Here is a 246659-nt window from a genome sequence, read left to right as displayed (position 1 = left end):
TACATGCACCAATCCCAGACACTTGAGGGAGCTGAGGTGTGGGTAGCTTACTGGCATAGACCTGTTATTAGAGCAACAAGTCGTGAAGCCAGGAGAATGAGGCATTAGCCCAGTACCCAACTAAGCATCAGTAACCCTATACTAAAAAATTCTATTCTAAACATTCAACAACTATTTAGGGATGTACCATTCAAGCCTAAAAACTAACACAACAGGTACTATATATACTACAGGAGGAAAGATTTGCGGATACAAAGATCACAACTGCAACAACCAGAAAGGAACTGAGGGGGATTGGGGGTAGCACGGCCCTTTATACCTGCTTCCACTGGCGTGAGGAACCAGAGGGTGCTCACATTGCCTCAACAGGTACTGCTGAGGGAAAAAATCTATGGACAACTGTGCATGAGGTGTACACACCTATATTGGAATGGACATGTTCTATCACTTAAAGAAGAACCTGCACCTACTTTCTATTGGAACATAAAGTTTGGTAGTTCTTCATGAATGCAATTTTTGGTATTTTTCTGCTAGTCAACTGGACAGTACCAAACTGGGCCCTAGAACCATCTCTTACCTGCTATATTGGTGTTTGAACCTGGCAGAGAACTATCCCTACAGCTCTCACTGCTTCCTAAGAAGGAATATCCTGTGAAATTAATGCTTAGTTATTGGCCACATTCAGCTAGTAGCTCATCAACTCTGCCTTCGGATGAGCTTTCACTGTAGCCCACTAGAGCATCCTGGTGAACATGCACGTAGTGAGATTAACTTAGAAACTAAAATGCTAAACTCTACGAGCAGTGCAGTGTCAGCAATCTCAATTCCGTTTTATAGTCTGTGGGTTTGTCAATGGGGGAAATATTTTCGGCCTGAATGGCCAAACACAAGTTCTCTTATTTATCTGGCATCTTATCCCACTTTAATTAAAATGCTTTGGAAGCAGCATAACTACTTTGGAATGAGTTATCTACTCTACACTTCATGTGGAAACATCCTTATTTGTAATTAACTATACCACTTCAGGCCATCCTCTTCCATTCTGCACTGCTTCACATCTGGATTAGCCTGTATTTCCCTTGTGCACCTTCTACTGCTCCAGGGTCATCCTGACTGGATGTCACCTTCCCATTTAAATGTTGGTGTTCAGCCCAAGTGTGCCCCTTCACAATTCAAGTTTGTAGCAAGTTCACATGCACGGAGTCCATTATAGCAGCCATGTGCTATAAGTCCTGTGCTTTCATGTGCTCCTATCTGGAAGTCCTCGATTTCCTTGTCTCCCTGGGGAGATGAGCACATCCAGTCCCATCTTAACAAGAGTCAGTGGAATGTGAAGAGAGATGAGAGGCTATCACTGCAAATGTGGCAGTAGGGGCACTCCCAGGACATGGACTAGTGCCACAACAAAACAAAGGAGCTCCAGCAGAATTACAAAAACAACAGCTTCAGTAACGCTCCCAGTACATGCACTAGGAGGAGCTGGACTGCAGTTTTGCCAGGGAGGCCACAATGAAACGGATATTCCTGCGCCATCAGAAGGCACCCAGCTGACCACAGGCGTCAGCAAGGAGATATCCTCAAACAACCAAGGTCTCTGGCATGTCCAACCCTGAGCCACAGACCCAGGCAGATACATTGCCAGAGATGGTCCCCAAGACCCAGCTGAAGAACCAGCCTGACAGCACTGCAGAGGGGACCTTTTCCTGTAAGTACTGTGTGTTGTATTGCAATAAACTGCCCTGATACTGACTGCATAGGGGGATTTAAACAACTTTGTTCTGGATAATAGCTGGGTGCCACCATGTGGGGTGGATATTACTATGAGAGAGGCCAGACATGTCTGCCTCTGTACAGCACCCTTAACTCTCCATCAGCTTGGCTTTTATTATCCTCCCCTTCCCACTAGCATGCTCAAAAAGGCATCCGTGCTAGAAAGTGTATGGTCAAAAGTGGTCAAAAGTTTAATGCATGTGATGAGAGGAGAAGTGGAAAGAAAAGACACTCCTTTCCTGATCTGGTGATGGAAGTGATGGTTCCTATAAGCCTAAGGCTGCAGTCAGAGCCATCAACTATTCAACTAATGAACCTATTGTGAGGAAAAACAGCCTCCCCTTGTTAGGCCATCCCAGAAAAATAGAATGCCCTAAAGGCCACCATATCTGGGTTCTACGGAAATGGGAATATGTAGCCAGAACCAAAACCATATAGGGTTCTACAGGTCAAATCCAACACCCTGAGTTACACCTGAAAAACAACTACAGTGCAAACCCACAGAGCATAAGGGCTCTTTAAGCACTGCAGGCAGCCTTGTGTTTGCCATGCATAGGCAGCTGCCTGCACATGGCATACACAAACACTCCTGAGGAGCAGCCTTATGTGGAGTACATGCCCATAGTCTCTTGCAGAGCTGACAACGGCCTAGATAACTGGAGCCCCTCAATGTGCAATCCTGAGTAGTAGGGGATGGAGATGATGAGCTCTGCCATTTCTCTGGGTCTCTCCTCCCAACCTAGCAACATTACTTACTTGAATAATGAGTGGGTTGAGCCTCAGACAGATGTTCTGATTCCATTAGACCTGGGAACAATATTTCAGATGAACCTCTCCCAACTTTCCCACCCAATGAAAAATGAGGATTCATGTCAACCAAAACATTTGCAAACTTACATGGAATTCACTGAACTATTTTGGTCAAAAATTCAAAATGACCTTTTGTTTTGAATTTTACTTCAATTTCATTTAAAAAGTTTGAACTAAAAAATGGAACAAAAAGTTTAGTTTAATCCAAAAGAAAAAAATTTCAGTTTGCCAAAAACCAAAAATTTGTTTCAGGTCATCTGAAAGTGAATTTCTCTTTCCATTTATCAGTTTGGACAGTGAACTGAAAGTCTGTTATTTGCATAGCTCTGGCATCTATGCTACAATCGCAGACAGACACTGAAAAAGGGCCTGGATCCAAACCTAAGTCAATGGAGGGACTCCACTGGGCTTCAGCGAGCTTTCTTCAAGCCCTAAGTCACAACACGTAACTACCTTACATCTCTATCTGTGAATTAGCAGAACTACATAAGATGACCAAGCTGTAGTCACCCAGAATGACTGAAGTGAGCAGTAAGTTCAGGCCAACAGAGACCAAATAATTCTGATGTTTTATTTCTTTATATATTATACAACACACACAGTTTTAATATTTGGTAAAAAAGTTAACAAAAGTATCTCAGAAGTGACAAAATCCTTTCCACGTTTAGATTTCAGAAGCTCAAACACGATCTTACTAGACGACTGCTGTTTTCCAGCTTTTATGGAGTTTAAAGTGCAAACTACTCACAGATACAACTGGGCAAGAGTACTGCATTCTGGTGTGAAAGGTGCAGCATCTAAAATATGTAACATAAAAGCGTCATTGGGTGGATACAACGACCCTGGGAAGAAGGGGAGCTTCGGAAACTCCTTTCTGACTCCTCTGTGCAGAAATATGCTCCAGCCGCTCTGTGTAGAATCCATTGAAATCCAGCCTAGAGGAAAGCAAACACATGTTCAATAGTCTTCCCACAAATGGCCCAGAAGTGTGAAAACAGAGAGAAGTGGTAACAGGCTTCAAATGCTATTTAAGGGTTTCAAAATTCCATAGTAAAAATGAGAGAAATTCCTGGGCATACACCTAAAATTCACCAGTTACCATAATTACCATTATTTATGATTTACAGTGTATTTATACCTGTGTATTTACAGTGTATTTATACCTTATAGAGGTAAATTCCAGTTATCTAAATGGCTCAGGGGTGGAAGCATATTGGAATTTCAGAAAATCAGAGTTTGCCAAAATTGGAACTTTTGTAAATGAAAGTGTTGATTCTGGGAGACTTTTCCGACATCGTTTACCTGTGTTTAAAACAGAATCATCACAAATATTCCATAAAAGCAAGTTATAAGGCTTTTTGTCTGAAGCTTTCAACGTACTTTACAAAGGAAGACAGGCAGCATTAGCCCCATTTTACAAATGGGGAAACTGAGGCATAGAGGGCTGGCATGATTTGCACTAGGCCAAATAGCAAGTCAGTGTCAAAACTGGGAATAGATCCCAGATCTCCCAACCTTCAGTCTGGACTATGCTGTAAAACTGAATGTTACTAATCCAAGTCTCTACTATTGTTAGGGAAAAATGATTCTGAAACATCAAGCAAAGCAGTGTGTTTTAGGAAGGGTCTCTGAGTAACAAATGGGTATTATAAATTTTGGTTACAAGCTACTACTAGCCATTTAAAATTACTTCTATGAGCAATAAACACACAGTCTCCTGAAGGAAAAAAACAAGACTATACACTTTAAAATAAGGATTCTTGCTTTGTGAATCAAAGCTACAGCCTATGGCTCACTGGGGCTGTGCATCTTACATCTGTCCATCAATTCTGTAACTGCAGCTATTTCAACTTATAAATGTTAATACAAGGAACATTTCCATGCTTTTAAGTCCAAGCTGGTAAGTATCCTAGGCTGTAACTTCACTGCTTTTCCTCCTGTGACACATCAGGTTAGGAATGCCAAGTCTCTCTGCCCCGCTCCATCCTCACTCATCCCCTTAAACCTACAATTGTTTGATGCCTTAGTTGAGAATTTCCAGATATTAACATATTTGGATTTCATTTAATTTTAATCTTCTCTCATTAAAAAATAACCCCAGTCCAGTACTGTACATGGCTTGCCACCAGTGGACATCAACAGCAACAACAGTCGCAGTTCCTCTGGGGAAAAAAATACTGGCAGGAATGCATAGAGTGAGAGGCACTTCTGTTTGATGCACTTCATCCAAGCTCAACTGAGAAGGATTTCCCAGTGCATACCCTGTAGGGATGAGAAACTGGCAGTGCCTCAGCAGGCCCTACACATTTCGCACCATGTTGCAATGTAGCTGCAGAGGGATCTTAAAGACCCAGTGTTACTAATAATACCGGGCACTTTTATAGTAGCTGTTCATGCGTAGATCTGAAAGCATTTCAAAGGCAGCTCTATTATCCCCATCTTGGAGATGGAGAAACTGAGGCATGGAGCGGGTAGGTCAGTTTCTCAAGAAGTATAGTCATTTCAGTGACACAGGACAAGGCTATGACCAAATACAGTGAGACTAGCATCATTTACAAAGTCAGATTTGCAATAGCTTAAAAAAGAACCTCCATTTCCCCAACTTTATTTCTTGCAAAAGTACATTTTAAAAAAGCTACTTGCTGAACTACTGACTAAAGCTTCTTGCTATTCCAGTGTTACACTGATAGAACAGCTGGCTGCCATGATACCACAAAAAAGGAATAAAGAACAAATTTCAGTCTGGTCTAGAGTTGGACTCTTTCCTTCCTGTGCTACTAGGAGACAGTTCCACTCTGCTCACCTGTAGATGATGTTGATCATGCTGTGCTCACAGTCATTGGTGCTATAAACACTCAGCTTATCCAGAAGGTCCAGGAGATGTGTTGAGAAATTGCTGTCAAACTTGTTGATAGTTGCCTCGAAGCCAGATGTTAGTTGGAAGGCGTCTGCATGCTCTGCTAAAAGCTATCAAGAGGAGGCCACAGTAAGTGAGAGTGGTTCTGGGTGGCAACCAGACACACACTGTACAAGTTTCAGAGTAACAGCCGTGTTAGTCTGTATTCGCAAAAAGAAAAGGAGTACACTGTACAAGGACTCTCTCTTTTCTTTTTTCAAACTTCTGTTTCTATGGAAGAATATTGACATAAAATTTCAAAACTGCTCCATCCCAGACACACCTTTTCTCATGCGGCATACAACAGGATGAACAGTTGTGAAATGAATTCTATATACTGCCCCTCAGGTATGCTGTAAGACCCAAGCCTAGAGCATGCTCCCTGGGCAAGGTACTGACACTGAGAAGACATCATGCCCTGGGGGTTTAAAAACCTTGCCCTGCTGGTCTGACACACAATCCAAAGGTATGAAATGGATCCTGTTAGAGTTGTGTAGTAGTATCTTCAGTAGTAGTGTGGCTTTAACTGATCTCTACAGTATTTCATCACAGGCACTATGATCAGAAGCATCCTGTGGGTGGCTTGTTTTCAAATGCTACGTGCTGCTGTACACGAGATAGGTTCATCAGGCAAACAACACAGGCAGGGAATGTCCAGCAGACCACCTTCAAGCATTTACACTGCACTGCTCTTTCGTGGCCCCCTAGTGGCTGTCTGCAGGAATGGTGTGTCAGCCTAGCAGAAGGCAGATTGTGAGCTGCAGGGTGAGAGAAGTTAGCATACATATACACAGAAAGGAAACAAACAAAGTCAGGTGTCCTAATCTCAAAAGAGATGGGCTGGAAATGGTCTAACAGTCTACACACTAACTGGTTCATTTGCCACAAGATACTACTTTGGAGATGTGAAAGAACCCGAGCCACAAAGAACCCATGCGTTAGTGCCCACTGCCCTTGATAAAAACAGTTCAGAACTAAGTAATAAGACCAATGTTTGCTGTAAGCAACATAATTCTGCTGCAGCTGGGTAACAATGTACATGTTTAGCAGGGTCAGCGCTCTCATTAAACCACAGAGGAAGAAGGAAAATGACATGAAAAAATGCTTACTAATCTTTTGTAATTGTTGTTCAAGATGAGTTGCACTTGATCCATTCCACTCTTAGTGCCTGTGTGCCCCATGCACCATTACCAGCAATTTTTCCCTCACTGCTATAAAATGCCTAGCTGACCCTGAGCCCCCCTCAGTTCTTTCTTTCCAGAAATTCCGACATAGAGGGGTAGGAGGGTAGGTCGTGGAATAGACATGTGCAACACATCTCGAAGAACAACAATTACAAAAGGTTCAAAACCGTCTTTTCTTCATCAAGTGCTTGCACATGTGCATTCCACTCTTGGTGACTCCCAAGCAGTAATAAAGCTGGAGGGATCAGAGTTCACATTCATACAGCTTAACCAAATTTGGCATCATCCCTAGAACAACAGGTGATGGTATAATGGGAGAAAGTGCACTGATGACTGGCTTGCTGCTTTACAAATGTCCTAGATAGGGATTTGCACTAAGAACACCGCTAAGGATGCTTGAGATCTTGTGGAATGAGTAGTCAGGTTACTTGGTGGCCAAATGCCTGCCTGTTCATAGCAAGTGTGGATACATGACGTTATCCAAGACAAAATCCTCTGTGAACAGTTGGATGGACTGCTGAAATGGTTCAGTCCTGTCTATGTAAAAGTCTAGAGCTCATGTAACATCCAGTGTGTGTAGTCGTTGATTCCTATTTCTGTGAGGTTTTGGGTATAACACCGGTAAGTAAACTGCTTGATTGCTATAAAAATTTGAAACTGCTTTACAAAGGACACTCAGGGGAGGGTGTAAATATACCTTATCTTTAAAGAAGACCGTATATGGAGGTTCCGAAGTCAAGGCATGGAGTTCCAAGACTCTTCTAGCAGAAGTGATGGCAATTAGAAAAGCCACCTTCTAAGGGAGGTATAGTAAGGAGCACATTGCTAAAAGGTCAAACAGTGGTCCCATAAATTTAGACAAGACCAGGCTCTAGTCCCAAGGGTGGAGGGACAAGCTCTCTTCATTGAGGATACAACTTTTCAAGGCCTTTAAGGAATCGGATTGTCATGTCATTTGAAAAAACAGAACTGTTATCCACACAACGGTGGAAAGCTGATATTGTTGTCAGGTGAACCTTGACAGAGGAAATTGCTAAGCCTTGCTGTTTCAGGTGTATCAGCAAGACTCTGGTTTGGGAAGCCAAGACTAAGAACCGCTTCCATTTTGACAGCTAGGTGGCTTTGGTGGAGGGCTTTCTACTGCTTAGTAAGACTTGGCGAATTTGCTCCAAGCAAGCTTGTTCTCTGGGATTTAGCCATGGAGCTTCCAGGCTGTTAAATGAAGGGAACACAGGTTCGGGGGAGCAGCTGACTGTGGTATTACATAAGAACATAAGAGCAGCCATACTGGTTCAGACCAAAGGTCGATCTAGCCCAGTATCCCGTCTTCCGACAGTGGACAATGCCAGGTACCCCAGAGGGAATGAACAGAATAGGTAATCATCAAGTGATCCATTCCCTGTCGTCCATTCCCAGCTTCTGGCAAACAGAGATTAGGGATACCATCCCTGCCCATCCTGGCTTATAGCCATTGATGGACCTATCCTCCATGAACTTATCTAGTTCTTTTCTGAACTGTATTTTAGTCTTGGCTTTCACAACATCCTCTGGCAAAAAGTTCCGCACACTGACTGTGCATTGTGTGAAAAAATACCTTGTGTGTGTTTAATAGGCAGCAGGTTTAAATTTCATTTGGTGACCCCTAGTTCTTGTGTTATGAGAAGAAATAAATAACACTTCCTTATTTACTTTCTCCACTCCAGTCATGATTTTATAGCCCTCTATCATATCCCCCCTTAGTAGTCTCTTTTCCAAGCTGAAAAGTCCCAGTCGTATTAATCTCTCCTCATACAGAAGCTGTTCCATACCCCTAATAATTTTTGTTGCCCTTTTCTGAACCTTTTCCAATTCCAATACATCCTTTTTGAAATGGGGTAACCACCTCTGCACGCAGTATTCAAGATGTGGGCGTACCATGGATTTATATAGAAGCAATATGATATTTTCTGTCTTATTACCTATCCCTTTCTTAATTATGCCCAATATTCTATTCGCTTTTTTGACTGCCGCTACACATTGAGTGGATGTATTTAGAGAACTATAAACCATGATACCAAGATCTCTTTCTTGAGTGGTAACAGCTAATTTAGACCCCATATTTTATATGTATAATTGGGATTGTGTTTTCCAATGTGCATTACTTTGTATTTATCAACATTGAATTTCATCTGCCATTTTGTTGTCCAGTCACCCAGTTTTGAGAGATCCTTTTGTAGCTCTTCACAGTCTGCCTGGGATTTATATATCTTGAGTAGTTTTGTATCATCTGCAAATTTTGTCACTTCACTGTTTACCCCTTTTTCCAGATCATTTATGAATATGTTGAATAGGACTGGTCCCAGTACAGACCCCTGGGGACAACACTATTTGCCTCTCTCCATTCTGAAAACTGACCATTTATTTCTAATGACCTTTTGTTTCCTATCTTTTGTTTCCTATCTATTTCTAATGACCTTTTGTTTCCTATCTTTTAACCAGCTACCAATTCACGAGAGGACCTTCCCTCTTATCCCATGACAGCTTACTTTGCTTAAGAGCTTTTGGCGAGGGACCTTGTCATCTTTGGAGCCCTTTTTAAGAATTGGAGTCATATTAGCTATCCTCCAGTCATTTGGTACAGAAGCTGATTTAAATGATAGGTTACAGACTATAGTTAGTAGTTCTGCAATTTCACATCTGAGTTCCTTCAGAACTCTTGGGCGAATACCATATGGTCCTGCTGACTTATTACTGTTTAGTTTATCAATTTGTTCCAAAACCTCCTCTAATGACACCTCAATCTGGGCAGTTCCTCAGATTTGTCACCTAAAAAGAATGGCTCAGGTTTGGGAATCTCCCTCACATCTTCAGACGTGAAGACCGATGCAAAGAATTCATTTAGTTTCTCCGCAATGGCCTTCTTGTCCTTGAGTGCACCTTTAGCATCTTGATCGTCCAATGGCCCCACTAGTTGTTTAGCAGGCTTCCTGCTTCTGATGTACTTACAATTTTTTTTTATTATTTTTTGAGTCTTTGGCTAGCTGTTCTTCAAGTTCTTTTTCAGCTTCCTAATTATATTTTTACACTTGATTTGCCGGAATTTATGCTCCTTTCTATTTTCCTCACTAGGATATAACTTCCATTTTTTAAAGGATGCCTTTTTGCCTCTCACTGTTTCTTTTACTTAGTTGTTTAGCCATGATGGCACTTTTTTGGTTCTCTTACAGTTTTTTAATTTGGTGTATACATTTAAGTTGAGCCTCTATTATGGTGTTTTTAAAAAGTTTCCATGCAGCTTGCAGGGATTTCACTTTTGGTGCTGTACCTTTTAATTTCTGTTTACCTAACTTCCTTATTTTTGTGTAGTCCCCTTTTCTGAAATTAAATGCTACAGTGTTGGGCTGCTGTGGTGTTTTCCCCGCCATAAGGATGTTAAATTTAATTATATTATGGTCACTATTACCAAGCGGTTCAGGATCAGATCCTGTGCTCCACTTAGGACTAAATCAAGAATTGCCTCTCCTCTTGTGGGATTCCAGGACTGGCTGCTCTTAGAAGCAGTTATTTAAGGTGTCAAGAAACTTTATCCCTGCATCCCTTCCTGAGGTGACATGTACCCAGTCAATATGGGGATAGTTGAAATACCTAGTTATTAAGTTTTTTATTTTAATAGCCTCTCTAATCCCCCGGAGCATTTCACAGTCACTATCACCATCCTGGTCAGGTGGTTGACAATATATCCCTGCTGTTATATTCTTATTATTAGAGCATGGAATTACTATCCACAGAGGTTCTATGGTACAGTTTGGTTCATTTAAGATTTTTTCTTCATTTGATTCTACGCTTTCTTTCACATATAGTGCCAGTCCCCCACCAGCATGACCTGTTCTGTCCTTCTGATATATTTTGTACCCGGATATTATTGTGTCCCATTGATTATCCTCATTCCAACAAGTTTCTGTGATGCCTATTATATCAATATCCTCATTTAATATAAGGCAGTTCAGTAAACGCATCTTATTATTTAGACTTCTAGCATTTGTATATAAGCACTTTAAGAACTTATCACTTTTTAGCTGTCTGCCATTATATGATATAATTGAATGGCACTTTTTTCATTTGACTGTTTCTCATCAGATCCTACCTGTATTTTATCATCTTCCATCCTCTCCTCCTTACTAGGACATAGAGAATCTCCATTAATAGATCCTCCCCTAAGGGATGTCTCTGTCCGAATCACGTGCTCCTCTGCACCTGTAGGCTTTCCCCCAGCCCTTTGTTTAAAAACTGCTCTACGATCTTTTTAATTTTAAGTGCCAGCAATCTGATTCCATTTTGCTTTAGGTGGAGCACATCCTTCCTGTATAGGCTCCCACTTTCCCCAAAGTTTCCCCAGTCCCTAATAAACCTAAACCCCTACTCCCTACACCATCGTCTCATCCATGCATTGAGGCCCTGCAGTTCTGCCTGTCTAACTGGACCTGCGTGTGGAACTGGAAGCATTTCAGAAAATGCTATCATAAAGGTCCTGGACTTCAATCTCTTACCTAGCAGCCTAAATTTGGCCTCCAGGACCTCTCTCATATCCTTCCCTATGTTACTGGTACCTACACGTACCACAACCACTGGCTCCTCCCCAGCACTCAACCTAAGTCTATCTAGATGTCTCAAGAGATCCGCAACCTTTGCACCAGGTAGGCAAGTAACCATGCGGTTCTCCCGGTTATCGCAAACCCAGCCAACTATGTTTCTAATGATCGAATCACCCAATACCCGTTTCTTCCTATAACTGGAGTTCCTCCCCGCACTCCCCAGAGAGGTATCCTCAGTGCGAGAGGATACCACATCTGGAAGGAGGGTCCCAACTATGGGATCATTTCCCTCTGCTCCAGTTAGATGTTCTCCTTCCCTGAGACTTTCATCCTCCTCAACAGCATAGAGGCTGTCAGACTGGGGGTGGGACTATTCTACTGTGTCTCATTTATGTACCTCTCTGTCTCCCTTAGCTCTTCCAGATCAGAGACTCTGAGCTCCAAAGCCCGTACACAGTCTCTGAGAGCCAGGAGCTCCTTGCACCAAATGCACACACATGCCACCTGCCCATTGGGCAGGTAACCATACATGCTGTATTGGGTGCAATAAACTGGATAGCCCCCCTCTGTTGCTGGATGTCTGCCTGCATTATTTTTTTATTTATTATCTATTTGAGTGATCAAATCCAGGTGCAACAGAAGTAAGATTGGAGTCACCACTAAGAGATCAAGTCGAGTGGAGAACCAGTATTGGTGTGGGCACACCAATTGGAATTGGGGGTAAAGCATAATAAAGCTTTACCGTCCAGGGTGGCAGGAAGGCGTCTGCAATGGAACCCAGACTGCAGCCTTGACAGCAGAAGAATTGATGACATTTTCTATTGTACTTGTTCTCATATAGGTCTGCCTGGGAAGTCCCCCACTGCTTGAATATGCCTCTGGCTACATCCAGGTGAACAGACCACTCGTGATGACTAAAGAAAGACCTGCTCAAGTGATCTGTTATCTCGTTCTGCACCCCTGGAAGGTAAGAGGAGTCGAGGTAGACTGAATGGGCTATACAAAATTCCCATAGATGAACTGCTTCCTGAAAAAGGAAGGATGAGCGAGCTCCTCCCTTCCTGTTGAGGTAAAACATGGCTGCGGTGTTGTCTGTCAGAACAAATAGGTTTCTCCTTCTGATATGAGGCAGGGATGACTGACAGGCAAGACTAACCACTCTGAGCTCTCTAATGTTGATATGAAGAGAGATCTTTGTAAATGACCAAAGACCTTGAGTTCTGAGGGGCCCCAAGTGAGCTCCCCATCCTAGCACTAACGTGTCTGAGACCAGAGTCATTGACGGTCGAGAAGGGATGAAGGGAACATCCACACAAGCGTTGAGAGGATCCAACGACCAATTCAGAGAAACAAAGAACCCGGGAAGGAACTGTGAATACAATGTCCACAGGAAGATGGCTTGGCAAGTACCCTGAGACCATCCAAGTCTGGAAGAGTATGAGATACAGACTCACATGTTGTACCACTTGTGGGCACAAGACCATGCGGCTCAGGAGCCTTATACAGTTTTGGGCTGTTATGATTGGATGACATTTGAGGTGTGTAACCAGGGATTGGACCAACTGGAATTGTAACTTGGGGGAAGGGGGGTAACACCCTTGCCTGGATAGAGTCTAACACACACCAATAAACTCTATCCTCTGTACCAGACAAAGTATAGATTTGTCTGCATTGATCAATAGGCTTAAGGCCTTGAATGTTGACTGGATGAGTCAAACACTGGACACAACCAGAGCCCTGGCCCAGCCCTTGACTAGTCAGTCATTCAGATATGGGTAGGCCTGAACTCCTAATCTCCTCAGGAACACTACCACTACAGCCATACATTTTGTGAATACCCGAGAAACTGCAGACAGGCCAAATGGAAGCACCGTGAACTGGTAATGTGACTGCTTCACTACAAACCTGAGGAACCTTCTGTGCCCACAGTATATTGAGGCATAGAAGGAGGCATCTCTTAAATCAAGGGTGGCGTACCAGTCCCTGGGATCCAGAGAAGGAATAATTGATGCCAGGAGGACCATGCAGAACTTTATATTTTTGAGATAGTTGTTAAGTTGATGCAGGTCTAAAATAGATCCGAGACCTCCCTTGGCTGTCAGGATTAGGAAATAACGGGAGTAGAAACCCTTCCAGGCTGTGGGGGGAATCTTTTACTACCTCTATCTGTATGCCCAGATTTAAGGCTACTCCCTTTAACAACTCTAGGTGAGCTTTATAGTCATCTGGGGGAGGTGAGATGCCCTTGACTGAGACTGCCTTGTCAGGAAAGGAGGACAAGGAGGCCTGCACTGGCTGTGGATGCTCTTCCTTCCCTTCTTTATCTATGGGGTCCTGTTGAACCTGGTTTTGGAATCTGGTTTGAAACTGGGAAGAGTAGGACCCAATCTCCGACTCAAAAGAGGACAATTCTCATTCTGGTGGTCACAGGAGTGCAGCTCCTGACTGTGCTGGCGATCAGTGCCAAGGTGGAGAGGTCTGCAGCAAGGCCAGCATCATGAGTTTCCCCTTTGATGATGCTGAAGGGCAAGCTGTCATGGGTACAGGAGACTGGTCCAGTACCATGCGTTGTAATGATCCAACCAGTTCACCCGTGTTCGCCAGCACTGAAAGTGACGACTCTTGTACTGCGAGCAACACCAGTACTGACAGCAAGAGGAGATCACTAGCAGCTGCAAACACCTCTGGCAATGTTGGTATTGAGAGTGTTGGTATCGGTGCAGTGCTGCAGATATGGGAGTCTCTTCTGGCTCCAGACTTGACAGTACCTGCATAGGTGCCGGCTTCCATGGTACCAAGGCAGAGGAGCACTTGGGTTTAGAGTGCAATTTACTCTGATCCCCATACCTGGCAGACTTCATGTAGATTGCCCCCTTTCAGCAGTCTGCTTTTTATGCCTCTTCCTAGGCACTAGGATTGGTACCAGGACTCTGACATGATAGGATGCCAAAGCAGTCGGTGCTGATTCTGTCTGTCTGGCTCAGATGGAGGTCTTGGTGCCTTCTCCATGAGCAGAAACTTTAGCTGGGCTTCCTGATCTTTATTTGTGTGAGGCTTAAAGCCCTTGCAAATTTGGCAAAGGTCCCAGTATGAGCTTCCCCAAGGCACTTCAAGCAACTAACTTGTGGGTTGCTCATGGGCATAGACTTATTATAGGAAACACAGGGTTTGAAGCACAGTGACCAAGGCATCTCTTGGCACCAGGGATTGATGGAAAAGCAAATAAACAGAAAATCTAACTGTAATTTTACTACTAGTGACTAATTATTCACAATACATAAAGAACAAAATCAACTGTGAGAACTTGCAAATGCAAGAAGAATAGTTCCAGAGACGATCATGGTTGGCAAAAAGAAGCTGAGGGGGCACAGGGTTGGCTAGGAGCTTTTTACCAAAGCTAGTGGCACTTGGCAGCAGAGGGTGCTCAAGCCACCCCAACGAATACCACTGAGGGAAAAATTTCTGGCAACTTTGAACTGTGCACATACACACCAAGAGTGGAATGCATTGTGCAAGCAGTCAAAGAACACTTGTGGTGAAATGAGAAGGTAGGCATTAGTGGAAATGTGCTGTTCTGAGGTATTCGTGGATTTGTAACACTGAGTCTGTAAGCATTCTGTATCTCAGCAAGGATCTGTGCTGAACAGCTGCTGTGTGGAAGTGTCCCTTACTCAGCAGGCCTGCTCCATGTGTGTAGGGAGAGGTAGATCTGCTAAATTTAGTGACCAAAGTAAGCATTCACTGCTTTTTATCCCTGTTGACAGGGCTGGCTCTGTAGGGGTAAGACTGACAGAAAGCTGGATTCTGTTCCTTTCCTCTAGCATCAGAATTGTGTATTAAGTTCCAGTCAGTTACACTATGCAAACCCACTGAAGAGAACAGAGCTGCATGGCTGTCACTGGAAGCTTGCAGAACCTTTATGCATGATGAGCATCCCTGAGAAGAAAAAAGCTCAGCCTGACTGTCAGAGCCTTGGCTGAGCTTGTAGTGCTAGCAGTTAGAAAAATATTTTTTTTTCTCTTGTAACCTGAGCACATTTGATCTGAATTCACTAAAGGCATGTGTAAGGGCATAACAGACATGGAACCTTGAGGGGCCATTTCTCAGAATGAAGTCGCTCTTTGAGGAATGTTTTGAGTGTATTTATTTACATGAGCTTTTAAGTTCACACTTAAAGGAGCCTGGCTGGTTAGTTTAAAGAACACTTATTCCCTCCTTGTTACCAAATGGGAACAGCACACGCTGCTGGCTGGATGATCGTGAAGTACCTCTATGGCTTTTTCAGTGCAATGGAAGAAAGGTAGAAATAAGAGAAACCTGACTTCCAAGGTGCTGTCTGGAAGGAAGAATTAGCCAGTTAAGAACAAGCAAATAAATATTCTTAAAAGTGGGTGCCTTACTTTATTAGTTAGCTGCTTCTTCACAACTTCCTCGGCACGCTCCTGCTCTGTTGGTGGGCCCAACATTGTGCCGTGCTCTAATGTAAGCCGGCCCATTTCATTATTCAGCTTCATGCTTTGGGTAAATCTCTGTGGGAAGAGTAGATGATAAAACATGGTAAACATCAAGCGCCATTTCTATAGTTAAAATGAAGCATAAGAACTGGTTTTAATTCAGGCAGGACTTTAGAGCTTCAATAGTTCACAAAAGCCTTCTTCCATAGCAGCGGGGTACATGGGATCAAATCCTGGTTAAGACAGCGATGAAGTTAGTGTTTCCCATCAGACTGCCTATTTGTGTACGTCGCTAAAACTGGTGCATGAGACACCAGTGCTGGGTCATGATAGGCAGACACAACTGTTTTACAGGTCAGGACTGAGGTGCATTGGGGTGCCCACAATTGGAACAGTAAAGGGTGCTGCAGATCAGTACAGTGGTGCACTGGCAGAGTTTTGGGGAAGAAGACAGAAAGGAAGACTCTGGGGTGCTGAGGGTTAGAGCTGAGATGCAATGACAGATATATACAGAGAACTTGCACAATGCACAACTGAATATTCCTGACTACCGACTCCTGTTCTAACCACTAGGTTAGAAGGCTGGGTTCAAGGAGGAAAGAGATTAGGTCAAGGCTGGGAACAAACAGGTGCAGGAACTATCACAGCTGTGGGCGAATGCTTTGAGCAGCCATTGAATGCTGCTGCTCCTGGGTTTAACAGCCAGTCTGCTGACTCTTCCAACCAATCAGGCATAGATGACAAATCTGAGGAACTGTCGCAGACTGAGGTGTCAGAACACATGAACAAGGGGGTCACCCAATGAAATTGATAGGCATCAGGTTTCAAACAAACAAAAGGAAGTACTTGTTCACACAGTGTACAGTCCACCAGTGGAACTCGCAGCCACGGAATGATGTGACGATCGAAAGTAGAAGTGTGTTCAAAAAAGAATTAGGTAAGTTCAAGGAAGATAGGTCCATCAGTGGCTAGTAGCCAAGATGGTCAGGGATGCAATCTCATGCTCTGGATGTCCCTAAGTATCTGACTGCCAGAAAATTGGACTAGATGACAGAGGATGGTTCACTCAGTAATTGCCCTGTTCTGTTCATTTCCTCTGAAGCATCTGGCAGAGGCCACTGGTGGAAGACAGGATATTGTACTGAATGGACCATTGACCTGACTCAGTATGGCCATTTTTATATTCTTTACAAGCACTATGAGTCAATTCTCATTCATACTAAACTATCAGTATTCTTCTAAGAATAACATAAAATCAAACTTTCCCTAGAGTAGGATGTTTCAGTCATCATCTTCTTGCCAAAGCAGCTGCCAGAATAGTAAAAAGAAAGCTAAAGAGGCCAGTGAAAGAAGCAAAGTATTTCAGAGGGAGGAGAGAAGGGCAAGTCAAAAGAAATGGCACTGTGAGAAGAGGGAAGTGGCATTTTGAGCAGCTGCAAACACTCTGCTGCGTGCTGGGAGGCCCCATACCTGCATACAGTTTGTGAACATGACACAAACAGACATCAGCTTGGAAAAGATCTTCAGTAGCTCAGGATTTGTTAGCATGCAGTCCTTTAGACAGTTATCCAGAAAGCTCGTATGGTGGCTCAGGACATCATCAATATTGGAAGCCTGTTATAGGAAAACACAACAATAAACAACACATCAACCAGTTCCTTACACTAACCTGCTACCAGAGATTTAAAATATCGGTTAGTGATGTGAAATAAATTAATGGAAAAAGAAAAAGTAAAATTGCTATGAGATATTGAGAAGATCATAGTGCTTAAAATGTAAAGTTAAACGCAGACAGGAAATACATTATAGGAACAAAATGAGATTGGGAAATGCTAACTGTTTCTGTAGGGTTTTACAAGTTTTTAGTCATCTCAACTGATATGGCAAGTTTACATTCAGATAAAACTCTACACTGACTCAAGATGTGCAGAGATTAAAAACGCAAATTGAGTCATGAGAAGGGTATTATAGCAAACACATCCAAGACATCTGCTCATACTTCTCAGAGCCAACAAGGGTCAAAAGCACAACCTTTCCCAGAACTGGAATGGAATAGGGATAAACCCCGTTCCCTGATGAGTCGGGGACGTTGGTTCTATCTTTCCTTATGCCAAGGGGTTCCTTTTCCATTTCAGAGCTCTTTTTCATGAGAGTGCTTGGTGAAAACAGGGGGAGATTGGCACAATGCAGAACATTAGACTGAAAGGGGCTGCCCTTTCCTGTCATTTCTAAATCTCAGTGATCCTAATTCATGGAATACCAGGTAGGGAAAACCTGGCCCAAACAGTCCCAAGGTATGATTAAGAGCTAGTTCTGTGCTCCAAACCTGTAGTGCAATATATGCCTTATTGAAATCAATGGAAGTTTTGCCCAGATACTTGGGGAGGTCTAAACCCTTGCTGACAATTCCCTTACAAAATTTATATATATGCCTTTAATAGCAAATTAGTGATTAGGATTATTCTGTTTCATAACTGACTGTCATAACAAACAAAAGCAATGTATATGTCACCCAATCTTCCTGACCAACAGTCCAGTCCTCTGGACCCTCAGGGAGGGTCAAGTGAACATACAAAAGAATTCAGAGTGATTATTAGTCATAGTCACAGTCAGAGAGTCAGCAAAAGCTCTGTATCAGTGATTCCTGGGTATGTCTAAAACCTTTGCATCCCAGTACTCTGGGACCATTCTCCCCTCATGCAAAGAGCTGCAATCTTTCTTCTGTTCCTGTTATTTTGTTCTCTTTTGGTAGATGGGATCCAGCCACTGATGGCACCATGTCACATGGTGGTGTAAGCAGGAGCTGGAGCACAGAGAAAAGTGTGGTTCTAAGAGAGAAAAAGCCTTTATTAATAATAGAGATGGGAAGTGATGAAGAAGAGTCAGCACAACTGTGGTGTGGTGAGACCAACAATTTTAGCCCTGTAAATGTCTGCCTGCACAGAAACAGCCTCTGGAGGAATACATTTTGGAACGAAAGACAGCTACTTTTGTGAGTCTCCCACACCCAAAAGTGTGTGTTGCAAACTCTTCTGCAGGAGTTAACTACTCTCCTAGCAAGTGCTGGTGCACAAAGACATACAAAAAAAAAAATCAAACTAGCATTGTAAACTTCAACCACTGGAACAGTCACACGCCAAGGGACAACATTGCTAGGGAGAGTTACTCCAATCTAGACTTCTAAGAAGGCAATAAAATAATGGGGAGTAAGACAAGTGTACGTCTGGAAAACTCTTGTCTGGATCCCCTTAGCTGCTCCTCCTTAAATTTCTTTCTTTTCTAGGCAGAAGCACTGTCAGGCTTCTGATGTTATCACCACAGGAACAGCACTTAAAGAATTCCCAACAATCTCTTCTGGAGCAGTAAGTGTGGGGAACACAGTAACTGTTTTCTGGAGAACGGTATATTTAAATATTTACTTTAAGTAACTGAAATCTGATTTTTTTCTTAAACAAGAGGGATAAGAGTAACAGTTCGGTGACTTGGGACTCTTGTCCATCTGGCCACAGGTCAAACCACTAAACTCACCGATTTCAAGTTTTTCTCAAGGATATGCCATGTTGGTTCCATCACTTCAAACATCATATAATACTGGATATTCTGTACAAAATTCAGCATCCGCTGTCGTAGTGTGAAAGCACCAGCAAACCTGAAAGAGGCAACAAGCTGCAAGCTCAGAGATGGGAACTGGCACTGGCATTGACTTTAGAGAGGCAGGTGAAGCACAACTGAAGACAACCATACAGAAGACAGGAAATAAAACGTTTGCTCACCTTCTCGTAACTTGTTCTTCGAGATGTGTTGCTCACATCCATTCCAATTAGCTGCCCGTGCACTGCATGCACAGTTCACCAGAAAGTTTTTCCCTTAGCAGCATGCATCGGGTCAGCTCTGGAGCCCCCTAGAGTCATGCCTTCATGGCACCGCATATAGGGCCCTGCTGACCCGCCACCTCTCCAGGTTCTTCTTGTCGGATACTCCAACAGAGGGGAAAGCGGGTGGGTTTGGAATGGATATGAGCAACACATGTCGAAGAACAACAGTTAAAAGAAGGTGAGTGACTGTTTTTTCTTCTTCTTCGAGTGCTTGCTCAAATCAATTCCAATTAGGTGACTCCCAAACCTTACCTAGGAGGTGGGGCTGGAGTTTATGGAATCACTGATTGAAGCACAGCCCTGCTGAACACTGCATTGTCCCTGGCTTCCTGGGTGATGGCGTAATGTGAAGTAAAGGTGTGGACCGAAGATCACGTAGCCGCTCTACATATCTCCTGGATCGGTACCAGGGCCAGGAAGGCCAATGAAGATGCTTGAGCTCTGGTGGAGTGTGCAGCCAGAGAGGGGGCAGGGACCTTTGCGAGACTGTAGCAAACCCAGATACAGGATGTGATCCATGATGATATCCTTTGCGTGGACACTGGGAGGCCTTTCACCCTGTCCGCTACCGCAACAAACAGCTGGTTTGACTTGCGGAACGGCTTAGTTCATTCAACATAAAAGGCCAATGCATGCCGCACATTCAAGGAATGGAGCCTCTGCTCGTAGCTACTAGCATGGGGTTTCTCGAAAAAGACTGGAAGGAATAGGTCTTGATTGGCATGGAAATTTGAGACCACCTTCAGGAGGAACACCAGGTGAGGTTGTAGTTGCACCTTATCTTTGTAAGAAATGGTATATGGGGGGTCAGATGCGAGAGCCTTGAGCTTGGACACCCTTCTGGCTGATGTTATTGCCGCCAAAAAAGCCACCTTGTAGGAAAGGTAGAGAAGTGAGCACGTCGCTAGGGGCTCGAATGGGGGCCCCCCAATCAACCTCAAGAGTACCAAGTTAAGGTCCCATGTGTGAGGTGGGCCACCGAATATGAGGATATAACCTGTCCAACCCCTTGAGGAACCACTGCACCATTTCGTTAGTGAAGATGGTGCGTCCATGCTCTCCTGGGTGAAAAGCTGAGATGGCAGCCAGGTGAACCTTTATCGAGGAGTGAGACAAAACCTGCTGTTTCAGCTTTAGGAGGTAGTCCAAGATAAAGGGGACCGACAATTGTGTTGGAGGGATACGACTCCACAGGCACCAAATTGCAAATCTTTTCCATTTGGCTAGGTAAGTCGCTCTGGTTGAAGGTTTTCTGCTACCCAGAAGAACCTCTCTAATGGGGTCTGAGCATGTGAGCTCTAGCAGGTTCAGCCATACAGTTTCCAAGCTGTGAGGTGGAGAGACTCGAGATTGGGGTGTTGAAGCCTTCTGTGATGTTGAGTGATGATGTCCAGAACAAGCAGTAGAGTGATTGGAGTATCTACCGATAGCTCCAGTAGCATAGCGTACCAATGCTGATGTAGCCAGGATAGTGCCACCAGGATCACTGAGGTTCCAGTGCTCCGGATTTTGAGGAGGATCTTATGAATCAACAATATAGGAGGGAATACGTAGAACAGGCAGCTCTTCCATGGAAGCAGAAATGCATCTGCCAGTGAATCCGGGCTGTGGTTCAGGAAGGAGCAAAAGTGTAGACACTTCCTGTTGGCCCTTGTGGCAAACAGATCTATCTGGGGAACTCCCCACTGCTGGAAGATATTGTTTATTACATCTGGATGGATAGACCACTTGTGATTGTGAAAAGACCTGCTGAGGTGGTCTGCTAGGTCATTTTGCAACCCTGGAAATAGACTCATAGACTTTAAGGTCAGAAGGGACCATTATGATTGCCTAGTCTGACCTCCTGCACAACGCAGGCTACAGAATCTCACCCACCCACTCCTGCAACAAACCCCTCACCTATGTCTGAGCTACTGAAGTCCTCAAATCATGGTTTAAAGACTTCAAGGTGCAGAGAATCCTCCAGCAAGTGACCGGTGCCTGATGCTGTAGAGGAAGGCGAAAAACCCCTAGGGCCTCTGCCAATCTGCCCTGGAGGAAAATTCCTTCCTGACCCCAAATATGGCGATCCGCTAAACCCTGAGCATGTGGGCAAGACTCACCAGCCAGACACCCAGGAAAGAATTCTCTGTAACTCAGATCCTACCCCATCTAACATCCCATCATAGGCCATTGGGCATATTTACCCCTAATAGTCAAAGATCAATTAATTGCCAAAATTAGGCTATCCCATAATACCATCCCCTCCATAAATGTATCAAACTTAGTCTTGAAGACAGATATGTCTTTTGCCCCCACTGCTCCCCTTGGAAGGCTGTTCCAGAACTTCACTCCTCTGATGCTTACAAACCTTCTTCTAATTTCAAAGTTTAAACTTCCTGATGGCCAGTTTATATCCATTTGTTCTTGTGTCCACATTGGTACTGAGCTTAAATAATTCCTCTCCCTCCCTGGTATTTATCCCTCTGATATATTTAAGAGAGCAATCATATCTCCCCTCAGCCTTCTTTTGATTAGGCTAAACAAGCCAAGTTCTTTGAGTCTCCTTTCATAAGACAGGTTTTCCATTCCTCGGATCATCCTAGTAGCCCTTCTCTGTACCTGTTCCAGTTTGAATTCATCCTTCTTAAACATGGGAGACCAGAACTGCACACAGAATTCCAGATGAGGTCTCACCAGTGCATTATGTAAGGGTACTAACACCTCCTTATCTCTACTGGAAATACCTTGCCTGATGCATCCCAAGACTGCATTAGCTTTTTTCACGGCCACATCACATTGACAGCTCATAGTCATCCTGTGATCAACCAATACCCTGAGATCCTTCTCCTCCTCTGTTACTTCCAACTGATGAGTCCCCAGTTTATAACAAAAATTCTTGTTATTAATCCCTAAATGCATGACCTTCCACTTTTCACTATTAAATTTCATCCTATTACTATTACTCCAGTTTACAAGGTCATCCAAGATCTTCCTGTAGGATATCCCGGTCCTTTTCTGTATTGGTAATACCTCCCAGCTTTGTGCCATCCGGAACTTTATTAGCACACTCCCACTTTTTGTGCCAAGGAGATTAAATAAGACTGGTCCCCAAACCGATCCCTGAGGAACTCCACTAGTAACCTCCTTCCAGCCTGACAGTTCACCTTTCAGTGTGACCCGTTGTAGTCTCCCCTTTAACCAGTTCCTTATCCACCTTTCAATTTTCATATTGATCCCCATCTTTTCCAATTTAACTAATAATTCCCCATGTAGAACCGTATCAAATGCTTTACTGAAATTGAGGTAAATTAGATCCACTGTGTTTTCTTTGTCTAAAAAATCTGTTACCTTCTCAAAGAAGGAAATCAGGTTGGTTTGCCATGATCTACCTTTTGTAAAACCATGTTGTATTTTGTCCCAATTATCATTGACCTCCATGTCCTTAACTACTTTCTCCTTCAAAATTTTTTCTAAGACCTTGCATACTACAGATGTCAAACCAACAGGCCTGTAGATACCCGGATCACTTCCAAAAGTACGCTTCCAAAGGTATGGAGTGTGCTATGCAGAACTTCCAGAGCTTGAGGGCTTCCTGACACAGGGGAGAGGAGTGTACTCCCCCATCTGTTGATATAAAACATCACTGTTGTATTGTCTGTCAGGGACAATATGCACTTGCCCTCCAGGAGAGGACGAAAGGCCTGACATGCCAGTTGGACTGCCCTGAGCTTCCTTACATTGATGTGAAGCATCAGTTCCTCCTGAGACCAGAGGCCCTGAGTTCTGTGCTCCCCTAGGTGTGCCCTCCACCCAATGGCTGAGGTGTCGGTGGTCAGACATAGGGATGGACAAGGTTTGGAGAATGCAACCCCTGCACATACCAACTGCAGGTCAAGCCACCAGTGAAGAGATTTGAGAACCTCCGGTGGAAGGGTAACCACCATGTCTAGACTGTGCCTGTTTGGTCGATACACCAATGCTAGCCAAGCTTGGAGAGGTCCGAGTCTGAGCCTCACATGTTGCACTACATATGTGCAAGATGCAGAGTTTTAAGTAACTCCTTACTGTGGTTACAGAGAATTGTTTGAGGTCCTGTATGATGTTGTGAATGGCCTGGAAGTGGGATTGAGGCAAGAACGTTCTGGCCTGTGTTGAGTCTAGCACTGCCCCTATGAACTCTATTCTCTGAGTAGGGGTGAGCGGTGACTTTTGAGTGTTTAGGAAGAGGCCCAATGCGTTGAAGGTGGATCTTATGAGGGAGACATGCTGATCCACTTGTGTTCTGGACCGGCCCTTGACTAGACAGTAATCTAGGTAAGGAAATATCTGAACCTGCCTTTTCCGCAGAAAAGTGGCCACGACGGCCATACATTTGGTGAGCACCTGAGGTGCTGATGATAGGCCGAACGCTAGCACTGTGAATTGGTAGTGGGAACTCCTGACTGTAAGCCTTAAGAAGTGCCTGTGGGACAGGATTACGGCAATGTGGAAGTATGCATCGTTCAAGACAAGGTCAGCATACCAATCTCCTGGATCTAGGGAGGGGATGATAGTGGCCAAAGAAACCATTCAGAAGTTTAGTTTCTTAACGAACCTGTTGAGATTGTGCAGGTCCAAGCTGGGTCTGAGGCCCCCTATTGCTTTTGGTATTAGGAAACACCAGGAGTAAAACCCCTTTCCCCTGAGATCCAGCTGAACCTCCTCCGCAGCCCCCACCGATAGGAGGGTTTGTACCTCAAGGACGAGAAGTTGCTCGTAAGAAGAGTCCCCGAAGAGGGACAGGGAAGGGGGGCGGGAGGGAAGGGGGGGCGGGAGGCAGGGGGTGAGGAAAATTTGAGAGAATATCCCACTCCTGCCATGCAGAGGACCCAACAATCTGAGGTAATTTGGGACCATGCTCGGTAGCAATGGGACAGACATTCCGAAAACATGAAAGAAGGATCCAGTTGAGAGGTTGGTATAATGCTTTCGGGCGCATCCTCAAAAGGTCTGCCAAGGGCCTGGTGGCTGCCTGGATGACCCAAATCCCCTGTTATTTGGGGTTTGGCGATGGTGGTTCTGATTTCTGGGATGCCTACGGTTCTGGTCCTGCCTAGACTGCCCCTGGTATGGTCGTGTCATGGGCTGAGGCCTAAATTGTCTACGCTGGGTGGCAGAGGTGTGCAGTCCCAGCAATCTCAGAGTGTCTTTCAAACTGTGGAGTCTCAAATCCATTTTCTCTGAAAATAATGTGGACCCTTCAAACAGTTGGTCCTGAATTGCCTGTTGGACCTCCCTGGGGAGGCCCAAGGCCTGCAGACAGAAGCAACGGAGCATTGCGATGCCCGAAGACAACGTCCACGTTGCGGAGTCCGCCGAGTCTAATGCCGCTTGCAGCAACATCCTCGTGACCGTTTTGCCCTCATCAACGAGAGCTGAGAATTCCAACTTAGAATCCAGTGGGACAAGGTCCGAGAATTTGGACCCTGCATCCCATGTCTTAAAGTTATAATGGCTAAGGATCGCTTGTTGGTTTGCGATATGAAGCTGGAGCCCTCCAGGGGAATATATCTTCCTCCTGAAGAGGTCCAGCTTCTTTGCACCCTTAGCTCGAGGAGTAAACCCTTGTTGCCCTTGCCTCTCCCACATGTTAACAGCTGCCATTACCAATGAGTCTGGTGAGGGGTGGGTAAACAAATATTCATAGTCCTTCGAAGGCACAAAGTACTTTCTCTCAACTCCTTAGCTGTAGGAACCAGAGAAGATGGTGTTTTCCAAAGAGCTTTTTTGTTCTCCTTAATAGTCTTTATCAGGGGAAGGGCCAGCCTGGTGGATCCTGCTGGGGATAAAACGTCCACCATTGGATTGGACACATCAGTGACCTCCTCCATCTGTATCCCGAGGTTCTGAGCGACCCGCCTCAGAAGTTCAAGGTGGGCTCTGTTGTCAGGAAGGGGAGGCCCTAAGGATGTTCCTGCCACTGCCTCATCTGGAGACGAGGATGATGAGTCCCAAACATGGGAGGGACCCTCCTGTCCACCCAGCTCCTCAAAACACTGCGGCTCTTTCCCCAAGTCGGAGTCTGCCTTGATGCTGGCCCCGGTCGCAGCGGCAGTTACGGTACCGTCCGTGGTACTAAGTGTAGCTGCGGTGCCGGGTACAGTGCCAGATGTGCTGTCAATGCCAGGCGCGGTACCGACTGTGGTGCTGGTGGTGGTGGCTGATGCCCAGAGAAATCCCTGGCTCTAGATGCAGTCCTTCTCTCAGACGCGACCGAAAAGGAGCGTACAGAGGTGGACTCCTGAAGTAGTGGATAGTTCTCTGAAAACATCCACTCAAAAAAGCAGTCAACAAGCAAACAGAATTTGGGAATCATTAAGAAAGGGGACAGATAAAAAGACAGAAAATACTGTATTGCTTCTATATAAATCCAATGGTATGCCCACATCTTGAATACTGCATGCAGAGGTGGTCACCCCATCTCAAAAAAGATATATTGGAATTGGAAAAGGTTCAGTAAAGGACAACAAAAATGATTAGGAGTATGGAATGGCTTCTGTATGAGGAGAGATTAATAAGACTGGGACTTTTTAGCTTGGAAAAAAGAGACGACTAAGGGGGATATGATAGACGTCTATGAAATCATGGCAGGTGTGGAGAAAGTAAATAAGGAAGTGTTATTTACTCCGCCTCATAACACAAGACCTAAGGGTCACCAAATTAAATTAACAGACAGCAGGTTTAAAACAAACAAAAGGAAGTACTTTTTTAAACAACCCACAGTCAACCTGTGGAACTCTTTGCTGGAGGATGTTGTGAAGGCCAAGACTATAATAGGGTTAAAAAAAGAACTAGATAAATTCATGGAGAATAGGTCCATCAATAACCATTAGCCAGGACAGGCAGGGATGGTGTCCCTAGCATCTGTTTGCCAGAAGCTGGGAAAGGGCGACAGGGAATGGATCACTTGATGATTACCTGTTCTGTTCATTCTCTCTGGGGCACCTGGCATTGTCCACTGCCGGAAGACAGGATACTGGGCTAGATGGACCTTTGGTCTGACCCGGTATGCCTGTTCTTATGTTAATTCAAAAACTCTTCAGAGGTGTATGCTTCAATATCATTGCCAAATAAATCTTTAAAAAATTATGAATAAGACAATGGATTTCATCTTCCAATTCTTTCACCATCTGTGAAAAGCACAGGTTTACATAGTACCCATATTTCCGTGCATATTTTCTGCTAGGCTGGGACTATAGCATGGTTGCCCAGACAGACTAAATTTCCCAGCCTGCCTTGCTCTCCTGCTTCCAAGAGAGAGAGACTGGCTGGAATCACCAAGGGCTACCATGATTTTCCTCACACTGAGGATGAAGGGAGGTTCTAGTCCACACTGTTCATGGAACTCCAACCTTGGGCCTTAAGGCTAGGGACCACTGCATGTGCTCCTCCATGAATTTCAGAGTGCCTCCCTGAGACCATTTCTGTCCCCTGAGAGAAATCACCAACCATTACACCTGCAAACCTGAGACAAGGCAGTACAGCCCAGGAGAGATCTCATTCATTTTAAGGCCTAGAGACCATTACAAGGGTACTTTCAGACAAACAGAATTACAAGGTACTTTAATAAAATTTTCCTTCTCTAAAGATTCTGAGTTGTCCATGAACTGTGCTTGGTGCAAATCAGAAAGGGGCATGTTAAGAATCTTAGTACCTTCAGGGTATTCTGAGCTGACCCAGTCTCTGGTGTAAAGTAGGGTAGCCCCATGGCTACCAGTTATCCACAGACCCCAAAGGGCCATTAAAGCAACAGGGAATCACCAGGGAAGGTTTGTTATTAACTGTGATGGAGGAATAAAGCAGCTCCCCAAATCAAAATCCTTAATTGCAGCCAGCTCACATTGCAAAAGAAACAATTATTTTAGCAGTGAGAGAGTTTGGGTTCATGTCTTGGAAACAGTTTCTGCAGGACTGACAGACCAAAGCAACAATTGCTTTGTACATATATAGAGGAGAAACTGTGTGTCTGGCTTTCATACATCTGGAAAAGAAACATCCCTGGGAAAGGCAGACATGGCCCTTCCTCAGATCAAATGGGCTCTGACACAGAGGTAACTATGCTTTAGATCAGCTAGGTCATAACAATGCAAAACGCATGAGACAACCTTTTAAGACCTGGTCTTCTTAGTGACAAGAAGGAAACAGGATCAAATGAAAGAAGTAGTTATGTGGCCTGTGAAGTATTGCAGCCAGGACCAGTAAACCCACCAAGCACATTAATTCCAGCACAGAGTGCTAGGATGTAGTACCAGAGATTTGGTTGATTTCCCCTAAACCCTGGCTGTCTCCACTATCAAGCTCTTGGGTGACAGTGGGAGAGACAGCCAGAGGAAGAAGGGGTTACTAACCTTGTGCAGTAACTGTGGTTCTTCGAGATGAGAGTCCTTAGGGATGCTCTACTGTAAGTGTACCTGCATCCATGCGCTTTTGATCAGAGATTTTAGGTAGCAGTCTCCAATCGGCCCGCACTTGTGCTCTCCCTGTCTTGTTCCTTGTCTTGAGGCTATCTAGCCCTGTGCAGGCAAACTGCCCTTAGTTCCTTCTCTTTATTGAGAACTCCAAAGTAGAGGGGAGGAAGGCGGGTCGCGGAGCACCCATGGGGACACACATCTCGAAGAACCACAGTTACTGCACAAGGTGAGTAACCCATGTGATAAATGAGAGGGGGGATAGCGCCCTTTTGTGGACACCCAGCCAGCCAATTGGCTATAGAATCCCTCTTGGTGGTTGTTCTCTATGTGCTTTACCTGTAAAGGGTTAACAAGCCCACAGGTAAAAGGAATGGAGTGGGCACCTGTCAAGGTTCCTTCCCCACTCTGAACTTTAGGGTACAGATTTGGGGACCTGCATGAAAGACCCCCTAAGCTTATTCTTACCAGCTTAGGTTAAAAACTTCCCCAAGGTACAAACTTTGCCTTGTTCTTGAACCCTATGTTGCCACCACCAAGCGTGTTAAACAAAGAACAGAGAAAGAGCCCACTTGGAGACGTCTTCCCCCCAAAATATCCCCCCAAGCCCTAGGGGAAGGCTTGATAAAAATCCTCACCAATTTGTACAGGTGAACACAGACCCAAACCCTTGGATCTTAAGAACAATGAAAAAACAATCAGGTTCTTAAAAGAAGAATTTTAATTAAAGAAAGGGTAAAAGAATCACCTCTGTAAAATCAGGATGGTAAATACCTTACAGGGTAATCAGATTCAAAACATAGAGAATCCCTCTAGGCAAAACCTTAAGTTACAAAAAGACACAAAAACAGGAATATACATTCCATTCTGCACAGCTATTTTACCAGCCATTAAACAAAAGAAAATCTAATGCATTTCTAGCTATATTACTTACTAACTTTTTACAGGAGTTCTGAGCTGCATTCCTGATCTGTTCCCGGCAAAAACATCACACAGACAGACAGACCCTTTGTTCCCCCCCACTCCAGCTTTGAAAGTATCTTGTCTCCTCATTGGTCATTTTGGTCACGTGCCAGTGAGGTTATCTTAGCTTCTTAATGCTTTACAGGTGAAAGGGTTTTGCCTTTGGCCAGGAGGGATTTTATAGCACTGTGGACAGAAAGGTGGTTACCCTTCCCTTTATATTTATGACAGCACCTGCCCAAAAGAGCCAGTGGGAGGGCTAGAACTTTTTAAACTTGGGAAAAAACTCCCCTTTGTCTGTCTGTTGCGATTCTCCGGGAAAGAGGGGAACAGGGAGCAGCTATGCTGTAAGAAGCTTTAAGCCAGACAAGAAAACCATCAGATCATATCTAGAACTACTTTTAACAACCCAAATGTGTAAGTTGATCAAGTATGTTTAGAAAGATGTGATTAGAATTATTTCTGTTTATTTCTTATGGCTAGTGGACTCTGTGCTAACCCCAGATGCTTTTGTTTGCTTGTAACCTTTAAAGCTGAACCCCCAAGAAAGCTATTTTGGACGCTTAATTTTTGGAATTGCTCTTTTAAAATCTACCAAAAGCTCAAATTCCAGATGTATTTTCTTTCTGTTTTTAATAAAATTTACTTTTTTTAAGGACGGGATTGGATTTTTGGTGTCCTAAGGGGTTTGTGCATATGTTGTTTAATTAGCTGGGGGTAACAGCTAATTTCCTTTGTTTTCTTTCTCAGCTCTTCCCGGTGTGTGTGTGTGTGTGTGTGTGTGTGAAAGGGCTTGAGGGTATCCCACAGGGAGGAATTCCCAAGTGCGCCTTCCTGGGTTCCAAGGGGTTTGCATTTGGGTGGTGGCAACGTTTACCAAGCCAAGGTCAGAGAAAAGCTGTAACCTTGGGAGTTTAATACAAGCCTGGAGTGGCCAGTATTAATTAAAATCCTTGAAGGACCCCACCTTCTGCACTCAAAGTGCCAGAGTGGGGAATCAGCCTTGACACCCATTCTTTCTTCTTTGAGTAGTATCGTTATGGGTGCTCCACTGTGGGTGACTCTACAGCGGTATTCCTGATGGAGCGGTGGGGCTTCACAGTTGATACTGATACTAATACTGTGGAGGCAAACATAACATCACATGCTGAGTCATGGGTAACTGCATAATGTTCTGAAAATATATGAGTGGATGCCCACGTTGCTGCTCTGCATATTTCTGTAATGGGAACATTTTTGATGAAGGCTACAGAAGTGGAAACGGATCTCATGGAATGCGTTTGGACTCCAGATGGAGGTTGCAGATTGCAGGCATGATAGCAATAGTTAATGCAGTTTGATATTCATCTGGAGTCTCTGATTTAATATTGCAGATCACTTGAATCTGACTGCAATTGAGAGGAATAGTTTAGGAGATTTCCTAAAGTCTTTTGTTCTATCCAAATAGAATGCCAAAGCTTTCCTGACATCGAGTGTATGCAATATTGCTTCTCTGTTGCTACGGTGAGGCTTTGGGAAGAAGGTGGGAGGGTGAATGACCTGTTTTATATGGAAGGACAAAGCTATTTTGGAGAGGAACTCTGGGTGTGGTCTCAGTGTGACCTTACCCTTAAAGAAAATTGTGAAGGGAGGGTGTACCATTAGAGCCCCTATTTCCTTGATCCTCTGAGCTGAGGTGATGGCCACTGGAATGCTGTTTTCATAGACAGATGCATAAATGAGCATGTGGCCAGGGATTTGAAAAGGGGTTTTGTTAGGCCCCTGAAGACCAGATTAAGGTCCCATGCTGGTAAGGTACATCTGCTTTGTGGGAAGAGGTTACACATACCCTTGAGGAATCTCTTTGCTGTTGGATGAGCAAATATTGAATATCTATCTTCCGAAAAAAAGCTGTTATGGCTGCAAGAAGCCTGAGGCAATTTCGCACTGTCACAGTGGGATAAACCTTCAGATCTAAAGCACTGGCCAGCATTGTCTAGAATTGTACCCGGGGAAGGAAGACCTTGCTTTTGAAGTGTACAAGACTGCTCCTATGAACTCTATTTTTGTACAGGAGACAGGACTGACTTCTCTGTGTTGGTGCCTAGTGTGCCAAAGGTGGATTGGATCACAATCATGCTGGACAGCACCTGAGCACTGGACCACCCTCTCACCAATCTGTCATCCAGGTAGGGAAACACTTGAATGCCTGATTTTCTGAGGAAAGAAGCCACTGCTACCATATACTTTTGGCTCTGACATATTGCCATATGGAAATGCGCATCTTTTAAGTTGAGGGCAGAATTCCAGTCTCCAGGACCAAGGGAGGGGATAATGGAAGCCAGCATGCCTGTGCAAAACTTTATACTGTTCAAATGTTTGTTGAGGTGTCACAGGTCTAGTGTGGGTCTGAGGCCTCCTTTTGCTTTTGGGATCAGGAAATAGAGGGAATAAGACCCCTTCCCTCTGTTCAACTGTGGATCCTTCTCTGTGGCTCCCAACTGGAGGAGGCACTGCATCTCCCAAAGGAGAGCTTCCTCATGAGAGTGGTCCCTGAAGAGGGACAGGGAAGGGAGTGGGAAGGGGGGATCGAAATGAACTAAAGGGTCTATACACTGTGCTTCAGACCCACTGGTCTGTGGTGATGCAAGAACAAACACTCGGGTAGTGTGATAGCTGGTTGGTAAACAGAGGAATAGGAGAGGTTGGCAGTACGGAAACTGGTAGGCTGTCTTTGATAAACACATCATAGTGTTTGCTTTGCACTCCCAGATTGCCAAGATGAACTAGCAGCTTCTGAAGAAAGGGGAGGTCTTCCGCTATATCTTCTGCTCTTCTTTCTCGCTAGGTCCTAGTGGCAAGGTGTGAAAGCAAAATAGTGTGACTGCTGAAGACAAAACTTCTTTTTCTTTGGGGCAGGTATATATGTGCCCAAAGATCTGAGTGTTGACCTGGAGTCTTTCAGGCTATGCGGCTTGTCATGTAGACTGCTTGGAGAAAAAGGGATGATCCTTCACAGGGAAAGTCTGTTCGACCTCTTGAGGGAGACCTAATGACTGGAGCCATGAACATCTGTATATTGAAATGGCCGATGTCATGCCTTGACAGCAGAGTCAGCAGCATCCAACCCCACCTGAAATGATGTTCTAGCCAATAACTTTCCCTCATCCAGCAACCGAGAAATTCTTGTCTTGCATCCTTTGACTTGGTCTACAAATTTTAAACCAGAAGTTAAAGTCATACTGCCCCAGCAGTGCCAGCTGGTTAGTGATCCTGAACTGCAGGCCAGCTTTCTGCCAAACAGGTCAAGTGTTTTACCATACTTTGATTTTGGGGTATACACCTATTGCTCTGTTCTCTTTCTTATTGGTGGCTAAGACCACCAGCGACCTCAGCGGGGGTGGGTACACTTTACTAATATTTTACTAGCACTAAATTCTCTTTAAATAAGAATAACCATCAAGTACAAGGTTTGAATTAATCAACAGGCTTTCTACCAGATGCTGAAATGCTGCTTAAAACAACTTCTCTTCGCTTGGTAAAAACACGTATAATGACTTAGCGAAGGGACCAGAACAGGGGACATTTAAAATGTGTAACCACTAAGAAGAAAAAAAAAAAACTTCACAATGCTCCAATGGGAGAAAAAAGCCATACCACTTAGCCGAATGCAGTGAGTACTCCTTAGCAGCCTTATTGCTGATCCAAACATTGCACAACTGTCTCTCCACATGCTTGCAATAGAACATGTGTCTGAAAAGCATCTGGTATCTGGTTAAAGCTTTCCTGGAAATAGAACACAGGAAGAACAAAAATAATAAAGATTAAACCCCATTCTAATTAGCAGACAAGATAAGGTTGCTCTATACGCCACACACAATACAAAACCACCAAAGCAAGGAAATAAAAAGCTAAGGCATCTAACATGACATACCTTTTACTCCTCCACCCAGAGATGCACTACTCACCACTAAAGCAACCACAATCATAATTGCCCCAGTAGTGATGCCAGCCTTCCAGCACCCCCTCCTCAAACTCCCCAACACCATGAACAGCTAGCCATCCCCACCCCCCACCTGACTGTTCTGCACAGTTCTGAAAAACCACACTCATGCCTGTCTGGGAAAGAGGTGCTGGAAGGCTAGCTGATGCCAAAGCATGCAGCAGCGCACCAACTACACTAAAAACTAATGTTAATGCTTCAACTTTTCACCAAGATTTTTAAGAGAAAAAGGAGAAAGACATGTGGCCAAGGACTAGGCTCTGGACACAGTGACAGTTCCTCTACTTGCTGTCATTGCACTAAAAGTGGGAACAGAGGTGGGTGGGACTGGCACTTCTGTTAATACCTTTGGACGCCAAACGTTCAGTGCCACAAAGAGGCGCTGTGCCCCACCCAATAGATGCAGCTCTCTGCAGAGTTCTAAAGCTCTGCAGCAGGGACCTGCATCCCAAAAGCAGAAACATGAAGGGACCACCTCACAGAACATTTGCATTTTAAGTACAGCCCTCGTAACAGAGCAGACTTTAGTCTAGAGCCTCTCCAACTACGGAAGAAAAAAGAGTCAGACACCTGGAGGCTGTGGTACTTTTGCTGACAATCATAGAATCATAGAATATCAGGGTTGGTAGGGACCTCTGGAGGCCATCTAGTCTAACCCCCTGCTCAAAGCAGGAACAATCCCCAACTAAATCATCCCAGCCAGGGTATGTCAAGCCTGACCTTAAAAACTTCTAAGGAAGGAGATTCCACCACCTCCCTAGGTAACACATTCCAGTGTTTCACCACCCTCCTAGTGAAAAAGTTTTTCCTAATATCCAACCTAAACCTCCCCCACTGCAACTTGAGACCATTACTCCTCATTCTGTCATCTGCTACCACTGAGAACAGTCTAGATCCATCCTCTTTGGAACCCCCTTTCAGGTAGCTGAAAGCAGCTATCAAATCCCCCCTCATTCTTCTCTTCCGTAGACTAAACATCCCCAGTTCCCTCAGCCTCTCCTCATAAGTCATGTGTTCCAGTCTCCTAATCATTTTTATTGCCCTCCGCTGGACGTTTTCCAATTTTTCCACATCCTTCTTGTAGCGTGGGGCCCAAAACTGGACACAGTACTCCAGATGAGGCCTCACCAATGTCGAATAGAGTGGAATGATCATTTCCCTTGATATGCTGGCAATGACCCTACTTATACATCCCAAAATGCCATTGGCCTTCTTGGCAACAATGGCACACTGTTGACTCATACCCAGCTTCTTGCTCACTGTAACCCCTAGGTCCTTTTCTGCAGAACTGCTGCCTAGCCATTCGGTCCCTAGTCTGTAGCGGTGCATGGGAATCTTCCGTCCTAAGTGCAGACTCTGCATTGTCCTTGTTGAACCTCATCAGATTTCTTTTGGCCCAATCCTCTAATTTGTCTAGGTCGCTCTGTATCCTATCCCTACCCTCCAGTGAATCTACCTCTCCTCCCAGTTTAGTGTCATCTGCAAACTTGCTGAGGGTGCAATCCACACCAATACTTCTCCCAAGTACTCAGCTCAATGAACTTTTTTACTTAAGCCTAAACCCCAGAATATGGATCTAATTTACACCCACTCTAACCTTCAGAGAGCAGAAATCTTTTCTTTTAAGCACGATTTTTTTTTCAAATGTCCCACAAGCCTGTTGATTTTTAAAAGGTGGGGCCCAGATTAAGGGATATACCATTTTGGTCATTTATTAACAGCTAATTATGGGACCGCAGGTGAACTCATTTTGTTCCTTCCTGTTGAAAAGCAACCTCCTGTCTGTTTGTGTGTCACGGGCAGGATTGCCAGTGTAAAACCAACAGACCCCGGTTGTTGGTGGGCAGGATCGAACCTGGGACCTCTGGAGCTGCATACATGAGCTCTAAGCCATATGGCCCTTAGCTAAGGCTGTAGATCAGACTCAATCTCTCTCTAAGTGGTCTTGGTGCCACTAGACGGGTCAGCGCACCTCACCCAGGAGGTGTGGGGGTTATACCAGCACTTGCTGATGAAGGCAGGAGATTGTGCTGCAGCTTAAGTGGAATTTTCAAACTCTCATAACTTGGTCAAATAAAAACTAACTTTCACCACAACATTCAAGGCATTTCTCAATGACAATGGTTTGCCCATACCACCCCTCCATTTTGTTTCAAGAGCTACTAAAGACATGCCTTTTTTTTAAAATAGAGGAGGAAATTTATTTCCTCAACTCTTCCCTCATTCAAAGAATGGCTGATCCATTTGCTCAAACTTTAAAACAAGAATTCACCTTCAAGCAGAGACCTAACCTGGAATATTTATGCCTGAAAGGCAACCATTTCAGAAAGTTATGAGTGACTGACAACAGGGGATGATGAGGGTTAGACTGGAAATACTTAGGCAATCTTAAGTTATAAAATACGTTGCTAGCATTTCCAGCTAAGTTTTATGTTTTTATATAGTTTAAAACAGAAGCCTGAAATTCGAAAGACACCTCAGGTATTTTGGTCATATAAACCAACCATTTGGCAGAGTTTTAATGCAGATAAAGTCATGGTCTAAGGATCTAACAGGCATAGCAATGGAAGTAAATGACCTCAGTGCTGCCCCTTTACATATCACTAACCTAGGTAGTTTACATCTTTGAAGAAAGAGACATTCTGTCTTGCTTTTTTAACTACTGTATGAGTTCTGTGCAGAAGTAGGTTTGTGTTTTTTCTTTGTGGCCTAATACTTTACCTGTTTATAATGAGTGACAGAGGCCATTTGACAATGTAATCAAAAGAAAATGCTTCTAGGCCACTGAGAGTGAGCTCTGTGGGATCAGCATTGATAATTGCCTTTTCCTGTTTCGTTTCAATGGCCAGCACTCTCAAGAGCTGTGTAATGAGATCATGGGGCATCAAGTCAATCTGTAAAGAAACAAAGAGCAGGAAAAAGATGCTGCTGGACATTTTCTATTATTGTGTAGCTGCAGACATGTGTGGCAATAGGACTGGTCTGAATGCATTGTATGGAATGTTGTTAGATTCATTCTCAAGTCTTGAAAACAACACCCAATTAAGTAATAGCGACTTGTTGGAAGGAATATCATGCTGTTGATGAGCCAATCAGCAGTGTCAGTTCTGTTGACATTAGAGCATGAACAGATAGAAGAATAGTCATTTTGATGTTTTGTGGAGAGATCATTAACTTCAAGAGAGTTAAACAACGAGCAGCAAAGATCCATCTCTGCTGACTGTCAGTTACTACTGGACAGCTAGACTTGAATAAAGGTTCAAAAAGCTCTTGGGACTTTCGTGCTGAAATTTCTGAACATAATAGGTAGACAGATGCTACTAATTGACTCAAACACTTCATTTTATTATTTTGGGCTATGGGGTTCAGAGCTAGGAATAAAAGCAGAAGCACTGTACCCACTCAGCAATACTGTGTCCACCTCATCCTGTCAGCACAGGAGTCAATAATGAAGCAGAAATGGAAGTGGAAAGGAGATTATCCTGAGACAGCTGAAGAGGGCTCTTTCTTCTATCTATATTTTCTGGGATTCTTTGCTTTGCTTTTACAATTTTCTTTAAAGCATATGGATTTTTCTAGGACATGGATGGGCCTCACTGCTCTATTTCAGATTATTTTCTTTTTATATAGACTCTTACCTTTAAATCATCTTTAAATGGGTCTGTGTTGGCAGTGCTCATTCTCAAGGCTAATTCAAGCAAAGCTTCTAATCTAGTAGGTATAATGTCATCTACCGGCTTTTTCAGTTCCTCTTCTGTTAGATCCATGAAGTGAACAAAGAAATCTCCTTGGTCCATTAGGAAGTAGTGCTTTATAGACCTGCTCAACAAAATGCAAAGACAAAAAAGAAGAGAGTTAGAAAGTAAGTTAACTATCTATAATGCTAAATCTAGAAAAAAAGGAGCAAAAGTCATCAGCTCTCAGCCAGTATGCAGGTTCTAATCACAGGAAAATCCACCCTCTACATGATACATACAACTAGAACTATGATTTCTTCCTTTTTCCCCACCCTCAGATCCAGATGTTGTATGTTCAGATTTTATTAAACATTTGTCCCATTCCTGGGCGAAAATTCTTGTGAAAACATGCATTTTACCTTTGGATCAGAACAGTCAGGTGGGGCTCAGCCTAGAGAAGATTCTGCCCCCAGTGACTGACAACCTAACCTTGGTCTACCCAACTGCATCATTCCTGTGCAGCATAGCTGTCCTGGAGGATGAGGATCTCTCTAAAGTAACCAGGGCCCCCCCAATCCATTCAGAGGTATCAATTAGGTGCAGTATCTTGAACTCTACTCTGATGTGAAGGAGCGGAGTTCACAGAACGTGTGTGATATGTTTGCGTAGGCTTTTGCTGCTAATGAGGTGAGCTGCCATGTAGAGTGTCAACTTCAGCCTTCTTGTGGTGGCAGGAGCAAAGGTGAGTCCGGCATGACCCTGAGACTGTGTGTCACCTGGACAATCTGATGCCCTTGATCGCTGGTGAGTTTAGAGTATGAAGTCACTCAAAATGTGCCTCGTCTTATCGTCATTTTTGTCTTCCGTATGTTGAGCCTGAGCCAACTACTCTCATCCATCTATTGATATCTTCCAGGAGCTGAGATATCTTGATGATTGCAGAAATTGAATCAGTGGAGAAGACATACAGTTGTGTCATCTGCATATTGCTGGCACATGAGTGTATGGTGTCTCACTCAGCAAGAACTCAAATAGGTGTTAAAGAGGGAAAGAGTGGAGGACTCTGCATGAGACGGGATGGGTGATGGGGAGCAGTTCCCTATTACAATTCTCTGGGATCTCAACCACAGATAGTACCCAAAACTCTGGTGTTCACCAAACGCACAGCAGGACTCATACACTGAAAGGCTGCTGAGAGATCTAGTAGTATCAGCAAAGAAATTTATTTCCTGTCTAAAATAAGAAGTTGTTCATGTATCAGCCCTGCAGGGCTGTTTCTGAGCAGTGTTCTGGCCTGAAACCTGACTGTGGTACCCAGCACACTGACCGAGGACAGACTCTATCGGAGCTTGGAAGCCAGCAACTTTTCAATGTCTTGGCCAAAAGAGGGGAGGAGATTGGAAACATGACAATGGTTGGCGAACTATTAGCACTAAGTGGAAGCTTTTAAAAGATGGTAGGGTATCTGTAAGCTCTCTTTCAAAGAAGCTTTTATGGTCTTGACCATGAATGACAGTTAGCAGTTTCAGAAGAGATGGGCAAGACACACCTCAGAGCTTCCAGGGCCTCTATTCAGGGGATTGGTCTAAATTCCACCAAGGGAGGTGGGACAGGAGGCAACCTTGGCTCTGGAGAAGTTACCTTTGTTGCAGTGAGGTCCTCTGATTCAAGCAATTTTGTTTGTGAAATAGGCAGAGAGCTCTCTACAGAGATAGGGGCTTTGGTCTGCAGGGATTATGGATCTGTTACGTATCTTACTCCACGGACCAGCTCTGCTGGTCATGATTTGACAAATGCAATTCTATAAGGTTCTTTCAGTTGCCTTTAAGGCTGTAGCAGCTGTTCACAGGTAAGTACTCACTTTTTCAGGGACTGACCACGAAGAATTTGCACCATAGGTGCTCCAGCCTTCTGCTTTCACGCTTTAGTTGATGTGGTCTTTTGGAGAACCACAGTGACCTGTGTGGGCAATATGGGGGAAGGAGCTATTTTAAGGCTTGCTTGTTGAGGTTTCTGGCCAGCAGCTAATTGCAGTGTTCTACAATTGTTGTTTTTAATAGGTTGTTTTTGCACTGGTCCTTTGCCTGGGTGGTTCCCCCAGTAAGTGTCTTCTGAAGGTTCTGAAGGTTTTGAGGGACCAAGAACTGGGTCACACAGGGATCTACAAATATGCTTGACAACTGAAAGTTTCAGATAGAATACATCTGCTGTTGGCTGAATAGATTACATACAACATAAAAGTGCATGATCATAAAAGTGCATGATCAGACTGGACAAATCACTACAAAGCATCCTATTAAGAATGATCCTGCACTGGCCCTGAGGAATACATTGGATGATTTAATACATCTGTGATTCTGTGAATTCCAACTGAGAAATTTTTGACCTAATCCTTGACAGAACCATTTGTTTTTCACATTAAACACATAAATCTAGTTTGTTTTATTTTTGCAGATCAGAATCTCTATTGGAACTGCAATGATGGCAATGGTAACGTGCATGGAAAAAGCCCAAAGGTAAAAAGATCATTACTTCACTATTTACATACAAACTAACATACATTTAGGAAATAAATCAAACCTCAAATGAGCCACAAGTTCTTTTTCCTCCATTAGGAAATCCAGAAGAACCTTGCTAGCATAGTTATAAGCTTTTTCTATTTGCTCCACATATGCTCGCTCTTTCAATGTGTAGATGACCTCTTTAGCCTCAGGGCAGGTAACATCACAACCACATTCTCGAACAACATTTAAATATTTCCCTAAAAGAAAAAAGTGGCAGCTGCTGTTTAGTCTGACTAATAATAATGCAATTAATTTGCACTCTCTCAAACAGGGAGACATTTAGGCCAAAACTTTCAAATAGAAGGGTAACATTTTCAAAAATGTCTATGAGGTTTAGAAGTAAAAAGGACTTAAGCACTTTTAAAAATTTTACCCTAGGTATCTAAAATTAGACTCTTAAATCCACATTTAGGCACTCAGAACTAGCCTGATATCTAGAAATGCTGAGCAACCTTAGCTCTCAATGAAGTCTATGGGAGCTGCAGATACGCAAAACCTTTGAAAAATCAGGGATTATCTCTCAGAAGTGCCCAGCACCTATCACTTCTCATTGAGAACAATGGGCACTGATGGGATTTTGGAGACTTGTGAAAAACTGGATTACTTCATTTATGTGCCTAAATCAGAAGAAAGACCTTTTGAAATTCAGGCTCCTTGTGGGTGCTGAGTTCTTCTGAAAGTCAGGCCCCAGGCTACATGTGAGGATTTCAAAGCAGTTTAGAAAGACTCACAACCCCACTTTTGTGAGGTAAGTATGGATTATAGGACTGTCAATTAATCTCAGTTAACTCACGCGATTAACTCAAAAAAATTAATCACAATTAAAAAAATAATCACGATTAATCACAGTTTTAATAGCACTGTTAAACAATAGATTACCAATTGAAATTTATTCAATATTTTGGATGTTTTTCTACATTTTCATATATTTTATTTCAATTTACAAGACAGTGTATCGTGTATAGTGCATAGTGCTCACTTTATATTATTATTTTTATTACAAATATTTGCACTGTAAAATGATAAAAATAGTATTTTTCAATTCACCTCATACAAGTAGTGTAGTGCAATCTCTTTAACATGAAAGTGCAACTTACAAATGTAGATTTTTTTTTGTTACATAACTGTACTCAAAAACAAAACAATGTAAAACTTTAGAGCCTACAAGTCCATTCAGTCCTACTTTGTTTTCAGCCAATCATTAAGACAAACAAGTTTGTTTACATTTACAGGAGATAATGCTGCCCGCTTCCTATTTACGTCACCTGAAAATGAGAACAGGTGTTCTCATGGCACTGCTGTAGCCAGCATTGCTAGGTATTTACATGCCAGGTATGCTAAACATTTGTATACCCCTTCATGCTTTGGCCACCATTCCAGAGGACAAGCTTCCATGCTGATAACACTCGTTAAAAAAATAATGCCTTAATTAAATTTGTGACCTAACTCCTTGGAGGAGAACTGTATATCTTCTGCTCGGTTTTACCTGCATTCTGCCATATTTTTCGTGTTAAGAACACTTTCACTGCAGATTTGACAAAATGCAAAGAAGGTACCAAAGTGAGATTTCTAAAAGTAGCTACAGCACTCTACCCAAGGTTTACGAATCTGAAGTGCCTTCCAAAATCTGAGAGGGACGGGGTGTGGAGCACGTTTTCAGAAGTCATAAAAGAGCAACAGTCCAATGCGGAAACTACAGAACCCGATCCACCAAAAAAGAAAATCAAACTTTTGATGGGGGCATCCGATTCAAATGATGAAAACAAACATGTGTCAGTCCGCACTGCTTTGGATTTTTATAGAGCAGAACCAGTCATTAGAATGGTTGAAGCATGAAGGGACCTATGAATCTAGCGCATCTGACACACAAATATCTTGTGACGCCGGCTACAACAGTGCCATGTGAACATCTGTTCTCAATTTCAGGTGATGTAAACAAGAAGCGGGCAGCATTATCTCCTGCAAATGTAAACAAACTTGTTTGTCTGAACAACTGGCTGAACAAGAAGTAGGACTGAGTGGACTTCTAGGCTCTAAAGTTTTACATTGTTTTATTTTTTGAGTGCAGTTTCTTTTTGTACATAATTCTACATTTGTAACTTCAACTTTCATGATAAAGAGATTGCACTACAGTACTTGTATTAGGTGAACTGAAAAATATTATTTCTTTTATTTTTACAGAGCAAATATTTGCAATAAAAAATAAATATAAAGTGAGCACTGTACACTTTGTATTCTGTGTTGTTATTGAAATCAATATATTTGAAAATATAGAAAACATCAAAAATATTTAAATACAAGGCATTCTATTATTAAGAGAGCAATTAATTTTTTTAATTGCTTGACAGCCCTAATGGATTATCATCATCACCGTTTTACAGACAAGTAAACTGAGGCACAGTGAAGGGAAATGACATACCCAAGTTTACATACAATGCTAGTGCCAGAGCCAGGAATAGAACTCAGCACTCCCAGGTTCCAATCCTGTGTCTTAACCATTAGTTGATCGTTATTCTCTGGAAGGAGTATGCCAAGGCATACTGTAGTCTTCCCATAATAAAAAAAATGCTGATTAATAGCCCCAAATCATACACTGACAGTTGTAGAAAAGTTGATGTGACTTAACTGAATAGGGGGAGGGATAGCTCAGTGGTTTGAGCACTGTCCTGCTAAACCCAGGGTTGTGAGTTCAATCCTTGAGGGGGCCATTTAGGGATCTGGGGCAAAAACTGGGGATTGGTCCTGCTTTGAGCAGGGCGTTGGACAAGATGATCTCCTGAGGTCCCTTCCAACTCTGATATTCTATGATCACTGACTTTCATTATGCACGTCTGTGCATCTCAAGTGCAATTTAAAATGTTAATGTCGTTTAGTGCAACTATGACCTGAGCAGTAGAAGAATTTATAGCAACCAATCACTTTCATCATGTGTTGTCACTGTACATCTTAGACACTTCTATACATTCAGAGTCACAGTCACTTACTTACCTGTGCTAAGTATCTTGTCAGCCATTTTCTGTAGGAATGATGGAATTTGTTGCTGAACAACAGTATATCTTTGATCCCAATATTTGTCATTATAATCCTCTTGTATCTTCTCCTTCTGCAACTCATGTTCTTCCACCATGAACTCACTGTGCAATTAAATCAGATTTTTTAGATACAACAACAAGTATAAAGAAGATTACTCTTTAACTTGACCTCAAACAGGTAATGTGATCTATCAGAAATGGGAATCCATAAGACTTCTGGCTCTTGGAATATTTCCTAATAAATGTTTCAGGAGCACTGGCGTCTTGATGATTGGTATTCAGTTGTGGCAAGAGAAATGGCAATATGGTGAGTCTCAGTATTGACCTGTAGCTTTCACCAATGGGGAATGTAAATAAGTGAAGCCATATATAAAGCACCATTTGTAATTACGTAATTTCAGAAGACCTCTACCAGGTCTAAACACAATTCAACTACAGTGGAATAAACTAAGAAATTAGCATTAATTTTAGTGAAATATGTACATTCCCTCCACAAGAAAACATGCTTTTCTCAAAGATAAAATATCAATATGAACTATAATTTTTCTAGCATTCTAAAAACGTTATCCAATCATTAAACACACATAATGAAAATATTGCATAATCTGTTACATTACAAAAAAAATGCATCAATAAAAACTTAATTCCAAAAAAATCCAGGATATTTCACATTTCAGTCAATCTCAGCCTGGACCAGTCCACACAAGAGATCCACTTCCTGGACACTACGGTGCTAATAAGCGACGGTCACATAAACACCACCCTATACCGGAAACCTACTGACTGCTATGCCTACCTACATGCCTCCAGCTTTCATCCAGACCACACCACACGATCCATTGTCTACAGGCAAGCTCTACGATACAACCGCATTTGCTTCAACCCCTCAGACAGAGACAAACACCGACAAGATCTCTATCAAGCATTCTTACAACTACAATACCCACCTGCTGAAGTGAAGAAACAGATTGACAGAGCCAGAAGAGTACCCAGAAGTTACCTACTACAGGACAGGCCCAACAAAGAAAATAACAGAACGCCACTAGCCATCACCTTCAGCCCCCAACTAAAACCTCTCCAACGCATCATCAAGGATCTACAACCTATCCTGAAGGATGACCCATCACTCTCACAGTTCTTGGGAGACAGGCCAGTCCTTGCTTACAGACAGCCCCCCAACCTGAAGCAAATACTCACCAGCAACCACATACACACAACAAAAACACTAACCCAGGAACCTATCCTTGCAACAAAGCCCATTGCCAACTGTGTCCACATATCTATTCAGGGGACACCATCATAGGGCCTAATCACATCAGCCACACTATCAGAGGCTCATTCACCTGCACATCCACCAATGTGATATACGCCATCATGTGCCAGCAATGCCCTTCTGCCATGTACATTGGCCAAACTGGACAGTCTCTACGTAAAAGAATAAATGGACACAAATCAGATGTCAAGAATTATAACATTCAAAAACCAGTCGGAGAACACTTCAATCTCTTTGGTCACTCGATTACAGACCTAAAAGTGGCAATTCTTCAACAAAAAAACTTCAAAAACAGACTCCAACGAGAGACTGCTGAATTGGAATTAAGTTGCAAACTAGATACAATTAACTGAGGCTGGAATAAAGACTGGGAGTGGATGTGGCATTACACAAAGTAAAACTATTTCCCCTTGTTTATTTCGCCTCCGACTGTCCTTGTCAACTGCTGGAAATGGCCCACCTTGATTATCACTACAAAAGGTTCCGCCCTCCCGCCCCCACTCTCCTGCTGGTAACAGCTCACCTTTCCCGATCACTCTTGTTACAGTCTGTATGGTAACACGCATTGTTTCATGTTCTTTGTGTATATAAAATCTCCTCACTATATTTTCCACTGTATGCATCCGATGAAGTGAGCTGTAGCTCACGAAAGCTTATGCTCAAATAAATTTGTTAGTCTCTATGGTGCCACAAGTACTCCTTTTCTTTTTACAGATACAGACTAACACAGCTGCTACTCTGAAACCTGTAACTCAAACTGTTGATAACATGTCCTTTTAAATAATCCTGTTAATGGATGTAGTGAGGTGGAGTGGCCTCCCTCCAAACTTGAGAGCAAGAGAACAGTACAATCCCCCTGGTGAGAAGAGACAAACCTGTACCGCCCCCCTCACCGGAAGTACCAGGGCGGGGCAGGACATATAAAGGGAGGGTGAGGCAGCTCAGTTGAGTGGGAGACATGGAAGGAGGCAAATATCTCCAGTCCACTGCAGAACTCTGAAGCTGAAACTGCACTGTGCAGAACCCTGCCCCCAGAGGAGACCGATCCTAGACAGGCAATGGCAGGACCCCTGGGCTCGGGTAGGAAGTAACCCAGGTAAACCAGATTTTGTCTGGTTTTGTTGCTGGAGCATGAGTCAGTGTGTTTTGGTGGGATCCCCAGTGACCTAGTGGAGTAGCGTGGGGCCGGGTTCTCCTACCTCCAACCCCCCCAGCCCCGGGCTGGCGGCCTATTCACCCTAGGCCAGAAGTCCTGTGCATTCTTTGTGGCTTGCCCCAGTCAGGAGACCGGGGGGGTCCAGACTGTATTTGCTGGCTGCCCTAGCCAGGATGCTTAGGCTAAAGTCTGCCCCCTTTCTCTGCCCCAAGAGTCCTAGACTGTTGAGTTCGGTCTGTCTTAGCCCGGAGACTTAGGCTAAAGACTGCTCTCTGCTCTGCCCTGCCCAGAGGGCCAGTTTCCCTTATAGACTGTTAATGCTGTCTACCTCAGCCAGGAGGCTGTGGGATAAAGACTGCTTGTGCTCTGCCCACCTAGAGGCCTAGAGCCCTAGACTCTTGATCGGGGTCAGCCCTAGCCAGAAGACTATGGGCTAAAGACTGCTTACTGCTCTGCTTCACCTCTCCCGAGGGGGCTAGAGCTCCAGACTGTTAATGGTTGTGTCCCCCCTGCTAGGAGGCTATGAGCTGTAGACTGCTTGCAGCTCAGCCCCGCCCACGGGGCCTGAGCCCAACTGCTGCTGCCTGCTGCAGTGAGGCAGAGTGGCCTCCCTCCCTGCTTGAGCGCGAGGGACCACTACAACAGACTATAGCTAACACTATACAAACAGAGCAGAAATTGGGTGGTTTTCAATCTGACCTGAGTGTGTGTGAAATTTCAACTATAACTCTGCATTAATAGTTTTTTGCACTTAATTTCCTTGAATTTCAAAAACAAAAGAGACAAAGAAGGTTCCAGTACATTTGCTATATGGTCACAGACTAAAAAGATGTGCATTTAAACACGTGGTCTAACAACCCCACATTCCAATCAAATTTTGCTGAGTCTGGGGCTGTGCATCCCCGTGAAAATTAGTGACTGACAGAACAGGGGACCCAGCAGGAAGTCTCCCTAACCAGCTGGGCCCCCTATTTTTGAGGGTTTTTGTTTTTGTTTTTTAACATAGCCCTGGAGAATGCAAGAGCACATTTAATCATCACATTTTCAAGTATGGCAGGATGATGAAAAGGAAAGCTAGCTGACAGGGAGCTGAAGCAGTCATGGTTAAGATGATTCAAAGCTCAAATGGTCTGTCATAATCAGTTTACACTGCATTCTGTGTGCAGACCTCCACACAGACATGAATTCATACAGTACGTATTGTTCAAAATGAGATGACAGCAGCATGAAATTTTACAATATTTTTAGTTTTATTAAATTATCATTTTAGTTGTTGCTAAATGAAATTCCTTAAACTATGTCAAAGCCACCAATCCTCAGGAAGAATGTTATCTATACTACAGGTAGAACCATACAACTGGGTCAGAGTCTACTTATAGCAACAAGGTCCAGTATAACCAAACAGCAGCATTCTTCTGGCATAATCTTGTTGGCTTGTCCACATCTACCATGATGTACAATAACCCTGGCATCAGTGCATTCTGAGGAAAAAAATAAGCAGCCGTCCCTCCTGCATGTTGCCGCAAACACTCATGTCAGGGGCAGAGGACTGCAAGTATTTTACATAATGGATTTTGGGATGTTCTTCAGCACAGACACCTGGGATGTAGGAAGATTGGCTAGCCTGGTTACACAGACCCAGATGGGTGTGTGACTGAATACTCCCCTGTATTCACATCCTACATACTACTGTAGTAATCGTTGCGCAAGGTATGCCTTGTAAGGTATCATTTGAAAACTCAAAATTGGCTGGTCAGTATAGTCATGATAAAATATGTGTGGCAACATTATGTATGAAGTTAAAAGATTCCTCTGTATAATTTTATTAACATGTTCCAAACCCCACAGCTCTGCCCTGAAGAGTTTGGTCAGTAATCTTGCTGGAAGCATGTGGTGAGAAATTTTGCTTGAATCTGATACAGTTTGTTAAGTTAGGCACTAGAAAGTGTTTTATTTTTATTGTAACCATTTCTGACTTTTATGCCGCATTACTTGTATTCACTTAAAATCTCTCTTTGTGGTTAATAAATATGTTTTATTGTTTTGTCTAATCCAGCATGTCGGGGTAACTCTATTTAGGATAACAGGCTAGTGTATATTATTCCCTTCAAGGAATAATGGGCTTAATATATTTGGACTGGCCAGGAGAGGGATGGGCAGTACAGGATACACATTTCTGGGGGGGAAATCTGGAACTGGGAGTGTGTTGGGGTCACCCTGCAATATAACCAAGGCTGGTGAAAGCCAGACTGCAACTGACAGACTGCAGTTACAAAAACACAACTGGGAGTGATCTGCATGCTGGTGGCAGTTTGTGAGCAGTCCAGGTTGGAGGCTACAGCAGCAAGTTATTGTACAGCACCCCAGGTTACAGGGCATGGTGACATAGCTCCCCACTGGTCTGAATTGTACCCTGGTATGTCACAAGTTGGTTCTATCTCCAGTGCAGGTTGTCACAGCCTGAAAAATTGTGTTACAGCCTTGTTATTGAGCAGTACTGGTACCACTCACACTGAGGAACCATGTTTTAACCATGGCAAGAGAAGTAAGCCTTGTGTGGAGTCAGATAAAGTTTGTGGATGACACAAAGCTGGGAGGTATTGCCAATACAGAGAAAGATCGGGATATCATACAGGAAGATCTGGATGACCTTGTAAACTGGAGTAATAGTAATAGGATGAAATTTAATAGTGAAAAGTGCAAGGTCATGCATTTAGGAATTAATAACAAGAATTTGTGTTATAAACTGGGGACGCATTACTTGGAAGTAACAGAGAAGGACCTCGGAGTATTGGTTGATCACAGGATGACTATGAGCCCCCAATATGACATGGCCGTGAAAAAGGCTAATGCGGTCTTGGGATACATCAGGCGACGTATTTCCCGTAGAGATAAGGAGGTGTTGGTACCGTTATACAAGGCACTGGTGAGACCTCATCTGGAATACTGTGTGCAGCTCTGGTCTCCCATGTTAAAGAAGGATGAATTCAAACTGGAACAGGTACAGAGAAGGGCTACTAGGATGATCCGAGGAATGGAAAACCTGTCTTATGAAAAGAGATTCAATGAGCTTGGCTTGCTTAGCTTAACTAAAAGAAGGCTGAGAGGAGATATGATTGCTATCTATAAATATATTAGAGGGATAAATACCATGGAGGGAGAAGAATTATTTAAGCTCAGTACCAATGTGGACACAAGAACAAATGGATATAAACTGGCCATCAGGAAGTTTAGACTTGAAATTAGACGAAGGTTTCTAACCATCAGAGGAGTGAAGTTCTGCAACAGCCTTCCAAGGAAAGCAGTGGGGGCAAAAGACATATCTGGCTTCAAGACGAAGCTTGATAAGTTTATGGAGGAGAGGATATGATGGGATAGCCTAATTTTGGCAATTAATTGATCTTCAACTATTGGTGGTAGATATGCCCAATGGCCTGCGATGGGATGTTAGATGGGGTGGGATCTGAGTTACTACAGAGAATTCTTTCCTGGGTGTCTGGCTGGTGAGTCTTGCCCACATGCTCAGAGTTTAGCTGATCGCCATATCTGGGGTCAGGAAGGAATTTTCCTCCAGGGCAGATTGGCAGAGGCCCTGGGGGTTATTCGCCTTCCTCTGCAGCGTGGGGCATGGGTCACTTGCTGGAGGATTGCCTGCACCTTGAAGTCTTTAAACCACAATTTGAGGACTTCAATAGCTGAGACATAGGTGAGGGGTTTGTTACAGGAGCAGGTGGGTGAGATTCCATGGCCTGCGTTGTGCAGGAGGTCAGAACAGACATTCGTAATGGTCCCTTCTGACCTTAAAGTCTATGATTCTATGATATTGTATAGCGTGGCCACAAACTCAGCAAATCTCTATAGTATAGATTGGCCTTAAAATTGAAAGCCAAGCCACTGAAGGAAATTCTGGTTTGAGTTATAAAAGGATGAAAAGTAAATCTAAAAAGTGTGAACTCTGGAAAATGTCATTTTCCCATATTATGATAAAATCCCTTTATGCCATTTTTAAGTTATCAAGCTTTGTAAAAAGAAAAATATTACTGCTGGACTGTGAACAAGCATGATCTGCACTGGTTTCTTATTGCTTTCCATGTGGAACATGAGGAGTTGGTTTTCATTTATAAAGCCCTCCGTGGCTTGGGACCAGGGCAGTTGAAAGAAGCCCCTCTCCCTGTGACATACCTCCACAGCTGTGGATTTCCCTCAAAAAAAAGAAAGTGAGCACTGCTGGCAGAACATTCTTCCCAAGAGCTCCTGACTTTGGAATTTGCTTCTCCATCCCTGGAAATAGCTTGAATCTGATTACCTATATTCCCAGGCTTTGGGGAATGCATGGCTGCCCTGAGGGCACAGCAGGGGAGATGACTGGACTTCATTTTCAGGGTTTTTCCCACTCCCACCAGGATCAGGGGCAAAGACAGGCTACTAGTTTTATTCTTCGTTGTACAATTATGTTTTTAATATATGCAAAATAGGCACTTTATTTTGGTGCTACCATCATTTACTCAAAAGCATATCAATATTACAGTGCACTAGAAAATGTAAAACTAACAATCAGGATTTATTAACTTTGTTTCAATGTTTCTGTACCTGTATGGATCATTGATGATTCCTCTATAGATCCACTTCTCCAGAATTTCAAAATAAGGCACACTGGCTGCCTTGGTTAAGTATAGACACAGCTCTTGTGCTTGGCTGTCTCCTGTATAGTTGAAGGTCCTGTCGTGAAGTAAGCTAAGGGTTGACCCTCCCATGCACTCACCTTTATCCACAGAAGTGGCTATAATTAAAAAAGGAAAAACTCTTAAGGCAAAAAAGGCATTTAATTTAAATCAACACATTCACAGAATGAGTCATTTTGTTAAAGGCTATCAAGGCTCAAAATAACAGACTGAGAATTCTGAAACACTGGTTCAACTATTGACAATTCACACAAACATCTTGTCATGGAAAGAGTTATCAGCTAATTATTTGACTAGATTTCAGCATAAGAATTGTGGCTTATTAACTCAGCTGCTACATTGAATGCAGCACGCTCCCCACTTTTGAAGTGCACACATGCTATTATTTAGCTGATTCTCAGCAGCCATTCTGCTATGCAGCCAACATTTAAAGGTGACCTGAAAACAATTTTTTAATAAAACAAGAACTGATGTTAAAAAACCCTCAAGTCCCCCAAGTCACTAGGGTTAAAGTCAAGCACATGCACACGTGTTTGCAGGATCAAGGTCCAAAAAGCTCCCTATACCTAGGGAACACAGGAACAGGTCCATTCTCCAGATGGGTAATTGAGGAATCCTAATTTATGTCTACACTGCAGCTCAGAGTGAGCCTCCTAGCCTGGGTAGACAAGATTCATACTAGCTCAAGCTAGTGTACTAAAAATAGCAGTGTGGACATTGTGACTCAAGCAGCAGCTCGGGCTTTCAAGTCCACCTGACCCTTTGGGACTGAGCTCAGGTAGCTAGTCTGAGTCTCCACTAGAGCCCCAACATCTAAACTGTTATTTTTAGTATGCTAGCTCGAGTGGAGCTAGCAATTGTCTCTCTACCTGGGCTGGGAGACTCACTCCCAGCGGGAGTGCAGACATACCTAAAATGACTTGCTAAAGGTTACATAGGACATTAGTGACACAGGTGGGAAGAGAAGCTTTGTCTCTAAGTGTACATCTACACAGGAAGTGGCAGCAAGTCTGAGCCCAGGTTGACAGACTCGGGCTTGCGGGGCTCATGCTCCAACACTAAAATAGATATGTAGATGTTGCGGCTCGGGCTCTGAAGCCTGGGAGGAGGGAAGGGCTTCAGAACCGTAGCTCCAACTCAAGCCACAATGTCTACACAGCTATTTTTAGTGTGTAGCACAAGCCTGAGTCTGTCGACCTGGGCTCAGACTTGCTGCCGCTCACTATGTAGATGTAGATGGTGGTAGATCTTTATTTTCTCCACTAACACACAGGTTCTCATGCAAATTGCTTCAACCTCTGAATTCAGTTAGGATAACAGTAACATTTGGGTAAGGGGGATGCTTTGCTAAAGCAATGGGGCAAGTGCAAAGTACTACTAGCTATAATTGAGAGGAATCCGTTGAATTGCACGTGAGACTGGAAGTATGTGGTCATGCCGGGGAAATACACTCCCAAACTTGGCACAGCATCCTTCAGCTATGCCAGAATGGCTTTCTTCTTTAAAAGTACTATACTAAAGAAATACTGTACTTGGGGAAAATGAATGGGTTAGTATTACAGCGTGGGGCAGGAGATGGGAACTACAGGACACCTTCAGGTTTCAGAGCAAGGGGAACCTTAACTTAGCTTGTTAGCTATAGCATTCCAGGAAAGGGAAATGTAAGGAAGTGGCACTTTTAAGACAGTTCGTCTTGTCTCCCTCAAGCAGTACACGCCCTCCCCCCAACTTCAAAATTCAGAGAATCTTTAAAGAACAGATATTTATTTTGACCAAAAATCTCTGGTTAGGCTACAGAGGTGTTTTAAGGTCCCATCAAACTGAAAAGGTTTGATTCAACCTTAACTATGGTTGTCACTAATGTGCCTCCATAACACTGTTTGTTAAAGTCAGTAACAAGTCAGTAAACCTGTTAATACAGCACTAATTAAACCATTGCTACTTGGTCCTCTTCTGTAATCTCATAACAGAGTTTTGATAATTAAAATCCTCTTTAGAGTTCACTTTGAACACTGTACAGAAGCAGATTACTGCATGTAATGTGGGCATCATTTATAGTTCTATACAGCTTTTGGAACCTCATGACAAAGGCATGAAAAATTTAACTATCATTAGAAAGTATGGACACCTACCAAGTGAAGCAAGAATCTCCATGGTCCTCATTGTGGGCTGGATATAAAACCAGAGTTTCTGTAGGGACAAAAGCCCTTGTCTCTGAAGATGCTCCAGCTGGGTGATAAGAATCATGTATTCTTTGATAAGGGTCCTCATTGCTGCTGCCAAAGCATGATTTACCTGTCCGTACTCGAACGAAGATTTTTCCTCAATGAACCTGGAAAAAGCCGTACAAAAAATTGTTTGACAAGGCAGTGTTTATATTTTCAGGAGCTGTATTTACATGTCATTGTAGAAGCACGAAGGGCAGAGTGCAACCTAGTTAGAAGCTGCACTGTCATCTTGAAATCTATACAGTTAAAATATATGTATCTAAAGTAGCTTTAGGGGCTATACCTGCCTTGACTCCCTCCAGTCAATTTTTGTTGTTTAACCATCACATTTTTCTATTTTTTAAAAGTATTTCCTCCCCCTGGTGCTGTCTGAAATGTAGGGTAATAAGCTATTGCTGACTTCAAACATGCTTCTGATTCTAGCCACTGGGGGACTTTAACAACAATATTTTTTATTAAAGTAGCACCCAAGGGCAAACACAGATGAAGAACATTCCCTGCTCCAGTGAGCTTACAAAAAATACACACAGATGAAATCAGGGAACAACATACATGCAAATAAGCATGGTGCTGATCAGCACACATTAATTAGTTACGGGCTCCACTTTGGGTTTTTAATCTGGGAACACAGGTCGGGGAGAGGAATGGCAGGTATGGGGGAGTTAGCGAGAGTAAAAGAGTAGGAAGAGGAAGGAAGGAACAAGCAGTCCCAGCTCACCACCCACCTAGTCACTGTCACAGCAGGGCTCAGCAATTAACTGCTAGGTGGTAAAGGATGGGCAAGTTGGCAAAGTGAAAGTGAACTTGACATTGCAATAAACTAAGAAAGCAACTCAGTACGGTGGAGTTGAAGTGTCAAGGGCCGTGAAGGTGAAGCCAGTGGAGGGACATAGAGAAGGGGGTGATGTGATCAATAACAAGCCAGGAAGATGATCTTAGCAGCAGCAATGTGAATGGACTAAAGAAGGGCAAGGTTGCAGAGAAGAGGTGATTACTGTAGGACCTGGATGAGATTTCAGCTGCATAGACAGAAAGAGAAGGCTGAATCTTAGAAATATTACATAGGAAGAAGTGGAAAAATTAGACATGGTCTGGGTTTTTAAACAAGTTTTTTCCAAATTAATTAACATCCCACTAGAATCAGTCATCATAGCAGATTTTAGTGAGGTGTTGGACTCTTTTTTTGGACAAGTCAAGCTGGCCCAAGCATACACAGTCACATGCTAGAAGCATTATAAAAGATCATATGTAAAAAATAGGGTGAAAAGATGTCTAGAGGTTGCAAAAGCCTACAATGAAGGATTTTACTTTTTTTTCTCCTCTCCACATTCCACATATTCACAAATAGATTTCTTCCTGATTTCTACAAATTTGATGGACTCAGTGCTTTATAACAAAATCAAGTCTATCATGATCTCTGATCATGGACCAGCAATACTACAATTTCCCCCTCCCAAGACAAACTGGATTTGTAAAGGATGGAGACTGAACTCCTCTCTTTTGAAAGATAAACATTCTCAGTACTCTGTCACAGATAAATTAGGTTTTTCTTCAAACAAATGATATGCCAGAGATATCCTGATCTACCCTATAGGATAAGCTTTTATTAGAGGAAGGATCATTTCATACGCAGTGGTTAGAAAAAGGGCTTACCAGGCTCAGCTCCTGGAATTAACCAAACAATTTAAAGGTCTAGATTTAGAATGTGCAAACTACCCCTCCCAAGAAAATCTTTAAAAAAATTTAAAAAAATTAAAAAATCAGTGTGAAGTAAATAGATTGACTTCAGCACAAGCCAAATTTGCTCTTTTTAGACTCAAACACACACACTGTGAGTTGGGAAACAGAGAATAAAATTCTTGCATGCGGATTAAAAGTGAGAGGCCAAACATCCTGAATAGTATCACTCAAATCAGAATAAGGATAGGTTATTACTAATTAAAAAGAGCTCAATGATCAATTTTTGAAATTCTACCAGTACAATAATAATTCACCACCTGACCCAGAAGAGCCGAATAACATTGTTAAAACTCAACCTCCCACAAATCTCAGAAGAGCAACATGCAAGGCTGGCCTCTCCCTTGCAATTCGAGGAAATAATCAAGTTCATAGAAGAAATAAGCCTGGGCAAGACTACCCCCGCCAGGATGGCTTACTGATAGAATTCTATACAAGTCTCAAAGAAATTCTGGCTCCTAAGCTGCTATACATTTTCAAAATGCCTTAAATAAAGATATATTAAGTCCTACTATGAGGAAAGCCCTAATTATTGTACAATTTAAACTGGGTAAGGATATGCAAAAGTGTAATAACTATAGACCCATCTCTTTAATCAATACTGATATAAAATACTTTCAGAAATACTGGCTAAGAGGCTTGAAAAAGTAGTGAGTGATATGGTTCATCCCAATCAAGTGAGTTTTTTTTTTTTAAAAAGCATGATTCAGATCACACACATCAGGTGATTAATGTTATTGCATTCCACCAACATTCCAGAAATTCCCATGCAATCATTTAATCATCTTGATGCAAAGAAAGTCTTTGACAGAGTGAATTGGAAACATCAGTTTTTTTACCCTAGATAAATTTGGGTGGGGAAATTCTTTATTTCATGGATAAAACTGTTATATTATAATTTCAACTCTCACATCTTAAAAAATAGCACAATATCCCTCCTTTCATCTTTTTGGGGAAACTAACCAGGAGTGCCTGCTCTCCCCTCTCCTGTTCAATCTAGCATTAGAATAACTTGCAATACTATATTAGGTAACACAGTATTTAAGGGATCAAATCAGGGACTCAGGAGACAAAATCCTTCCATATGCAGACATCATCTTATTTATTAAAGATCTGGATCAATCTATTCCAGATATCCTTCGAACAACAGATAACTGACAAATTCTCTGGCTTACAAGATACACTGGGATAAGTCAGAAGCAATGATGATCTCATTGGAGATAGTTGGAAGTGGCTCTCCTGTAGGGACATTTAGATGGCAACAGAAACTTCAGATATCTTGGCATCCTGTTCCCAAAGGAAATTAAGAACATATGCAAGGTTAAGCTAGCCTCAATCATGCGATTAACAACAATTTAAATTGATGGCAGGCACTACCTCTCTCCCCTTTAGGAAAAATAAACAATTAAAATGAATATCTTTTCCAGGATCCTTTTTATTCTGCATTCCCTGCTTATCTATATTCTTCCCTTTTATTTTGCCAAAATTAACAACATATTCAGGTCTTTCTTGGGAGGTGCTGGTAACAAACCCAGACTCTCCTTACAAAGATTACAGCTCCCTGTCAAAAGAGGTGGGTTTAGATTTTCCAACTTCAAACTTTATCATCAGAGAATAATTCTTAGCCAAGCTGCACAGCAGCTCATTCCCTCCTGTTGTAGAGCCCCAGATCGGCTCCAGCTGGAAGAAGAATTGGTTGTTCCCTTATCCCTTTCCAATGTGCTGCACTTGGATTACTACTGATTCCCTAAAGAACAATTACCACTATTGTGGCAGCCAGAAATACTTTGCATATGTCCAGTAAATTTAAAAATCACCCCCTTCTACATAGCAAGGCCACTATCTGGGGTAACCTGAAACTCTGTCTAGCAGGCAACCCCATAATTTGGCCAGATTGCATTAGGAAAGGGATTTTGACTATCAGTCAATGTATTGAAAATTATACCTTCCTCTCTTTTACATTATTAAGAGAGATGTTCAATCTACAGACCAAGGTGGAGTGGGAATATATGTAATTTAAAAATCAGGGGGTAGCCGTGTTAGTCTGTATCCACAAAAACAACAGGGAGTCCGGTGGCACCTTAAAGACTAACAGATTTATTTGGGCATAAGCTTTTGTGGGTAAAAAACCATGTGCAACTGAAGTGGGTTTTTTACCCACAAAAGCTTATGCCCAAATAAATCTGTTACGCTTTAAGGTGCCACCAGACTCCCTGTTGTTTTAACTTAGAAATGCCATCTCCTATCTGTTTGGTTCCAATACCTGAGCTACCCTGACCCACCTGAACTGCTTTCATTTCTCCAAATATTATCCAGATTGCCAAGAACTACGGTAATACAATATACAAACTTGGATGGCAAATTTGAATTAAATAGATTTCCTAAAAAAGAAATGGGAGGAGGAACTAGGACAATTATTCTCTGCTAACCAACGGAAACGTATTTTAGCCAGTGCTCTGAGCTGTTCCTTGGACCTCCGTTTATGATTAATCCATCAGAAAAATCATATGGAAGATGCATTAGACCCCTCTCCGACTGTTCAAAACAGGTGCTGCTAAGTCAGACAAATGTTGGCACTGTGATTCAGCAGGTGCTAACTTCACCCATATACTCTGCAAATGCTTCTATAACTGTAGGTTTTGGGCAGAACTTAACTGCAGAGTTATTTTATTCTTATAAAATAAAATTGTCTTACAACCTAAACATATAATTTTAAACCTAATGGATGTTAACTGGAAGCCGAATAAATCTGAAAAACTTTGGCTAAGCAGACCACTAACAATTGCCAAAAATATAGTACTACAAAAATGGAAATCCAAAAAGTGACCAACAATTGAAGACTGGCACACAGATTTCAGAAGCTTGGCCCTCTTTCCGTGATGGCCAAGAAAAATTCTCAGAGATATGGGATGTTTTCCTGGAAGTATCTGAATGATCCTATTAAATGCTTCCTTCCTGCTCTCTATCCATTGCCTCCCCCCCGCTCATCCCTACACCGCCCTTGCTACTCTTCTTTGTCTTAACAATTTTTCTTTTACTAGTTGGATATTTATAAACAAAATTTTGTTTATACAAAATACAAAGAATTGATATATATTTTAACCTTTCCTAGTATATATATAATTAAATGTTTCAAATATAGCTATTATAAGAAGTTTATGTATAGTTTGTCATATTTTAAGAACACTAATAAGTTAACAGAAAAAGAAACATGGTCTGGATGTGAGAGTCTGGAGGGGGTGGAGACTGTTACTGGCCTGAGTGACAGGACTACAGTGATGTGATCCACAGTGATAGAGAGGTGAGAGATGGGGAAGGTTTGGAGCAGGGCTCAGTTTTGGCCATGCTGAGTTTAAATTGGTGGCTGGACACACTTAAAGAGATGTCAGACAGACAAGCAGAGATGCAAATTTGGATGGATAAGAGTGGGGTCTGGAGTGGAGAGGTAGATTGGAGAGTCAACAGTGTAAATATGGTAGGCATCTGGATAAGATTACCCAGGAATAGGATAAGGAAGGAGAATAGGATGGATCCAAGGCTGAAGTCCTGTGGGATACCTATTGAAAGTGTGAGTGGGTGGGGGAAGATGAAAGGGAGGCATTGAGCAAATTATTAGAGAGGTAAGAGAACCACAAAAAGACAGTCACAAAAGCCAAAGGAGGACAAGACTTTAAGAGGAAGAGCATGGTTGATAGTGTCAAAGGCAGGAGAAGTCTGGAGTACAGGACCTGAGATCTGGCCAGAAGAGTTCACTTGAGGCTCTCGCGAGAACAATTTTTAGGAGCATAGAGGGTGGGAGCTACATGGAGCAGCCCTAGGAAGGAGCTGGAGCAAAAGAACTCCAGAGAGAAAGTAGTGAGGGTGTGTCTGAGGAGTTTGGAAAGGAAGGGAGATGACAGATTGGATGATACTTTGAAGGTGAAGTGAGCTCCTTTCTAAGAACTATCATTAATACTTATAGGAAAGGTTTGGCCCTGACATGGGCAATTATCACAGTTGTTTTTCTGATCGGGTGGTCCTTTAAGGACATTCAGTTGCTGATTTGATTACATTTGTTGTGCTTTCGCACGTAACAGGGGCGAACGCATGAAGATTGTCATCTCCTTTCCAGGAGTCCCAGGATTCTGTCTTCCCCATAGGCAGTGGATTGCACATAACCAACTTCGGTCAACATACAGAAGGTGTGGATATTCCTCCACAAATGGAAAATAAAAAAAAAATGACCAAATTGTGTTGTCTGGTTTGTACCTCATCACAGTCACATCACAGACAACTGTCCCATTTATACTTAGAGCGGTGACACAAGGGCGATCCACCTAGCTACCACAGAAGCATTAGAATGGCTTTCAAATCTCAAGATTCAGTTATAATCTCAGCCCATGGCTTTTCAAATGCCATATGAAAGAAGAAGGATACTTATAGGGGAACTAGAAGTAAATGGATTACTCCACTTTACTTGATCAGTATATGCTGAGTGCCCCCAATGAGCAGTCACCCCAACCCCACTAGCCAGAGTTCAGAAGAGCATTCAGCATGCAAACACCACAAACTGCACTTTCTGCCCCCCATTTAAGACCCCAAAAGCCCAGAACCCCATTAACAGCTGTATTGCTAGGACATCACAACTACCGCTCCACTCTGATGACGCTAAGGTGCTGACCCAATAGAGACTCAGGTAGGGGCTGGGTTGTAAGCCAGCTGCACTACTTTGAGGAGCTCCTATTTTTATTTTACATCCCAATAAGTATAAACTAAACTAAGGTGGTTTCTAAACCAGGCAGCATACTTGCAAATAAAACATCTGTATAAAACATAACAAACAGATTCTGTAATTCAATTCTGGGTGTCAGACCCAACCAGACAGAGACATCCTGACATGGAGAAAACAAAGGCCACATCAGATACCTGGTCACAGTGGAGTAACTCGCAGCTACGGGAAGAATCCGGGTCACTAGCTCTTTGACTGACATGTCCAAATTGGGATCCACTAAGAAAGCTCGGTTCTGCCTGCCTATGAGAGGCTGTGCTGTGATGTATCTTCCATCCACGCCAATCAAGACATACAGCAAGTCTTCCACAATTGTGGACTCTTGAGAAGCTAAGGGTAAGCTACCTATTTGAAAACAGAGGACAAAAAGTACAAAATCTGAACACACGACAGAACTACTCTCAGTCCCTTTTCATTCCTCTGTGGCTTTTTGATTGGTATGCTCAGGCTAGATTAAAAGACAGTGAAACATGGAGGTGAGGTGCTGTTAAAAGGGACAGTATGCATCATTCTCCTCAATGGCAATGCTGTCTTCCCACCTTTTAGTACAAGCAAAGTGAAATTAGGTCTTGTAGTAAGGCTAAACCAAAGCAATCTTCAGGGAAGAGGGACCACTGGGCACTGAGTTTTTATTGAATGTTCAGAAGTTATCAAGAGACTTTGTAAACGAAAATCGCATAGTTTTGATCTAGTACTTGGACCTCAACAGAAAATACTATGAGTCAAGCAGAACAAGACTAAGCTACACACACAAAGATGAGCTAAGGGATGGAAAATAATTCATTTGGGGTAAAATCCATAAAATGACCGCTTAGCTTTCTAAACCAGAGAACAGAATCCTTTACTTTGTTTGTGTGCCAAAATGTAAGTTATACAGATATACATACATACCCAGCATATATGACCATGATAGCTAAGGAACAAATTACATTCACTTTGCACCTCTGATCTTCCCACCTGTACTCTGCCCACTAATCTAACTGCACTGGAACTGGGGAAGTACCAGTCTTGTCAGCAGTTTTCCTAGAGTTGAAATTTTTCAGTAAAAAGAAATGAAGGTTACTTACTTGTAACTGGAGTTCTTCAAGATGACTGAATATTCACACTTATGGACACTGCGCTGCTTGATGGAGCCCTATGGCAGAACGTTCTCCCACTCCAGGCAGTGCCTGTTGGAGCACTTGTGTACCCCCTCCTACTCCTTCTCTCGGTGTCTCTGAACATTCCGAGGGTGAGGCTACAAAAGGGAATGCTGTTCCCTCTACCACCTCAGTTCCTTCCACTGCCAACCCAGAAGGCTTGGATAGGACTGAGAAAAAGGGGAAGGTACGTGGGAAGTGAGACTATGCAGAGTCAATGCAAAGAAATATGATAACAAATAAGCAACCTTCATTTCTTTTTAGAGTGGCTCTAGATATTCCTATTTACAGGTAGATTGACAAGCGGTGCTGAAAATCCCTGAAGAGGAGAACAGAGTCCTAATTAAATCATCATCAAACCAAAGAAATGTAGGACTAGAAAGGACCTTGAGAAATCATCTAGTCCAGCCCCCTGTGGTAAGGCAGGGCCAAATAAACCGGGACCACCTGACAGTTGTTTGTCCTACTTGTGTTTAAAAACCTCTAACGACATGGATTCCACAACCTCGCTCAGTAATAATGATTGAGCCACCTCTCTGCCAAATTTGGCACCTGCTCTAGACACTAGATCCAGTACATAATGTTTAGAGAATGTGTGCACTGATTTCCAAGTAGCAACTTTACAAATTTCTCTAATAGGAACACGTTTAAAACAAGCAAAAGATGCAGCTACAGCTCTAGTAGAATGAGACAGCAAAACAGGCAGCTCAGGAATTTCCGTAACTCATAACACTGAACAATGCATTGTTTAACCCATCTGGAAGTAGTCTGAGCAGACACACCATGACTCATGATTCTTACAAAATAAACAGTCTAGATGACTTCCTAAAACTCTTAATTCTATCTGAGTGGTATGCAAGAGCTCACCTAGCACCAAAAGTATGTAAGGCAGACACTCCTTTATTATCATGAGGTTTGGGAAAGAAAACTGGTAAATTAATCGTCTAACTGATATGAAATTCAGACACTATTTTTGATAAAAACCTGGGATCAGGAGTAAGAACCACCTCATCTTTGTCAAAATTCATAAATGGCATAGGTTAGCCATCAAGGTATGCAATGCATTCACCCTTCTAGCTGATGTAATAGCAATAACGAAGACTGCTTTAATAGATGAATAAAATAGGGAACCATACACAAAGCGTTCAAGTAATGATCAAAACATGGTAAGCTGAAATAACAGCCAGATGAACTTTTAAAGACGAATTAGACAATCTTTTAGACGCCAAGTACATTAAATATGGCAAAATACAGGGTATGGAAGCTGTCACTGAAAAGTCAAATTTATCCCTCAACTAAGCAACAAATCTGGTCCATTTTAACAGCTAACACTTTCTTGTAGACAGCCTTCTAGAACTAAACAGAACGTTTTGTACCAACGAAGAACACGATGGCTCAAGACTAGTCAAAGTCCGATAGCCTAACCTGTCACATGAAATAACTGTAGATTTGAACAAAGAATCCTGTCTTGTTGCTGTCAGAAGATATTTGGAGACCGACGAAGACGCATGTTTTATCTGTCTGACGGCTGATGAAGATCCATGTATCACTGCTGTCTTGGCCAAGCTGGGGCAATCAATATCATTTTTGCTGTCCTAACAAATCTTCTTCGCCACTTTCTAAATTAATGGAAAAGAGTGAAAGCATACAGAAGGCCTGTGATCCAGGGAGGCTTTGGTGCCAACTGGCAGAGGGAATAAGAGGTGCACAGGGGTTTACAGGGATCCCCTAGATCTGATGTTTACATGATAGCATGCCAAAGGGTGGCACATGAGGTCTCTATCAACAGCCAGTAATGCACTGGTCAACCTAATCACTGCAAGATATATGTATAGATGATATTTAAAGAGTTGTTTTCAATATAGATACACTATGTTCTTAAGGTATGTGAGTTAAGACAGGTTGCCAGAAGGTGATAAACAAGTTCTGTTCAAGCAGGGGGTAATGAATGCTTTTCTCTCAGGCTAGTCATTGCATATGATCTGAGAACAATCTGAGAACCAAGCCAATGGCTGATTCTATAATTAATGTGCAAAGCTCTTTCCCTGAAAAGCCCAGTGACTTTGGCTTGTAAATTGAGCTAAATGGAATCCCCATCCAGTGTTGGAAGTTCTGACATTATAATTGGCGAAGGCCAATTGAACAGAACACTCCTGAGAACGCTTGACCTGTTTGTTCACATGTTTAGGGCAAGTGTGTGACGTTGTACCCCATAATGCTTTATGGGAATATGACATAACCGGAATATGTTTTATGCTACAGGGCCTGTGCAGAGCAGTGAGTACCCATAACTGGCAACATGCAGAGCCACTCAAAGAAAAGACAGTTACCTTTCTGTGTTGCTCTTCTCCATTCCACATTAGGTGTGTGCACTCACCACATGCACCGGTACAGGTAGTTTTTCCCTCGGCAGTATCCATAGGGGAGCAGCTCTGGTGCCCTCTGGAGTGCCGCCCACATGGCATGGTATAAGGAGTGCCGCCAGCTCCCCCCACCCTCAGCTCCTTCTTGCCAGAAACTCCGACAGTGGGGAAGGAGGGTGGGTCGTGGACTGGACATGAGGGTGTAGCTGTGCTCCGCTGTACTGAGGACCTAGCACACAGTTATCGCCGACCACGCCAGGAGGGAAAAGGAAAGGCGGTTGCAAAAAAATTGGGAAAACAGGATCCAGGAAACAGACTAGTAGGTCGCCCCTGGGCGCACCATCAAAATGACTTTTTAGCTCCTTGCTTGGAGCAGATCAAGCCCATCTGGGCAGAGGCTGGGGGCAGGTGGCTCATGCACCATCTGTAGCCCTTGGGCTTTTTGCGGGTGGGTCCTGCCAGGGATGGCTCCCTTGCCCCTGGGGAAGTTGCGGTTTGAACCGCTTACATGCTGGGCCTGGAACTTAGAGCCCCAGGATTTTTAGGGTGGTTCGGGAGTCCTTCAGTCCATGTAACTTCTTGTCCTTTTGGCCATTGAAGGAACCCGGACAGGAGCAGCCAGGATTCTCACTGCATGAAGATGACGGATGCCATGGTGCGGGCGGCGGAGTCTGCAGCATCAGATGCTGCTTGAAGGGCCTGGTGATTGACCACCCTCAACTGTAAGCTAGACAACGAATACATTTTTCGTCCAAACAAGTCCAGTCTCCTGGAGTCTTTATTTTTAGGGGTAGCTCCGGGTTGCCCTTGGCATTCCCTGTGGTTAACTGCCTCGACCACCAGGGAATTTGGGGCAGGATGGGAGTAAAGGTATTCGTGCCCCTCAGTGGGGACTAAGTACTTACGCTCTCCCTGTTTGGAAATGGGGGGCAGAGAGGAGGGGGTTTGCCACAAGGCGCTGGATATCTTCAGTACCCCTTTGTGAAGGGGAAGGCCTACCCTAGCAGGGGCTGTGGAGGAGAGGAAGTCAAATAGGGAGTCCACTTGCTCCTCCAACACCTCCACCTGCAGGCCAAGGTTGGACATGATCCTCTTCAACAGCTCCTGGTGCGCTTTAGCATAATCTGGAGGAACCGGGTGAGCGGGCTCCATGATGCCCTTGTCCAGTGAGGAGGAGGCGGCGGCGGCTGGTACCGCGGGTTCCATGACACCCATTGGTGGTCCGACAGGCTGTTCACCTTGGTCCACATGGACTTTTGGGGTCTTATCCCCCAGGGCCTCAGCCCCTGGAGGGAGTTGTGTCGTTGATGCCACAGGCCTGTCTGAGGCTCCCGAAGCCGAGCAGGCAGGCTGGGAGGGCTGGGTGAACGCCCACAGGTTTCAGAGGTACCATGGGCCTGGCCACTGGGCAGAGTTTGGTACCGACAATGCAGGCAGCACCGAGGGTCTGGAAGACTGCCCTGCCAATGTGGAGCCTTGCTCCATGCTGGAGCCATATCCAGAGCGATTGCTGCCCAGTGACCCAGATCCACTGGAGCGGCAACCATGTGCCTGCCAATAATCACGGTTGCGTCTAGAGGAGGGCCGGTCCGAGCATGACATGTGCCTCCATGGTGATCTTGGTGACCGTCGGTGATCCACACCTTGCGCTTTGAGACTGGTACCAGGAGTGGGACCTGGAGGTATCACGGGCCGGGCGCCAGGGACACCTCCCTGAAAACAGTGACACCTGTCCCGGGGATTGTTGGCAGGGACCATTGCTGCGGTCCTCTTATCGTTCCCGGGATCTGTAACAGCGTTATGGTGGTGCGTGATGGTGACACGAAGGTTCCGATCCCGACGTTCCTGCCGGGTGACGTGTGCCTCTGAGGTACCTGTGCAAGGTAACTGGCGAAGTCCGCCTCAAATCCCACTGCTGGTGCCCGAGTTCCAGTGACTTAGAGGGCTCCAATGCGTCTGCCTCCCTAACTCCAATGCATGATAGCTTTGAATGGGTGAGCGGTGGCAGGACATTCCCCACGATGGGGAGTGGTACCATTGAGGCAAGGGTGGACAGAAAGGTCCCAAGGCAGGCTCACCCCGAGGTCTGGGCACCACCAGAGCTGGGGTGGGCAGGACTGCGAGAGTCAGGATCTCCTGCAAGAGCCTGGAGCACTTCAGGCATCGACAGCACTTGAAACTGATGAAGGCCCGCCTCTGTGTCCAGGCTTCCGATGCCACAGTGCTGGGTTGGACCTTTGCTCCGGGGCTGGAGTGAGCACCGACTCCAGCAGGAGCACTTGGAGTCTGATCTCACGCTCTTTCTTGGTCTTAGGTTTAAAGGACTTGCAGATTCGACACTTATCACGTATGTGTCCCTTCACTGAGGTACCTCAGACAGCTACTATGCGTATCGCTCACGGGCATGTACCATTTGCAGCAATCGCAGGGCTTGAAGCTTGGGGACCCGGGTATGCCGCATGCCCCAGCTAAGTCCCCGACGAGACTAACAAAACTCTAACTACTGCTAAGGGCTAACTAACTCGATTACTAACTATGTACACTATGAGACAGGCCAGTCCTCGCTTACAGACAGCCCCCCAACCTGAAGCAAATATTCACCAGCAACCACACACTACACAACAGAAACACTAACTCAGGAACCTATCCTTGCAACAAACTGCGTTGCCAACTCTGTCCACATATCTATTCAAGGGATGCCAGCACTGGACCTAATCACATCAGCCATACCATCAGGGGCTTGTTCACCTGCATATCTACCAATGTGATATATGCCATCATGTGCCAGCAATGCCCTTCTGCCATGTACATTGGACAAACCAGGCAGTCTCTACGCAAAAGAATAAATGGACACAAATCAAACATCAAGAATTATAACATTCAAAAACCAGTTGGAGAACACTTCAATCTCCCTGCACACTCAATAACAGACTTAAAAGTGGCAATTCTTCAACAAAAAACCTTCAAAAACAGACTTCAACGAGAAACTGCAGAACTGGAATTAATTTGCAAACTTGACACCATCAAATTAGGCCTGAATAAAGACTGGGAGCGGCTGGGTCACTACAAAAAATAAATTTTCCCTCTGTTGATACTCACACCTTCTTATCAACTGCTGGAAATGGGCCACATCCACCCTAATTGAATTGGCCTCATTAGCACTGACCTCCCCACTCAGTAAGGTAACTCCTATCTTTTCATCTGCTGTGTATTTATACCTGCCTACTGTATTTTCTACTCCATGCATTTGATGAAGTGGGTTATAGTCCACGAAAGCTTATGCCCAAATAAATTTGTTAGTCTTTAAGGTGCCACAAGGACTCCTCGTTGTTTATGTACACTAGCTTTGTAAGAACTCTAGTTTGTATGAATGAAGCCTACGCAATGCTAGTAAGAGCAGTGAATGTTCCGTGCACTGTCACTGGCGGCAAGAAGGAACTGAAGATGCGTGGAGCCAGCGGCGCCCCTTATACTGTGCCATGGGGGCGCCACTCCAGAGGGTGCCAGAGCTGCTCCCCTACAGATACTGCTGAGGGAAAAACTTCCGGCACCGGTGCATGTGGTGAGCACACACACCTAATGTGGAATGGACATGAGCAAGCACTCGAAGAAGAACCTACAGTGCTACAAAAGAAGCCTGTGACCCAACAAAAGTTGACTGCAGTGTGAAAAGGCACAGGCTCTCAGAGCAATGCACTGTCAAGATGACTACACATTAGCTGTAAGGAAAGTGGTAGAAAAATCAGAATCCCAAGGCTTGAGAAGGTCAGGGAGCACCATATGGTTGTAGCAACCAAGCCACAAAGCAGGGTGGATAAAAATCAGTGATTTTTAAAAATTTTTTTAAAAATCTGATTTTTTTTATTTAAATCTAATTGTTTTGATAAAATGTTTGAGGAAAAAACCTATCTAAAGATAGTTTTAATTAATATACATTATAGCTCAAAAATATCTCATCATGGAACAGGGATTATAAATTCTAATTCTATAGTATGAGACAATATATTCATGTAATGTTTAAGAAAAGTTTTGTAAATGAATTCCAATAGTTCATGGATTTTACGGGGTACCAGGGGCTTCTGTATAGATTATTTAAGTTAATCTTTCTATCTATCTACCCAATGAGACTCAGTGCTCACTCTAGAAGAGACCATCAGAGATGCTTAGTTTTGCAGTTCTCAAACTGCGGATTTGTGTCTCCAGAGATAACATGCCTGTTAACAGCAAAAATGTTTTTAAACAAATAAATAAATATAAAGAGGTGAGAAACGACAGACCTTGTCCCTCTGCAAATTTGTGTACAGAGTCAATTCCTTACCTCTCTCTAAAAGTGAAAAGTTTCAAAGAGTTCAATGAATAGAAGATTGTTGGGGGAGGAATAGATCTGGACAAGAAGAAGTCTGGAGATAAATGTGAGAAGGGAGGGACAGGCAGCAAAAACAAAAATGAAACTGTTTGAGCAGCATATTCCAAAAGTCTTGAGGTCTTTCTGAGTGTAGCCTTCATTGATTTGAGATCTACCATTCCATTCTCTCACTAGAAGGGAAAACCTATAATGGCAGCAGGCCGTAAAAAAGAGATCCAGTTTGGGAAATAAGATCCATTCAAGAAATATATGTTTGCTGATGATGTTTTAAAGAAAGTCACACCAGTGAACTGGTGGAAGTCACTTAAGCACTTGGATTCAGAGACTGTTGAAGTGATAGTCTCACTTTTAACAGCAGTAGCTTCTTCTGCTGGTGTAGAAAAAATATTTTCTTCCTTTGGACTAATTCAGTCCAAATTGAGAAATCGTTTGGGACCTGAAAAAGCAGGATAACTTGTTTTTCTTTTCCAGATTATGAACAAACAAGAAAATGAAGGCAAAGACGACTGAGTTAGCTGCAGAAGGCAATATTCATATTCTGATATAGCTGTAAAACTAATCTAAAAAGTTTTCAAAATAAATCACTTAAAAATGTATAGTGTATACCTTCTAAAAATGAAACCTACATCTATCTCTGAGTTGTAAAGAATGTGTGTTAAGGTTATAACAACCAACAAGAATGCACTTTTATATAGAAATCCATGATTATATTGAGTCTTCCTGACTAGTGATTTAAATCAAATCCACCCTGCCACAAAGCTTAGTTTACGGAACCAGGGAAGAACAGACACCCCCATTTGCATGTTCTTTGGGCAGGAACTGTCTTTGCCTATGGGTCTGTACAGCATCTAGCACAATGGGTTTTCAATTTTGATTGGGGTCTTTGTGTGTTAAGCAATATAATAATCCTGAGACAAGACAATTCATTATAGTTAAGGTGGAAAGCATATCACATTATCCTAAGAGTTAAAAATCTTACTTTTTTTTTTTTGTATAACTTCTACTTTTGTGTAAGTACTAGAACCCCCACCCTAGTCAGTTATGGCAACTCTTAAAAAGGAACCCAAACATTCGAAAATATGGAACTGCACAGCTAAAACCAACCAAACAGATGCACCAGAGGCAAAGAGATCTCAGAAACCCCTTTCTGATTAGAGGGCTACTTTGTCTGAGCGCCAAGCTCACAAACAATTTACATAACTTGCTGGGCATAGCAGCTGAAAGGAATCTCCAGAGCTGCAGCCATTCTCCCCATCATGTCCCAGGAGGCTCCAGAGTCATTTGGAGGAGGAGAAGGGGTTAAGGCAGCCTCATCATGGGATAAGAGAGAAAGGAACACACCTGAGGATTGTCTTATCCTCCTTTTCTGAGACATAGCCTGACTCCATATCAGGTAGAACTACTGATCCTACAGGCTCATGGAAAGGAGGCCAAGGGATTCTTCTTGCAGGAGCCTCTGCCTTCTTGGGAACAGACTTCTAAGGTGAGAAGAGAGAACTGATGGAGAGCAACTGCCTCCAGGCCAAGACCTCCAAGGAGCACAGTACCAGTACAGAGAAATTCTAGGTAAGATATGAACTCATCTCAAGATGATGTCTGAGGTTCCTAAAATGATCCTGTGTCTGATCTAGACTCCCAATCAAGATGTTCTGAGAACTCCACAGCATCAGTTCAGATCCAACAGGAACTGTGGAGCTCAATGTCATTGGATCCATGACTTTCTCCAGAAAAATGGTTACCTACCTTTCCATAACTGTTGCTCTTTGAGATGTGTTACAGATGTACATTCACTGTAGGGGTGTGCATGAGCCTTGTGCAGAGTTGTCAGAGAACATTTTCCGTCAGTGGTACCCCTGGGGCAGCTTGAGCACCTTCTGCCATTGTGCGCAGGTATAGAGAGGGTGGAGACACCCCCAATCTCCCTCTGGTCCTTCTTACTGGACAGAATCCGATAGAGAGAAGAAGAACTTGGAGATTTAACTATTTTATTTCTTCGAGTGATTGCACATGTCCATTCCACTGTAGGTGACTTACAAGCAGATTAATGTGGAGGTGGGTTCAGTCTTCGTGAGCAGCCGTTATAGAACAACCCACCCGAAACTGGCATTGTTCTTGGACTGAAGGGAAATGCCATGATGAGCAGCGAAAGTGTGAACTAATAACCAATATGTCACTTTGCAAATCTCAGATAGTACTTGTGCCAGAAAAGCTGCTAAAGCTGCTTTTGCTCTAGTTGAATGGGCCAATACTCTAGGGAAGTGGTGTAATATTAGCTAACTGGTAGCACAAATGAATGCAAGAGGAAATTCAGAAAGATATCATCGGAGTGGAAACTAGACTGTATTTCATCCTGTCCGCAAGTGAGACAAATAACTGTGTTAAGGATCGAGAAGACCTGGTGCAGTCCAAGTAGAAGAGACTAAAGCCCTCCTTACATTCAATGACAGAAGCGTGTCCTCATCTCTATCCATATGAGAAGAAAGCTGGCAAATAAATTTCCCAGTTCAAGAGGAAATTGGAAACCACCTTTGTCAGGAATTTTGGGTGAGGGCGGAGGTAAACTTTATCCTTATGGGAAACTGTATAAAGAGGCTCTTAAACAAAGGCTGTCAACTCATCCACTCTCCTTGCTGAGGTTTTTGCAACCAAGAAATGCCACTTTCATACAGAGGTGGAGTATGGAGCAATACGTGAGAGGTTCAGAGGGTGGTCCCATTAATTTTGTTAGCACCTGGTTGAGATCCCTTGGGGCAACAAGTTCTTGTATCTGTGAGTATAACCTTTTTAACCTTTTTAGAAATCTGATAGTTATGGGGCTGAAAAAAAGCAATCTATTACCCACTGAATGGGGAAAAACAAATAGCTGCTCGATGTATTCTAACAGGACTAACTGTCAGATCTTGATATTTTAGGTGCAATAGATAGTTCAAAACATGCTTGCTCAGAATCTTGCTCTGGAGAGACACATTTCTATTAAGACCAGATAGAAAAACATTTCCATTTAGCCAGGTAAGTACACCTGGTTGAAGGCTTTTTGCTATTTAGAAGTACTTCCTTAACGTCTTCTGAGCAAGCACTTTCTAATGGTGTTAACCATGAAGCATCCATGCTGTCAAGCAGAGGGCTTGTAGATTTGGGTAGAGCAGACAGCCAAGGTCCTGGGAAATCACATTTTGATCCAACAGGAGAGACAGAGAAGGTCTTACCGACAATGCTAGTAGGGCTGAGGTCTAGTATTGCTAAGGCCACGCTGGTGCTATTAGTATACGGCAAGCATGGTCCTGTTTGGTCTTCCATGAGACTCTGGAGAGGAATCGTATCGGAGGACAGGCATAGAGCAGGGAATAAAGTGTTTGTAAAGCATTTGCCATAGAGCAGGAAGTAAAGCATAGTATAAGGCAAGCAGTAAAGCGTTTGTTAATGAACCTGGCTGTGACCCCCTGGGGAGCAGAACTGATGGCATTTTCTGTTGGCCTTTGTTGTAAACATATCCATAAGGGGAGCCCCCCACAGCTGAATGGTGGATCTGGCCATTCACGGTGAATTGACTTGTTCAGGTGATCTGTCGATATGTTCTGCTCTCCTGGAAGGTAAGCAGTTTTTAGGTGAATAGAGTTGGTTATGCAGAACTCCCACAGGAGAATTGCCCCCTGGCACAACTGCACTCAACACTCTTTACTTTCAGTTTATGTAGAACATAGATGCTGTGTTGTCCATTAAAACTACCAGATTTCCCCGCATAATATGTGGGTGGAAGGTCAAAACAGGCTAGATGGACAGCACATAGCTCCCTGACATTTACATGGGTCCTCAGATCCTCTGAAGGCCACAAACCTTGAGTTCACACTCAAGGTTCCCATATATGCCACCCCTGCCCCAAATGCAGGGATGAGGCATCCAAGACCAATGTATACATTGGTTGTGGGGGAACGAAGGGAACTGAAGAGGGACAGAGAAGGAGGTGGGAAGGGAGGACAGAAACAAATTGAAGGGAATATCACAGATACACTGTGCTTAGGACCCACCAGTCCAATCCAAGAACAGAGGAAGTGGGATAGATGATTGGCAAACATATGGGAAGGAACAGATGAGCCTGTAGGAACAGTAATATTGCCATCAACAAACCTGTCAAAATGCACGCTTAGAATGAACTGCTTGTCAAGAGGAACCTGCTGTCACAAAGGAAGAGGGGGTGGAGGTGGTTGATGCCAGTAACTCCTGCCCCTTTTTCTTGGAAGGTCTTGGGGCCATGGGATAAATGTCTGATATCTCTGAGCCTGCTGGGGCTGGAACTCCTTCCTCTTTGTCACAGTGTATTGACTCCAAGCAACTTCAGAGTTTTCCTTGAATCTTTTAGGCTACGTAGCCTATCGTCCATTTTTTCCACAAAGAGGCAGTCCCTTCAAAGGGCAGATCTTGAATGTTCTGCTGTACTTCAGGCGGAAGATCGGATGCCTGCAGCAAAGCTGCTGAATCTGCTATATCCAAGCTGTCCTGGCCACCAGCTTGCCCTCTTCCATCACCACATTAAACTCCTGCCTGAAGTTCTCTGGTAGCCTGTCTTTAAACTTCATATTTTCCCACAGAGAGAAGTCAAAGCGACTTAGAAGAGCTTGCTGGTTAGCAATTCTAAGTTGTAGCCTTATCATCTAATAAAGTCTGCAACCAAACTAGTCCAGTCTCTGATTCCTTCCTCTTTTGCGTTGATGCTTGGTGCCCCTGCCTCATTCACTCATTATCTGCTGCCACCACACCAAGAGCCTGGGGAGGGTGAATGTAGAGGTATTCAAAACACTTAGAAAGGACACAGTTCGCTGTAGGAGCTAGGGAAGAAAGGGTGTGCCAGAGTGTTCTGACTGGCTCCAGAATTGCTTCATTAATCAGGAGCATCACTTTGGAGGGACCCGTCGAAGCTAGTATGTCCACTAATTTGTGAGATTTCTTGCAGACCAATTCCACCCTAATGTCTTACACTGAGGCCACCCTTTTAAGCAGTTCTTTGTGAGCCTGGTAATCTTCCCGTGTCAGTGAATTGCTCACCATCTCTAAAGCCTCATCTGGTGATGAGGAAGACAATGCACTAGAATGCTGAAGCAATGTCTGGTCTCTCTTGTGGTGGAGGAGCTGTCTGAGCAACTTCCAGCTGCTTGGTACCTGCACTAGGTGTCAGAGAGTGGTATCTGCGGTGACGATGATCTCAGTACACCCTCAAAGAAGTCAACTGAGGTGGGTGAGGTAAGGTCCTACCAGGAGAGAGACACCCCACAGAATCCAGAAAGGCCACTGACATGGTGGTGAGGCCCGTGCTTGCACAGGCCATTGTGACTTGAGATGTGCTCACTGCTGGGACTATGAGACCCATTTCGAATGGGACACAAAGACCCAAACTTTGAGTCTGAAGGAGATGACTCTGAGTCCTGTGACAAGAGTGGAGCAGATTCTGTGTGGACAGGAAATAGATAAGCATAAGCTGAGCCTGGGGATGGTAGTACTGAGGATTTTAATGGTGGATTTCCTCTGGAATGTACTGGCTCTTAGGCACTGGAAGTGTAGAGGGCATCAGGTTGCATGCTCTAGCGGAGGTGGTGTAGGAACTGCAGTCACCAGTATTGGCTGAAATTCTTCCTGTATCGCCAGGGTCACTTGTACAGAAAGACTGAGTAGTTCTCTGGCAGCTGTGTATGCCTCTGGCATCATCGATACTTGAACTGGGTCTTGACCTCGTTGTCTTTGCATAGGAACTTCAGGGTTCAGCTGCAATGGAAGTGGCAAAAGTTCCAAAACTGACAAAAACCCTTTTCAAGATGAGGAGCATTCTGGGAACACTTCCCCTCAGAGTATCCCCCCGAGTCTTTGCCTCTAGGTGGCCTTGGCAGCAATGATCTTGCTGAATGGGGTACCGGGTCTTTGGAAGTTCTCTCTCTTCTTTGACAGATCAAGGTGCTGCAGACATCTCGGGTGGTGTACTCCATACTTAAAGTGTAGCATTCAGAGCATGCTCTGAATCAGATGGCTTGCTGCCTCCATAGGAAGACACTTAAAGCTTGTTGCTCTAGAGAGGCTAAAATCCTTTACAAATGTGATACCTGTCGCTGACCAGCACTGACCTGGCACACAACCAGCAGGACTTAATCCCTGGAGAACTAGGCATGGCTGCAATACCGGTCCCAAGACTCAAATTTGGTCCAAAAAGGACCTAAAGCTAAAACCTATCACTAACACTAATTATACACTCTATACCTAACTAAAGAGAACAAACTATATACAAAGTGTGAGGGGAAAAACTTGCAATATCAAGATTGTTGGAGCTCTCTAACAACTGTCACTGGTGGTATGAAGGAACAGAGGTGTTAGGGGTGGCTCCATCCTCTTATACCTGCACCCAGTGGTGCATGATGGCAGAGGGCACTCGAGCTGCCCTGATGGGTGCTGCAGAGGGAAAATATTTCTGATATCTGCGCACGAGGCATGCACACATACCAACAGTGGCATAGACATGTGCAATCACTCAAAGAAGCAGCATCATTTTCATCTCCACAATGCTGGGGGAAGGTGGCTCCAGAGAAAATCTTGCATGAACTGATCCGACAGATCCTATGAGTATACAGTCAGGACTAGCACCGTGACATTTCCAAGTCACCCTACATCCAATACCTCAGAGCCATCAGATGACATTGATTCCTGGAGCTTTGGCCAGATGTTTCTGACATGCACCCAGGTGGGGATGAGTTATCTGAATGGCCACGATCTCAGGTGACCCCATCTTTCTGAGGGGCTACAGTATCTGAAGAAACGTGTCACACTGGGATCTGACTGGAGCAAACAGATGTGTTATCATCTGGTTTCAAACATGGCATCCAATAAAATTTTGGGGCTGGGATTTGGTATTGACAAATACTGTAAACAAAGCTTTAAGGCTTTTCTCTCAGCCCATTTCTTACTTAGCGGAGTTAACCGGAGCTAAGCTTTCTCCTCATCTTGAATATTTGGTGAAATCTGAATGAGACCAGAGAGCAAATGCACTGAATAAAACATTCGTCATTTTTGTCTGTGTGATACATACCTATAGGCACTGTTGCGTCAGTGCTTAAACTGGATCCAGTTAAGAAATCCCCATTAAGTGCAGATCTCTCATACACCCAGGCTGGAAATACTGGAATAGGCTGACAAGAATTCTTCTTGTTTTGCTTGTCTCGGAGTATCTTTCGTATAAGCTCAAGAGGCTGTCAGAAAGGAGAGAGGGGCTTCTTTAAAAACACCGACCTGGAAAAGCATCATTTCAAACCAGACATCAATTACAAACTGCTGAACTAGTCAATCTGAGGACAACAGTGGAGAGAACAGGATGCAGGACCTGGCTACTGGTTATAACACTGCAGGGCTTTTTTCTTTGTATGCTCAAGCATTTTTAGAAGCTTTGTTTATTTCACCAAGTAAAGACAAAACAGCCTGGTTTTCCCATTCCCAACTCTAGGGCTCAGTCACTATAAGAAGACAGAAAGGCAGGTTAACTTTTCTGCCAACAAGGGACTGGCCAGTACCATGGAAGACGTCATTTTTGCATTTTGCCATTCTCAGGTAGAGTTTACCAGTGTCCACAGAATAAACTGGTGATTTTAGAGTTTTATTTCTCAGCTGTTACAATTTACTATGGATTGAAATCTGGGTCACAACCCAGAATTAAATCCCATCTTCCAAATTATGAAGAGAATAACGTGTTAGCTAACAAACCACAGAACAGCTCTAGTGATACTGAGAATCTGAGGAAATGCATGGCACTTTCCCACCCTAATGCACCATTCTCCCTGGTAAACGTGTGACACATTCCACCCCTGTACACTGTCCCCTGCAATCCCTGGCAAACACTGACCCAGTGCTCCCCACAATATGCAGATGCTCATAAAAATATCCTAAGATCTACCTGATGTAGGAACTGGCTTTGCTGGACTCTGTGCTTCTCATTTGACCAACCCCAAATATCCTCTGTGATGCGATGAATTCTCTATGTTCTTGTCTTTTCCACTTCTTTCTCCTCCAACAATACTATCACCTCCACCTTGGCCAGTTCCATCTCCAAACACTTCTGGCATTAGTAGGGCTAGCCTTAAGCACAAGCAAAGCAACCAGATGCTTGGGGCCCTCTATTGCATGCAATCTCCCTTTCTAAAATTAGGACCAGATGAGGAGGCAGCTCATGGTCTGATTCCCTTCTCCTTCCAACAGTTTGGGCTTCTGAGCCTAACAGTCACAAAGCTAATCCTGAGGACTAGACACTGGCAGGAGTTCTAATGAGAGAACCAAGGACTGAAGTCAGATGCACTGGCCACTAGTGACTCCAATAGGACAGCACATCACACTGTCCCAGGGATAAATGTCATGAAGACACTGGAAGAGGAGTGTGTATTCAAGGTGCAACTCCACAGCCAGAAAAGAACCCTATATTCTTGATGGTGAATCGGGGTTGAGGACAGCTCTTATACTGGATTTCTGTACTTCCAAACCATATTACTATCACTGTGTCACACTCTGGGTGCAACCCACACCAGTTAGAGGTTGTCATCACTTGCCCTGTAACCCTGAGTGCCTTAAAATTGCTCTGGTGCTGTAGCTGGATGCTCCCAGCCGGCATACAAGATGAGTATGTGTAATAAGTTGCCCCGGATCAGTTCTGACTCCAGCAGCCTGCTTGTTACAACACAGCCACATTCTGGACTCCACCTGCTTAGGGTCATCTTGCCAGGTATAACCAAACCCCTCTCAGTGCCCAATTTTCCCAAAACTGTGCACTCTGCAATGTCCAGCCCCTTTCCTGGACCATTCAGAGGAATAAGATTTGTTTGCTCCTCTAAAGAGACAAAGTGCACAGTTTATCACTATAACTGGAGTTAACTATCACTTCAATTCTAACACAGCACTGGGTTGGTTTCAATTAAAAGTAAAACAAGTTTATTATCAAAAGGAAATAGGATTTTAAGTGAGTTCAAGTATAAAGGACAGAGTTAGAAATAGTTATAAGCAAATAAAAGTGAAAAATGCTTTCTAGAGACCAAAACTTAACAAAACTACAGTTCTGGTTCAAAGTTAGATTCTTACCACATCACCTTCCAGGACATGGCTGACCACACACTTGGTCAGGATCTGCCACCAAGTCCAAAGTGCTCCGTTCTTTTGTCTTCTTCGATGAAAGATAATCTGAGGTTCTTTGCCTCTCTCTCTTTTATGGTACAGTGAACCTTTAATTGGGGGTAACTATCAGGAGAATCCATTTCAAAGTTCATTCACGCCATAAGGAAGGAGTTATGGAGTCTTGTGGGGAAGGAAGTTCCATGCTGGCTTCTTTCCCAGCTGGTTTGTTAAAATATAAATTGATCTGTTCCTGCAATCTCCCCACTGACATGATGTTGAGTGGTTATCTCCTCCCCTTGTTAGCTTGATGGTTCTGTTTACCTTTTATGTAAATGCATTCCCACTGTCTTTTAATGTACCTTGGAAGTACCTTTGACTAGGTTGGTGTAACTTCAGCCATGCCTTGCAAACACACTTCAAGATCATAATTCCCAGTATGTTTGCAATTTTGAATTTGTCCTCTGTATATACACTACAGAATAATATTAATGATCAGTATGTTATTAGCTTTCTATTGATAAGTTACATGACACCTTTTATATACAGGTTATGATATTAGTGAGTGGAGGAATACTGAACGGGTCAGGCCAGATGAAACTCTCTACCAGATACCTCTCAGTTCCTTGCCCTCCTGCACTGGGATTCTGTTATGATCATATACAGATCCACAGAATCTGTGCGATGCTCCAGCTTTTAAACAGTCTCTTGGAGGAATCTTTTCAGTGTGCCAGACCACCAAAGGGTCGGTCTCTTCCTTCAGAGTAGGCCATCTGGCCTCACTGCCTCCAAGACTGAACCTCTTGGCTCCAGAGTTTCTGCTTCATACTGTGAGCTCTGCTCAATGAGTCCAACTGAAACAGACTGCTGATTAGAGACTTGCACATTCTTTAGGGAATGACACATCCCAGCAAGTACTTGCAGTGACACCAAACAGCATTTTCAAAAAAGAGCAGGATTTGTGAGTCAATTGGAATACAGAATTGGAAGCTGTCATAAATATAAAGGGAAGGGTAACCACCTTTCTGTATACAGTGCTATAAAGTCCTTCCTGGCCAGAGGCAAAGTCCTTTTACCTGTAAAGGGTTAAAAAGCTCAGGTAATCTGGCTGGCACCTGACCCAAAATGACCAATGAGGGGACAAGATACTTTCAAAGCTGGAGGGGGGGAAAAAGGCTTTTGTCCGTCTGTGTGATACCTTTGCTGGGAACAGATCAAGGATGCAAGCCCTCCAACTCCTGTAAAGTTAGTAAGTAATCTAGCTAGAAAATGCGTTAGGTTTTCTTTATTTTCACTTGTGAAATTCGCTGTCTGAAGGAAATGTGTATGCCTGTTTTTTGCATCTTTTTGTAACTTAAGGTTTTGCCTACAGGGATTCTTTATGTTTTGAATCTGACCACCCTGTAAAATATTTACCATCCTGATTTTACAGAGGTGATTCTTTTATCTTTTCTTTAAATAAACTTCTTATTTTAAGAACCTGATTGCTTTTCGTTGTTCTTAAGATCCAAGGGTTTGGGTCTGTGTTCCCCTGTACCAATTGGTGAGGATATCATTATCAAGCCTTCCCCAGGAAAGGGGGTGTAGGGCTTGGGGGAATATTTTGGGGGAGTAGGACTCCAAGTGGTCCTTTCCCTGGTTCTTTGTCTAAATCACTTGATGTTGACAGTGTTTAATTAATCCAAGAGTAAAGACTTTGTGCCTTGGGGAAGTTTTAACATAAGCTGGTAGAAATAAGCTTAGGGGGTCTTTCATGCAGGTTCCCACATCTGTACCCTAGAGGTCAGAGTGGGGAAGGAACCCTGACAGAAATCCTTGAGTTAGCATAGAGAAACAAATGTTAAAACATAGTCCATGTTGGTCTAGCTAGAGCAATCCACCATCCAAGCTGTAATGGACTCCCTCTTAGGCTCTGTCTCTCTGACTTCTTTTTCAGTCCCAGATGAGAGCAGCCAGCTTCTTCCAGAAGCCCACTCTTTATGCCCTCCCAGTCCTCTGTCTCCAGGCAGGGCCATGCTGAGTTTGCAGCCCCATCTACCTAGTATTGAGTGTCAATTGTTCAGTCATTGGGGCTTTCATTGTCCCTTTGGAACCCATTTTGATCTGTATCAGTTTCAATCAGTTCCTTAATTATACTATTTACTGCAGACCAGATAGCAAGGTGACACCCACACCATGTCCTGCGTCCGGCCGCCTCCCCCCCCAACACAAGAGAAGACTTATCCTTTTTTCTTCCACTGGGAAGCAATGCAAAGTACAGAGGGAAAGTGAGGCACACATAGGATTCATAAAAATATTACAGAAAATTCACACTTTGCCACAACTACACCACAAGGTAATAAAAGATAATGATTAAAGCCCTACACACTCAAAGTAGTCTTGTATCTCCAGACTGTGGAAGAGATAGTACCTGCTGTACACTGGAGCTAGTTGTTACACTGCCAAGTTGCTTGCGTAACTCCTCAAGTTCTTGCATGGATATCTTGGAAGTGGTTGACGGAATGGTAAAACTGGTACTACCACTTGTTGTGGCATTCACTGCAAGTTCCGCCCTTTCCTTAGCATTCTGCTGTAAATACTGGAGTGTCTACAAATACACAACAACAAAAAGAACTTATTCATGAATGCAGCAGAACAAGGATTTAGACAAGATGCTCTAGAAATATCCAAAAATGATAGATCAGAGAGACCTTCACCCACATGGACACAGTCATTGCACATCTCACCTCTCTTTCAACAACTCCTTGATTCAAGTATTTTATAAGCTGTCTTTGTGCAAGATAAGGGATGTAAAATGTTTACCGGTTAACTGGTAAGCATTAGTCTTACCTGTTAACCCACCTTAACTGTTAACCCCCGCCCCCCGCCAGCCCCAGCTGGTTAATCATTTAAATGAAATATATTAATCATTTAAACGGTTAACTTTTTAAACAGTATTTACATCCCTATGCAAGATCCTCTTTTTAGTGTTGCCATGGCAAGCAAAAACATACATTTGTGTGACATTAAGGTCACTAAGTTAAACATTCAAAAACAGTTTCCTGTCTGTTAGATGTATGCCATAAAACAAACAGTAATATATTAAGATATATATTTTAAAAGAAACTGGACTATAACGAACTCTATGTACCTTGTAATTGAGTTAAATTTAGTGAGAATTTTTTTCATTTCTTGACTTCTGGGCATTTAACGTGCAATGTGAATGCTACATTAACATAATTTTTTCTACCCCTCACCCCCTTTTTCAAAGAGGAAATTGTTGGGATATGTAAGGGTTAAGTAAAGACCTGGGAAACTGCTGGTATGCTGACATGGTATTAGGGGGTAGAAGCACAGGCACCATTTCTGCACTTGATAGATAAAGTGCTATCCCTCTCCTTTCCCTTCTGCTTGTTAAGGATTGATAAGCACTGCAGCTGCATAAGGAATGTGGGGCTCTAAAGGATATGCTTTGTGTAAAGCAGTGTTATCTTCCCCCTTCCTTTCCCAGCTACATAAATGAGCTCGGGGTCATGGCCCCTTCCTCCCTTCCCTGTGAGCTGCTGATCAAGAGAATTTGTGCCTGCAATTACTGCAAAGAAACAGATCTTCAAGGTAAAATTGCCTGTAGAATATGCTTAATGCTGTAAACAGTAAACAGGGGCAGGGATAATTATATTCCGTATATACCTATTAATATTCATTGTATGGGCATTCATATTACTCAATAAGGGTTTTGGGAGTGTTCTAGTAAATGTAGGTATTTACATACTAACTTAGATAAAAAGAGTTTGCTGTAACTAATTCAGTGCTTACTCAACAACTGGGTCGAGGGGAACAAGTACCGCAACAAAGAAGCCCGTCTACTCAATCCGCCTCTGGGTCCTCCTGCTCATTCTCTAACAGAAATCACAAAGGAAAAAGGGAGGAAAAAAGCTCCAAAGGGGTGCACTTTACAAGCTCTGTAGATGTGGCACTTACAAGGACACAGCAATTTAAAAATCACAATTTTCTTTGCATTTTTTCACCTTCTATTGTTTCAAATAACCTCCCAGACAACTGTAACAGAGAACGGAGGGGAAAAAGTCTCTTTCTGTATGTTTACTCTGTGCATTTGACAACCCTTCCTGTATTTATCTTTACTCTTTCCCTGATGTAGCCAGTTAGAAACAATAGATGAAACTGTGGATTTCTCACAAAGGAATAGAGAGATTAATTTTTTTAAACAACAACAAACAACAGCAACAAAGAAAACAGAAGATAAGATTCTGAAACCAAGAAATTGTCAGGGGTATTAGCGGCAGGGAGAGTACCTGTAACTCCTTTCAATTTGTTTAAAAAAAAAAAACTGAGATGATTTCAGCTACACTGTGTTCGTTTACTGGTTCACATTGCAAATACCAAGAGTGCAGGACTTGTAATATGCAGTGAGACGTGCTTGAAGAGTGCGTTTGAAAAAAACAAAATTAAGATTTATAGCACAAAACTTTCAACAAAGAGAGACGTCAGTGTTTAAATTTTTTTATGTTTTAGTTTTTTTTCACAGAAAACAAACACTTTAGGGCATGAGGTTATCTCCCCAGGAAACTAACTGCTGAAGTCCTGAAGGTCAGAATTCTCAAAAGTGACCTCTGGTTTTGGGTGCCCAACTTTGAAGCACTTGGGAATGAATCAACAGGACCTGCAGATGCAGCCATGGGTGCTTAAAGCTTCTGTAAATCAGGGCCAACATGTGTCAAGCTGGCCATCTAAAAATGGAGACATCCAATATAAGAAGCCACTTTTGAAAAATTTCAGCCATTAAGTTTACTTTGTTGAAGATTTCCAGATAAGTTTTAAGAAGAAAAAATTTCTGCATTCAAAATCTATCTGCAGATCAAGTTTTGTACACTGAGTACTTTCTCCACAGATATTAGTTCAGACTCTAACTAAGGCCCCCAAATCCTGCAATATAATCTGTATGCTTACATCCACATGGAACAGAAATGAAATCAATGGGGCTCTGCTTGGACACAAGAGTTATCCTGTGCAGAACAGATTGCAGGATCAGGGCCTTAGCAGTGCAGTGATGAGCATAAGAGAAGACCTGTTCTGGTGAAATGTCCAATTTTTAAATGCTTAGAACTGTTATTTTTCTAATTGTATACATATTATGCACAAAGACATCTTAACATCTTCTCAGAGTGTAAAATGTATGTTTTTTACCCTTATATAATTCAAAATAGCTTGAATGGATTTTTCTCAAAATCAAAATTAAAATTCATGTCTAGACCCAAAAAAAAACTTGCTGGGAAACAGGGGGTTAAAATGAATGCCCTCACATACTCTATTGTAATCGTAACTAGTTGGTTCAGATATGTTTATCTGAACAGCTTCTTAATAGGGTTTACTATAATCAGAAATCATTGTTGCTACTTCCAAATATTATGTATCAGACTGACAGAAACGCAGAAACAAATATGCTACCTCTTTGTCTTCTGTGAGCTTTGACAGCAGATACACCAAAGGATCTAGATTTCTCGTATTTTTAGATTTCAGCTCATCATACTTCTTTAAAAAATCTTCTGGAGTTCGAGAAAATTCTGCTATTTTAACCTGTAAAACATCATATAATAATACAAGTTAAGTACTTAAACATAAAGTTTAGCATTTTAGGAGAAAGTTTCAAATGCACTATTTAGAAGAACAAAGAAAATGTCAAATCTTGGCTTTGGTGTTTGTCAAATGGGGCTACCTTTGCATACCCAACTTTACAAAGAGCCACAGAGGTGCTGTGCAAAAACCAGTATGTGATCATATACCATAAACACTTGTTCATAAGCCGAATATTTTTGGTAAAAAAGCGACACATCAAAGAGCGGGGGTTGACTTATAAATGGGTCTACACCAAAAATTTATGATTTTAAACTCTATGGAATCATTTAATTGAATATCTAATATATTGTCACTTTGTTTACCTGGAGCGTCTGCAGGCATGGAGCCCCTCAACTCTCTGTGGCTGCGGTTCACCATTCCCAGCCAATGGGAGCTGCGCGAAGTGGCTGGGAACGGCGAAGCACGGCCACAGGGAGCTGAGGGGCTCCATGCCTGCAGATGCTCCAGGTAAACAAAATGTCCCAACCTGCCAGCGACTTACACTGACAGGCTGGGCGCCAAAGTTTGCCAACCCATTTATTGATGTCAATACTGCAGCCTTTTAAAGTTGCAAAGGCTTTGTTTAGTGGACTAGACTGGCTTGAAAGGAATACTAAAAGAGCAGTGCTGCAGATCTGCATGACATTTGACCGATGCATTTCACAAAATGCTATGCCTTACAAGCCAATCAGAAAAATACAATGAACAATAGTACTATAGCACTGGTGTCAGTCTGCTACTGTATAATTTGATCTCTTCATGCACTTCTACCAATGGACCCCATAAGTCTCTAGCCAATATGAAAATATAACATGCAGAATCGATGGAATCTCTAATAAAATTGAAATAGCCTCTTATCCCCACAGACATGCCAATCTACAGGGCTGCTTTGAAATAAGCAAAGAACAATAATAATTTGACAGTGATAAAGCAGGTGGCATTCCTATATAAAGTCCTACAAAATCTATAACTACAATAATAATAATCTATTTTCATACTAGTATTTAAAATGAACAACGGTGAAATCAAAAGAAAAAGGTCTGCTTATCACACAGCATTCAAACTTAAAGTTGTTGAATATGCAGAAGCAAACAATAATTGTGCCGCTGCTCGTAAATTATGTATCAATGAGAAGTAAGAGAATGGCGAAAAAATAAAACAACACTAAAAGACATGCCAAGAAGCAAGAAAAAATGTCCAACAAGGTGCGCTTTATTTCCTGAGCTAGAGAAAGATCTCAGTAATTGGGTTGTTGAATGTCGACAAAATGGGTACATTGTCACTAGAACTGGAATTCGTCTGCGTGCTCTGCAAATGTTGAAAGATGACAAACACAAGGCAGTAAAGCCATCAATGTTTGTTGCATCAGCAGGTTGGTATACTCGCTTCAGGAACCATCATAGCCTCTGTCTTCATCAGCGAACAAAGAAAGAGCAAAAGCTGCTGAGAGATCTGGAAGTAAAAATCGAATCTTTCCAAAGGTTTATTATAAAATATCGAAAGGAATATGCATTTGAACTGTCACAAATAGGAAATATGGACAAAACACCGGTGACATTCTATCTCCCGAGCAACAGAACGGTGTTGGTGAAAAAACAGTTTTAATTAAAAGCACTGGCCATGAAAAAAATTCATTTTACGGTGGTTTCATCGTGTTCGGCAAATGCATCAAAGCTCCCTCTTATTGTTATTTTTAAAAGAAAAACCTTGCCTAAAAACATGAAATTTCCTGCTGGTGTCCTCATATGAGCACACAAAAAGGGATGGATGGCTGAAAGTGGGACTACTGAATGGCTGGAAAAAGCGTGGAATAAGAGATCAGGTGCACTTTTCAAGAAACCTGATATGCTCGTTTGGAACATGTTCAGGGCATACAAGACAGATGAGGTGAAAAATGTGGCCAAAAATATGAAAACTACTTTGGCTGTAATACCTGGAGGCTTAAATTCAGTTCTACAACTGCTTGATGTCTGCCTGAACAAACCTTTTAAAGACAGACTATGCAAAATGTGGTCTGAATGGATGTGCTCAGGTATGGTGAAGTTGACAAAAGGCAGGAATCTTATGAAGCCCGAAATCAATCTGGTCGCCCAGTGGATCTAGGACGCGTGAGTGTCCATTCCCTCAGAAATGATAGAAAAATCATTTAGGAAATGCTGTATCAGCAATGCACTCGACGGGTCAGAAGATGATGCCATATTTGATAATGACACAACAGAGGCTGATGATGAGAAGGAATCTGAGTCTGAAGACAACACTGCCGACATGTACAATGACAATGCAGGTACAGCTGTGACTGAAGCAGAGTTTAATGAACTGTTTGGTGAATCAGAGACTGATTCAGACTTTGAAGGATTTTAAAACTTTTTAAAGTCTCATATTGTTCTAAGTTACTTGTTTTAAATATCCATTTACTGATTTTAAATATGGACTGTAATTTTGAAGGTGAATACATATTTGTTCAGTTATTATTATAACAATAAAAGGTTTTTCGTTATATTAAAATAATTCTAGCAAAACTTTTGAGTGTTTCTTGTGACTCCAGCTTTTAAAATATAGCAGGGGTTGGCAAACTTTGGCTCCCGGCCTGTCAGGGTAAGCCGCTAGCGGGTCAGGACGTTTTGTTTACCTGGAGCGTTCACAAGCACGGAGGCCCTCAGCTCCCAGTGGTCGCAGTTTGCCGTTCCCAGGCAATGGAGCTCCGGGAACAACAAACTGTGGCCACTGGGAGCTGAGGGGCTCAGTGCTCGTGAACGCTCCAGGTAAACAAAACGTCCCGACCCGCCAACGGCTTACCCTGATGGGCCAGGAGCCAAAGTTTGCCAACCCCTGAAATATAGGGTCGGCTTATGAAAGGGTCATACAGTTTTTACTATTTTTACCTATCCATCTTGGGGGGTCAGCTTATAAATGAAGGGGCTAATGAATGAGTATATACGGCAACTAAAGACTATAAAAATGCATATGCACAAGTGCAAGGAGTAAGCTTACATGTGTATGACAAAATACACCCCTGCGTCCAAACTCTACACACTACTGTAATAATGTTTGTATAAGATATGCCTTGTGAGGCATCATTTAAAAACTCATAATTTGCTGATCAATAATGTCATGGCAAAATGCACATAGCAACATTATATGTAAAGTTATAAACATAAACTGAAATCATGACTGAAGTATTTTTCCCAGATAAGTCTGGGGAGTGGCTAAGCCACTTTCTTGGAGACAAAGGGCAAGCTGATGCTTCAGCCAGGTGTCAACAAGGCTGATGGACCATTACCTCCTGAGTGGCCATTCCTTGGCAAGGAAGAGAGCAGGGACAAAAATCTACATTTTAGCAAAGACACAGCATGGACTTTCCTTTCCTCACTAGACTGCCTGTCATCTTGCTCCCAGCTGGAAACGCTCCTCAAAGGGGAGACAGGACTATAAAAAGAAAGGGCACGCACCCAAGACACCCTCCTCTCTCTCCCCTGTCTCTCTCTGGCATTGCACCTAAGATGACAAAAGAAAATGGCAGTTGAACTCGGGGAGGGTGCGGGGGGTGGAGGGTCTTGACCTAAGAGTTTGATCAGTAATCTGCTGGACCATGTGCTAAGAAACTTTGCTTGAGCATCAGGTTATGTCTACACTATGGACCTTACAGCGGCACAGCTGTACTGCTGCAGCTGTGCCACTGTAAGGTCTCCCATTTAATCGCTCTGTGCTGGCAGGAGAGAGCTCTCCTGCCAGCATAATTAAACCACCCCCAACAAGTACAGTAGCTATGTCGGCCGGACAGTGTCTCCCGCCAACATAGTGCTGTCCACATTGGCACTTTTGTCAGCGAGACTTATGTCGGTCAGGGGTGTGTTTTCATAACATCCCCTCACAACAAAAGTTTTGCGAACAAAAGTGCTAGTGCAGACAAAGCTTAATATAGTTTCTTCAAACAGACACTACTAACTGGCATGATTATATTATGTTATTTTGACAAATAATATGCAGAATTTTAAATTATTATGTGCAGAAATTTTATTTTTTTTGGCACAGAATTCTCCCAGGAGTAACTCTTCATACAGTTCTTTTAACTATATGGAATTGTATGGAATTTCCGGATCTAAAAATAAAGAGTGAAAATAAAGATATACCGTCATCTGCAACTATCTGCTAGAAAGAAATAGAATACTGGGGTCTCTTACTGACTCTGGGTGAGGAATATGGTCCAGTTGTTAAAGTAACAGACTAAGTTAGGGTTCTACTTATTTATTTAATGTTGTTTATATTTACAAAATTCTCATTCACCTGTGGATCTCAAAATTCTTTGCAAAGATAGGTATACGGAATATCCCTATAATAAGACACCATGGCCAAGATCTGGCATATTTTTTCTGAAAGACAGTGTGGCTAAATGAATGAGTTACAGATCTAGGTTCTGATCCAGGTTCCTTCAGAGAGGGCCTTGTACAAACTCTAAACTCCAGATTCCCTCCCCATTTTACAGACAGGGTATGATACCTATACTCTAGGCCAGGGGTGGGCAAACTACGGCCCAGGGGCTGTACCCAGCCCTTCAGACATTTTAATCTGGCCCTCAAGCTCCCACCAGGGAACAGGGTCCGGGGCTTGCCCCTCTCCATCGCTCCAGCCGGGGAGCGGGGCTCAGGGCTTGCCCCACTCTGTGCGTGCCATAGCTCCGTGCAGCTCCCAGAAGCAGCGACGTGTCCCCACTCCAGCTCCTATGCATAGGGGCAGCCAGGGGGCTCCGCACGCTACCCCCGCAGCTCCCATTGGCCAGGAACCATGGCCAATAGGAGCTGCAGGGGCGACGCCTGCGGACGGGGCAGCGTGCAGAGCTGCCTGGCCACGTTGCTGCGTAGGAGCTGGAGACGGGACATTCCGCTGCTTCCGGGAGCTGCGTGAGGTAAGCGCCACCAGGAGCCAGCACCCCATACCCTCTGCTGTGCCCCGACCCCCTGCCCCAGCCCAGACCCCTTCTCGCCCTCTGAACCCCTCGGTCCCAACCCCGAGTACCCTCCTGCACCTCCAACCCCTCATCCCCAGCCCCACCCCAGAGCCCACACCCCCAGCCAGAGCCCTCAACCCCCCCCCACCCCCCCGCATCCCAACACCCTGCCCCAACCTGGAGCCCGCTCCTGCACCCTGAACTCCTCATTTCTAGCCTCACTCCACAGCACACACCCCCAGCCAGAGCCTGCACCCCAACCCCCAATTTCATGAGCATTCATGGCCCACCATACAATTTCCATACCCAGATGTGACCCTCAGGCCAAAATGTTTGCTCACCCCTGCTCTAGGCAGTAGGAAAGCATGAGGTCATGCTCAACAACAGGGATGTGAATTGCACAGAACTATTAATGATCATAAGTGGAAGAAGTGAGGCAAGAACTCATTGTCTCCTGGCCTTCCTCTAGGCCAAATGGTATTCTCTTGGGTGCCGGGGGGGGGGGGGGAAGAAGAGTAAAGAGGGGGAAAGCAGCAACAGCAGAAACTCTATACTCGTACTCAAGATTCTCCTGTTTATGAATCCAAGGATAGCATTAGCCTTTTGGGCCACAGCACTGTACTGAGAGCTGATGTTCAGCTAGTTATCCACCACCAACCCCAAGTCCTTCTCAAGAGTCACTGCTTCCCAGGATAGAGTCCCCCATCATATCAGCCAGGGTGGATAAAATTCAATGATTTTTTTTAAAAAAATCTGATTTCTTTTATTTAAATCAAATTTTTTTGATAAAATGTTTTTTGAGGAAAAAACCTATCTAAAGATACATTATAGCTCAAAAATATCTCATCATGGAATAGGGATTATAAATTCTATAGTATGAGACAATATATTCATGTAATGTTTAAGAAAAATTTTGTAAATGAATTCCAGCAGTTCATGGATTAGAGACCCAATTTTACGGGGCTCCAGGGGCTTCTGTATAGTTTATTTAGGTTAATCTTTCTATCTACCCAATGGGACTCATGGCTCAGTCTAGAAGATACCATCAGAGATGCTTAGTTTTGCAGTTCTCAGACTGTGGATTTGTGTTTCCAGAGATAACATGCTTGTTAACAGCAAAAATGTTTCTAAACAAATAAATAAATAATATAAAGAGGTGAGAAATAACAGACCTCAACCTTATTGTCCCTCTACAATTTGTGTACACAGAGTCAATCCCTTACCTCTCTCTAAAAGTGCAAAGTTTCAAAAAGTTCAATGAATAGAAAATTGTTGGAGGCGAAATAGATCTGGACAAGGAGAAGAAGTCTGGGGATAAATGTGAGAAGGGAGGAATAGGCAGTAGAAACAAAAGGGAAACTGTTTGAGCAGCATATTCCAGAAGTCTTGAGGTCTTTCTGAGTGTAGCCTTCATTGATTTGAGATCTACCATACCATTCTCTCATTAGAAAGAAAAATCTACAATGGCAGCAGGCCGTAAAAGAGAGACCCAGTTTGACAACATTTAAATGTAGTTCCTCTACCCTTGGGTAAGGCAGGCATGCGTGCAAAATGCAAACAGTGCAACAAAGAAATGCAAGGCCTGGTTGCCTGAATAAAACAACATCATGAGAAGTGTTCCATCCCATGAGGGAGCTGCGCTGAAGATGATGAAAGGAACATGTCTGAACATTCAGGATCTTCAGGTTGGTAAACTTTTTTTATTTCATACTTCTTTCTTAAGGACTGCCTGTCTTCCTTCTGGACTATTCTTGAATTCTCATGTTTGAGCAAAAAATATAGTTATTACTCTATGGTACTATCATTTTAGATGCAGTTGCGAAAAAAAATAAATAGCTGAAATAGGCAGATCTTCCTTTTACAATTTCACCTTTAAAGTAGTACTAAGTGTCAGTGAATGCAATGAGTAATACTAAATGAGCAGTATGGTAATAATAATTAAATAACTGCATTGACTTATTTTGTTTAGGAGAATCCATCCTCAACACACAGGATTCTGAAGACTATCCACCTTCAAGATCACCATCATTTTCTATAGTTTCAGAGTTATCTGCCCATGATAGTGTTTCAGTCACATCATGTATGTCACATAGCCACAGTATATCACCTGTAGCAAAAAGAAAAAAAAAACTCCATCATCCGGAAACAACCACAGATAAGTTTATGATAAGAACGAGCAGATTAAAAAAAGAGGTAATCAATGAAAAAACTGCCTGGTTTGTTTATGAAACAAACTCTCCTTTCTTTCTGACTGAGAACCCACACTTCATTAACTTGGTTCAGTCATTAAGACCAGGATATAGTCCACCCAACAGAGCAGATATTGCAGGCAAATTGCTGGATAAAATGTATGAAAGAGAAGTTGAGCAGTGTGCAAAAGGTATAGAGGGTAAAATTGTTAACCTGAGTCTTGATGGGTGGAGCAATGTCCACAATGATCCTGTCGTATGTGCTTGTGTGACAACAGAAGAAGGGAATGCCTTCCTTACAGAAACAATTGATATATCAGGAAATGCACACACAGCAAAACAGAATGTCTAGTACGCAGCTTGGTCACAGACAATGCTGCAAATGTATCCAAGATGAGAAGAAGTTATTTAGAAGAGAGTCCCAAACTAATAACATACAGTTGCAGTGTTCATTTGATGCGCCTCCTAGCCAAAGACATCAGTGTTCCAGAAATAAAGGCTAACGTTGTTGAAATTGCAAAATACTCCCGTAACAATCACTTTGCAGCAGCTGCTCTGAAAAAAGTGGGAGGAACCAAACTAACTCTCCCATAAGACGTGTGATGGAACTCAGTAGTGGTCTGTTTTGAGCACTATATCAAGAACTGGCCTACCCTGATGACAGTTTGTGAACAAAATCATGAAAAAATAGATGGCACTGTCACAGCCAAAGTCCTCAACATTGGGCTTAAGAGAAATGTTGAACACATGCTGAGTACCGTGAAGCCTATTTCGTAGCCCTGAACAAAGCGCAGGGAAATAGCTGTTTTATTACTGACTCTGTTGAAATTTGGAAAGAACTGAGTGAGATCCTAAAAAGAGAAATATGCAATGACAGAGTTAAATTACAAACATTAAAAAAATGAATGGGACAAGCACTATCTCCAGCTCATTTTCTTGTAAATATTCTCAATATTCGGTGCCAGGGTCAAACCTTAAATGCTGAAGAGGAGGAGTTGGCTATGACATGGACATCCAGCGATCATCCCTCCATAATGTGAACTATAATGAACTTCAGAGCTAAGGGTGAACCATTCAAGAAATCCAGAATACATAACATTGTTGTTCTAGTTAAACAAAACAATTTAAATGTCTGTCTGATGATGTTCTCCTCCTAATACAGCGTGGCAAGGAAATCCTCCAAATATTAATGATTAACCTGTTGAATTGAAGATAGTTCACCTCCTAATGACTTCACAACTACCTGCTTCAATTACCTTTTGTAAATGAAATAATCAAACAATCATTCATTTTCTGATATAGCTGTAAAACTAATCTGAAAAGTTTTCAAAATAAATCACTTTAAAAACATATAGTGTAACCTTCTAAAAATGAAACTACAACTTGGAGAGAGATGTAGAAACATATGTATTAAGGTTATAATAACCAACAAGAATAAATGCACTTTTATGTAGAAATCCATGATTAAATTGAATCTTCCTGACGAGTGATTTAGATCAAATCCACCCTGATATCAGCATGGCCTTTATTCTTTGTTCCTAGATGTATACATTACATGTCATTATTAAATAGTATATCATTTGATAGCGCTCATCTTACCAAGCAATCCAGATTGCTCTGCATCAGTGACCTGTCCTCTTCATTATTTACCACTCCCCCAATTTTTGTGTCATCTGCACACTTTATCAGTGATGATTTTATATTTTCTTCCAGGTCATTGATAAAAATGTTAAATAGCATAGGGCCAATAATGATCCCTGTGAGCCCGCACAAGACACAACCCTGTTGGATGACAATTCCCTGTTTATGGTTACACTTTGAGACCTGTCACCTAGTCACACTCCAATTAAGAAAAAAATGCATTTCAATCATCACTGCAGCCTAGCAGCGAGTAAACCCAAATTAACTCACCTTAGCACTGTGTGCAGAGACAGTTGTGGTAACATAAGGGGTTCGGTTCTTTTGCAGAAGATCTATGTACACTTCAGCTCCTTCCTCTCTATGAACACGTAGCAGGCTTAACAGCTCATTGACATCATGGTGAATGCGGAATTCACTCATGCTTCCACCTAGGGTTACAGATTTCACAGTACACTGAATGCAAAACACAACAGATGATCCTTACCACTAAAATTCAAAGCTAATCAACAAGGGTAAAAAAGTTCAAAATTGCCTTAGTGGCCTAGGAGACCAAGTCTCATTTTCAAAAATGACTTTGGCACTTCAGAGCTTAAATTTCCTTGAAAGTTAATGTAATTTAGACTCTTCAGTACCTAAATCATTTTTGAAATTGGGACTTAGAGCTTGTTTACACATGGCTATGACTACACTACAGAACTTAGCGCTGCTAGTGCAGAGGCTCGTAGTTATGTCAGCAGGAGAAGCTCTCCCACCGACATAGCGCTGTCCACACCGGAGCTTAGGTCGGTTTAATTTACATCACTCAACGGGGTGGTTTATTCACACTCCTGAACGACATAACTTATACCAACTTAAGCTGCAGTGTGTACATAGCCAGGGAGTTGTGCAGAAATAACAGTTTTTGCATAACTCTATGTGTGGACGCTTTTTCTGGAATAATAGTGCTTTATTCCTCTTTAGTTCAATCCACTTTTAAATTGTATTAAACTAAACAGGAACAAGGCACACACATTCTTGAATAAGTGTGTCCACCCATAGCTGTCCCTGAATAGTTCCATGTATAAACAATAGTTCCTAAGCCCCTTAGGCACTTTTGAAACTTTTACCCCACAGCTTTGTAGTATGCAGAGTACAGGCTCTACTCCGCAGAGGTTAAATTTGAAGGTGCTGCTGCAGGCTTCTGAAGGCTGGATTAATTATACTTACATCAAAATAAAAAAATCCTTTGGAATTCACACCTTGTTATTTTTATGCAAGTATGAGTTTGGTCAGTGATTTCGGAATAACTGTCCATATACAGACTTGTACCAAAATCACAAAAGATGTGACTTAAAACTGAGTTAGGCCTTGTCTATCTGAGGGAAATTGACCAGGATAGCTATTTCAGAAAAATTATGCCAGTATAATTTAGCTTTGTGTAAACAGATATGTGGACACAGTTGGCAACGGGCTTTGTTGCAAGGATAGGTTCCTGGGTTAGCGGTTCTGCTGTGTGGTTGCTGGTGAGAATTTGCTTCAGGTTGGGGGGCTGTCTGTCCATTAACCCAGGAACCTATCCTTGCAACAAAGCCCGTTGCCAACTGTGTCCACATATCTGTTTACACAAAGCTAAATTATACTGGCATAATTTTTCTGAAATAGCTATCCTGGTCAATTTCCCTCAGATAGACAAGGTATGTCCACATACCTATTCAGGGGACACCATCATAGGGCCTAATCACATCAGCCACACTATCAGAGGCTCATTCACCTGCACATCTACAAATGTGATATATGCCATCATGTGCCAGCAATGCCCTTCTGCCATGTACACTGGCCAAACCGGACAGTCTCTACGTAAAAGAATAAATGGACACAAATCAGACATCAAGAATTATAACATTCAAAAACCAGTAGGAAAACACTTCAATCTCTCTGGTTACTCAATTACAGACCTAAAAGTGGCAATTCTTCAACAAAAAAACTTCAAAACCAGACTCCAACGAGAGACTGCTGAATTGGAATTAATTTGCAAACTGGACACCATTAACTGAGGCTTGAATAAAGACTGGGAGTCGATGGGTCATTACACAAAGTAAAACTATTTCCCCTTGTTTATTTCCCCTCCTACTGTCCTTGTCAACTGCTGGAAATGGCCCACCTTGATTATCACTACAAAAGGCTCCCTCCCCCCACTCTCCTGCTGGTAATAGCTCACCTTAAGTGATCACTCTTGTTACAGTGTGTATGGTAACACCCACTGTTTCATGTTCTCTATGTATATAAATCTCCCCACTGTATTTTCCACTGAATGCATCTGATGAAGTGAGCTGTAGCTCACGAAAGCTTATGCTCAAATAAATTTGTTAGTCTCTATGGTGCCACAAGTACTCCTTTTCTTTTTGCAAATACAGACTAACACGGCTGCTACTCTGAAACCTGTTATTCTGAAATAGTGACAGTAGCCAATTTCTACATGTAGACTAGCTGTTATTGATTACAGTGGAAAAGCTAGAGAAAGAAAAGTATTTCCTTTCCTTTGCCTCTCAGCCTCTGCCTACTTTGTCTCTTCATCTGATGACCAGATCTCTAAGCTCCCCATTAGTTACACTGACTCAACCATAAAGTATGCTTGGGGAGACAGTCTCCCATTGAAGGGGGAGGAAGCCCTCTAGAGGCTAAATGGCAGGAAGGCAGCTAACCATCAGTTTACACTAGCAAGTCTGCATGTCAAATAGGAAACATCTTGACCAAAGACACAAAACTGAAAAGCCCCGTTAAGCAGGAAATGGTATTTAAATAATGGGCATATACTGAACAGCTGAATACTGGCAACAAGATACAAAGGTGATGGGCATGGTACAGAGACACAGATTTGATTACAAAGAGCAAAATGCTCCAAGATCTGCAGGGTCTTTCTCTAAACCAATATTCTGCTCTACATATATGCTTGGATCGCAGAGTGAGGTCTTGTCTAGACTAGGGTTTGGAAGTTTTTAACTAACACATGTTAATAACCCAAACATCTTCCAAATCCAAATCTAGAAAAGCTCTGGGAGAAAAGAGTAGCACAGCAGATCTTCTCATCTTTAGAGAGTCAAGGGTAAAAATGTGTCCAGTTTCTACTTATTACAGTTCCACACATTTTCTTGCAACTTCAAATATAGTAACAACTAATGGGAAAGAGATAACTGAATCCTCACACAGTTATTCTGAAATTAGCATAATTTTTTAATATACTTAGCTAACCTCACTGGGAATGTCAATCAAACCCACCCACTCAAGAAAGTAACATACTAACAGTAAATCTGTGGGAAAATAAGACTGAGGGGAACCTGGTGGATTTATTTCACAACAGGATTTGACCTGTAAAGAAAACAGAAATACATCTGGAGTTTTGGCGAGGAGGAAACAGCGACTGATTTTGACTTATTGTCAGTAGATATCCTTACATACCAGCATAAATTAGACAGTACAGGACCAGGCAAAGAGAAGATGAAAGGAGCAGAGAGAGAGAGAGACTGCATAAAAACAAAAGATGATACTTCAGCTAATAATTTTAAAAGATCCAAATAAAATCCAGACAGAGAACAAACTCTTAGAATAATGGGACCAAAGGTCCTGTCACATTAATTCAGATTAAGGTAAGTGAGGTAATAATGTGCACTAGTTTGGTGGGAAAGATATTCCCACAGAATTAGAGCTAACTTTGATCCCTGCAGGCAGTAGTGGGGCTCCTCCATAACCAAGAGCAGTGACACAACCAAAATGCTACAGCCAGGGGGGCTAGAAATCACCTGGTATACAAACTAAGCAGGGAGCGCCTCTCTCTATTGGGTGAGCCCCGTGCCTGAACCTCTAAAGGAAATCTCTGGTCAAGAAAGCCTTTCTACACCTCTGCACGGACACTACTGTCATGCACCTGCTCGCCCCAGAAGATACGGTAATAAACAAATCAAAGACCAACAAGAACCCAAGCGGGCGTAGGGCCAGAGACCCCCCGAGTCGTAATGTTGCTATTGGTTTCGGCGGGAGGTCAGATCCCCTTGGGGATCAGTGCCACCGCGCAGAGCCAGCTCCCCATGCCCGCCGCGTTGCTACGACGGAAACGGCTACCCCAGGCCAGCCGTTGCTGTGGGGTCCCCAACCGAGGCCCAGGTTCCCGCTCACCCCCTAGCGCCGGCGACAATCGCTCTGCAGCCTGCCTTGCGCTGAGGGCCGCGGGGAGGGGCGTATGGGACAAGGCCGAGCTCCCAGCCCTCATGCGTCCCACCGCCCGCGCCCGCTTCGCTGGAAAGCGGGTACCTTGTGCCGGGGCTGAGCCGCTCCCGCCGCCGCCGCGCGTTGGGAGGGGAGGCGGCGCGCGCGGAGAAGGCCCCACGTCGATAGGCCGGTAGGTGGCGCTCCGGGACGCGCGCCCAGTGGGAGAGGGGAGAGCCAGGGGCTAGTCAGGAATTCCCACCGCAGCCGTTAACGGTAACCAGCAGCACGCCTCCGGCGGCCAAGCTGCGCGCGGGGAAGAGGTGCACAGGCTCCGATTGGCCGACGCGGTAACGGCAGCATCCCTGGAGCCAATCAGAGAACAGTGTCGGGACCTGTCATTTCAGGGCACCTCTGTCCCTGTTTCCCCACGCTGCCTAGCTCGCTGAGGAACCGCGGCAGCGGGGTGGTCTGGAAGTCTCCTCACTAACCGCAGCCCCGGATCGCTCCCAGGCCTCACGATACCCGACCCACTCCGATGTGACCTGGAAGTACCCGCCGACCCGGAAGTGATCTGCTCTTTCCCCGCGCCCCAAAAAGATGGCGGTCGGGTGAGCGCGTCCTGTTCGCGGAGACACCGCTTCGACAGGATGCTGCTGCCGCCGGAGCTCAGCGTCTCACTGCGAGTGGAGCGGCCGCTGCTGCCCGTCCGGCCCCGCACCCCGCCGCGGGCCCCCTTCTGCTTCTCCCCCAGCCGCCTCCGCTTCCATCGCCAGCACGAGTTCTTTGAGGTAAGGGCCTTGGCTGCGACTACAGCTCCCGGCAGCCCTCGCGTGGCCTCCGGCCTGTTACCCGCGGGGCAGGCTGGGAAATGCAGTCCTAGCGGAGAGGGCACCTGTGCGCCCGACGGCACCAGCTGGGCCGAGCAGCAGCGAGCTCTGTTCTCGGTGCTTCCCCCCGCCCCAGAGTTCCTCCGACCCAGTGCCCGGGGGCTGTCCCTGCCCTCGAGAGACACCTGCTCCAGTGCCGCCGGAGCACAAATCACCAACTGGATCCAGCCGAGACTCTCTTTGGGCGTCCTGTGTGTTTCGGTTTGACTGAGCTGTGAATCCCCGCTGTGCCCCTACCCGCGCCTCACCTCTGCTCGCTCTTCACGCTGTTCTGCCCCCCGCAGGCAGGCAAGCAGAGCAGGCCGCCCAAGAGAGGCTCAACTTTTCTAGACTGCTGGAGCTTCTCACGTCATTGCCAGACTGGCCCCAGCCGCAGCCAAAATCCCATTCCCCCCAAATCAGGAGTGTTAACACTATGCTCCTGTTGAACAGCGGGAGCGTTTCATGTAGTCCTGTGACTCAGGACCTGTGGTTATAGGAAAATTGCCCGAACTTGAGAGACTTGCTGTAAGCCTATCCTACTGGTGGCAGGAGTCAGTCCAGCCCAGCAACCTCCAGGGATGAGTCCCTCATGTGGTCTAGCTGGGGAATGTTTTGGGTTAAATCTCCCTCATCCCTGATGTGCTGAGCACTGCTGATGGCCAGGGTCTTCAGGCTCCTGGACGTGGATCGTATGTGTCTGCACTGCTAGACTACATGACATAGTTTTATGCAGATACTCATGTCTCTAGCCCATTTGGTTGCAAAAAATGTCTTTTAGTGCAAAGCAAACTAAGGTGAGCCTAAGTCTGCAGACAGATGGCTGCAGTACCTCTGCTGCTGTTCAGAGCTGTGTAAGTAGCAATGACAGTCAGGAATCCTGTCTGTGTTGTGCAGCTCTCAGGAAATGTCCGAGCAGCAGCAGAGACAAGCACTAGAGTTCGTCACAGAGGTTGAGGACCAAGTTTGAAACCAGTTAGAACCAGGAGCAGAACTGTGCAGACTCGTCGTCCACCACCACCACCACTCTTCATCACAGCACCTCAAAGGCCCTACGTTGTGAGGGTGGAACAACGGCCAGGTTGGGGTGAGAAGCACACAAGTGGGCCTCAAATATATAAGCCTTCTGTTAGCAGATAAAAAAGCTAGAGCCCTCTAGCATGGCCAAGGACAACACACTGGAAGGAGTTACAACCCTCCCCTTTCCCAGCATCTAGAGTGGGTTTGTCTTCTTTCACCTGGATAGTGAGGCCCCTGCCTTTGGTTACAGACTCTGGCACTGTTAACTGAGTTTGTAACTAGTTAATGGCATGACTGGCAGCTCACTGTGTTGCTTAGGCTGACACATGGCTGTCTCACTGTAACTAATTCAGCAGTTTTGTCAGTCTTCCGTCCTCCCAACTTTCTGTGATATGATGTCTGAAGGTAATGTTCTCTGTGTTAGTGGTGCCTGTCAGGGCACTCTATCACCTGGTGAGGCACTGTGGGAGAACTGCTGAGTCTATTACAGAACGCTCTGGTATGCAGCTAAGGCAACATGATACGTGCAGATGTGTGAATGTGATTGTAATGGCAGAAAAGAAGCTGTATGGAAACAGATTCACAAGTAAAATGGTTCAAAGTGACTGTCGTCTTTGAAAGCTGCAGTGGACTGTGTCCCTTTTTTTATTTAATTTTTTATAAAGAAAAAAACTGAAACCAGTCCATGATAGCAGCACATTTGTTGCTGTGCTGCCTGATTTAGCCACTTGGAACTTCTCAGTCATGGCACAAATAAAACTCTTGACTCCTGCTCCAGAAGCACAGCCCATTTCTACTAGAGCTATAGAAGAATCCCCTTTGGATGTGTGATCCTTTGCAAACATTATACTCATGAGTTAGTCTCGGTGACCTTGAGTGTCTCTAGAATTATATCCTCGGTTGTTAGCAACAAAGCAGCTCATAGTAACAGTAAAGGACACTGGTACTTGTGTGTACGTAAACCCAGGGGCTCTATTGAGTATGCCAAGTTGCACTTTTAATTGTGGTCTATAAGCTGAGTTTAGCAAAGTGGATCAAGGATAACATATTGACCTAAGAGTCGAGTTCACAGTAACATGTATTCTCATTCTTAACTCTGTTTTAACAGAGTTACTTGTTGGGAATAAAAATAATTTCCAATTTGCTTTTTGAACACACATTGCTGTAACATACCTATAATCGCTATTCCCTGTTCCAGGATGGAGACATACATAGACACTTGTATCTCCAAGATATCTTAACAAATGTTACTGAAGTGACCGAAAGATCCAAGTAAGTGATGTCGTTCAGACAAATTCTGTTGTGGGTCCTGTAACAAAAATGCATTTGATTGATTTTTGACCCTCCCTCTAACTACCAGGTTGTGGTCCATGCTGTCTGTCAGTGTTGAATATATCTGGCTCAGACTGGATTCATTAAGAATAAACAAATGTTGAATAATTATGGAGTACTTTCAATCATTCCTAGTACCAGAGCAAAGTAAACTGATTCCCCTTTGTTATTTCTTGACAAAGAGAGGTCTCTTGATGGATGGTACGGTTTTTTTTTTTGTTTATTGCATCTTCAGATAAGCTTTGGCTCCTGTTTCCTTAAGAGGAATATTTCTCTTTACACCAGTCCAAAAACGTCAGCATAAGTCATTGGAGTTGGGTCTTATCTGTCTGAGTTATACAGACACTAGACAGGGATGTCTTCAGTCTCTATTTTTTTGCACTAACCATGGAGATGGAGAGGAAGGAAGGAAGACATCACAAAGTGCCTTAAAGGTGGATGATGTGATAGTTATTGAACCTGAAGTTTTCCATATAGTTATTGAAAGAAATTCAGGTTTTGAGGAAGTGTCTGGCTTTAAAATGATGTTAAATCTGAAATGTTGGTTATCTCTTTGCCAGATCTGGAGAAATCATCCCTTCAGAAAACATGGGTGTAAATGGGCAATGCATTCCTGAAGATACCTGGGAATTTAAATCTCAGCTAACCTAGAAGATCTGAGCAAATTACATGATAGATCATTACTGCAGTCAACTAAAAAATATTTGGAGTTCAGGGGAAAATATGCAGTTGTTTGGTCAGGGAGAATAACCTGGTCAAAATGAACACATTGCCCAAGATCTTCATCCAGTTTTTTCTGGGATGATTACTGAATATTTTGAAACTAGAAGATACCTAGAGAACAAACTGAAAGTGAATGTAGCTATTTCATAGAGATCTACTGGGATTTTGTAATATAATAGCTCATACTGCTGCTCAGTATTAATTCATTCCGTAATTTATCGTAAGTTCAGCTCTGTATGTATGACCCACAGATTCTAGCTGTGAGTTAGGTAAAAGAAGTTTGAGCCACAAATATGAGTTCCTAATTACAAAATCCTCACAAACTACTTCTATTGTGTCTCCAGTTTAATAGCGCTCATCTTCTCCTGTGTCGAGTAGATATTAATGAAAACTGCCATAATGTAGAGATTTTATTTAGATGTATGCAGAAGAACTGAGCCATATGCTCTGGGTGGCCTTGACTTAACCTAAAAATACAAATGTTTTCATCGCTTCCTTCTAGGGTGTCAGAATTCTGTTGTCATATTGTTGGGTGCTGCCAGGTCTTTGATACCTTAGAGGGTTATGAACATCACTACAACACACTGCACAGGAACATGTGCTCTTTCTGCAAACGCTCTTTCCCCTCTGGGCATCTGTTGGATACTCACATCCTAGAGTGGCATGACTCTCTCTTCCAGATAATGGCAGAGAAGCAAAATATGGTGAGTTGCAAGCAAAGATTTCCTTGTGTATCCAGCACGTGATAAATTTCTAGTAAAAATCCCCCCTGCACAGTAAACTTGCTACGCCCTCTTCCCCAACTCATTTTTGGGTCAGGACCCCTACAATTACAAGACTGTGAAATTTCAGATTTAAATAGCGGAAATCCTAAAATTTACTATATTTTAAAATGTTATGACCATGAAATTGATCAAAATGGACTGTATATTTGGTATGGTCCTAGTTACAGACAGAGTACAAGACACAAGTTGATTCATGCAAAAGGAAAACAATAATATTCTTTGCAGTCTCTAGTGCCTTCTGTCCAAGGATCTCTAAGCACTACATGTGCTTTATGTCTCATAATGTCCAGTGATTTAAGAATGTATTATTCTTGTTTTTCTGATGGAGAAACTTTGGCTATCGGCGAGGAAGAGACTTTCCCATGGTCACACACAGTGCCAGGAGTAGAACCCAGATCTCCTGCATGTAGGACTAGCCATCCTTTCTCCTTTGCTTATTGTAAAAATGAGAATTGGTGGATAAACACAAGTGTGTAAGTCTGACTTGAGCTAACTTCTCCCTAGGATAATAGTACCTAAAGTGAAGACAGGAAAGAAACAAGGGAAATGGTTTTCTTGTCAAACAGGCTCTGTCCTGCTTGTGCAGTGCTGGAGTAGTCGGTTTGCCCATCTGTGGAATTGGAATAGTTAACTGGTTTAATCAAACTTTGCTAATATTTAAGCATCCTGAGTTCAGTCAGCAGATAATTCTCTCTTCTGTCCTCTGTAAACTACACATTTTTATCAAGGAGGTTTCCTGCTGCCACCATTTGCAGGTACTTGCCAGTATTGGACTTCCCAGGAGTTTTGCTTGATGGGCCTTAGCAGTTTGGACTTTGCTTCATACACAGGCAGTCAAGAAACCATGTGCAAGGGGTGGCAGAAAATGAACAATATTTTCCTAATATCCGAGATGGAAGTAGTTTCCCAACAAGTTAAACTAGTGAAACAATCTCAGCGCACCCATGTAACTTGGAGATTGTAATGTGTGAATTCTATTGGTTTTCATAGGTTTTTAAGGCTAAAAGGAACCATACAATCGTATGGTCTTAATAATAACACAGGCCATAAAATATACTTCACCCAGTGGCTCCTGTGGTAGAGGGAAAAGTCATTTCCTCCTTGCATAAACAAAAGCTGGAGAGCCCAATAGTTTGTGATTGGACTAAATCACTTTTCAGAGAGAATCCAGTAGATGATGATGATGATACATCTTTAGAATTGTGTATCAATGTGGAAGTGCCACGTAAACATCTTGCCTTGCCTTGCCTTGCCTTGGAGAAATTCTGTGAGAGTAACTCCCATCTTGCTTATACTGCATGAGTTTTAGAATTACCTTTCCCTCTTCTTGCTTTTTAGTATCAGTGTTTGGTAGAAGGCTGTGCAGAGAAGTTCAAGAGCAGCAAAGACAGAAAAGATCACTTAGTCAAAGTTCATCTTTATCCTTCTGATTTTCGATTTGATAAACCAAAAAAAGCTAAAAGGTAAGTGCCAAATATACTGACAAAGCAAGAATTTATCCTTCTGTGTGCTGAGGACTGGTCCTCAGAAGCAGAGAACACCTGAAAATCCAGCAACCTCATGCTTCTCTGGGCTTAGTCAGTAGCACTTCATATTTACACAAGCTAGTGTCAGATTCCAGAGCTCCTGCATTCCCTTCCCATAATTGCACTAGTTTATTTCTGGCCTCTTGTGTATAACATGTTTACTGAGTGCAAAAATGTTACAGCATAGCATGTGAATTCATGAGCCAAGGAATACTGGACTTCAGGTCCTTCCAACAGGGATGACTTGCCCACATCACATGCGTGAAAGGGGTGCTAAAAAGACATTTGCTCACTCCTCACCCGTGAACCAATGAGTCCTCCCCATTTTGCCCAGCCCCCTGCTTCCCTTGCACTCTCCCTGAAGTACAGAGAGCCGAGCTGCAATCCCAGCAGCACCTGCTCTGCTCCGAAGGGTGCACTCTGTTCCCTTTTCTGAGTGAGTGCAGGGCTGAAGGGCAAACAATCTCCATTGTGACAGCAGTGGCAGGAAAAGGCCTGCCAAGCTGTGTCAAGTGCAGGGATCCATCCCCAGAATGGGTGCATGGGCCTGGAGAGCCCAACACATGCTCAGGAATTCTATCCCAGATGGAGGAGCCTGGCAAGTCAACCAGAGGGTACCAGTGACCCTGCACAAGTAAGGGCCAGAGCCATTCCGTCCCAGTTCACGCTATCTGTGGGTTAGGGTGCTGCCCACAGCCAGACGACACCGGTCCCTCGCCTCTTCTGCAGCACTCTCTATTCTGGCGTGGGCCGAGGGATGTGCTGGCCACTGCTTCCCGCAGCCCCCATTGGCCTGGAGTGGCAAACCGCAGCCGGTGGGAGCTGCGATTGGCTGAACCTGTGGACGCAGCAGGTAAACAAACCGGCCCAGCCCACCAGGGGGCTTACCCTGATCGGCTGCATGCCAAAGGTTGCCGATCCCTGGCTTAGAACTTGGAAAGGAAGTGAACTGCTGATTGTAGAAAGTGTCTTTCTTAGCCATGGGTCAGGCACCAACATTCATCTCTTTGGAGCATGACGCCCTAAGCTATGGAAGGAAGGAAACTCATTGGCCCTGCTCAGCCAGATGTATCCAGTTATGCTTTATGGGTATAAGAAAGAAGCTTGTGGTGAAGCCCATGTACTGTAATGCAGTAGTTCTGACTCTCCACTCTGAAGACCCCCTTGTAAGAGAGTTCCTCCTGTGAGACAGCTTCCCCTCTAGAACTGCAGTGCTCTGCTTGCTTGAACATTTTACAGGCCACCAAGAGTGATCAAGGACACTCACTGCCTTCTGCTAGCCCCCCTCTGACTCTCCTGAGTCTATTTTACTTAATTTGTTTTGTAACCTCCTGATCAAATGACCTTGGGCCCTTGATCCTTGGCTGACTAGGAGACAGTTGGCAGTTCCTGAAAGGAGGGTTTTGTTTCTGCAGCAGCACTAAGCACAGTAAGCCTCCCTCTAAGCTGGATGTGAGCATGCCAATGGATGTGAATGTGGAGACTTATGAGCAGTTGCAAGTGGATTCCATGGAAATCTGTCCCAGTGAGAGCATGGAGAATCCCACCCAGCCTGTGAGTGGCCCAATTTCATCACTGCAGGAGAAAAAGCTCTATAAATCCAGGTCTGTTTTCCTTTATGTACACTCTTTGCAGCAGGGACTGGGTCTTCATATGTGCTGGGGCAGTACCTTGCGCAATAGGGCCCTGACCTTAACTGGAGCCTTTGGATGCTCTTGTGATATATTGCGAAGTAATACCTTTAAGTGTTCATCCCAAGTGAGGGGTGAGCCTTCTAAATACACATTTATGCACAAAGCTTAGCACTTGTGAAAAGTAAACATGACTTTTAATTGATGTTTGCAAAGAGCTTTGAAGAAAAAAGCAAATTCTAAGTGTTTATTTGCAGTTTACTAGGATTAAACTGCTGTTTCTGTACTTAACAGGTGGCAGCTGCAAATTTAATGCATTGTGCATTGATAGTGATTCATTTCTTTGATTCTTGCGGTCATAACTGAGAATCTTTGCAGTAACAGAGAAGTGTAATGAATGAGAAGCACACACTCACCCAAGGAAATGCCCTCAAATTCACCTTTTTTAAATAATCAGCCAGCCTGGGGGACCCGGAAGGGGTGTAGTCTTCTCTTGAGTCTTACTTTGTAGGGTTACCATATTTGAACATTCAAAACAGAGGACACTCCACATTGGGGTGATCTCAGCCTCACCCACAGTCCACCCCCACTCTGCCCCAGGTCATGCCCCTCCCTGCTTGGCCTCGTCACCACAACCCTCCTCACCCCCGGCCTGCCATTGGCTTGCTGCATCCCTCCTCAGTCCCCCACCCACCGCTCGCCTTTTCCCACCTGCCACTCACCTCCTCACTCCCCTTCCAGAAACCCCCAGGCCCGCCCCGAGAATCCCTGCCTGCCACTGGCTCGCTGCTTGCCTCCTCACCCCTGCCCACCGCTGGCTCTGTCGCCGCTCGCCTCTTCAACCCCCACTGCCTGCTGCTGTCCTTTTCACCGCCCCCGCCTGCCGCTGGCTTGCCGCCTGCCTCCTCACCCTCCCTCCAGCCCGCAGCTGGCTCCCTCACTGCTCTTCTCTTCACCCTCCCCACCCGCCACTTGCCTCCTCGCCCACCCACCAGCCACTGGCTCGCTCGCCCCCACTCGCCTACTCACCCCTCCTGCCGCAGGTCCCTCGGCTCCTAGGATCGGGTCAGGGCTTGCAGGCACTGGCAGCGGGCAGAGAGCCCTCCACCCCCCGACCCAACCGTAGGAGCCAGAGGGACCTGCTGGATGCTTCCCGGGAGCCACCCCAGGTAAGTACCGCTGGGACCCCCCACCTTGCCCCCTGGGAGGTCCCTCTGGCTCTTAGGATCGGGGGGGGGGGGGGGGCAAGGGCTCTCTGTGTGTTGCCGGCGCCCGCAAGGCCCGCTCCGCAGCTCTGGCAGCTCCCATCTAGGGTTACCATACATCCCTGTTTTCCTGGACGTTTTTAGATATTTAAAAATTCCTCCCGGATGGCGATTTAAGAACTAAAAAGCCGGACATGTCTGGGAAAATACGGATATATGGTAACCCTATACTTAAGATCCAGCTAAAGCAAGTGGATTTGATTGTGTGCTGTACCTCCAGCAGGTGAGATGAGGTTGTGCAAAGGTGGCTCCAAATTCTGGGCTGCTCTGTGGATTGAAACTGCCATCAGTATAGTTGGAGCAGCCTCTGGTGTAACTGGGACTTGCAAGGGGCAGTGTAGAGCTAATTGTGGTTCCTGTACAACCCTTGTATGCTACTGCAGCAATGCACAGGAGCCAGGATGGGGGTCAAAACCTATAGCTTTTTATGTTTTCTTTTCTTTTAAATCTGAAGTTCATTATGTGTACCAATTTAAATTTATTATAAGTATTTTCTACATTTTCAAATATATTTCAATTACAACGCAGAATACAATGCTCACTTTTATATTATTATATTTTATTACAAATATTTGCAAATTGAAGCATGATGGGGGATAAGAATGTTTAACATATCTGGCAGATAAATACCTTGCAACGCTGGCTGCAACAGTGCCATGCGAATGCCTGTTCTTATTTTCAAGTGACATTGTAAATAAGTAGCAGGCAGCATTGTCTCCTGTAAATGAAAATAAACTTGTTTGTCTTACTTCTTGTTCAGCCAATCACTAGGACTGAGTGGGCTTGCAGGCTCTAAAGCAGGGTTGGGCAAACCTTTTGGGCCAAGGGCCACATCTGGGTGGGGAAATTGTATGCAGGGCTGGGGCAGGGGGTTGGGGTGTGGGAGGGGGTGTGGTGTGCAGGATCAGGCCCAGGGCAAGGGATTGGGGTAGAGGAGGGGTGTGGGGTGTATGAGGGGCCCCAGGGCAAGGGATTGGGGCAGAGGAGGGGTGTGGAGTGTATGAGGGGGCTCAGGGAAGGAAATTGGGGTGCAGGGTGCAGCAGGGGGCTCAGGGCAGGGAGTTGGGGTGCAGGAGTGATGCGAGGTGCAGGCAGGGAGTTGGGGGGGCAGGGTGCAGGAGGGGTTTGGGCTCCGGCCTGGTGCCGCTTACCTAAAGCGGCTCTGGGGTGGCAGTGGTGCGCACCGGGGCCAGGGCAGGCTTCCTTCCTGCCTGCCTGCCTGCCTTGGCCCTATGCGGCGCTGCTCCAGGATGCAGCTGGAACCATTTCCCTGCGCGACACCTGGAGGCGGGGGGGAAAGGGCTCTGCGTGCTGCCCTTGCCACACCTCTAGGTACCTACCCCGAAGCTCCCATTGGCCGCAGTTCCCTGTTCCCAGCCAATGGGAGCTGCGGGGGGCAGTGCCTGGAGGCAAGGGCAACACACGGAGCCCTCTGCCACACCTCCCCCAGGGGCCATGCAGGGACGTAGTGCCAGCCGCTTCTGAGAGCGACGCGGGGCCTGTGGCACCACGGGGGACAATCCCGCAGGCCGGATCCAAAGCCCTGACGGGATGGAGTTTGCCCACCCCTGCGCTAAAGTTTTACATTGTTTTGTTTTTGACTGCAGTTATGTAAATAAAAATAATTCTCCATTTGTAAGTTGCACTTTCATGATAAAGATATTGTACTACAGTACTTGTATGAGGTGAATTGAAAAATACTATTTCTTTTTTTTACAGTGCAGATATTTGTAATAAAGTGAGCACTGTACATTTTGTATTCTGAATAACTGAAAATAATATATTTGAAAATGTAGAAAAAAATCCAAAATATTTATAATAAATTTAAATTGGTATTCTATTATTGTTTAACAGTGTGATTTAAAACTGCAGTTAATCACAATTTTTTAACCAAGTTAATTTGTTTTGAGGTAATCACTTGAGTTAAAGTGATTAATTGACAGCCCTAATTGTTAGTAACACATGAGGTTTTTAAGTCTAAAATAATTCCTAGGATCTAATTCACTTGTCAGCATTTCTGCTGTTTTATTATTTGCATTTTCTCTCAAACCTAAGCTCGTCACTTTCACTTAACAAAAATTCCCCACCAGTTCTGCTGAGCTGGCCTGAGCACTCGTGGGAGCCCTAGTATAGACAAGGCTCTACTGGCCAGGCACATTTTTACCATTTTGTCCATTAATATGGTGAAAAAATTTAAATGAGATAGTGGAAAAATGGCTCTAGCTGCAGGAGACTTGCTAACACTGGTCCAGAAAAACAGGGTGAATATTTTTGTAAAATTCCCTAACTTGACTCAGGCCTCAGTCCCAGGCTTCAAGCCTTGCCTACCCATAATAATGGTAAAAATATCAAAGCCTACAAAAGGAGATTGCACCCCATTTAGCTATATTGCTTTTTAAACCAGTGAAGTTAAATCAGTGCAACTTTGTTGTGTAGACAGGGCCTAGCCACAGACTTTTCAGTCTCCTTTAAGATACAAATGTATAACTTCAAGCCTGTTGCATGCCTCATTAAACTTCACTTTACCAAAAAATCGAATTGGGGGGGAGTAGTGGTTTTCCAAGTTCTGCCACAAAATAAGGTCCTTATGCTTCAGATGCCAAAATAAGACACTGCTGACATTAAACTGTGTAGATGTTCAAAAAATGATAATGTGTGTTCTGTGGGGTTTGACTCCCTCTTGGTGAGGCTTGCCCTGCTAGCCTCTTGGGGCTTGGCTCCTTGATCTCAGAAGAGGGAGGAATAAGAGGAGGTATCCTTCAGATGTATCACACATGGTGCCAAAATGAGCTTGTGGAGATCTTCATAATGTGATATTCCCCCCCCCACCCCGCTTTGGGCAGTGAAATAGTTAAGTGTTGACATGTCAACTCAGATGCCTAACAATAGCTCACCAACTTGATGAGATGAACAGGGAAATTCAAACCTCACAGATGCTGTTTCAGATTGTTTGCAGGCAGACACCGCTGCATCTGTTAAAAACCCTTCAAAATGTGAACAGAATGTATCATTCGTAGATTCCAAAGTCAGAAGGGACCATTGTGATGATCTAGCCTGACCTCCTGTATGTCACAGGCCAGAGAACTTCCCCAAAATAATTCCCAGAGAAGATCTTTTAGAAAAACATCCAATCTTGCTTTAAAAATTGTCAGTGATGGAGAATCTATTGTGACCCTTTGTAAATTGTTCTAATGATTCATTACTCTCACCATTAAAAATTTATGCCTTTATTTTCAGTCTGAATTTGTCTAGCTTCAAATTCTAGCCTTTGGATCGTATTATATCTTTATCTGCTACATTGAAGAGTCCATAATTAAATATTTGCTCCCCATGTAGATACTTGTAGACTGTAATCAAGTCACTGCTTAACCATCTTTTTGTTACACTCAAGAAGCTTAATCTATTTAGCTTATCATTATAAGGGGACACAACAGTTTTCAAGTACATAAAAGGTTGTTACAAGGAGGAGAGAGAAAAATTGTTCTTAACCACTGAGGATAGGACAAGAAGTAATGGGCATAAATTCAAGCAAGGGAGGTTTAGGTTGGACATTAGGAAAAACTTCCTAACTGTCAGGGTGGTTAAGAACTGGAATAAATTGCCTGGGGAGATTGTGGAACCTTCATCGTTGGAGATTTTAAGAGCAGGTTAGACAAACACCTGTCAGGGATAGTCTAGATAATACATAGCCCTGCCGTGAGTGCAGGGAACTGGACTAAATGACCTCTTGAGGTCCTTTCCAGTCCTATGATTCTACAAGGTATGTTTTCTAATTCTTTAATCGTTCTATGGACTCTCTCCAATCTATCAATATCCTTCTTGAATTATGGGCACCAGAACTGGACACAGAATTACAGCAGCAGTTGCACCAGTGGCAAATACTGAGCTAAAATAACCTCTCTATTCCTACTTGAAATTCCCCTGTTTATGCATCTCAGGATCACATTAGCTTTTTGATCACAGTGTCACACTGGGAACTCATGTTCAGTTGATTATCTGCCATGACCTCCAAATCTTTGTGTCACTGCTTCCCAGGATAGGGTCCCCCATCCTGTAAGTATGGCCTACATTCTTTATTCAAAAATGTATACGTTTACATTTAACTGTATTAAAATGCATATTATTTGCTTGTGGACAGTTTACCAAGTGATCCATATAGCTCTGAATCAGTGACCTGTCCTCTTCGTTATTTACCACTCTCCCAATCTTTGTATCATTCGCAAACATTATCAGTCATGATTTTATGGTTTCTTCCAGGTCATTGATGAAGATGTTAAATAGCCTTCATAAGGGCTAGAGGGATTTTTAAAGAGTTTAGGGTGTGGAGAACTAAAGGGTTGCCAGGGAGAGGTAGAAGTATGCTGCATCCTCACAAACCCATCTGTCCCCATTCAAGTCCTGCCTTTACATTGCTGACTGTGTCCCTATGAAGCAGAACTTTTGCTAATGCGTACTCTGTTAAAGAGCAGTCATTGTCATTCCCTTTCAAACTAAATTGGTATCTTGTTAGGCATCTCAGCAAAGTGACCATTCCGGTTAAGTGTGCTTGCTCTGAGTGGCACATACATAAGTACAAAGAAACAAGACCTCAAGATTTTTGTATTAACAGGGTTTGTTTTTGTTGTAGAATCCCATCCACTGTTTGCTTCGGGCAGGGCGCCAGCCGAGGATTTAAAAGCATGAAGAAGAAAGTATGAAGGTCACTGCAGCAGGTTCACAAGGAATGACAAGTAAAGACAAGCAGAAAAGGCCTCACCCACTGAGGTTAATAAAAGATACAACTAATCATTCATGGGTTTGCTTGCTCCTCTTGGTTGAGCACAATCTGTGTGTTGAATCTGCTGTACGCTGAGGGCAGGGAAGGCTTGGGGTTGTCCATTGTGATCATGGATAATCCAACGCCAGCAATTTCTGCAGCAAAGGAAAAAGCAAGAGAGAATGAAGGAGGAGGGGATCTTGTGTTTGTAGATGTTTGAGTTCCATAAATACATGGAGAACGGTCACTTAACCAAAGGGCTGTATTTGTGTTTCCCTTCCCCGCTCCACCAAGGGCTTCTGTACTCCCTCCACCACTCACTCCTTTGTCCGGGGACGAGGTGGACAATGTGATAAAGGTGGTGGTATGCCAGCATTCCATCATAGTCAAAGTAGGAGCAAACACTCCCCTGCCTAAAAGGCTGTGGGGACATTGATGGGGGCCAGCTGGAGGATAACTGGGAGTCCATGGGCTCAGTCAAGTCTGGAGACCTCAGCCCCTGTCATGCTACAGGACAAGCTGTACCAATTCCTGGAAGACTTGCGAGGCTCCAGGAGGAAGGTGGTCTCCAGAAGTGGAGGGATCTCAATCTCCTCTTCCAGGGTGCCAGGGCCCTATCAGGGGAGAGTTAAGGGACCAAGGAGTGGTACTCCGCAGCCTACCAGTGAACTCACAGATTCCACAGTTCCCTGACACCTTTGGGATCAAGCACAGGTTGCAGGTGGTGCCGCTGCCCCCAATTAAACCAACTACCATTGCATCTCTGAATACAAGAGGCTGTAGGGTGAGTCTCTGCTGGTGCTAGGTACTCTCCTCGCTTTGGGGACGTGGGGTGGTACTCTGTGATCTTGCAGGAGACACACATAGATTCAGCTGCCAAAGCCAGCTGGTGGCGGGGGTAGGAGGGAACAGGATGTACTTCAACCACCTCACTACACTCTTGGATGGGGTGGCTACCCTGTTTTCCCCGGACTTATGGTTCAAGGTCATGCCAGGGTGCCAGCTGCACCTCTAGGTCTGCATGGAGGGGCTGACCCACAATCTTGTCAACATCTGTGCCCCGATACCAATCCCAAAGCGGGTGCAGTTGTATCAGTGGGCATCTGCCTTCCTTGGCACTTTGGATTCTCCTGGTCCTGGTGCCTGGTCCTGGGCAGGGATTTTAACAGCACCCTGGATGTACATGAGAGAAGTGCTAGGCCACAGTGGATATCCTCAGGGAGATCATTATGCCCTGGTAGATGTCTGGAGCAACCACCACTTGGATGACTCCACCTCCTTTTCCTGTGTCTGTTTGGAGGATACTCAGTCATGCCACGCCTGGCTGGACCGCATTGACGTTTCCTATTTTAACTCCTTGTGGGCCCACTCCTCCAGCATCAGGTTGGTCCTCTTCTTGGACCACCATGTGGTATCCGTGATGGTTTATTTGATGCCTGGGCAGCTGCGGCTAGCCTACTGGCATTTTAACAGCCTCCTGGAAGATGTGAGTTCTGTGGCATCCTTCCAAGAGTTCTGGCTGGCCTGACTGGGGGGAGAGGTGGTCGGATGTGGGGAAGGGACATACCCAGTTCTTCTGCCACGACTACATCGGGGGGGCCAGTCAGAGGAGGGATGTGGCGATTGAGCAGTTGGAGTGAAAGGTTTTGGAGCCGGAGAGGTGCCTGGCCACTCACCCTGGGGATCCATCCTGCTGCAGGTAGTGTCAGGAGAAACGGGATGAAGTCTGGGCCCTTGATGACCATTGGACGCAGGATGCTTTTGTCTGATCATGTATCCAGCTTCTTCAGGAGGTGGATTGCAGCTCCTGCTTCTATGCCATGGAGAAAAGGAGGACATGGAAGAGGACAGCACCCCTCTTACAGATCCAGTGGAGAAGCAGCAAAGGGTGGGAGCTTTCTACGCAGACTTCTTCTCCATGGTCCAGCTAATGCTGATGCTTGTGAGATGCTGTGGGACGAACTCCCTACAGTCAGTTCGAGTGACCAGGACTGGCTAGAGCTTCTTCTCACTCTGGCTGAGTTCTTGGAAACCCTTCATCTGATGCCTAATATAAAATCTCTAGGCATCAAAGGGTTGAACTGGGGAGTTCTACTGTACATTCTGGAACGTCCTTGGGCCAGACATTGCCATTGTCTGAACCAAGGCCCTGGGGAGTGGGGCATGTCTCATGTTGTGCAGGGCAGGCCATGCTTGCTCTGCTGTCCAAAAAGTGGGTCCTCCATGGCATGAAGAATTGGTGCCTACTATCACTACTCGGCCTGGACTTCAAGGTCATAGCTGTGAAGAAGTAGGAAATGTTTGTAATATTTTTTATGAAGCCTATGTGCCTCGGTTTTCCCGATGCTTTACGTGGCTACACAGTGGGGGAATAAGTTTGCTTTCAGGGCAGGCTGAGACACATAGGTGTGTGTGTTGTCTCACTGTTTGCGCCGGCAGAATGTGTCATTAAAAGGACTGAAAGAGACCGACCCGCATCAGTGGAAAATCCGAGAGGACAATGGAAAGACCAGTCATCAGGACATTGACACCTAACCACCAATCACCCAGAGGGAGGAGGATTTCCCCAACTCTCAGCAGGGAAGCTGAGCAGAGACTACATCTTAAGAACAAAGGACTGGGAGGTATAAGATGAGGGAAAAAGAGTTGGCTTGTGGCAGAACCTTGGAGTTCTCTCACCTGGGAGCTGACTAAGGCCATGTCTACATTGCACTTTCGTCATTAAAACTTTTGTCGCTCAGGGGTGTGAAAAAAACATTGGTGTGGACAGCACTTTGTTGGCAGGAGCCATGCTCTTGGTGACGAAGATACCACCCCTTGTTGGGAGTGGTTTTATTTTGTCAGAAGAGCTCTCTCCCAGCGATAGAGTGGCTACACTGCACACCTTACAATGGTGCAGCTGCACAGCCGCGCCGTTGTAAGGTGTGCAGTGTAGACAGAGACTAAGGAAGGAAGTCAGAGAGAGAGACAGAGAGCCTGAAAATGGGGTTCATTATAGCTTGCCTGGTGCTCTAGGCTGACCAGAATGGACTATGCTTTAACCTTATGTCTCTATGCTAACCTAAGGATTTCTGATGCTGTGTTCTTGGTGACTAATAAACCCAACTCTTTTCCAAACATTGGTGGAGTGTCACTGTAAAAACTTGGTGGGATGCATTAATCCCTGAAGAGTGTATAAATCTCTAACCAGGACAACCTCTGTCTGGTCTGAGATCTTCTCCAGCTGGCAAGTAGGTGTGGTTGGTCACTCCACCTCCTGTACCTTGACCAGGAGAACACCTGTGACAGGGTGGATCACTGGTATCTCAGCAGGTGTTTGGCTTTGGTCCCCCAATTCATGGGGTTTCTCTAGGTGCTGTACACCTCTGCAGAATGCTTGGGGAAGCTCAGCTGCACCCTGACCAAGCCCGTCATCTTTGGTCAAGGGGTGCATCAGGGCTTTCTGTTTTGTGGGGAGCTGTATGCTATTGCCATTGAGCCCTTCTCAGTCTCCTCTGCAAGAGAATGACAGGTTGGTGCTTTGAAAGCTTCACTTGAGAGTAGCCCTACTGGCATGTGCTGACAATGTGCTCCTCGTGACCCAGAATCTGAGGGAACTGGCATGGGTGGAGGCTTGCCATGCCATATATTCAGCAGTCTCCGCTGCATGGGTCAAGAGCTCTGCTTTGATGGTTGGTAAAGGTGACAGGTGGTCTCTCTCCTACCCATGTTCTCTGCCATCTGGTGGAGCAAGAGTCCACTGCTCTATCTTGGCATATACCTTTCTGCCACCAATCCCTCCTAGCTAGAGAATTGGATTGATCTAGAGGCCAGGTTGTCTGACCAGTTGCAGAGGTGGATGGGGCAGCTCTGGTGCCTTTCCCTTTGAGGCAGGGCGCTTCTGATCAACCAGCTGTTCCTGTCCATGCTCTAGCACCAGTTCAATACACCGAGCCTGCTCTTGAGAAGTCTGGCCAGCCTCCAGAAGAAGATCCTGGAGTTTGTCTAGTTGGGGGTGCATTGCCAGTCTCTGTGGGCGTCCCGGACTGTATCATCATGCATATGCACAAGGGGGCTAAATTAAGATTGTGTTCATGAGCAATGTTCCTTCTGGCATTTTCTGACTTGAGAGTGCTTGACTTTGCAAACTTTTAATCCTTTAATTTTGGATTTTCTAATTTTTATGGATTAGTTTATTGTTGAGAGTAACCTTAACTAATGTTAAACACAGTTTTTTGTTTGAGCATTGTACAAAGTCTTGTTTGAGGGGGGAACAATCACAAGTCTGTCTTGTGATAGGAGAGGACAGGTAAATATTCAGAAAGCCATATCTAGCTCCCAATTGGTAAGAAACAAATAAACAATATACATGAAAAGAGCTGTAAATTCTCTTTGTTTCATGTAACCCCCTTTTCAGAAAGTACCTTTGAAAAGGACCAGTGTAAAGTATCCCAGTACAAGCCCAAAGGAGCCCATTAGCAGCTGCTCCAAGCCTGGCTTTGACTGCAGCTCCTCTGAAATAATGTTATGGGAAATCAGCAAAGGCAGCCGTTGCCATTTCATCCAAGGCACTGGTGACTTTCCCAGTATACAAATGACCTGGAGGGAGAGAGTGCTAAATGGCCGATAATCTCTGATGTCACAATGTTTCTGTTCAGGCAGCCGCAGGGGGCAGCAAATGTTCAGGGTGTGAAAAAATCAGGCTTTTCTGGTGCTCTGGTTTTCCCAAACTTCCTAAAAAAACCAGCAACATCCAAACCCAAAATACACATCGAAAATCATTCCACATACATAGTCATTAGTGGCTGAAATGTGGTTCAATTCTCCATGGCATGCTTTCAAAAAAGGGTTCTGAAGCAAGGTTAGATTCCGAGGTACTGACCCTCTTAAATCAGAAAATACTGATGCAACCTGAAGTATGGTATCACTACTGACAGCCCATAATAGCAAGGCATGAAAGAACAACTCTCCCAAACCCAGAGGAAATACCTTAGTTAGAAAGCAGCTAGTTTATTGTTTTAAAAGTTCAGTTGTATCTACAGTATATTCCACTTATTAGCAACCCCTTGGTCACCAGCAAAAAAGTGCTTCTATCCATGTGGAAGGCAGGTTTGTGAGGCTGCAGCCGTGCAAACCTGCCTGCTCACAAGGCAGCAGTGGTGGGGAGGGTTGCAGCCAGGATGTGGGCATTTGTACATGGAGCTAGGGCCTCTGGGAGTTGGGCCTCAGCACCTCTCAGCACTTTTTTTCCTGGGTAGGGCACAGCCCAGAGACTGCAGGGAGAAGTACCATGCAGCCCTGCTACTGCCCAACCCATAGCCCCCTACCTCCTGTGTGGTCCCTGTGCATGTGCAGATTTGCAGGGCTTCAGCCCCAGAAGGAAGCGCCATAACCCAAAGAAAGGAGATGGCCCTGGTAAGATGCCTCCTGGTTGGAAGGGTTCTTCAGGCGGTTTTGTTCACAGATGACCGTGATTGTTTGCTGATAAAGCATTTGGAGTGGTTTCTGAATCCATTCCTGCTGCCTCAACAGCTGTGGGAGGGGTCTCCACCCCATGGGGAGTGGTGGGAGTTTGGAACGAATGACCGAGAGTATCACACATCACAAAGTCCTGTGCAGTATAGTCCAGGAGCTCCAGACACCCAAAGCCAGAATCAAACCCATAGACCAAGCAGCATACCACTTATAGTTTCTAGGGTTTAGGAACAAAGTAATATCCCTTTAAATAATTTGTGAGCCATCTAGTGGTACTCACTGTTCTATATTTTAGAAGTTGCCAGAACACAACCAGTGTGGCAATGTGTGTATGGAGCTAGGTCTGGCATATTGTGTCCATTGAATAAACACTGCTAGTTGGATTCCACTGTGCCTGTATGGTTCCCTCGTGCCCTGTTTGTTGCTTAAAGAGCAAGAGAGACAACACTTTAGCAGCAAGGCAGGGATCGTAATCTGGGAATACAGTCAGGAATAGGGAGCAGCCTAGGGACAGTGCAACTAAAAAGGGAACTGCACTTTGCAGCACTCAGACCATAAGTGATCTGCTCACTTAGAGAAAAATTGTGTTAAAAATGTCTGGCACTTTGGGGGGAATGGACTTGTTTGGTAGTTCAGTAGCAGACTGGCCCCGCCTCTAGAAAGAGATTGAAACAGGATAGACGAGCGAATGGTATAATTGATGAGAAGAGAATCCTAGTTTTACTGAGCATGATGAGCTCAAACGTGCACCTTGCTAAGCAGACTAACAGCTTCTTAAACTTGCAGCCAAAATATCTGCTGATTATGTAGAAATTCTACAAACTCGCCTGTTCCCAAAAGCCATGGTGATCATAGTCATTCCTGCTTTTAGAGTAACAGCCGCGTTAGTCTGTATTCGCAAAAAGAAAAGGAGTACTTGTGGCACCTTAGAGACTAACCAATTTATTTGAGTATGAGCTTTCGTGAGCTACAGCTCACTTCATCACGAAAGCTCATGCTCAAATAAATTGGTTAGTCTCTAAGGTGCCACAAGTACTCCTATTCCTGCTTTTATAAATGGAGTCAAAAAGGCAATGAAAGAATTTCTGAGTATGTGCTTGAATTAAGGAAAGTAACAGAGCACTGCCAGTTTGGAGAGAGTTTACATGGTGCAGTAAGGAACTAGTTACTGTGTGATATGCAAAATGAAGCACCTAAAAACAGTTATTGACTGAGGCTGATTTGGCCCTAAAACAAGCACTATAAATTGCTGTTTCAGTGGAGATGGCCTAATGGGACTGTCTCTTCTTCCCAATTAGGACAGTTAACATCATCTTTAACATCCTGCCAAGGACTGCCATGTCTTTAGGAGAGTCTAGACAGCTAAAAGGCTGGGCCAGAATAGGGGAAAATGTTGAAATTAAACTGTGTAACCTTTTATGGTTGGAATGTTTTAATTGTTTTCCTTTCTTATGCAAGCTTAATAAAAGGGATTTTAAAGGGGGTTCTTCACAGTGGGAGCTGGGACTAACATTACAATTTAACATTGTAACAGTAAACAAGGGCTTTAAACACCATAGCTCAGTTGCTCCCTGGACCCCCACTCTTTAGCTATACAACAGCCTGATATAGCCTTTATTGGGAGGGATAAAACACACCCTTTGCCAGTGGGTTAAACCACTGTTTTGTAGACATTTGTAGAATGCTGGGAATGTGGGTCCATGTTCTTTCTTGGCTCTGGTGGGGGAGTGTGGTCTAATGAGTAGAGAAGGGATCTGCAAATTAGCACTCCTGAGTGGTCTTTGCTTTTAAATGCTTTGCATTTACAATGTGCTCATTAATCTGTGGGTCTCAAACCTATTTGTGAAGAGCGGTATGTTGGAGTAGCCCCATTTTGAAGACATGGAGCATGATTCATCAGTACTTTGTGGCCCCTTTGTGCTGGTTGAACTGCACCTCCATAAAGGGACGTACAAGCTGCCTCCCCTTGTCCCCTGTGGCAAATACTTCACTGCTGCAGGAATGAATTGGGCCACCGTAGCCAAGCACACAGATTTAACACAGACTTTCCGAAACACAGTATGGCTAAGTGACTGAAAAGTAGGTCTGCCACTTCAAAGGCCTGGGTTCTCTTCCTAGCTCCCCCAGAAGTGCCCTTGTGCAACTTTACTGATCACCAGTTATCTATGAAGATGCCTCTATCTTAAAGCAGGTGTATGACACCCTACTCGATATTAACTGTTAGTGATTAGGGTTCACAGGCTTGTGTCTCCCAGCCTAGCTACTTTCCTTGTGGCCAAAGGACAGCTGCAGGGCTGGCATGCTCCTGTCCTACCACCTTACTGACACTGTTAGTCTATGCAGTTGTTTGGAAACAATGAAGAAGGCTCAGGGGGGCTTGGAAGCAAGCTCAGTGCAGTAGGAATGTTCAAAAAATAACAAGCATGTGCCAAAGGATATTTCCTATGGCTTACAAATCTCAAGAGATTTTTTATGGAGGAGGTGAAAGGCACTGCTCTGACTCTACGAGTATCCCTTTGCCAAATGTCCAGTTCCTGATGCACGGCCCTAGGGATGTTTAAACCAGCGTTGAAAATGTTTTTAGCATTGGTGAAAGTATCTATTTTTTTATTGATCTGGATCTAAAAATGGCTAACCTAATTTGCTGAAACTTTCAAAAGAAACGTCTGTTGACATTATAAGCAGCGAGTCTAGGAAATTACAATGGAAAGGATTAGGTAACTTGAAATATTGGCATCACTGCCACTTTGCCAAAAACATTATTGTAATGGGGAGACTTTGTCAAAGGAGTGAGTCTCACGTTTTGTCCTGAAAGCAATGAGATCTGGTTACTCTAATCTCTTCTTGGAAGGGATTCTACAGTTGGGGGGCTGTTGAGCAGAAATCTATCTCCAGCTCTCATACCTTTCACTCTTCCAGTGGAAAGTGTCATCGTTCCTGAGGAGCACAACTGCTGCATGAGGTTATGGCCTCAGTGTCTTGAAGGCAACCCTTGTGGATGTGGCCCAACAGCACTCCCTTAGAGGCTGCAGTAAAGCAGAGGCAGTTCAGAGCAGGAGAGGGCAGGTATGGGGAGAAGTGGTTGAAGGACTGGGCATTGGAGGGCAGTTGCTAGAACCATTCCCACAGAGGCTTGAGTAGTGCTGTAGCAGTAGCTTCTTCAAGGGATGGATTCTAGCCCAGTCGGTGCAGAGTGTCTGGCATCCAGCAGGTGGCAATAGTGCCTAAAGGAAGAGCAAAGGCAGGTCTGGAGCCCCAGCCTCTTACTCCACACAGCCAGCCACAGTTTGAAACTTGACAGGTCTCCAAGAAATACCAGTAATTTCCTGTTCCGAGGGCTGATGCTGCTTAGCGCAAACACATAGTTTGCTACACGTTTAGAATCATGACAAAGTCTGAGACATGGGCTTCCAGTTAAGAATGGCTGCTAGGCACCAACCCTTCCCTGACTGGGAGCAGGGCAAATGCCTGGGACCCACAGGGCTGCTTAAGGGGCAGTGAGCTGTAGGACCCCTCCCCATCCCATCATTCCTGGGAGCAGGAAGGGACCCTAGGTTTCCCAAAGACTCCTGCAAAGGGTAGGGGCAGTGTGACAGGGGTCACCCAGAGAGGTGCATTCCCCTGACACCATGCTGGGGCCTTCTCTGGCAGCACCTCAGGAAGCTTCTTAAGAGCTGTGGCTGAAAAGACACACTTAAAGCTCTGGCCAGAGCCTGGGCTTGCCCTACTTCCTCCCAATGGTAAGCAGCCCCAGGCTGCGCCCTTCCTGCCATGAGCCCTGGGCCAGGAAGATGGGCAGTGAGCTGGGGAGCACCACAAGAGCAGCAGCCCCACCACTGTGTGGTGTGTGTGTGGGCAGGGGGGAAGCAGGGCTTCAGAGTGCTAGAGAGTGGACCGGAGCCATTGCCTGGGGACTTGGAGCAAGACCCTTGGCAAATGGGAGGCCTCCAACACCTGGAGAAGTGGTTCTGCTCTCCGGTGGGGCAGCTACCTCTATTCTGGTCACTCCTCTGAGATGGCTGGGGGTCGCCTCTAGCAGTGGCAGTGCACAGTAGCTGGCTGGAGCAATGGCGGAGGTAGCTTTTTGCAGTACATCCAAAGAGCCCCAAGAATTACTGCACCAGCAGGGCAAGGAGCAGTGCTGTGTGTGTGGCACAAGCCTGACACCTGTTGGGCAGGCAGACCTGGCTAATCTGTGTGGTATTTTACAGGAATCCCTCTTGGCTCTGCCCAGCAGCCAGGCCTCATTGTGCAGGCTGAATACACTGGCTCTGGTGGTCTCTGGTTAGGAGACTGTTTGTTACATTTTGGGGAAAGCTACAATATTTTTTATTAAGAACAAAGCTGCGAGCGGCACCGCTGCCTTGATTAACTTAGAGGCTTTATTGACTGGCTGCTTTGTACAAAACAGGGAGATTTCTGCCCCAGCCCATTCAGGGCTCTGTACAAAACCCAAACTATGTACATGGAATTAGCTCTGTGTCTTTCACATGGGCTGAAATGCACACAGCCTAGACATCTGTGAATACTAGTGAGCATTCACCTATAAACAGCTTAGTATCCTGAAATACAGCCCCCTCGTGACCAATACAAAAATCAGACTGTCCCCTATTTACAGCAAGAGAGCACTAAGGGACCTGGCCTCGAGTCACTGCCAGCCCTATGGAAGGCAGCACGGACCTGGCAGAGCTCCATCCCGCAATAGAGTGACTCCGTAGGGCTGGCTGCTCAGGAAATAATGGGTGTAGAGTCAGGCCCATTGGTCCCATACTGTGAAGTCATGACTGGGTGGAACTCATTCATGCCAGGGGGAGCCTTGCAGAGGGGTAGTCGGGGTGGGGGGGGAGAAGAGGAGGTCACTGAGGAGAGCTAATTAACCAAACCCAAGCTGGTTCTGGAAGAATGTGCGTGTGTTGGTGGGCAGGGGTGAACGGTCTCTGCTTTCTGCTGTTTTACTCTCATCTTTCAACACCTCGCGCTCTGCCATGCAGCATTGGGAGCAGGGGAAGCACCAGGCTTCTCACGCAGTGCTGCAGTATCAGTGTCAAGCACAATAGCATCCACGGGTGTTCAGGCCACACAGTACCATCACGCTGAGTCAGTCAGACCAACACAGGCCAGAGACCTGCTCTCTGCAACCCCAGCATCGAGACCAGTGACTTGTGGGTTGTTGTAAACACTCAGGGACAAGCTCCCCTAGACTAGGATATGCTTGGGAGAGGGAGACGCTAAGAGGAAAGGCCATTAGAGACCAATACAACGAGATGGGAACTTCCTGTCATACTGTGATCAGGTCTCCCCTGTTCAGAGGCTGGGAGACAGGATCAGATTCACCCCAGGATCAAGAGGAACCTGACACAGTTGAGCTAAAATCATCCCTGTGCCAGCTGGTCTGGGAATAAGTGCATTGCACAGGAGTGCTGCAGTGAGGGAGCCCATGGGGATGGAACTTTTTCTTGCCTACAATCTGGGAGGCAGCGATCCTTCAGTGTTGAAGCCCAAACACTATTCCAAGTGGATTTTCGCCTGCTGTTCCACAGCCAGGGACTGACCCTCAGCAGCTGTAAGCCACTCAGTGCATGCTGGTCAGAAGGGGGCTAGTCCACAATCAGCAACCAGCAAAGAAGTGGGTTTGCAGGCCCGCATATTGTGCTGCCCGCCCCATGTGCGGCAGCACAGGCCGGGGCACACAGACCCTGGTCCCTGCACCAGGTTGTTAGGACAGGTAGTACATGCCATAGGTGACTGGCGCTGTGAAGAGACCTGGGACAGGCTGCAGGGCTGCTCTACCGGGGAAAGTGCTGGTGGCTCCATACAGGGAGGGGGAGCCCACATGTGCTCCCAGCGGGAAGGGCAAGGCAAAAGAGGGCAGCAAGGGCTTGGTGGCCAGTTTGAGCTTCTCCAGCTCTGCTTCCTGCAACCTCTTGGCCTTAGCCCTGCGGTTCTGGAACCAAATCTTGACCTGGGTCTCTGTGAGATTGAGGGAGCTGGAGAACTCAGCCCGCTCGGCGATGGACAAATACTGCTTCTGCCGGAACTTCCTCTCAAGTGCTAGCAGCTGCGAGGTGGTGAAGGGCGTGCGGGGCTTGCGATTGTTCTTGTGCTTCCTCAGAGTGCAGGGTGGAGGGCTTGGCTGCCCTGCAAGGTGACACAAACAAAACAGCCCAGCTGCTTAATGGGGAGCGGCCTTGGCCCGGCTGCCAGGCCAAAGGCGCAATCTCCGGGACCCTCCAGCCCTGTATTCCTACCCTACCCACCTCAGACGTGGAGTCCATCCTGGGTTCCAGCCCTGCCATGAATGTGTGTTTCCCCAGTGGGGCTAGCTCCCTCAGGGCTGGGAACCCAGCATGGCACAGAGCAGGTCTTCCCCTGTGACCGCATGACAGGTACTCACAAAGCCCCTATTTGGGGCCCAGAGACTCCCTCATGCGTGGAACCAGGAATGCTGAGCTGGGATGTGGATGGAGCACTGGCCATCAGGGAGCAGGGCACTGTGGCATGCAGGCTCCACATGTCAGTCCCTAGGAGCTCCTGTCTCAACTGGAGAAAGCAGGCAGGTCCCTCCCTTGCCCATGGGGTTCCCAGTGCCCAGCTGCACTGAGTGACCAGAGTGCCATTCAGTTTACAGGGGCAGAACTGCCTGGGGTCAGAGCCATGGGGTTCACCGTGCGCCTGGCCTGGGCATGGGCATAGGAGCTGAGCTCACAGCCAGGCACCAAGTGCTGTGAGCTGTGGCCCTGGGCCCAGGTGGGACCCCCAAGGGAGGAGTGCAGGCCAGGTCCAGGTAGCCTGCACACCATTAGCAATGTACAGCGCTATCTACAGGGGAGAGCACTGGGCCTTTCCCCCACTGTTCAGAAGCGAGTGGCTGGCTAGGGCTGATAGGGGCGCGGAGTGATGGCAGGGCCAATGGCCTGGCAGACTCTACCAGGAGGCCGTAGGTCCCAGCAGGAGCCTGGGTCGGGCTGTGCTGCTCACACAGGACTCGTAGGCACAGAGCATGGGAAGCTGCAGCCACCTTAGTGTCAGCTTGGGGGTGAAGCGATGGCACCTCAGCCTGGCTGGAGCTTCGCAGCACAAGCGAGGGGCTGGGGTGAGTTAGGGCCCGCTGAATGGCTGTTGTCTCCCCATCTACTATCCTGCGGGCAACATGCTCTTCCCACTGGTGGGACCGGGTCCTGACCATTCTGCTGTTCAGAGGAGGCCACAGGTGAGCCTGGCTTGGGATCTCAGGTGGGGAGAGGGTCACATACCAGCAAGGGAGGGAACCCACGCCCCATGAGTTTAGTGCACCCCTGCTGCTCTTGCTGGCAGGGGAGGGGGTGCCAGGTGTCCCGCTAGTTGGGCTGACAGTTGCCCAGGCTGGCTCTGTGCTCTGACACACAGAGGTGCGGGGTAACTTTAGGTACTTACTTGGTGGAGAACAGGCAGACTTTGCAAACCAGGAGTTGGGCTCCTTGTCACCAGGACTCTCCACTGCTGGTGGCTGCTGCTTAGCCCGCTGCTCTGGGAAATCTTGGCCTGACTCTGCCGTGTACAAGCTGCTCTGGGCCCGGGCAGGTGGCACTTCGGCAGTGGCAGCAGGGGGTGGCTGGTGAGGGCGGCTGCTCCGGGGACACAGCTTGCGCTCTGTGATCAGCAGGGACTCCACACTGAAAGGCAGCAGAGGGCTGGAGGTGGTTTGGCCCCTGCATCCCGGTGCCTTGGAGCCCATTCTGGGCAACTCCTCCTCAGCGAGGGGGCTCCCCTTGGCAAGGGCAGCCACTCCTTTGCTGGTCTCTGTGCAGGCTGTCTCCGGGCTCAGCGACCTCTGGCAAGGATTCATCCTCAGGGAGGAGGGAGCCATAAAACTGCTGCAGAGGGCAAGGGGGCATACGCACCCTGGGAGGCTCCAGACACCGCCCCAGAGCTCAGGCCCAAGCAACAGCCTCAGGGGTGAGGTCCAGGCTCCAGGGTCCCAGCTCCAGTCTCAGGGGTGGGGTCCAGGCTCCAGGGACCTGGGTCCAGCCTCAGGGTCCAGACTCCAGGGACCCAGCTCCAGCCTCAGGGGTGGGATCCAGGCTCCAGGGTCCCAACTCCAGCCTCAGGGGTGGGGTCCAGGCTTCAGGGTCCCAGCCCCAGGCTCAGGCACCACCAGTGCAAGGCTCAGGGTGGGAGATGGGATCCCGGGCTCCATGCTTGAGGCAGGGCAGCAGGCTCGCGATGGGACTCGGGGACCCTGCAGGCGTCTCCCGCACTTTAACAGCTATAAAAGTTCTGCCGCTCCTCTTTCATGTGGCCGCCCTCCAATCTCCCCCCTGCAGCCCGTGACGTGCCGGGCGAGGGGCTGCCATTGGCCGCCTGCACTCTCAGGCCGGAGCCGTCTGGCAGGGGCGGGGTGGCGGCGGGTGGCCCCCGGGCTGCAGGCTCTGGGAGCACAGTTCAGTGCAGTTAACAAGCTGGGCAGCGGCCTCTCTTCTCCCATTGCTGGGCGCTTGTTGGCACCAGGGAGAGCGGCTCCCCCGAACTTCCCACTAGCATTTCCCTGCTGGATTCCCCTCTCCCCAAAATCCTGCCTTTGCACACCAATGGGCCCAGAACATTTATTTCATCAGCCCCTCACTAGCCACAAACCCGGCAGCCCCCCAGTCTGCCAGCAGCGAAGGCTGGGAGCCCAGCCTGCTCCAGGGGCTAATTTGCTGTTTTTGAGACTGGGGATTGTTCTTTAAATCCCCTCCCCCCCCGGCTCAGTTTTCTTGAACTTTGCTGCGACTTTCAGTCTCCTATTTTACTTACCACGGTAATTGCTAATTTATTACATTGGTCCTAGTCTTTCTGCCGTGCAGCTCGTCTTGGTCCTTCTGATTGTTGCTGCTTCATTTGAAAAGCACCGGGCAATCCTTCACCATAAGTTGGAGCATTTTAATAAGGCAGACAAATTATGTTTTGGAAGGCGCCAGGCGCAGCAGGATCAAAAGGGAAGCTACCTCGGGGAGAATAGGCAACAGTTAACTCTACTTAATTGTCCTCCCAAAATTTAATGTCTAGTGCATGGCTGAAAGGACTAGATTCGCACACAGGCGGGCTTTTTATTGGCTGTTAACTGTTGAGCTGCCGGAATTACTTGAAAAGCAATTAAGTTTGACATTATTACCACTAATAATGTTTTCTCTGAGGGACACATTAAATACAGCTAAAAGTAAACTCTAGTGCATAGGATGAAAAGGTCTTTTCTTTTCAGATTTACAAGAGCTTTTAGATTGAATGTTTGTTGTATTTATTCCAGAACATTTGATATTGTAAATGGTACAGCTGAAAAAATTCCAAATGTGCTACCGTATGTTTCAATCCATTAATCTGAAGGTGGATTTATGTTTGTTTGTATTTTTTTAATTTAGCATGTGTCAGAATTTATTCACTGAAGTGACACAACTCAGGAAGTAACAGCATATTGATTTGAGAGAAAAATCCTGGTTTACCACTCTGGTCCGTAATGTTTTCTAAATAAGAAAATATTCTTCAATCTCTCCTTTAAGTGGTTGCCTAATACAAAGTGGGCTATGTTCACTTTGAACAGCTGCACACACGGCTCTGCCTGCTCATATACCCATATAAACAATTCCATTTGGTCAAATAGTTTAGCAAGAGTTAATGGGAATCTGCACGTCCCAAGGAGGAGTGGGTCTGTGATACTGTAGAACCGGCAGTCCACCAGCTCCAGGACAATGCACATACCTCTCTCTAGAATTAAATAAACATGTGTTCTGTGTGATTTTGTGCTCACCTAGGAGCACACGATGTGCTTGAAAATCTATTTGGTATCTGTAAAAATAAATGAATATCAGGATCTCCAGATATTCTGATTTTGATCAAAAAAGGTCTCAGGAGTTGTAAAATTTTATTCCACTTAATGTCCATATGTAAACAAACATCTACAAAGGAATAAAGTCTGATCTACCTTTGTTGTGCCATGGGGACCCTCATCTTTACAGAAACAGCCTATGCATTATCTGATTGCTGGTCAACCCCACTAATGTTATAAATAAGATTAGACTAACTACATCTTTGACAATGTTTGACACTGCTGTAACTCCTGGGACAGCAAGCACGGACTGCATCCCCATGTGCTGCAGATCAGAAATGACTCAGGGTCCAACAAACACTCCGGATGGAGAAACAGGACTCCGGAGGCCTTCAGGAATCCTGGGATGGACATTACACAGAAAACAAAATGTTGGCTTTCAAACCCAGAGTTGGCTGTGGGGGGAAAATCCCTGTCTAGAAATTGCCAGCACCTTTGTATTGAGAAAATTGCAGCGTCCTTGTTCGGGCAAACTCTGGGAAACACTCAGCACAGCCTGCAAGATCAGGCATTTGTGAGCTGAAGGGATGCACAGACCAGACGGCGAGCTGCACAGGCAGAGCCAGTGTCTGGAGGAGATTGCCTCTGAAGCTGCTGAGAAAGACCGCAAAGGTACATTAGTCCCTATTCTGGGCCAGCCCTGCAACCTGTGGACACTTCCATGGGAGTCTGGCCTGGCCAAGGACAACGGGATTAGGCCCCTTGCAGCAGTCTGTGTTCTTATATCTCTGCCTATCTCCTCTTCAGACAGCAGACTTCAACTCCAAGGACACCAAGAACTTCCCAAAGAGACGCACAGACTCCCTGTACATTTGGAATTGTTCCCTATGCATTCAGTCCCTCTAAACTCCCGACACTACGCAATATGGTTTAGCAGGACTGCTGTCGGACAGGTAAGAAATGCAGTGATATGTTGCTGAGCCTTAACGAGCAAACAGCAACTGGGACAAGGTTTTATTCTTAGACAAAAAGTTCACTGGCTTGACACTTTTAACACGTACATTATTAACTGCTCTGCTATCTGTTTGCATGTACTGTATCTGTTCACAGTTGGCACACAATATTACAAATTATTCGGGAGGGGAGGGAGTTTTCAAATGAGCTTTATTTTGGTTTTGCATGTAAGCAGTTGGATCTAATGATCAGAGCACAGGACAATCCAGCTAGTATGTGTATATATATATATAAATGCAACACTAACATCATTTTGAGCAATTTGGACCATTTAAGGACAATGGATGGCTCATGGTGAGAAGGAAGGAAGGTTAGGAATATGAACATCCATTGAGCCATGTTATCTAGTTACAGAAATAAGGTCAAGGTGTAGGTAAGAATCATGGCTTCATGTTCAGGAAGCCTACAAAATATTTCTGTTATTTTGAAAAAAACTGTTCATTTAATTAAATACAGATTTGTTTTCAGTTTATTGCAATTGCTCGGCAATGCTAAGGAAATTCAATTAAAACAAAGTTCTCCCCAGTGCAAATATAGAAGCACTAGCTGAAAAGCCCACAACACAGGCAAATTCCCTGGGGCTCTCATGCCATATTGTAAGAACTCCTCTAAGGTTATAAAGAGGGACTAAAGTGATTGTAGATAATTGTGTTAACATTGTTTCTTTAAAAGTGGAGATTATGATAATCTGTTTTAGGAGTAGTAAACTTCAGTGTGCTTTAGGGCGAAGAAATTTTTAATGAATATAGTGTCATTGCAGGGATAGATTCTTTATTGCCATGTTAATTTAAATATGTGCAGTATATATATATATATACACACACACACTCACAGGGGCAAGGAGGACAGACATATAAACTTGAATACCCTGGAATTTGTGAATTGTTTTTCTCTAACAAAGTGCAGTGGATAAATAAACTGACAAGCAGAAAAATCACCATGAAATACCTTCCTATAAATGCTGGGTTTTCATCTGTATGCATGTTATATCCATGTTACTATGCACAAGGCCTGAATTCATGGAAAAAATAGTGCAGAATGACTTTCTAGCCACTGTACCTAACATTGAACTGAATGCTTTCCTGACAAAGCACTAGAATCAAATACAACTGGGCATTTGTCTTCTCGGTAAATTTTGTCGTCCTCGTTTTGTGATTGTGTTTATGCCACTACGGATGCTTAGTGCTTTGCATGTGTGGACTGGAAGGACTTCTCCTTTCCTGTTGCCTACAGCAGGACACACCATCTGTTTTCAGGTTGGTTCTGGTCTCTATGTGCCTGGACTTTTTTTCAGTTTGCCCGCATTCTTGTGTCTAGTGCTTATGTCACACGGCAATACTGTTTACAACACACCATTATATTATGGTGCAGTGTCTTTAGCAGCCTCAGTCTCTTTGTCTGCCAGTTTAAACTGGTAGCATCTTTCATTCTGTTTCACCCTGTTGCTATCCGTTCATATGGCAATGATGCAATGATATTTTCAAAAGGAAGGACGATGAATGAAGGGTTTATAATCTTAGAATGCGTGATTGACACACCTTAGGGTAGCTTCTTTTTACATTGAATTGAACTGAAATAAATCTAGTTAGATTTGACATTGTGAAACAAAGACACACTCAATGTAATAAGACAGAAAGGAAGCTGGGCTGGCCTCAGACCAAGCTGTAGAATACTTGTACTTTCAAGGCATTTTTAATATTCAGAGCTATTGGACTGTGAATTGCTCAAAAGTTTGTGTGTTTGATCATTTGTTAGTTACATATACTGGGCCAAGATAAAATGTCTGATCATTAACCTTGGCTAGTAGCTTCAAATTTCATTTTTAAAAGCTTGCTTTTAGACAGGGAGAAATGAAGCCTATTTGCTCTGTATGGCCAGCTGCAGCAAGCAGTGGGAACAAAAACCATTTGAAAAAGAGTACTGTAAACAAGGGAGAGCGAGACTGTGATGAAACTACAGCTCCCGGCTCCCTTCCCCTCTTTCTCTAAGGGTCTTGGGGACCCTGCTCTCACCATACTGGTCAGAATGTAATTTCCATCTCATGACAATCACAGTGCAACCATAGGCATAGCTTGACTTCTCTATTTGGGAGGCCTGGGGGCCAGTACTCAGGGGGTGCATCTTTCCATTCTTCTCCCAACCCTGGCCCTTCTGTGCTGTGGCCTAAGGGCAGGTGCCACCCCTGTTCCCCAAAGGCAGTGCATCCCACTGATGCCCAGCACCCCTTCCCTTGCAGAGCCAGGGGCAAAAGCCCTGATCTCACCCCCCAGATCGAGCCAAAGCTCCATGACCGCCTCCCCCATATGCAAGGTCCCCTTGGCCTCTGCCCCCAGGGGCACAAGTGTGGGGGGGTGGCTGAGGTCTCTTGGTGTTGCCCATCACTGGTGGCAGGCATGGCACATTCCGCTCAGCCCTGGGACTGTGACAGCACCACCTCAGCCTGCATGGTCCAGTTCTCCTGCAAGCAGACAGAAGAGCACTCCCTCCCGCTGGGGAGGGGAACAGAGAGAGGAGACTGAACCTGTTACCCCAGTCAGAGCAGGGATTCAGCCCCAGAGAGCCCCAGACTGGCTCTGGGGGAGAGGGGGTGACACCGAGACTAGTTTGGTCCAAAATGGAGGACAATGATGACAGATGGCTCATGGGGAGGTGGAGACGGTGGGGTGGACTGTGTTGTATGAAGAGTTAAGGGTGTTTTGGAAGGAGTGGGGAAGCCACGTTGGTGGGGGGGGGGGGAGTTGAGGAGTGTGGGGAGACACCAAGTTTGGAGGGAATGGGGCAGGGGAACCCTGGGTTTGGCAGGAGAGCCCCCAGTTGCCAAAACGGCTGACCAAGTGGCGATGGGAAGGGGTCAGGTCAGTGTCCTGGGGAGGAGGATTCTCTGACCCACCACTACAAAACAGCATACCAGGGGTGCTAAAACAGGCAGGGCCCAGGGGCCATGGCGGTTCCACTTTTTACCATGAACCTGGCCTCCTTCCCCTCCTCTTCCCCACAAGGCCCTGCCTCCCGGCCAGGCCAGAAGCAGACCCCAGCTTGGGGAGCCTGGACAGCTGTAGGGAGCCATGGACCCTCCACCTTCCTGGGGTGGGGGTGGAGGGACCCAGAGCAGCTCTCAGCCCGTGTCCCTGCCCCCTGGGCTTCCTGTCCAGGGAAGGTGGAGGGTCCATGGCTCCCCACAGCTGCCCGCGTAGCTCTTACCACGGCCCGTCCTAGCTCTTTGGCCCCGCCAGTAGGCCGCAAGATGGAGCTGGGTATGTGTAAGCGGGAGTATGGTCCTGCTCTTGTGGGGAACTTTCCTGGCTTCTGCACTACCCCAGTGAAATGGGCTAGCAGAAGGATCTGAGTCCTCGCTCCCACTTCCTTTACCCAGTGGCCTCCCTGCGCTCGAGGACTCCCCTTCCACTCTCCTGTCTGGCAGAGTCCTCGTAACCCCAACAAGGCTGGGCCCAGGATTCCTGGGGGGCTCGACCCCCAACCCTGCTGTGGTCACCTAGGACAGGGGCTAGGGTGTCCCCACTCCGGGGTGCTCTCTCTGCACTGGACACTTCCCTGACCCACTGATCATTACATACATAAAAGAATAAGGAAAAATGGGAAAGGTTAAAGGAAAACACATCACCCCGCTCTGTGGCAGGGAACATCACAAACAGTGTCTCTGGAATGCCAGGGCAGTTCACAGTCTGTTCCTTATAGGTCCCAGGCCTCCATCTTAGGCCCTGGCTGTGCTGCCGGGATGCTGTGGGTTGGACACTTGCTCTGGTGGTGGCCACACACTTCCGGGCTTTGGGTGGTGGGACCCTTCTTCCCAGTGTCAGCCCCCCGTCAGGTTAAGATCCCCCTCCCAGTCTGGCCTGCAAGGACCCTTGTCTGGGGGTGTCTTTCTGCGCTGGGCCCTTTGCCCAGGGTCCCCCCTAGGCTGGCCCCAGTTGCTCACCCCACCCAGCTCCAGACTGCTCCAGCCCCAGCTCCAGCTCTGCTCTGCTCTGCCTCAGCACTGATGCTACTGCTCTGCCTCCAGCCCCCTGGGCTGCTTCTCTGGCCCCTCTGGCTCTGTGGCTGCAGCCCTTCCCAGCACAGGTCTGCTCTCCCTGGGCTGTGTCTCTGGCTCTGGTTGCTGCAGCTCTCCTCCCAGGACAGGTCTGCTCTGTCGGCTGCTTCTGTGACTCTGCTCCCAGCACCGACCTGCTTCCTGGGCTGCTTTTCTGGCCCCTCTGGTTGGCATGGCTCTGCTCCCCAGCTCAGCTTGGGTCCCTGCTTTCTCCTTAGCTCTGCCCCACTCTGTCTGACCCAGGCAATTGCAGCTCACATGGAGGACAGGACCCCCCTGGCCTCCTGACTCCCTGCTTAGCCTGACACGCTGGCAGGTCATTGGCCTCTCCCCATTGTTCTTGGGGGCTATCAGTCTCAAGGTCCTGATTTCCCATCGACCCTTCCCGTTTTAGTACTGGGAGCTAGTCAACCAAAACACCTCCGTTGAATGTCAGTAAGGGGACAACAGTTCCCTTACATATGGGAAAGAGCTGCATGGGTAACTGTGGGGAGCCACTGACTGTCCACCTGCCCTGGGTGGGGAGCCTGGAGGGCGGGGACATGGGCCAGGGCCTGCTGTCAGGCCCCTCCACCCTGGCTCTGGCTTGATCGGGGTGTGGGGCCTTGGGGAAAGAGGAGGGGCAGGGCCATGTAGGGGGCAGGGCCTCGTGGCCCCCCACTTTTAGGCAGAATCCGTCACCCCTGCAGCACACCCACACCTTGCTGCTAGCAACTGATATGGAGGGGACAGCTCAGTGCATGCGGGGGGGTCCCTGATACTCCCCACTGCAAAATAGCAACCCTCCCCACCCATTGCCTGCAAGCCAGACTCTGAGGAAGGGAGGAGAAAACCTTCCAGCTGTGCCTCCGCTGCTCCCCCGACCCCAGCTCCCCACCGCCCCTGGGGTAAAATCCCTCTCTTCCAGACCCACCTCCCAAACTCCCCACTACACATGCTTTCCACTCAGGCTCTCTCAGGCAGGGCAAGTGCTGTGTGCTCTGAAGCTGTGCTGAAAAGCCAGGTTTAGGAGGGGAGTGGAAAGATGCAGTGGGGGGGACCTGTGGAGGATCCCAGTCAGCTACAGGTAACCCAGTACAGTAACTGGCCTCTGTGACGAAGTGGGAATTTTCTGTCATATTTTTATGAATCCTCAGCATTTCCTTCTGTAGGGTGCATTGCTACCCAGTGGGTGCAAAAGGGTTAACACTGTTCCTGGAACTGTCTGGGAGGCAGGGGGTGGGGGTCACCTCTCTGTCTGGGGGGCACCAATAGGATCATTATTAAACTGGCTTAAACTGGCCCACATCAATGGAGAGTCCAGCCAGACACAGAGATGCCCCCAAGGAGTGAACAGCCCCCATCGAAGAGCAGGAAACCCTGGCAGGGACTTGGGGACTGAGCTATAGAACAAGGTGTCAGGTGGCTGGAATTAAGGGGCTTTCTGGAGAGACTCAGGAGCCTGGAGGTGGGGAGACAATCAAACGGAGCTGGGGAGAGCCAGGGATGGAGTCCATCCCACCTTGACTGGCTCTCATGGCACTGGCTTGCCTAGGACGGACAGACTATAGGGTAGTCTGTGTGCTCTCCAAGGGACGTTCAGCTTCTGTAGCCAGGTGACTGGTAGACAGTTCCCTTGTTTTGCAAAGGCTGCCTGTATCTGTCCCTAATCCCTGAGAGCACTGCGCCCAAGGGCCAAGCACATGCCTCCCACAGGACTCTGGTTTGGCTGGATTTGCTGCAGGGATCCCCAGAGAGAGACAGGGATCTCTGGTGCCAACGGCCCAGTCTCAGAGTCATGGAGACCACAGCTCTGCCCCTGTGGCACTGGGTGAGTCATTGGGTCCCAGCCCTCTAAGGGACTGCTTACAGGCTGGGGCATAGTCCAGACCCTGTGACTCCATGACAATTGCCACAGGGCAGCCTGTCTGCAGAGCTGTTTGTGGGTATTATTATTTGAGTTGTACAGTCTTAGAGCCTAGGAGTGCCAGTCATGGCTCAGGGCCCCTTTGTGTCAGGCCCTGCAAACAAAGAGCTTAGGATCTGAGGTTCCCGGATACTCAGAGGACCCTTTTAGATCTGGAGTTGGGGAGAATAGGGAGAAGGTGATTGAAAGCAACAGCACTTTGGCCCACTTTGAAAGGAGCCTTCATCTCCAGGTGAGGAGCCTCACCTTGTCTGATAGCACATCTCTGCCAGGCCAGCCCAGCCAGTCTGAGTCTGGCCACCTTCACCGGCGCATTGGCCCTGAACTTATTACCCCTCAGGGCCATGCTGCCCCCAACCTGCGCTCTGGAGTGTGTGTGGGGGGAGGGGGATTTGAATGTGTGAACCTGAGTGCACAAATAGACTCATTCACTTTCAAACCCGCCCTTCATTCCTTCAGGGAAGGCCTGTTTGTTGGCAGGTACCAGCTCAGCATCCCATTCTCCAGCCTAGGGGGCAGCTGGCTGGGTTGAGACTCACCTCTTGCACTCTGGAGTCCAGTGGAGTCAGCCCAGATTGCTTGATGGGCCAGCTCCTTTGTAACGAGCCCCAGCCCAAATAGCCATGTGCTCCTCCACGCTCTAGGGGGTAGAGCAAAGCTGCCTCCCTTTGCGGGGGTGCCATTCACCTCAGGTAACTGGGTGAGCAGGTCACGGTTTGCTGTTAGTCTCTGGAGGGGAATTATCTCCAACACAGGCACAGAGCAACTGAAAGAGGAGAAACCACCCCTGCCAGACCAGTTTGCTTCCCCCAAGCATTAGAGGAGTGGATTGCCCCCTGTACTCGTAGGCTGCAGAGAGGCTGTCTGTGCAGTGCACGCATGCTGTCCCTCAGGACTTTGTGATGGGGGGTACTCCCCAGGCTGGTTCTGAGAGGGCTGAATTAGGTCAAGTGGGCCCAATCAGCCAAGTAAGTAGCAAATGAGGGAGATATAAGCTGTGTGGAGGGAGGAAACTCACCTGTGAAGGGGCCTGCACGTAGGCCAGGAGTTCAGAGCAGAAAGAGGCTGCAGTCAGTGCCTAGGGGAGGGGAGGTGTGTGTTTGGAGGCTACAGTAGGTAGCCTACAGTCACTTGGAGGAGGGAGGTGTGGGGCTTGCAAACCCAAGTGGGGAGGAAGCCAGACAGGTAGGAAGGGCTCGGGGAAGGCAGTGAGGTCCAGGAGTGAACAGACCTTGACTGCTGATTCCCTGAGCTGGAACCTGGAGGAGAAGTTGGGTGATTCCCCTGCCAGCCCCTGAGGCAGTGGAAGGGAAGACTGCCTGAGACTGCTGAAGAAAGACTTTGATACCCTGGAAGGGGAAAATGTACATAGTGACCCTGGAAGGGGTTGGGGCCGAGTCATGAAGAAGCAGCAGCAGCTCATGGAGTGAGAGAGGGCCTGCGGACTGAGATGGAGAAATGGCATGTTCCTGTGGGAAGGGGCTGTGACCTTGTGAAGTTAATCCCCTGAACAGTGGGGAGGAGGTGCTATCTGGCGGTGAGTAGAATGCTCCTGTCACAAGGAGTCGCCTTGACAGATTGCTATCTTTTCTCCCCTAGAATTACTTTTCTCCCCTAGAATTTACAGTCTAAGCAAACTGTTTCCTTGTCTGTGTGGCCATTACTGTGGTACTGAGCTCTCCTTTAAGGCAAGTGCCCACAAGTGGGGCCTATTGGGCAGAATGAATGACTCCAGCAGTACAGCTGCAGTAGAGATTGGGGGCCGTTTGCCTAGTGTTAGCATCTGTGAATGTGTTTGTAGAGGCAGTAGAAGGACAAACAAAATATAGGAGTTTTAAACAAAATTGCCCCAATTTTTCAAATGTGCATATAAATATATACACAAAATACATACATAATCTCTGCTCCCATCCCCCTCCCACACTATTCACAGATTCCAAAGCCAGCAGGAATCCACTGTGATCATCTAGTTTGACCTCCTGTGTAACACAGACCAGAGAACAGCCTCACATTAATTGATTTAAAAACTGTCAATGGTGGAGAATCTACCACAACCCTTGGTAAACTGTATTCCGATGGTTAATTTTTCTCACCACTAAAAATGTACACCGTATTTCTAGTCTGAATTTGTCTAGCTTCAACCTCCAGCTATTGGATGGTGCTACACCTCTTTCTGCTAGATTGACAATCCCATTATTATCTGTTTGTTCCCCATGTAGATACTTATTGACTGTACAGTACTCAAGTCATCCCTTAACTTTCTCTTTGCTAAGCAAAATAGATGGAGCTCTTTGACTCTGTCACTGAAAGGCAGGGGTTCTCACAACAAATTTTTTGGTGGTCTCAAAGTGTGGCCACTAGCAAGAGTTGATGACTGCATCAACACTTTCCTAAAATACATATTTAGCTTTAGGCAAAACAAATATGCATCCAGATCATTGTAATTTCTTTTATGTAGGGTTTTTTTTTTTTTTTTGCAGACTCAATAAAAATAATGCTGTGAAAAGTGACATTTGTATGTTTGTTAATATCACTTTTTTCACAGCAAGTCCTGGCAAGTTAAGACCTGGATGGAAGGGTGAGGCAGCAGGGGCTAGGGGCAATGGATGGGTGGCCCTGCTGCCGTGTGGTCAGAAGTGTGGGTTGGCACCTGGAGCTAGCGGTTGGTGCCTTAGGCCAGCGCCCACTAGAATCCAGGGTCGGTGCCCACAGTTGCGTGGCCAGGGCTGGGGATTGGCACCCAGTGCCATGCAGCTGGGGGTTGGTACCCAGAGCTGGCACCTGCTGCTGTGGGACGGGAGCCAGAGGTCGGTGTTTGGGATCCGCGCCTGCTGCTGCACAGCCAGGGGCTAGGAGTCAGTGTCCTGGGCCTGCACTCCCCGGAGCCAGCTGCTGCGTGACTGGGACTGGAGATTGGCATCTAGGGCGAGCACCTGCTGGAGCCTGGGGTTGGTGCCTGCTGCTGCGTGACCTGGGCTGGAGATCTGCACCTAGGGCTGACACCTGGGGATCGGTGCCCATGGCCAGCACCTGCTAGAACCCAGGGTCGATATCCAGGAGCAGTGCCTGGGGTCAGCACCCAGGGCTGGGGGTCGGAGCACGGGGCCGGGGTTTGACTGCCACCAGTAGGTGGGGCTTGGGGTCTGCGCCTGCCGCCGCATGGTCAGGGCTAGGGGACGGCATACAGAGCCAGCACCTGCTGGAGCCGAAGACCAGTGCCGGATATCTGCACCCAGGGCTGGCAGCTGCTGGAGCTCAGGGTTGGCGCCTGGGGCTGGCACCCGGGTTCAGTGACTAAGACTGAGGGTCAGAGCACACGGACAGGGGTCAGCACCTGGGGCCAGCTGCTGCTAGCCAGATTGGGGGTCCGCACCATGTGGCCAGACCCAGGGATTGGAGCCTGCTGTCGTGTAGCCAGGAGTTGGAGTCTGAAGCCCCATGGCTGGAGCCCTAGTCTGCAGCCAGGCTCCCTAAGTCCCCACAGCCCAACTACCCCTAGGGTGGAAGTCAGAGTCCCACTAAGCCCTCCTGTTCCCTCCCCTCACCCACTCCCAGGTAGAGAACTTACTTTTCTCCTTCAGCATTGCGCCCCATCTGTCTCCGGAGACATGCAGATTGGCGCATCTAGGAGTAACAGGGAGGGCGGGGGATGGGCCGACGCTTTGCTGTCCCGTTCTGCCCCACCCCATCACTGCCCAGGAAGCTGTTGTGGCTGTAGGGAAACCCCCTGGTGGCCGCATTTTAGAAATGGTGCTAAACGGCATGTTTTCTAATCCTTTCATTATTCTCATGGTTCTTCTCTGAACCCTCTCCAATTTATCAACATCCTCCTTGAATTGTGAATATTAGAACTGGACACAGTATTCCCGCACCGATCACACCAGTGCCAAATCCAGAGATAAAAACCTCTCTACTTCTACTCGAGATTCCCATGTTTATGCATCCTAGGACTGTATTAGCAATTTTGGCCGCAGTGTCACACTGGGAGCTCACATTCAGCTGATTATCCACCATGACCCCCAAATCTCTTTCAGAGTCACTGCTTCCCAGGATAGAGCCACCCCATCCTGTAAATATGGTCTACATTCTTTCTTCCCAGATATACACATTTGGCTGTATTAATGTCAGGGTCCCTTCCCCACTCTGAATTCTAGGGTGGGGACCCGCATGAACGACCCCCTAAGCTTATTCTTACCAGCTTAAGTTAAAAACAAGGTACAAACTTTGCCTTGTCCTTGAACAGTATGCTGCCACCACCAAGCATTTTAAACAAAGAACCGGGACAGAGGCCACTTGGAGACGTCTTCCCACAAAATATTGCCTCCCCCCCCCCAAGCCCTACACCCCCCCTCTCCTGGGGAGGCTTGAGAATAATCTCCTAACCAATTTGTTACAAAATCATCAAAGACCCAAACCCCTGGATCTTGGAACAATGGAAAAATCAGTCAGCTTCTTTTAAGAACGATTTTATTAAAAAAAAAAAAAAGAGAGAGAGAAGTTAAAATCAGGATGGAAAATACTTTACAGGGTATTCAGATTCAAAGCACAGAGGATCCCCCTCTGGGCAAAACCTTAAAGTTACAGAAAACAGGAATAAACCTCCCTCTTAACACAGGGAAAATTCACATAAAACAAAAGATAAACTAATTCGCCTTGCCTGGCTTACCTATACTGGTTGGAATATTGGAGACTTGGATTAGGATGGGTTGGAGAAGATGGATTTCTGTCTGGCCTCTCTCAGTCCTAAGAGAGATCAAACACGTGAACAAAGAGCACAAAACAAAAGCCTTCCTTCCCCCAAGATTTGAAAGTATCTTGTCCCCTTATTGGTCCTTTGGGTCAGGTGCCAGCCAGGTTAGCTGAGCTTCTTAACCCTTCACAGGTAACAGGATGTTGCCTCTGGCCAGGAGGGATTTTATAGCACTGTATACAGAAAGGTGGTTATCCGTCCCTTTATATTTATGACAACCCCCAAATCTCTTTCAGAGTCACTGCTTCCCAGGGACACCCCATCCTGTAAATGTGGCCTACATTCTTTCTTCCCACACATATACATTTGGCTGTATTAAAACACATTGTTTGCTTGTGCTCACTTTACCAAGCAATCCAGAATCAGTGACCTGTCTTTGTTGTTCACCACTCTTACAATTTGTGTGTAATCTGCACACTTTGTCTGGGATTTATTGTTCTCTTCCAGTCATTGATAAAAAATGTTAAATAGTGAAGGGCCAGAACTGATCCCTGAGGGACCCCACTAGAAACGCATCTGCTCAATGATGGTTCCCTGTTTAGAGTTATATTTTGAGACTATCAGCTAGCTGAGTTTTTAATCCATTTAATGTGTGTCATGTTAGTTTTATATTCTAGCTTTTTAATCAAAATGCCACATCCTACCAAACCTGTGTATATTACATCAACACAATTACCTTTATCAATTGAACCTGTAACCTCACTTTAAAAAAATCAAATTAGTTGGACAGGATTTATTTTCCATAAACCCATGTTGATTGGCATTAATTATATTACCCTCCTTTACTTCTTTATTAATCGAGTCCCATATCAGCCACTCCATTATCTTGCCTGGGATTGAAGTCAGACTAACAGGCAGTCCTATAAATGCCCCAGTCATCCTATTTACCCTCTTAAAATATTGGCACAACAGCGGGTTTGTTCTGGAACTTCTCAGTATTCCAGGACTTTCCAAAATAAAACATTAATAGTCTAGTGAGCTCCTCAGCCAGCTCTTTTAAGGCTCTTGGATGCATGTTATCTGGCCTGGCTGATTTTTTAACATGTCTAACTTTAATAGCTGCTGCTGAACATCCTCCTGAGATACTAGTGAAATGGAGAGAGGGTTATCATCAGGATGGTTACTACAGCATCTGTTTATTCCAAAATGCAGAACAGAAATACTTTATTCAATAAACATTTGAACACTTCTGCCTTTTCTGCATTATTATTAATAATAATTCTACCATTTCCATCTAATAACAGGCCAACACCATTTAGGATTCTTTTTATTCCTAATATACTTTAAAAAGCCATCCCTCTTATTCTCCTTAACTCTGCTTTCCATAGATTTCTCCTTATGTTTTTGCCTCTCTCATCAACTTTCCGTAATTCCTAGCTTCTGCTTATATACATTATCAACTTCCATTTTATATATATATATTTTTTTTGTTATAGCTGCCTTCACTTCTCCCCCAATCAGTAGTTTGTTTTTTAAACAAACAAACAGTATGACCTTCTTCAATTGAGGCTTTAACTCTTAGTTCTGTTATCAGTTCCTCTTTATCTGTCAAAGGTCTAATGCAGAATTCTCTACCTATGTGTGGATGTTCTTCTCCCTTCACCATACACATACACACTCACTACCCCGCCTTGGTCAGGAGATGTCAGGGCCACAGTGAGTTGCAGCAGGGTGACCTTGGAGGCCACATACCCTCTTGGGGCTTCGCACCTGGATGCTTGCTCTCCAGTGACCTGGTATGTCTGAGCAGATCAGAGCCTGGGTACTCCAGCAGGGGAATCACAGAGTCTTACACACACACACGCAGCCTCTGCGGGCAGTGGGCACGGCCGTGTAGGGAGAGGCGGGCTGATGTTCCCACGTGGATTGTCCATGCACCTAGCTGGAGTGGGAGATGTAGGGCAATACAGGCTGAGCTCCACCCTGCTGGCCATGGGGCCACTGCAGATAGCATGGGGAATGGAGCAAAGCTGAGCGCGCTGCTCCAAGTGCCAACAAGTCTGCACTGGCACGAGCAGCCAGGACTGGCATCCTGGTGGCAGTAAGGCAAAGTCATGGGCTGAGGCCCCAGTGCAAGTTCTGCCTGCCAGCTCCAGGGACAGCCACCTAAATGTACATGCCCATGTGCCCTCATGTACATGCCTCTCAGGTGGCATAGAGTTGGGATATTTCACCACCTCCTACTTGTTCTAATGTTCTTGGTAACTGGGCAGTAAAAGTTCATGCCAGAATATTCCCTTTGGTCCCTGTCTTGCACAGCAAGTGTTCATGGAACTGGCCGGGGTAATGAAGTGCAAGCTACAGCATGTGTCCCAAGCAGAGGTGTGATGCACTGAGGCTGGAGACATGGTAATCAGTAGATATAAAACCTGAGGGTGGCATCTCCTTCCACAGCGCAGCCTTGAGACTGTCTTTGTCTCAAACTGTGGAGATATGTGGTTTGGTGCTGCAGGGTATGTAACTGGTTCCCTCCTTGATGATGGCCACTGTCACAATGGTCACTGCAGAAGTGTTCTGACCTCTGTCTGTAGCCATGGGTCATTTCACGGGTCCTCTGTCCAGTTAACCTGGACCTCACCTGCTGAAGACTATCAAGACGCTTGAGCCCTGGGTATCCTTAGGCACCAGCTGAGAATGGAAGCTTAAATAACAGATGGTGTGTTAGAGAGCACTCAGGATGAAAGCAGAGTCCATCCAGCCCTGAGAAGATGCCACTGGTGTCCTTGTGAAGACATACAAATTGTTAAATTTTGTCAGTGTTCCTAGGAGAATGCCAGTCCTTTCCATTGACTATTAGCAGCACCATCCCCTATAGTTCATGACAGTTCAGTTTGCATCAGCACATACCTCACCTACCAGACCCTTGAAAGACTAGAAATCAAAAGTGAAGGGAAAACTCTCCTTTCTTGCAACACTGCCAACTCCAAAACTTCACAGGGCATTCACTGCCCCTCGCAACGGACGCCAGAAGGTGATGCATACTCATCTTCATCAAATTAACTGTCGTGCAAAGCCTTGAGGGTGATTTTATCCTTGTTTGTATCACTGCATTGGCACCTCTGGGCAGGGCTGGCACCAGCGTTCCAAGCAAGTGCTTGGGGCGGCAGTTAGAAAGGGGCGGCAGTGTTTCCATGGCAGCGGCAAGGCAGCAGCAGCCCCTCTGTCCCACCGGCCACAGCGGCAAATCGGTCGCAGCTTATCCCTTTTGCCGTCTGCGGCAGCAGTTTTTTTTCCTCCACTGCTTGGGGCGGCAAAAAACTGTAGAGCTGGCCCTGCCTCTGGGTCAGTCTGTCCCACGATGTGCTAATTTGGAAAGTTATTCTGGTTTAACATTGTTGAGGTCATCACTAACACGTTGCATGACAGAGCAGTTGTATGAAGCTGGGATGTGTCCTCACCTTTGGGCATCTCCCCCCATGACTTGATGTGGCTTTGCAGGGGAGATAACCTCCTGCGTATCCTGTGGCCACTTCCTTGGCCCTGCAATGGCCAGTCCAGGTCAGTGTCTTCTCCCAACTCCCTCTTTGGGTCTTCTGTGGCTTGGCTCTGTGGCCAAGCCACGAACAGTTCATTCCCTTTGTGGGGTAACCAAAGATCCAACTTTAAAGTTCACAAACAACATCCAGACTTATAGTTCTTCTGTCCCTCTTGGGCTTGAGTGAAATCCTCTGCTTCCTGGGCCCCACAGAGACTCTTTGCACTGCTTCTTCCCCAGCAAGATTCCCCCATTGCTTTCCTTCATCAGGGACTCCAACAGTTTACCTCCAAGAATCTCTCTGCTCCTTGTAGATGTTAGCTCAGGGCTCCCCAACAGGAGCCTAAGCTACTGCCTTTGGGTGACTTCGCCTTCCTAGAGGAGAACTCCCCTTGTTCCTCTCTACTGAGTTCCCAGCTCTATTTAAGCAATGCTTGCCCTACTTCTCCCCCACAGGTGGGGTCAGTCATTCTAATTAAGTGCCATTACACACAGCTGGGGTCATCAGTTAGCTCTTATGATGCCAGCTCATCAGTGGGGCTGAGGGATAGCTGGTAAGTCCTAGGCAAGGTTCAGCCCAGCTTGCCTCTGTGGTCCAGCCTGCCCATGAGGTGGGGTATTTTTTTGGTATCTATCTTTGGCCAACAGCCCTCAATAGAAACACATTCTCAATACCTGTGCCAGTCAATGTCCCCATGTAGACAAGGCCTGTGATTTCTGTTAGCAACCTCCTTTCTGACCGCTCTGCACAGCACATCTAGCATTGCTTTGCTGCCTAAGGACACACATTTGTCTCCTTCCTTCAACCTGCTTTTCAAGCCTTTCTGACTGAAACTAACCACTGCTAAATAACCTGGTGTGTGGAGTGGGCTCACATGGAACCTGAACTATCACTAAACACAGCTTTGGTTTAATTCCCTGTGGTTTTTATACAGGGTTGGTGTACCTATACCTCATTGGCTTGTTCTCCAGGGTTAGGGAGGGGAGAGGGGGCTCAGGAAACCAGATACAGTTCCATGTGGGAAATTATTAGTTAAATTGGAGAAGATGGGAATTAATGAGAATTGAAAGGTGGCTAAGGAACTGGTTAAAGAGTTCATACTGAAAGGTGAACTGTCAGGCTGGAGGGAGGCTACTAGTGGAGTTTCTCAGGGACTGTTTGGGACCAATCTTACTTAACATTTTCATTCATGATCTTGGCACAAAAAGTGGGAGTGTGCTAATAAAATTGACCGATGACCCCAAGTTGGGAGGTATTGCCAATACAGAGGAGGAGCAGACTATCATGCAAGATCTGGAGGACCTTGAAAACTGGAGTAATAGAAATGGGATGAAATTTAATAGTGCAAGGTCATGCACTTAAGGACTAACCATAAGGATTTTTGCTTTAAATTGGGGATGTATCAGTTGGAAATGACAGAGGAGGAGAAAGACATAGGTGCATTGGTTGATCACAGGATAACTGAGCTACCAATGTGATGCAGCTGTGAAAAAGGTTAATGCAGTCCTAGGATGCATCAGGTGTGGTATTTCCAGTAGAGATAGGGAGGTGCTAGTACCATTATACAAGGCACTGGTAAGACCTAATCTATAAATATGGTGTGTAATTCTGGTCTTCCATGTTTAAGAAAAATGAATTCAAACTGGAACAGGTGCAGAGAAGGGCTATTAGGATAAGAGACATGGAAAACCTATGTTATAAGAGGAGACTCAAGGCGCTTGGCTTACTTAGCCTACCCAAACAAAGGCTGAGGGGAGATAGTATTGTGCTCTATAAATCAGAGGCATAACTTCTCCCCTTCACTGGTATTTAACTGCCAATGTGGGGACACAAGAACAAATGGATATAAACTGGCCATCGACAAGTTTAGGCTCAAAATTAGATGACAGTTACTAACCATCAGAGGAGTGAAGTTCTGGAGCAGCTTTCCAAGGGGAGAAGTGAGGGCAAAACAACCTAACTCACTTCAGGACCGAGCTTGATAAGTTTATGGAGGGGATGGTATGATGGGACTGCCTACAATGGCATGTGGCTCATCTGTGACTGCTACAGCAAAAAGTCCCCTATGGCTGGAGATGCGGTATTAGATGGGGAGGGCTCTGAGTTATTACAGAGAATTCTTTCCCAGGAGTCTGGCTGGGCAGGTCTTGCCCATGTGCTCAGGGTCTAACCGGTCACCATATTTGGAGTCAGGAAGGAATTTTTCCCCCAGGTCACACTGCTAGAGACCTTGGGGGCAGGGAGGGGGGATGTTTGGCTTCCTGTGCAACATGGGCACAGGCCATTACAGATTTAAACTAGAGTAAAAGGTGGATTCTCTGTAACTTGAAGTCTTTAAAGCATGATTTGAGGAGTTCAGTAAATCAATCAGAGGTTGGGGGGGTATATTACAAGGGTGGGTGGGTAAGGTGCTGTGGCCTGTGATGTACAGGAGGTCAGACTAGATGGTCACAATGGTCCCTTCTGGCCTTTATGTTTGAGTCTGAGAGAGAAACTGACACAGCCAGGAGCAGGACAAACTGAAGGGTGTAAGAGGCTGTAACCATTGAAAAGTTACTGTAGGTAACTACACCAAGAGCAAGCTGCTGCAGAGCAGTGAGGATGTCACCTGTCAGATGAAGGCTGCAAGAGCTGGCATCATTGCTCCCTTCCTGAAACATACAACCCATGCTTCTGGAAATGGATCCAACCAAGAGCGGCAGCAGCAGGGGGCAGGGGCCTGTATTACCCCAGCAGGTCTGCCTAATGCTCTCCCCCTTCCTTTGGTTTCTTTGTCTATAATCCAGGACCTTCTTAGTACCAACTGGTAAGGGGCACACGACATTACAGGAATCTCCTGAGACTGATATGTGCACTCTAGTTCATGTGAAGTCTCAAAAGCTGGTATCAGCTTGGTCATCAATATCTTTGCAAAACATGTGTACAGATGTCTGTAAGGTGGAAAAAAGGTTTTTGTCTGATGAGATGTTTATCGATCTGTTTACAAGCAAACTACATATTGGTTTGTTCACAAAGGGTCTCCTATCACCAGTCTGAACTGAATGCAAATGGGTTGAGAATTTTGCAAAACAAAAAACAGTGGAGAGGGGAGACCCTGCTTGGAGGTATCCTTCAAAAGCTTGCTCTGCTATAGTTTGGGTCCAAGAATACACCCAACCATCTCTCACCTAGGAAGTAAATGGACAGCAAACTTGCTTCATAAAAAAGGGGTCTCAGCCAAGCTTGGTTGAAAATGGTGGCAAGAACTTTGGGTTAGATCAGCTTCTTTAGAGGAGATTAACCTCTTATGTTTACTCCCTAGAAAGCATGTTATGATTTTGTTCTACAAAGTAACCATTTGTTTCCAGTATTCTTACTCACTGTCCCTTGCGTTTATTTGATGATAAACTTGTCCTTTGTTTTCACTATAAATAGATCGAACTGCTGTGTCTTAAAGGTGATGCTGAGTTGAATCTTACAAGCTGATTTGTTCTGTTCCTTTGGGAATAGCAGGCCTGGTAATTCTGAGTGTTCAGTGGCTAAGGGTCTTGACACTGGGGGACACTCTGAGGGCACAGGGGTTGGTGTGTGCCTCTCACTACTTGTCCAGAGAGTGAGGTCTGCAGAGACCTGGAGGGCTGCGCTTGTGTGGCCAGAGGCTGGTGGTGCCAGGGCACTGAGCCACGGCAGGCACAGACAAATCAAACATTTCATGCAAAGAGCTGGTGGTGGTGAGGTGCCTCACAGCCCTGGGTATCCCTGGGCACGTTACACCCTCCTCACCAGCAGGGAGACCCTTGCTTCCAGCACACATGCCAGTGTGCCACAGCTGTGCTCCGGGGTTCACCAAATAACTGACATGTTTGGAGGGGGAGGTTTTCCTTCTGCCTCTGCTGTTTATATAAAGAACATCTGTCCCTGTGGAAGTCCTCACCGATGTATGTGTGCATACGCTTCCTCCTCAACCTCCTATTCCTGCTGGCATCTGCTTGTGGAACCCCAGTGCCTCGCGAGAGATTGTCAGTCTGCCAGAGGAGGCAGGGGGGTCAAGGTGAATCAGGGGAGTTGTCTGTGGGCCACAGTGGAGTATGGGTCCCTTGCCAGCCAGGGCCAGCAGTGACTGACAACAATGACCTTTGGTAACACAGGCCTCCCACATCGGATGAGAAAGAGAGCCACACTTGGGGAATGATGGCTCTCTATGCCCCTGTAGGGGTTAGGCCAGGTAGTGAGGTTTATCTGCTGCTTTTGAGATAGAGTATAACAAACAACTACTGCTTAAGTCTCCTCAAGCTGCTCCTGGCAAAGAATCAAACATGATTCATTTCATACCCCCCTCTCTTCTCCAGGGCATTTTAAAACTGTGGGACACTGGAAAAATGATGACTTTATGGTTTTGTTTTGTTATTTTTTAAATAACTAACCTCATATTTCCCCCTCCCTCCCCCTGTCAGCCTGCCCTAGAAAATTCAACCTGTTCCTAAATTACAATAGGTGTTTGAAACTGATCACCTGACTCAAAACAGAGATTGAATAGAACGTTTCCATCCCTGTTAAGGTCACCTCCAGATTAACATTTTAACTATGGCAGTGTTACCATCAAAGAGAACCTGAAAGGTCACAGTACAATGGCAAAGACTGTAATGTATATGAGCCTCCACATTTACCTCTGTGTCAGAGTTGGGGCAATGTGGAGGGTCAGGTCACACCCCCAGGACTGTAAGATGGCACTGAAGGCTGCTCACCAGGATGGATATAGTACAGTCACCCAGTTTGTACCGACTGTAAGAAGTCACAGGTCTTCGCTCACTCTCCAGATATAAAGGTGAACATGACTCATGGGGTCACTTAAACCAGTGGTGCTACATGTAGAGCAAGCAGCTGGCTGTAGCTCTGTTGCTGTCTAGCTGTGGGCAAGTCCTCACTGCACTTCAGTCTCCAGGTGAGAAAAAGGCAGAGAAAGCCACTGTCTCCCCTCACAGCCCTGTTCTCCAGTGATGGTTCTAATTCTGAACTGCTCTGAAAATGTAAAATGCCCCCTTTGTGATTACTATGTCAGACCAATCCTTTGATAATACCAACCTACAATTTAATTTACAGGCCCTCCCACGCACATTAGCGCCTTTCCAGCCCCAAGGAGCTAGGCTTCCTGCCCCTGCCTGGTGCACAACCCAGGGTCCCCCAACATGGGACCCACTACACATAACCCTCTCCCCAACCTATTATCTGCCTGCCAGTTATAATTTGATGAAAGGTTTTTTACTTTATTAGGTCTGTCCATAGCCTGAAAATGCCCATTCTGGTCCCATGTCAGCAGCTGACTATCACGCTCTGATTCAGTGTTAGCATACCCAATTGATCATTATTGCTTTCAAAGTCCCTAATACATACACACAAACACACACTTTCATCTTAGAGAAAAATCCTTTCATTTTATTGTGTGTTGTGAATAGAAATACTTGGCTGGGCTGAAGAGTTTTAATTTACTGGCAGAATTAGACGATATATCTATTCATTATAAAAGGTCCTGTTATTTCATTCTCCCGCTGCATCCATCTGGCTGGCTTTTTAGTTCTTTAAAAAACAAACAAACAACTTTCTCTTGATTTATCATTTCTCCTTATTTATAATCACTCCTTGGCTCTGCTCAGACAACATCTCTACAATCTGCTTATCCAGAGTGGCCATCCCTCAGGGTTCTGAAAATCAAATTCTGATGGGGGTGGTAATTGCAAAATGCTGGGGCACATGTAGCATCTCTGCTGTTTTACCAGCTTACAGAGCCCATTGTTGACACCATGTGGAGGTTACAGAGACTCGGGACACCGTGGTGGAAGTGATTACCAGACTGACTTTATTTTCTGCTTACACCTCCCTGCTATTTGCACCCCTGGTGGCTTTATCTTTCCACACCTAATACTATACCATGTTCCCAGCTGGTGCTCCAGCTTCCCTGTCTTTGGGTATGTCTACATTGCAATTAGACACCCGCAGCTGGCCTGTGGCTTGGGCTGCAGGGCTGTTTGATTGCAGTGTTGACTTCTGGGTTCTGGCTAGAGCCCAGGCTCTAGGACCCTGCAAGGTGGGAGGGTCTCAGAGCTCAGGCTGCAGCCTGAGCCCAAATGTTCCTCCCACTGTTTGGAGGCCAAGGGCCTAGAGAGTGGCAGTTGCAGCAGTAGAGTTGTCCTTATCCTTTTACCATGTATGACCTTAGTGCTGCTCTTTGTCTACATCAGGGGTCGGCAACCTTTCAGAAGTGGTGTGCCGAGTCTTCCTTTATTCATTCCAATTTAAGGTTTCGTGTGCCAGTAATACATCTTAACGTTTTTAGAAGGTCTCTTTCTATAAGTCTTTAATATATAATTAAACTATTGTTGTATGTTAAGTAAATAAGGTTTTTAAAATGTTTAAGAAGCTTCATTTAAAATGCAGAGCCCCCCAGACCGGTGGCCAGGACCCGGGCAGTGTGAGTGCCACTGAAAATCGGCTCGTGTGCCGCCTTTGGCACGCGTGCCATGGGTTGCCTACCTCTGGTCTACATGTTTCCACCTTCCATCATTTGTGTCTGTTAGGTGCTGGCTGGCTGTGGTATCTGGCATGCAGGTGCATCTGGCACTCTAGTATTTTGCTTGTTGTTGTTTTGGATTTGCTGTAGACAATAGAGGAACATGGGACCAGCCCAGATAGATTAGATCCAGAGCACACTGGATCAGTCCATTGTATCCTGTGTCCAACAGGACACTGCACCAGATGCTTTGGAGGAAGGTGTAAGAACCTCGCAGCAGGGAGGCAATGGGATAATCTTCCTGGCTGCTAATAGAGCTGGGATAAATTTTTCAGCTGAGACTTTTTCTTTTTTTTTTTTTTTTTGGTGAAATATGCAGATTCAGCAACACCAGCTTGTTTTGTGAAGTCATGTCAGTTTGTCAAATTGTTCCTGTAAGAAAAAAGACAAAACATTTTGATTTTTTTTCAGGTCAGAATGAATTTTCATTTGGGAATTTCCTTGATGGTTTTTTTTTAAATCAAACATTTTAAATGGTTGAAACTGAAATGAAACCTTTCACTTACACAAAATCAAAATGAAACATATAGTTTTGGGTTCAATGAAAGTTTTGTTTAGACAAAATCTATTTACCATAAATTAAAAAAAAAAAAGTTTTTGGTTCAACTGAAAATTTTCTTTAAAAATTTTTCAAAATTGCCAGCAAACTCAAAAATCTGTTGTTCATCCAGCTCTGGTTGCTAGTAGTTAAAGATTGGCTTAAGCTGGCAGTCATGAGGTTTTATATTCCTTCCAAAACTAACAAAAATATCCAGATTTATAGTAGCCAATCCTATCCGCATAAATGTCCAGTTCCTTTTTTTGAGTCTTGCTAAGTTCTTGGCCTCAATTGTATCCAGTGGCAATGAGTTCCACAGGTTAAGCAGCTGCTATTTGTAAAAGTATTTCTTTTTACTGGTTTTGAATTTGCCACCTTTCAGTTGCTGCTTGTTTTTGTGTGACAGGGAAAACTGAAGTTCCTGATCTACTGTCTCTAGACCATTCAGTTTTATAAACTTGTATCATGTCCCCTATTATTCATTTTCTTCCCAAGGTAACAATCCCAGTCTTAAGCAGTATTGAATACTAAGTCTGTGTGTGGTATGGTGTGAGACACTGCATGGACCTCTGCCCATCCCTCTGTTGGTGTCCAGTAACACTGATCATGGGTCCTTATTATCCCACTATGCCTTTTTTTTTTTTTTTTTTAATACATCTCTCTGGGCAGCTGCTCCTGCTCTGCTATTAGACTGGCCATGAGGCAGGGAGAATGCAATGTAATCAAATTCTGCTGATGTTGCAAACTGTGCAAATTCCCAGCAGGCAAATCGCAGTTCTTTATCTGTAATAATGGCCTGTGGAGTACTAGGCAAAGTGAGCTTCGCCGCATTCTCGGCAAGAGGGTGAGGATTTTGTGCATAGGGGATATATTTCCCAATAATCTGAATAGCAATCACACATCACAAGGCAGCCTGGATTTCCCATTGGACATAAATCCATGCCATGCTTGTTTCAAGGTTAATCAGCTATTTCATTCATCAGTTGATTTGTTTGTTGATTTGGTATACATTCATTTCATATATTTTCCTGGTTTATGAAGTCTTGGACATAACTGCTCGCATTTTGGCCAATAGTCTGAGCCCTGGATGTTGCCTGACATTCTGTCTGGGTCAAATTTTCAAGAGTTCAGCATATTGGGTGTATGGTGCTATGGCCAACAGGATCACAGTGGAAGCTGCATGAAGCTCAGAAGCTTTTAAACCTGGCCTTTGTTTACATGTCTGAATGGGAGCTGAGCTCATTTGGAAAACTGGTCCCAGTTCTGGGTGCTGAGTTTTGAAAATCTGGTCCTACATTATAGAATTGTTTTTGTTTTTTTTTTCCATATGGCAATAAGCACATATATTGTCCCCACCCCCCGATCAAATAGATCTCCCTGTTAGGAAGTTTCACCCAACATTTTCTCTTCCTTGCTTTCCTCCCACTATCCTTAGTTATACACACTTGCACCACATTCCCTACTTGATATTTCTCTCTTTTGAGTACTTCTGCAGGGTTATCATGATCTCCTCTTTTATCACTTTTTGGGCCAAGTTTTACATTTTCACCTCTCTCTTTTTAATCTTTTCTCACCTGACATTCCCTCCAGCCCCTGGTCATTTTTGTTACTCTCCCCAAACTCATTCCCATTTGTTCATATTGCATGTTACTGGGCAACTCATTTGCAGTGTCCCTCTTCTCATCTCTCTCTTTCCATTCTATACATAGGGCCTAAACATTACTGTAATAAACATCTCTATAACATAGGCCCCAAACAGTCTGTCGCTCTGCAGTAACTTCTGAATGATGTAATATTCTGTGTACTTGTTCACAGTTTCCAATAATTATAGATGTCCTGTCATAAATATAAAGGGAAGGGTAAACCCCTTTAAAATCCCTCCTGGCCAGAGGAAAAATCCTCTCACCTGTAAAGGGTTAAGAAGCTAAAGGTAACCTCGCTGGCACCTGACCAAAATGACCAATTAGGAGACAAGATACTTTCAAAAGCTGGGAGGAGGGAGAGAAACAAAGGGTCTGTGTCTGTCTGTATGCTGCTTTTGCTGGGGACAGAACAGGAATGTAGTCTTAGAACTTTAGTAAGTAATCTTGCTAGGTATGTGTTAGATTATGATTTCTTTAAATGGCTGAGAAAAGAACTGTGCTGAATAGAATGACTATTCCTGGCTGTGTATCTTTTTTGTAACGTAAGGTTTTGCCTAGAGGGATTCTCTATGTTTTGAATCTAATTACCCTGTAAGGTATCTACCCTCCTGATTTTACAGAGATGATTCCTTTACTTCTATTAAAAGTCTTCTTGTAAGAAAACTGAATGCTTTTTCATTGTTCTCAGATCCAAGGGTTTGGGTCTGTGGTCACCTATGCAAATTGGTGAGGATTTTTACCAAACCTTCCCCAGGAAGTGGGGTGCAAGGGTTGGGAGGATTTTTGGGGGGAAAGACGTGTCCAAACTACGTTTCCCAGTAAACCCAGTTAGAGTTTGGTGGTGGAATGGAGATCCAGGGTCAAAGGATAAAATTAATTTGTACCTTGGGGAAGTTTTAACCTAAGCTGGTGAAAGTAAGCTTAGGAGGTTTTCATGCAGGTCCCCACATCTGTACTCTAGAGTTCAGAGTGGGGGAGGAACCTTGACATGTCCCTTTTGTACCCTTTTCATAGAATCCTAGAATATCAGGGTTGGAAGGGACGTCAGGAGGTCATCTAGTCCAACCCACTGCTCAAAGCAGGACCAATCCCCAATTAAATCACCCCAGCCAGGGTATGTCAAGCCAGGCCTTAAACCTCTAAGGAAGGAGATTCCACCACCTTCCTAGGTAACCCATTCCAGTGCTTCACCATCCTTCTAGTGAAAGTTTTTTCCTAATAGCCAACCTAAACCTCCTCAAGTTGCAGTGGGAACCATTACTCCTTGTTCTGTCATCTGCTACCACTGAGAACAGTCTAGAGCCATCCTCTTTGGAACCCCCTTTCAGGTAGTTGAAAGCAGCTATCAAATCCCTCCCCAATATTCTTCTCTTCTGCAGACTAAATAATCCCAGTTCCCTCAGCCTCTCCTCATAAATCATGTGCTCCAGCCCCTAATAATTTTTGTTGCTCTCCGCTGGACTCTTTCCAATTTTTCCACATCCTCCTCATAGTGTGGGGCCCAAAACTGGACACAGTACTCCAGATGAGGCCTTACCAATGCCGAATAGAGGGGAATGATCAAGTTCCTCGATCTGCTGGCAATGCTCCTATTTATACAGCTCAAAATGCCGTTGGCCTTCTTGGCAACAAGGGCACACTGTTGATTCATATCCAGCTTCTCGTCCACTGTAACCCCTAGGTCCTTTTCTGCAGAACTTCTGCCTAGCCACTCGATCCCTAGTCTGTAACTGTGCACAGGATTCTGCACTTGTCCTTGTTGAACCTCATCAGATTTCTTTTGGCTCAATCCTCTAATTTGTCTAGGTCCCTCTGTATCCTACCCTCCAGCGAATCTACCACTCCTCCCAGTTTACTGTCGTCTGCAAACTTACTGAGGGTGCAATCCACACCATCCTCTCGATCATTAATTAAAATACTGAACAAAACTGGCCCCAGGACCGACCCTTGGGGCATTCCGCTTGAAAGCAGCTACAAACTAGACATGGAGCCATTGATCACTACCTGTTGAGTCCGATGATCTAGCTAGCTTTCTATCCACCTTATAGTCCATTAATCCAGCCCATACTACTTGCTGGCAAGAATACTGTGGGAGACCGTATCAAAAGCTTTGCTACTGCTTTGCTTTTAAAGTATAAACTAAGGACATTTTTGAAGAAATGCCAAGAACAATGTCTGATCATAGCTTTAGATATGGAGAACAGATAATTCACATCAGTTTGTATCTGTTAAGTAACCAAAAATGGCCCATCTCTTTTCAACTATTGTCTCCTGGTTGGCTACAGATAAATAACAGTATGAGGAAATCCAGTCAGGCAAGATGTCATGACAGGACATTTGGCCAGAAAGTGTTTGAATTTCAGCATCATTTAAGCCATCTAGGTATTGCAGCTTTGCTGTTAAGGGTTAAATAAAGCTCTATTCATGGAAGAACTTGTGCACATTTATGATAATGAAACCCCTGCTTTAAAAATAAAAATGGGCATGTGATTAAAGCAGAGAAACCTCATGCCAGGTTAAAGAGCCTATGGGCCTAACTATCCCCATCTTGTTATGCCTGCAGGGAGGAGAAAAGGAGGGAACCTGGCTCAGTTCAGGGCTGACTGGCAGAGGCAGGAGCTAGCTGCCTTCCTATATGAGGGGAGCGTCACTAGGAACCTGACAGCCAGGACGGCCACTGGAAAAGAACTCTGCAGTCTCCCTTGGACGGGGAGGCAGAGCGAGTGAGCAAATGAATGACTGAACAATAGAGACACTGTAGGGTTAGGCCTTGCCAAACTGACAGCTGTCCGTCCGGAGGCACCAGGGGGTATGCCAGGATGCCAACCAAGGTCCATGAGGGAGGGCTGCTTGAGTCAAGCCACTACAAACTGTTGGACTGTAGGGTCATGCCCCAAACTTAAAGGCCAGTGGTAGGAAGTAGCCCAGGGCAGTGGACTTAGACCCTCTGCCAAAAGGTCCCTGTTTTGGGGTTTCTTTGCTCACAGCCCTGTACTAGGTTAGGGCGATAGGTAGGGCCCAGGTGCCCCTACCCCACTGCCTTCAAGACTGAGGCATCACTGCCAAGGAAGCAATGCCTGTAAGGCAGGCATGCCAACCACTAGGCTGCTCAGCCTTCCAAGAACCCTGCTACAATGCAAAACAAAACTAATGTAAGCAGAGTCAGAATGAGCTCCACCCTGACATCTGGTGGTGAGTTGTGACAAGTTATGGAAAAGAACTTCAGGGGCTGATCTCATTTGCATAGGCACACCCACCCCACCTAGCATGAGCCCATAGCTGCCCTAATGATCACTTTGGCTGCTGTGGGATCCCTAGTTTCTCTGTTATTGGGGCAGGAAGAATAAATTATTATCCTGATTATGTTGAATCAAGGACAGTAGAACTGTACTTGGCCTTTTGTTATGATGGAGGGACTCGCCATCAACTAAGTAGCACTTGCTAAGCAAGGGACATGGGTTCTAAAACTCAATGAATTGAGAGAGAGGATGGGGACAGGTATTAATACCTAGTGGTATGGGGCCACTGGTGAGAGCCTTACATGCTAATTGCACCCCCTCCCCACTGTGGAATATCAGAGCTAATTTTGATTCCATTAGGAGTCTAGTTATAGGCTGTTGAGCTGAATTCACTCTTGGCTAATGGTACACCAGCACTGAGGGTCCCCTACTACAAGCTGAAATCACAAAGGAGCTAAACTTCTTAAGAGCTGAAATCACTGAGTGTTGTGTTAAGTAGTGTGGGGGGGGGGCCTGAAGATATATTGTGGAGCAGTTTGTGGGACAGGTGGAGCGGCTTATGGGATGGCTGGCAGAGCAGAGCGGCTGGTGCAGCGGAGCAGTTTGTGGGACGGCTGGGGTGGCTGGCAGAGCAGAGCGATCCATGGGACGGCAGGTGGAGCAGAGCGGAGCCCCATGCAGAGGCAGGGCAATCAGCTTGCAACTACGTAAGGTGCCCCCCTTAACCCCCCCATCTCCACCCAGGTTGGGAGGTAAAACTGCAGATAAACTTTCGAACTCTGACACTGCACTGACCAGGGACAGAGACTTTTGGGTTGTTGGACTTTGGGTGACTTTGGGTTGATGGACTCAGAACCAAAGGGAAAGGACATGCCCCAATTTGCTTGGGGTGGGTTTTTGCTCATGGGTTGTGTTGGGAATCCCATTGGTGGTGTTTCCCCAGCATAATGCCACATTGTTTCTCTCTGTTATTAAAAGGCTTTTGCTACACTCAGACTCTGTGCTTGGGAGAGGGGAATTATTGCCTCTTGGAGATGCCCAGCGGGGGTGGTATATATTTGTCCCAGGTCACTGGGTGGGGGCTCGAGCCGGTTTTGCATTGTGTTATTGGAATGGAACCCCTAGATACTGAACCTGGCCCTTGTTGCTGCCAACTCTGACGGGCAGAAGGGTTACGCTAAAATGAGATGTGCCTCCTCATAGTTTCATAGATATTAAGGTCAGAAGGGACCATTATGATCATCTTGTCTTATCTCCTGCACAATGCAGGCCACAGAATCTCACCCACCCACTCCTGCGATAAACCTCTCACCTATGTCTGAGCTATTGAAGTCCTCAAATCATGGTTTAATTCATTCCAAACTGAGAAATCTGAAAAAAATCTGGGAACTGAAAAAGCAGGAAAGCTTGTTTTTCTTTTCCAGGTTATGAACAAACTAGAAAATGAAGGTGAAGATGACTGAGTTAGCTGCAGAAGCCAATATTTTAAGTTTCTCATGTTGACCTGGCTGACACAGTCGATTTAATTTTTGTTTTTTAAAATATTTCATTTAGCTATTTTGTAAACAATTTTAACAAAAACAAACCTGATTTTAAAAAACTTCAATGTTTAACTAAATTCAAAAATTCAGATGCTAAGTTGTTTTGTTTTAAACTGCGTAAGGTACAGGAAGTTGATACTGCCACAGATTTTTGGGACAAGTTATTACAAATCTCACTTTCTTGTGAATGCAGCACAGAGGTTATGGGAAAGTCCTCTGCAGGACTTGCTTTCTCAGTCTTCACAGCAGCTCATTAGCTGCCCTCATTCACTTTGGCATTTTGAAGTGGCAGTCACCACCCTTACCAGAAATCACCAGGGAGCTGTGAACTCTCATTCACATCATTCCCACTAAGAAGCATGATCTAGTTTCAGATCTCACAGCTGATGTTGACAGTGAGCCTCAGAAATGACATTGTTAGACTAGGAGCCCTTCTAAGGGCTTGTTTACACGGGGATGTTTACTTCAAAATACATTTTAGTGCTTGAGCTAATCAAATAAAACTATTTGGGCTGGGAGCATAATGTGGTAAAATCTCATTCTGTGAGCAAGTTAATGATAGCACAGGAAGGTGTCCTATGATTCTGTAGATTTTTATGAATCAAAAGTTCAGTGGTGTCGCTCTCTGCAGACTGGCAATGGGACTTGCTGCTCCCTCCCAGCACCAGGTCCTCCAATTGGTGGAAATGTTGATGATGTCATTGGAAACGGGTCCAGCTAGGTATCCTTTGAAAGCCCTTTCTCCCATGAACACAATGGTACCAAACATGACATCCTAGAACAATTTATATAGATATGTATTCTAGAAAATGTTAAAAATCAACATTTATTTAATCATGCTTTAACACAGAGATGCGTTGTTTCACAAAAGAAGACACCACTCTTTGGAATCCTTGGGTAATTAGCCTTGACATGTAGGATTGAAAACGTGTGTTCATCAAAGTCATCAGTGGTGTGTTGTCCCTGTCTAGAACACCACTGCTAGACAGTCACACTAATCCTCATCTGTGCACATATATCACACACATCTGTGAAGGCAGGTTGCTGGTCAAACATTTGTAGGGTGATGAGCATCTGGTCTTTGCACATGAGCATTTGATTAGCTGAAGGATTGATTTGGAAGCCACCATATTTCACACACAACTGATATGATCAGTCCATCTTCCAAGCCTCATCCATGCCCAGTAGGGGAGCATAGTTTTGGTTGCATTCAGTTATCCCATTGCTTGATAATTTACTCTCTTGAGAATAGGTATAAATGCACTCCTCGTTGGTGGCAATTTTTCTCTGTTTGCTTCTTGGAAACATCCACCAATGAAGCTCTGCAAGTGTCATAATGTTGGTCTTCACATGGTAACCTCAGCATGTGAATGACTCCAGTGCATTTATGATCTCATCAGTGACTATTTCAGCCATTCTGAGCGCCTTCAGAGCAAGGAGAGAGACTTTGGATGCTGAATCAAATGCCTTTCAATGAGATTATCTGATCTTTCCACCCAGCCTTCCATTAGTGTCACATCCTGAAAGGGCGTTGGAACCTGGCAGTGTGGCAGCTTTTAATGTTCCAAGTGATAGGAACACCTCTTGGAGGGTTATACAGTAATTCTGTTCCCCAACAGTAGGCACAAAAAGAGAGTCTTGCAGAAGTCTTGGGTAGCGTCTCAGAGAGCACTAGAATATCTGTTTTGTGCAAAAATCCGGAGCTTAGAAGTACCTCTCTGTGTGCACCAATGGCATGCAAATAATTTTAGTGTCTGCCTCCTCATGGGAACTATGAAGACATTCTACTGAACAGTGCAAGGCAGCCGCTTCATTATGCCATGTGATGACAAAATTCTTTGACCAATTATTTGCATGTAGTAGCATTTTTCCTGAAAGGTATTTCACGAACTCATCCTTTGTGCGAATATGAGACAGAAGCTTCTTCATTGAGACACCGGAGATGTTTGTGGAATCAATGATTTTGTACTGGACAGTGCAATACCATGGAGTCTCTTCTTTCTGGTAATATTTTTAATTGATTCCTCTGCATATCAGACATGATATGGACTTCGTCATAGGTCCAGTATTTTCTCTGTAGTCTCATAATGAATTGTGCAGCCAAATCTCGGCTGGTGTTAACAGTTTCTAGTTTGTTGAATGCTTTTACCTCAGACCTACCATCTATGATTGCCAGCAGAGGCCTGTCAGTGTACCAAAGGTACCAGACATAGTTTCAGTAGGTGGTGGCTTAGGAAGACCATGCAAGATGTGCATTAGTTTGCTCTTCACGTGGCACAGATGCATTGTTGCATCACATTTGAATATTGATCATGGTACCACAGAGAACTTGTACTTTCCTATAGTATCACATAGATCAACATCACTCTGAGATCTGGATGTGAGCAGGAGATGAACAAACAATGACTTATCTGTGGTTAGTTCTGTAATAGTCCCTACCATCTTCACACTGACTTTCTTCTTTGCATTCAAGCTTTAGTCTGTTCTTCTTGATTGGAGCTTATAGACTGATGGAACCTTGGACAATTCTTTAGGTTTTGAAGGCTTCATACAAGTCATGATCCAAAATATCTACTCGACTTGACATCTTAAGCTATCTCCTCACTGAAGACTGCTCTCGTCCTGATATTGATTATCCTCAGTCTATACGTGAGTGCGTTGCCAGTACGAATAAGCTCATTCTGTAGCTTCAAAATTATCCCTTCTTGGCATTTAACAGACTAAATGGTGGTTGGTTACTTCTGGTGAGGTCATAAAATATACCCTTATCCCACAGTTCATCCTCAGTAAGTGCTTTAAGAGCCTTTCTGGTAAGTGTGTGTTCCTCTTCAGTCCTGTTCAAAGCACATATTTCTCTGAATGTCACCTCTACATCAGCCATCACCATACGTTTTGCTCTGAGGCAATTTATGAACTCCAGCTGAGTTGCACAGTTTGCAGTAGTAAAATTAGTATTTGTTTCTGTTGCTTTACCTTTTGACGCAACACATTACATACATTCTTGGTGTAGTGTGGTGACCCGGATAGGCTAGACTATGTGAACTGTGAGGTGAGACAGAGGTAATCCAGTGGGATCGTTTTACATTTTTTTTAGAACTTTATAAGAGAACCCCAAAACTGTACCAGGAGCAGAAATAATATAGAACCTTACCAAAGACTTACTATTTCTGCTACTAAACTGTAGGTTACCAACTCTTTAACATTTGTGAGCCTATTAACACTGTGCAGTTAGTACCAAATGCATTGTTAACAAGAATAAAACAGATTACTTAACAATATACTGTCCTGTCTGAGAAGAATAACATTTCCTCTCCTTGGCTGTAAGTCCAGCTCCACTCTTGCTGTCCTTTTCTTCGGTTTGAAGTGCTCCTTAGTTTTGATGTTCCTATGCCTGTATCTCTTTTCACCGAGTTATCCACAAGCAGGGTTTCTTCACCTTGTGGGTCCTCACTTATCCATTAGGCAACTTTTGAACTGTATTCCATCAAAGATGTTCAACAGTCATTATCTCTGTTCATACATGTTAGGTCCTTTGTGGGTGGGCTTCTCATTTACCGTTTTCAGGATCTGTTTTCCTCTAAGACAGCTTTTTGATCAATTCCCTTTTTCACCACTTGTATTTCCTGTCAGTTTCTTTCCCCCTTGTTACTCTCTGTGGTGAGTCTGTAGATTTTTTTTTTCCTCTCTCCTTCCTTTCTCTCATTCCCATGACTATGGTTTCCTCACCCCCCCCCGCCGGCATCTCCTGACCAGAAACCTTTCTTTCTGCCTTTTCACTTCCCAGTCCTCTCCTTTTATTTTATCACCTCACCCCCTAATCAGGCTCCAGTTCATTCACTGGCTCAGCATCTCGATTCTTCTTCTTCTTCTCTAACAGCTTTTTCCAGCTGCCCCTTTGGGTGGATTCCGAGCCCCTCCCCAGCTCGAGCTGCCCTCTCCTTGGCTGCTGCAGCAGGTGGTAGAGCCAGGGTGAGGTTACTACAGTAGCACTTGATGTGGTATGTAGTGTTGTATGCATGGATGTCTTTTGGGTCAATGCACCTGTCAAGCTGTCCTGCAGTGACTCAAGAGCATGAGCACCAACCTTATGGCAGACTGTTGGGAATCAGGGCACAAACCCCAAACTGGTTGCATTCTATACTTAGATTTCACTAACCAAGTATCAAGTGTAAACTCCACAGGCGCTATACCAGCCTTAACATGGAGTCACAGACAGTCCCCTTGGGTACTCCGGTCTGTCTCGCCATCCAGGAGCTCCTACCTTTATGATAGATGGTCCCTTACACCAAGAATCACAGCAATATTCATGTTACTCCCAGTCCCAAAGGATCAGCCACTTACCCCAGGTTATCAACACCTTATATCTCACACCAAAGATAATGCTTCTAGCCAGTCCGATAATAAATCTTATAGAGATTTATTAACTAGGAAAAGGAAATAAGTGTTAATTACAAGGTTAAAACAGGTATACATATACACAAATGAGGTAAAAGGTTTTAAAAGGTAAAAATCTTCCATAATAAGCAAGCTTTATATGGCTTTTAGGGCTAAACCAGGCAAAGCAGCTGGGGATCCCTTGCTTAGGCCTACAAATCTTGTCTCCAAAGAGTCTAAGTAGCAGTGAGATAGGGGGTTTTTGTTCCCCTCCTTGTATGTGCTTTGAGCTGCGAATTCAGTTGACTGGAGGAATCCACTTGCATGACTTGTCTTTGGAGCAGGGAAGAGCAGAGCAACAAAGTCGTTTGTCCTCTTTAACATCCCACAATAGTCCATCTAATGATGGTGGGCCTTCCCTGTTGGCCAGGATGTAACACCTTCTGTTGGAGACCAGCACTTTTACACTAGTTAATGTCTCTCCTGTCTGGTGATTTACACAATCACTGAGGCTTACAATACAAATGATACGGGATACAGACATTATAATTGAGATCAATACATGCAGCAATTCACAAGCATTCAATAAAGTCTAAATACTAAACACATTCTTATAAACCTAACACCTACTTTAACAATACTAATACACACATCAGCCAGACTGATGCTAGCTCTGTATTTGTCAGTGTTCAGCTGAGACATGGGGACCGTGTCATGAACTGGCGCGTGGTCTACCCACATCACAGCACCCACTTGTTTACTTTCCATGCAACGTTCTCACTAAGAGTAACTGCTCCATACATTTTTCTCACCTGGCTTATGTGTGGAAACTGTGCTCAAGGGATGCCTTTGGGCTTCAGGTTTACCATAGAAGAAGCAAGTGTTCTTCTTGAAATGCATCCCATGGGACCTAGAATAAGGAAAGTCTTGCCCACAGCTGGCACTTGTCCCAGTATCTCCAACTTCTTCCTGAAGCTCAATGTACTTCCTCTTCATCTTGGCAAAATTCAGTTTATGGGCTCACTTCTTATAGTGTATAAGGTACTGTGTTTAACCAGGTCCTCCACAGTGATATACTCCAATGATTCACCTACTAGTCAGTACTCTTCATCTCTCTATTGATGCCTAAAAGCGATCAAGACCAAAGTAAAAACAAAACTTTTGTAATAAATTATTGTGGGACTGTAATTAATTTTTGATATGCAATGTATGTCATGGAACTATGTGCATACTGTTTGTGGATGGATTCGAGTCATTTGCCTCATCACAACTCTTTTGGCACAATAAACAAAGCCGACAATCAGTACCACTGAACTGCTTTTTTTTTTTTTTTTTTTGCCAATAATGGCAAATCAACTTGAAGAGCTCCTTCCTTCCATTTGTAGTAATTTGTAACTTTAAAAAAAAATTAAAATAAAAAATCTGGTCTCATGTTCTGAGCATCAAACAATAACACAGTGCTGTCAGTCAAGGGACACCATTTAACTTGGTGAGGGCTGCATGTTTGACATGCCTGTGTTTAAAGTATAATTAAAAGATTTTAAAGCATTTTTCTGAAATATCTATTGTCCTAGGTTTGTCATGTTTGGAACCACTGTGCTCATGGGAGAAAGGGCTTTTGAATGATTCCCAACTCAACCCATTGCTGTTGACATTGTATTATCCAAATTTCCAGAGGAGGTGGAGCTGGGAGCAGGGGGGGAATAGCAAATCACACCAGCCACACTGCAGAGGGTGACACCATTGAAATTATGATTCTGTGGATTTTTATGAATCAAATGACACTTCCCTGACCTTTCTGTCACTAACTTGCCCACAGAATTACACCTCCAGACTAATTCCAAAAGCTTATGCATCTTAAGCTACTTTCCTTGTGAATCATTGAGTCCACCCAGCACTGCGCCTTTTTGAAATAAGTGCACAGCATTATGGGAAGATATCTCCTGGTGTAAAATTCTGCCACTAAGCGCTATGCATTATGGGATACTTGCATTGTGTTCATGCACAGTTAGCTAACTGGAACACGGTCCCTTTGAGAGGCATAGGAAATGACTCTGAAGTACTGGCTCTCTGTATCTGTTTGGTTGTCCATTCCTATGAGCAATCTAACCAGAGATTATCCCACTGCTTACACCATGTATTAAGTATAAACATTTAAAAAATGCTTAAAAACATTGGCACAGTAACCTTCTACAGCTAACTCTGCTTATTGGTTAATGTTTCTGGGCTTTTTAAAAAACAGATTTGTCTTAACTGGGGGAAAAGAGGGGAGTGGTACCAGGATAGTAATCTGGATAAGATCTTCCAAAATATGAAACAAAACTAAAATACTGCAATGAAAAAACAGTGCAAATAGATGCTTCTCAGGCAGCAATCGGAGCAGCATTGTTGCAGGAAGGAGTTCCAATTGTGTATGGATCAAGAGCACAGATGCTAACACAGCAAAATTATGCTCATATGAAAAAGGATTTATTTGCTATTGTCACTAGATCAGAAATTTAATCACTACCTATATGGATGCAAAATAAGAGTTGAAATCGATCACAAACCTCTAGAGAACATTCTTGAGAAACGTCTAGCTCCTACATCACTAAGGCTTCAGCATATGAACTTAAAGTTACAAAGGTATCTTTAGAAACTGAAATACAATCCAGGAAGAGAAATTCCTGTATAGCAGATTTTTCTCTCTCAATTTTGTAGAGGGACGAGATCCCCCCCCCCCCAAAAAGTGGGGGGTCGGGAACTTGGAGGAAGAGGTGCACATGGTATTACAACAGTGTCTATAAGAAAGCTATCAGAAATAGAGACACAGAGAGGAAACAATGCAATGAATCTTTTGTAAGCAAGAATAAAGTCAGGATGCCCTGGTCAAAAACAAGTTCCCGTAGCTATCGGAGATGTTTGCAATAAAAACACAGTGTTGTGTTTGAAGAATGGACTAATGCTGAAAGGGAAGGAAATAGTGATTGCAAAGAAAATGCATCCAGAGATCCAGAAAAAGATCTAGGAGGGACTCCTCAGTATGGTAGTATGCAAAAGACAGGCAAGAGACTCGCACAAATAGAAGAAATGGCCTGAGACTGGTACTTTGCACAAATGCAACAGAGACAGAACTGCAAAGAACCTATGACAACTCATGACACACCTAGCACAGCCTGGCAGCAATTGACAACTGATCTATATGAACATAAAGGAAACCACTCTCTGCTGATAGTTGATTATTACAGTTGGTTTTTCGAAGTCACTCAATGGAGCAACATGCTAGTCAGCACAGTAGTCAATCCCACCAACGCAATATTTGTCAGGCATGGTATTTGTGATGACCTCATTTCAGATAGCGGACCATAATAGATACCGGGATAATTTTGAAGATTTATAAAAGATTGGGGTTGCATACCCACAGATGGATAGCTCCTGGGTGGATCTCCATTCCTATGAGCAGTCTAACCAAAGAGAATACAATATTGGAAGCCACTGGAATTCTGGGACAGATTTCAATGATTCCTCTCCTGTCACCCCATCATTAATCTGGCTTTAGGAGCCAGCTCTGTTTCCAAACTGCTGTCAGGCTCCATGGAAGAAACGCTGCTGAGGGCAGCGATGCTGCCTGTTGTTAATACAAACAGACAGATACACATGTGGGACTGGTGGGATGAGACAGTGCTGCAGACCTGGGATGACCACCAGTGGGAACAAAACTTCAGGATGCTGAAGACTCCTTTCCTAGATGTAAGAGGCCAATGCTCCAGGTCAGCCTGAATGACAAGGTGGGCAGGCTAATCAGGGAGTCAGGAGGCCAGGGAGGTCCCATCCTCCTTGTGAGCTGGAATTGCCTGGGTCAGACAGAGTGGGACCGAGCTAAGTCGAAAACAGGGACCCAAGCTGAGCTGGGGAGCAGAGCTGTGGCAACTAGAGTCAGAGGGGCCGGAGAAGCAGCCCAGGGGGCTGGAGACAGAGCAGCAGCCGCTGTGCTGAGGCAGAGTGGAGATGGAGCTGGGGCTGGAGCAGTCCGGAGCCGGGTATAGTGAGCAGCTGGCAAGAGCGAGGGGGGGCCCTGGGCAGCGGGCCCAGCACAGGGAGACGCCTCAGCCAGGAGGCTCTGCAAGCCAGACTCGGAGGGGGATTGGTAACCCCAACAGGGCAGGGGCAATGCTGGGAAGAAGGGCCCTGCCACCTAGAGCCTGAGAACATGTGGCCACCACTAGAGCGAGTGTTCAACCCACAGCATCCCTGCAGCACAGCCAGGGCCTGGGAAGGAGGCCTGGGACTTACAAGGAACAGACTGTGAACGGCCCTGACATTCCAGAGACACTGCTTGTGATGTTCCCTGCCACAGAGCGGGGTGATGTGTTTCCTTTAACCTTTCCCATTTTTCCTTATTCTTTTTAAAATTAATTGTTAATTAAATAACTTGCATTTGCTTCAAATTGTATGTAATGATCAGTGGGTCAGAGAAGTGCCCAGTGCAGAGAGAGTACCCCAGAGTGGGGACACCCAAGCCCTTGTCCTAGGTGACCACAGCAGGGTTGGGGGTCGAGCCCCCCAGGAATCCTGGGCCCAGCCTTGTTGGGGTTACGAGGCCAGACAGGAGAGTGGACTGGAGGCCTCTGGGTAAAGGAAGTGGGAGTGAGGACTCAGATCCTTTTGCTAGCCCACTTTACCAGGGTAGTGCAGAAGCCAGGAAAGTTCCCCACAATAGCGGGACTATTCTTCCGCTTACATAGAGAAGTGTGCAGAGCTCACCTCAGAGCTGCAGTGATGGCACACCAGCACGAAAAGCAGCATATTGATGAATTGGAGAGGGTTCAGAGAAGAGTCACGAGAATTTCTAAAGGATTAGAAAATGTGTCCTACAGTGATAGACTTTCAAAGAGCTCAATCTATTTAATTTAACCAACAGAAGATTAAGGGATGACTTGATCACAGTGTATAAGTACCTTCACGGGCAACAAATATTTAATAATGGCCTCTTCAATCTAGCAGAGAAAGGTGTAACATGATCCAATAGCTGTAAGTTGAAGCTAGATAAATTCAGACTGGAAATAAGGCAAAAAAAAATTAACAGTAAGGGCAATTAGTCACTGAAACAATTTACCAAGGTTCATGGTGGATTCTCCATCATTGACCATTTTAAAATCAAGATTGGATGCATTTCTTAGAGCTGTGCTCTAGGAATAATTGTGGGGAAGTTCTCTGGCCTGTACTATACAGGAGTTCAGACTAGGTGATCACAGTGGTCCCTTCTGGCCTGAGAGTTGAGAAACATGTGCCCATCACCATCTGGAAGCCTGCCACCCCCAGTTATTATTGGTCAGTAGCTAACCAGTTTGGTGACGGCACATAAAGTGTCAGGGCTGCTGTCATGGAGGCATGTGTTGTAGGTGGAGAAGGGAACGGGGGCTCCCAGTGCTCTCAAAGCACTGCAGGATATGGCTAGGTTGGGGTGCTGGCTATGAACATCGATAGCATCCCAACATTCTCCAGCAGGACTCTCTGCCTCTGCATTGTCTCTAGCAGCTGTACCTGCATGTCCTGTTCTTTGTCTATGTGCTCCCCTGAGAGCCTCTGGGACTGTTCCCTGGTACCATGGTGAAAGAAACCTTCCCTCCACTCTTCAGCCTTCTGCTTCCTCTGATGAGATATAGCCACAAGGTCAATGAATAAGTTGGCCCTCATCCTCTTTCTGTTCCCTTGGAGTTTACCAGGCATTCAGTGACTATCCTTGAGGGCCACAGCATGGCAGGTGCTAGGGGGCCAGAGAAACAGCACATATAGTTCTTGTCCCAGTTCTCATTTCCTTGCAAACTATGATCAAATGTTACTTTTCCTTCAGTTTTGGAATGCCATTGCCATCTGTTCTTCCCAGTCTGGGATGTGCTTGCAGAAGAAAAGATGCTTTCCACCATACTTCTCCCTTGCATATGACTCCTGTTCCAGTGCTGGGTAGGTGATGGACTGGGTGCAGGTTAGTGACTGCACATGCATGCCCCAGGACATTAGGGACAAACCTCAGAGTAACTACCTCCAAGAGGTAAATAAGGGTCTTGTTCAAAGATTATGTCTACACTTGGAGTTGGGGCTGAACCATGTAGTGTACATATACCTCACAGGATTCCTATCCCATTACTTCAAAAAGTGGAAACTGGGTGAAAGAAAATGGAGCACGTCGGCATAATTGAGAAAATTTTTGAGCCAACACCATGGTTTGCTGCAATGGTACTGGTTATAAAGAAAGATGGAAAAATGCAAATCTGTGTGGATTTTAAAAGACTTAATGAAGCAATTGTGAGAGAAAAATATATCCTCCCAACACTGGATGGCTTCCTCCCCAAAGTGAAAGAAGCTACAGTATTCTTCTAGTTGGATGCCTTGAGGATTCTGGCAAATTCCTTTAGCCAAAGAAAGTTCTAAACTGACTTCATTTATCACACCTTTTGGGAGATTTTGCTTTTGGAGATTACTTTTTGGGATACCAGTGCACCTGAAATTTTCCAAAGAAAGATGGCAGAACTGTTTTTGAATACAAATGGAGTTTGTAGTTTTCATGGATGATGTTGTGTTCTTTCATCGGAGAGCCATATATCAGAACAAAACCCTCAATGAAGTTCTAAGCCTAATCAGACAGTATGGACTGAAGCTAGGCAGAAAACACATTTTTGTTTTTGTTTTTCTCAAATCGAGTTTCTAGGACAGACAATAAACAGAATCAGTTGTAGACCTGAGCGAGTAAAAGCAATTCAAGAATTGAACACACAAACTAGTGTACCAGAACTGAAACATATACTGGGGATGGTAATTACCTTAGTCAAAACCTACAAGACATTTCTACAGTGACAAAACCACTGAATGAATTGTTAAAGTCTTGGCTATGGAGGCTGTCATAAATATAAAGGGAAGGGTAACAACAACCTTCCTATATACAGTACTATAAAATCCCTCCTGGCCAGAGGCACAATATCCTTTTACCTGTAAAGGGTTAAGAAGCTCAGGTAACCTGGCTGGCACCTGACCAAAAGGACCAATAAGGGGACAAGATACTTTCAAATCTGGAGGGAGGGGAGAAGAGAAGGCTTTTGTCTGTCTGTCCTGTGTGCTTGCCGGAGAGAGATCAAGAAAGCAAGCAATCCAACTCCTTTAGAATTAGTAAGTACTAGCAAGGAAATGTGTGTTTGCTTTTGTTTTGGCTTGTGATTTTCTCTGTGCTGAGAGGAAGGTGTATTCCTGGTTTTCTTTTTGTAACTTCAAAGTTTTTGCCCAGAGGGAAATCCTTTGTGTTTTAAATCTGATTGCCCTGTGAGATTAGCTTCCCTTCTAATTTTACAGAGGTGCTTCTTTTACCTTTTTTCTTTCTAATAAAGTTCTGTTTTCTTTTAAGAGCCTGACTGATTTCATTATGGTCCTAAGACCCAGGGGTTTGGGTCTGTGATCACTTTGTAACCAATTGGTTAGGATATTATTCTCAAGCCTTCCCAGGAAAGGGGGTGTAAGGGCTTGGGGGGATATTTTGGGGGAATAGGAACTCCAAGTGGTCCTGTCCCTGATCCTTTGTTAAATCACTTTTATTTAAATTTCTTTTATCTCAACAGCTCCAGTTCTCAAGTACTATGTTATGTAGAAACTCACAATCGTCACTGTGGATGCAAACAGCTCTGGCCTAGGTGACCTATTGTTGCAATAACATAGCTCTAAGTGGAAGCCAGTTCTACCATCTTTCTTTGGAAAACTCTAGGTGCAATGGTAAAGGTAATCTTCAAAAGCAAATCTTCCACATTTACAGAGGCAGACAAACCATATGCACTGATTGAAAAGGAGTGCCTGACAAGTGTATGGGCATGTGAGAACTTTTACAGCTATCTGCATGGTCTGTTATTAATTTACATTGATAACAGACCATAAACCACTTGTAACCCTCATCAATGGAAGAGACTTGGATCTTGGACACCAGTATCACCACTGAGACACCAACACCTATTGCTATGGTTAATGCCATTTAATCCAATTGCTAAATATGTTCCTGGGAAAAATCTGGTAGTAGCAGACACTCTGTCATGGAGCCAAGCATTGCATTGAACTTCCCGTGAGCTCAAAGATGATGTAAAGGCATACGTGGATGCTGTGGACATGTACACACCAGTGTCATGTACACAAACTACTCCCAGCTACAAAAAGCAAACTCAATGGACGTGAAATTTCAGGAAGTTCTAAGTTATATTTGAGGTGGCTGGCCCAAGTGTCTAAAGGATACTAAGGAAGAGAAAAGAAACTACTTTGCGGTGTATAGACAATTAAACGAGTCAAATGGAATCATTAATAAAGGCAACTGCATCGTAATTCCAAACGAAATGAGAGGTGAAATCCTAAACCTCATCCATGCAGCACATCAAGGATTAATTGAATGCCATGAATGGCCCAACCAGTCACTGTGGTGGCTGGGTATCAGCAAGGACATAAAGAATAAAATATCTGCATGTGAACATTACAAAACTAACAGACCACAACAAAAAGAACCTTTTAATAACACCTCTACCAGGTAGACATTGGAAGAGGTTAGTTGTAGATTTATGCAAATTCAGAAGACATCATACATGCTGGAACTATGGGTGCTGCAGCACCCCCTGGCTTGAGGTAGTTTGTATTATATCCAGGGTTTACACTTTGGTTCAATGGCTCTCAGCACCACCACTATAAAAATTGTTCCAGCACCCGTGGACATCATCACCATTTTTCTAGGTATACAGAAATAATGTATTCAAAAGACATAATATGCTGCAGTGTTACCGAGACTGAAATGCACTATTGCTCACTTTCGTAATCCACAACAACTAGTGACGGACAATGGAGCAACAATTGACTGCAGCAGAATTTAAGTAATTCCAAACAAAATATAATTTTGATCATATTACTAACAGCCCACATTACCCACAAGCAAATGGAGTGGCTGAGGGAGCTGTACAGACAGCCAAGAAAATGCTACAGCAGGAAGATCCATTCTTTGTTCTTCATAGTTACACAACAGCTACTGGATATAGTCCAGCACAACTCCTCATGGGAAGAGAACTCAGAACTACTGCTCCGACTTTGGAAAAGAATCTATCTCCAAAGTGGCCAGATATGGAGAGAGTAGCCAAATTGGATAAATTGGCTAAAAGAGCTTACCAACACTTTTTTACAACAGACGTCACCCAGAGAACTGCCAAGTCTAGAACCTGGTGACTATGTTCATGTGAAATTGGATAGACAAAAAAGATGGACAGCTCCAGCTGTGGTAAAGAAAAAGAATTCAGCATCCAGTTCATATGTGATTGAGACCAACAGTGAAGAGTTCAACAGAACAAACTCTGCAGAAGGCAGAACAAGAAGACGGTTCTAGGATTCCAAACTGACGACAGCCAGTTGCAACTAATGAGCAGTCAGATGACCAAGGTGTTATGTATTCAGGTTGTGTAATTAGAAAATCAGTACAATTCAGAGAGACTTAACAGACTGATCCATACTGAACTTGAAAGACATTGTGATAGTGTAAATATTATAAATGGAAGGAATGTAGATCTTAAAGGGGGAGATGTAATGAAACAGTATCATAACTGTTCACTCACTTGGTGGCATTGGGTGTAAAATACCTTATTTAAACATACCTCAGCCATACCTGGCAGATCATTAAAGGATCCAGTGATGAACACAGCTGGTGTGTGTAGAAGCAAGCTCTGTACCTAGGCTACATCTGGTTCAGAAGTATACAGCAGAGGCGTGCAGCAAAGCCATGTCAGGGAATGCCTTCCTGGATTCAGCAGCTGGAAACAAAGGGGAGATGCAGCTCTGTGTGTCCAATCTGACCCCTGGTGGTCACCAGTGACTGCTCCATGTCTCTCCAGTGCTGAATGAACACACCATGCTATGGGCATAGGAGCCATGCCTAGTCTGCTTGGCCAACCAGAGGCCAAGAGGATTGTGTTGTTTTCTGACCCATCCCTGACTGTTTGTTTTCCCCCAAACCTTAGCTGCTGCAGCTTCCTGCCCTGGGGTGGTGCAGCTGTGGCGGCATGCCCTTCTCCTGCTGCCTGCCGCCCCCTGCCGCACTGTGTGCGCAGCGTAGTGTGAGAGGCACTCCTTGGCAGGTACCTTCACTCCGGATGCAGCGCATATACAACAGTGAGGTGGCGGCGACTGATAAGAGCAGGACCTGCAGCTGCCTCCACGCTGACCCCGCGGGCAGTAGGAGACCCTACCTGACCCTGAGAGGGTCTGGTTCTTTTTCCCCCTGACCTAACCCAGATCTGACACTTGTAGGGTTCCAGCTTATAGTCTGGTGGGCACAAACAAAATGGAAGTGTATGTCATGGAGGAGAAAGGAACTTGCATTGTGATTCCGTCGGGGCATCTTTTCTGGGTAAGTGAAGGTACTTTCCATGCATTGTTTGAGAAGTGCAACCTCAACTCCGCTGTTTTGGGGGTTCTAGCATTGGAGGGTTCTTTTGTTTTTAACATTAATGTTTCTTAAAGGTGATATGCACTCAGACACTCAGGCTGACAAGTGCCTGCAAAACTAGCTTCTCCTTGGTGAGGTCTTGTGTGAGAATAGAAGCATGAGCCAGACCAGGCTGTTCTCTATTGACTGAGGAAAGGGGCAACTATGGGATGAAATAAAGACATGCCCAAGCTGTAAAAATTGAATCTGAGATCAAAATCTGGGATGTTTGACTTGGGCAGTTTGTTTAGCTCCTACAGGAAATGGAAACTTACCTCCAAATCCCAAGCCAGGTCAGAACTTTCTAAAATTATGGGAAGGCTGGTGTTTGCATGGAGGATTTAGGGTTAGGACCCTCTCTGGTGTGAATGGCAATGGATGATGCATTTGAAAGCTCTTACTGTATGAAGTAATTGATGAGAGAGGTTCTTTTTTCCCTTAGTTATAGAGCAATTTTGGGTTTCATCACTGAGTCTCATGACTGTCATGGTCTGTCAACACGAATACCACTCCTTACTGTTACTATGGGATGGCAGCGTTCATTCTAAATGTCTGATTTAGGCAATGTCCATTTACCCTTGTTTTGGTCTGGCCCCAATTGCTGTCACATTGGGTCTGCGTCTGTAATATTTAGGATGTGCAGCCTTTGTATGCTCAAATGAACAGAGCAACACACTAACTCTGAAAGATAGGCTAATCAGCAACAGCTGGCTGTGATGTTGGATTCTGAATTAAACGGTTGGACCAGGCAGTAAAAATCCTATAGAGGAGGTTCAGTAGAATTGGCTTAGAACCAGACAGACTCTTTTTTTAGCCAGAAACTCAAACTGAACACCAGTCTTGTCTCTTTTGTGGGGCTGGCCACAGGCCATTTCTCTTCCTGTCGCTGTTGTTGGTGTCTTTCACCTTTTGGCGCCTCTGACCTTCCTGGTTGCAGCTAGTTCTGGAAACGGAGGCCCTGGAATAACATGACACCATGTGACATTAGTATTTCTGAGCTAGCTGGAAGCAGGGAGTAGGGAATTCTCACCAGAAAGTCAGTTCAGGCTGATTTCAGCACCAGGTGATTTCTGTGCAGGTTGACTCAGATCATTGTGTCTGGATATTTTTTTGAACTGACCCTCTGATCATTTTAGGTTCACCCAAAGTCTCACACATCTGCCAGCACTTGGTAGATGCAATATCAGTTATCCAGCTGAACTGCAGATCCAGTAGTGAGCAATGGACAACTCTCCTGGATGATCTAGGATTGAATGAATCCTGCTCTGTTAGCAGTAGCAGGTCCTACTGAGCAGGAAGGATGGTGGAATAGGATGGTGGAATAGCTACTCTAGCTCAGCCAGACCCCCTGTGTGACCCCTCATGGTGTCTGTGCCCTTGGCTCAGTGCCCACTTGGGATCTTCCAGTCAGTTACACAGACCAGATTACTTCAAAGAAAACACCCCTGTTCGTGGGCCTGGTTTATTAACTTTCTTTGCCAAGTACAAACCACTTCTTTAGTATCCCAAGTTCACACCCCTTTGAGGGCAGCACCTTGTCACACTCTGATCGTCCATCCATCAACCCTGTACAAACCAGATTTGAACAGTAGAGGTTCTGGCCTGATGGCAAGGATGAACTGTCCTTTGAACCCTGCAGTGAACCCTGAACCCCAGTATGAGGAAGTTTAAAAATGCTCAGCTTGCTTTTGGGCTCCATCTCCTACCTGAGGAAGAGCAGACATTTCCCATCCTGGTGTTCTTTATTGAATGTTTCCACCCTGATGTGATATCCCTGAGTCAATGTCTGCAGGCTGTCCAGTGCGGTTCAAGAGACCCAGACGGGAGACCGTCCCTGCCTCAGAGTGTTCATGAGCTAAAAAGGCTGACACAGAATATATATACAGGAAATCCAGTGAGGGGAAGAACTTGGAGCTGGTTTTTCATGTTGATGTTGCTGTTGATGTTGGCTCAAAAATTCATAGATTCCAAGGCCAGACGGGACCATTATAATCATCTAGTCCGACCTCCTGCATACACAGCTCATGGTGCTGCCCTTTCAGTGCTACAAGGCTCACTGCTTGGCGACATTGTGGAAGGAAGTGGGTCTTTGGGGTGGACTTAATGTGGCTTAGCAGAAAGGGCCTGGAAGTGAGCATAGGAGTAGTGTGCTAGGAAACAGAGAAGGGGGATTGGGAGAAGGAAACTAAGCGGCACATGACATCGGTGGCTGATTGAAGGCACTGGAGAAAATGCAGTGAGAGCTGAGAGCAGAGAAGGAAGCTGGAGTGCAGTTGTGCAGGTGTTGAATGTGCAGCAGAACACATGTAATGCATAAGGAGTGCAGATTGCAGTCTCCTCATTAGTACCCTGTTCAAAAGAGTGGGGAGCTAAGCCTGGCTGGCCAGCCCAGGGGTCTGCACCAGGACAGAATATGGGCAGATATGAATGTAGTATGGGCAAATGCTAGTCTCTCTGTAGCTGAGACTGAAATCAAGTCTCCATTATAAATCCTACTTCCACTGCACCTATATCTGTGGATGGGAAGCAACTTCTAACCTAAACTGTCATGTGGCTACTCTTGGGCATTAGTAGCATTTCTCTGGAAGCTTTGGAGTAAATTGATGAATGGATTTGAGTTCCAGAATGTTGAGAATGGCCCTTTTAGTATATTTGAATCATAATGTATGATTTTTGGGGGGCAGTCCTTGTAACTTAAAACTGACTTTCTTTTTACACAGCAAATGTTCAATGCCTCTGTACCATTCCATGCACAGGCTACTCTGAAAGGGAAGTATCAGAAACAAAGTTATCAGCATCCCTTGTCATTTGGCAGGTTCCCCATGTGGACGCTGACATGGGAAGTGTCAGTGTCAAAGCTCTGCACTTAAGACCTGGGAAATGAGACTGAGTGATGGATGCGGACTGTGGCAGCTGGGAGAGAGAGAGGGGAGTGGGTACCTTTCTGCTCATGAAGCTTTTGGCACATATGTTGTTGTGGGCAGAAATCTTCTCATCCTGTGTGGAGTTGTGTGCGTTCGTCTCTCTGCCCTGAAGATATGCTATATCTGCAGTTGAAGCTGGGAGTGTGAGTGAATCCAGCTGGTGCATTAAAAATAGCAGTATAGCCCAGGTTGTGGCTTGGGCTAGCCGCTTGAGTACATACCCACCTGGGTGCGTACTTGGGTGGCTAGCCTGGGCTGCTGCCTGTGGTACACTGGCTACACTTCTATTTTTAGTGCACTAGCTGGAGCGGAGCTAGTGTGGGTACATCTACACAAGCAGGGAATTGCACCTCCAGCTCCAAGTGTAGACGTAGCCTTAGTGTAGGTAGTTTTATGCATATGGCACTTTATTTCTTTCATAGAGATTTCTGCTTTTCTTTTCCTAAAGAGGCAATGAGATAGAAATGAAAAAATCCTGGTGCGGAATGGCTTATACAGAATTCTTCATGTAGAGGTGCTCATGAACTGAATGCTAGGCTTTCCCTCATGCCTGCCTTTGGCTTCCCGAGAGGAAATCAAATTGGAGAGCCAGGCTCTAGTGCTCCTGCTAGGGAGTTGTAAACTACTGTAGTTGTTGTTGTTGGAATCTGAGCCTGTTTCCCTTGAGACAAAACAAGATAAACACAAACAAAGGGAGAAAGAACAGACACAAAAAAATACCAAACACAGTTTCTGACTCCCATGTTCACTCTGTCTGGCTTGCAGCCTTGCTGCTGGGAAACGCAGACCTAGCACATGATCTGATCAGGCATGCTGAGACCTGGCAAACTACTTGTACCAGTGTGAGCTGTTTAAGGCCTTGCTTTAAGCTCCCTCTCCCCTTACAGGCTCCCAGCGATGTTGCAAAAGATGCAGACCTCTTCTAGGCAAAAGCAGAGACAAGGACAAGCTGGGGAAAGAAAATGACAGATGGGGGGTGGTGATAGCAGGAGCCCAAGTCTTCCACCCCAGGTGCTGTTCTAGTGCAGAGGGTGAGATCAGTTCCCCCGCTCTGGCCAGGACGTCTCTCAGAATCAGGACAATGCAGGCCTAGAAGTGTCATACTGGATCCGGGGTCCTAGGAGTGGGTGAGGGTGGCATCTTTAACAACAAAGCTCACTCCTTCCGGCCTAACCCCACTGCTCTGGCTCTCTGTGACGCCCCCTCTGCCCCACCCCAGGTAAGCAATATCCAAGAAGAGGTGGCTGCCTCATGGCAGTGACATTCCCCAACCAGAATCCAGTTGGTGAATGTCCTAACTGACATTTCCTCCTGTTTCTAAAAGCTTTCAGCTCACGGCCATGTCAACTGCAGACCCCTTTGCACTACTCCATTAGGTCAAACCATCCCATCTGGCCCAGCCCCTCTGCTGCCAGTCCCGCTGCCTCTTCTAGTCAGTTTTACGTAACAGGGTGAATTGGGCTGTTGTTACTTTGCAAGTTGGAGTCCAGGCCCCTACACAACAGGGGGAAGGAGAGGGGAGTGAAGCAAGTGACCTAAACTCCCTGTTAGGGTGTAGGGAAATTAACAAACAATAAATATTGTTAACTTTCAGTTCAGGTTCTTTCTTATTATGAAAATTAAAGGTAATGTTCAAAGCGGGGAAAAGATATAAGGAATGTCTAAGTAGCGTGGGGCTTGCATGGGAGTGTGGATTGGTTGGTAAAATCCTTTTTTTTTTTTTTTTTTCTCCTCCCCCCGAGTTGGCCCTTGAGCCAGTAATACAGGGTATGTCCACTTAGCAGAGCTAACTCTGGCTCTTACCTGGGTTTTAGCCCTAATCCCTCTCCCACCTAGACTGAAAAACCTCTGAGCCAGGTTTGGGTGGGAGGGTGGGTGACAGCCTGGGCTCCGCTTTAACTTGGGCGGGAAACTACCTATCTACCCACGCACTTTGCAGTTAGGATGCTGGCAAATTCATCGAGTACTGGTAGTCCTTCAAAGCCTTCCTACAATTCCCCCCAAAAGGGGCAGTCAAGTTCTCCTGCAATTGAATGGGCAAGTTATCTAGAGCATCTCAAACCAAAGAATCATGGGAGACACCCTCCCAGACATACACAGGCATGTGCAGAAACAGTGAAGGAGCCATCAGGTAGGCAGAGATTTACAGTGGGCACATGCATACCTGGGCTAGGCTAACCTGGTTGCTCAGACCTGGGGCCAATCACCCAGGTTAACTGTGCCATGTAGATATGGCTATAGTGTAAAAACTTCTGACAATCACAGAATGGAATTAGACCCAGCTTTGAATATAGCCTGTCATCCTGCCTTGTTATCCATTGTTCAGCCACAGCTGCCCAGTTCAATGTAAATCAGGCAACATTCACACCACAAAAGGGAATTTTGTTTATAACAGAGCAGATTAGGAGCCATCTTAGCTGTTCCAGTCAGGGGCTTTGTGGAGATAGGTGAAGACGGAGAGAAATCCTTGGAGGGAAGGCTTTGGGAGGGAACACGGGTGCAAGGCTGGGCACAGAAGGACAGGACTGTGACTGGGGGAGCTGGTTCTGTGCAGGTTGAGTTTGCAAATGTTTGGAAGAGGTGGGCAAGACAAGATGCCCCGTAGAACATGGACGTGTCAGCATGGAGGGCTCAACATGGGCTGGATAGGTGGGGAGGGAAGGCCAGCCCCTTAGGGCAGGCAAGGGCTGCAGAATGGCCAGCCACAAGCGTGGATATGTCACACACTCAACTCCAGAAAATCATCAGATTGGCCTGATGAAAACCTCATGATTTTTAAGATTCACTTTATTTTGTCTGTCTAGTTGCTGAGCCTTTATGAGGTAATCACTGGCCCCCAAAGTGGGTGGGGTATTTCAGATTCAAAGTTCAACCTCCAGTGCACACACACAAATGCAGTCTCTGCACTGGCTTCTTGGAGGGGGCTCCCCTTGACCCCTCCCAGGTATTCTGCATCTCTCCAACCCCCTCCCTCATCATGAGCCTACATCCTTCCCAAACCCACCCAGTTTCCTGCCCTCCTCACATTCATCCCCTGTGCTCCTTTCCGTAGAGTTAAAACTCACTCAGATCTTGCCCTCCATTAAGATGCCATTTTCCAAAATGGCTACTACCACCCAATGGTTTGACTATGAGTGAAGCCAAGCTGCCCTCAGGGAAGTGTGTGGCTCTGTGGTGTCAGGAAGCAAAGAGGAGCCTTGTGAGGGCTAGGTGCATGGAGACAGTGGCCATTTTTGCTAGGGACAGAAGGTGATTCTAGTCCTATGAAGAACAGGAGATGGCAGCCCTTTATGAAAAAGGGCGGTTCTTTGTGAAATTCCTTGAAGTAGAACATTATTCTTCAGCCTCTGCTGATGGAAAAACTTCCAGGTATAAAGAATAACAGCAACAAATGCCCATTACACGTAAAGAAATCTTTACATGTAGCCCATGCACAAGACTGGTGAGTGTTTTAACTATAGAGGATGTTTGAAGAGTATGTCTTAGTCCTTTATTAGGATAGTTGGGACAAAAGGTCTGATTCTGGGAGCTAAATCTCTTGAAGGTCCTCTTTTTAATTTCATTTGAACTTAAACTGATTAGCAGATTTACTTGTAAATTCTCAAATCCATTCTACACTCCGAGTCAGTGGTGAAATTTTGGGGAGGAGACACTTTTTTTTTGCCAGGTGGAATCGGCAGCCACAAGAGCCAGGTTCAATATTGGGGGTCCTTTGTAACAATACAACATAGAATCTGCTCAAGTACCCACCCAGGAACCACTGAAAATTATACACCACCTCTTGGCACCTGTAAGAGGCAATACTTCCCCTCTCGCAAGCACTGAGTCTGTGTGTAGAAAAGAAACTTTTAATTAAAATGGGGAAGAAATCCACCATTAACTTGGGAAAATGCCACAAGCAGGATTCAGAGGCATATGACCATGAGCAAAACAAGCATGCCGGAGTAGGTTGGGCAGTGTTCTTTGCCTCAGGTTCTCAGCTTGCAGTGAGAAAGTCCAACAAACAAAAGTTCCTTTAACGTGCCCATCCCCACTCCCTCTACCGCCCCCCCCCCCTAGGTGTTGTCCTTGGTCAGTGAAGACCCCGAGTTCAGAGCTGCATTCATCTGAGTTCACCTCCCACTCTGGATAATTTTGGAATATTCTGTAGCTGTTCATCTTCACAAGCATTTCATGTCCCTGTAACAGCTCAATTGCTCCTCTTCTGGCTGCAGTAGGCAATGGAAGTGCCCGAAGACTATGAGAAGCGGTGCTTATGCTACTTCTGGCCCTGGCTGAAAAAGGAAGTGAAGGAACAATCTAATTTCCAGCCCATGTTTCCAGACCCAAGAGATCTGGATAAGTCACATATATTTCCCTAATTTTCAGAAGTGCTCAGCATTAGCAGGGGGTACTCAACCTCTCTGAAAATCAGGCAAAATCTTCTCTTTGGAGCTGAGGAACCATCCAGTCATATTTGGAAGGCAATCAGATACTGCAGCTCCAAGTGGCACATAGGAGCCTTTCCATAAATAAATAGTAGAGAAGTTTGCAAACCACTTTGTGCATTGTGCTGATTTCCTTTCAAACATCCACATTCACACTGTAGGAGTCTCTTTTAAAAGGTCATAAAACCCTTTCTACATTGGCACTGTGACAGATGTTTGTGTGGTTAGAGGTCCCCTTTAATTACTAAAGAGAGAAACCAGAACAAATATGTGGGCCCAATTGTCCTGAAATTGCAGTTTAGAATTCCTCCCATGTGTGCTGAACAATAGGTGGGAGGAATGTTAAAAGCTCCTTGAATAAACAAGCACTACATTTTCTTTTAATAATGGGTGGTTTTGGTTTCAGAAGTTGGGAGGGATTTGTGAAATATACAAAGTAAAGAGGCAGAGAGATTTTCAGGAGGGGAAAAAAATTTTGTGTTCTTTCTCTAAGCCCTGTTCCGTTACTCTTAAGCAAGCTGAGATTTGCAGTAGCTTTGTTGTGCTGCTGATTAATGGACTGGAAAATACAATTGCACTTCTCTGACTGTGAAAATTGCTTTACAGGCATCATAACTTAACTGCTGGGAGATACTTACATTGATGTTCTTTTGGAGAGTTTATACAAGCTTTGTATTGAGCCACACCCTTCCATAGTACCCACTGGGCAAACTGAGATCAAAAGCAGAGGAATTTAAATGCATTTGGCTGTATTTGAGTAAAAAGTTATTCCTCTCTGTGACTGGCAGAATTTTGCTAATATACTTTTTAAAGATTTTTCTCTGATTTTCCAGTTTTTACTTTTTAAACTAACTTTAATATATTTCTTTAGTTGCCAAAATAAAGTAGTTTCTGACTTTAAGAAAACATCCAAACATAGAAGATGAGACCAGAATGATAATTCATTGGGCCACTAGCTGCAGAACTGCTTTCAGTTGCTATGAATTCTAGTTTCTGGAAGCCAGCAACTTCAGCCTGTAATTTCCAGTTAGATTTCACAGTGGAACCCATCTGTACTATATTTGTGCTACACGTGGGGCTAGTCTCCTCTTCATAATGACCCTTCCTCACAGTTTGTGCCAGACTTAAACTGTTGATTCATTTGCCTGGGTAGAGAGCAAATTCTGGGGGAATCTGCAGTCAGTGTATTGATCTCCAGAGGGTGTCAGCACTAAACAGCTATGTCTCAGAGTCACTTGTTGGTGATTCAGAAAAGACGGAATGAAGATTCTAATGAAAAGTGGGAAAGAGAGAGGGGCTATTTTTCTATGGAAAACACACTCTGGAGGCCCTGGCAGGGGTCCCAGGGTCAGGGCAGCCGGCCAACCCCTGGGGTCCGGGGGCGGCAGCCCGCCCAGTGGAAGTCGGGGTTGCCACTGTCCTGGCCCCTGTGGTCCTAGTTACATATTGTGGGCTGCATATGTGATCCACAATGTGTAATATGTTGAGAACCACTGTCCTAGTGTAACCAATTTAATATTTTTATTAATGATGTTTGCACAAAAAGTATGAGTCTGCTATGGAAATATGTTGATGATACAAAGTTGAGGCATCATCAATACAGAGGAGGATCAGATTATTATTCAGGAAGAATTTGTTGACCTTCATACATTCCAAGGCCAGAAGTCATCATTGTGATCTTCTGGTCTGACCTCCTGTATAACACAGGCCAGAGAACTGCCCCACTATAATTCCTAGAGCAGAGCTTTTAGAAACACAGCCTATCTTGATTTTTAAAATTGCCAGCGGTGGAGAATCCACCATGATCCTTGGTAAGTTGTTCCAAGATGGTTACCCTCACTATTAAAAATGCATGCTGTATTTCCAGTCTGAATATGTCTAGTTTCAACTTCCAGCCACTGCATGGTGTTATACCTTTCTCTGCTAGACTGAAAGTGCATTATTAAGTATTTGTTCCTTTGAGTATATCACTTTAAGGCATGTTTTCTAATCCTTTAATCATTCTTGTGACTCTTCTCTGAACCAGTGTTAACATCCTGCTTGAATTGTGGGGGCACCAGAACTGGACACAATGGTCAGCAGTGGTCACACCAGCGCCAAATCCAGAGGTAACATAACCTCTCTGCTTCTATTTGAGATTCCCCTGTTTATGCATTCAAGGATTGCATTAGCTCTTTTGGCCTCAGTATTGCACTGGGAGCTCATGTTCAGCTGATTATCTCCAGGCACCTCCCCCCAAATCTTTTCCAGAGTCCTTGAAGACTGGAGTAACAGAAGTAAGATGAAATTCAATAGTACAAAGTGCAAGGTCTAATAATAAGAATTTCTGCTCCATGCTGGGAGCTCCTCAGTTGGAAGTGCCAGAGGAGGGAAGAGATCTGGGTGCATGGGGCAATCACAGGATGTTTATGAGCCACCAATGTGATGCACCTACAAAAAAGGGCAAATGCAATCCTAGGATGTATCAGGTGAGGCATTTCCAGCAGAAAGAGGGAAGTATTAATGGCACTGTGCAAGGCACTGGGGAGCCCTCATCTGGAATCCTGTGTACAGTTCTCGTTAGCTATGTTTGAGACAGATGAACCCAAACTGGAACAGGTGCAGAGAAGAGCTACTCGGATGATCAGGGGAACAAAGGGCTTGTCTTATGAGAGGAGATTGCAAAAACTTGGCTTGTTGAGCCTAGCAAAATGCAGGCTGAGAGGGGCTCTGACTGCTCTCTACAAATCCATCCGGGGTAAACACCAGGGAGGGGGAAGAGCTATTAAGGCTAAAGGACAGTGTGGGCACAAGAACAAATAGGGAGAAACTGGACATGAACAAATTGCAGCTGGAAATGAGAAGAAAGTTTCTAACCATCAGAGGGTGAGGTTCTGGAATGGCCTCCCAACGGGAGCAGTGGAGGCAAGCAACTTAATTAGTCATAAAATCAAAGGCCAGAAGGGGCTACCAGATCTCTAGTATTGAGAAAGAGATGGACAATTTTATGAGTGTGATTGTATGATGGGATTTCTTGTGATAGTGGGGGGGGGGGGGCACGGCTCAGCAGCCCTGGGAGTCCCTTTCAATGTATGTCTTATGTTCCTAAAAGTCATGCTTCAGGACTTCAGCTGGTTACCTGTTGAGTCAGGAAGGGATTTTTCCCATCCACTATGTTTTTGGCCTTCCTCTGCAGCATGTATTGTGGGTCTCTTGCTGGAATTGTTTGGGTGTCCACCCCCACACAAGCATGGAAGGGGTTAATGGAGGCCAGATGCGCCAACTAACCTAATAGATTGAATGCTGAGGGGGAAGAGCCCTAATTAGAGAAACAGGCATACCTGTGCCAGAACAGGCGGGGCCAGCACAAAACCAGGTAGCCAGCTGCACACAGGGGTTTGCAGGGGCTGGGAAAAGGCAGATGCTCTCAGGAAAAGAGGAGGACTTGGTGGAGGCTGCAGTCGCTCCCTGGGAAGAGAGAGGAGACTTTGGGAACTGGTAGGCCCAGGAACTAAAGGGTAACCAGTAGTAGGAAGCAGCCCAGGGATGGAGCAGTGAGGCCAGAGAGAGAAGGCTCAGACTGCTGAGCTGAGGGTCCCTGGGCTGGAACTGGAGAAGAGGGCTGGCCTGGGTTCTCCTGCCAGCCACTGGGCAATTGTCAGTGAGCAGGAAGACTGCCTAGGGCTATTGAGGAGCTAACCTCTCCCTGCCGAAGGGAGCATTTCAAGTGACCTTGCTGGAGGGTTGAGTCACAGCGAGGACAATGCGGTTGCTGAGATGGAGAGAGGGGCTGTGGGCTGGTCAGGGAGGTTGTGATGGTGTGGGAACCATGGAAAAGGGCATCACCTGAAAGAGCTAATCCCCAGAGCGACCAGCAGGAGGTGCCTCAAGTGGTGAGCAATACACCCCATGATAGTATGTCTCCCTTAATCGTTTCAGCATTGATACACCGTGGTTCTCCTTTCCTCTGCCTGTGGCACACAGTACTACCGTAATACTTTTGGCTACCTTCGGCTGTCGGGTTTAACGTGCAGGTGCTGTTTGGCGCTGGTGGCCTTTGCTATATGAGAGGTCAAACAAGGCGATCTGGTGGTCCCTTCTGGCCCTACTCTCTATCTCTCTGAAAGAGTGTCAAAGACTGGAAGTGCAATGGGCTATCCTCTGTTGGCTAGTTGTCTATTAAGGAGATTTTCCTAACTTTAGAAAAATCAACTCCTGTTTTAATTGTATCACTATCCCCTATCACCAGTACCTTTCAATAAGGCAGCATGTCTCTCCGCTTTCTAGAGAAAATATTTTGTACAGGAAGCTAATTTTAATAGAATTGATGACTTCTGGTTTAATAGGAGACCAAGAAATGCAATTAATTTATATCTATTTTTGCTGGCAACTTTTCTAATAAAGACCTGTCTGTATACTATATGATGGGAATGCCTCTGAAAATATATTCCAGAGGAATAAACTTTGAGTTGAAAAAAGAGGATCAGCAACCTCAATTCTTAGAATACAAGGAAATTCCTGTTTCATTGGAACCAGAAATGTTAAAAATTATGCAGACTGGGGGTGAATGTTGAAGAGTGAATTTTATGCTATTAAAATGTATTGAGATGTGATTCATTATCCAATATTACCAACTGCTGGACATTTATTATGGGGTGATTTGTTGATAATCCTTCTGGGGTGTCTCAGCAGAAATGGTCACACACAAGGAAATTAAGAATTAATCACTAGTACTGGACTATTGGTAGCTTCCTCTTATTAAAGAGAATTATTGCCCCAAATTAGCAGAATGGTGTCAAAAAGATGGCATGTTACTGTTATGGAGAAGTTCGTGCATCAAGTACATACCCAGCAAAAAGACACAGGCCAACTACTTAGGTAGCAGGTTACCATTTGTTTGTAACTAGGGGATGAGCCCAAATGTTTCAGGGGTGGGTATATTAATGTAACCCTTCTGCCTGTCAGAGTTGGTAGCAACAAGGGCCGGGTTCAACAATACAACACAAAACTGACTCGAGCCCCCACCCACTGACCTGGGACAATTGCACACCACCCCCTCAGTGCCTCTAAGAGGCAATACTTCCCCTCTCACAAGCACAGTCTAAGTGTAGCAAAAAATTTTATTAAAAGGAGGGAAATAATACGGCATTAATTTGGGGAAACACCAAAAACAGGGTTTATAAACATAAACCATGATCAAAAGACCCACCACCAAGTAAGTTGGGCAGAGTCCTTTTCCCCTAAGGTTCTTAAATCCAGCAACCCAAAAGTCCCTTTAACGTAGCCATCCCGTATCTGCACCCCACTCATAGTTGCTGTCCTTGGACAGTGCAGACCCAGAGTTCAGAGGTGCACCTGCAGAGTTCAACTCCCACCCTGGGGGAAGGGGAAATAAGGAGGCACCTTACTTGCTCCACTGCTCAGGCACTCACTCACCACACGTCTCTGCAGAGCTGCCCTGCTGGCCACACCAAGATGTCTTCAGGGCCCCCCACTTAACGCAGCTCTCAGTGATTTCAGTTGTTAGTGGGGGAGCCTCACTGCTGGTGCACACTGGGCAGTCTTTTGCATCAGAGACACTGTCCCAAAGCAGGTCTAATACTTAGACCTAGGTATCAGTGATTTCAGCTCTGCAGCATGTAACAAGACTCTCAATTGAGTCTAAAGTAGCTCTGTTATTACACAGTGGAGAGAGGGAAGGGTCAAGTGGTGGCTATAGCCCTTGGGTACCACACCACCAGGTACAAGTGCCTGTCCCCACCCTCTCTCAACTCACTGGGCTTTGGAACCCATGTCCTTTGCCTAGCGAGTGATGTTTAGTTGAGGGTGAGTCCTCAACTATGATGAAGATGTCATCAATGTAGCGCAAGTAGAGTAGGGGCATTAGGGGACGAGAGCTGAGGAAGCGTTGTTCTAAGTCAGCCATAAAATGTTGGCATACTGTGGGGCCATGTGGGTACCCATAGCAGTGCCGCTGATTTGAAGGTATACATTGTCCCCAAATGTGAAATAGTTAAAGGTGAGGACAAAGTTCAGCCACAAGGTTTGCTGTGACATTATCGGGGATACTGTTCCTGACAGCTTGTAGTCCATCTTTGTGTGGAATGTTGGTGTAGAGGGCTTCTACATCCATAGTGGCTAGGATGGTGTTTTCAGGAAGATCATCGATGGATTGTAGTTTCCTCAGGAAGTCAGTGGTGTCTCGAAGATAGCTGGGAGTGCTGGTAGCGTAGGGCCTGAGGAGGGAGTCTACATAGCCAGAAAATCCTGCTGTCAGGGTGCCAATGCCTGAGATGATGGGGTGTCTAGGAGTCCCAGGTTTATGGATCTTGGGTAGCAGATAGAATACAGTATGGCAACATTTTTATGGCTGACTTAGAACAACACTTCCTCAGCTCTTGTCCCCTAATACCCCTATTCTACTTACGCTACATTGATGACATCTTCATCATCTGGACCCATGGAAAAGAAGCCCTTGAGGAATTCCACCATGATTTCAACAATATCCATCCCACCATCAACCTCAGCCTGGACCAGTCCACACAAGAGATCCACTTCCTGGACGCTACAGTGCTAATAAGCGATGGTCACATAAACACCACGCTGTACTGGAAACCTACTGACCGCTATACTTACCTACATGCCTCCAGCTTTCATCCAGACTACACCACACAATCCATTGTCTACAGCCAAGCTCTACAATACCGTATTTGCTCCAACCCCTCAGACAGAGACAAACTATAGGACGACCCATCACTCTCACAGATCTTGGAAGACAGGCCAGTCCTTGCTTACAGACAGTCCCCCAACCTGAAGCAAATACTCACCAGCAACCACACAACAAAAACACTAACCCAGGAACCTATCCTTGCAACAAAGCCTGTTGCCAACTGTGTCCACATATCTATTCGGGGACACCATCATAGGGCCCAATCACATCAGCCACACTATCAGAGGCTTGTTCACCTGCACATCTACCAATGTAATATATGCTATCATGTGCCAGCAATGCCCCTCTGCCATGTACATTGGCCAACCTGGACAGTCTCTATGTAAAAGAATAAATGGACACAAATCAGATGTCAAGAATTAAAACATTCAAAAACCCGTCGGAGAACACTTCAATCTCTCTGGTCACTCGATTACAGACCTAAAAGTCACAATTCTTCAACAAAAAAACTTCAAAAACAGACTCCAACAAGAGACTGCTGAATTGGAATTAATTTGCAAACTAAACACCATTACATTAGGCTTGAATAAAGACTGGGAGTGGATGGGTCATTACACAAAGTAAAACTATTTCCCCATGTTTATGCCCCCACACACTTCCTCAGACGTTCTTGTCTACTGCTGGAAATGGCCCACCTTGATTATCCCTACAAAAGGTTTTTTTTTCTCCTGCTTGTAATAGCTCACCTTACCTGATCACTCTCGTTACAGTGTGTATGATAACATCCATTGTTTCATGTTCTCAGTGTATATAAAATCTCCCCACTGTATTTTCCACTGCATGCATCTGATGAAGTGAGCTGTCACTCACAAAAGCTTATGCTCAAATAAATTTGTTAGTCTCTAAGGTGCCACAAGTACTCCTTTTCTTTTTGTGGATACAGACTAACACGGCTGCTACTCTGAACCCTTTATTACTCCTTCCCCAATAACAAGGAGACTGGGGATCTCACACCAACCAAAACTGATCATTTGGACAAGCAATCCCATCATGCTGAACACCTAGGCAAGGTGGGTGTGCCCATGCAAACAAGATCAGCTCCTGAAGTCCTTTTCCACAGCTCACCATTAGATGTCAGGGGAGAGCGCATTCAGACTCTGCTTATATTAAAATCAACCCATAGAAACAACCAATTTTTGGGCTCATCAAGGAGCAGCTCTAAAACAACTCTGGGGCAGCTTCTTTTTTCCTTTCCAATCTTTGGACATGTCTTGATCCTTGAATTTTCCCTTTTTGGTTGCACCTTAATCCCAGCCATGTACCTGTTTTTGTAGTTTGCTGAGTACTGTATGTTTGCTCTGCAGGTTAGAATAACATCACAAAGTCTGGGCTTAACCCATTTACTTGCCCATATGTTTTCTCAGCAACAGATTCTCCTCCGCTTGTGAGCATGTGCACATATGCATTTGCATTCGGGAAACAGGAGTAAGTTTAAATAACTTGAAAAAAAGAGACCCTTCCCCTCCCCCACAACCCTTGTAGGGGCCAAATCCCTTTTGAGAAATACTAAGCACTCTCAGCCCCCACTGAAGTCAGGATTTGGCCTTAAATTTAGTTTTGCTCTGATTCTGACAGACACAGCACATAAGTGTTAGGAAGGACTTTCTAACTTGGCATAAGGAGCTCACCATTTACTTCCCAGCCTGCCCTACTCAGAAGATTGCTAAGGCTTGTTTTGCTTGGAATTATTGTATAACCTAGCCTTGGTTTCCACTGCCTCCATACAGTTTGTAAACCAGAAAGCTGAGGTAAACAGCAGCTTTTGGTAGAACTGTGATAACCAGAGAGTTTTAATCATTAGTTGCCATGTCCTGACTTGACCAAATTGTTTCTCAGGACACAATAACCTTCACAACAATAGAGAACTCTTTCCAGACACGTAGGTGTTCATCACTGAGTTGCCAAGAATGTTGCTTTAGAATGAAATGGCAGAGCTAATACACGCTGTTTTGAGAACTTGTTTAAATGTCCATTAGATCCTAAACTGTGCAAATGCAAATAGTTTGTATAAAGGAAAACAAGGAATGTTCAAAGCTATTATTGGGAGGAAAAATATCTATTCTGAGGGCAGATTCAAAGCAGCTTTATGCCACTGACTGCAAAAACCATGTCAGACTTGATGACACAGGATATCAGGCAGGGTGAAAATAAATGTGAAATTTATTCTGGAGAAATGTTTCAAACTGAGAAGTACTTATCAATATACTGAGCACATGTACAACAGGGTCCCCAGTTGAGACAGAAAATGAAGTGCTAGTCTACATGTTAAGTAAACTCACAATCTCCGTTGCACCAAACCAAACATAGTGTTCTCTCAGGGGAGCTCTGAAGTTACTGCGACTTGAACTGGAATAATAGGAAGCTGCAGGGGAAGGAGTGGAGAACTCATGAGAGTAGTGTGGGAAACCTTGCAATCATGGGCAATGTTTATACAAATCGAAGGAAGCCAATTAAGTCACATAATAGAGGTCTGTTCAATACTTCTTCTTGATCAAAGATAATTGGAAGATGAGTCTCAGGTGTCTGAATTTGTGCACAATCTCTCACAGCTGACCCAGAGACCTGGTAAATTTGAAAACTCTAAGAAGGAAAAACAATGAGGAATCCTTGTGGCACCTTAAACCCACTTGAAGTTATTGGAATTATTGTATAACCTAGCCTTGGTTTCCACTGCCTCCGTACAGTTTGTAAACCACAAAGCTGAGGTAAACAACAGCTTTTGGTAGAACTGTGATAACCAGAGAGTATTAATCGTTAGTTGCCATGTCCTTGAAGTGGGTTTTAGCCCACAAAAGCTTATGCCCAAATAAATTTGTACAGGCTCTAAGGTGCCACAAGGATTCCTCGTTGTTTTTCCTTCTTAGAGTATTTTGATGGCTGAGGGTTCTGGCTCACTCACTTGCTTGTAAATGGTTTGTCAGGGGATGATGTTTCATAGTGAAATTCTATTGAGTTCATAGGTGTTAATGAACTTCCTTCTTAGATTTCAGAGGGGTAGCCATGTTAGTCTGTATCAGCAAAAACAACGAGGAATCCTTGTGGAACCTTAGAGACTAACAAATTCATTTGGGCATAAGCTTTCGTGGGCTAAACCCCTCAGCCATCAAAATACCATATCTGTTGCCCATCTCCTCATTAAACTCTGATTTTCTGCTTGCTGGCTTGGAGGCTCTGTACATTAGACATTTGTCAATTCCTGCATCATTAATGGTAAAAATTGCCAAGTATGATACCACAAGCATCTTTAAAAGATCCCTTGGCAGGGGCTCAGGAACTAATCTCCTTGCACAGTCGTGGCCCTACCTCCTCACAGACTGGGGGCTCAGGGCCTATCTCCTGACAGACTGAAGCAGTGTGGCGGGGTGTACTACCCTTTTAAGGGCTAGTGGCATGTACAGTCTGGGGGGCAGTCAAGGAGCCCCCTGCCCTTGTGGCTGGACTATATAAGCAGGAAAAGGAAGCAGAGGAGGGCAGAGCAGCCGTGGTGCCTGCTCTAGGTTGCAGGCCCCAGGTCATTAGTCTGACCTGGGCCCTAGAGATGATGTTTTTCTGACTATAACTTAGGTGGCTGAGAGGCAAGCGCTTTATGAGCTGAGTTAAGCAGCTCCTCCCCTGACCTGATGTAGAAGGGAAGGGGAATGCCAGCCTGCCTCCTAGAACCAGGAAGGAACTAGGAGCCCAGTTCTAGGGGGGTTGATTCGGAGCCGTTCCTAAAATGGACATGGGGTTTTTGTTGGTGGGTTTTGGCCTCCTACTTCTTGAATCCCATACAGGGAGTGTGGCAGGGGGGACGGACGGGAAGGGGGGGTGAAGCCAGCCCACAGCCCTAGCTCCCCAGGGACTGTGTGAGTGTCTGGATGGGAGATGTCTATACATACATGGAAGGAGTAAGGGGAATTAAATAGGAAGAACTGGACGTATTAGTACATGAGATAAATTATGCCAGTTTATCACAGAGTCTTGGTGGGAGAAGTCTCATGACTGGAATATTGGTATTCAGGGGAGTAGCTTGGTACAGCTTGTTCAGGAAGGACAGGCAGGAAAGAAAGGCAGGAGGTGTTGCATTATATATCAAGAATAGATACACAAGTTCTGCGGTCCAGAAGAAGGTGAGAGGCAGATGAGCTGAAAGACTCTAGGTGAAGATGAAAGTAGAAAAAACAGAGGTGGTCATGATAAGAATCTGTTATAGACAAGCAAATCAGGAAGAGGAGGGGGATGAGTCATTTATAGAACAAATTACAGAAATACCAAAAACACAAGACCCGGTAATAATGGGGGACTTCAGTGACCCAGACATCTGTTGGAAAAGTAATATAGCAAAACACAAAATTTTCAGAAAGTTCTTGGAATGTATTGGGGACTACTTTTTGTCCCAGAAAGTGGATGAAGTTACCAGGAGGACAGCCATTTTCAACTTGATTTTGTTCAACAGGGAGGAATTGGTTGTGAATCTGAAGGCAGAAGGCAAATTGGGTAAAAGTGATCATGGAATAACAGATTTCATGATTCTAAGAAAAGAAAGGAGGAAGAGCAGTGGAATAAGGACAATGGACTTCAATGGACTTCAGACTTTAACAAACTCAGAGAACCGGTAGGTAATGTCCCATGGAAAGAAAATCTAAAAGAAAAAAAGGAAGTCAGAAGAGCTGCCAAACTGCACAAGCACAACTGTGAACTACCCCAACACAAAGGAAAGATAGGAAGAATAGTAGGAGGCCATTATAGCTTCATCAAGAGCTCTTTAATGAAAATCAGAAAGGAATCCTACAAAAAGTGGAAACATGGACAAATTGCTAAGAATGAGTACACAAGAATAGCATAAGCATGTAGGGAGAAAATCAGAAAGGCTGAGGGACAAAATTAGTTACACCCAGCAAGGGACATGAAAGGCAATAAGAAGAGGTTGTTTAAATACATTAGGAGCACGAGAGAGAAGAAGGAAAGTGCAGGTCCTCTACTTAGTGGGGAAGGAGAGCTAATAACTGATGACATTGAAGAAGGCGGAGGTGTTTGATGTCTACTTTGCTTCAGTCTTCACTAAAATGAGTGATGAGTGACCAGATACTCAACACAATTAATACTAAAAAGGGGGAAGGAACAGGTAATGATTATTTAGATAAATAAGATCTGTTCAGCTCAGCAGGATCTGATGAAATTCATCCTTGGGTACTTGAGGAACTAGTTAAAGCAATCTTGAAACCATTAGCAATTATCTTTGAGAACTCGTGGAGAATGGGTGAGGTCCCAGAGGATGGGAAAGGGCAAACATAACACCTATTTTTAAAAAGGGGAACAAAGAGGACCTAGGGGATTATAGACCAGTCAGCCAAACTTTGATACCTGGAAAGACCCTGAAACAAATGATTGAATAATCAGTTTGTAAGCACCTGGAGGATATTAGAGTTATAAGGCATAGCTAACATGGATTTGTCAAGAACAAATTATTCCAAACCAACCCAATTTACTTCTTTGACAGGGTTACTGGCCTAGTGGATGAGGGGCAGCAGTAGATTTGATATATCTTGATTTTAGTAAGGCTTTTGACAAAGTCACACATGACATTCTCATAACCAAACTAGAGAGATTTGGTCTAGATTAAATTACTATAAGGTGGGTGTCATGTACATCTTGTACACAATAGGTTACAGGTCAGGCACTTGTACCAGATATGGACTGGCTACAGGGCTTCCATCCCAGAGGGAGACACGCACCAGAGATTTGTTTGCTATAAGAGCCTTTAATGTATTGCCAGTAATGGCTATTATGAAATATGTTACATATGTCACCATCTAGTGGTTGAATGGTACAACATAGTTTAGCATTCCGTCACATCTCCCCCTTTATGTTTTACATTCCTACTATTTACAAAATGTACACTATCATGCTATCTTTAAGTTCAGTATGGATCAGTCTGTTAAGTGTCTCTGAATCATACTGTTTCTTCTAATTATATGACCCAAATGCATAACAACTTGGTTATCTGGTTGTCCATTAGTTGCAACGAGTGGCTGTAGTAAGTTTGGAATCTGAGTCTTCTTTTTGTTTTGTGTCTGCCATCTGTAGAGTTTACTCTGCAAATTGTTCTTTCTGAGGAACAAACCATAGAAGTTGATGGTTTCTGTTGAACCCTTCACTTTCAGTCTCAATCACATTTGATCTGGGTGATGAGTTCCTTTTTCTCGTCCAACTTGACATGAACATGGTCACCAGGTTCTAGACCTGGCAGTTATGTAACTGAGTCATGTCTGTTATGAAAGTGTCTGTAAGCTCTTTTTGTCTTTTTATCTGATTTGGCTACTCTCTTCATGTCTGACCATTCTGAGGTAGATTCTGTTCCAACTTTGGAACAATAGCTCTGATTAGTCTTCTCATCAGGAACTGTGCTGTACTATATCCGGCCATTCGTGCTGATCTCTAACTCTGAAGAGCAAGGAATGGATCTCCTGACTGTAGGATTTTCTTGGCTGTCTGTATAGCTCTCTCAGCCTCTCCATTAGCCTGTGGTTAATGTGGGCTGCTAGTAATATAATCAAAATCATATTTTGTCTGAAATAATTTAAATGCTGCTGTAGTGCATTGTGGTCTGTTGTCCATCACTAGTTATTCTGTAATACCAAAGTGAGCAAAAAGGCACTTCAGTTTCTCACTAACACTTTTGGTTATGTTATGTCTTTCAAGTATAGTAGAATCTCCGAGTTACGAACTGACCGCTCAACCACACACCTCATTTGGAATCGAAAGTATGGAGTCAGGCAGCAGCAGCAGAGGAAAAAAAAGCAAATACAGTACTGTGTTAAATGTAAACTACTTTAAAAAAGGGAAAGTTAATGATTTGACAAGGTAAGGAAACTGTTTTTGTGCTTGTTTCATTTAAATTAAGATGGTTAATAGCAGCATTTTTCTTCTGCTGTATTAAACAATGTTCAGTTGTAAACTTTTGACAGAACAACTTTAACGTTTTATTCAGAGTTACAAACATTTCAGAGTTATGAACAATGTCCATTCCCAAGGTGTTCATAACTCTGAGGTTCTACTGTACATTGTTTCTATATATGTGGAAAAATAGTCCACTATGACCAGGTAATGATATCCTCTGAATCTGCATAAATCTGCAGCTAGTCTCTTCCAAGATGAGTCCTGTAGAGATATTGTTGTTCTATATGTAGAGCATTGTCTCTTAAAGTTATTTATACAGGATCTCCTTTCAAAAGTTCTCTATCATCAAATCCTCTTGAGTTCTGCCACTTTTCTCATTAGGCCCATAATGGTTGCCATACTGTGGAGAAGGTGGTTGGTCTTTGATCAAAAGCACTCTGCATTCAAAGCTTTTGTCTTTGTTAAGTTATTTCTGTGCAGTTCAGAATATGTCCAGGTCTAGTCAGAACTGTGTCAGTTGACTTCAGCACTTGGAGAAGTTGAAGGTGATTGTAAGTCCCTTCAGAGATGACTGTGATGTCTGCTTCTAAGGCCTGGTCTACACTACGAGTTTATGTCGGATTTAGCAGCGTTAAATCGAATTGACCCTGCACCTGTCCACAAACAAAGCCATTTTTTTCGACATAAAGGGCTCTTAAAACTGATTTCTGTACTTCGCCCCAACAAGGGGATTAGCGTTGAAATTTACATCGCCGTTTCGAATTAGGGTTAGTGTGGACGCAATTCGAAGGTACTGGCCTCCGGGAGCTATCCCACAGTGCACCATTGTGACTGCTCTGGACAGCACTCTGAACTCGGATGCACTGGCCAGGTGTACAGGAAAAGCCCCGGGAACGTTTGAATCTCATTTCCTGTTTGGCCAGGCGAGCTCATCAGCACAGGTGACCATGCAGTCCCAGAATCAAAGAAGAGCTCCAGCATGGACTGAACGGGAGGTACTGGATCTGATCGGTGTGTGGGGAGAGGAATCCGTGCTATCAGAACTACGTTCCAAAAGACGAAATGCCAAAACTTTCAAAAAATCTATGAGGCCATGAGGGACAGAGGCTACAGCAGGGACGCAACACAGTGCCACGTGAAACTTAAGGAGCTCAGACAAGCGGACCAGAAAACCAAAGAATCAAACGGATGCTCCGGGACAGAGCCCCAAACATGCTGCTTCTACGTTGAGCTGCCTGCAATTCTAGGGGGGGCCGCCACCACTACCCCACCCCTGTCCATGGACTCCGATGACGGGGTACTCTCTGCCATGCCTGAGGATTTTGCGGACGGGGAAGATGAGGAGGAGGAGGAGAACGAGCTTGAGGAGAGCACACAGCACACCATTCTCCCTGACAGCCAGGATCTTTTTATCACCCTGACTGAAGTACACTCCCAACCCAACCAAGCCGGAGAAGGGACCTCTGGTGAGTGTACCTTTTTAAATATAATACATGTTATAAAAGCAAGCGTTTTTAATGATTAAGTAGCCCTGAGGACTTGGGATGCATTCATGGCCAGTACAGCTACTGGAAAAGTCTGTTAACTTGTCTGGGGATGGAGCAGAAATCCTCCAGGAACATCTCCATGAAGCTCTCCTGGAGGTACTCTAAAAGCCTTTGCAGAAGGTTTCTGGGGAGAGCAGCCTTATTCCGTCCTCCATGGTAGAACACTTTACCATGCCATTCTAGTAACAAGTAATCTGGTATCATTGCATGACAAAGAATGGCAGCGTATGGTCCCGGTGTTTGCTGTTATTCAAGCAACATCCGTTCTTTATCTCTCTGTATTATCCTCAGGAGAGTGATATCATTCATGGTAACCTGGTTGAAATAGGGGAATTTAATTAAGGGGACATTCAGAGGTGGCTGTTCCTACTAGGCTGTTTGCCTGTGGCTGAAAAGAAATCCTCCCCGCAGTTAGCCACATGGTGGAAGGGGGGGGCATTGGCACTGAGCTGTTTGCGTTTGGCTAGCAGGGATCTTCCCTGATACCAGCCATGTGGTGGGGTGAGGGGTAAAGCAATCATCCCAGAGAACTGGATGGGCGCGGTGGTTAGTTTGGTTTCTGCTGCTGCAATTTAACAGGAAAACCGCAGCACTAAATGGCCAACTCTACGTGCTTTGCTTGGTATGGGAGAGGAGGGTGCTGCTGTTATGAAGGTTGCAGAAGCCAAAAGACTATTGCTTACCATGGCCGCCTGCAAGCTGAATTCTGTTGCCCGGCACTGCGTGTGTGATCTCTAACACCAAAGCCGCAGGCACCCAATATAAGATGCAAAATGCGACCTTGTACCAAAATCACATGTGCTATGTAATGTGAATAGTGTTGTTCACCGTGAAATAGTATAGCCATTGTTCTGTAAAATGTATCTTTTTAAATACTTCACTCCCTTTTTTTCCTCCAGTAGCAGCAAATGTTTCAAGCCTCCCTCCTCCGTCCCAAAGGCTATCTCAGATAAGGTGGCAAAAAAACGCACGCGCGATGAAATGTTCTCTGAACTCATGCAGTCGTCCGACACTGACAGAGCTCAGCAGAATGTGTGGAGGGACACAATAGCAGAGGGAAAGTAGCCGATGAATGTGAGGAGAGATGGCGGCAGGAAGATCAGAGGAAGCCTGAGGCAACGCTGGGGCTACTGCGGGATCAAACGGACATGCTCTAGCGTCTGGTGGAGGTTCATGAATGGCAGCAGGATCACAGACTGCTGCTGCAGCCCCTGTTTAACCACCCTCCCTCCTCCCCAAGTTCCATAGCCTCCTCACCCAGACGCCCAAGAACGCGGGGGGGAGACAGCTCCAGGCACCCAACCATTTCACCCCAGTGGACAGCCCAAGCAACAGAAGGCTGTCATTCAAGAAGTTTTAAAGTGCCCTTTTCCTTCCCTCCTACTCTCCTCCCACACCCTACCCAGGCTACCTTGTGAGTTATCTCCCTATTTTTGTAATCAATTAATAAAGAATACATGTTTTTTAAATGATAGTGACTTTATTTCCTTTGCAAGCAAGCTGTGATCGAAGGGGGGAGGGTGGGTGGCTCACAGGGAATTTAGAGGCAACGGGTTTTCATCAAGGAGGTGGGTTTTCATCAAGGAGAAACAAACAGAAGTGTCACACAGTACCCTGGCCAGTCATGAAACTGGTTTTCAAAGCTTATCTGATGCGCAGCGCGCCCTCCTGTGCTCTTCTAACCTCCCTGGTGTCCGGCTGCGCGTATACAGCGGCCAGGCGATTTGCCTCAATGTCTCCCCCTTACTCTCACTGAGATTGTGGAGCACACAGCAAGCAGCAATAGCAATGGGAATATTGGCTTCGCTGATTGATTACCGACTGACTGGTAGCTGTTTGGCATTGCAAGCTTTCACAGGGCTATTGGCACTCGCTTGTGAACTGTGAGGGCTGCTCTCATCTTGGTATTCTTGCACTTCAGGGCAGGGGAAAGCAAGTCACAAAGTTCCATGAAAGTGCCCTTATGCATGCGAAAGTTTTGGAGCCACTGGGAATCATCCCAAACCTGCAACATTATGTGGTCCCACCACTGTGTGCTTGTTTCCTGGGCCCAGAATCGCGTTCCATGGCATGAGCCTGCCCCAGTAACACCATGATCTCCAAATTGCTGGGGACCGCGGCTTTAGAGAAATCTGCGTTCATGTCCTCATCACTGCGCTGCCGTTGCCTCCTCACCTGGTTTTTCAGGTTCTGGTTCTGCATAAACTGCATGATAATGCGCAAGCTGTTTACAATGGTCATAACTGCTGTGGTGAGCTGAACGGGCTCCATGCTTGCCGTGCTATGGCGTCTGCTTGGACAATCCAGGGAAAAGGGTGCGAAATGATTGTCTGCTGTTGCTTTCACGGAGGGAGGGAGGGAGGGCTGACTGACGACATTTACCCATAACCACCCGTGACAAATTTTTGGCCCTATCAGGCATTGGGAGCTCAGCCCAGAATTCCAATGGGCAGCAGGGACTGTGGGAACTGTGGGATAGCTACCCACAGTGCAGCACTCAGAATGTTGACGCTTGCCATGGTACTGTGGACGCACACCACTGAATTAATGTGCTTCGTGTGGACGCATGCACTTGACCTTATTCAATCTGTTCTCAAAAATTGACTTCTGTAAAATCGGAGTACTTTCGTAGTGTAGACATGGCCTAAAAGTCAATTTTCAATTCAATAGTCTTTCACTCTCCAGGCCAGTTCTATGTCATCAAGCAGGATAGATCCCAGAAACAATGTCTGTAGTATTAGACAACTCACTGATTACCTTGGTGTGGCAAACCGCTGCAAAATGTCCACATTTTATATATTTATTTATGTCCATATCTTGCATCTTTGGCTGGACATGCATCATCTCTTAGGCTATGATTTTTTCCACATCTTGTGCATTTAGGCTGAAAGGCTTTGGTGTTTGCCTGGAATTTCCTCATAGCTTTTATGGTAATGGCCTTCAGAACTCATGTGTCTGTTTACAGCTTCTAAGCTGGTTTCAGTTTTTTCAAGTTTGACAAGTTGCTCTAGGGTTTTGCTGTTTTACAGCTCAGACTGCTTTGCTATTTCAATAGCTATAGGTAGGTTTAAGTCTGTCTTTAATTGTAGCTGCTGTGAAAGGTTCTTTTTGTTAACCATATAATCAGTCTGTGTCTGATATTTTCATGTTTTGTAGTCCCAAAATCACAGTTTTCAACCAATGCATGCAAAGCTGTTATAAAAGATTCAGCATTTTCTCTGGGTTCCTGAATTGTCTGGTAAAAACATGCCCTTTCATAAACCACATTTCTCAGAGGTATAAAGTACGCATCAAGCATAGCTCGAATCCTCGTATAGGTTTCAGAGTAGAACCATGTTAGTCTGTATTCGCAAAAGAAAAGGAGTACTTGTGGCACCTTAGAGACTAACCAATTTATTTGAGCATAAGCTTTCGTGAGCTACAGCTCATAGTCATCTATGTGACTATCTTCAGTAAAGTCAAAAGATTTAAAGATTTGCTCTGCTTGCTTCCCCATAGCATAAATTTAAGAGCACACCTGAATGTCTGCAGTTTTCTTGTGGAATTTGTTTGTAATGAAAATCCTTGCAAAATATTGTTTCCAATCTGTCCATTCTGTAGGTCTACCAAAACTGAAGTTCTCAGTGGCACTGAAGAGTGGTATGTTGCTGAGATTGATCCTGGAACCTTTGTTGCTTTGACACCCGTTTGCAATTTTTGTTGCTGATTTCCTTCTGTTCTTCTTGGATACTAGTTTACTTCTGACACCATGTCACCTACATGGTAGGTTGCAGGTCAGGCTCTTGTACCATATTTAGCTCTTTTGTGAGCTAAATATGTTACACATGACTCCACCTAGTGGCTGAACAGTATGATACAATTTAGCAGTTCATCACAGTTGGTGCACAGCTGGTTGAAAGATGGTACTCAAAAAGTTATCAATGGTTCCCTGTCCAACTGGGAGGGCATATCTAGTGGGGTCCCACAGGGGTCAGTCCTGGGTTTGGTACTATTCAATATTTTTATTAATTACTTGGATAATAGAGTGGAGAGTAAGCTTATAAAATTTGCAGTTGGGAGGCATTGGAAAAATTTTGGAGGATAGGGTTAGAATTCAAACAACTTTGTCAAATTGGAGAATTGGTCTGAAATAAATAAGACAAAATTTAATAAAAACAAGCGCAAAGTACTTCATTTATGAAGGAAAAATCAAATGCACAACTACAAAATGGGGAATAACTGGCTAGGTGGTCATATTACTGAAAAGGATCTAGGGGTTATAGTGGATCACAAATGGAATGTTCCCAAAAAAGACTTGTATAATTCCGAGATGTATTAACAGGAGTGTTGTACATAGGACATGGGAGGTAATTGTCCTGCTATATTCTGCAGTGGTGAGGACTCAGCTGGAGTACAGTGTCCAATTCAGAGCACCACACTTTAGGAAAGATGTGGATAAACTGGAACAAGAGGAGAGCAACAAAAATTAATAAATGTTTAGGAAATCTGACCTATGATGAAAGGTTAAAAAATGGGGCATGTTTAGTCCTGAGAAAAGAAGACTGAGGGAGAAGCTGATAACAGTCTTCCAATATGTTAAAGGCTGTTTTGTAAAGAGGAGGTGATCAGTTGTTTTCCATGTCCACTGAAGGTAGGACAAGAAGTAACGGGCTTAATCTGCAGCCTGGGAGATTTAGGTTAGATATTAGGAAAAAACTTTCAGACTATAAGGTTGTTAAGATCTGAAATAGGTTACCAAGCGTTACCCGTCTTTGGAGTTTTTTAAGAACAGGTTGGACAAACGTGTCAGGGATGGTCTAGGTTTACCTGGTCCTGCCACAGTGCAGGGGTCTGGACCAGACCTAAATTTCTATGATTCTTCAATTCGGGGCGGGGGGGAAGAGAAGGGAGACAGCAGGGCTCTAGCTCCTCATAGACTGTGTGTGTGCACGCGCTGGGGGGTTTAGCTCCTCTTGGACACTATGTGGGAGGGACTAGCTCCCCCTGGACTGGGTGGGGGCGAGGGTGCTAGCTCCTCATGGGCTGTGTGGGAGACAGAAACAAACTTTTCTGCCTTTTCAGATCTCATTGGTTTTTTAACTTTGAATTTAGTATGAACCAGTTGAATAAACTAAAATGAAGAAAACATTCTCTCTGTGCCTCCAAAAGAGGCTACTGCTGTCAAAAGCTAGGTTAGCACTTCAACAAACTCTGGTTCCAGGTGCTTAGCCAGTGACTTCTCCCAGTTCAGTTGTTTGGACTTTCTTTAGAACATGGCAGCAAACTTGCCCTGTTTGATATTTTTACATTTAATTTAAATGCTTTGAATAGATTATAGTAAATGTAGACTGTAACACATCATAATTTCAAATTTAATTTAAAATAATTTTATTTAAAAAAAAATCCTGTATTTAATTTAAATAAAAAATAAAAAAATCTGGGTTTTTTTTAAACATACATTTTTATCCACCCTGTTTAAAAGTAGTCTCTAGGGTTGGTCAGAAATTTTTCACCAAAATGATTTTTCAGTGGAATATGCAGTTTCTGTGAAAACAATTTTCCATGGGAAAATTTAGATGTCAAAATGTTTTGATTTTACGTCAGGAAAACCGAAATGAAATATTTCCTTTCCTTTCCTTTCCTTTCAGGTCAGTTTGATCCAGACTGGCATATTTCAGTTTGTTGAACTGACCTGAAATGTTAAATTTTGAAATCAGTGGAGATGTTTCCCAGAGACATTTAGATATGGGTCCTGGCCAAACTGGAGTAAGTCAGAGCACTGACAAGTTGAGTGTGGCACATGCATGAGCCGTACTGTCAACCCCTGCTCCCAGTGATGCTTAAAATTGCCCCAGTGGCACTGTGAACACATGCAATATGATTTCCAACTGATAATAGCTTAAGTTCAATTGGCGTTAAGATGCTCAAGTGCTTTTGTAAACCCACTAAATACCTATCTGCATCTTTTGAAATTTTTCAAATTTTTAAATTCCATCTAAATTGATAAAGAATAGCCCACTTTCACCTGCTTTTTTACTCTCCCCATCTCTTCACTTTTTTCCCCATGGGAAAAAAAAAAGATGAGGACAGGTGACTGAAACAGAGTGTTCTATAATACAGCCAAATATGAAATCAAGTGGCTAGGAACAAAGGGTAAGATTCTGTCTTGCACCTCTTAAGAGATACAGTTGAGACCTCAGAGCCAAAGGGAAAAGAGGGCTAACGCAGCTTTAAGCCACATTTGCACCCTCCTGATCCTGGGCTGGCTTGGGGGCTGGAGAGGTCCCTTGTGTAATTTACATACCCTTAGGGGGCAAAGCCTGACTAATTTATGCCTGCAGCCCTGCCCATAATCTTTACAGCACTTTGTGCTGTGATTTTGTCCCCAGTGCACCCTTTCCACCACCAGTCCTGCCCCGTACACCTTCTACACAAGGCCTTCTGAGGGAGGGAAACCCACTTTTCCTGCTGTTTTCCAGTGGGGAAAAAGGGGGAATTTTTTAAGTAATAGAAAATGGAGAGAAAAAACTATTTCTGTCACTTTTTTCAATTTTTCCCCCCATTGGAGAAATAGGCTATGTCTACACTACAGCAGTAAGTTGATCTACACTACGCAATTCCAGCTATGTGAATAACACAACTGAAGTTGACGTACCTTAGGTTGAGTTACCGGGCGGGGTCGACGGGAGAAATTATCCCATCAATGTACCTTATTCTTCTCGTTGTGGGTAGAGTACAGGGGTTGACTGGAGAGCAATCTGCTGTCAATTTGGCGGGTCTTCACTAGACCCACTAAATCGACCGCTGGTGGATTGATCTTAGAACGTGGATCCTGACTGTAGTGTAGCCTAAAAGAGACGTTCTTGTTCAACCAGAAGATCTAGGCTTGATGCAGAAATTACTCGGTGTTAAGCAGGAGGTCAGATGGGGTGGTCATAAGGGTCCCTTTTTGCCTTAACAGCTTTGAATCCTATGAATCAAGTGTCATTACCTGTTCCCTACTGTACACATACTGTTGATGTATAGATTCTTCAGATGTGATAGTCTGGTGATATTACCAAGCGTCTCCGCTGCTCACAAAGGAAAGACCAAATTAAGGCTGCCTCTGAATTTCTACAGATGTTAAACAAGTCAAAAATAAAAGACTGAAATAGGCCAGATATTAAGAAACAATTATTTATTCTCTGCTGCACTTTAGTCAGCAGCAGCCATTCCAACTATCAACAGGGAATGAATCAATTTGCAACAGCTGTGTGGACAGCATTTGATTTACAGTAAATAGCTGTCCACTGCTGCAAGTTGATTTATACCCCTGTGATGATCAGAGCTGTGGACTGAGCTGTCAGAAGGAGACAAGATTCTTCAGTTAGTTGGTGACTAATTTGAACTTTTTAAAAAATCTTGCTTGTAATGGATATAAACATCTGCAAATGTTTTAGAGGTGATCTGCTTCCTATTGCACAGTACAGAGCTCACAGTCTTTACCAACGACACTTCTGTGCACCATTATTTCCTGGTACTAGAGGTGAACAAATAATTTATTTGAGGAATTTAGCCTCTTTTTTCATTTCCAAATGTTGGTGAGCCCAGTTTTCAGACAGGCTTAACTCTGCTCAGCATGCTGTTCTTACAGCAACGCCCCCGCCATCCACTCTCCCTTCTCCTCTTCTATAGCTTTCCAGTCTGTCATAAGTGTAGAGGCATAGTTATCTTTCAAAAACCCTAATGGATCAAAATCCAATTCTAGTGGCTGCTGTTCACTAATCCTATGAGATAAGGTTGCAGAATAGTTTCTCTAATAACCCCCTATTTTTATAAATCAACAACTTTCTAAAACTCACATTTTGGGCTGAAAATTTCCATACATAGCCACTCTCCAAGGTGTCGTCCCCCCCCCCCAAAATTTAAGCAAAATCAGGTGTTTTTGAGTTATGGGGAAAGTAGGAGGGAAAACATTTCCCTGTCTGGAAAAAGAAAATTGTAACCACACTTGTTAGAAAAGGACTTCAGCAAGCTTTTGAGCTATATGGAGCCCTTACTATGAGGAATGTAATCAGGTGACCAGGCTGCGATAGGTTTGGGGAGCCATGATATACGAAATGTTTAAGTGAGTGAAATAATTTCTGAGTAAACTCAGTGCCATCTGCAAAAATGTGAACACAGTTTCATGATGTGCTTCCCCTTGTGCCATCACTACAAACTCTTTGCTCAGGCTGACAAAACGTGGCCAGGATGGTACATGGTTCAGTGGCATACAGTCCTGTGAGTCTGGGAAGAGGTCTTGCTGTCTCTTCAGAAAACTGCCCTATCCAACTTCCTTTCCTCTGAGACCTCTTCTCTGACAAACCTAGCCTCCGAATCCCAAATCCTCCCCTCCATCCAGCCTCCTAATCCCAATCCTTCCTCCACCTAATCCAAATCCTAACCAGCTGCCTAACTTCCTAATCCCAACTCTTTGCTCCATCCAGACTCCTAATCCCAATCCTCCTCTTCCACCTGGTCGCCTAATCCCATTCATTCCCTCCATCCAGCCTCCTACTCCTAATCCTCCCTTTCCACCTAGCCACCTAATATCAATCCTTCCCCTCTCCCTGTCTTCCTAATCCCAATCCTCCCCTCTTCTTGGCCTCCTAATCCAAACCCAGACATCTGCCTAGTCTCCTAATCCCAATCTTTCCATCCACTTAACCCCAATATTCCCCCTCTATCCAGACACCTAATCCCAGGCTAATGGTACTGTGGATCTGGTGGACTGGCCAGGGCTCAAATTACTCTGGGGACATGGGATTAGCCAGGGCCCATGACATTCTTGAGGTGTGGGATTAGCCAGAGCCTATGTCATGATGGAGGTATGAGATTATCTGGGAGCTATGTCATTATGGAGGCATGGGATTAATTATCACATATCACAGTGGAGGAGAGGGATTAGCTGGAACCCACATCACTATGGAGGTGTTTGATTAGACAGAACTATATTTTATTTGAGTGAGGGGTTAGTACACTGGATCTGTGGGATTAGCCAGGGCTCGTGTCCCACTGCAGTTGTGAGGTTAGTCAGTTACTGTGCAGATTTGGAATTATCCATTTTCCGTATCTGTCTGGAGGTGATTGCTTACTGCGTTGTTTGCATTGTCACAATTTTGTAGACATTTGCACCGTCAGTGTAGAGAGTTAAGGGAATTTCTTCCTTTTCCCATATTGTGGCTAATGTCTGAGGATCCTGGTGCTTTCTGCCCTCAGGGAACGTGCACCTGAGTTTGGAACACTTGGTACAATCAGCCAAGGCATTCAGAAGAGTTGCAGAAAGAGATCTCAGTGTCCACTAGTGGAGTTACATCCTCCAAGAAAAGTAATTAGCAATGGCAGTGGGATGGAAGGTTAATCCTCCTTAATTACCTGCATATTCATTCTTGAGGAATATGGTGGATCAGTTTGCTCCAGGCATGTACCTGCTGCCTTGCCTTATCCCTTCCTGTTTTCCTCTGCAGCTACCAGAAGAGGGTTCGATTAGACATGGTAGTATTTGTGGTGCTTAAATGCAACAATTTGAATGTGTCCTGTTTTTTGTCAGTCCCTCATCATTGTGAGTGAGTGGAAGTGACACTTGTTCATAAACACTGGAACAGTGTACATCAAGAAGGATGATGATGAATTGGAGAGGGTTCAGAGAAGAGCCACGAGAATGATTAAACGACTAGAAAACATGCCTTGTAGTGACAGACTCAAGGAGCTCAGTCTATTTTGCTTAACAAAGAGAAGGTTCAGGGGTGACTTGATCACAGTCTATAAATACCTACACAGGGAACAAATATTTACTACGGGACTCTTCATTCTAACAGAGAAAAGTGTAACTGAAAGTTGAAGCTAGACAAATTCAGACAGTACATTTTTAACAGTGAAAGTAATTAACCACTGGAACAACTGGCCAAGGGTTGTGGTGGATTCTCCATCACTGACAACTTTAAAATCAAGACTGGATGTTTTTGTACAAGATCTGCTCTAGGCATTATTTTGGGGAAGTTTTACCCTGCGTTACCCACCCATGATCACAATGGTCCCTTCTGGCCTTGGAATCTAGGAATCTATGAGTTGGCAGAGGCTTTTTGCTGCAGATCACTTTTGGAGGCTGTGGTTTTGAAGAGTTATAGGCTTTCTTCATCCCAGTGCAAACAAAATACAGTTGAGGCCTCTTACTATTGCCAGCTCCGTATATTTTAGCAGGGGGCTGTGTGCGCCTCTCAGACACTCTTTATGTCTGCAGATGGTTTTCTCATCCATTATGATTATTAATCATGTTTATTATAGTTGTACCCAGGGTCCCATTGTGCTAGGCACTGCACAGATACACAGCAACAGATGGACCCTGCCTCAAAGAGCTTACAAGCTAAATAGACCAGGCAGGCCTGGGGTGGGGCCAGGAGTCCAACACACCACAGAGGAAACATGTGATGGCAGAAAATGTCATGTTAGTGTCACAATTTTTTTTCTTGTGTGGGTTGAGTTAGGAAGGTATCAGCCAAAGAGAAGGGAGGGGAAGGGATGAGGGGGGACAGGGCAGGGGAGGAGAAAGCAGGTGTGCATGAAGCTGAGATGAGGAGGCTGCGAGGGAGATGGTTGGAACAGACAACCAGTCAATGCAGGGCAGAGCAACTGCTAGGTTTCTGCACTGAAGAGGGTTGGTTTTGGTCAGGGTTCCCCACAGCTCTGCAGGGGATGTATACCTCGGACAAGGGAGAAGAATTATCCACTCAACGGTTCCTGCACCTCCCACTGCATCGCAGAATCGGGAGATGAGCTAGATGGACCACGTGTCTGATTTGGCCTAGCAGTGCCACTGGTCCTGTGTTTTTTGGAGTGTGCATACAGGGTTCTCCATGGGGAGGTGGAGGTGGGGCTGGATAAATCCTCTGCACAGACATGCAGGGTTGGCTGAATACTCTGAATGGAGCTGCTCTCCTTAATAGCCCAGGCAAATACTCAGTTGCTCTCCTGACCATCTTTCATGCTCTCTGACGCCTCACGTCGGCCAGGTAGTTTGCTGTTCTGCTTGCTTTGGAGAGAATTTTAGGAAACAAAATTAGCTAAGCACGTTTTTAAAAGTCTCCTTTTTTATTGGTCCATTACTTGCTTGAAATGGTAGAATAACTAATAATGCGGAAGTGTTCAATAAATACTTCTGTTCGGTATTTGGCCTGCTCTCATGGTCTTTTTGCTGCTCCTGTCTTCCACTCCCCCCCACCCCCATCCTATCTTCTGGCCTGCCCACCCTACCTGCTTCTCATCCGCTCAGCACAAACAGTATATGACCTCATCCAGAGATGAGCCTGGACTCCTACATTAAACTTTCTCTCCAGAAGCAAAACACTCCAAACTGAGGAAGCTTGGTTCTGGCTCTGGGTGTGAACCCCATGGTTGGCTTTGCTCCCTGCAATGGAAAAACTGAAAATCCCAGATCCGACCCAATCACTGAGACAGTTCAGCTGTGGTGCCGTCACTTCTTCCCTCTATATCCCCTTCCCCATCACTGTCCTGGCTCTACCCACCCAGCCCTCCCCATATCTCCCCCAGACCCACCAGTCTCCTGCCTCGTTCATTTTTTCCATCCATGCTCCCCAATTTCCTCTCTCCCATGTGCCGCCCATATTATCTCATTTTCTATTCAGTCTCCTCCCACACAAGGTCTCTCTCCTGCTCCCCATGCTCCCCTGAGCAGATTTTTAAAACTCATATAGATATTGTGAGATAACCTGAGAGCAGGTGATGCTGCTCTTGGCGGATGGTCCCTGCTCAGTGCCCACTATAAAAATAGTCATTTGCCATTATTCACTCTGGGGAAGTTGCTCCCCATCCCAAATCTTTGTGATCACTTTACCGTGGTGCCTACAGCAAGAATCACCAAGGCATTGTCGAGCTCTCGGTGGCAATGGCTTAGAAAAGTCCCCCACCATTTGCTTTGGGAACCTACTTCCTAGTGTTTTTCATTCTAAAATATCACTCAGCCATGGCTAATTCTCTTCTTATTCAATCAGAACTCTGTGAGAAAAGAGCTGACCCTCGGAGATATGGCAGGCTTTCCTTTGGGTGGCATTTCTCATCAAGAATGTCATTGAATGGACCCGTCTCAGGACCTTCCTTTAGGCCAATGTAGATTGTAACCACTGTATTCTTGCTCCAGAGCAAAAGTGACACACACAGAGCCCTTCAGTGACTGGCGTGGAGGAGTTGATAGCCCAAGGAGCCCCCAACAGAGCACAGCTAGTTCTTACTCCTCAGGCGATGCCCTTGGCTCTTCTGGCAGTGAGTAGCAGTTCGCTGACAATGGAAACAACCCAAGAAGGAGGAGTGAAAAGAGGAGAGGACATTGTTAAGGATGCCATTTCTCTTGTGCAGACAGTGTATCTCTAGGGATTTCATGCCCTCTGCCTCAGCCACTCATGGGCTGGATTCTCTCTCTGTTCCATTCATTTCATATTCCAGGCCTGGAGGGATTTCAAAATTCCAAAGGAGCACCAGGTTATTTAGCTTGTCAGTGCAGATTTTTCTGTTTAAAGCTGGACTGACTTCACTACTGTGGGATCACTGAAGAAAGTAGCTGCAAGAATTTCTCTTTGAGGCATTAATTTGGAAATCTAGCTGTGAGAAGTAATAGATTTAAATATCTTTTTGTGCCTTAGTCATAACCCTTGGATATCTCCCAAATAACTCCCTAGAGCAGCCCTGGGCCCATGTTGTCTGTCCCCCGCCCTCGGGGTGCGTCACCCAGAGCAGGTGGAGGTCCCGGGGCTCCACACAGTGGCCCATGCTCCCTGGGCAGCTATTAGGGATATCGGGAGGGAGAGGAGGAGCAGGGGGCATTGCCCTTTGGTGAGGGGGGGATAACGCCCACCTCAGCCCTTCCACTGGGAAGAAGCTGGCGCCCCTAGCAGGGGCTGCACTTTGTGGCTGGGGGGAGCTGATCACCTTATCAGCTACAGCACTGAGAAGTGCAGCTCCTGCTGCCCTCACTCTGCACCTGCCCAAGGCTTTCTACGCCCATGTTAAAAAGTGAACGGGCATAGCTCTGGCCCCCCTGCTCTGGTGCCTCTGTGCCCTCGAGGTGTGGGGGGCCCAAATGTTCTTTGTGCCCAGGGCCCCAATACATCTTAATCTGCCTCTCAGAGTTCAGGCACAACACATCCAGTGAGGTTGACGGCTTTGATCTTAACTTCTTTTGCAACTGTTTGAATCAGATAATGGCAGATGTTCAGGGTGGCCAGAGCTGGTTCCTTCCCTGCAGTACAACTTCTAGATCTCTAGTCCAGTCACGTTTTAATAAATAACCCAAGAGATGGGGACTCCTTTCCGTTTCTTCAGAGATGATTCCATGGCCAATAAATCAGGCCATCTCCTTCACATTTGGCTTACTTTGTCCTTAGCTTAATTTCATCCCCCTACTCTTTATTTCACCTCCCCAGGCCACCCTCATAATTTCTGGCATTCCTTCATATTTACTTCTACAAATACATGCAGGCAGTGATCCCTGCAGCACCCTCCTGGACAACTCCCACCCCTCGATACTTGAGTTCATTTTCTATTTGCTTGGTTCTCCAGCCAGTTATCATATCAATGCATGGCTGGAACAACAGAGAATTTCCTGTTTACTGGTGCATAGGCCTTTGCCTGTCCGCACGCATGCGCACTAGAGAGATGTCCAAATCATCCACGCTGCAGTTGTGGGTCTGGCTGACTTCACACTTACCAAGGTTACAAGTTTTCCTGGTACTACAAATTTTCAGACACTTGTACATGTCTGCGGGGAAGTCTCCTCTGATTGGCTGCCCTTTGCCATTCCCCCTGCCTCTTGGGTAAGGGCAGCCAGTCAGAGCTGCTGCAATTGCCAAGGGTCAGCCCGGTCTCTCAGCATGGGGAGAAAGGACGCTCACTCCTCTCTCCCTGCCTCCTAGCTGATGAGCTGAGAGCTTCTCAGGGCAGTACCAGCCCTACTGGCTCCTTGTGCTGTCACCTCCCAGGCCTAGAGGAGGGAGAGAAAATCCTCCTTGTGCTGTACTCCCCTGCACTTGTGAAGTTGATGGGACCAAGGGTTAGAAGGAAATGGTTGGTATGGGTGAGGGGAGGTAAAATCAATTTGGTGGACTTTTTGGGGGAGCTTTTGGTAAAATAACTTGTTCTAGGGATGAAGTTACACTCCTTAAGCAATGACTTGGGTCTGTGGAAGGGCAAATGACTTCTCATGTCAGTTTTTGGGGCTGGTAGTGTTTGAAAAAGGAAGAAATGTGTTTGAAAAATGGGGTGGGCGATCTTGGAGAGGGGACTAAGTGAAGTTATTTTCTGGAAGTAAGAGGAGGGTGTTTTTAAATCCACTTGCTTTTGGAGGGAACCAATCAGGGCCAGCTCTAGGTTTTTTGCTGCCCCAAGCAAAAAATTTGCCGCTCCAAGAGCACAACTGCCCAAGCCAAAAAAAAAAAAAGGTGGCCGGAATGCTGCCCCTGATATTGTGCTACCCCAAGCATATGCTTGCTTTGCTGGTGCCTAGAGCCAGTCCTGGAACAATTAAAAGCTTTGGTGGAGAGGGAAGGGGATAATGAATGCTGATGCAGATGGAGAGAATGAAATGCCGAGGTCTCAGTGCCCTCATCTCTCCAGTTTCTGTCCTTGTTTTCTCAGTATCTGAGCAGAGAGCATTGTGAATGTATGCAAATTATTTAAATGTATGTTAATAGTGCATATTTATGCAAACCTGCAATTTATTGATTTTCTTGCAGACAGAGCCTATAGGCAGGAAGATGTGTGACTTACCAAATCTAAAAATTTGGGATATCCCCCGGAGCACAGAGCTGGGAGAGGGAGAAGGGCTGAGGGTTAGAGCATGGGACTGGTAGCAGGGATCGCTCAGGAGTACTGGAAAGCTGGTTCATTTAGGCTGGCTGTGCAGCTACAGAGCTCTATAAGATGCCTTGATTCCTGAATGTCCATGGTTCCAGTGTCCTGCTAAGCTCCCTGGCACACCTGACTCCACTGTGCTGCAGAATTTAGGGCTATCTTGCTCCCAGGACATGCCATAAATGTTTCACACTTTTAAAGCCGGAAAGGGAATCCCCAGACCAAACCTTTGTTATGCTAGAGCTCAGGCTGAAAGCACATACCACAATCCAGATCAAACCAAACAGCAAACTAGTAAAGAGAAGGAGAAAGTGGCTGTGGAAGCAGCCACCCAGAAAAAGCAGCCCGGGTTGGAGCGGAGTGTTACACTGAATTTAGCCAATGGAGTGGAAATCTATCAACTTCATGAAAAAGCTCGTACAGATACAGACAGACATCCTCTTCCTTTCCAAATGCAAACAGATGGACATCATACCAAAAGGACTGAAGGTAAAAAATCCATTACAATCTACATACCACACAGACTATGCTGACAGCTTGTGCCACACACTCTCAAAGAAACTGTGGAACCACCTGGTCAACATCCTTTACAGCAAACAGGGAAAGATTAAGAATGAGCTCTCAAAACTGGATACCCTCATAAAAAAACCAACCTTCCACACAAACTTCTTTGTGGCTGGACTTTACAAAAACTGGACAAGCCATTTACAACACACACTTTGCTTCTCTACAAAAGAAAAAGGACACTAAACTATCTAAACTACTACATGCCACAAGGGGCCACAACAGTGGTTCCCTTAACCCACCCAGCAATATTGTTAATCTATCCAACTATACTCTTAGCCCAGCAGAAGAATCTGTCCTATCTGGGGCCCTCTCCTTCTGCCCCTCCACCCCCAAGAACATGATAGAGTTCTGTGGTGACCTAGAATCCTATTTTCGACATCTCTGACTCAAGGAATATTTCCAACACACCTCTGAACAACATACTAACCCAAAGAGACCTTCCTACCAAGACTACAAAAAGAAGGATTCTGGGTGGACTCCTCCTGAAGGTCGAAACAACAGACTGGACTTCTACATAGAGTGCTTCCGCTGACGTGCGCGGGCTGAAATTGTGGAAAAGCAGCATCACTTGCCCCATAACCTCAGCTGTACAGAACACAATGCCATCCACAGCCTCAGAAACAACTCTGACATCATAATCAAAAAGGCTGACAAAGGAGGTACTGTCGTCATCATGAATAGGTTGGAATATGAACAAGAGGCTGCTAGGCAGCTCTCCAACACCACTTTCTACAAGCCATTACCCTCTGATCCCACTGAGGGTTACCAAAAGAAACTACAGCATTTGCTCAAGAAACTCCCTGAAAAAGCACAAGAACAAATCCGCACAGACACACCCCTGGAACCCCAACCAGGGGTATTCTATCTGCTACCCAAGATCCATAAACCTGGAAATCCTGGATGCCCCATCATCTCAGGCATTAGCACCCTGACAGCAACATTGTCTGGTTATGTAGACTCCCTTCTCAGGCCCTACGCTACCAGCACTCCCAGCTATCTTTGAGACACCACTGACTTCCTGAGGAAACTACAATCCATCGGTGATCTTCCTGAAAACACCATCCTGGCTACTATGGATGTAGAAGCCCTCTACACCAACTTTCCACACAAAGATGGACTATAAGCCGTCAGGAATAGTATCCCCGATAATGTCACGGCAAACCTGGTGGCTGAACTTTGTGACTTTGTCCTCACCCATAACTATTTCACATTTGGGGACAATGTATACCTTCAAATCAGCAGCACTGCTATGGGTACCCACATGGCCCCACAAAATGCCAACATATGGCTGACTTAGAACAACGCTTCCTCAGTTCTCGTCCCCTAATGCCCCTACTCTACTTGCACTACACTGATGACATCTTCATCATCTGGACGCAGGGAAAAGAAGCCCTTGAGGAATTCCACCATGATTTCAACAATTTCCGTCCCACCATCAACCTCAGCCTGGACCAGTCCACACAAGAGATCCACTTCCTGGACACTACGGTGCTAATATGCGATGGTCACATAAACACCACCCTATACCGGAAACCTACTGACCGCTATGCCTACCTACATGCCTCCAGCTTTCATCCAGACCACACCACGTGATCCCATTGTCTACAGTCAAGCTCTACGATGCAACCGCATTTGCTTCAACCCCTCAGACAGAGACAAACACCTATAAGATCTCTATCAAGCGTTCTTACAACTACAATACCCACCTGCTGAAGTGAAGAAACAGATTGACAGAGCCAGAAGAGTACCCAGAAGTTACCTACTACAGGACAGGCCCAACAAAGAAAATAACAGAACGCCACTAGCCATCACCTTCAGCTCCCAACTAAAACCTCTCCAACGCATCATCAAGGATCTACAACCTATCCTGAAGGATGACCCATCACTCTCACAGATCTTGGGAGACAGGCCAGTCCTTGCTTACAAACAGCCCCCCAACCTGAAGCAAATACTTACCAGCAACCACACACCACACAACAGAATCACTAACCCAGGAACCTATCCTTGCAACAAAGCCCATTGCCAACTGTGTCCACATATCTATTCAGGGGACACCATCACAGGGCCTAATCACATCAGCCACACTATCAGAGGCTCGTTCACCTGCACATCCACCAATGTGATATATGCCATCATGTGCCAGCAATGCCCCTCTGCCATGTACATTGGTCAAACTAGACAGTCTCTACGTAAAAGAATAAATGGAAACAAATCAGATGTCAAGAATTATAACATTCAAAAACCAGTTGGAGAACACTTCAATCTCTTTGGTCACTCGATTTACGGACCTAAAAGTGGCAATTCTTCAACAAAAAAACTTCAAAAACAGACTCCAACGAGAGACTGCTGAATTGGAATTAATTTGCAAACTAGATACAATTAACTGAAGCTGGAATAAAGACTGGGAGTGGATGGGTCATTACACAAAGTAAAACTATTTCCCCATGTTTATTACCCCCCTTCACCCCCCCCCCCCGCCCACTGTTCCTCAGACGTTCTTGTCAACTGCTGGAAATGGCCCACCTTGATTATCACTACAAAAGGTTCCGCCCCCACCCCACCCCCGCTCTCCTGCTGGTAATAGCTCACCTTACCTGATCACTCTCTTTACAGTGTGTATGGTTTCAGAGTAGCAGCCATGTTAGTCTGTATTCGCAAAAAGAAAAGGAGTACATTGGATGCATCCGATGAAGTGAGCTGTAGCTCACGAAAGCTTATGCTCAAATAAATTGGTTAGTCTCTAAGGTGCCACAAGTCCTCCTTTTCTTTTTACAGTCTGTAATGATTCCTTCAACAAGAGTTCTCTTAACTGTTAAAGTGAAAAGAAAAATAGAAATCAAACGTCTGTGTTAAATATTATGTCTCCAATTCAGGAAAACACTTAAGCACATGCTTAAAGTTAGGTGTATGCTAACTGTTTTCCTGAATAGGGAGGCTGTTTTAAGGATGTTCTTAAGTGCTTCTTGAATCACGGTGGTGAAAAATATTGAGCAAGAATTAATTTAAAGAAATTGCTGGAAACTTATCACAGTTCCTGGAACACTTTAGATCAATGGTTTTCAACCTTTTTTCATTTGCAGACCCCTAAAAAATTTCTAACGGAGGTGGGAACCCCTTTGGAAATCTTAGACATAGTTCACGGACCTGGTTAAAAACCACTATTTTAGATTAATCACATTAGATTCAGAAAGTATTTTCAAAATTGATATTTGTACACATGTAAATGTTGAGGTTGAAAGATAACTATCAGCTATTGTAGGAAAAATTAATATTAAATATTTTGTTTTCCAAATCAGCATACTTTAAAATTAAACGTTGAAGTTTAACTTTATGTCTACATTGTTAGTTATATCCATAATTCTATGGTGTATGACTTCCAAAAAACAAGGAGATTAAAATACAAAAACTCTACCCAGTGTTTCAGTGAAGGTTGCTCAAGTACAAAAAACTAAATAAACTAGGAATCCCCAGCAACAACTAGAAAGTGCAGTCTTCCTCCAGCACCATTAACACGTGTCACTCATCACATGGATTAGCAAACTGCCCATCTAAACAACCTTAACTCTGCCCTGGAGCAATGCAAGCATAAAATCTGAATAAATCTGAGGCAGCCATCTCCATCCATAACAAAGAGGTTTAAGATCCTCAGCAGTCACAAGTTGCTAGAATAATTTATTCTTGGTTGTACAGTTATTCTGCAAACTTTGGCCTCCTTTAAGTCCACAGAGTAAGATGTACTTAGGGAATTAATGAACAGACAAATTGCCTGCTGAAAGCCAGCTGTTACAAAGCTGTTCTGTTGGGATGATTGCTCTTTCAGGTTACTTTTGAAATGTTCTGTGATGAATCAGCTCGGGACAGAGCTCGAAAGAGCTCTTAGGAAAATATAAAGCTTTGCAGAAGATGGCTGAGAAACAACTCAAAACAAAAACACAAAACTGATTTGCTTCCTTTTTGGGGTCAGATGCTAGATGAGTCCATTTCCTCTGCCAAACTTCTGGAGATGCTTATTTGCAACTGTGCCAAAGAAATCATGTGAGATTACAAGCAGTGTCCTTACTGTCTGGGCTTTCATTTAATTGAGATAACCAAGCTCATTTTTCTCAGGACAGCAACCTAAACTTAAAACCACATTTCTTCCTCCATGAAGATACTAGAGCTCTGTCTACACTTAGGAAATTTTCTGAGAATTTCCCAGTTGCTAACACCAGTTTAGTAAATTTCCCTTCAGACACTGGATAAGAAGAAACCTGACAGACTAATGAAAGTAAACCTGTTTGACGCTTGGCTTTAGAATGTTTTCACTGAGCTGAAATGTGAAATTGTGTTTGCAAGAGGAAATACGTCAGGCAAGTTTTTCAAGAAGTTAAGCTCATGCTTTTAAATGTTTTGCTGAACTGGGCTCTGGGAGCTGTTGTGTGCTCAGTTCTTCTGGCCACTTATTTAGAAGCCTAAATATGGATTTAGAAGCCTAATTTTAGACCATCCTAACAAAAACTTGACTTTACATATATCATCTGAATGACGGATGCTTAATATAATTTCTTCTTTTTAAACATAGTAACTTAATTTTTGATGACCAGGCTGCACTAGGAAAATACAATATTAACAGTATTGTGTTGCATCTATTGATGCTAACACAGGCAGGGAAAAAAGCTGAACGAGAAATATAAAATGCAACAACTCCTACTTGCAGATGTGAAATGCACATTACTTTGCTATTGCACTGCAAGTAATTAATTATAGAAACACATTGATGGGGCATCTGCTCACTTTGCCTACATAACTCTGCATTAGAATGTGCATTTCCTGCTGGGTTTTTAGCTTTTGCTCTCTTTAATTGATGGCTTCCACACTTCAGTTAACTCTTCACCCTTTTCATTGGCTGATTGTTTGTATATTTCTGCAGTGCAGTGACTTTGTTGCTTGCATTGTTATTCACATGAGGGGGACAGAATAGCTGAGAAAAAAGTCTCCTTCAAATATTTAGTAAACTCTGAAGAGCAGTTTTCTTTCTTACTTTGCAAGCTTGGCACATGCCTTCTGTTACTAAGTGGCCTCTCATTCAAAGGCTCCCCATCTTCTATTCTTCTTCCCACTAGGTGCCCAGACTTACAGCCCTGGCAGCTGCTGTGCTTTCAAAAGGACTATAGACTCCTCTCTGCAGGTGAGCCCCCCTGCCAAAGCAATTTCCAATCAAAGGCTCTTTGAGAACGTCACTAGGAAGCTGACTTTGTATGTGGCACTGCTCAAAGTGCCTTCACAATGGCTGTCCTCACTAAATATGCAGCTCATACTGAGTGCAGCCATTGGACTCTTTTTGTGTCACATAGGAGTCATTGGCTAACATGCGCTGTCTCCCTTGGTTCAGGGGCAGGACAGTCTTACAATTATCATGTGTTACCCCGCATTAGTCAAAGGTGTGGTGCCCCTTCAAAGAGCTTTTCTGTTTTCAAAGCTGCTGGCAAGCTGTAATATCTATTCATTGCTTTACTTAAGTATAATTGCTTTCTTTGAAGCCTGACAGAGGCAAATAATTTGCACTGCCCTCAGGCAGCAATGGCAACACATCACCCCCTTCCTGGAAGCTGCCAGCACCTCCGAGAGGGCAGCTCCCATACTGAGAAGCAATAATACAGCTTGGGCTGCTCAATTTCATCTTCTTTTCATCCCTTCCTTTTTAACTTTATTAAAAACAGCTTTTGTATCCAGTGACAACTTTGCACAGCGAGACAGAAGGCTTCGAAAAAGTGCGTTTTTAGGGGCATGCTAGTGCCGGAGCCATTTCAGAGGAGGGTTGAGGGAAAGTGGGGAGAGGTTATACTGCAGAGGGCAGCCACTTTAATTTAGATCAAAAAGAGTCTCTGGAATGCATGCGGCCCTGCCCCCTCAGCCAGGGAATTAAGGATATAAACACCATTCTGTCTCTCTGTGCTAGGGACCTGCAAAAGGCTCACAGAGCTAGAGCTCAGCCTCTGTCTTTACCTCACAGCTCTGTAACAAACAAACCAATCAAAGCACACAAGGGCCTGGGCTGGGGCCTGCACTTTATGGTGCCCAGCTTGCTGCGGTTTGTTTCACGCAACTGTGATGTTCAACAGTGCTGGCTTGGGGCCTGATCCAAAGCCCTTGGTAGTCGCTGGGTCCTGTGCATATTGGTGATGGTAGTTGGGCCATCCCGGCTAACTGAAAATTCCATGGCAAACACTGACACATGCTGACATTATCTCCCATTGTGTGTTGCCTTCAAAATGTTAAAGCGGGTTGAAACACCCTAGAATTATGTTAGTTGTGAGGGATCACTATGGGACCCAACTGAATGCAATCCACCCAGATAGTTATACTTGTGCTCACTGCTGTACCAGCCCAATGCCTGACTCTGGCTGCTTTCATTGGCTAAGGACTCTCTGCGCAGAGTCAACTTTTGTCAACTAGTGCCTGCTGGCAACGGAAGTGAGGAAAGTGGGTGGGACTCTGTGATTGGCTGGTGGGTGGGTCTTCTGTGGTTTGGGGAGTTTTTGGTTGATTGGTGCCAGTGGGGAGAGTTAGTGACCTTTTCTGTCACTGATGAGCTGTTAAGAAAGAATGTACTTTTAAAAGTATTTGTTTATTTTTCACTCAGTAGATGATTAATTATTATTATTATTTATTATTTGTCAGGTGCTAACAATGTCCTTGTGAAGAAAAATAAAGATAGCCTGTGCCCCAAAGAGTAACAATATTATATCTGCAATTAGACCAAATTAAATCTAGATGCTTTCTTTGAAACTTGGGTTATCAATTCTTCAGGGCAGGGATCATTTTTCTTATATGTTTGTACAGCTCCCAGCATAGTGGGAACCCAATCTTGATATGAGTCTTTAAGTGCTACTTTAGTGTAAATATTAAATTACATATGAAAGCTCCATTATTAAAGTTATATAGGTTTCAAAGTCAAGCACTCAGTAATCAGGAAATGGCAGATTTAAGGTTGCCTGATGCTATGTATTTATATTCATATACAATCTTTAATTACATGGTCACATGCTATTTTTTTCCCCCACAGTACCCCTGCCTCAGTCAGTGCACAGGGTGGATGGTGCTCAGGAATGAGAGAACTGTTCAATATTTTTTTTCTCATCATATTGTAACACATGCCCCCTGCTTTGTGTACTGCATCCCATTCAAACCCTACTTGGAAGATGGGATTAGTAATGGCGTAGTAGTGGCTGTGCCACTATAACGCCATAGTGTAGATGTATCCTACAGCGAGAGAAGGGATTTTTTTCTGTCAATGTAGTTAATTCACCTCTCTGGATGGTAGCTAGGTTGATGGAAAAATTCTTCCATTGACCTAGCTGCATCTACAGTGGGGGTTATGTCGACCGAACTATGGCACATTGGGTGTGAAATTTAGGTGTAGTAATTTTTAGGTGTAGACCGGGCCTAAGAAATGAGGCACTAAGCATGCATGGGCATTACTAACTTCACTGGATAATGACTCCAAACAGCCTTGACAACATACCATGCTAAGAACTCCTCTGCTACTCCCAGAACAAAATTTCTCCTCCCTCCTAGGGCTGCATTCTAATCCCCCATTTCCCACCAACTGCCCTCAGTAATTGTTTATACTATACAGCCCTTGTTTAGTCAGACCAGAACAGGGCTACTGTAAGGCCCAGAAGGTCTAGAACCCAGGCCTGCCAGGAGGCAGACATCTTCATGCTGCACCCAGTAAAAGTTGTAACCAGCTTGTGCTCTACTACCCATGACTCGCTGTGAACATAGTCCATGGGAAGTCCTGTCTCAAGGGGTCTAAAAGGCAGCAGCCTCATGGCTCCTGACTGGCTCCCTGCTGTATATAAACCCAAGGGGCATTCCAGGAAACGTCCAGGCAACAGTGCAGATCTCCTGCTCTGCACTCCTGGCATTGGCCTTGACTTGATTTGGAATTCACTCCTGATCTGGACCCTGAAGCCTGACTCCAACAGTTGGGGTCGACCCTGGCCTGGAACCTGACTATGAACTCTTTTGCTACTCCCAGCTTCAGGTTTGACCCTGCTCTGACCCTTGGTCCTGACAGCCCTTGTTAGGATCCTAACAGTTTGCCTGGACCACCCTAGACTGTGGGAAGGCCTACGCTGGGGGAACATGGTGGCAGCAGACCACTCCCTGCCTGGCATTTTCCCGCCAGTACTGGAGATGCCTGAATGAATTGATCATTCCCAGGAGGAGCTCCCCATGCTTCAAGCCCAAGCATCACAGCTCACAACAGAGAACCATACTCTGTTCAGACAATCCACCCAGCTCCAGGATGAAAACGTGGCACTGCGGGCCCAGCTGGCACAGCCGATTGCAGACCACCATATGCTATGACAGCAGGCTGCCCGGCTGCAGGATGAGAACATTGTACTTATGGGCAAGCACTGCGCCTGTGTACCCGGACCCAGTCCCCCTCCCAGAACATTTTAATGGGGACCGCCAAACATTCAGGGGGTGTATCAACCAATGCCACCCGCTGTTTCTACTCCAGCCCCGGTCCTACCCCACTGACCAAGCAAAAGTAGAGCTTATTGTTAACCTTCTAACGGGAGATGCATCGGACTGGACCTTGCCTCTACTCAAAAGAGCGGGCCCGATGCTATCAAACTGGGATGCCTTCCTCCATGGGTCCCAACATATTTGATGATCTCCACCATACCTGCTTGGCAGAGGTGGCCCTGTCCAAAGTCCAGTAGGGGCAGGAACTGCCACCCACTTTTGGCAACTAGTGTCCAACACTGAGTGAAATGAAGCGGCCCAGCTCTACCAGTTCTGGTGGGGACTACACAAGGAGATTAAGGATGAGCTAGCTCATGAGGAGGTCCTGACCAGCTTAGATGCCTTTGTCAATTTTGTCATACACGTTGACAATAGGCTTAATGAGCAACGTGAGGAAGAGAAGAGGTCTGTGCTGCTACTCGACCGATGCCCATTGATACCTGTTTCCAACCTGGACCCTGAACCCATGCAGCTGGATAGCACCCACTGCCATGTGACCCCTGAGGAAAAAGCATCGTTGCTGCCATAGGCTGTGTTTCTCCTGTGGAGGATCTGGCCCTACTCTTGCCCACTGCCTATCTTGAGGTCTAGCATGACACAGTTCAGAAAACGACCACGCCCAGGCCTGATAAAGGGGGTTGGCCTGGGCAAGCCATGAGATAATGCCCCCTTACTTCTCACCAAGGCATGCCCCTGGCATGGTGAGCATTCCCCACACCTTAAAGTCCAGGTCTACCTCTGTGTTCCAGGGAGCCTTACCGAATTCCACTAGAATGGACATGGTGCAATGACCAGGGCATGGGCAGTCAGACCTAGTGGCCAGAGCAGGAGTCAGTCCTAATGGTCAGAGTCAAGGGTCAAAACTGAAGACAGCATCAGATGCCAAGCCAGGGGTCAGAGCTGGAGACAATGTCAGAGGTAAAGCGGAGGAGCAGGGGTCTGGAGTAAGACAAGACAGCAGCAACTGGGCGTAGACTGAAGTCTGGGATAAGAGGACTGGAACCAGGAGCAAGCAGGAACTGGGAGGAGGCAGGAATGCAGGACTCAGGAGTCTGGTAAGCAGGAGGAGTCCATAGAAGCAGTAAGCCAGAGACTCCTCTAGTTGCTCAGATAACTTCCTGTTGTTACTTCCTAGTTTATATAGTGCTTCTCAGCCAACCACGGTGCTGGATGTTTTCCCCCAATTGAGAACTTTGAGAGTGGAGCTCTCAAAACCTCAGCAAGTTTGCAGATGACACTAAACTGGGAGGAGAGGTAAATATGCTGGAGGGTATGGATAGGATACAGAGGGATCTAGACAAATTGGAGGACTGGGCCAAAAGAAATCTGATGAGGTTCAACAAGGACAAGTGCAGAGTCCTGCTCTTAGGACGGAAGAATCCAATGCACCGCAACAGACTAGGGACCGAATGGCTAGGCAGCAGTTCTGCAGAAAAGGACCTAGGGGTTACAGTGGACGAGAACCTGGGTATGAGTCAACAGTGCGCCCTTGTTGCCAAGAAGGCCAATGGCATTTTGGGCTGTATAAGTAGGGGCACTGCCAGCAGATCGAGGGACGTGATCGTTCCCCTCTATTCAACACTGGTGAGACCTCATCTGAAGTACTGTGTCCAGTTTTGGGCCCCACACTACAAGAAGGATGTGAAAAAATTGGAAAGAGACCAGTGGAGGGCAACAAAAATGATTAGGGGACTGGAACACATAAGTTATGAGGAGAGGCTGAGGGAACTGGGGATGTTTAGTCTATGGAAGAGAAGAATGAGGGGGGATTGGATAGCTGCTTTCAACTACCTGAAAAGGGGTTCCAAAGAGGATGGCTCTAGACTGTTCTCAGTGGTAGCAGATGACAGAACAAGGAGTAATGGTCTCAAGTTGCAGTGGGAGAGATTTAGGTTGGATATTAGGAAAAACTTTTTCACTAGGAGGGTGGTGAAACACTGGAATGTGTTACCTAGGGAGGTGGTGGAATCTCCTTCCTTAGAAGTTTTTAAGGTCAGGCTTGACAAAGCCCTGGCTAGGATGATTCAATTGGGGATCAGTCCTGCTTTGAGCAGGGGGTTGGACTAGATGACTTCCTGAGGTCCCTTCCAACCCTGATATTTTGATTCTATGATGGTTATGGCCTGAGCACTGCCTGGGGACCTGTGGACCCAGGTTTGAGGCCTGTGATCCCTCACAACTGGTGGATTCTGGGATAGCGGACAGCTTCATAAATGGTGACATGGCCCAAGCCCTGGGTATTTTGGTTCAACCAAAAACTGTCCCTGACCTAATGGAAACTATAGATGGTTCACTACTGTCATCGGGGCTAATTACACAGGAGATGGTGCCTCTGGAAATTGCCATTTGGGATCATCAAAAAGTCCTTCAGTTTAGAATGATCCACACTTCCCCATAATCCTTGGGATTTTGTGGCTGGTGGCTCATGATCCACATGCCCTTCGCTATGAGCACCAGGTTAACTGCTGCTCCCAGGTCTGCCTATGTATCTGACGAACCCCAGAACCAAGACAGGTCCCCTTTGGCCCTGGATGTAGGTCAGGTGGAGTCCACCCCCAGAGTTGACTCCATCATTGCCCCCCAAGTACAGCAACTACGGTGATGTCTTCGAAGAGAAGAATGCTGACACCCTACCACCACACCAGGATTCAGACTGCCTGATGGAGCTGCAACTGTGGGCCAAGGTGCTGTTCTATGCGGTGTTGGAACCTCAACTGGCTGCCCTGTGGTCCTGTCTCCAGGAGAGTCTGGCCAAGTGTTTCACACAGCCATCTACTTCTCCTGACAGAACCCCTGTTCTGTTCATTAAAAGGAAAGATAGAAACCTGCACCTGTATTCCATGCATGGATTACTGGGCCCTCAAACAGGTTACCATCAGAACTGATACCGCTTCCACTCATTCTAAAACTACTGTCCATGTACGATAAGCCCAGGTAGTCACAAAATTTGACTTACAGAGGGCCTACAACCTAGTTTGGATCCAAGCCAGAGATGAACGCCAGTTTCAAACGCGGTTTACCTAGTTTCAAACGCGGTTTGGCCACTATGGTAACGCCATTTGGCCTCATAAATGCCCCTGCAACGTTCTTGCACTTTGTAAATGAGGTCTTCCATGACCTCCTAGACCAGTACATGGTAGTCTACCTAGACGGTATCCTCATGTTTTCCGAGGATCCTGAGCAACACACCCAGCATGTCCCATTGGTGCTGAAATGGCTCTGCCAACATGGCCTATATGCAAGGCTAGAAAAGTGCATCTTTGACCAGCACTCAGTGGAGTTCCTGGGCTACATCTTGTCCCCTGATGGCCTCCAAAGAAGGTGGAGGCTGTATGGACTGCGGCATCCCCCAAAACATCAGGGAGCTACAATGCTTTCTGGAGTTTGCTAAATTTTAGAGGCACTTCATCTCTGGGTTTTCAGGCCAAAATGCACCATTGACAGTACTTTTCTGAAAAAACAGCACCTCCACCCTTGCACCTACTATTCACAGAAGCTCACTCCAGTCAAACAGAATTACAAAATTCTAGATAAGGCGCTTCTAGCCGTCAAAGTGGCCTTTGAAGAGTGGTGCCACTATCTGGAGGGTGCACGGTACCCAATACAGATACACTAGGTTTTTATGATTCATGTATATCTCTGCTGAGCCAAAGTGCTGAATAAGAGGCAGCTTTGGGATTCTGTTTCACCATGCTTCAGTTTCACCATCATGTACCACCCAGGGGCCCAGAACAAGACCACTGGTGCCTTGTCCCAAAAAGGGGAATCCATCAGCCAGGTAATCAATCCAGTGACCATGAAGCTTCAGTTACCCAGATTCCTCAAAATACATCCAGTGTTTCATGTATCCGTGCTAAAACTCTACATCAACAACCCATTCGCTCACTGGGCTCAACCACTGCCCCTTGCAGAGCGGATCCAAGCACATGATGAGTAGAACACAATGAGTAGGAGGTCCATGAGATACTGGACTCAAAAATCAGATGTGACTCCCCCTGGTAGCTCATGGACTGATAGGACTATGGCACAGAGGAGCAATCCTGGGAGCCTGCCTTCTAATCTCATGGCAGCCTTCCAGGGGGTAATGTAAGGCCCAAGGGGTCTAGAATGCAGGCCTGTAGAGCTACCAGGCAGCAGTCATCTCCAAAAGCTGTTACTAGCTTGTGCTCCACTGCCTATGACACACTGTGGACATAGACCATGGGCAGTCCTGCCTCAGATGGTCTGATAGGCAGCAGCCTTATGGCTCCCCCACAGGCACCGGCATATAATTTTCTCTGAGGGTGCTCAATCCCCACTCAGCCCCAGGTCCTGCCCCAACTCCACCCTGACCTGCTTCTTCCTGCCCCCCACCCCACCCCACCCCAGAAGAATGCCCTAGCCAGTGGGTTACGGAATGTTCTACTATAGTGCTTCCTCAGTCTCTCCTCTTGGAGCTGTTCTACTTCTTATAACTCTTGATGCGATGTGTCTTTGGAAACAGCACCTTAATCTGTCCCCCAGTCAGGAAGGAACCACTCCCCCACCCAGGGGCTGGTAAAACACAGATTTTAATGAACAACCAATCCAAGGCTTGCCTACACTCATCCTCATGGTCCATCCCCTCTCCTCCCAAATCTTCTGTCTCTGGCTTCTCCCACCTTGGTATAACAAAAGGTTTTCGTTAGACCAACTGCTGACTATTCTGTGGTGTTCACAATAAACCTCCCATAAAATAAAAAAACATGCTGTAACAGAGACAACTTGTTGCACTTAACATGAGTTATTAAATCTTTATTGCAGAGGTGTACAAAGGTTCAGACTAGAAACATCAGTGGAAGGGTGTTCGCCAGGGGTGATGGCTTTGGTATGTAAGCGTCAAGCTGCACCGAAACCCTCTGTTTTTCTTTATTGGTACATGCACATGGTAATCTTTCCAGACTGCAGATCTAGGGATGTGAATTAGTGAATGTGTTCTTAAATGCCATTCACAATTAGGGTTCCCCAAAGATTTACTGATGCACTATCTTGGGTAAAACTCGACTCACTTCTGTCTAATACTATCTTTCTGCCCAGGAAGCAGTCACATGTCTATCTCAAAATACTTTGATTACATTCCTCCCAAAATAAAATTGCCACCTGTGACTCTCAAATTGTAGCAACCTCCAGTCATTCAGTCCAAAACTCCTTTTGTCTTAGGTGGGGACTTATAATTAACTTCTCCTTTATGTCAATTGAGGGGTGAATTCACACCCATCAATCTCTACAATGTCTGTGATTCATCCAGTCACTAGTATCTCTTTGCTTAACATTAAAAGATAGCAGAAGGAAACTGTTTTTTGGGGGTTGGGTGGGGCTGTAACTTGGGAACCCCTTGCTCAAATGACCTCACATTTCAATCACGATCACAACCCCCCAGCCCCATGAAGCATACTACATTTCAAAGGAATCTCGCTAAGTATGTCCATTTGAATACTTAAATGTTGACCTATAAATGGAAGTTGTGATACATCCTTAACTGTAGTGGTGCAGCTGTGCCACTATAGTGAAGCTCCCTGTAGGAGAGGAAGACAATTGGCATTCAGATAATCAAATGATGAGGCTGTATACAAATCTGAATAGAATAGAATCCATCTGGGTGCCTGGAAGAGGGCTGGGCTAGGAGGAAGAGTGTATAGGGGAAAGTGTTTTTTGAGTGGCCTGAAGTGGTGTTGGCCCCAGGCCATATTTAGGCTAAATTCACCTGTGGTCAGGAAGGGACACAGGCAGCATGGCTAAAGGTTGGGGGCAGTAGCAGCTATGACTGGGGGCAGGCTCAGATCAAAGACAAGTTTGGAAGAGAGGAAGCCAGGTTTTACTCTCAGTTCCATCGGCACAAGACCAATGGCTGTAATGCAGTCAGTGTAGTTACTCTTGGTTTACACCTGTTTAATTGAGATCAGCAGATCACCTGTGAAGCATTAAATGAGTGCTGAGTAGATATGAGACAAGGCAACAAAGCTCTGGTCTGAGAAAGATTGGAACTCCCCTTAATCTTGGGGTTGTTTGTATCTGGAGTTTGTTTGGGCCCAACTCTTATGCTAAGTATTACTTGTGTATCTTCATGGGTGGTGCGCGAACCCTCCATTTGGGGAGAGTAGCCTCCCGTTTGGAGAGGCTAGCCACCTCACCCCACCTGCCACCCAGGGCTCTGCCCCTTCTGCCACCCTGAGCCCCTGCCTGGTGGCCTAACCTAGCCTTGTAGTTTCAAGGAGGAAATGACTATACCTGTGGGTGCAAGAGGATAAAGTGCTAATGAGTTTGGAGCCATGACTATGAAGGACTTGAACTCACCATCATCAGATATAGGATCACAGAAAGCAGCTCTTCAAGGGCAACTGATTTCAAGAAAACAATTTGTGGGGCAGGGAGTAGTTTTTGGGGAGAAACTCTGTAATTGCTGCATTTGGGAGAAGGCGAGAAGCACTGACATTCCTGTGTGAGGAAGCAAGAAGGAATCACTGATATTCAGACGTAGGGAAGGCGCCTGTGACTGGGATGGGAAAATTGTGGTGACAAAGGCTTTGCCAACTTCCCAGCCTAGTTTGAATTTACTAACTTTTAATTTTCTGTCATTTGAAACTAAGTTTTCTTTTGCCAGGATGATTCATTTAAAAAACAAACATGTTTGTAGGGAAAGTTTTTCCTTTACAAGGATGAATGGCCTGCTGCAGAGTCTTGGCTGGCCCAATGAGGTCGGGGGGGGGGGGGGGAGAGAAGAGATGGTCAGTTCATACCGACGCTATATTCAGTCTTCATATTTATTTTATTTAAAGGAAGGCCGAGTTTAAGAATTGTGCTTCTGTGAAATGGTCACTCTGGCGTTTCTAACTTAGGCAATGGTTTGCTAGAAAGGAGCTTGCTTACTGGGCAAGTGTCCAAACTAGGAATGGTTCTAAAGAAGGTAGATTGGGGCTTCTCTTCTCCCTGTCTCCAGAACAAGAACTAGAGCATGTGTAATGATCTTAAAATGTGTCAAATTCAGAATCGATAAAAGGAAATACTTTCTCATGGAACACAGAATTAGAGTGTCAAAGTTGCCGAAGTCAAGAACTGAAGCAAGGTTCACAAAAGGATCAGACATTTATATGGGTAACAGAACCATCCAGAGTTATAACTGCTGTTAGTAACAATACTTTTGGAAGGGTATTTGGATATTAAACCTTCTGCTTCAGGTCTTAAACCAATCTCATCCTGATCCCTCTGTGGGCGGCAGATTATTTCACCCCCCCACCCCCATATGCTACTGGAGAGTTCTTACACCTTCTTCTGCTCTGGGCACCATCAGACACGATAGGGGACTAGATGGACTGTAGGCCTGACCCCCTCTGGCAGTGCCTATATTCCTATCAGCAGCAGCTCTCTTGGTCTTCTCAGCAAGGAGTGCATAGACTGCAGGAGCTTTGGAGTCTGAAAGAATATAAGGGTGGGTAAGGTGCATTCCTGTGTCACAATGTCCAGGACATCTGAATTACAGCTGTCCAGCTGGTACCTGTTATTGGCACAAATTAGGACTCCATCCTCCAGGATGGCAAATCCACTGCCCCCCACGCTCCCAAAAAACACACCAGCAGTAAACTCATTGCTAAATAAACATAGAAAGATGTTCTATGGGGGTTTAAAACCCACTGAAAACAATTCACCTTTTTCTGTATCTGAGCACTCAGTGGCTCTGAGAGTTATGCCATGGCAATCGATGCAAGGGAGCTGGTGTCCAACACCAATTCCCTTTCCATTTTGTAATATACTGCCTTACCATGCTTCAGGGCCCTACAGAACTCCTCAGTCTGTGGCAGTGAAGATCAGCTGTGGGATGCTTTAACTGCACCTTTCATTGATGTCTCATATATGGGAAAGATCTTGCATGATTAGTTTTTAAAGCTGCTTTTTCTGGGCCTGCCTTTACATGCAGAACTGCCCTTGCCCTCAGCAGGGGCTCCTAGTGAGAGGGTCTGTAGGGTCAGATGCCATCCATAAACTATTTATGTGAAATATAAAGAGACTACACAAAAGTGGCCCTAATTATAGCATATTATTGGAGGAGGTTTGGGCAGACATGCAATTACACATGCCATGGAGCCAGGCTACACTGAAGATTGTACAAGAGTGATTCATTACGGCCTTAATTATTTCTCAGTTATAAAATCTGAATAAACAGCCCTGTCCCTGTGTGACTGATACAGTCACTTGACTCACATTGTCCATGGTCTGAGCACTACTGTCCTGATGTAAGAGCTGTCATTACCCAGGAAACAGGCAGACTGAAATTAAGAAGCCAGCTGAAAATCAGCCCTCCTTCATTGATTTTGCAACTGGTAATAAAACTCTTCCTTTCTGGACAATTATGGATGTTTTTGCTGCTTGAAAAGCAGCTCTCAGTTTATACTGTCAGCAATATTTACTGTAGTAGTTGGACTTCACAGACTTAATATTTACTTACAGCTTTATGTTGGGTAGTCTGCCGAGAGTATTTCTTTCAGTATCTTTCTCTGCCAAAGATCTCCTCAGTGATTTCTTCCACCTTTTTCATTGAGGTAGCTGCCCAGGTCACTCCCATGAGAAATGCTAAATCTCCCCTTCAGATGGCTCTTCTAGATGTCATACAACAAAATCTGTCATTGCCGGGAGTGGACGACAGGGGATGGATCACTCAATAAATTGCTCACTGTCAGATCCTGCAATATTCAACACAACGATTCTGCCCTTCAGTACACCTTCACGCGAGAGGCAGTGTTGTGGTTTGGATGGGGAGTCTGGCTTGTAGCATTTAATTTGCAAAATGTAGTTCTGATCAAGATGACCTCCTGAGGTACCTTCCAACCCTGATATTCTATGATTCTGCATCTTCAGATGTATCTCCGATGCAAATGCAACCTCCATAACAAAGGTGACCTTTGCAGGAGGAAAAAACCGTGGGACTATTGTAGACTCGATTAGTCAAATATTTGTTAGGATTTTGTCTCATCACAAAACACCAAAACATCATAAGTTAAACTGGCTTCTAAAATGGAATTAATATATATAATGAATTTTAGCAATAAATATCTTTAACACATCAGTTTGTCACCTTGGTGCAGAAAGGATGTAAAGAAATATTCAGAAAAATCATCCACAGACAGGTGACAAAAATTACTTGGGGCATGGGAAAATTCTCATTTGAAGAGGGACAAAAGACCTTGCGACTGCTTACTTTCAAAAGGAAATGAACAAAAGGGGAGATGAAGAAGATAGAGATAATGGCTGCCCTACAGAGGGGCAATCAGGAGCTTCTAGTCACCCTGTCTCATTGCACAAGGACATTCAGTGACACTGAAAGATGCCAAATTTTAAACTGATAACAGGCTCAACAATTTCCTGTGAGTTTCTAGTCTGTGGAGACAGCAATAGCTCTGTTATGTTTTCTTTCTGGGGATGTGACTCTACCCAAGACAACTGGGATAAATGTCTGTTTAAAGCAGCCAAATGTCTTTCTGATGCAGTGTCATTATTGTGGTGAAGCTATGTAATGTACCTTGTTTTACAAATGTAGTGCCGTGCGCCAAAAATCTCTGTGCAGTTGAAGCTGCAGTTCCAGGCACAGATCAGAGAGCATGTGTCACCTTCCCAGGACATCAGAGTTCCCCCAAAGCACCAAAGGTTAGAGTCCCAGCATGTTCAGAATTGAGGCTGTACTGCCACAGCAAGCCACACAGTCAAGTTCATTTAACCAGAACAACCTTAACTTTGCTCCAGCAGAGCAGAGACAAGTTAGCATTCTCGGAGTGATGGGAAAGGAACTGCATAATGTTATTGTCAGGTTCAGCTGGAGGAAGGCTGTGTTCAGCTGGATGCCTTTACCGGAGGGAAGCCAGGAGAGTGACCATGAAATTGTTGAAGTGACTTATGTGCCAACTGTTGATGAATGTCTGGCGAAGAAGGTTATTGTCCCTTATTTTCTCCTGGGCCCTGATTCAGCAAGGCGTTATCACATGCAGGCCCTCTCAGAGGTCCAGAGAGGCCTGGGCCACTTCCAGCTTGAGGCCCCTCGCCATAATAAAAATGAAAAATGACACATGAAAACAAAATAAGGCACCAAAAAAAAAAAAAAAAAAAAAAAAAAAAAAGAGTGGGACAATTAAAAAATTTTATTTAACAAATGCTTTTCTAGTCTCTCTCTGCAAATAGGATGCACATAGAAACAAGCTGTGAAACTTATCAAATTTCAAAAAATTAACGAGTGTATAAATTTGAGGCCCCCGCCAAATGGCCCTCCTGCCCCCCCCCCCCATTGGCCCTGATCACATGCCTGACTAAGCATAGGAGAGACCCATTGCACAATCTGGCTCCTAGTGAAAACCAGAATATTCAAATTTAATGAGATTTGGCTTTTTCTGTCTCCTGGGGGCGAGTTAAGGTTGTACTAGTTATGTGAATGAATGTGGCACTATGAAAGTGCTACCTTAACCCTACATCTGCTGGGATACTAATATTCAGGTTTTTTAGTGCTAATTTTCTGGGAAAGTGGCAGGCACTCACCCAGTTCATATGCCTAGAACTGCAACTTCATTGACACAAAGGTGTTTTTATTCTTGCATTGGTGTGCAGGGAGAGGAGTGTGGCTAGGAGAAGGAATAGGTCTGCAATGGGGCGGAGAGAGTGATGTCTCTCTCTAACACAAGCTACACTAGGCTTTGCAGCACCAGAGAGCTCCCCACCCTGGCTCTGTCTAGGCTGAGCCATAGGGCCTGTCTGGCTGTCTCCTCCCTGTTGCCAGATCTGGCAATGCTTTTGCCTAGACAGGATGGCATTTCAGCTGTGGCTGGCGCCAGTCTGGGCATGGCACAAGAAACTTCATCCCTTTAGCATGTTTCAGCCCCCTGATTGGCTGTCTGCCTTACAGGCCTGCCTCCTGGAGCAGAATAGCCAATCACAGCTGCTGCAGGTAGAGATCTCTTCCTGTGCCCCTCCCCTCAGCAACCCAAAGCTGTTCTCACAGGAGGGGATGGGTGCTGATGGGACAGGGGCCAGGCAGATGTGGGACAACAGCTCCTGCTGCAGGAGTCAGGCGGTCTTATACTTGGGTGGCTAGCCAGTGCTGCTGCCCATGCCAATGTCCACATTGCTATTTTTAACATGGTGGCTCAAGCAGCACAGTGCGAGTCTGTCAGCTTGGGTCCGAACTGTAGTGTAGATATACCCTAAGAGCCAGGTTCTCCAAGATTAGGTGCCCAAGGCCCCCTAATGTCACTTGAGTTGGGCATTGTAGGACTATGGCCACTTACTGCCTTCCAGGAGCCCCTTTGTGTACACATTTGCCTCGGTGGCTGTCTTGTCTCTATTTACTCTTCATCCAGGCCCCTCTAAAAAGTAGGTCTCCAGTGACCTTCTGAGCTCAAACCCTTTAATTCACTCTTCACCAGTTTGCTTCAGGCTGACAATAGTTGGCCAAAAAAAGCAGAACACAAAAGTCCAAAATGAACAAAGATTTTCAGCTCATCTTCCCAGCTTTAACTCCCAGCCTTTATCTGGCCAGGGCTCTGCAGGAACCAGCCTCTCCCCTTTCACTAGCCCCAGCTCCACAGAGTCTCCTGTTTTGTGGTCTTGGCTGCTTCTCTCTCACACCCATTCCTGCAGCTTCCTCCTGCCCTTTATATGGGAATCCCCTGATTCTGCTCACGTGGGGCTCATCTTGTAATCAGGGTTGGCTTAGCCCCAGGCTCTCCAGCCATTGGGCAAACTGTCCTATTACAGGCCCCTAACTAATTTTGGTACCTTGGACAATCCCACTTGGTGCCTACCTGCACTGTTAAGCACCTAGGGCCAGGTTTTCATAACTATTTAAGGCTTAAGTGATTGTGAATTTCCCACCTTTTAATGTCATGGAATGCTCCCTTTTTCCTGTTATGAGGCAGGGGAACAGAGGCTCCCCATCTGCCCTCCCTAGACCATTCACTATTTTATGGAGCTATATCACGTGGCCTTGTATCCACCCCCTTTTTAAGGTAAAAATCCCCTTCTCTTCAATTTCTTGCCTTAATCTCTTGTCATGTCTTAAGTTGGCAGAACTTGGAGCACTGTGGAGGAGGTAGACTGTCTCTGGTGGGGGTTTAAGTCATATACTGAGGACCACATGAGTATGAAAGTGCAGGAGGGAAAGCAGAGTGAAGGATGGAGACCCCTTGCCCAGGACCCTTCTTAGATCTATGCTTTTAATACTGAGGTTCCTCTCACCAGGTGGCCCAAATATTGGGACATCCCCTCCCCCACACCCTGGGCCCAGTATTTTAGAGTATATTTAAAAACAAAGGGCAAAAAAGGAGAAAATCAGCCCTGGAATGTGAAAGGCTTGCCAGGCCTCTGCGGCATAGGGAGCTTTTCCACAAGGGTCCTAGCCCTTTTGCCTGAGTTCGCTATTCCACAGGAGCAATGCCAGTTGTTGATCATGTACATGCGGCACACTTGTCCACGGTGAGGGCCATCAACCAAAACCCTGGGTCCAAATATCCCAAGATGTGGGAGAAGTTTGAATCCAGACCCAGATTTTGCAGCTCAGTCTCCTGTCTAGTTTCTGGAGGGAAAAAAAAGTGGGACATTCACAGTGGTGAAACTGCTTTGGTGGAAATCAGGACTTCTTTGTATTCCCAGCACTGCCATTGTCAGACCCTTAGGGAAATGGGAAGCAGAGCCCCATGTGTAAAATGGACTCACATTTACTGAGCTCACAAGGTGCTGTGACAACAAGGATATGTAAAACACAGTGATGTCCTCAGCTGAGAGCCTCTCAGTGTCATGAAAACTTTTCATTTTTAGTAGATCACTGGGAGCTGGTGTGAGGTGACAGGAAGTTCAGTGGAACTCATGACAGCAGAGCATCCTTTCTTGACTCCACAGACTGAAAGGACTTTCTCTAGAAACATTTAGATCTTTGCTTGACAGTCTCCAGGCAGCCAGGGTTCTGAGCAGTATTCTAGAGAGGAAACCGGTCATGAGGAGTTCAATAAAGCTTGAGCCAGACACTGGCTCTGGCAGCCTGATATACTCAAAACCATCTTAGCTGGCATGCTCTTCCTGCTAAAAAGAGCAAGGATCAGACTCTCTCAGAACTTTACATGGCTTGGCTGGTTGCAGCCAAAATTCTCTACCTGCTTTGCTGAAACAGAAGCCAGTGTGGGAGAATGGACGGGGAAGGAATGGGTTGTGTTTCTAGGAGTGTTTTGAGAGCCCAAAGTGATGCCAAGGGAGCATGAAAAGCAAGACATTCTTCAGGCGGGGCATGTTTTCACTTGGGCCTGGATTTTATGGGACAAAGCTGAGCTATCTGGGAAATGGCATTGTAAGGTATTGATCAGCTGTTTTTTCCTCTTGATGAAGCTTTCATTCCGTGTCCCATCCTTGGCTGCTGAGTGGGGATGGTGAATATTCTGTTCACAAAATGGGACACTGCTGGCCAAGCAGCTGAGAGCTCCACTTCCAAATGGAATTTAGAATCAGTAAGTGCCCATCTGCCCTTACCAAAGAGTAAGTGGACTCTTCCTGGTTCTGATTATTTCTCTCTTAGGGCACAGGAGCTCTGGAGGTCCCTTACTAGTCCATCTCTGCTATATAGTGCTGGTGGCTGGTTCCTTGTTCATCTGGCTATCTCATATGGGTTAACAGAGAGAGCATTATATCCTTAGGGAGGAGCTGCACCTGGATCCAGTTTCCAATATCAGGGGTCCCCTTGACAATGGAAGCTTGTCCTCTCTGCATGTGGAGAGAAGGATAAACATAGAATATTCTGTATTTGTTGGCTCTCCAGCATGCTTTTTATTTAGAGGTCTTAGCTGAAGGCAAATAGTTCACATTTGAAGTTCGGAGAGACTCACCAAGCTGCAGAGCTGCTCTGCTTTGCATTAGAGAGACTGGTTGCCACCTCCTTGGAATGGCATTCTTTCCTGAATTTGCTTCATTTTTGTCATGGTCTTCAAGGCTCTTTTTTTGGTGTGGCAGGTTGCTTCAATTAGCCTGATAGAACACATGTGACATCAATCAAGGCTGGCATCTCCCATCAGTAAGTGCTCCCACTGATTGGCTTGCTATGCTAATTAAAAAATGCAGGAGGAAAGAGTAGAGTCCCCCTGATTGCCTTTTATGTTCTTGTCCATCCAGGTTTTTCCTCTTTGTGTAGAAGCATTTAATACTCTGAAGGCCTGCAGCTGACCGCTGGCAAAAGGCTTGGCTTTTTGGCTCCCTCGTGATCAGTTTGGGAGGTACAGTTTGCTTTAGAAATGCTGCGGTGCTGGTGGCGGACTCCATTCTTTAAGGAAAAAAGTTCTTTATACAGCAACATTACAAATAACTTTTCTGCCCTCCTTGTAAAATATGAGGGTAGCTGTTCCTTGCCATAGATGTTACCCTTTAACAAGCATTAGGCAGATACATATGACAGACAAAAGATATGGCTTCCCTTGGCATGTTTCCTTAAAGGAGTGAACATAGTGGTTTTCAGCAGGCTACATATCACACGTATTCATTAAGCCTACAGCTGCATTGATTTCCAAACCTGGGTCTCAGGCATAAATCAATATTAAGGCAACACACAATCAGTGGCCTGGCTTGCACAAGTGCTGAACCCCTAGATGCTGCCTCTGACACAACACCCAAGTTTGAAAATGTTGGCTAACCTTTCACCTAGATTTGGAGAATCCTACATGATGAGCAAACTAGCTTAGCTTTGTACTCAGCTGAGCTGAAAACCAGTCATCTGTAGCTTCCACTCTTTGAAAGGAAGCGTCCATTAACTTTGAGACCACATTAGACAGAGATGTAGCAAAGTCAGCTGCGATGCAGCATCAGACTGAGGAGGAAAACAAAGGAGAAAGCAGGGAACTAGAGAAACGAGGCAATGGTGTTAGTGCGGAGTGGAGGGATTCACCAGCTGTAGCAACCATGGAAGAAGCTGCTGATGATAGGACCTGGGAGAAGTGCCAAAGAATCAGCAAGAAGTGGCAGATGATAGCATGAGCCTGGGTCCTGGAGATGCTGCTTCTTTTGCTGTTTCCCAGATCAGCCGGAGCACTTCCCCCAAGGACAACTTTCCTGCAGGGCGTCCTCCATAGGGGGTTTGTGGAACATATCCCTCTGGTGGTTTGCCAGAGCTCTGGGCTCCCCTAAGCATTTGTTTGACAGCAAAAGGTGTCAGATTCCCAGATGCCAAAACAGTGGTTGCAGTACACTTATACAAAACTTTGTTCAGCAAATATAAAATATATTCCCAGATAGAAATCACCTCAAGCTGGAATTAAGATGGACAGCACTTGTCAGTATTATAGGGTTAAAAACCACTAGGGGGCTGGTGTAATTATCCCCCAAACAAATGTTATAAATCCAAGAAATTCAGGGTAAGAAATCAAGACATGGTAAGGTATGGAAGCATACAGTTAATGCACCCAAACAGCCTTAACTCTGCCCTGTAGCAACATCATGCAAAGACCATAGGATGTGATTAGTGTATAACATTGTTTGTAGAGGTAACTGGCTTTTTTTAAAGACACATTGCTCCTAGTGTCATGACAGGGCAGACCTGGACAACCAGTGGACGCAACCAACAGCCACCTCCAAAGCTGCAGCACTCAGCAAGGTATTCAAGAGAAGTGCAAACTGCTACTCTGGCTCCTGTGTGAGAGGGTTTCAGATGCCATATAATGGTTTATTTTAGAAGGTATATCTTGTATGCGACAGCTATGCACCCAAGAATGATTCTAGTCAGAGATTCATAGAATATCAGGGTTGGAAGGGACCTCAGGAGGTCATCTAGTCCAACCCCCTGCTCAAAAGCAGGGCCAATCCCCAATTAAATCATCCCAGCCAGGGCTTTGTCAGGCAATGAAGAAATTGTACCGTGTGTGATAGCTTCCCAAGGGAATGGCACCATATGTACCAACACACAGATCTAACTGCCAATACACCCAGTTAAACAGAACATATAGGACTGTGTGCAGTAGCATCACCTGGTGACTGACAAATATTAGAGACAAGCTGGGTGAGGTAATGTCTTGCTGTGAGACATGTTTGAGTTTACACAGAGCTCTGGGGTCTGACTTGTGTGGATTTGTGCATGTGTCAAATGAGGGGGGTGTGTGTTAATTTGTGTCTGGGTGTGGGCTGCGCTGGGAAACTTGTGGTGCTCTGAGAGGGGGGTAGTTGGGCCAGATAATCCACCATCTGTGCAACCTTCTTCCTACAACCTTTGCATGCAAATTAGCTGTAGGGTAAAGGTGGTGATTGGTTGAGTTACCTCTGATAGCACAATGATCTAGGACTTTGGCAAGGCATAGAGTCAGGCCTCACTGTAGCTGTACACTGCATTGGTCTAACTTGTAAAGTCAAAATGGCTGAGAACTTAAACTGGATGGTGTCACAGGATATACACACCCCATCACCCCTTTGGCACAGGGTAGGATTGTGATACCACCAGTGTCACAGTCTCCCTGACAGTTCTTAGGCTGCAAGTGACACAGCCCAGGGGCCAGAGTCAATTCCAGCAGCCTCTGGCATTAAGGGCAGCACAGCCCAGGGGCCAGAGTCAATATAACACCCTTTGGGTACAGGGTAGTGCAACCCAATGACTAGAGTCAATATAGTAGCCCCTAGATGTAGGGCAGTGTGGGCCAATGGCCAGTACTTGGGGAGGAAAAAGGGGCCACCACCAAGGGGATGGCACCCCAGGCTCACCCAACTCCACCAGGCCTCAACCCAGGGCTCTGACAGTGGCAGAGTGGTCTGCTACTGGGTCCTACCAAAACACACTGACCTCACTCAGGTGGGAGCTACCAGTCATGGACCCTCCCTGGGTCACTTCCTACCACACTTCCAGACACTGTAGTCCATTGAGCATCAGGGTTTCTAGGCTCCTCAGCACAGGTGGTTCCCTGAGGCTCTGTCAGCTGCAGCCCTCCAGTCCCCTCAGGCAAAGGCTGTGATGGCTCTTCAGCTAGCACCTCCACCCAAAGTCTTTCCCCTCCAGTAGTCCACCCAGAATGAGCTGGGCTGCTCCCTTTTGTACTGAGGCTGTAGTTGGAGCATGCCCAGCACGGTCTGAGGGGTGGGACTTCTGCAGCCCAAAGTGTGGGGTTAACCCTCTCTTTTCCAGTGCAGGGTATACACATCCCATCACAGAGGGTTACAGACCACAAAGCCCAGTGACAACTGAACCTGGGGATATTCTGAACAAAAAGAGCTCTTGGCTATGCTTGTAGCTGCTTCCATTACTTTACGCTGCCTCACCAGACATTCTAGGCTTCTGAGTGACATTCCTGGAATCTTAGAGACTAACAAATTTATTTGAGCATAAGCTTTCATGAGCTAGCTTATACTCAAATAAATTGGTTAGTCTCTAAGGTGCCACAAGTACTCCTTTTCTTTTTGCGAATACAGACTAACATGGCTGCTACTCTGATTTCTGGAATCGTATCCTCTATATAATAATGGGGATGAGGGAGCAGGAACAATGGGTATGAGGGGAAGCTGGGGATGTGGTTATAAGGACTCTCGCTATTTGGTGCAATGGAAGAATAGGGGACCCTGGATCCAAAATTGCTAATAATTCCTTCTGCAGTGGCACCATCCTCAAAACTGTGCAGGCCTTTGCACCAAGTGATTCCTTATGGGACGTGGGGCTTTGCTCTGAGACTTTAGGAGCGAGTTTTCCACCATTCCATACACATGATTAAACACTCAGTTTCTAGCAGCATGTGCACAAAGGACCAGCATAGGCAGGAGGGTAAACTGGGTGGGATTAGAAAAACAGCTTTAGCTCACCCCAGGGCCAAGCCTAGCCTGAAACCCACCAGTGGAGATTTGGGAAATTCAGCTTGTTCTCTGGAGGAGTTAATTTCTGTTCACTTAATTTCCAAGTCTCAGCTCTTCATGGTTCCAGATAAGACTGAATGTGGATGACTCTGAAATTTGGGGAGGAAGGTTGCTCCTATGGGTCTTCTGGTCTGACCTCACCTGGGAGGTACCAGGAATTCCTGGTGAAAGTTCTCATTAGATTTCCATCCTGTATCCAGGCCCAAATGGGTCAAAGGTCTGGGTGGTTCTGCACGAGTGCCCCATCTTTTCCCTTCCCTGGTGGAATCCCAGGGCATCTGCATTTGTCCTAGTGGAGTATTGCCTCCTGGACAAATGTAGTGGAAAATGGAGTTATTGTTGGTCCTTGTGGCTGAATTCTGGGACAAGTGCAAAAATCTGCTCCTCCCAGCTATGGAGAGAGGCATGATGGAAATTTTGGTGCCCTGCAGGTTTTGGTGCTATTACTTTCTGGCTCAGGTTTCTGGCTCAGTCACTAGTGACTTTGGACATTTAACATCTCATTTTACAGAGGTCCTACGCAAAAAATAAGTACAATTACTAATGTGCCTCCTTGCAGGAACATTGTGAGGTTCATGTCATGTTCCTGATGTGATTTTTTTTTAATAAGCTGGGCTTTTTGTTTTGTTTTTTGGTGGCCTGAGTGGTGTTTTTTTGGGGAACTTTGGGGTTAGTGACACTGCACGCTGAATGCCAGTCTGGAACAAACTCTATTAACAGCTTTCTGGGAGAAGAAACTTGTTTGGGGGAGGTCTGTCACTTCTCCAATACAATATAAACCCAGTGCAGGTATCCTGAGCCTATGATGGCTCCCACCTGTCTCTCCAGCTATGGCCCATCCCCTTCTCTCTTCCCTCCAGACCCAGAGAACACACCAGTTTACAGGCATTGCCATAAATCTCATCCTCCAGCACAGGGATAGGCAACCTATGGCACGCTTGCCGATTTTCAGTGGCACTCACACTGCCCGAGTCCTGGCCACCGGTCCAGGGGGGCTCTGCATTTTAATTTAATTTTAAATGAAGCTTCTTAAACATTTTAAAAACCTTATTTACTTTACATACAACAATAGTTTAGTTATATATTATAGACTTATAGAAAGAGACCTTCTGAAAACGTTAAAATGTATTACTGGCACACGAAACCTTAAATTAGAGTGAATAAAGGAAGTCTTGGCACACCACTGCTGAAAGGTTGCTGACCCCTGCTCTAGGTCCCTCCAGGTTCCCTCCAACCCAGCTCATCCTTTCACTCTCACCAAGGTCTTCTTGGCTAAATCTCCTCCATCCTCACCCTCTTTGGCCTCCATGTTGCTTTTGACCCTATTGGTCCATCTTCTCCTCCCTTGACTTTTGTGGCTCACTCCCCCCCTTATTCACCTCCATTTCTGCTTATGCCTGTTCCCTTTCCTTTGGTTGTCCCTCTCCCCACCTCCCTTAGGGCTCTGCACTTGGCCCCTCCTCCTCTTGAACTCTCGGGGGCGATTTCCTATGGGATTCATGCGACCTCACCTTCATGCTGCTGACTCACAGATGTGCTCACCAATCCCACATCTCAGCCTGCTCCCCGACCGCTCCCACAATGCAATCCTCTCCGTGCCTCCCATTCACTTGTAGCTGGCAACAACAGCATCCTCCTTCTGTCAGTCAATTCGGTAAAGTTAGGGGATCCACACTGGCTCCTATCTCTTGTCCATGCACCCAGACTGTCCTCAAGCCCCACCTCGTCTTCTCCCTCTATCACATTTCTAGCCCTGGTGCTCATCCTTGTGTGCATGCAGCCAAGCTCTCCCGCAGGCCCTTTCCACCTCCCGCCTGGGTTACAGCAGCTTCCTCCTCACTGGTCACCCACCTTGTGTGTTGCTCTGACCTCCTCACACCTCCCCTAGAATCCCTTTCCTGGATCCCCTCTCCCACTGCATCGGGTGAAAGATTCTTGTCATCACCTTGAGGCTCTTTGCAAATCAACCCCTTGTCTTATCCATCCCTGCCGTCTCCACTCCCCACACAATGCCAGCTATGGCCTCCTGCTTTCTCCTCTGCTCCCCTAGGCATGGAACTGACCCACCACCAGCCTCCCTCAAACACCTTCTCCAAAGCCACTTCTGCCTCAGCACCTCTGTGGAACCAGCCACAGGCTCAGAGGCAGTGCGGAAAGCCAGTATTATCCATTCATACGTATGGTTACGTACATACAAAATATTGAAGTATTGCAATGTCAGTATCCCAGGGTCTCCTTATGTGCCACGCTTTGTGTCCCCCTCATCTTCTTATGTCAGCTGTCTACAGCCGTGGCCATGCCTAATGTTCTCATAGTACCTAGCACACTGGGGCTCTGAGCCTGGCTGGGGATTCTTGGTCCTAATTCATACAAACAAAGCAGCAGAAGGAAAAATGCTTCAAAACCGTCATTCCTCCTCGCTACACTTTTAAGTATCTAATTGTCATTGAACTTGCTTTGGACGCCTACCACACCTCGTTTGCTCTATTCTGTTGGATTCCATTGCTGATTTGGGATACTCCTCCTGGGTTTGTGTTGTAGAAATGTGGACATGTCACTGCTGGTTAGTTTTTACTTAGCACAAAAAGCTTCTGCACGTTTTGCAAACGCAAAGTATGAAAATCATGTGTAAATTCTCTGACTGTTTTACTAATCAGACCCAGTGTTAATGACCATTTCACATTACACCCAACTGTAAATATGCAGGATGAGAAAGTTTGTCGTTGTTTTCTTTAGACATTAAAACCTAATTGAGGGGCTGTTCTCAAAGGCCTAACAGGAAAGCTGAGAAGTAAATCTCTCCCAATCAGACTAGCCCATAGAATGAAATGCTTTCTTCTACAGCTAATCACCATATAGCTCAGCTGGATAGAGGCTAGCTATGTCATTTCCTTAGGCATTTGGTACATATTTGAATTTATAATTTGAAACATAAGTGGATCTTTGCATTTAAGAGAGAAAATCTGTGATTCATAGGAATATGCGAAACCTGGCTCCATCCTGCGCTCCTCAGCTTAGAATGGAGAGAGGGAAGTCTTATTTTATTTCTGCTCTGTCACTGTTTGTAGCTGTGTAACTGGAACTCTAAAGACTCTTTCTTGTCTTGTCCTTTTCTTTCATCTGAAGGAAAAAGTTGCTTTTTGTGTTTGGAAAATATATTAAAAAATCTTAATATCCCAGATAACTCTTCAGAGTATCTTCCACGGACTCTCCTGGTGCCTAGTGGTGGCTGCATTCATTTCCCTGGTGGAGGAAGAGGTCTTTATTACATCTGAACATGACTGACAGCTTTGTAGAGCACTTTGAGTCTTGGGACGTGCTGTATAAACCAATCACTAATACTCACTCTCAGTGCAGTGAGTCCGAAGACTCTGCTTCAGTGACTGAGGGGAGCGAAGTGTCATGAATCGTTGGGGGGGTCATTAAAGCACTGGTGCTCCTCAAGTCTTGTAAGGAATATTATTCCATGCTGTGTGTTCACATGGACTTGATCTCTGGGCTGTACAGTTGAGTTTCCACCATGGGAATCTGGTCAGGCTGTTTCCTGTCTGCCTTCCCAGTATCAGGGAGCGAGTTTGAGGGTGGGACGATGTTTACTAGAGGATGCCGACCATAGTCCATTTCCAGCCATTAGACCCTAGCTAATTCACAAAAACGGTCAGTAGCTTGGCTAGTGGGCACTACAGTTCAGCATGTCAATCACTCCCTGCAAAGCCCAAAGCTTGCCTTCTCCTTCTGGGTATGGCAGTTCCTCACTGTGGGCTTTCCAAGCGCATTGCACTGGTGTTTGGAGAAAGGAAGGCTGTGCTGTGTGTGTGGGAAACAGTTTTTGTAGAGGACTGTCTGCAAAACGAGGGCTCAACCCTCCATTTCCTTTCGCCCCCAGACTGTATACTGACCAACACGGGAGTGTGGAGTACACAGGAATGGCAGGATCTGTTCCACCTGTTTTAGCTCATCACTGTGGTTGGCTGGGAGTTGCAAAGGAGCCTAATCAAATGTCAGTCAGTGGGTTTTGGGTGCCTAACCCCCTTTGGCAATCCCAGCCAGCAGGATTAGCTTTGCAGTGCTGACATGGGTCACGATCAGGATCTGGGCTCTGTGGTGCTAGGTGCTATACAAACACAAAGGGAGGTGTGGTCCCTGTCCTAGAGAGTTCAAGCCGACTCCTGTGGAAGTCCGAGGGAAGACTTCAGTGGGGTCAGACTGGACCCTAATCTAAGAGGATTCAAGTGTAACAGGCAGTAAGAGGGAAGGGTGAGGGAGTAAGAGATGGAAGAGCCGCATGTTTCCTGCCATTGATCTACTCCATGGCTCCCCATCATTTGCATGTCACTGTGCAGGACTGTACCTGTTAGTGTGTGGTGTCTTGTGCAGAGATACATATTTATCATCATACACATACAAACCAGATCTCCCCAGCTGCCTCTCAAACCCAGCCCCTATCGCTGCAAACTCCTCCATGGGCTACATAGCGAGGCCCAGTATTTTCTCCACTGGACACTGAAGGATGCTCCTCATCTGGCATGCGTCTTGTTCCTGAACAATTCAAACATGCCAGCAGCCAGAGATTTCAGTCAGGAGAAGAGGGATGACCACAGGCTAGGTCTCTAGCTTGGGTCTTGGGAGCTGCAAGTTTAAGTGACTGCTCTGCTACAGACTCTCTGCATGACCTTGGGGGAGTCACTCAGTTTTTCTGGGTCTGTGTTCCCCATTTGCACAGTGGGGATAATAGCGCTGCCCTACCTCCCGGGGTGCTGAGAGGATAAATGGTGACGTGATCAGATATTACAGTGATGGACGTCACTTTTCCCATGTAAAACATACACACATGTAATATAGGACTTTCCGTGTGTTTGTTATATGTATTGATTGCATTGTATTGCATAATCCTTTAAAATATATTTGCTGATATAACATATTAGCAGTTATATAATTAGCTGGTTTTATTACATTGAAAATATGGTGTGACACTTTTTCAATAGCTTTAAAATATGTTCCCACATTTTACTCTCTATATACACATACCACATGTGTATGCAGACGTAAATATATTCCAACTTTGAGACATTTGATCAGATATATGGGGCATGTTTGACATATTGGGAGTACATTATATATTGCAGGGTGTGATATATTGTGTAGTAGGCAACACATTTAGCAAACACTATGTTAAAAAAATCCCCACCCCCCAAAAACCCCAAACCAAATGGCAATTTGTTTGCTTTGGTGCATCTAGACACTGACCCATTCTTCATTTCCTTTTCCATTTAACTCTTCACGGGAAGGACAACTCTGGGGGAAAACTTACTATTGCTGGGAAAGTAGCATATATTTAGGTCTAGGGAAGAGTGGCTAAAGAGTCCATTCCTTCCACTGGGACTGGTGGGGTCTGATTATTAGTACTCCTAAGACATAAGCAGCCTTGTCCTTTGCCCCATCTTCCAAACCTCTCTGTACTCTGCCAAGGCAAATCTCCTATTGCCTTCTTTCTGGAAAGCAGTCTTTATAGCCAAGCCCATTTCAAAACACATTTTACAGAATAAACGAGAAAGGGGAATAAATTAAGATCAAACTTCTGCAGTAAATTAGCAAATTATAAAACAGATCAAATTAACAAATGTTGCCTTTTACAAGCTCTACTGTGCAATTTCACATTTGATACAGATTAAAGTTGACACAAAATTTCTTATAATGCTTGATCAACTCAAACCACAAGAATGTGAAAAACAAGCTTAACATTACAGAATTGTTGTTTTCTATGTGAACTATTGTTCGTGGTTTGGATGTGATTCAAAAGAAATGTTTTGAAGAGCAACAAGCAGATGTGAAGTATTTCCTCCTAACACCCAGCCCAGAGAGGCGAGCAGATGAGAATGAAATCAGATCATCACTCCATCTTGGGATGGAGGCATTTCTAGAGCAGATACATGCCCGCCCCTTTTATCGACTGGAACTCTGCTTTGAGTGGCCTTTTTAAATATGGATGAAGAAAACGGTCATCTTCACTTTGAAGGGAAGAATTTTTGAAGTCTTAGTGTTTTGTTTCTCTTAATATTTGACAAGTAAGTGCTTGGGATCTCCAATCTATGCCTTTCCAGGAGAGAGCTGAGTTATTAGCCAGAACAAGGTTTAGTATTTCACTGTGATTGAGAAAAGATAATGTCATGAAATATCATTTAAAAATGTACATATAGCGGAAGGGACTGGGCCTATCAGACTGTGCTTCTAGGGGAGCAGGGGTCCAGGAAGCACTTCCAGAGAGCTCTTTCTATCACAAGGATACAATAAGCAACACATATGCAACATAGGCACAGTTGTCTGGAAACAAATGGGGTCTGTAAAATCATAATACGCGTTCTAGAGCCTAGACCTAATTAACAAAATACTCTTGCATCTGTAGACTGTGGCTCACGCCAAATCCTTGCAGTGTTTTACAGCCAGGTTGGCTGTGAACCCTCCTGGCATGACTGAAGCCTGCTGTCATCTTGCCTCCTAGGTGAAGGATTCAATGTGTTTCTTCCCTCCCACTCCTCAAGATATACCAGTGCCATCCTTTGTCTTTATTCATAAGCAGGACCCACCCCTGCTGTTTGTTTCATCTTGTAGATATCCTTTCCTGTAGATTTCACAGTCTCTTGTTGTGCCTGTGGCTCAGTATGCAAATAGGCCGACTCTGCGAAGCACAGAATACACACTAACCCACTGACCAGACCGGGAGATAGGGGTCTGTTACCTGCTGCCTGAAAGGAATGTATATAAGAAACGTAACCTCCTGGTGACCTGCCTTAACTCCAAGACCTTGAGAACATATTTTTAGTATAGATACATAACTCCTTAACTATTATCTATACATGCAATGATTATATCAACCAGTGGGCTTCTGGCGCTTGCTAGAGACCTCATGCTGTCCCTCAGTGAAGTATTATGCATGTATCTAACCCAAGGGATCCCTGCAAATCTCTGTGCACCCCTTGCGCCCTCTTCCAGTTATCCCCAAGGGGTCCTTGGGTCACACCACACATATCACTGTCTGAGAGCAGGACCTCTAGGCGGAGCATCTAAATCTTAGAGCTGTCAGGGGGTGCAAATTGGGGGATAGCGTATATTTGTCCCTGCAGTGCCCAGATTGGCATACTTGGCCTTGGAGTACTCCAGTGATGAGTGTGGTAAAAGAACTTACAGAGAAGAGAAGAGGGAACCTGGGAGTGACCTCTTTCACCTTGCCCAGGGTAGGACCCCCGTGGAGCAGACACCTCACTTCCTTGCTGCTGGGGTTGCCATGAGTCAGTGATTCCTCCCCTGGGTGGCTGTGCCACGTCAGTGCTACACACCCTTACAGCAGCACCAGAGTGCTCACACATTGTACCTTCTCCCCCCAGTACACAGGCAGTGGTAAAAAGGAACAAAGCTTCCTGCTCAGTTTCTGCTGCCCTCTCCCACTGTCCCTTTGAGGGACAGGGAATTGTGCCCAAGTTCACAGAGGCCAACATGCACAGAGTTTAGTGGGAAGGCGTTCATTGATTTGAACGGGCTTTGGATCAGGCCAAAGGAAGTTAGTGGGAGAAGCAGGAACAGAACTCAGAGTCCCCCACTCAACCCACAAGCCCTCCTGCCACCTGCAGCAGCCACCGAAGACCATCCCTCCTCTTGACCCACACAGCTGTTGAACTGATGCAGCAGGAGTAGGGTAAAGAATGTGAGCCTTGTGAACTAGGGGCTAGCAGAGAGCTTAGCCACCTCTGGTGGCCTGGCTACCTGGTGAGGAGTGCATTATCCAAACACACAGCTGACAAAGTATTCATTGTCCTGCAAAAATAACACAGCCATGCACCCCCCTTTGCACAGAGACCTTCCTCAGTTGGCAGGAGATCCAGGGAGAGCAGCGAACAGACAAGGGACCTCTTTCCAGCCGGGACTGCAGAGCTTGCTGTGCCCCTCCACGGCCTGAGGAAAGCCCCTGGCATCATGTGGCCATGCAGCAGCCCTGACCCAGCTCTCTGGACTAGACACACCCAGCTTTCTGCTATTTCTCTGCTAGGCACCGGCCAAACTAGTTTTGTTTGGAGAGGGGCCAGGTGCAATGTCTCATGGAGCTAGTGGGCAGTGGTAGCTGTGCACTGGCATTGAATACGCAACCACTCACTGCAGGCTCTGAACTGGCAGCAGGGGCAGGCCTCAGGAGGTGGCAGCCATGAGATCCCCATACAAAAGCCAGGGTTGCTATTTGCAGGGAGTGCGCCTTGCTATGACCTTCTGCTGACGCATGCTGCACATGGCGTCTGTGCTGCAGGAGATGCTATTGTTGAGTAAGGCATATCTGTCCCTGACAACTTGCGCTGGTCACTAGAGAACCCAGGGCCTTTCTGTAGCAGCCAGGACCATTGCATTCTCTACCATTGTCCTGTAGTTCTGTGGTGGGGAAAACTCACTGCCCTGCTCTGCTTGCATTACTCAGGCAGTGCAAGGGAGAGGAAACTATCTGCCTTTGCAGAGCAGTTGGGGGGTAGACATGCCTCAGCTCGACCCACTGGCTGGCCTACCCCAGGAGCTCCCCAAATGCTGTATTACACCCCCTGCACTGGTGGCCCTGCAGAGGTGAGCGTGTGTGCAGGGATGGTTCCCTATAATAGGTGGGGTGTCATTCCCAAGTGGGCCTGTGACCAACTCCCATGTCACCTCTCCTCTCCTGCTTGGTGCTTCAGATTCCCTGCCACAGGCTGATGGCAATGGGAGCGGACACCTCTGTCCATGCCCTTGGCTGATATGGGGCAGGAGTTCTCCCACTGAAAGGCTTGCAATGGCAGAGCTCCCCTGCCCCTGTGCCAATACAGACAGTGACAGGCATTTGCTAGCTCTTGATTGATCCAATTATTCTTGGGGATTTAGTAATAAATAAAGCAGCTGGATGAGCACAGGATTCTTAGGGCTTCCTGTTTCGCTCTAGATACTGCACACAGCGCTGAAGCCATTAGTAATCACACAAATACAATATTCCAAGAATATTTATAAAAGAAATAGAAGTAAAATAAGCTCGGAGCTCTGAGCACTCCAAATAGACCTTCCACCTGCTATCTGCAACCAGGGTAGGTAATAGTGGTACAACCAAATAGCAGCAGCTCTGCTGTCCAGAATACGCGATGCTGGGAATACCCATGCCAGCCTGCAGCATCATCATTACACTATAAGGACTGAACTGGGCCCTCAGTGGGGCCTGAGGCTTTGTCACTGAAATCCGTGGAAGCTGCACTCATTTGAGGCAGAGTTTGTAGCTAATATTAGAGCCAATGAGAGAATGTGGCTGCCCGGAGGGCTAGGAGGGAAGGGCAAGCCCAGCAGTTTTGGTCAAGAGGCAAACCTGTAGCATGAGGCAGCTTGGAATTGCCTCAGAACGCAGCTCCGATGATGAGCTCTTTCCACGGCATGGGATGCCCCTCCTCCGGCTCCCACATGGGAAATCCCAAACGTTTGTTCCTGTTTCACTTTGTGGGGCACTCAAGTTTACAGTCAGTGAGCATGGCCACCTCAGTCCTTGTTTGCTGTGGAATTCAGTGCTGCCATGGGGTGGACATTTGGGCCCTTGCCACATCAGTTGGGTCTGCAGGTGTGTTTTTTTACATATTGTAGGCACGGCATCACCACAGTCTCTGAGCAGCTCCCAAACAGAAACGACTATAGCCTCGCTACCCCCACGAGGTACTGGGTATTATTCTCCCCAGCGTATACATGGGGAACCGGGGCACCGAGAGACTGAGTACCTTGCCCAAGTCACGCTGAGACTGTGTGCTGGAGACAGTATCACAGAAACCACAAACCTGTGCTAGTTTATTTCCTTTCTGGCCTTGCAATGAGAGGAGGTGGACAGCACATGATGCTATTGTTGCATAGTCATGGCCCAAGGTGTGGCACGGGCTCTAGTGCAGTGCTAGGGCCTGGGCCATGCACTGTGGAACTCTGGGGTCTACTTGGTGAGGGGATATGGTAACCACGGCTGTGTTTGTGAATAGCGAAGCTGGGCAAATCCCAGCAATCAGATTCAGCAGGTAGAGTCACGGTTAAAACAAGGTTTGCGCATGTCCTTAGTGTGATTTGCCCATGCTGATTTTAGCCAGCATTGTGCACAAGAGCCTTCCAATGGGCTGGTGCAACCATGTAGGTCATACGTGCTCTCTGATTGTGCAATGGGCGCAGGATGCCTGGTGCTGGCTCTCAGCCCTGCCCACACACAGCTCCAGTGACTCATTGAGCTTGGCTTGTTGAGGACACACGCGAGAGTTGGCTTCTGAAACACTTCCTTGGCTCCTACACGTCCCAGGGCCCAGCACTGTAGATGACAATCCATATGTCGTGTATGTCAAATAGCCCCTTGTTGTCACCATAAACTGAAGTGCTCAATTTAAACTCTTTCTCAGCTTCAAAGCCCACCTCCTAGCAATGTGTTCTTTAATCAAAGCAGAGCCTGCAACTATAGAGCATTTGAGATCTCCAGGATGATACATTTCTGCGTCTCAGTCCCTTCCTGCTGGAGCTGACATGTTCGGGTAACAGAGAACGGAGTAGCATGGCAGGCAGAGAAGGGCTTTTGATGCTGGAAAAACCAAAAGCAGAAGGAACTGAGTAATTGTTGACGTTCCCACGCAGCTAAACACTCTTGTCAAGAGGGGGCTGCCAGCTAAAACCCAAAATATCAAAACTGCAGGAACTGCCCATCTCACAGCCATTGACCCATGTATCTCTCCAGCTTCAGAGAGTGAGCTATCCCTTGATCCACACCCACCTCTTTTTCCTAAGCATCCCTATGGCTAATGGATAATTTGAAGCACATGTGTTTCTGTATTTTATTAACTAACTTTGAAAGGTAACATTTGCTCACCAAAATGCAGCACACCCATTGCAGCCAGCCTTCCTCCACTGGGCAGTGACTCCACTAGTACATCACAAAGGTCAGCTTTATTCAGCTCATCTTCTGCAGCCGTTTGTCCCAAGGTTCCTACAGAAAGACAGGAGTAACACTGGGTTCCGAGGAATTATGCAGTACCCTATGCAGTGGCATCTCAGGGAGTTTTGTTTGATTCCTCCCTGAGACATAGACCTGGCTGGTCATCATCATGCAGGTTTTAGCTGCTGAAACAAAGACCAAGGTTATCACCTTGAGGCTGGAAAGTAAAAATCAGCCCATTTGTTATAGGTTAGAAACCATTTCTCTGACTTCCTTCCCGCTGTTGGTTCCTAGGTCTTCCCTCTCATGGTTTCTTGCAACACGAGGAATCGATGCAGAGGAGAGACAGTTTGTCCCCTCACCTGAAGCCCCAGCTCTCCGTGTTGTCCTGTATCCCTTCTTGCTATTGTGAAGAGCTCCTGCTTTACCTCTCCCTCGTGTGCACCTGAACCCCTGCCCTCTGCTGCTTGAGGGCCAGGCCCATTACAGTGAGTACGGAAAGCCCTGACAGACCCAGAACCAGTGGGCATTCTCCTTGCTCAGTCATTTGGCATAAGAAAAGAGGCATCCTCTCCTCCCTGCCCTGCCCTGCCCTGGGTGGCTCTGGTGAACAGCACAGTGAAGGCTGGGCATGCCCTGTGGCTGCAGAATCCAGACACTGAAAGGAATTCATGACCAAAGCACTCCCTCTTCTGCTCCAGGGATGTGTGGAGGGGAGCTTGTACCTCTCCTTGTCAGGGGCTGCGAGGGCTGATGTAGTCCTGGCACAGGCATGAGCTACTCAGGGATGCCTGATCTTGCTTCTCTGCTGCAGTGACCCCTATGGCCGGGGTACAGGTCCACCCTGCCATCCCATGCTACAGAACCCAGTCCACATCCTGCCTCCTCTGGTCCACCCCAGACTGTCCCCTGTGCTGGAGCCTGCTGCTCAGGAACACTATCGGGACTGTCTGCGCCATTCCCTGCGACCATCTCTAGCTACGGGGCTTCTAGCACAATGATGCCCCAGAACACTTGGCCCGTGGGGACCGGTACCCATGCAGTGACCTTTCTGGAACCCGTGGGGGTCTCACCCAGGTCAGAACACCAGTTCAAGGCATTCCTACTCAGTCGTCTTAGAGAGACCGGTGCTGAACCCTGTGCCAAGACTGGTACTGAACAACTGGAACAGGTCCCCCATTCAGAGGACAGAGTGGAGGCTAGGGCAACATCACAAGCCTCTTCCTCCTTTTCGCCAGAGGACACATTGGTATCTAAGGGGGCATCTGCATGCCAGGTTGACTATAAGGCCCAGCAGGACTTACTAAAGTGGGTGGTGTCGAACCTGGACATACACGTGGAGGTCGTGAAGGAGCCAGCCCATGGCTTCTTGGACATCTTGGCGGCTGCAGGCCCCACAAGAATTGCTCTTCCCCTTTATGAGGCAATTGTGGAGCCCATCGAGACTCTGTGGCAGAACCCAACCTCCCTTCCTCCTACAGCTAAATGGATGGACTGGAAGTATTTTATACCTGCCAAAGGTTGGGAATTTTTATTTTCTCACCCTCCCCCTGGTTCACTTTTGGTGGTGGCTGCCAATGAAAGGGACTGTTAAGGCCATGCAGGGCTCACACCAAAGGCAGAGGATCCCAAGAAGCTAGACTTGCTCGGGAGGAAAGCCTACTCCACGGAAGGGTGGTGGGGGGTGTTACAGCAGGCCTTGCTGGGTTGCTATGGTTTTAGTATGTGGGAAGTGATGAAGGACAAACTTCTCCAGGACAACCAACAGGAGTTCTCTTCCCTTGTGGGAGAGGGCAAGACAGTGGCCAAGGCCTCTCTGCAGGCAGCCCTGGACACCACCAATTCTGCGGCTAGGTCAGTGACTACGGCTGTCACCATATGTAGGAACTCATGGTTGCAGGTATCAGGGGTCCCTCAGGAAGTTCAACAAACTTTACAGGACCTTCCATTTGAGGGATCCTCACCTTTTTCAGAGCAAACAGATATCAGGCTGGACAGCCTTAAAGACTTAGGATGACACTAAAGTCCCTGCAACTGTACACTCCTACACAGTGTAGGAAACATTACAGGCTGCAACAATACAGGCGGTACTACCCCCAACCAGCTAGACACAATCAGCGGAGGAGAAGAAACAAGGGATTTGGGCATAGGCCACCTCCTCCTCATCATTCCAGCACCTCAAAGCACTCGTTTTGACGAGATGCTCAAGGACAACCTACCAATCCCTTCACTTCAGGATACAGTCACCCCCATTTTTTCCAACCACCTTTCACATTACCTCAGACTGCTGGGTCCTAAACACACTGGAATCTGGGTATACCCTCCAGTTTGTATCTATCCCACCTTCCCACCCATGTTCCCCATCCCTCTTCATGAAGCCTTCTTACAAGCTTCTGTTGGAGCAAGAAGTGTAATCCCTTTTTCAGATGAGAGCCGTGGAAGAGGTTCCACAACAGCTAAGGGGAAAGGGGTTCTATTCCCATTACTTCCTGATCCCCAAGGCCAAGGGAGGTCTCAGACCAATCCTAAAGATGCATATTTCACATATCAATTTTCCAAGGCCACAGAAGGTTTCTGAGATTTGTGGTAAAACAGGCCCCATTATTAATTCAAAGCCCTACCGTTCAGGCTATCGGCAGCCCGAGGTTCTTCACCAAGTGTATGGCTCTGGTAGCGGCCTTTCTGAGGAAAGGAGGAGTCCACATATTCCCATATCTCAATAACTGGCTCATCAAAGGTTGGTCTTGGGCGCAAGTGGAGTCCGATCTTGTCCTCATACAATCTAATAAACATACAAAAGTCGACCCTTACGCCGTACAAAGAATAGAGTTCATTGGGGGCAGTTCTTGATTCAACACAGGCGAAGGCCCTTCTCCCAGAGGACTGCCTCCAGGCCATCTTGGTACTAATAAGCTCCCTGCCATTGCATCCAATCACGACAGGCTGTGTTTGCTTGAGCCTGCTTGTCCACATGGCATTCTACACCTACGTGGTTCAACATGCGAGGTTGAGACTCAGACCTCTCCAAGCCTGGCTTGCCACGGTATACTGTCCCTCCAGACATCACCTGGACAGGGTTCCCATCTCAAATCCTCGACTTGTTGACAGGGTGGTTAGACCGATGCACAGTCTGTGCGGGGGTATCCTTCACAAGGCCTCGTCCATCCGCATATCTGGTCTCTGATGCCTTGGCACTGGGCTGGGGAGCCCACCTGAGACATCTTAGGACTCCCAAGAGGAGCTTTTGCTCCATATTAATCTCAGGGAACTCAGGGCAGTCCATCTATCTTGTCAGACATTCTTGCCCCATATTACAAACAAGACAGTCTCAGTTCTCATACACAATACATCAGCCATGTACTACATCAACATGCAGAGCGGAGCTCATTCTTCCCCCCTATGCCAGGAGGCAATTCATCTGTGGGAATTTTGCATCATACATTCGATTAGGCTTGAAGCATCTTATCTGCCAGGGGTGCAGAACCAACTTGCAGGTCATTCTCTCCTCACCACAAGTGGTCCCTGTGACGGCTTGGACCCCCCTGTCCAGGATGCCACCTGATGTGCTGGGGTCCCACTGCGTCCGCCCGTGCCACCAGCCTGGACTTCCTCACCCTGTCCTTGCTGTGCCAAGCCCTCAAACCTTCTTTCGCACACACACACCCATAAGTAAGGCTACACCCAGCTGCAGACACAGACTGAAATCAGCTCTGTGTGAGAAGATTCAGCTCAGGAATTTATACAGCACTCATGTGCACAGCTCCTTTGGGGTGTAAATCCAAAATAATATTGTCTTGCGCTGTATAGAGAGATTTGCAGAACGCAAGCTCATAAAAATCACCCCCTCCCTCAAGTTGGAAAAAGCTATGCACAGCTTTTTGCTCCCCCACCCCCAGACATGAATTGCACAAACTGGGTTTTGAAATGAACAAGAAATAAGTTTATTAACTACAAAAGGTAAATTATAAGGGAAAGCAAACAGAACAAAGCAGATTACTGAACAAATAAAACAAAACACGCAAACTAAGCTTAATACACTCAAGAAACAGGTTACAAAATGTAATTTCTCACCCTCAATGTTGTTTTAGGCAAGTTGGAGAGTTTCTTAGCTTAGATTTCCAGTTATTTCTCTTTACAGACCGGACCCCTGTCTCAGCCTGGACTCAACCCTGCCCTTCCCTGCAGGTCTTTTTAGCAGTCTTCCTTCCTGGGCAGGCAATGGAGGTGAGTCCTTGCTTCCCAGCCTTAAATAGAATTTACATAAGGCAGGAAGCCTTTGTTTCCAGTGGAAAAGTACCAGCAGCATCCAAGGTAGTATTTTGTACCAGGTGACCTTATCACCTGACCTTGCAGTGTCAAAGCAACCATGAAACAAGGTTTATTTGCAATGTCAGTAGAAAGGAAGTCCAGGGAAGATGGGAGATCCACATATTCAAAGACTCATTGTCTTTTCCTAATGGCCCATTAAGGCTCATTGCTTACTGTCTGACAGGCGTTTCCCAAGTACACACACAGTAGTAATTCTTACATAGACAATATTCCTAACCTCAGATACAGAAATGATACGTGCATACAAATTGGATAAACACATTCAGTAAATCATAACCTTTCCAATGATACCTCATATGACCCATCTTGCATAAAACATATTTTAGTTATGCCATATTCATATCATAACAATATTTCTATGAGGGATATGGGGTGTAACAGTCACAGTCCCTTCGCCCAGATGTCACAAAGGACATCTTCCACAGGTGGGGGTTTCCCCACATAGACCTGTTCGCCACCCATGCCAACAGGAAGTGTCAACAATTCTACTCCTTGAGGGGTAACAGCCCTGGGTTCCTTACAGACTCCTACCTGATAACATGGTCAACTCATCTGTTTTACACCTTTCCCCCCATTCTGTTGATTCACAAGGTGCTAACAAAGATCAAGTAGGACCGTGCTCTGATCATTCAAATAGCTCCAACGTGGCCAAGACAGCACTGGTACACCATGCTCGTTTGACTTTCAATGGAGGCCCCAATCACGCTCCCTCTGCACCTGGACCTGATCTCCCAGAACCATGGGTGGTTGCTCCACCCGAACCTCAGCTCGCTGCACGTGAAGGCCTGGAATCTTCATGGCTAAATCCTGAAGAGCAAGC

General features: G+C 45.2%; 3 protein-coding genes across 7 annotated transcripts; 1 reads left to right on the top strand and 2 right to left on the bottom strand.

The window, feature by feature from the left end:
* Positions 1 to 3137: 3137 nt before the first annotated feature.
* Positions 3138 to 94187, bottom strand: TUBGCP2 (tubulin gamma complex component 2). 3 transcript variants are annotated; one of them, XM_084634492.1, is made up of 18 exons: positions 94101 to 94187; positions 89701 to 89858; positions 80488 to 80616; positions 77453 to 77629; positions 72983 to 73142; positions 58189 to 58396; positions 51451 to 51650; positions 49227 to 49416; positions 42164 to 42309; positions 39192 to 39372; positions 36573 to 36753; positions 35656 to 35828; positions 32589 to 32717; positions 19214 to 19334; positions 17156 to 17299; positions 15632 to 15760; positions 5384 to 5547; positions 3138 to 3515 (listed from the first exon to the last, which is right to left on the bottom strand). In XM_084634492.1, exons 2-18 carry the CDS (start codon positions 89848 to 89850, stop codon positions 3401 to 3403), a joined length of 2697 nt encoding a protein of 898 aa, XP_084490618.1. In that variant the 5' UTR covers positions 89851 to 89858; positions 94101 to 94187; the 3' UTR covers positions 3138 to 3400. The 3 variants fall into 3 exon arrangements, with proteins under 3 accessions (XP_084490618.1, XP_084490617.1, XP_084490616.1); XM_084634491.1 differs by lacking the exon at positions 94101 to 94187 and adding an exon at positions 93715 to 93846; XM_084634490.1 differs by lacking the exon at positions 94101 to 94187 and adding an exon at positions 93580 to 93706.
* Positions 94188 to 94249: 62 nt separating this feature from the next.
* ZNF511 (zinc finger protein 511) lies at positions 94250 to 107550 on the top strand. 3 transcript variants are annotated; one of them, XM_084634495.1, is made up of 6 exons: positions 94250 to 94400; positions 96697 to 96770; positions 98056 to 98257; positions 99677 to 99801; positions 101283 to 101468; positions 107388 to 107550. In XM_084634495.1, the coding sequence occupies exons 1-6, from the start codon at positions 94260 to 94262 to the stop codon at positions 107455 to 107457; spliced, it is 798 nt and encodes a 265-aa protein (XP_084490621.1). In that variant the 5' UTR covers positions 94250 to 94259; the 3' UTR covers positions 107458 to 107550. The 3 variants fall into 3 exon arrangements, with proteins under 3 accessions (XP_084490621.1, XP_084490622.1, XP_084490620.1); XM_084634496.1 differs by having other exon boundaries at positions 101280 to 101418; XM_084634494.1 differs by having other exon boundaries at positions 101280 to 101468.
* Positions 107551 to 117333: 9783 nt separating this feature from the next.
* Positions 117334 to 121410, bottom strand: LOC311523932 (homeobox protein MSX-3-like). The gene is made up of 2 exons (XM_084634493.1): positions 120384 to 121410; positions 117334 to 119108 (listed from the first exon to the last, which is right to left on the bottom strand). Exons 1-2 carry the CDS (start codon positions 120814 to 120816, stop codon positions 118687 to 118689), a joined length of 855 nt encoding a protein of 284 aa, XP_084490619.1. The 5' UTR covers positions 120817 to 121410; the 3' UTR covers positions 117334 to 118686.
* Positions 121411 to 246659: the final 125249 nt, after the last annotated feature.

This window comes from Lepidochelys olivacea (genome assembly GCF_965140295.1).
Source record: "Lepidochelys olivacea isolate rLepOli2 genome assembly, chromosome: 7".
Lineage (NCBI taxonomy): Eukaryota > Metazoa > Chordata > Testudines > Cheloniidae > Lepidochelys > Lepidochelys olivacea.
The sequence above is the reverse complement of the archived record's forward strand: the minus strand, read 5'-3'. Positions and strand labels throughout refer to the sequence as shown.

Coding starts and splice junctions, on each gene's coding strand:
- TUBGCP2 (XM_084634490.1), bottom strand. CDS start 93,673: ATGAGGGCTGGGAGCTCGGCCTTGTCCCATACGCCCCTCCCCGCGGCC. Junction 51,651..58,188: donor AGTTACTCCACTGTGACCAG/GTATCTGATGTG, acceptor GGCTTTTTCCAG/GTTCATTGAGGAAAAATCTT. Junction 17,300..19,213: donor TTGAGAAAAACTTGAAATCG/GTGAGTTTAGTG, acceptor TTCCTATAACAG/GCTTCCAATATTGATGATGT.
- ZNF511 (XM_084634494.1), top strand. CDS start 94,260: ATGCTGCTGCCGCCGGAGCTCAGCGTCTCACTGCGAGTGGAGCGGCCG. Junction 94,401..96,696: donor GCCAGCACGAGTTCTTTGAG/GTAAGGGCCTTG, acceptor TCCCTGTTCCAG/GATGGAGACATACATAGACA. Junction 96,771..98,055: donor GAAGTGACCGAAAGATCCAA/GTAAGTGATGTC, acceptor GCTTCCTTCTAG/GGTGTCAGAATTCTGTTGTC.
- LOC311523932 (XM_084634493.1), bottom strand. CDS start 120,816: ATGGCTCCCTCCTCCCTGAGGATGAATCCTTGCCAGAGGTCGCTGAGC. Junction 119,109..120,383: donor GTCTGCCTGTTCTCCACCAA/GTAAGTACCTAA, acceptor GTCACCTTGCAG/GGCAGCCAAGCCCTCCACCC.